This window comes from Bacillus rossius, chromosome 14 (assembly GCF_032445375.1).
Source record: "Bacillus rossius redtenbacheri isolate Brsri chromosome 14, Brsri_v3, whole genome shotgun sequence".
Classification (NCBI taxonomy): domain Eukaryota; kingdom Metazoa; phylum Arthropoda; class Insecta; order Phasmatodea; family Bacillidae; genus Bacillus; species Bacillus rossius.
In genome coordinates this window covers 25,531,450-25,819,807 of record NC_086341.1, presented here as the reverse complement: position 1 = coordinate 25,819,807, position 288,358 = coordinate 25,531,450, and the positions used below count along the sequence as shown (strand labels likewise).

At 37.2% G+C, this 288,358-nt stretch overlaps 1 protein-coding gene across 2 annotated transcripts; it reads right to left on the bottom strand.

Annotated features, from left to right (window-relative positions):
- Positions 1 to 116,442: 116,442 nt before the first annotated feature.
- Positions 116,443 to 279,208, bottom strand: LOC134538733 (protein Wnt-6-like). Of its 2 annotated transcripts, XM_063380192.1 has the most exons (5): positions 279,100 to 279,208; positions 151,898 to 152,118; positions 127,939 to 128,055; positions 126,382 to 126,611; positions 116,443 to 118,810 (listed from the first exon to the last, which is right to left on the bottom strand). In XM_063380192.1, the coding sequence occupies exons 1-5, from the start codon at positions 279,165 to 279,167 to the stop codon at positions 118,349 to 118,351; spliced, it is 1,098 nt and encodes a 365-aa protein (XP_063236262.1). In that variant the 5' UTR covers positions 279,168 to 279,208; the 3' UTR covers positions 116,443 to 118,348. The 2 variants fall into 2 exon arrangements, with proteins under 2 accessions (XP_063236262.1, XP_063236263.1); XM_063380193.1 differs by lacking the exon at positions 126,382 to 126,611.
- Positions 279,209 to 288,358: the final 9,150 nt, after the last annotated feature.

The following is a 288,358-nucleotide window of genomic DNA, read 5'->3' as shown; positions in this document are numbered from 1 at the left end:
TATTTACTTTTTATCATTAATTTTCTTTGGTTTTACGACAATCTTAGCTTATATATTTTCAAGCAGACAACTTGTTTATAACCCACATTCCAACTTCATGTCATAACTCAACTTGTTGGTGACTAGTCGGTGTCAGCCAGCCAGTTACAACATGATGTTGGATGACCCCTTGTCTTGAGGGCCCCGCCTACCCGGGCACACATACAGTGTGCAGAGCTTAAGAAGAAGCCACATGACCTGAAAACTGTCCAGATACCAGGGTGGGGTCTGTTTACGAAAATATTAGAATACGCTGATGATGGATGAGTAGTTCTGTTTCCGGATTTAATTTAACAATTACACTTTTAAGGGAGTAAAAAATGACAAAAAAAAAAGCGTAGAGATTGAAAATACTCAAGAGACTTGCATTATAACTTAATCTGAGGTTTTTCGTTTCGCCATATAATATAATGGTTACCCTTCCAATCTCTTTGTTTTTCTATGCACGGCGAGAAGACTGCGCGCCAGACCACAGCCTTGACCTTAGAGGTGATACCGCGCTAACAGCACCAGCTATCGTCGCACTTATCATCCCGCCACACTAACACAAATACACTCCCGACTAGGCGGGTATATTAGGCCCTTGTGCGCAACTATGCAACATGGAGAATTTTCCCCTTTAACTCTCGTGTCATAAAACACAGATAAAGAAGTTGTTTAAGCGAAACAATATTACTTTCCGTTGCAGGGACAGCGGTCTAGTTAATTCGATAACGATATAACAGGAATACTGATTATATAACATAGGCTTTTTAATAAATAATTTTTATCGCAAACTTTTCTTACACGAAAGAATGTGTAGACAATACGCGCCCTTCTTAACAACAGATTTCAATTAAAATTTTTTGAGATTTTCAAAGTTGGTTGCGTAAAGCAACTTAATTTAGGCAACTTTGGAAGCAATTGACTAACTTCAGCAAACATTTCGGAAAACAGCAGAAAACCAAAATCTGAAGTTGATAATCCGTGTCTTCCCGAATAACACTGCAATATTTGAACATTTGTCAATTTTTTTTTGCATACGAAAATTTATAAAAAATAAAATAGGGCTTCAATTATTATGTTTAAAAATATTATGCTACAGTATTAAAGTATACCATAAGTAAATAAAAAGTCTCAGGGTTTTAACGTTTCCTCAGAAAATAGCATCAGAAGGAAATCTCTGTGGAGAGCTGAAACTGCCGAATAAGCTATGATGTACACGAATACAGAAGTGATAAAAAAAAAATAGTTGATGTACGTCGAGGCGAACGAGGAAGAACGAAGAAAGGCTAGGAGGACATTAATAAACGATCATTTAAGTGAGATCGAAGATAAAGATGTTTCGTAACAGTCACGCCGTCTGGGCACTGTCTGTAAGGACGTCATTTGTAACCGCCTATTGGCTTAGGCGTATAGCATTAACACGGCGCGAAAGTTGGGTTGGCTGAGAGGAGAGGGCATGTAATTTAAAATGCAAATGCGGTCCTCGTCTGCGCAGATCGGCGCTGTGAGGGAATACGGGGGGGGGGGGGGGAGAGAGGGGGTGAGAAATGATTTATTCTCGTCGCTGCCCGCGCCGACCCACAAATGGGATCCAAAAGCACCTGGAGCCGTGTTCGGATTGGTCAGTTCATCATTCCGTGACCAGCGATTACCGCATCATCCACGAAGAAAAGTTTCAATGTTGCAACCTAATAGCTCTGTTCTTTGAACGATCCTTGCAACGGGGAATATTGATTTGAAGTAATTTCGTGTACACACGTTATTTGCTGGCCCACGCCGGGTGTCACACAGCGACCTTTAAGGCGAATACTTAAACACACGGATAACTAGTCATTGTCAGCTAATGTCAAATGTTACATGCCCACACAGAATAAAAAAATCTGTACTTTTACAAAAAAGATTAATTTGGAAATTAGTTATTGTAACTTTGTACAACACGTGACTATGGTTATTTCTCACGAAAATTGGCTGTTGAGCCTAGCTCCAGTGAGGAGTGTGAACTGCGAAACTAGACAGACATTGAGTGACTTCAGAATAAACGTTCTTAAGTGCCAGTGATTTGTGATCGGACATTTTTAAGTACAATTTTTATATTAATGTAAATATTAGTAATCAATAAAACTCTAATACAACTTAATTGCGCTATCCCTGACGAATCCAGTTCTCCCCACCTTATATAGGTCGTAACAATATTATAAATAGAAAGTATGAGTTTGTTTGTAGTAAGTAAACTCGAATACTAGGTAGACTACTGCACATATTCAAGAAAAAAGTTTTAATTCTTTATTAGTTTGGATGAACATGGGTTAAGTCTTTATGTTTAAAAAAAATTGTATTATATGAAACAATATTTGTAACTGAAACTAGAGAAACCTGGTCACGTCATTTGCTTTATTCTAGCTTACGCTAATAAAAACTTTTCTGATATAAAGTAATTTAAAGAATAAGCAGTAAGATACTTTCAATTTCTTTCACTATTGCGGCGTGTGTCACCATGCGTTCCTACAAAAAAAAATATATATGTAAACATTCATAAAAATTATATAGTAAAGTCTATGATTACAAGGCTTGTAGCACATCAAATATTATCTGCTGCATTAATGTTAATTATATTGCAACTTGGCCACGCTTCCATTTCATACTAAAATAATTTTATAATAAAATACCATGTTTATGAATAGCCATACAAAAACAATACCAAGGAAAAATCTTAAAATTGTGGGAGCTCCCTACTATACTACCACAAGACGTCTTGCTACTAACGTAATCTACAATGCTCAAGAAAATTACAAAAAAAAAAAAAATACTTTCTCTTAAAAAAAATCCTGTAAACATTTTCATGCAGGGTGAAACCCGGAGCCCGAATTGCACGCGTGCTGAATTATATACCCTTGGAAAGGGTACCTTTCATACTTTTGGTGGCGGTAGTGTAGCTGGGTAGAAACTAGAAAGGTACCCTTTCCGATTTCTTAAAATGTTTCGGTTTTAATGCAAATATGGACTGGAAAGGTCTCCCGTCGGAAAGGGCACATTTCAGGATTTTCTGTACAATGACACAGCAGAATATAAACTGGAAAGGTACCCTTTCCGATTTCTTAAAATGCATATTATTTTCTGCTTTAAAACTCGAAAGTTATCCCCTTAGTTAGGTTAGGTTAGGTTAGGTTAGGTTAGGTTAGATTAGGTAAGTATGGTGCACTAACACAGACAATACACGGGATAAGAATTTACCTCCGATCATATATTCTGTTCGAAGTAGAGTTTACACGCAGAACAAAAGACAAAAGAGAGGACAATTTAAAATGTTACGCTACATAGGCGGTTATTTTGCTAATGTATTCTGTGGACACTCCCTACCAGCGCTACCTAGTATGAAACTGAGTAACTAGGTGCTTGCATCGATACATTACTTGTCTGGCAGCCATTTTGGGATATCTTTCCAGAGGGGATAACTTTCACGATTTTAAAGTCAGAAAATAGTATGCATTTTAAGAAATCGGAAAGGGTACCTTTCCAGTTTATTTTCTGCTGTGTCATTTTGAAGAAAATCCTGAAAGGTGCCCTTTTTGAGGGGAGACCTTTCGAGTGCATATTTGCATTAAAACCGGAACATTTTAAGAAATCGGAAAGGGTACCTTTCCAGTTTCTACCCAGCTACACTATCGCCACCAGAAGTATGAAAGGTACCCTTTCCAAGGGGATACAATTCTATCGCCCGACGCGCAACATTTCACTGCCGCGGTCAACCACAGCTGACGTCACGCCCTCTAACGGCCATAAAGGCACTCAAAGTTCTGACCCGGATTATTTTCTGGTAACAGTTAAAACATTTTAAGCCGTAATAAATACGTAGCACAAAAATTACAAATAAAAAGTTACTAAAACAACATAAAATAAAATAATAAATTCCTAACATTTTAGATATTACTAGCTTCATTTTATGATGTATGTTTCATAGGTACCATTTTTTTTTGTCAAATCCGAAAATCCCATGTTTTAGGAAAATTTTCATCCAAAAATGGTGGGGACTGGAAATGCGCCGAGATCCCGGGAACTCGAATCCACTACAGGAGATATGTAGGATAAACAAGGCGTCGCCGGACAGACACGAACCCAGGCCCTCCAGCTTCTTCGCAACTGCACCGCTTCTATCCGTTAAACAAGTGTAGTTACAAGCCGACTTGAAGTGTATCAATGTTGAACTTATATCACATATGAGGAGCTACATATTTCATTTCTGAAAAGAGCAACAATTTTTGGCTTACATCCCTTGAGAATATATGTTTACAAAATATTGCAACTGTTCTTTTAAATAATTCATAATAATAATAATACGCTTATGATTTTTTTAAACTTTATTTTTTATAAATCTTTAGCTAACCAGAAAAACTTTAGGTGCCTAATTATCATTACTTGTGCGACTATTTTTTTACACCCATGACATCAATAAAATAATTATATTTTGGAAATGTTTGTGGCAGAACAAGAAATGCAAGGGCGGTATAGAGCTAAATATTTCAGAAATAGCCCTTTAAAAAAAGTAATGACGAAAAAACGAAAGAAAAAAATTAACTTGGCGTGTGGGACCGAGCCTTAAAAAGGGTTTCGTTCAGAGGATGGTGGGGGGTTCAATTACAAAAATAAAATAACGTGGCTGTAGCGGAGGGGGAGAGAGAGAGAAAGAGAGAGAGAGAGAGAGAGAGACGGAAGGGAAATAGAGAGGTCCATGCGTGCATTGGACACGAGAAGAGTCGACCAACTTCTCCGGTGGTCCTTGTCTCGAGGGGGGTTCCCCCCCCCTTTTTTCCCCAGAGCCCTCGCATGACTCCTATACGTGTCTGCGGGTGGTGCCCCCCCTCCATTCCTCTACCACTCACTAATCCTGACTTCCCCCCCACCCTCCGGCTGGTACTTAGTGCACGCTTGCCCCAACCACAGAAACATCCCCTCGCGTTGCGACCGGCCATTAGGGCTGTTGCGAAAGGCATCCTAATAGACTATCCCTGGCTTCTAATGGTCCGGAAACATCTTTATCGTCGATCACACATTAATTTCTTTATTATTACTTCGCCTAGTCTCTCTCTCTCTTTCTCTCCTTCCCCATTCCCTTAGTCACTCACATTTCTACACCAGACCCAAACCATACATCCAAACACACACAGCCATCTTTTCCTCCCCCCCCCCACCCCAATAATAAATATATTTTTTATTTCTTCTTGCTTCCCTTTCATAAATTCCCTGCAGCCTCCCGCGGTTTCCATCCGTCGCGCACACACGGTCGGTTGTAAATATTGTGCAGCTCCGAATGAATCATCTTTTAGCATAACGATTACCGATTGCTTCGAGACACGCAATTTAAAACATTCTGCCAAGGTATTAAGTACTTATTAAAAATTTTGTTTTGGGTTTTGGTAATTAAGTGCTGCGCCTGATTTTTGAGCACCTTGATTAACATCTATGAAAAATAAAAATGAAAAATAACCCAGATACATGAGTATACAGACTTTTTTAAAATTAATTCCTTATCCACACACTCTGGCATTCATTCATTATGTTGTCATACTAAACCAAATTAAATGCAAACATAAATCTGCTGCTGTTATGCATAGATTCACTATATTCACATTTGTATATAAACTTATGTTGATTTGTTATGTGTTGTAGTTTTGAGAGTCTCTGTTAAACGGATAAAATTCTTGAAAAAAAAAAAAAAAAGTATTTTGTGGAGGGTATGAATTCGACTCGTGTCATATTTTGGATTTATAGAGTGAAAATGAGAAAAATTGCAACATACATAAAAAATAAGAATGTTAAATAGTTGTCATTTATGTTCAGTTTTCATACCTGAAGAAAAAAGTACATATGATGGTGACATGACATAATTTGAGATCTGAAAATTTGGCGTTATTTTTTTTTTAAGACAGGCTGGAAAGCATTACCATTCATGGATTCGAAATGCGTTCTCATTGATCCATTGAATGTTTTGAGCCGCCCCAAATGAACATAAACGACTCTGTAATTTTATTTGCAAATTAGTCAGAAAGTCACTAGACCCAAAGGCACCAGTCCGAACAGGCACTAAACCAAAATGCACTAGACCGAAAGACACTAGACCGAATGTAATTTCTCATAATTTCGGTGAAATGATTTTCGGCCTAGTGCCTGCTGCCCGTTAGCTGTAGTCCACTTTTGCTCGTCGTCTCGGGTGTTGGTTTGCACGATCGCAAGCGGGAAGCTAGCAGGGACGGAGCAGGTCTGGGCGCGTGTCTCGTCGGTGGTGCGCCGCTGCGGGGACGCGCGACGCCCGTCGTGCGTGGCCGTCAGCTGGGGACTACACGAGCACGCGCTCCCCCATTTGACGCCGGACTCGTCACCCCAACACGTGAGTCGCATCTGGTCCAACTGCTGTGTGCAGCATTTGTTAGCTGCTCCGGCAGCGAATTATAGCGGCGGGTACGCAAACTACGTGTGATTCGCGTCCAGAAATGTAGTTCAAAGAAAACAATTTGCGTATACGTTCATCACGCTCGGCATTATTTTAAAGAGTTGTAGGTTAAATTACCTGTCCAAATTTCGTATTATAAGTGTATTTTCAACACGAGAACTCGTGAATTTGCTCATTACCGAGGTTAGATGATACACATCTTTAGAAATGACTGAAAGACTCGTTAATTATTTTTTAAATACTTTCGGACCACCCACACTTTGAAGAGACCGAAGTTTACTCATTTTTGTCACGTTTCCTTAGACGTGACTATGGTGAAACGTGTAAATTTGGCAATGCGTATCGTAAATTAAGATAGTTCAAAACATAAACATTACATTCTGGTGAACAGAACTCACAATATAGTGCTTTGTAGGCAGTAGTGGTTGTCTACCACACAGCACGCGGCAATTTGACTGATTAAAATGCGAATTCGTACATGACCTTGAACTTTACCAGTGAAGCAACGTACGAGTGAATGGACCAGATAATTGTTTAGGGCATACTGATGGAACCTTGATTGGCACTTGATAATTATAGATCAATATTTTTTTTTGTTTCAGGCTAGTTATCAGACAGTGATAAATATTAACCATTTGGTCTTGTGCTCCCGTAATTTTGAAAATTCTAATGACACGTTTTAAACGCACCTTAAAACTTTGGTAAGGCACATGTTAGCCCTCAACATAGTTAGTAGGAGGCAAGCTTATTCAGCCGACGTCTGCAGTAACAGACTTAGCTTTTACGCTGTTCAAGTTGAGCCCACGTTTGTACATCTGGTGCTTATTAAAAACCAGAATAAATTTAAAGCTGCAATACAAAAAAAGTTATCATTACAAGCATGATATGTATGGTTTGCAGATTTCCTGACTTTTTCCCGGTTAGTTTTGAAGAATAAATAAAGTGTGCTTTTTGGTATCTTAAAATGCGTGCTTTCATTGACTGTTAGCAGTGAACTGTTGGTAACACACTTGCTCCAATATCCATTAGGTTAAAAACTGTTTTGTGTAGTGAATTATCCTTCTCGCAGACTGCTGTGATATAGAGTGCGCAGAGGAATTGTTTCATGCATCTACGACCTGTTTTTTTGCTGTTTGTTAGGCAAATTTCTCAAAAGCACCGAAGCGTTTGTTGCTCAAATACAAAACAACGAATAGCGTTATAGTTCCACTCAGTGGTTATTGAAATATTCGTTTATATTTTTTTCATTAATTTATTTAGGCTTTTAAACTCTACAATAACGAGGCCACCAGAGGCCAACACATTTTAAAACTATCACAAGTTAGAAACACACAGGCTAACTTATAACTGGCATAACTTAAATACGTCTATCTTGGGTGCACTGCATTTTTTTGCGCCAGTGGAAAAGAAATATTCTCGTAAGAGTACAGATATTTGTAGTTTTTTTACATTTACACGAAAACATTTATATCGCTACAAAATATTTTTCGCATTAATATTGGGTTCGCATTCTTACCCAGGCATTTACGCTTTATGTTGTCCCAGTACCTCCAATAGTTAAAGTTATTATTTATAAACCATTACAGTATTAACTGTGCACATTCATAAGCATATTTAAAAAAAATAAAGTAAAATAATTGAATAATTGACTATCTATTCCATGTTAAAAATGCCATTCTAGGATCGAACTTCAATTAATAAATAAAATAAAATAAAATTATAGGCTAGTTTTCGTAAGAAAATTATCTTGAATAACTTACTGAGTGTATGAAAAAAAAACGTAGCCATGTGTTGTACATAGTTACAATATCTTTCTTGTAGTATTACAAACATTCCTTGGCAACTTGTTTCCAAAGGGATCTTTTGTGAAAGTATAGAACTTATATTTTTTTTTCTGTGAGCAGTGGCGAATTTAAAAAAAGAACAAAAGAATGGAGGGGGGTGGGAGTTTGAGTGTATGCATAATTTCTCCTAAAGTTATGAAATCAAATTACGATTTTTTGGTGAAAGAAGTTAGTTATGTTTTGGTGACGCAGGGTGAGTTGTTACAACTTTTGGAACTACAAGCTTCAAAGTTCGCGACTCCCGTTGAGATTGCTAATGGTACAGTCCAAACCAATTGCTGTTGACTTAAGTCTTTTAAGAATCCACAGATTGTAACTTTATTTAATTTTTTTTTCAAATCGTCTAACTACTCCTGAAAAAAATTGTATCCGGCACTGCTTACGTGATTATAATTTGTTTGTTTGTTAAGTAATGACAGAAACCCCTAGGAACTCACCATAGCTGTCCTTGTCACCAAAGAAGGATTCCGGGCCGCGACCCTGTGTTATAGGGAACCATGCCCAGGGCTGTAAAGTGTGTATGTGCTTGCGAAGCGAAATGATGTCGAGAATGGCGACCACTACGATGTGATAATGAAAAATAAAACGATGTGATACCCTCCGGTGAAGCCATCTGACAGCATGTTGCGCAGGGAAAAAGTGTTAACTCATCCGATGTAATATAAGCTCCCATCGAGGCGCACTGTCAACAGCTGTAACAACCCCCTCCCCCCAGCGCCTCCTCTCACTCCTTACCACTCACCGGCAACAACGGCGCCGGGACAATGCCGCATTGAGCCATTGTTGTACGCCTGTCCGCGGGGCATTAAGTATCGATGCATTCCTGCTATTAAACAGCGGGCAGGAATTGGGTTTGACGAAGTGGAGGGAGCGTAGAAGAGGGGAGGGAGGGGGGAATAATTCCTGGGCTCTGATTGGACGAATCTTCGGAGCCACCCGCGGGGGAGACACGGGCGAGATGACAGCGACACGACCGCCTGTAACTCCTCCACAACCCTTTCCCTTCTCCCTTAATCCTCCTTTCTCCCATCGTCTCCACCGGCATCCCGGCCCGTGGTGGGCGAGACCATAGACTAATGATGATGTAGACTGATTCTTGTCTTCTGCGCACGTATACGCCGGCGTTTTGGCCCGCGATCTGCCGATTGACGTGACGGGCGTAACCAAATTTCGCGTAACCTGGGTTTGTTACAAACGGTAGGTACTTCATCCGACCGGTGATTTCATTGGAATTATTGACTTGAGCACTTGTGGCATTGCATATGTAAAAAGGGCGGATTCAATGACCTCTAGGATAGACTCCATTACACCTCTGCATTTCTCAAGCAAACACGCATGTACATTGGGTGCTAACTTGTGAGGCGTCTCCACTAGGTAGCTTGTGATTCGATGCTTCTTCGGTCGATAGTCTCTCATTGGCTCAGAGAGCTTCAGTTAAACTGCGAGCCAATAGCAGAACCAGCAGAATTGTGCACATGTTTGAATTTCCGCCGAAATTTCACGAAATTTCACGAAATTAATCCGCGAATTTTTCCGGTCTCTATCTATTGGGGAAAAGCTCTTTTGTGGAAATAAGCCGATCTATCTCATCATTAATTCAATAGGAGAGATGCCTCAGCTGTAATAATAAAAAAAACAGGTGTTCACTAAAACTGACCTTGAACTTACAAAATTTAAATGATTTGAGCCACGAAGATTATGGGCAAGAAAAAAAAAGAAATATTAAAAAAGTCGAACGAGAGAAACGCTCAGTTAAACCTGATTTGCGGTAAATGTTTCCAAGTCAAACTTTCCATGCATTCCTGGTGGCAGAGATCATTTGCTTTGCAAGACACGGTGATCCACCATCTGGCGTATTTAAGAGCACTAAAAAGTGACAAAAAAAAACGGCAAATATACCTATGCAAATTGTGTTGCAAATATTTATGAAAACAAATTCACCGATCAACTCAGAATTATGTTAACTGCTTATCATTCAATTATAAAGTGTAAAAAGATAAACGGTACCAGAGCTTAAAGACATTATACAAAATCATATAAAAGGAGATTTTGCATTAAAGGTTTTTAATGTTTCCAAAACGTCATAAGCATATATTATAAAGTAGTGTGTCAATCATCTTTAAAATTACGTTTTTTTATGCAGTTTATTATGTGCTCTTCTTAAAATATAACGTATGTTAAATATTTTGAAATTAATATTGCTATATAGGCATATAACATTGTTTTTTAATGTAGAGCGTGTTGTACCTTGACCATGGTGTACCTTGGACCAGTTTGATTATTGTGCGTATGTTTTGACCTAGCGATGTCTGGATGAAGTTTGTCGTTCTTAGTGACGATTTCACACGCCAGGTTGAGTAGAGATGCGCTAGCACAAGAATCGCGCGTACTGCAGTAAAATGTTGTTTTAAGTTGTGTGAAGTAAATTTTTTAGTTTCCCGTTGAAAGTTTTATTTAAACTACCTGTAGCTATAAACATTGTGTGGTGTACCACTACTGGATATCTCGTTATTTGGTGAGTGAAAAATGATAAGCATTTATCTTTCTGTCGTGTTTTCGACTGCCAGTAGTTATTCGTGTTAAAAAATACATCATCATGTACCTTGGGCCACAAATGCATCTTGTACCTTGGACCAGTGGTCCATGTTACAAGAAATTACCATCAATGGCGAATAAATGCTCGTGTGTGGGGTTGCAGCATCCCAACAATGGTAACATTTCCCCCACACACATCTCACAAGCTCCAGACATTGGACATAGGTATCTGTATATGGCACCACTGAAGACATATTAAAATCAGGCTGTTAGTGAATGGATGTATAACAGCAAGGGGAAAACATTTGACATTTATACAGTAACAGAGGCCTTGGCGGTGGCTTATCTAAGAGCATTTACACCAAATAACATTTTGTCTGGGTTTGGATAATCGGGAATATTTCCATTAAACTCATGAATCTTCTCCGATTACGACTTTTTGAGTGCGTACGTTACTGATCGGACCATAGAAAACCCGTCATCAGAAAAACTTACGACTGCATCAGAGAACCAAATTACGGAATCAGGGGTGCAGGAAGCATCAAACTCTACAGCTTTCAATGAACCAACACACAGCAGATCATGTGACTCTCATAATAATGCTGTCCACTGTGTTACACCTGACACGAAAGAGAAGAAAAGAAAATTATCCCCCCTGAAGACATCCAGCCATATCCGAAGGCTGCACTAAGGAAAATCTCAAACAGAGAAAGAAGATCTAGAAAGACGATGATAGCTACGGACACTCCAGAAAAACAAGCTATAAAACCACATAAAGGTAAACAGAAAAAGAAAAAAAAAATTGGTTGTCTGTAAAGTCGGTTTACGGACAATAGTTTAACATGACGTCATAACAAAACAATGATGAAATGATTGCATACTTTTATGAATTAAATTGAATCATATTTATTTTAATAATAAAATAATAAATACTTCAAACTATACTAGTAATCAGATTTTTAAAATGCATGAATAATTAACCTTTATAGCCGAAATTATTGTTGTAATAAACAATCAAAAACACAGATTAAAAATCGTCGAGAATATTTTACGGTTTTATGTTTTCCAGTGCTCACGAAATTTTACTTATAATTAGTAGGTGTATTTGGTTCATATGGGGGCAGGGGAGGGGGGGAGGGGGATTAGGGGATTACGTCACTTTCTGCGACCATGCACGCACGAAAAAGTGTCCCGTTACGTTCATCAGCCATGTACGCACGAAAAAATGTCCCATTACGAGTAGATGGAAAATGCCGATTCAAGGACAGGCGCAGGAGCCATCTTGGATGAAGTCATCTAATCCGTATGCTAATCCATGCCAATCCGTATGCCAATTTATGCTAATTCGTATGCCAATCTATGCTACTTCGTTTGCCAATCTATGCTAATCCATATGTTCATCCATGCTAATCCATCCGCCATTTTGTATTTATAGAAATTTCCACCAACTTCGAATCGTGACGTCACCGTTGCACTTTTCGTCACGGCCGCCATCTTGGATTCGAATTTTTTTTCGAACTTCAACTTTTCGAAATTCGATGTAATCATCAGCCGCCATCTTGTTTCGTCTGCTGGTGGCCGCCATCTTGTTTCGTCTGCTGGTGGCCGCCATCTTGTTTTCGTCTGCTGGAGGCAGCCATCTTGTGACGTCATATAGTTCTGTTGGTCGCCACCAGGTAGCAGCAGGGATTATTTTATTTTTTTCTTTAACTAAAATATTTTCAGTGCCGAGGCTGGGATTCGATCCATGGGACGTGAAAACGTCCAGGATGTCGAGGTTAGAAAGCAGGCACCTTACCAACCAGACCACGAGACCAGTTGGGATATAGTGGAATAAATAATCTATATATGCTACGTACTAATGGCAAGTTTATGATAAATGGGGGGAAGGGGGGTTTTGCCTTCCTTAATGCATACCTAAGGCACCACATTTGAAATTAAAATTATTATACAGCCGCCATCTTTAATTCCAGCACAGACTACCAGATGGCGCCAAATTCAAAAATTAGTTGCCATAGGCGCCGCCATCTTGGTTCTCAAGTTGGCTGGTAGATGTCGCTAGTATCACGCGCCAAATTAAAAAAAAAGTTGTCAGAGGCGCCTTCATCTTGGTTCTCAAGTTGGCTGGTAGATGGCGCCACCGTCGCCATATTTGAGTTCATATAATCGATACCAGAAGATGCCACCATCGCCATCTTTAGTTCCTAGTGTTGCTACCAGAGTGTGCCACCATCGCCACCTTAAATTCTTAAAGTTACCGCCGGAGCGCGCCACCGTCGCCATCTTTAATTCTTAAAGTTACTGCCGGATGGCGCCAAGTGTTATGTAGTCAGTCGAGACAAGTCTAGACAGAGTAAGTCTAGACAGTCGAGACAAGTCGGGGGACAAGACGAGACAAGTCGGTAGCCTATATTCACCAAGTTCTCCGTTGCCGCCATCTTTAATTGATAAAGTCGCTACCAGATGGCGCCACTGTCGTCCATCTTTAATTCAAGGCATTGTCGCCGGATGGCACCAAGTTTGAATTTAAAAACCTACAAGTGTTATGCAATGTGTAACCAGTCGAGGCAAGTCGATATAAGTTTGGAACCTGTAGCCATATTCTAAACTATGTTTATTATTTATTTATGTATGCCTTTATATGTTTAGGTTTGATGATAGAGTATTTATAAAATATTGGTGTTGTGTAGAGTCTCTCTCTTCTTCTCGTAGTGGTGGAAGACCTCTCGAAGGTAGTGTTAGAATTTATGTATTAAAGCAATCACTCTAGTTGAGGAGGTTAATAACTTATAGTCACAATTTTTTTTAAATACTCTGAATTTAAAACAATTTTTAATAAGAGGGACCATTAAATGGTTTGAAATTAAAGCAAACAACTTAAATGTTAAACACATATTTATTTAAATCTTATTACAAACAGCAAGGGAAAAATCACTGATTTAAAAGAATTAAATAATGAGTAATAAAAGTACATAATATTCACACACTACACATCATAGTGACAAAGTCAACATAACCTATTTACATAAACCAGAGACCCAATACCTAAATATTAAGTATTGCTATTGCTACAAGTTACATAGAGTATAATATACTCTGAAATACATATTTAAGAGAAAATTGATAAAAATAATATTATACTTTGCTCAATAGTTCCAGAAGTAATGAACGTACAGCTACAAGAGCAATCTCAACAGTTCTTTCATCACTAGTGGTTTCTGTGGAACATACTTGAGTGGTGTCTTCACTGATCGGACCTAGATGACTGAGATCTCGGGTTCGACTTTTGCGAGATGTAGGAAGGCGAAGCTGACGCCGGCGTTTAGGCTGGACTGCTACTGATGTAGTAGGTGCTGGCGATGTGGGACTCATCTGGGTACAGCTAGATGATGTCTGGACTGATGAAGTCTGACCACATGCAGATGCTGGCGGTGACTGAATAGCTGGTTGGTTGAATGCATGTGCGAAAACCTCTTCAGGCGTTGCAGGGAGAACTGTATCGACTCTCATCATATTCACACTACAATGTCCATAGCCCAGATTGTTGATAACTTCTAGAGGCGTATCTTGAGGTCCTGGGTTTAAAACCTGTTTCACGTGAAACACAGCGTCCCAACTCTCCGAAAAATGTTTTAAAACCCCGTCGATATACTCACTATAATCAACAGTGCCTAGCCCAGGCGTTACACTGGAGTATATCCTGTTTGGTTGAAAGTTAGACATCTTGGTTAACTACTTCTGCTGTAGGTCCTTACACCACCACAGTTTCAGCTCTACTGCCATCGCACGAGTCGAGGGTCGTATTTAAAAATATATGTATCACTTGGATAAATATGTCTGTTATGCAATTCCATAGAGTAGAGCATTTATTAGAACAGTCCATTGTTAAAATTATTTTCAGCTGTATGTTATACTCTATGAGATGTTAATTGACAATTCACCCTCGTTCATACAGTTAGATGTTAGATTCGCTCCTAGCATGAGATGCGATGTCCGTGCTAGTCTCCCCACAATTGATGGAGGTGATGGTCTCTCTGTAATTGATGTAGGAGGTGATTGACGAGATGCAATTGGCAGTAGTTCGACAGCATCGTTACTAACGATGGTTGGTGGTAACATTGGTTCACAAGCAGGATGATTTAAGGTTATGTCTCCAAAAACTTGACGTGATGACTCTATTGGTGAACGATCATGCTCAGGGGATCATCCCCACGGCTCTTCACGTGACCACCATCGCCTGGTTGTCTGCAGTACTCGATTTCAAACCAATTGTGTAGAAATGTTTCCTCATCCTCTGCTTCACTTGGTATGTCCTCTAAGGGTATGGTCCTAATACATTCTCACGTATTCCACCACAAGCTGTTGAAATGAATGTCATGGCGCGAAGACATAATAACAATCGCACGAGCCCTTCAAATTTCTTCCTAGCTTACAAATTTAACTGTGGGGAAAGAAGCGGTAGAGCCTACACAGTAGAAAGCTGCAGGATGTGTACCAATGATGGTTAATGTAGGTGGTGTTGTGAATAAACCCGTCACACTGTTCCTTCCAACTAATAACTGCCTCCGGATCGGTGTTGCGCCGCAACTCGCACCTTACTGAGGAATAGTCTGGTTCCGAGCTTATAGTTTCAGTCGCTGATGCAGCCTTAAGCGCTTCTAATGTTGTAGGGAATGTACTGTCAGGTCTTAGATAATGGACGACACAATCTACCTTGTTGCAGGATGTCTCGATGATGTCCGGAGCCTCCTCATCACAATCACTGGTCCAGTGATGACCGAAGTTGCAGACCTCTAGTTGGAAGTATCCATCCTCGGTGATGTAGTTCACATGTCGGAATCCCGGCGTTACTTCCGCGTACTTTGCAGACAGATCGAACAGCATTTGCTTGAATTTGTAGCAGCAGCTCTATACCCACTGGACTATGTGTTGACTGCTGTGTCTAGGGTGTTGACCTCAGTTTATACCGTTAGGACCCCTCTCCAGTTTAGTCACATGTACCGTTGCTTCAGTTGTTGTCCCCACCGCCTTGCTGGCGGCCTCCAACATTCCAACGCGGTGATCAACCATCCAAGCCCTAAGCATGCTCGCATTGTGTCTTGAGATCGGACCTGGACATCTATTATTATTACACGCGTACAATTTATTTAATTCTTTTAATGATGGACAGTCATATTCTGCTGGTACATCTAATATTAGCAAATGGTGCTTACAATAGTTAGTTAGCAACCATTTCTGCTCTATTTCTACAACCAATACAGGTCCGGTCAGATGACTTGCCAATATGTTGGGTATTGAAGCATAAGGAAAGAGTCCGTGTTCCCACTGTAAACCATGAAAATTTCTAGTGAGCCAAGCATTTGTTTTTTGATGCTTCCTGGTGAGATATCGCCATTCAAATGGAGGTTGAAAGTTACGTGTTATTACATTTCCTTCTTCATCTGCAATGCTAAGTTCCTTGATAATAAACCCATACTGACTAGAGAAGCCTTGGAGGTTTACACATTTCGTCATGGTGGTCGAGACGAGACTAAGCCAATATCCTTTCTAGGACAGTATTTTAACAGTTTTGTCTCTTGGGTTATACGATACAAGTCTATCATGTAGTATAATCGCAAAGGCTTGAGTTAAAGCAGGGATGTATCTTGAAGTTGTAACTTCAATTTTGCAATCTGTTACATTTGAAGCAATCCTTTCATCCTGACGAGATACATCAAACATAAACAGAGTTGCTCTGTCTTTGAAACTTTGAGGAGTCAAAAGCGGTGCACACTGCCGTCCATAGAAACTCGACTGGAAGTTGGCATACATGTTATATGCAAGTAAGTAATATCCATTAGTGAAATTGTTTTCTAAATCATTGTAGGGGTAGCTTTCTGAGTTGAGGTATACTTTGATATTATTTACATCGCAGTGGTCAAATCTCGATTTATCAGCATTAATGATGTTATGTCTAGCGGTTTGAAATGCTACGATTATATACCGTGGCTTCTCTGTGGAAAAACTCGATTTAAAATTCCAAGAAATTGTTTGAGCATGTGGTAAACTAGGAATTGATTCTATGCTCCACGATCTAAAAGCTAGGTCGATATTTTTTCCCTTCTCCACCAGTCGAAAGAGCCGTGTTCTTTGGGATGGTGAAACAGTGATCTGTGGAACAAGCCATTCGAAGCTATTTAGAGTTATTGACACTTGTTGTGGTTGGACACTTACATCTACAATGGCATTAGTAAATGTATTTGCCAATACTATCACTAGCTCTTGCTTTGCATTTATGATAATATGCTTGTAGTCTTCTGCGAATCCGAGCAGATGGTTTAGTGGCACACAAATCTCAAACTGTCCAGCTGCAGTAACAGGAAGACTGTAGTTGTCTTCGAGACTCCACCCTGACATTTTACTAAGTCCATTTTCATCACTTGTGCGTGACAAGTAGTTTTTCACGGTAGATACAGTCCCCACATCTCGACACTCATCAATCTGAACACCATTCAGCTCATATGCTATCCGACTCATCATGTGCATTATTCCATTGATTATAATTTTTGCATTATCCGGTGCTGTACCATCTGCCTTGGTGAAAGTGCCACGTATGCGTAGAATGCTCTTGGAGATTAGAGTGTAGATATCAGCATTTTTGTATTGAAATTCTTACCCCAGAGCTTGCTTCATAGGGACCATGTAGGAATGGCCTATAAGAATGGTATTCACTTTTGGTAATGTCATCATCGTATTGTATCGGCTGTTCAATTTCTAAAGTACTATCGGCCATTTTGATTAACTTTATACCCAAAATTCTTAAGTAAGCGTACATTTACACGTGTTAGTCGCTTGAGGTCTCGTGATCTACTGACTCTAGGTTTCGTCACTCCCCTACCTTTATACAGATTAAAGTATTTCACGCCCATATTTCCTCAGACGTAGACGTAAAGTGATTTGTTCGTTTCGAAAGTTAATTAGGTAACCGTCCTGGTCAACAACCCGCACAATCAGTTCCTGTATTCTCTTGACGGTGACTGGAGTATAAATGAGACTTTTTGGTAGTTCCGTTATTTTATATCCGGGTGGTACAAGTGGAGCAAACTCATGTAGCGTGCTGTTTATCTTTCCGTTGAGAAAACTGTTGCCAACGATATTGGTTGTAATACATATGATGTTCACTGGAAGGATATTCACAGCCAGTGTTGATTCATGTACTATTCCTTCCTTGTAGATTCCAGCTTCAAAGCCAAGCATGCTTCGTAGAGTATCGTTAGCACGGAAATCTATTGCTACATCACTATACATTGCACACTGTAGTGTGTTGGGGTTGCCTCTTAATGTGAAGGAGATATCAGTAGGTAGCATTTGTTTCACATACATCTCAATGTCTGCAATTTCATAACTGCCTGTTGGTAGAACCAGTTCACGTGGCTGCTCGTCGCCCTTTAGGATGTATCGAAATATATTGTTTGTTTCATGAACATTAGGAATGCTATTATAGCTGTGGAAGTCAACAAGAGCCATTTCCCACTCCCCTCCACTAAGTTCTAGGGGAGGAAAGTGTGTGGAACATAGTTTCGAACTGTTTCCTGTTAGTATTAACGTGATCGACATTTCAGGTTATACGATTACGTCTCTCTACGTGGTGCAACATTCCCTCGTTTTTGAACTGTGAGCCTAAACTCTTACTTGTGTTTCTTATATATAGAGAGCAGAAACTTTATGCATAAATGACCACAGTTCCATGAGTTTATTCTCTGCTGTCTAGTATAGTTGTAGGTTATTTTAGATTGTTTCAAATATCGTAGCAGTTCTAATGGTGGAGGCAAATCTCCGAAACTATCGTAATATGTAACATTCAGTCCCCTCTTGCTAAAGGAAACCCAATGACTTCCAGGCCCTTCCGAGGAATCTAAATTAATTATAGCACATTCATTATGCCATGGTTTTCTTGGCAAGTTGTTCCTCATAAACACATTTCTAAAGTATGGAATTTTTAATTTTTTTTATTGCTTTCTTTAAGTCTACGTTGGTAAGAGGACGTTTCAGCAAGTTATTTATTATTATTGTTTCTTTTATCCCTTCTTATTGCTTCTGGGTTCCTGCCTTCCCCCTCCTCCCATAACTGAGTAAGGCTGCAAGAAGAGTCCGGACCCGTTTTTTGAATTGCGTGCTAGTGCCTGCATTGTAGCATTATGCTGAGCATTTTGACTTAGCAATTTCACCTGGTTCTTAGCGGTGTTAACAGACTTGGCTATACCTGCAGCTCCACCAATCAAACTACCTAGCGCAGCCAGCGCTGGGAAAATAAAGGGCAACAGTCCACCCTTATTTGTGTTGGCTTTCCTATTCTATTTTTTCTTCATGGGTTTGTGCCTTATACCCGATCCGAGTTTACCTTTAACACGCATTATTTTATTTACACCCCAAGCCGCAACTTTCTCCCCAAATTTTGTCCCTGAATTCTTTGCAATTTGCGCAGCTGTGTCTGCTAATATACCATCGGCTAGGTGCCTATCACTTGGATTATTGCTTTGTGAATAGCTAATATCATGCTGCTTGCAAGCTTTGTGGAGAGAATTTATGCTTGGGTCACCACGTGCTAGTCGTTTCGATAATTTCGTCCCTGGTCCACAGTATTGATATCCTGGCAGGTGTAGTTCAATTGGTAGCTTGTTAATAACAGAATTTATTAACCCTCCGCCTTTCTGTACCTTCCTTCTTGCTCGAGCAATAACAACGAACTGATAGTATTCCTTATAAGTATGTCTGTTTTATAGGTTTCCACTTAGTGTCATGGAGCTCGTAGCACAGAGCGAGTCGTTACCAGTGCGCATCACTAATGATGATGAAGTCGTTGCTTGTGACTCGCGACATGGGTCTTTATTACCCTCAACTGTTCGATGCATAATCGCAGGCCCATCCAACTGTGGAAAAACGTGTGTACTACTGAGTTTACTAGAGGAACCAAACGGTCTTCGGTTCGAAAACGTGTACCTGTACTCGAAATCACTACAACAACCAAAGTACCAGCGACTGGCTACGATTCTACAATCGGTGGATGGACTGGAGTATTTTCCATTTAGCGATAATACAGATGTCGTGTCTCCTGACAATGCAAGGGCCAATTCGGTGATTATTTTCGACGATGTTGCGTGTGAGAAGCAAGGCATAATTAAAGCGTACATTTCCATGGGCAGATATGCCAAGGTAGACTGCATATACCTGTGTCAGACATATAGCCGTATACCCAAACATTTTCTCCGCGATAACGCGAATTTTATAGTACTTTTCCGCATGGACGAACTTAATTTACGTCACGCTTATGATGATCATGTAAACACAGACATGCCATTTCAGAAATTTAAAGATATGTGCTCCTTATGCTGGAGCATTAAGCACGGATTTCTCATCATTGTAAAGGATTTTCCTTTACAAAAAGGCAGGTATCACCGCGGTTTCGACCACTTCATAGTTGTGCATCATTGAAGAATGAACTATAGCGTCTCCAAGTTTGGTGGTGGGAGTCTTAAACATCAGTATGAGTCGTGTTTGATTCCTACATATGATGGACACTGTAGTGCGGGTGGTAAACGTTTGAAATGCGTGGCCACACCTAGAGATCCTGATGATGCTGTTAATAAAAACTATGTTGACGGTATTTCCGGATTGATTACTCATGCCTTAAGAACCATTTCGGATGAGTTGAAGCAACGGTTTACTGGACTCAATAGCTCACTCACTGACATGAGAAGTGTACAATTAGAGCTTACCAACTACTTGCATACTATGGAAACGAATAAGCATCATTCGGTGGATCAACTGAATAAAAATCTTTCTGAAATGCTAATAAAATTAAGTGACATGTTTACTTCGTTGTTGGAAAATAAGCTCTTTTCATTTGAAGGAAAGTTGCGTGAATCGATTTTGACTGGGGTTAAAGATATTCTAACATCAAACTTAACACATTCTTTGCAGTCAATAAGTGAAAGTAGCACAGGCAACACTCAGAGGTTTACACAAATGGTTCGCACTATCGATAGTATGAAGAATGATATCCATAAATTATTTTCTCTCATCAATACAGGTTCGAAGCCTGCTGCTCCTAAACCAATAGCTCTACCGAAACCTGCGACTCCTAAACCAATAGTTCCCCGTACTAGGCCTTAGACATCGTAGGATGTAAATCTGGGTACACAAGTGCGATCGATCTAACATTTATCGGTTCAGGTTTAGAGCTATATAAGACTTCAGTTATCTTGTTTGTCTTCAGTTATTTTGCTCGAGGCAGATAAGCTAGACCACGTCATTAAGAATGTACGTGCTAAATATTTATTAGCAAAACGGGCTCGCTTAGAGCGTAATGTAATCAATGAAGCTATTTTTCAACCAATTACTTCCCGACTTGAAAAAGTAGCACCTGCGCCCATTGTGAAACAAGAACCCTTACAATCTACTTTTAAAAACCCTCAACCTAAGGCTACATCTAGTAGCAGCGATGATGATTTACCACTGAATCTATGGTATAGGAAACATCAGAATTCAGAACCTACTACATCAGATGAATCCAATACCGACGAAGCACAACATGTCTAAGTAATTTTAACCCTAGAAAAAATGATGTCATATATGGAGTATATCGTCGCAAAAACAGATGGTTTATAGGAAATTCAGAAATTTTCTTTCTCCCCAAAAGTGAGGTGCGTGTGAATGATGAAGTGGTTTGGGCTGCACCTGGCTTATACGAACTATTATTCACACGAGATCCATCTGTATACTCCGACATGGCCTTAAAACAGTATAGACATTTACTTGAAATCACGAATGGATATTTTAAAAATAATAATGCTTTTAATGGACAGTATAAGACACTGGAACATCCAAAATTCGGCAATATATATCACATGTTTGGAGGTATCGGACAGCAGCAGAAAGGTAGTGGACTAGTGCAAAAAACATTTGATTTGAAGCGCAAAAAGGATTATATTTACTGGGATGATCCAAATGAATTAGTTTCTCGACTTCGCTTGTTACTGGCTTCGCAATCAGCCGGACATACTGTTCACAATAATGAAATACTGACTATTCTGGAAGAACTGCGTGAAGCAGGTTACATATCATGAGTAAAGCCGGGATTGCCCGAGAGCTTCATGCTCCTGCAAGACGGAACTACAAACGTCGTAAGGTTATAGTGTATGGTCTTAATGATTTATTTCAGGCAGACCTTGTTGAGATGATTCCATATTCACGAATAAACAAGGGCTTCAAGTACATGCTAACAGTCATCGATGTGTACAGCAAGTTTGCCTGGGCTAGACCTGTACAATCGAAGAATGCAGCTGATGTAACCAAGGCTATGGCAGACATTCTACGTGATGGGTGCATACCGTCACACCTACAGACAGATCTTGGCAAGGAATTTTACAATGCAGCCTTCAAGGCTTTGATGAAAAATAATGCTATCAATCACTACTCCACATTTAATAATGTTAAAGCTTCTGTAGTAGAAAGGTTTAACAGATCATTGCGCACCAGGATGTGGCGTCAGTTCACAGTTAATGGTAATTACAAATGGTTGGATCTTTTGTCGAAACTTATAAGTGAATATAATTCCACAGTGCATTCTACCACGATAATGAAGCCTAAAGATGTAAAGGATGATCGTCTACTTGGGACTGTATTCACCAACACGAAGAAGAAAGATACACGCAAGCATAAAGCTAATGTTGGTGACATTGTGAGAATCTCCAAGCAGAAAGGTGTCTTTGAGAAAGGTTTCACGGCGAACTGGAGTTCTGAACTTTTCCGTGTGACACACGTTCGTGAATCAGAACCCAGGACCTACTCCCTGGAAGACTTGGACCACAAGCCTATTCGTGGTGGCTTCTATGCTGAAGAGATCCAGCCTACGATGTATCCAGACACATATTTGGTGGAAAAAGTTCTCAAACGAAGAAATGGCCGGTCTTTTGTGAAATGGTGGGGTTTCCCGTCTCAATTTAATTCGTGGGTAGCAGATACAGAAATCGAGAAGCGCTAAAGGTGAATAACACCTCACTTACATTTTTTTTCAAGTACTTAGGAATTATTACTGTTTATACATGCATTGCATTATTTAAAGTATGATTATCGCACAGGAATTATCTCATGTCATTTATGAAGTTGGGCAGTCTAAATATATAGTCTAAATATATAGATTTATATATTTGGCAGTAGGGAGAGCGTGCCGACTCTGGAACATAGTCGAGGGGGGAGCGGGGTAATCCGGGGATTATCCCATTTTTATGGTTTTTTACGCATTTTTTATGGTTTTTTATGTGCATATCCAGTTTTTTTATGCGCTAATCCAGTGGCTAATCCGCTAATCCGCAGATCCGCTAATCCGCTAATCCGCAAATTCGCAAATCCGCAAATCCGCAAATCCGCAAATCGCAAATTCGCAAATCCGCCATTTTGTATTTCTAGAAATTTCCACCAACTTCGAATCGTGACGTCATGATTCTGTGTCGTCTGCTGGAGGCCGCCATCTTGATTTCTTCTGGCCGCCATCTTGTTTCGTCTGCTGGAGGCCGCCATCTTGATTTCTTCTGGCCGCCATCTTGTTTCGTCTGCTGGAGGCCGCCATCTTGATTTTTCCTGGTCGCCATCTTGTTTCGTCTGCTGGAGGCCGCCATCTTGTGTGACGTCATATAGTTCTGTTGGTCGCCACCAGGTAGCAGCAGGTATTATTTTATTTTAACTAAAATATTTTCAGTGCCGAGGCTGGGATTCGATCCATGGGACGTGAAAACGTCCAGGATGTCGTGGTTACGAGGCGGACGCCTTGACCACTAGACCACGAGACCAATTGGAATATGGTGGAATAAATAATCTATATATGCTACGTACTGACGGCAAGTTTATGATAAATGGGGGAGGGTGTTTTTGCCTTCCTTAATGCATACCTAAGGCGCCGCATTCGACCTTTTGAATGGTGCTGCGCCCTGGCAGCTGAAATATGAAATAAAAGTAAATATATCGATTAGCATTCGACCTATCGAATGGTGCTGCGCCCTGGCAGCTGAAATCGTGTAATTATTTAGCTAGGAATTCGGGAAAAATTCCAAAATTCACCAAAAAAATTGGCCATCATTCTACGGATCGAATTTTAATTTCAAATGACTATGTCTCAGGAGGTACAGCATTAGATGCGTTAACTCCTTTTTTTTATACATGGCGAGTTTCCCCGAGAGGCCTATTTTCCATGTTTAACAAGGGCGCAAGCATTATGCTTCACCGTCACTCTCTCCCAAGCCGCTGTCCACTCCATCATCTGGCTCCACTTGCTCTTGAGCCTCCATTACAGCTTCAAAGCATGCTATAATACCGTTGTAAAGGTATGTTAGAAACTCGTATTCCTCTGGAAATGCAGCGAACAAATTGATCGCGGAGACCTCTAGATGGTGTACTATCGCATCTATATTCATGCCGATGCAAGCATGAAGCGCATATTCAATGCAATCGCGCATTTCCTCAAAAGCAGCCATGTTCATTATGGAATTGTCAGAGACAGAATGAAGACTATAGTTGACCTGGTCTTGACGGAAAGATGACATGCAACCCCGATGTCGCGCTACACATTCCAATGAGGCGCCCAGCGCGGGCTGACGTCACAGCTTGTTGATCCCAAGCTGCAGAGTGCTGGGTCGTGTTCAGGAAGTAGTCCACACATTATAAATACATTGCAGGAATAGAATCTCAACAACAGCCCACACAAACGATTCCATAGAATATGCTTCGATTGAGAACAAGCAATAAGGTAAAATAAAATGTGTATATGTAATCTTAAACTCCCATATCCTTTCTCTTTACCCATGTCCTCATGGTATCGGGAAACCCGTTCCAAGACACCTGGAATCTTTCACCACGCTTTCGATGAATTTTATTTACCAAGTATGTATCGGGGTATTTTGTAATTTGAATTTCTGAAGCATAAAAAACACCTTGTATTTCATTTCCATCCATATCACTCAAGTTATACACACGCGGAAAGCTGGACCTCATAGCTGTTACTTTAAACACTTCGTGAGACCAATTCGGTGTAAACCCCTTTTCAAAAACTTTCTTGTTTCGTGACACGCGTACATGATCCCCCACACGAGCCTTAGGTTTTCTAGGGTCAATTGTCTTTACATATTTGTAAACACTTTGTAGCAAAGAGTCATCCTTCACTTGATTCGGAGCCATGCCAATGGTGCGGTGGAATCTGTTATTGTAGACACGTAGAACTTGTGTTAAAATTTTAAGCCACTTATAATTTCCTTGAGCTGAAAACTCGCGAAAAAGCAGCGATTTTAGAGATCTATTAAACCGCTCTACCACACTTGCTTTAATCTCACTGTGAGTGGAATAATGATTAATATTTTTTCTTTTCATAAGAGCTCTGAAAGTTGAGTTATAAAATTCTGTTCCCGCATCACTTTGAATACTTTTAAAACTTCCTGCTTCTTTCAAAATACTTCTCATGGCAGCAGTAACCATCACACCTGTCTTTTGTTTAACTGGAACTGCATAAGCACGTTTGCTGTACACATCTATGGCAGTCAGGATGTACTTGTAACCACTGTTCACTTTACTGTATGGTATCATTTCTACCAAATCAATCTGTAGTAAATCATGGAGTCCATATGTTAAAACCCTTCTGCGAGGAAATATAATACGTTTGCCTCGGTGAAGCTCGTATGCAATCCCACGCTGTGCGTCGCTCATTTTGCAATGTATCCTGATTCTTGTAACTCTTCAAGTATCGAAAGGATTTCGTTATTGTGTCCGGTGTGGCCAGAAGCCTGCGAGGCCATTAACAACCTGAGTCGATCTACTATCTCATTCGGATCATTCCAATAAATGAACTCTCGTTTACGACCTAAATCCAATGTTTTATGTAACAATCCACTTCCTCGTTGCTGCGAACCAATATGTGGAAACAGTTGCTTAATGATATCAAATTTCGCATGTGACATGCTTTTATAGAGATTTGTTGCAGGATCATTCTTTTTAAAATAAGCATTTGTAAGCTCTAGTAGATTACCATATTGTTTAAGTGCCGATTCCGAGTACGTATGTGGCTCTCTGCGAAATAAAAGTTCAAATAAACCAGGAGCAGGTTGTATTAGTTCATCTTTAACGCGAATCATATTGTTATCGTGAAAAAATACTTCCGTGTCCCCTAAAAACCAGCGGTTATGTCGTTTAGATACACCATAGTTTCCATCACCAGAGCGAAGGCTGTAGCTCTGCAAATAAGACTGCACTCCACCTAAAGAATCATCATATGGAACACCGTGATGTTTTAAAGGAATAGCGTTTGAGTCATCACTGTTGCTTGATTCTAAACATTGTTTCACAGTAGCTTCTTCCGCAGAATCCTGCTTCACAGTATCGATAGACTGTGCGAGCGATGTAGTAGGTCCAAGTTTATCCAAACGCGAATTAACAGACTTGAATATTTCTTCATTAATTGCATCCCTCTCCAAACGAGCTCGTTTGGCAAGTAGATACTTTGCACGAACATTTTCTATGACGCGCTCCAACTTACTAGCCTCAAGAGCCATGACTGCAGAGTTAGCGATAGCATATCACCCTTTTATATACAACTAACATCAATACGTGAGTGATCTAGGCATGTCTAGAGCTTGATGGTTTTGGAGGTGCTGGTTTTGGAGGTGCTGGTTTTGGAGGTGCTGGTTTTGGAGGTGTTGGTTTTGGAGGTGCTGGTTTTGAAGATGCTGTTTTTGCAGGTGCTGGTTTTGGAGGTGAAGATTTCTTAGACAATACACCGCGAGAATATTCATCAGGAGTAATCGTCAAAACACCAACACTGCGATTCATTTGTGAAAGCTGTTGTACAATTCCAGCATTAATTTTCAATACCATCTCAACCATGTTAGCATTTAGTGCATCATTTAGTTCCTCTATAAATGTTTGTGCGAATAAATCTAACCTGCTCTCCAACGAGGTGCACATATCACCCAACTTTGTCGACACACCTGAAAGACTTTCATTTAATTGAGCAATTAAATGCTGTTCTTTAGCCTCCATATTGCGCAAGAACTCCATTATGAGCAGTGTGACGGTTATGTTCACAACACAACTTATGAAAACAGTGTTTGCTACGAGACATGTAGTTTCCTTCAGTGTAAACTTTATCGATTCACCCCATTCGCTTAAGTTTGAGAGCTAAGACAATACCTATGTCAGTCATGTTATCACCGCGATTCCATGATATAACTCAAAGCCAAGAAGATGCCGTAATAGATGAATTGTGGGCACCGAGCATCTTAACATGGGATGAAGCGACAAGATATTTTAATTATCCTCCTGATCCACGATCTAAAGAAATGAAGCCTTCGACTTTGTTTGACAATACCGAAAATAGATATCTTTACAAACGTGCAAGTCTGAACTGTGTTGAATTTCATGTAGAGTTCTATGAATTTGATATTGGATTGAGTAGTCTTCGATACGTTTATTTCGAACTTTGTCGCGAAAATACTCATTTCCGACTGAGGTGGCACGCTGATAGACCATACAAGTCCGTGACTCTCTTGACTGTTTTCGACTGTCAGCATAAAGACTGTGTAATAAATCTTAGTCATCCAATGGCAAAGTTTCCCTGTACTATTGATGAGCTCAAGACATCCCGTGACAGAGACTATGAAAGTACTTTCTCCGAATGGTGTACCGGAATTAAACACTATCGCCATAATCCCGCTACATGCATGTGGAACCCACCTCACGACACGCCTTGCAGTAATCATTTGTGTTCCTTGTCGAGAGGTCGTTTATTACGAGAAAACAAATTCTCGGTGTCGACGCATCTAAGCAAGCAACTATGGGGATATAGATAATGGACTGTTCTACGAGATGCTCTACTCTATGGAATTTCGTAATAAATTTATTCATTCGGATGGGCAATATATTTTTAAATAGGATCGCCGCTTCCTGGGTCGACAGTCGAGCTGAAACTGTGTCGGTGTGAGGATCTGTGCCAAGCAAGATGTCTAACTTTCATTCAAGCAAGAAATACGTGAGTGTAAATCCTGGTCTAGGCAGTGTTGATTACAGCGAGTGGAGTCAAGACAATTTAAAACACATATCGGAAAGCTGTGACGGCATGTTTCACTCGAAACAAATACTCGACCCAGGACCTCAAGACATACCATTTGAATTAATTAACTGCTCGGGTTATGGACAATGTATTGTTAACATGCTTCGACACGATACAGTGCTGCCTGCCACGAGTGAAGACGTCTACGCACACGCATTCAACCAGACAGCTACCCAATCGGTTCAGGTTATCCCTGAATGCATTCAAATCAGCCCTGATTCGCCAACATCCATCATACCTGTAGCTGAGCCAATCACCGAGGCGACACCGAAGTCCACCAGACGACAGCGAAAGCCTGCTGCCTCTCGCAAGAGTCGAACCAGAGATCTCAGTCATTTAGGACCGGTGAGTCAAGATGTCGGAGTTCAAACAGAGTCTAGTGCTTCCATACAAAGAACTGACGAGATGGCCCGGGTAGCAGTGCGCTCATTACTTCTAGAATTATTAAGCAAAGTATAATTGAATTTTTGTCACTTTGTGTATGTAAATGTTTCAGCTGAATACGTAAATATAATATTCTTTGTGTGTAAGGAAATGTTCAAGTTAGCATTCAAATCTTTTTTTTATCGTCACTTTAATATTCTTTGTATGTAAATGTTCAGGTTTGTATGCAAACATTATGTGTGATTTTCTTGTAATATTTCAGTTTTGCATAAAGTTTTAAAATAAATTGTTAAAAGCATAATGCATATTTTACTACCGAAACTGTTTGCAACTTAAGTAAAGAACGTGTAGGTTACTGTATTTTTTATTAATACTCTTTTCAATTATATAATTTTCTGGTTTAGTATAATTTAAAAAAAAATGTATTCAAATTATCCATCAGTCTCTGCGCCCGCACGTTCACGAAATGTATGTTGACTACAATAAAACTAATGTGTAACCTCTGATTTATTGTTATGATTTAATTATTCCTCTGATATAAAATAAAAGCTAGCATTGAAACGTCCTGCCTTCCTGGGTCGACCAGCGGGTTGACGTGCGAGAGCCCGTGGATGAAGCTCTCTATTTTCAGAGAAAGGAATTTGTTTTTCCAGACAACTGTCGTCGCACCTAAGAGGTGTCTATATGCTGTCACAGACTTGGTTGACAGTTTCTGCAATCGTTGTAATGCATTACAACGATTGCAGAAAAATGTTTTCAGTAAGCTATAATAAAAAAAACATTAATTAAATTTTAATTCTGAAAAAAGTGAATGGTAGAAAATCTACTTTCTAAAACAAAAAAACATATAGTTTAACTAGTTTTCCATGATCACCATATTATTAAATGATTTTACCAAATATAATCTACTCAACTTTCTTAAATTAATAATTTTCAGTTTATAACTGTCATCTAAAGCCGACACACAGAGTAGGCGATTCCGCGAGAATTCAGGTCATCGCCCGACGCAGATTTATATATATATACACCTGCCACAGAGGTCGGAAACCTCATTTGATCGCAGCCAGCCCTCGTCAGCCCTCGATACCTCCTCCGCAGAGAGACGTTCTTCTCCAGATAAGGTATGTGTTCTGTCAGTTCTGACTGACAACACGAGATGGAGTACATTCGTTTCGTTAAAACACGTTCGCGCACTGTGTTTACAGTTCTTATTTAACAATATGTCCACTATTTTAAATAAATAAACACGTTAAAACGGTCGAATTAAGCAATAACTAAATCCATGTATTTATATTACTTAAATTGTGTATTATCACGGAAAAATTACTAAACTCTATTTTTTTTGTTGCGATTATATTACTTTGAATATTATTCCTGTTTTCGCTTATTTATTAATGATTGAGAATCAACTTGTTTTCATAATTATTTTTACAACGGGATGCGTGTATTTAATATTTCTTTAATACATCTTTCATTCTGTTACTGAACGCTATGCGCGATTTATAAAAACAACAACCATTCGGAGCTCGTTCTTTGCTTGCAAACAGTTAAATAAATTTTGTCAAACTTTAAACAATATTAAGCGTGATATGAAGTTGATATACATTTGTTTTCAATACAGTATGTTCCATGTAAATAATAATTCTCTACATTCTCAGAATATACCGACATATAATTAATTTCTTGCACATTGTTTACATGTCTTAAACATTTTATATTTCTACATTATTTACAACTTGAAATACTTCACAAATAAATATTACAAGAAGTTTTCTCATGACATACAATTATTTCATATTTACACTTATTTTTTCAATACAAATTTTTACACATATTATGGAAAATAATAAGTGATGATACAGCTGTTGGTTTCAGTATATTAGAGCAAGCATCTTTTATTTATTTTTCAGGTTCTAACTTGTTGAGCGTATCCTTTTTTATTTTTTTTAAATTCCTTTTATAATAATGTCTTCTCCATACTCTAATAAGCGTGCTAGATTTGAGGAAAGCGAGCCTTCGATGTCTGAGCTCGATGAATCATCTATTGATTCATTGATTTCATCTTCATCATCATTTGAGTCAGTGATTTTATCGTCGGCTGATGATTCATCGAGCTCAGACATCGAAGGCTCGCTTTCCTCAAATCTAGCACGCTTATTAGAGTATGGAGAAGACATTATTATAAAAGGAATTTAAAAAAAATAAAGAAGGATACGCTCAACAAGTTAGAACCTGAAAAATAAATAAAAGATGCTTGCTCTAATATACTGAAACCAACAGCTGTATCATCACTTATTATTTTCCATAATATGTGTAAAAATTTGTATTGAAAAAATAAGTGTAAATATGAAATAATTGTATGTCATGAGAAAACTTCTTGTAATATTTATTTGTGAAGTATTTCAAGTTGTAAATAATGTAGAAATATAAAATGTTTAAGACATGTAAACAATGTGCAAGAAATTAATTATATGTCGGTATATTCTGAGAATGTAGAGAATTATTATTTACATGGAACATACTGTATTGAAAACAAATGTATATCAACTTCATATCACGCTTAATATTGTTTAAAGTTTGACAAAATTTATTTAACTGTTTGCAAGCAAAGAACGAGCTCCGAATGGTTGTTGTTTTTATAAATCGCGCATAGCGTTCAGTAACAGAATGAAAGATGTATTAAAGAAATATTAAATACACGCATCCCGTTGTAAAAATAATTATGAAAACAAGTTGATTCTCAATCATTAATAAATAAGCGAAAACAGGAATAATATTCAAAGTAATATAATCGCAACAAAAAAAATAGAGTTTAGTAATTTTTCCGTGATAATACACAATTTAAGTAATATAAATACATGGATTTAGTTATTGCTTAATTCGACCGTTTTAACGTGTTTATTTATTTAAAATAGTGGACATATTGTTAAATAAGAACTGTAAACACAGTGCGCGAACGTGTTTTAACGAAACGAATGTACTCCATCTCGTGTTGTCAGTCAGAACTGACAGAACACATACCTTATCTGGAGAAGAACGTCTCTCTGCGGAGGAGGTATCGAGGGCTGACGAGGGCTGGCTGCGATCAAATGAGGTTTCCGACCTCTGTGGCAGGTGTATATATATATAAATCTGCGTCGGGCGATGACCTGAATTCTCGCGGAATCGCCTACTCTGTGTGTCGGCTTTAGATGACAGTTATAAACTGAAAATTATTAATTTAAGAAAGTTGAGTAGATTATATTTGGTAAAATCATTTAATAATATGGTGATCATGGAAAACTAGTTAAACTATATGTTTTTTTGTTTTAGAAAGTAGATTTTCTACCATTCACTTTTTTCAGAATTAAAATTTAATTAATGTTTTTTTTATTATAGCTTACTGAAAACATTTTTCTGCAATCGTTGTAATGCATTACAACGATTGCAGAAACTGTCAACCAAGTCTGTGACAGCATATAGACACCTCTTAGGTGCGACGACAGTTGTCTGGAAAAACAAATTCCTTTCTCTGAAAATAGAGAGCTTCATCCACGGGCTCTCGCACGTCAACCCGCTGGTCGACCCAGGAAGGCAGGACGTTTCAATGCTAGCTTTTATTTTATATCAGAGGAATAATTAAATCATAACAATAAATCAGAGGTTACACATTAGTTTTATTGTAGTCAACATACATTTCGTGAACGTGCGGGCGCAGAGACTGATGGATAATTTGAATACATTTTTTTTTAAATTATACTAAACCAGAAAATTATATAATTGAAAAGAGTATTAATAAAAAATACAGTAACCTACACGTTCTTTACTTAAGTTGCAAACAGTTTCGGTAGTAAAATATGCATTATGCTTTTAACAATTTATTTTAAAACTTTATGCAAAACTGAAATATTACAAGAAAATCACACATAATGTTTGCATACAAACCTGAACATTTACATACAAAGAATATTAAAGTGACGATAAAAAAAAAGATTTGAATGCTAACTTGAACATTTCCTTACACACAAAGAATATTATATTTACGTATTCAGCTGAAACATTTACATACACAAAGTGACAAAAATTCAATTATACTTTGCTTAATAATTCTAGAAGTAATGAGCGCACTGCTACCCGGGCCATCTCGTCAGTTCTTTGTATGGAAGCACTAGACTCTGTTTGAACTCCGACATCTTGACTCACCGGTCCTAAATGACTGAGATCTCTGGTTCGACTCTTGCGAGAGGCAGCAGGCTTTCGCTGTCGTCTGGTGGACTTCGGTGTCGCCTCGGTGATTGGCTCAGCTACAGGTATGATGGATGTTGGCGAATCAGGGCTGATTTGAATGCATTCAGGGATAACCTGAACCGATTGGGTAGCTGTCTGGTTGAATGCGTGTGCGTAGACGTCTTCACTCGTGGCAGGCAGCACTGTATCGTGTCGAAGCATGTTAACAATACATTGTCCATAACCCGAGCAGTTAATTAATTCAAATGGTATGTCTTGAGGTCCTGGGTCGAGTATTTGTTTCGAGTGAAACATGCCGTCACAGCTTTCCGATATGTGTTTTAAATTGTCTTGACTCCACTCGCTGTAATCAACACTGCCTAGACCAGGATTTACACTCACGTATTTCTTGCTTGAATGAAAGTTAGACATCTTGCTTGGCACAGATCCTCACACCGACATAGTTTCAGCTCGACTGTCGACCCAGGAAGCGGCGATCCTATTTAAAAATATATTGCCCATCCGAATGAATAAATTTATTACGAAATTCCATAGAGTAGAGCATCTCGTAGAACAGTCCATTATCTATATCCCCATAGTTGCTTGCTTAGATGCGTCGACACCGAGAATTTGTTTTCTCGTAATAAACGACCTCTCGACAAGGAACACAAATGATTACTGCAAGGCGTGTCGTGAGGTGGGTTCCACATGCATGTAGCGGGATTATGGCGATAGTGTTTAATTCCGGTACACCATTCGGAGAAAGTACTTTCATAGTCTCTGTCACGGGATGTCTTGAGCTCATCAATAGTACAGGGAAACTTTGCCATTGGATGACTAAGATTTATTACACAGTCTTTATGCTGACAGTCGAAAACAGTCAAGAGAGTCACGGACTTGTATGGTCTATCAGCGTGCCACCTCAGTCGGAAATGAGTATTTTCGCGACAAAGTTCGAAATAAACGTATCGAAGACTACTCAATCCAATATCAAATTCATAGAACTCTACATGAAATTCAACACAGTTCAGACTTGCACGTTTGTAAAGATATCTATTTTCGGTATTGTCAAACAAAGTCGAAGGCTTCATTTCTTTAGATCGCGGATCAGGAGGATAATTAAAATATCTTGTCGCTTCATCCCATGTTAAGATGCTCGGTGCCCACAATTCATCTATTACGGCATCTTCTTGGCTTTGAGTTATATCATGGAATCGCGGTGATAACATGACTGACAGAGGTATTGTCTTAGCTCTCAAACTTAAGCGAATGGGGTGAATCGATAAAAGTTTACACTGAAGGAAACTACATGTCTCGTAGCAAACACTGTTTTCATAAGTTGTGTTGTGAACATAACCGTCACACTGCTCATAATGGAGTTCTTGCGCAATATGGAGGCTAAAGAACAGCATTTAATTGCTCAATTAAATGAAAGTCTTTCAGGTGTGTCGACAAAGTTGGGTGATATGTGCACCTCGTTGGAGAGCAGGTTAGATTTATTCGCACAAACATTTATAGAGGAACTAAATGATGCACTAAATGCTAACATGGTTGAGATGGTATTGAAAATTAATGCTGGAATTGTAAAACAGCTTTCACAAATGAATCGCAGTGTTGGTGTTTTGACGATTACTCCTGATGAATATTCTCGCGGTGTATTGTCTAAGAAATCTTCACCTCCAAAACCAGCACCTGCAAAAACAGCATCTTCAAAATCAGCACCTCCAAAACCAACACCTCCAAAACCAGCACCTCCAAAACCAGCACCTCCAAAACCAGCACCTCCAAAACCATCAAGCTCTAGACATGCCTAGATCACTCACGTATTGATGTTAGTTGTATATAAAAGGGTGATATGCTATCGCTAACTCTGCAGTCATGGCTCTTGAGGCTAGTAAGTTGGAGCGCGTCATAGAAAATGTTCGTGCAAAGTATCTACTTGCCAAACGAGCTCGTTTGGAGAGGGATGCAATTAATGAAGAAATATTCAAGTCTGTTAATTCGCGTTTGGATAAACTTGGACCTACTACATCGCTCGCACAGTCTATCGATACTGTGAAGCAGGATTCTGCGGAAGAAGCTACTGTGAAACAATGTTTAGAATCAAGCAACAGTGATGACTCGAACGCTATTCCTTTAAAACATCACGGTGTTCCATATGATGATTCTTTAGGTGGAGTGCAGTCTTATTTGCAGAGCTACAGCCTTCGCTCTGGTGATGGAACCTATGGTGTATCTAAACGACATAACCGCTGGTTTTTAGGGGACACGGAAGTATTTTTTCACGATAACAATATGATTCGCGTTAAAGATGAACTAATACAACCTGCTCCTGGTTTATTTGAACTTTTATTTCGCAGAGAGCCACATACGTACTCGGAATCGGCACTTAAACAATATGGTAATCTACTAGAGCTTACAAATGCTTATTTTAAAAAGAATGATCCTGCAACAAATCTCTATAAAAGCATGTCACATGCGAAATTTGATATCATTAAGCAACTGTTTCCACATATTGGTTCGCAGCAACGAGGAAGTGGATTGTTACATAAAACATTGGATTTAGGTCGTAAACGAGAGTTCATTTATTGGAATGATCCGAATGAGATAGTAGATCGACTCAGGTTGTTAATGGCCTCGCAGGCTTCTGGCCACACCGGACACAATAACGAAATCCTTTCGATACTTGAAGAGTTACAAGAATCAGGATACATTGCAAAATGAGCGACGCACAGCGTGGGATTGCATACGAGCTTCACCGAGGCAAACGTATTATATTTCCTCGCAGAAGGGTTTTAACATATGGACTCCATGATTTACTACAGATTGATTTGGTAGAAATGATACCATACAGTAAAGTGAACAGTGGTTACAAGTACATCCTGACTGCCATAGATGTGTACAGCAAACGTGCTTATGCAGTTCCAGTTAAACAAAAGACAGGTGTGATGGTTACTGCTGCCATGAGAAGTATTTTGAAAGAAGCAGGAAGTTTTAAAAGTATTCAAAGTGATGCGGGAACAGAATTTTATAACTCAACTTTCAGAGCTCTTATGAAAAGAAAAAATATTAATCATTATTCCACTCACAGTGAGATTAAAGCAAGTGTGGTAGAGCGGTTTAATAGATCTCTAAAATCGCTGCTTTTTCGCGAGTTTTCAGCTCAAGGAAATTATAAGTGGCTTAAAATTTTAACACAAGTTCTACGTGTCTACAATAACAGATTCCACCGCACCATTGGCATGGCTCCGAATCAAGTGAAGGATGACTCTTTGCTACAAAGTGTTTACAAATATGTAAAGACAATTGACCCTAGAAAACCTAAGGCTCGTGTGGGGGATCATGTACGCGTGTCACGAAACAAGAAAGTTTTTGAAAAGGGGTTTACACCGAATTGGTCTCACGAAGTGTTTAAAGTAACAGCTATGAGGTCCAGCTTTCCGCGTGTGTATAACTTGAGTGATATGGATGGAAATGAAATACAAGGTGTTTTTTATGCTTCAGAAATTCAAATTACAAAATACCCCGATACATACTTGGTAAATAAAATTCATCGAAAGCGTGGTGAAAGATTCCAGGTGTCTTGGAACGGGTTTCCCGATACCATGAGGACATGGGTAAAGAGAAAGGATATGGGAGTTTAAGATTACATATACACATTTTATTTTACCTTATTGCTTGTTCTCAATCGAAGCATATTCTATGGAATCGTTTGTGTGGGCTGTTGTTGAGATTCTATTCCTGCAATGTATTTATAATGTGTGGACTACTTCCTGAACACGACCCAGCACTCTGCAGCTTGGGATCAACAAGCTGTGACGTCAGCCCGCGCTGGGCGCCTCATTGGAATGTGTAGCGCGACATCGGGGTTGCATGTCATCTTTCCGTCAAGACCAGGTCAACTATAGTCTTCATTCTGTCTCTGACAATTCCATAATGAACATGGCTGCTTTTGAGGAAATGCGCGATTGCATTGAATATGCGCTTCATGCTTGCATCGGCATGAATATAGATGCGATAGTACACCATCTAGAGGTCTCCGCGATCAATTTGTTCGCTGCATTTCCAGAGGAATACGAGTTTCTAACATACCTTTACAACGGTATTATAGCATGCTTTGAAGCTGTAATGGAGGCTCAAGAGCAAGTGGAGCCAGATGATGGAGTGGACAGCGGCTTGGGAGAGAGTGACGGTGAAGCATAATGCTTGCGCCCTTGTTAAACATGGAAAATAGGCCTCTCGGGGAAACTCGCCATGTATAAAAAAAAGGAGTTAACGCATCTAATGCTGTACCTCCTGAGACATAGTCTCTAAGGTGATGTGGAAAGCAGCATACCACTATAAATTCAAACACAAGTTTTTATTATTTTTTTTTTTTCAGCTTACACTCCAGAGAATCTTCCGCCACGTCGAGATGAAGAGAATGAGACTACACATCATAGTTATAAATTCACTATCACTAAATAATAATAATGAGCTTACACTATTATTAAATGCATTACAGGAAAGCTAACACTAAAGTATGCCTATAAGAAAATATTTCTTATGCCTGCTTCTGATGCATATAAAGGAACACATATCATGATCATTCAATATGGTGCACTCTGTGCATGTAAGGGAACAATCTTTTCGGTGCACTCTGTGCATGTATTGGAACGAGTCCTTGGGTGTATCATGTGCTTCCAAGATGGTGGGGCTGTTGAATCCAAGATGGCGGAGAATTGTTTAAAGGTTGTAATATTTTTTAAATTTAAATATCGCGCCCTCTGGTAGCAACACTTGTTACTAAATATATCGATTAGCATTCGACCTATCGAATGGTGCTGCGCCCTGGCAGCTGAAATATGAAATAAAAGTAAATATATCGATTAGCATTCGACCTATCGAATGGTGCTGCGCCCTGGCAGCTGAAATATGAAATAAAAGTAAATATATCGATTAGCATTCGACCTATCGAATGGTGCTGCGCCCTGGCAGCTGAAATATGAAATAAAAGTAAATATATCGATTAGCATTCGACCTATCGAATGGTGCTGCGCCCTGGCAGCTGAAATATGAAATAAAGATGGCGACGGTGGCACACTCTGGTAGCCAACTTGAGAATCAAGATGGCGGCACCTCTGGCAACTAATTTTTGAATTTGCCGCGCGATACTAGCGACATCTACCAGCCAACTTGAGAACCAAGATGGCAGCGCCTCTGGCAACTAATTTTTGAATTTGCCGCGCGATACTAGCGACCTCTACCAGCCAACTTGAGAACCAAGATGGCGGCGCCTCTGGCAACTAATTTTTGAATTTGGCGCGCGATACTAGCGACATCTACCAGCCAACTTGAGAACCAAGATGGCGGCGCCTCTGGCAACTAATTTTTGAATTTGGCGCCATCTGGTAGTCTGTGCTGGAATTAAAGATGGCGGCTGTATAATAATTTTTAATTTCAAATTTGGCGCCTTAGGTATGCATTAAGGAAGGCAAAAACACCCTCCTCCCATTTATCATAAACTTGCCGTCAGTACGTAGCATATATAGATTATTTATTCCACCATATTCCAATTGGTCTCGTGGTCTAGTGGTCAAGGCGTCCGCCTCGTAACCACGACATCCTGGACGTTTTCACGTCCCATGGATCGAATCCCAGCCTCGGCACTGAAAATATTTTAGTTAAAATAAAATAATACCTGCTGCTACCTGGTGGCGACCAACAGAACTATATGACGTCACACAAGATGGCGGCCTCCAGCAGCCGAAACAAGATGGCGACCAGGAAAAATCAAGATGGCGGCCTCCAGCAGACGAAACAAGATGGCGGCCAGAAGAAATCAAGATGGCGGCCTCCAGCAGACGAAACAAGATGGTGGCCAGAAGAAATCAAGATGGCGGCCTCCAGCAGACGACACAGAATCATGACGTCACGATTCGAAGTTGGTGGAAATTTCTAGAAATACAAAATGGCGGATTTGCGGATTTGCGGATTTGCGATTTGCGGATTTGCGGATTTGTGAATTTGCGGATTTGCGGATCTCCGGATTAGCAGATTTGCGAATTTACGAATTTGCGGATTTGCGGATTAGCGGATTAGCCACTGGATTAGCGCATAAAAAACTGGATTTGCACATAAAAAACCATAAAAAATGCGTAAAAAACCATAAAAATGGGATAATCCCCGGATTACCCCGCTCCCCCCTCGCCTATGTTCCAGAGTCGGCACGCTCTCCCTACTTTTGGCTATTCAGTTGTTGTAGCTCCTGTGGCGTACGTCTGTTTTGTCTGCTTCGAGAGAGAGGGGTGGGGGGAGGTTTGGAATGTGTAACGGTTCGTTGAGGCTGTTGTTAACTTTCGGGAATGCATTGAAGGTTGAGTTCTAGGGCCTCACAGCATCGCTCCGCTAACATGGTAGTCTGCTTCTAACCGCGCTCCTATCATCATGGCTTCCACCAGTGTTTTCGTGGAGAGTGTTTGCGATTGTAATTTAAACAGTGTTACGATGGACGATGTTCGGGAATTTGTAATGGAGGTAGTACGTCGCTACATAGGTATGGACTTTAATGATATACATTACCACCTTACATCCTCCGCCCTCAAAATTCTCGCTGAGTTCCCTGAGGAAGAGGAATTTATTACCTATTTATATCAGGCTGTTATGACCTGCATCGAGGCCGCAAAGGAAGCGCAAGAGGCGAACGAAGATGTGGATGAAGGAACGGACAGTGGCTTGGGGGATAGTGATGATGACGAATAATAAATTTGTGTGTACTACGACACCAAGGGTTGTTACAACCAGTCTGACATTCAGCATCCTAGAGACAAAATCAGCACTACAGCCTTGCAGTCATACCTGTAGAACTAGCATCAGCCTTGCAGAGCTAGCACTCGGCAGCTCTCAATATCAACTACGCACAGCTTCACACATCAGTTATCGTGGTTACTGGCAAAAATGTCATTATTTGTCTGCAACATTCAGTGCCTCACATCACAAAAGGGGTATGTGGTTAAGCAACTTGCAGCAATGTTCATCGAGGACGGTGATGTATTGAGGACCTACGAATACATATTCAAACCGCCATGTGACTGGTCCGAACTAGACAGACAGTCGCAAAGCGAGAATCGTAAACTGACTTATGAAGTGCATGGACTCTCGTGGAACGAAGGTGAAGTGAGCTTTGACCAAATCTCATCAGTGTTATGTGACATCGTCAACCCTGAAGAAGAAGATGTAGTGTACGTCCTAGGAGACAAACAAAAAAGTATCTTTAGTGAACTGTGCAGTGCCAACATTGTTGATTAAGATAATGAAAGAAACTGTCCTAGCTTCAACAAACTTTTAAATACTTATGGAAACCGTATGGCAAATTCCATTGCGCCCATTGTAATGTTCAGCTACTTAAATTCTGGCTATTCGACCATCCATACTACTATGTATAATTGAGTCTCTGGTTTATGTAAATAGGTTATGTTGACTTTGTCACTATGATGTGTAGTGTGTGAATATTATGTACTTTTATTACTCATTATTTAATTCTTTTAAATCAGTGATTTTTCCTATCCCTTGCTGTTTGTAATAAGATTTAAATAAATATGTGTTAAACATTTAAGTTGTTTGCTTTAATTTCAAACCATTTAATGGTCCCTCTTATTAAAAATTGTTTTAAATTCAGAGTATTTTAAAAAAATTGTGACTATAAGTTATTAACCTCCTCAGCTAGAGTGATTGCTTTAATAAATAAATTCTAACACTACCTTCGAGATGTCTTCCACCACTACGAGAAGAAGAGAGAGACTCTACACAACACCAAGATGGCGGCGCCTCTGACAACTTTTTTTTTAATTTGTCGCGCGATACTAGCGACATCTACCAGCCAACTTGAGAACCAAGATGGCGGCGCCTATGGCAACTAATTTTTGAATTTGGCGCCATCTGGTAGTCTGTGCTGGAATTAAAGATGGTGGCTGTATAATAATTTTAATTTCAAATGTGGCGCCTTAGGTATGCATTAAGGAAGGCAAAAACCCCCTTCCCCCCATTTATCATAAACTTGCCATCAGTACGTAGCATATATAGATTATTTATTCCACTACATCCCAACTGGTCTCGTGGTCTGGTTGGTAAGGTGCCTGCTTTCTAACTTCGACATCCTGGACGTTTTCACGTCCCATGGATCGAATCCCAGCCTCGGCACTGAAAATATTTTAGTTAAAGAAAAAAATAAAATAATCCCTGCTGCTACCTGGTGGCGACCAACAGAACTATATGACGTCACAAGATGGCTGCCTCCAGCAGACGAAAACAAGATGGTGGCCACCAGCAGAAGAAAACAAGATGGCGGCCACCAGCAGACGAAACAAGATGGCGGCTGATGATTACATAGAATTTCGAAAAGTTGAAGTTCGAAAAAAAAATTCGAATCCAAGATGGCGGCCATGACGAAAAGTGCAACGGTGATGTCACGATTCGAAGTTGGTGGAAATTTCTAGAAATACAAAATGGCGAATGGATTAGCATGGATTAGCATGGATGAACATATGGATTAGCATAGATTGGCATATGGTTTAGAATAGATTGGCATACGAATTAGCATAGATTGGCATACGGATTAGCATAGATTAGCATAGATTGGCATAGATTGGCATAGATTGGCATGGATTAGCATAGATTAGCATACGGATTAGCATGGATTTGCATACGGATTAGATGTCATCCAAGATGGCCACCGGCTCCTGGCTCCTGCGCCTGTCCTTGAACCGGCATTTTCCATCTACTCGTAACGGGACATTTTTTGTGCGTACATGGCTGATGAACGTAACGGGACACTTTTTCGTGCGTGCAGCCGGCGTTAATCGATTTATTAGACGTTGTCACGTCAAAAACAAACTTCAAAGTTAAAACACAGAAGTGTTTTTAATGTTGCCAAGGATTTAATCAAATCAGCCATTAAATCAAAGCCATCCATTAAAAGCGAACATTCTGAGAAGATAACGATACCTCCAAACATGGCAAAGAAGCTGAAACTACTGGATCCATTGTCATCTGAAAGTGAAGATGAAGATATTGTGCTTCACGTAGGCCAATCTACTGTTGAAGCAACTGTGAACAGTGCTGACGAAGAATGTCTTTACTGCAGGAATTCAAAGAAGGCTGACTGCAGTGGCGAAAAGTAGTGCAGATGCATTAAATTTGGTCGCTGGACTCATTTCCTGTGCGCTGGGGTAGAAGGTAACGACTGGAAAACATGCAGTTGTGATTATTATATTTCATGTTAAAACCAGGGGCGCAACAACTAAATTTCCAAAGGGGGGGCAATATACCTTTTTATTGAAGCGGGGGGTCCGGGGGTCCTCCCCCGGGAAAATTTGTATTTCAAGGTGGAAAATGGTGCTATTTAAGCAGTTTTATTATCTAAAAATTGATTACACAGCACTTTCTTTGCCCCCGTTTGCCCCCACTTCAAGGTTTCAGAGGGGGGGGGGGGGCAAAATACCCTTGCCCCCCACTGTTGTTGCGCCCCTGGTTAAAACCTAATTACCTATTAACAGACTATTTCTTGTAGGTCTGTCATGGTTTGCTTAACAGTAGGACCTAGTCCTATAAATAATCGATTTTCAAACAAATTCTTAAAGCTTACAATTGTTTAAGGTACCTAACCTAAAGGATACTTGACCGAATTTTTTATTGTATATTTTGTGTCATTATTTACATTACTTCTATGGATGGGTGCCTTTAAATTAACTAACAGAGAAAGCAATACCTTGTTTTGAATGCATTTTGTATTACTTTTAAGGTACACTATGTTTGCAAAATGTTTTATTTGTGTTTTTGTATTGTTTTTTGCTACAGTATATGAAATATTGATTATTAATTATAGTTCTAATGTATTGCATTATATAGGCTCGGCTATTTATTACTTTATTAATGTGGCACATGGTACAGGATGGTTGTTCCAAGGTACATGAGCATCGTGTACCATGGTCCACTATGGAACATATTATTGTTTTGTTTCTGGAAATATGTTGTGCATAGATCGTGGGGTTATACCGATGCAGATACAACGAAAACACATTGAAGAGTTAATTCCATCCAAGAAAACAGCAAATGTCGTATTTATAACTCGATAATTCCGATTTTTATGATAAATGGTACGAGGTACAACACTCTCCGCTACATGTATTTTAATGCGTTAGTACAACAATTATATTACTTTTGGCTTATAAAATATTAGAAAAAAAATCTGCGTCCAAAACATATTCAATAAGAAAATTTAATTTTCAGACACAAGAAAAAATATCATTTTTTAATGTGAAAATATGTATTGTTCATTTTTGTTAAAGATTGGAGATTTTTGTTTACGTAGGCATAAAAAACCTGGATTATGATTTATTATTAGTTTCATACACACCACCATTCCAAAAGGTTGCCAAGGAAAATATATAGTTATTGCATAACGTAAAAGGTTATTTTCCACAAAAGAGGAAAAGAGACTTTTACATTATCAGTTCATCACTGTGTTTTATAAAATTTGGTAAAATGAAATACTGCTAAAAAGTTGCAAAATTTTATTTTATTAGATTTACTATTGCCTTCACCTTTATATTACTTAAGAAAGTTTTTCACATTCATTATAAACAAATTAAAATAAAATAAATTTTATCACAAATATTTAACACATTAAAATTAAATTTTTGAAATTTTCATATTAAACGGGAAATTTCCCCCAAAACGGGAATTTTCCCATCAAAATAGGGAATTTTTTATTTTTTAAATTTAATGAGATTTGTTTGCTGAGTATTTTTCAAATGACTGGGAATTTTGCCGGATTTTGGAAAATTTGAGCACATTGTGAGTTTTTTTTAGAAAATGTTAAAAGTCAAGATCAAAGTTCAAGGTCATCATATATGGCTGCCCTAACGTCAGGATGGTCGGTTATTGAACCTATCCTCAATCCTCACTCCGACTCCAGGGCTAGGACCGACATATACAGACTATGTACTAGTGTATATAATATTATGTTATTTCTTCACTCGATTATATACACGACTTCTATAACTTGCCACACACAACAAAACACTTACTTCCAAATTATATTTTATTATTACAAATATATTTTATGTATTGAAAAAATTTTAATTTAGAATTTTTTAACAGTTTTTGCCGAGTTATGATGGCAAATACTAATGCACAAAATATTTCTTTTTACATTAAAATTCAAGCATTTAAGATGTGTTTAATTGCAATAAATAACTAAAGCATGCTAAACTTCCAAATAACTTTTAGATTTAGAATAGAGATATTAGATGCATTAAAACAAAATAAAAGGTATGATTACCTCGAAAAAAGTATCCTGTTTTTCTGTTTCAACCTGAGATGGTAGGCACTTAATTTATTTTTTTACAAATAAAAGTTTTATTTTTTTAGTATCTTGGTCCAAATTAACGGGTCAAAGTAAATCATAGGTAGTTTTTTAAAAAAATTTTTGGTGTTTCATATAGTACGTTGCTGGATTAGCAGTTCAATTTGGCATAAATATTTACAGCGATTTTGATATAGAGCTGACTTTATGGGGCTACATGATTTTTCAATAATCCATTCCATTACCTAGACTTATTTTGATGATAAATATAGCCTACAAACGAGGACCCGGAAGTTTTCGTGATTTTTGACAAGATACGCACACAGTACATGTACATAGGATTTGTAGGCCTGTGGTACTAGTTAAATATATGCATATATGTACATAGATAAAACTAGTCCTATATGTAGCTAGAAAAATATTTACTTGAATGCTGATAAAAACTTTTTTTGGCTGCCATAAAATAGTGCGAAAAAATATACCAAAACAATAATTGTTATAAGTTGTTCATAATTATCACTTTGAAATAGTAGCTAAACAAATAGGAAGTTTAGCTTTTTTTTTAGACAAGACCATAGAAGTTAAAGAAGTGATTCAAGAGGAGCTCTACGAAAGATGAAAGTTGTAATGCATCCACGCCGTAGTGATCGGTAGTTTCCCCGCAGTCCTGATTGTAATCGGCAATATTAAGAGCTACGAAACGGAATCGTCCTACAAGGATGATGAACGATAATGAATTCATTTCCTCGTAGTCTTCAGCAGGTTTTCCCAGGCGTGAATCATATTAAATCTGAGCGTTGTCTAAGACAAATAGCGGATGCAGAATACAGATTAATGATTTTCGATTTTTTTTTGTTTTTGTTTTTTTCCTCGCACGTGACGGGTAGAAAGATAACGTTCAGGAACTACGCGTGGTAAGAAATCATCTGCTGAAAGTTGTTCGAGCTCCCGTCAAGGTCAAGACATGCATGAGAAAGGCTCGCGAGCTAAGTGAGGCTGGCTGGAACAAACAGGTAAGAGAACGGGCAGTTGAAGGCTCTGAAGACTTAATCACACACACACACACCTACACACCTACACACACACACACACACACACATATAAATATATATATATATATATATCAGTGGCGAGGCGTGAGGTTTACATGAGGGAAAGCAACAACTCCGTTCACCCCAAAACACGGTGGAGGGGGGTATGGGGTCCGGGGGCCCTCCCCCGGGAAAATATGGAATTCAAGGTACAAAAGGGTGCTATTTAAGTAGTTGTCTTAACTGAACATTGACTATTCCACAGGTAGAAAAATTGAAATTTTTTTAAAATTATAAACTATTTTTTAAAAATAATAATGTTTGGCATACATTATTCTGATAATAAAATACCTACTCTACATTATTTATATACTAAGTGGGAGTGTAGTCTCATCGATATCTGGTACAAAATATATAAACAGACAACACATGGCAAAGTAAGTACTTAAAATAAAGAGAAGAAGCTCATAAAAATGTACTAGAATAGTAAAAATTAAATGTTGGTATTTTTTGTACCAACACAAAAGAAACTATCTTCATACGTGATCAGAAACTCTGTTAACTGGTACGTGGTTATTCACAGTCACTCCAGCGAGATTGCAACTCTCGAGCTGGGCTCCCGTATCCTCCACCCGCGGGACGCGGTCGGTAGCAGTTGGCACTGCTAGGCCGCCTCCCGTACGCCCACAAATCCCCCACACACTGCCAGCCTTTGGTTACCCAATAGAGCGCAGGGAACTCCCAGCTAACAGCCCGCGAGAGAGATGCGCGCGCCCCGAGAGACGACCGCCGACTGAAACGCGACCTCGCCACCTGCCCTGCCGAACTGTAGCGGACATAGCCGAAGCAGTCGGCGGAAGAATTCCACCGTCTGCTTCGGCCATGTTCGCTTGAGTTCGGCAAGAAAGCGCTACCTTCGTAGCTTCTACCACGTGTTTTTACAGCCAATCCCCTCCTCGAACCTTTGTACCATGCCACCCCCCCTCCCGAAAGGAAACTACTGCGGCAGCCTTCCTGCTGAAAGGGGATGTACCAGCGCTTCTAAACCTAGCAACGCTTCTAAAACAGCATGTTTTGTGTGTCGACGAGTTCTTTTCTTATAGCGCACAGCGCACAGCGCACAGTACTGGGTCCCAAGAAGATAGTGTAAAAAATACATACACCTAACTGCACGAGCCAAAGTAAAATACTATTCTGAATAAAATATTTATTTAAAAAATACATTGTCTGCAAACTGCATGGGCAAGCACTGCTTGCCTTGCTTGCCCTGACGAGACGCCACTGATATATATATTCCTGCATTATTACAAAAGATTTCTCTGGAAACCAGTTGCCAAGAAATAATTAATATTACAAGAAATATATTGTAAATGTGTACATAAAACACATGGCTATGAATATTTTTTCTATGTATGTTAAATACGTATTTAGAAATAACATTGAATATTTTCTTACGAATATTGGCGCATCATTTTACATTTTTGTTGATGTTTCAATAAAACATAATTTTTTTTAAATCATGTAAACGGTAATTGAATATTATAAAAATTTGACTTTGTTTTTTTTAAACGTGCTTATTATGTGCTCAGTAATACTGTAAAACTATTGAGGGAACGGTTTACAAATAGCTTAAACTGTTCGAGGTACTGGGACTACACAAAGCATAAATTCCCGGCTACGAATCCGAACTCAGTGTTACTGAATTTTTTTTGTAGTTATAAAGTGGTTTCCATGTAAATGTACAAATTAAAAAAAATATCTGTAATTTCACATCAATATTTCTGTTACATTTACAAATATATATATATATATATCGTGATGGTGAGAATCATTACGTGTGTCGTTAGTCATACCAAATTTAAATTTAAACACGATATTTTGACGCACGCACGCACGTCAATTACCGGGGCGCTTGGCGGACTTGCACAATCACTGACGTCATATGCATACCTTCGGGGATTATAGCAGCCCACCTCCCCCTTACCCGTACGCCCTTCTTCCTATCTGTTATATGTTATCCATCCCTTAGCAGCCTTGGTATTCCGTGGGTAACTGCGTGGAGTGGCGTGAATGACACGGCGCTATTCTGGATGCTTCGAGCCTTGGGTTGGTCTGACATGTTACAACCACTACAGTACGTTCCAGAAAGACTGCCAAGGCAATAAAAGCGGCGGAGTCGGCCTCCGCGGGAGTTCCGAGAGTTCCGAAAGTGTGAGTTGAGTGAAGTGCGAGTTCGGCGAAGAGGCGCGAGACTGTGAGTGCTGCCAGGTGCGTGGTAAGGGGCGAACCACTGTTGAGCCTAGCTCTGGTGAGGAGTGTGAACTGCTTACTGGACAGATATTTAGTGATTTGTGAACAGACATTTTTGAGTGCGAGTTATTTGTGAACATACATTAAGTAGTGTGGTTATTTAATTAGTAATGAAATTATTAGTAGTGAATAAAACTGTATAAAAATTAATTAGGCTATCCTTATGAAACCTTTTTCCCCACTCCATTAAGAAACAGGTTGACAACGAGGAAGTTAAGTGTAAGAAAGCTTGGGTGGTGAACAAATATTATTCGCTCTAACCTTATGTCTGGTGTCTCACACTGTGCGTTTCTGCCACTGCGGCTAAAACTTCCACAACTTTTTATTTTTGCCTAATATTATTCTGACCACTTTGCTTAGAGAGCAAACCGCAAGTCTCTCAAGAATTCACCGATTAAATGTATAAAAATAAATGACGTGAAAGAATGATCTAGAAGAAATTGCCGTGTATAAAACTGGCAACAGCTCCGGTTTTAACGCACATTTTGACATATGCCTTACACCTTAATCACGTCTCGGAACAAAGTTGCTCGGAGAAATGCAAATGAACGACGCTTGAGATGGGTCCGGCATTCCACCCCCACCCCCCCAAAAAAAACCTTGAATTTTTTTATTACGACTTGGGTGGCTGGGCAACTCGACGTCGCCGCAACTCAACTCAACCGTAGCGAAGCCACACAACGCGCCGCTGTTGGCAGCACTGCTGACGGGATGGTTGTAACAGCCCCTCTCACGCGCACTGAAATGTTTAACCCCTCCCCCACATCTGCCCCCCTCCTCCTATTACGGCATGCTAATTAAATTATCAACACCGTTGAAATGAGTTTCGGAACGCGCGCCTGTCAAGAACGTACAGATTTCACCACGCAACGTGCCTCTGATTTTTTGACATTTTTAAAATCAGTACTATTGTCAACCATTTCCTCAAATTTCACTTGCAAAACAACACGTCGTGTTTGTTTACGAACACTGACAACAACACAAAGTTGTTTGCAAACCTTTAACAGATCAGAATTGGTACCACTTTTGAGAATCGTTGAATTTGATACAAATTACGTGTCACAGACTTTCATAGTCTGTTTTTTAAATTATTTGCTAACGTACAATAGGCTCGTATAATCATTGTGTTTGTTACTAAATAGCATTTTTTTTATTTGAGTCTTAAGTTAATACACAACCAAGGGAATGCAAGACCATTTAGAAAGAATTTGTATTGGGGGTATATTGTAATTAATACAATCTCGAAATTCACCGTGAAACACCAAAACAGGTATTAAAACACAAATATCTTATAATTCCAACACATTCCTATTGTTCCCTCCCTTCACACAATCCGCCATATTCACCATCCTACTACCATTGCCGATGAATACAAATCACATATTTATAGATATCGGAAAAATGTGTGGTTACATTTCGCGGTAGGCTGGAATTCAAACACTTGTAATGCTGATTCTCACATTTCCTCTGAGGACTCTGGGCCAATGAGAAACGCTGAACCAAAAGCTGTATCGAATCACAGGCTACTACTATGTTAGGTAGTCTCACATGACAGCAACCAATGAGTAGGTGACACTTCCCCGAGTGTACGTAGAACTGTGGAGTCTATCCTGGAGATCACCGAAGTCGCGAATCTTCCCTGTCTCTACATAAACGCAGCAGTTGTACTTTTAATGGAAAAAAAGCTATTGCATAAAGTCACGTGGCACAGTTGGACAAGAAAACTATACAATTGTATTTGGGCCAAGCCAAAGGCTTGATTTCGAATCCTGGTATTGTCATCCCTCTTTCAGTTTTTTCACATTTCCTCGAAATAAATATAGGCAAATTCACAAGCCGCGGCGAACATTTTCCTTGCATTCTATTTTTTTTTTTTGCAGTACGTAATATGAATAAGCTGCTGACTTCTCTGCAAGAAGTTACAACTATAAAATAAATAAATTATTAATTATGTTAATCTCAAAGTTACTTACAATGTCTTAATGTTATTTAATTCTTCTCTGATATTAAAAATAAACACTTTTTTTAAGTTATTTAGTTATTTTTAACTTTCATCCTACATACTTTCGTACGTGGGGAAAAAAATTTGAAAAACCTTCTTTATGCGCAGGTAACAGTAGAGTACTGATGGTTGAGTGTATCCGCACCATTCAAATTTCACAGTAAAAGTATTTTTAGTAATGATAAATATATTTTGAGAACATTTTATCTAAACTATTTTTGGTAATATTTTACAGTACATTGAATATTGCAAAAATATTTATAAACACAACCTCAATTTTAAATTCATAAAATTGGTTGCTCATTTGATATGGCAAGATACACGAGTTCCGATAAATGACAGTCGTATGCTGTGTTATGTTTGTGACACTAACTGTTGCGTTACGCTTCTGACACTAACGACTAAGTAAGTGAAGAATGAATACGAGAATGGGTTGACTGAATTTAACCTGAGCAGCCTTCAGGGGTAAAGTAAAAACGACTTTTATTGAATGAGTGATGGTAGGATTCAAATTCAAGCACACTTACTGCTTCCTTTCAAAATAAGATTATATTTGTTATATAATAGAATAAATGGAGTTTGTATAAGCATGTGTTGCCATTAATTAGCAAGGATCGAGTTAATATTTGGTAGTTGAAGTTTTTCTATCACGTTACGAAGTTAGATAATTACTGTCTGCTAGTTTCCAATAGTCAGAAGGAACAAAATAATATACAAATGTTATTAGCAACGAGTAAATATTTTGTGGAACATCAAAACAAAGCAAAAATACTTATGTATATTAAAATTTAATTTATAAAACAAAATCTAGCCTGAAGTCTGTGGCTATGTCATTTTTATACGATGTCATCATGATTAATTAAATGTCTTAGCTAACAAAACAGTTTACTTTTGTTTACATTAGACGTGGTATTTAAAAGTCAATGTATGTAATCAACTGAATGTTACCAAATATTGTAGAACTGCTATATTTGATGTTCCTGTAATTTGATATTTTATGTTGATTTTAAATATTCTAAATTTTTTAAATGTTTGTTTTGTTGAAGATTTGCTCTTTGATGAGTTTGTTGTTGTTATTGGCTGTTTGCCTTGACAACGTCAGTGTTTGTAACATGGAGGAATTAGTCTATGAGTTTGTTGATTCTGATGTTGATATCAACTGGTTAGCAATTGGAAAGCTAAACAAATCGTATTTGTATAAAGGCCAGTATGCTAGAAGTTTGTTTAATAGCTTGAAAATAACTTGCTTGAAAGATTTCTAAGAACTCCATCATGAAGTGAGTAAAGTTTAACAAGCATGATAGCAATATATTTACAAGAAATAATTATAAACATAATGATTAATAAAAATTACAATGCTATCTATGTACATAAACGCGATGGGGACCTCTCTGATTTTGACTTCAAGGATTAGTATGGCAAATTTTACACAATACTTCTCCCTTAATTCTTACCTCCATGGCTTGTAATTTGAACTATTTATTAAAAAATGTTTTTGTTTGAACTTTTAATTCTTAAATAATTAAGTTATTTCAGATAGAAATTAAAGTGTAAGCTCTTTATTAAGAATGCCATCATATCGTCGTACCTCGGTGATTGAATTTGCTTTAAACTCACTTAATACATACAGCGTTGGTTCAAATACCTAGTCGCAGCTGGCGAAAGAGTCAAAGTGTAATATTTAAGACACTTAAGTGTCTAAAGACAGATAAAATAGCCTTTTTCAAAAATTGTTTTCGGAATAATTGGAAATCAATAAAACAAATGGATACCGGGGGAGGTGTGGGCGGGTCTTGCTGAAAATATTAAATTCAGTTATTTTGACACTGCACAGAAAAAAAAACCCTGACTGGTTACAATTCCATTTTTTTCAGCAGTTGTCTAAAAAAAACATGAAAACTACCCCATAACCAGAATGGCAACCATTTCGACTTTTGTCCATGAAGGCAATGCTACTAAAAATCTGGAAAAAAAAAAAGTATCTACAGAAACGTCAACAACATTAGAAAAATTCACGACAAATTATTTGTCCAAAGAATCAGATATTTGTCTTTGGGGTTTTACTAATGATACTGTCACATGCGTGCTAGGAGGCAAGGCCGTGACGTGTATCAGGTACCTGGGCGGGCCTTCCAGCGAGTCTGGCTGCGGCCCCGCACGGGCGCTGACGTCACGCATGTCACGTGTGCCCGGCCGGATTACAAGGGTCTGGCTAACCATCCTCCTCTGCTCTAAGCTCTCTGTTCCGCCTAGGGCTACTGTCACTGACACTTTAAGCGGCCTGGGAATTCTGCGGGCCTACAGAGGATGCCGCTGTGCCTGGAGAACGCAACTTGGGGCCATTCTCGATGTTTCGCGCGTCGCGTCGGCCCGGGATGACGCGACTCGTCACAGCCGCTCTCGTCCGTTCGAGAAGAACACCAGGGTATATGAGCAGTGACGCCGACTTCGGTGGCAGTTATGGGAGTTTGAAGAGTGAAGGGATAGTGCGACATCGGCGAAGAGGGTGAGAGACCCCCTCGAGAGAGAGTCGCGACGTGGAGCGACGGGAGCGAGAGAGTGCGACTGAGTGGCGCGAGACTGTGTGTGTGTGTGTGTGTGTGTGTGTGTGTGTGTGTGGACAGGCGCGAGGTAAGGGGCGAACCACTGTTGAGCCTGGCTCCAGTGAGGAGTGCGAACTGTGGAACTTGACTGACATTGAGTGACTTGCGAGTTAATTTTTTTAAGTGCAAGAGATTGGTGATCAGTCATTTTTAAGTACAATTCTTTATTATAACGTAATGTAAATATTAGTAATTAATAAAACAACTGTAATAAATCTTAATTGGGCATACCTTACGAACTCAGTTCTCACAACATAAGTTCATAACATTATGATTTCTAGATGCAATGCTCACGTGGGGGAACTAGAATGAACGTATGAAATATGACTTATTATATTGCCTAGTTCCAAGTTATTAGATATGGTGAAAGGTGGTGAGATGTGCATGAAACACTGACGAAATTAAAAGGGTAGTTGTAAGTTTTTGGATGACGAAAGGAAGAGGGGAGGTGATAACGGAACGCGATCACTAGAGACCTGCAAAATTCGCGTTTTCGATGGCATTCAGGATAGACTGCACATACCTCTGTAAACTCGGGCAAATAACGCAAGTTCATTGGCTGCCGACTTGTAAGTCGTCTCAGCTGGTTTGTCTGTGATTCGATCCTTCTTTGGCTGAGGGTTTATAACTGGTTGAGATTCGTCCAGATTAACAGTAAGCCAATAGCAAAATTATCTAAGAGGTATATGTGTTTAAATTCTAGCCTATCACCGAATGAATCCGCGAATTTTGCAAGTCTCTAGCGATTACTCAAAGAATACTCACAGCTGACATCAACGTCCATCACAATTACAGTTTGAGATTTTAACCCGCCAGTAATCGAACCCGGAGCGATACTAAAACTCGACCACCGCTTAGCTTTACGACGGTTTCTTGGAGCCAGGTTTTTTTTCTAGCGTACTGCTCCCCCCCCTCCCCTTCACCCCTTAAAGCCGCGGGAGTTATTCCGAAAGAGTAATGCGCCCCCAACGTGGTACGCCCGCACCGAGAGCATGGGGCATGTTCGAGTTGCGCCGTGTTATTAATGGGCCTAATGAAGAAGGTGGGTCCACACGTCTTGGTCATGGGAGCACCCCCTTCCTTCCTCTCCCACGCAGAGGAAGAACGACTTATCTCCAAAAACAAAGCCCTCTGCGGCTTCTCCGCGTCACTTCCAAGAGACTCTGTCAGCCTCGAGGGGTGGCCGATACATCTTGTCGGGCCCCGTCGAACGCCGCGCGCGAGGCCGTACGAGCGAGACTCCTGCACGTAGACGGGTATAAAAAACCGTAGGGAAAAAGTATCCACCGTTCGTAAACTTAAGCGCGTAGCTCACACTAAACTAAAACGCCCAACTTCACACAGCTGTTTCGCCGAAGTAAGCCACAGCTTAAAAAAGGATGGACAAACATGCAACCAGATGTTTACGTTTATGTTTATTGAAATCTATTTTTCTCCCCAAACGTCTTGAGAGCCTTACTAACTCAAACACACCCCTGGCTAGGGGAAACCCTTCAAACCCTCAATTTTAATGTATATTTAAGATATTAGAGTTAGTCATGGCTTCAACGCTGCCATGGCTGGCTTACCCACGCACATGGCACACCAACATGTGACCTTCTCCATGCATAGCTTATCCCCAGCATGACTGGGCGTGTAGTCTTCGATGTGACACGCGCTAAGGCAAGTCTAGTGGGTGTCGGCCTACCCAATCAGGACTTCTCCTGCAAAATATACTTATGCTAGTTTTGGTTTGGTAGTTTCACTGTCTCTACCAGTAGCTATCCGGTGATACAATCATAGTTCCAAAGGAAGATAACGGATTTCAACACGGTGGATATAACTCGATTTTAATTTTTAAACTTTTGGCTTAATGTTTTGTCGATAAACAAGTAACTGGAGACAGTGATACAAGACAAAACACTTTTTTTTAATAGAACATAAATATTCACGTAAAATTATAGATATTTGTAAATTTGTGTATTTACATTAAAACAACTTTATCACTACAAAATAGTATCTACAGTAATACTAGGTTCGGACCCTTACCCGGGCATTTATGCTGTATGTTGTCCCAGTACCTCCAATAGTTTAAGTTATTTTTAACTGTTCCCTGAATATCTTTCTGCACACACAATAAGCTTGACACAACAAAATATATCTTTTTTTCCATTATTCACAAAATTATGCTTAAAAAACATCAATTAAAACATAAAATTATGCGGCAATTTTCGTAAAAATTATACTTAGTATTGTCTCGAAAAAAATTTCATTAATGCAAAAAAAATCTACATACATTTGTTCTACAAAATTACAATTATTTTTATTGCATTATTACAAAGTATTTCATAGTAAATGGTTTCCAAAGGAATCTTTTGTAAAAGTAAAAGAAATAGTTTTTTTGACGTGATTAAGTCTTATAAATCGATGAACGCTGGCTGTATGCACGAAGAAGCATGACTCATTGTCACGTTCCGTCTGAGCCGAGCGTGCAAGCGAGAGCGCGGAACAAGAGATAGAGAGGCACGATCGGCTTGTGACGCATCTATCTCTCTTCCACTCCATCGGCCGATGCGTCCGAGTAGAAGAGAGACAGCGGCAGCACACAACCTACACGTGAACTGTTTTGTCAACTGTTTATAAAGTGAAGTGAAAAGTTAATGTGGTTTCCATTGTTTATTACAACAACAATTGCGGCAAAAATGGTAATTAATTATTGCATTTTAAGAATTTGATTAGCGATATAATCTGATATATTTGTTCTTTGATTGTTAAAAAAAAGTAGCATTGGTTGGTGAATGCAGTAATAATAGGTTATGTTACAATTTTGACTAAAAAAAAAATTATCTCATACATATAAACGATCGTATAAAATGTCAACTGCTTTTATTTAGTATTCAATAAAAAAAATTGTAATTATCAATTAACTCCTTCTTTGTATTATACAAAATAATGATAATTCAGTGATAATAATTCAATTCATGAAAGTATGCAATTTTTCATCAATGTTTTCTTATGACGTTATCACGTAAAATTATCGTCCGTAATCCGACTTTACAGTCAACCCTTTTTGACATGACGTCTAATAAATCGATGAACGCCGGCTGCACGCACGAAAAAGTGTCCCGTAACGCACATTATCCCTTTACGCTCATTGTACGCTTGCGCCGCATCTATATCTCTTCCACTCGATTGGAACAACCATCGATTTGACTTTTTCGAGGCACATTAAACTTGAAACACTTCCATTTGTTTCCTACTTTTCGTATCATCGTCCTATCCTTAAGGGGCCTCCCTAGTAGCATCAGAAGTTAGCGGAACACTATGTTTTTAAAATAATGATGGGACTTTATTAATCGACACTACGAATCTGAAAATTTTTCACCCACGAGAAGATAATACACGAATTGTCTGTATACTTTTACATTTTTGTTTTTTTCTATCAAAATATGAAATAAAAAATCACCAACTTGTCCAACTTTGGGGCCATTTTATACTGCTTAGGAGAATGACAGAAAAAAAGTACAAGTCTAGAAAAAAAGATAATTTTTTTCTGAAGAAATTCATGTATTTAAAACATATAGTCATCGCTTTGAATTCCGAGATATCTTTTCCACAATTTCCGCAAATCCTGAAAGTTTTCCGCCGTCTCGTGCTGCCGCTCGGCGAAGCCAGCTCGCAGGCCACAGCTCAGGTAGCGTGGTGGAGGAACCCGTTCCCGGAGGGGAGTCAGGCTACCTGTGTGTGCGTGCGTGCGTGAGAGGGAGGCAACCCACAACCGGCACCGGTAAAAGATAATCCCGTGACCGAAATAAATTCTCAGAATTGCTTTTAGTGTGCCTCGCCACAGTACCATGTGCTCGACTTACTCTGTGACTATATTCGTGTATCTCTAAAACATTGCTTTTGTTTAAACTACAAATATCCTAAAGCTTACCATACTAGATCATGTATTACGAAATAAAGTATTGAAACTAATCAATCAACACATTGAAAGTTGTCCTATAAACTATTTATTGGTGGCTTTACAGTCTCGCTAGCTAATTCGACAAAATTTATATTTAATTTTTAACATGAAAATACACTTCATTGTTTTTCCTTTTATTTTTAATAAAAATTCAAGAAACAATTATTATACCACCCAATATTTTTTTAAAATTATTTTAGTTTTCCAAAATAATTTTACACATCTTACAATGTCGGGGAAAAATTTTATACTGGTATTAACCAAATGGTTAACTATTTACAAAAGTTTTGATACTTAAAAATGTAGGTTTTATATAAAATGTATTTTAAATTAAAAGAAAAATCGTATTTTGAAAACTAAATGTCATTTTGCTATGCTTTATGGTTAGATAGATATCTGATTGCCTGCACTGTTTTAAAAATGTTCATGGGATGATATCTAAAAAAATAAAAACTAGGGAAGTTCTATATTAAATAAGCTAGTCAGAATTATGTAAATGTTCCTCCTGGCGCAGGAATCACGAGGAGGATTGAAGATGAGGTCAGTGACCGATCGCTCACATATGTAGTTATGGATAGTACGTTATTAATTACAAAATTCAAAAACCATTTTGAAGTTAAAAAGTATAATTAGTGGCAATGTTTAATAAAGATGACGTAAATTTTCAGATAAACTTATTTCTACAGCTCAATTAATTAATAAGGGCAGGAAATAAATTTTTTACAGCAATTATACAAAATTATTAAAAAAATTTAAACCACAATTAATTTATCCAAAAACCAAAATTAAGTAAATATTTCCCACACATTACAACATCCACGAAAGAACCTTGCAAATTATTTTTGTTATATGCATTATTTTGCATTCAAGTTCTTTATTTTTTTATACTTCACCTACTTATAATTGTTACATATTTGGCACATGGTCCGTCACGCCCAATTAAAGGGCCTGAATAAGTAGAACGCGTTTCTGATCAAATTGCACGCCTGTTACTTTACCTGCAACCCGGAGCGGGGTAAAATAAATTATTGTACATTCGTGACGTTGGCAATCAACTTAAATATTTATGAGTTAAAACCAAACATAACTATAACGGATAATCAAAGAAATTTTGAAATTTTGAAAGCTTGTTCTGTTTTTATATAGTACACAAAGCAGTTAAACCATAAATTATTTGTTGTTGAAAAAAAATAATCCTTAACCTTTCATGCTTTTTTTCATTTATTTTTATTACCAGATATTTCCGTTTAAGTAATACTTATATATATAACAATATAGCAATCTAGAAAAAAAATTAAGGTAGCCTTATTCCAAATATGTTATGATAGACGTTAGTTAACTAAGAATATAAATTCGCTTTACAACCACAGCTTGTACACAAGTAAAAAAAAAAAACATGGTTCTACTTACAGGCCGTATTGAACGTAGGGTAGGTTTATGACAAATACAACAGCAATAAACATATGGCTGAGTCTGCTTTCATGTACACTTTTTTTTTAAGTTATCACTTTTAAAGCGGGTAAAGGGTACCTATCAAGTAGCTTAGCATTACCCAAAGTGAATGTCGTGCTCCAGAAAATGTTCGAACTATGTAATATTTGTATCACTGTTGCGTTACAGACCTGCAACTTTTTTCAGTGCGCGATGTCACTCTCATGTAAAAATATGTCGTGTTTAGCGCAAACGTGTTCGAATGAATCCACATCGAGCTGCCAAAGAATACCTATCGATGTCGGCAACATACATAAGTATACAAACCAACGTTTACAAGTGTATTCATACGTAAGTATAAAACTGGCGGCGGGCCATGATGCAGTTGGTTCTTCGCGTACAGTCCACTGACGGGATAAGAAGCGTCAAAGATCTTATATGGCTATTCTGTAAACTTGTATGTCATTTCACTGCCTGCTTTAGACAAACAACATCCATTACTTTTAGCTTTGGCTTGAAAAGAATTACTCCGGCCGGCTTTCTTATATTACTTATTTCAGCTCCTCGTGCGACCAGTGTGTATACCTAATTTGTCCGCGGCCTTATCTTTGGGTGAAAGTTATTTGTAAGGGAAGTTGTATCGGTAATGTTCATCATGTATTACATAACAATTTGACTTAGATACGCACATGTGTTTTTAAAATATGTTTAATAACTTGCAATACAAAGTATGTGTTGAATTTCATGTACTGAATTTTTTTTTACATTATGTACGAACATAATAATCACAATATTTCATGAGAAATTTTTAAAACATTTTACAAAGTAATCTCTAATTTCTTCCACACCTCATGGTTAACCTTACTATTTTATTTCATGTTTCAGTTGATTTAAACTGTTTGGAATCATAATATGACGGACAATGAAGAATATTAGTTTCAGTAAATTTTATGAGAGGATTTACTTATTACATTAAATATACCTCAATTTTTACCTCAAAGGAAAATAGTTGCATATAATTAAATGATAAATATTTGTTTCCCATTAATATAGTTTATGAACATAACTTATTGTTATAATACCTACATTAGTTAAATTGTGTTTTTGTAATGCTCTCCTATTTCAGTAAAATATTTGGGCAAATTGAATAGCATATAGTCGATCTTTAACATAAGCTTTTGGAATACATAAATATAATAAATTATGTTCTCGTGATTTTAACAATTAAATATTTCTTCGCATGAAAAAATTAATTAACTAAAAAATATTTCAGTAATTTATACTTAAGGACTAAAAAATTTTATTTTTATAATATAATAATATTGTATGTATGTATACTTTTCTGAAAAAAGTAGATTCAAGAAAACAAATTTTCTTTTTTTTAATTTTGTTCTTGAACTTACTTGACAAGCGATATTGAACTTCAACTTTATACTTTCGGTATAGTACTTTTCGATTTATTTTCTCCAAACGGGAATTAAAAGTAAAGAATAAATAACATTTTCCTCTATAATTATTGCAGCCGTATACTGAAAAGTTTAACTTTCCTTTATTTGCATGACGCGGAGCTCCTAACTACACAAAATTTTTGTTATTTATTTTGAACGTTGTATTTATGTTTCCTTACAAACTTAAATGAACCTCTTAACATTTAATTTCATCAAAAGTTATACAATATAAGTATCAAGTTAAAATATTTTTAAGTGTAGTTGTGGCTATTTTGTTGTTGAAAATGACACTCTTAAGTTTGAATGAAAGTGAGATATGATAAAATTATATTTGTAGTTAAAAACAGATAATTCATTTCAAATTCAATCTTTTGTTACATGCATATTTCCAAATAAATTTGACAATATATTAAATTCTATGCATTTGAATCTATTCGTATATTCTGCAGCATTAATTCCTATAAGCAAATACTTATTACGTACAATGTACTTTTAGTCCTGTCGTATAGTTATGCAAAAAATTGTATCAAAAGTATTGTTTCTTCTATGCGGTTATGGTTTAAAAAGAAAAAAAAAGTAATTTAATTTATTTTTAAATTCGGTTGTCAGTAAGAACACGTATTTAGTGTAATACGACATATATTATTCTGTTTATTAAAATATTACTATCGATAACTCCATTTTAGATTTATCTGTCTATGTTATATTTCAAATTGATTCTTTTTCTTCGGCTTATGACAGCAGCAAATTTTGTTTTATCGCATATGTAATGTTTTTATGTTTTGCATATTATAATTAATGAGTTAGTATTGTTGGCGGGTGAGGCTTTTTCACAAATGGACGCGTTCTTGGCGGCTAGCAGGTAGGACGCGTGTATTACGCAGGCTGGATAGGGAAGTACGACTGCGGGCGAGCTCCATGATAGAAGCAACGGGAGTAGTATCACTCGGCTATTTGTATAGGTTGGGATAGCTGTGCGAATGGTAGAACAGATCACGGGACTATGGTGAGGAAAAAGGTCCCAAGCTCGACATCCCGACGATGAGACCGTTTACGAACTGTCGATGGATCATCAGGAAAGTTAACAACTTCTTCAGAAACTTGAGTCCCTCTTTCAAAATTCAGTTTAATACCTGGAGATGACTATATTCGGTGTTCTACCAAGCGAAGCATACTCTTAATTCATTACTAGTTGATGTTTAATATTTTGACGCAAAATAAAATTGTGAATCAGCTTACTTTGCTCATGCCAGGTTTTACAAGTTTTGTCAAAGTTAATTAAATGAATAAAAATTGTGTCCCTTTGTTACTGGCTACCCGCAAGAAATTATCATGGTGAATAATAATAATTTTAAGTCGACATGTAATATTTTGATTTTTATGGGATTGTGTTTTGGTAATGGTGTGTGTAACTGTCTTGTGTATTTTATTACATTCACTTCACGTAACGAATTGTCTGAACGTAATGTTATTGTTTGTTTGTTTTAATATTTCGTTTTATTGAACAAAGATACATAGTTTGCCACTTCGAGCGACTACAGAAATGACAATACAGTTAGTTTACAGTGTTCCAAACATTTTAGTTTCCTCTACTGTACATGGGGGGAATATTTTTTATGTTATGTTTACTGAAACCATTTTACGCGCTAAGTGAGATGTTGCGATTGAGTAGAAGGGAAAATATGTCATAAAACCCTGCGTAATGTTATGAATTCCATTCATTCGTTTACTCTGTGATCCGGAGGGTCTAATGTTAAGACTGAATACATGTGCACTTCCTCTATGTAGAGTGGCTTCATTGAGATGAAAGCAAAGCTCACGTTGATGAAATAATTATTAATTAAAAAATTAAAATGTTGTTTTATGCTTCAATTTCTGTTAGTGTCGTACACAGATTAAAAATGTAATGCAGAGTTCCTCAGTTTTATGTATATTGAAATTTGCTCATGTGTAGAGTAGTTATTAAAAGCATAAAAAACATATATGACGAATTGTTGTGTATTATTTCCATTAGGCGTGACCATGAAAATAGATAAGATTTTATCATTATGTGAAATCTACATTTTAAATGTTGGCGTTTAAATATTTGTGAAAGCGTGTGATCTTAAAGCACTATTTATCTATTAAGGAAGTAGGTAGTTTCTTTGATTTTAGAAGGGTTTTTTAAACAAACAACTAAATTAATTAAAAAATTTGAACTACTGCAAGCAAAAAATACTTTATTCCATTTTTATTTTAAAATTAGCCATTGTATTCTACCTTGCTTACACTCTATTATCGAAAAATATATATATTTTTTTGACAGAGATGAATACCGTAAATTAATACACAAAACATACATGTTTTCGTATGAAAAACAAACAGTGACGAAACCAAAATTATTTTGATAGTTTGTATAGAAAATCCCCAACAGTAGTGGTGGTATATTTAGGGATTTCTTTGTAGATGGGTACTATTCCACAATAAAAAGGAGTTATCGTCAATTATCAAAGCAGCCATATTTCGTATCTTCTTTGACAGCCTAAATACAGCAACAAATGACGTACTTGGCTAAAAATTAATTCCAGCTGCATGCGTAGATTCCGGGAGGAGGGGAGAATCTCAGGGTGGCCCGAACCTCCCTGAAATAAAAAAGTCCGTCTGAGGGGGCCCCGCTTGCATTTGCAAAATCTTCACGTTATCCCGTGGGCCTCATGGGAATCCTACAAATTTTCGCCCGTGATTCCAGCTATACATTGAGCACAACAGTCAGTGCACACTGAGTTCTTCCATACCACCCGCACTTGTCTTCGATAAAATCTGAACTCAGGTGGATTCAGCGTGACTGACTAAGCCTGCAGTCTGAATCCACCTGTAGGCCGCTGTTGCAACAGCTAAGAAATTTACATTGCTCGTAGTGAACAGTCTGTATGTAATCGAAACGTGATTCCAGTTCATTCGTGTATACTTATTCATCATATTATGCAACGTTAAAGTCATTAAAAAAATATGCAAAAATAAAATAAAATGCTAAACGTGTAATAAGAGCCAGAAAATAATAATATGCAGTAATATTTAGTGTAACTAAATACGACGTGAACCCTAGAATACAAAGTTGACGATGTGTCGTTGGTGGGAACACTTGTTTGTTCCTGACATTTTTTTTCTTTACAGAATTTAAAAGTAAGTTTGACATGCACTTTTTATTCAGGAAGTAAGTTAAAAATTTATTTGTCGTTATTGCGATTTAAAAAGTTGATTTGTGTCTAAGATTAAAAATAATTAATATTATTTTCATCATTTTATTCCCAGTTTTATTACTCAATTATTAGTAGGACGTGATTTCTCGTTGCGGTGCGGAATACTTTTATGAATGAAAGCATAACTGTTCGTGCAAAACCATTCATCACACAAATGTCAGTTCGAAAGTATAATGTTGGAAATTTTTTTAATGATATAATTTTTGCATTTTCCCCCCCCCTGAAAACACAAGCTAACACGTCGATTGTTGGTGACAGCATTTTTTGTAATGTATGTAAATCTCTTAATTATGTAGAACGTTAATTAAAATAAAAATACATGTTTTAAACAGAATTGACGATTGTTTGCATTTCATGGATATTGACTGGATCGCAAAACTAATTTAATGTTTCAAGTTAATAAACACTGTCAGGAAGCAAGCAAGGCAATATGAGAACATTATCTTTTGGTTGAATGTAGCGAAAGGGAAAAACAGTCACCTTTCTTGCCACGATCTTGTTCGCAGATAACGCAGGTATAAGTAGCAAATGGACTCCACACAATGACAACCCTCCCATTATTCCGCCCCCCTCGCTGAAACGCCCTCTCCCCCCTTCACCGCGGCGCAGGCGACAGGCTCAGGTATATCGCCCCGCCCAACCACTGGCCGTAGCACGTGGCCAGTGGCCCACCGCGCTAAACATTTTTACTAGGGAGGCCCCTTAAGAGAATAACACAGATTGGAAGAAGTTAAATAGCAAACATGAATAAAAGTTATAGATGAAATAATCTCTTCGTTAAGTTATAAACTAATTTGAATTAATGAGTGCAAATACAAGTAAATTTATCAATTAAATTGTAGATTTCATTTCACTCTTCTTTGTATCCATACAAAATAGTTATAATTAAAAAAATATTAAATTTTATTCATAAAAGTATGCAATCATTTCATCAATGTTTTGTTACGAAGAAGAAGCCTGGCGCAGGATGCCCATTTACATACTACTTATATATAATAAAAATATTTTTTATGCAACTTGAATACGAACTTTAAATTGGAATTTTAATTTAAACATTCTATTGATATTGGAAGAAGTTAAATAGCAAACATGAATAAAAGTTATAGATGAAATAATCTCTTCGTTAAGTTATAAACTAATTTGAATTAATGAGTGCAAATACAAGTAAATTTATCAATTAAATTGTAGATTTCATTTCACTCTTCTTTGCATCCATACAAAATAGTTATAATTAAAAAAAATATTAAATTTTATTCATAAAAGTATGCAATCATTTCATCAATGTTTTGTTACGACGTTGTCACGTTAAACTATCGTCCGTAAACCGACTTTTCAGACAACCCTATTTTTTTTGACGTGACAACGTCTAATAAATCGATGAACGCTGGCTGCACGCACGAAAAATTGTCCCACTACGGATGTCCCACTACGGATGTGTCCTGTTTTTTTTTCCTAACCTAAATTAGAACTAAGTGTATTTGGGAGGGGTCTGGGTTAGGAAGAGACTCTAAGTGCGTCTCAGGCCGAAGCCTATACGCTTTAATCATGCAGGGGTTATTCATGCGGGAGAGGGAGCATGCATAGTGTGCTAGGAGGGGGATTGGCCAGCCATGGCAGCGATTGGCGCCATGACTAACTCCCCTCACTGACTATTCTAGACTAAAAACTAGATAAGTTGGGCCCAGGTAAAACCTGCATAGACACAGGGAAAACCCTGGGCACTTACATGCGGGATGCAAAAATTCATGCATTATTGGCAAGCAGGTTGAATACGGGAAACAGAAGGATGGTTCAGGATGAAGAGTTGGACAGAGTAGAAAAGAGTCTACCATGCGGGGGGTTGGGGGCTTGCACATTGCTGTCCGCATTGTTTTGGGCGGTACTGGTTGTTTCGGGGGCGACTTTAGTCGTTTCCCGTGTGTCCTGTTTACGCATGCGTTACATCTCTCTGGTATTTTGCGGACGGTACAGAGAACTCGGCCGGGGTTTGAGGTTATTGTTGTGCACCGCGCCACGGGAGTATATTCGCAAGGAAATGGCGTTCTTACAAGTAAGTATTATGTTAATTACTAGTGTAAATCAGTATATTTAAACATTGTTGTATGAGTATTGTTTTAGCGGTGTAACTAAATATGTATTGCTGGTATGATACTTTTCACGCTTTAATTTGACATAGGTAATTATTTGTCATGAGTTATTATTTGATCAACTAAATCACACACCGTATTATAGTTATGAGCCCACGAGCGTGTAAATATTTCGAGTCCAACAGAGAATATGCTGGTTAAAAGAAATTCAAACAAATATCGTGCGTGGAATATTATTAATCTATAACATCTGAAACAATAGTTTTAAATGTGGCCTTGTGGCTGTGCGGTTGACGGATCAAATCCCAGCGGCTGAAGTTATTTTTGTACTTGCAAAAATAAATACGGTGCGCACGACACTTTAAAAGTAATAAATATATTTGAATTAATTAAAGTAAATGTATTAATTAAATTGTAGATTTCATTTCACTCCTTCTTTGTATCCATACAAAATAGTGATACTAATTCAATAAAAATGATTAAATTTTATTCATAAAAGTATGCAGAGGTAGATTTATCATACAAAAGATAGAAACATTATTAAAAAATTTCTTTCACAAAGAATATAATATTTTTAATGCCTAAATGGTTTGGTTGCAAAAACCTATTACGGCTGAGTCTCAGGCCGAATATGATATTTCGTTTTCTTCTGGATCAATCATTTCATCAATGTTTTGTTATGACGTTGTCACGTTAAACTATCGTCCGTAAACCGACTTTACAGACAACCTTTTTTTTTACTTATTACTTGCGCAACAATATCCAAATAACAAATAAATCATTAAAATTTGAAACGTTAAAAATTCACCTAAGTTAGAGGCGGGTAAAATTCCTTTGCCATTAGTAGAAAATGATGTAGTTTTTCACCTACGTCACGAAAAAAAAAAATCGTACTCGTAAACAAGAAACAAATTTGCACGCCGCATGAATGCACAGGTATTGTGATGAAAATTAAAAAATTCGATATCTCCTAAAGTATTTGGAATTTCTTATCTCCGCCGGGTTTAATGAAAAGAGGAAGTTAAAGAGCATGTTGGGATGGAGTCCACAAGCACGGCCTGTATAGCCCGTGTAGTTCCATCGTCCTGGCATTTGCCGTGGGAGTGATCAACTCGAAATCAGGGATGGTCGTGTGTGAGGGGAAGGAGAGGGGTGGAAGTCCTTCTGGGTCGCAGGTGCAGGGTGTCGCCACGCGCGATGGGCGCTTGTTGCGACCGGCCCTCGGAACTACATTCATGTGTGTACAGGTATCCCTCCGCTGCGGCTCTCTCCGGAGTATGGTCTGTCCTTTTAGGACCGCGCTCGAGCGAGGCGGCCACAACACATCATCTGCAACCTCTCTTCTCCCCTCACGTTCCACGCACGCACACTCTCTCCCTCTCTGTTTCACTCCTCCCGCTGTGTCTCCCCTTCCCCCCCTTCCCCCGACATCGCATTCCTATTATTCCACTTCGCTTTATTATATTATCCAATGGGCAGGACTCTCATCGACACGGAGTTTATTGCTTATGTGTACACGAGGACGGACCAGGGTGAACCAGTTCATTGTTGGTGCCGCTATCCTACAAAGTAAAAATATATATATATATATAAAATTGTAACGTTAAAATTATTATTTTTTTTGATGTGTAACAATTTAGCTCCTCCCTGAATATGGCTTTTGATTGAGTTATTTCGTGAGTGTGGCGGAATTCAACAACAAGGTGCTGCCATAGATGGTGGATTGCGCGAAACAAAGTCCGCAAAGACAAAGGGAAACGTTAGTTAAATTCCTTGTCGTAAATTATGTCCGAAGTCATATCTTAATATTTTTCCAATGTTTTTTTTTTTTGCTTTTATCAGAGCCGTTTCATTTTTTAGTTTATAATTTCAGTCTGCTAATCAAATGTTTCGATGATCTACGCAGCTGCTCCGGCAGCGAATTCTAGCGGCAGGTGCGGAAACTACGTGTGAATCCCTTCCAGAAATTTTTCTGAAAATATATTGTGCTTATATTTATAAGACTCGGCATTATTTTAAAGAATTATTGGTTAAAATTTGTGTAAATGTTTCATATTATAAGTGTATTTGAAACATGAGAACACATTAATTTTCTTGTTACTGAGGTGAAATGTTACACAAGATTGGCGAGTACTTATATGTAGGCCTAATTGAATATGTTTTAAAACTATATAATTTTATTTTGTAAACTATTGTCGTCTGTACAATTACAAGAATAGTAACAGTTGTATTAAAATAAATTTTTAAATTAATACGTAACTCGACAGTTGTTTTTTTTTTTTTTTTTTTTGCTTTTACAAGCCAATTTTCTGTTAGCTATCTAGACTTAGAACGTTCAGTTACCAAATATATTATATTCATCGGACTACGTCATTTCTATTCCCTTTGTGTGTATGTATGTATCAAATTTAAAGTGTTGTGTGTGATACATGTCAATCAAAGAATTTATATCAGGGAAATAAATAATTGACTGTATCAAGTAGATCATCTTGTTTTATTACATACCATATTTTGCACAATTACAAAATATTGCCTGTGTGCGCTTATCAGTTATCACAGCATAACATGTCCCACTGTTCCAGTTACTTATTGCTAACAAGTTACTGGAACCATACAAAAAACTTTATAGTAACACAATATTTATATATGTATTTCCCCCATGATCTAACCTCCGTAAAGAAAAATTCACGTGTTTTCACATTGCAAATACACTTACCGATATTACGAAACTCAGACACGAATATCAACTAATAATTCTTCAAAATAATGCCGAGATTTATAAATATAAGAAAATATTGTTTAAAAAAAAATTCTGGACGCAAATCGCACGTAATTTCCTCACCCGCCGCTAGAATTCGCTGCCGGAGCAGCTACGTCTATTATCGAATCATTGCATTTGCAGACGGGAAATATAAACGAAATAATGAAACTGCTCCGATAAAAGAGAGAAAAAAAAGATTTCTAGTAATACTAAACCCTGGCTTTGGACCTGATTGTCAACAAGAAATTTTAATTTTAAAAAATAAATAAATAACTGCCCATCTTGTTAATACCATAAGGTTTCCATTTGACTTTGTAAACTATGGTGTGCTCCATCCGCCACAGATGGCAGCACCGTGTTTACACATTACCGTTCTCTGCGACTTCCGTTCCATTCGCGAAATTACCCTCACCAAGTGTCGTATGCCAAGAGTTAAGATGTTACAGATCAAAAATACTTCAGTTCCGATGACAATTTCTTTTTTTGACGTGACAACGTCTAATAAATCGATGAACGTAGGCTGCACGCACGAAAAAGTATCCCATTACGCACATTGTTCCGTTACGCTGTGTCCCGTTACGCTCATTGTACGCTTGCGCCGCATCTATCTCTCTTCCACTCGACTGTTTATAAAGTGAAGTGAAAAGTTAATGTGGTTTTCTTTGCTTATTACAATTTCGGCAATAAAAGTAAATTATTCTTGCATTTTAAAAATCTGATTACTATTATAATTTCAAGTATTTATTCTTTCATTATTAAAATAAAAAAGATTCAATTTTATTCATAAAAGTATGCAATCATTTCATCAATGTTTTGTTATAACGTCACGTTGTCCGTAAACCGACTTTACAGACAACCAATTTTTTTTACCGTGTATAGCCTCCCACTCATTTGCTCCCCTCTTCTCCTCACCAGCATCTCCAAGTGTGCGTGTGTGTGGGGTTGCGGTCGGAGGGGGGAGGGTGGAAGGTCATGATTCATGGACCGGGGCCGCTCCGCGGACAGAAATTTACCCGTTTAACCGCGCGGGGAACACCGGCCAGGCGGCTTGGTTTACGACCCCAGGTGGGTGATCTCAAATAGCAGCACGCTTACCGCCCAGCCGTTCATCCATTGTTTTAAGGAACGTATTTATTATTATTATTTTCATGCTGGGGGTTAAAAAATAAATAAATAATTTTAGAGCAAGTCCTTCGGTACTCGCCAGAGACGTGTAACGTCATCTAAGCTCGGTCTTGAAATTTGACGTAGAATTATTTAAAATTAAGTAGTAACATGAATCATTTATAGAAAACGTAATGTAACACTAAGTATATGCTTGTGTATTTGTTTTTTCTTTTGCTTAAACGACTGAAACCAGACTGTAAATAATTCTCTACAAACAAAACCTTAAAATGATTGAGCTGATTTAAAATTAAAGATTTAACAGAAATACGTTTCATCACGAAGCTCTTTTATTTTTGATGGCTTCGAATATATGAAGGCAAAATATTTATTGTTTCTCTACATTATGACGAACACTGGGTTTTCTCTGCTTTTCATGTAAGCTAAGAGTTTAAATTATAAGATTTAACGTATTTTTTAAATTTTAATTATTTCTGTTAATGACAATAATTATAATAAACTCATAAAGGATGGTTGTACTATTACAAAGTTTTACTTTTGAATGCCTATGTGCGGTGATAATTGGCGATAATTTCTAAAGAAATATATACGGATGAGTCACGCGGATCCACCATCTTTTAAGATTTGTGAGACATTCACAGATGGCAGCACCGTTCAAACACATTTCCGTTCATTCGAATTCCGTTCCATTCACGTAAGCTAACTACTCCTAACAAATTCCATATACGAAGAGGCAAGATGTTACCTACATCATTAACAATACGGAAAACTTCCAGGGATGTTAAAAAGAGAAGAGACATAATATTTTGATCATGAAGGTTAAGAATTTTATGAAATGTGCGTGGGTTAAACTTTGTTCCACCTGGAATTAAAAACGTTAGTAATTATATTTTATATTTGAGAGTAACGCTAATTCCTTGCTGTTGTGCTACATAATTATTTGTGCAACGATATTCACTTCGTGATGGCATTCTTAAGATTATTTCCAAGAGAGTTCCTTTGCGCTACTACGCAAGATTTTAGAATATTAGCCTTTATGCTGCTACTGTTTGTTTTACTAACGGGTTGTGACCCAGAGTGACTTCAACTTAACAGCAGACACCCACTCCTTTGATTAATACCGCTATGATTATGATTGGACGATAAGCCCGTAGACTGGTTTAGACATGAACTAATAAATATATAATATGCACCGATTAGTTTTCCGCGTACGATACCATAACTGGCTTACGATTGCTCACTTAAAATTACTGTGTACTTTGTACAAAGAAAATCCTTGGAAATTCAGTTGCCAACGATATCACTTGTAAAATTGCAAGGCAGAGCTGAGCTGAGCATCCTATGTCCATGTGTAAAGTTTGGCCCTAAACCCCGGCCAAACCAAACAACTTCCGCAACCCGCGACACAGTAAACTCCTATATTGCCCCGTACCGCGAGCGCAGGTAAACCCAAAAAAATATTAAAACCCAAACTAATGGCAGGCTCAAAAAATACTAATAAGATTGCGAACAGTGAGAGGAGGCAGCAAGTTAAAAAGACGCAAAAAGTATATGGCAACATTTAATAAATGTATATATATATAAATATGCCATAAAATCGTTTCATCACAAATCAGCGCATACATCATAAAAAACATACCCTATTACTACTTATAAAAAATTGCTATATAATAATACTAAAAAAAATACTTTAACAAATCCCCCAAAAAGATTTAATTTGGATCATATACTTCGGAGCTCCGAAAAATTAAATGTAACTACCAAAAAGGCATTAAAAATATATAAGAACATATTAATACAAATACAAATATAGATACGCACCGGGCGTAGCACTACTGTAAATACCAATTAACAGAATTTACCATAAAATAGGCGAAATCTAGCAAAAATTTGACACACATTAGCATCCAAATCAAAATATCAAAAATTTATAAAATTAAAAATTATGGGTTAACAAGCCCTTCTCAGTTAAGTCATTTTCTAACGGTCGACGCCTTTTTTCTTCCACGTCTGGCAGGCATTGGGTGAACACGCTGAACGTAAAATCCCAGTTTCAGTGTTATTAGTCCATTATTTTAAATCTCAAAAATCCACAGATTATAGTTTCGCACCAGGGGTCAAAGGGGTCAACGGGGCAGTGGTACGGCTGGCACTTACTTGCTTTTTTGACGTCGAGATGTCCGGTCACCAAATACACTCGTTTGCTCACGAGTGTGTTTAATGGCAAACCCTTGCCATAACACATTACCGTAGCTGCGGGTAATTGTACGGATATGACGAATCCTTCGCCACACCGTCTTAGAGTTTTGTTTTGCGCACATAATTCATCCTTGGAAAATCCTCGCGACATTCCCACATGCCTCACCAACCACTCGCGTTTCATCGTATCAACGCGTTCTAAATTATATATAGATGAACCCCGTTCATATTCAAAAGGAACACTCATATTCAGATGTTCGACCGGCAAGTCACTTCGACGTGGAACCATCACCATGGCCAACCCGCGTTTAAATCAGGTCCGCGCCCGCCCGGGCCCACCAGGCGACTGCCGCTCGCCAGTCACCCCTGACGTCACACACTCAGCTGTTCTGCTCGCGCGCCGCCTATCGCAGCGATTACCAAAATATTCGGTAGTGTCCTTGAACGTTCCAGACCAATTTAATAACTTAAAATCTTAAAATTAAAAATAATAAGACTAAACAAGAATAACAATTTCCTTTTTAAAAACATAATATAACAAACTTAAATCCAAAATAACTCTTATTACCAGGGCATCCGAAAAGGTTAATAAAAAAAGTTAACCATTTCTACCAACATAAACATTATCAAAGGTAGAGGCTGTAGCACACATGCTACACATGTTTAGTCCACGCTCGAGGTTAAGAACCTGCTTTCAGTGCATAAAACTAAACCTGATTCAAATATTTGCGTACACTAGACATTTCCTGTCCCTCCCCACGGGGAAATGTCTATGACGTGGCGGTGAATGGCATCATGGTGGTGGTGTGTTGGTGGAGGTGAAGGGCAGAATTTCGGTGGTGGTGTGGTGGTTGTTTTGGAGCCCCAGGCACCACTGCGAGGTTGTGGCTCAAAGGAGTAGTCAGGGAGGGGCCATGCCCCCCCTTTTTGACGTGACAACGTCTCATAAAGCGATGAACGCCTGCTGCACGCACGAAAACGTGTCTCGTAACGCACATTGTCCTGTTACGCTGTGTCCCGTTACGCTCATTGTACGCTTGCGCCGCATCTATCTCTCTTACACTCGATTAGAACAACCATCGATTTGACTTTTTCGAGGCACATTAAACTTGAAACACTCCCATTCGTTTCCTACTTTTCCTATCATCGTCCTATCCTTAACAGAATAACGCAGATTGGAAGAAGTTAAATAGCAAACATTTATAAAAGTAATAGTTAAAATAATCTCTTCGTTAAAGTAATAAACTAATTTGATTTAATGAGTGCAAATACAAGTAAATTTATCAATTAAATTGTAGATTTCATTTCACTCCTTCTTTGTATCCATACAAAATAGTGATAATACAATAAAAATGATTTAATTTTATTCATAATAGTATGCAATCATTTCATCAATGTTTTGTTATGACGTTGTCACGTTAAACTATCGTCCGTAAACCGACTTTACAGACAACCAATATTTTTTTCTAAATAAGCTCATTAACCAGCTTAAAAATAATGATTATATGGCTCAATTAATAGTCACCACTAATGAACGCGTATCAGGAGACACTCATGAGCAGTGGTACATAATGTAGAGTTTTATTTAAAATTTTCACGTTTTGAAAGAAGCACTTAAGGGTCATCAGATATCCAAAAATGCGTATTAATGGATCATATTTTGAAAACTTTTCTGTATGAGGAATACTTGACCAGACGATGTGTCCTATTCGGGGGGAAGGGGGGAATTGGATATATCATACCACTCCCATCAGACTCCCAAAAACAGGCCTATCAAAAATGTATTCTTGTTATGGCCTGGTTTTATGCTCCCCTCTCCTGCAAATCCTGGCTACGTCCGTGTTGTGTGGCTACGATGTGATTGGCGGGTAGAGAGACAAGTACGGCCTACGCCCCACGATTTCCTAACAGCCCGTATAAAATGCGGAACTGAAAAAAAAAACACGCCAGCGACAGTAATGACGTCCTTCTGGCGGATGACACCGAAGCGACCGACAAACGAAACTACAGCAAGCATTTGCGTCAAGGACATATCCACTTAATGCACACTGGGGAAAGGGGGGGGGGATATAGCTACTTCCACAATAAAAAAATAAATAATTAGTTTTGTATCTTGGTGCTTCAGCACGGTTGAAAAAAGTAATTACGAAATAGAGACATTGCGTAGTTTGTGATAAATCATAAGAACTGCAACCTTCTTTTATAAGCTTGGCTTATGTAACTGCCAACTATGTAAATACATACCGTCGAAGTGTTTTCCGCGAACAAGGAGCCAGAAAGTTTATAAATGATCCTCAGCAACTAATGTTCAAATAAAATAATTTTTAGTAGAGTCCCGTTAATACGGACTAGATAGGATCAGACCCTGTCCGAATCACCGAAAGTTCTGATTAAAAAGATTTTGTCTTAAAATTCACGTAATAAAAGTAAAAATAAAAATTAGATTTTTTTCATAGTCAATACTTTTCGTACGACTTAAATTTAGATTTAATACTACTATGATTTAAACTCCGAAAATTAGTATATCCTGCTTTTTATTAATTTTTTTAAATTCCATGTGGATTAATCGGATGTCATGACAAGAGGAGTAGTAATTAGCGGGACGTAAATTATACCTTCCCTTTGATATAGTTCATTATTTCTTGGCACCATGAAACCTCATCCTCCTTTAAAAAATAATGAATACCGAAAAATTGCCCTACTCCCCCACCATTCCTGTTTTTATCTGGATACTCTCTTTTGTCTACTGTGAATAAAAGTTGTGTAATTTTAACAAAATGTACGCGGCAGCAATCTCCGCCGATGTAATAGTAACATTACACCTACACGTGTTTGTGTACTTCAACTTAAACACAGGAGTAAAAGTACACCAACATGGTTTAGTGTAAAAGTACACTGACTTAGGTGCAGACTGCTGCCACATACATTTAGTATAAAATTAAAGTTGCTGTGGTTTGGTAATAATGACATAGCTGTTGGTTTTTTTACTCCGTTTTATATAATAAAAAATGCATGCATCTGAAAATTTCCCAAAACTGTCAGTTATTTTAGTTCATAATTTACTTAATTTACACTAAAAAAAAGCATGTTATCTTGCACTTATTCCAAAAATACTTTAACTTTTGTAGCTTAAGCCTTTGTTGAAAAGTGTACTGAAAATTTATTGATGTGTTAACATATTAGCTATCGGTATACGGCATTTGGTAGGAGTAATTTTGTGAAAATTACGAAAGTCGATTAATGAAAATGTGACACAAAGATGGTGAAATCCATATGTATGAGCATAAAACCCGTATATAGTCACTTTCCTAAACATTTAAGGACGCACCAAACGTATTGGTGTGCCAAATTAAACTTTATGGTAGTGAAATAGTCATAGTAAAAAGTAATCTCTTTAAAAAAACTTAAAAAAAAAATGGCTTTACAGTGGTATTCTCCTTGTAATATTATTTCAATGGGATCCGTAGCTTAGTGATAGAGCACTAATGACGTGCGTGGACACTTTAAAGTAACAACTGTTTAATGAGTCTGTTTCCTTCTGCCATCTGCGGGTGATGGTGGCAAGCCACGTTCTCGATTCAGGCAGCGAATTGCAGCGGCGGGCACAGACAGTAAGTGTGTGATTCGCGTCTAGAAATTTGGGCTGTAGTTTTGAATAGCCGTTATTTTATTGATCAATATATTTATCACGCTCGGCATTACTTTTAAGAATTATTATATATATTTTTTAAGTTTCCCTGTCCGAGTTTCTTATTATAAGTTTATTTGTAACATGAACAACATGCGATAACAAGAATTCGCTTGTTTAACATCACTGGCGAGTTCTAAAAGACTAACCTGCCCAAAACAAAATTTTTATTACAGTGTTACTTTCTCTTGTGCTGAGGGAGGGGGGAAGTGGGGTGGGAATATTTCGGCGGGGGCGTGGAATGTTACGTCCGAAACATAACGAACCCCTGAGCGGTGTTCCTCCTGCCGGGTTTATGTACTTGCAAACATGCGACACCGGAATGCTTTGTTTGGGGAAACAAGCGAGTGTGAGGCGCGAATTCTTTCAGAACCGGCAACCCACGGGTCAATATGTTCACAGCTCGCTCCCATGCATAGCAGTAAAAAAACAGCGGGAACAAAAACAAATGACTGAAATAACTATTTTGTATTGTCGTAAACAGAAACATCAATAGTGCATAAATATCTTTCTTTATATACGTGCCTAAGAGATCGGCAGGATTTTTTTTTTTAAACAGGATCCGCCACTTAATATGTTTACTACTGCAGTAAAGTCAACGGAGCTCGTCCAAACGACGCGGAATATCTCGTCCGACTGCAGGGGTGATGCTGTTAAAGGGGAGAAAGAAAAGAAACCTATGGAGATCATATTGGTGTCAAAAGTCTCTGGGGCCAGTACTGTTTGTTTTCTGTCGTTTGGTTTTCAAAATATAGCTTCGTTAAAGCATAATATATAAATAAGTGGAATTCTTGAAGTATTTTCCACTGGTTGCTACAAAAAGGGGTTTTGTAATGTTATTGGCATTTAGTAGTACTGAATTCGATTCTTTTGGAAATGATACTGTCAGTCAACATTATTTTATGGTATTTTGAGGTATCTTAAAGTGTGATGTCTGCTGGCATTATAACTTTTGAAAACAATATGATGTCGTACGTTTATCTCTCCTCCTTAAATACGTATTGTAATCCTGAAGATTTTTGAAAGCTGATAAAGAAAGACTATCAAAAGAACAACGCAAATATTTATCTTTGATACTATTTTTACCTAAATTTTTTAAGTATTACATTTAAATAATTTCTCTGAACTTCTGTCCAAATTTTTTCAAGTGCCAATAAGAAGTATTTAGCTATCTGAAAAAAATTAAAGAAAAGACATTAATGTCAAAACATATAATTTTTTTTTGCAAAAATAAACACAAAATTTACTTCTTAAAGTTTTGAAACTCTCTGATTGTTAAAAAAAACACGATTTTGTGAAAACAATTATGTGATTTTAAGATTATTAATTTTTATTTTAGCAACTATTTTATTAAAAAATCAAATCCAGTTTACGTATTTTAATGAAATTTTACGAATATTCTAATTTGGCTATAATGGCTTTCATTAAAAAATTACTTATAATGACATTTTGTAACGGGGCAGTGTTGTAAAATAAAAATAATTATTACAATGATTAAACCCAAAAGTAACATTGTTTTAAGGTTACTTATTTTAGGACCTCAGATAAATTGTACACAATAATCTAAACCTAAAATTTTTCAACAAAGCAACTGGCATATACGTACCTTGTTATTCTTAAAGGAATCTGAAAATATTTATTACTGATAAAATTGTAATAAAACAATAATATTTGATGTATTTCTGATACCCTAACAATATTAATATTAAATAGATAATTTTAAAGTGCTTGACATGTGTAATCGACTTGTAGTAGAAAGTTTTTAATTTTTATTTTCTATTTAAAAAAATTCCAAATCATCCGTTCTGTGACAGTAAATTGCTACATAGTTAACGTTATGAACTATAAAACAATTATATTGAAACAAATGTTTTGATTGCCATTATATTTATGCTCTCTGTATGTTTGTACTTTAATCCCGTAAATACAAGCAGGCTAGTTGATATGTATATTAATGTAATTCAAGGTTCAACTTTACGAGAAACACATTATCTTAATTAACGACAAGAACAAAATAAATCTATGTCTATTAAAAAATTAACTTTAATGATTACAAAATCTCTTAGAAAATCACTGAACTACGGAAATAACTCGGAACAATAGTTTGTTATTAATTTTTATACATCATAATTAATTTCAAGTTCCAAATTTGTTTCGAAATTGGCTTTCAAATTCAAAAATGTTTGACTAATACAGTGTGAATATGATGGCGAAGATAATTAAAGAAAAACTGGTTAAGTATTCCAAAATTATATTCACTTGTAATACATCTATATACATACTTTTTTTACGATAGCCATTACATGATTTTTTAAAATTAAATCTGTTATGTTTTAATCAACATGAGCCAAAATCACAGACAAATGTGTTTATTACCTTCGGTTTTATTTATAAATGTAGCTATATATTAAGGAACCGTTAGTATTATAGATAAAAATAAGCTTATGTCCATGGGAATAATGTAAATTTATAACAGTGTAAAAAATAATTGAAGCCGGTTTGGTTGATACTCTAAGATAATTATTTTCAGTTCATGTTTAATGTAAGGAACTTCGATACTGGTCAGTTTACGAACATGTCCATATATTTATAAAAAAGATCACTGGATACTTTATGAAAAGTGTTTCTTTAAAAATAATATGTGAAATAAAAAACAAAATATTTACCTTTTTCTTTCTATGGGAAAAATTGTTAAAATTTTTTTGACGTGACAACATATAATAAATCGATGAACGCCGGCTGCACGCACGAAAAAGTGTCCCGTTACGCACATTGTTCCGTTACGCTGTGTACCGTTACGCACATTTTTTCATTACGCTGTGTCCCGTTACGCTCATTGTACGCTTGCGCCGCATATATCACTCGACTGTTTATAAAGTGAAGTGAAAAGTTAATGTGGTTTTCATTGCTTATTACAAAAATAATTTCGGCATTAAAGGTTAATTATTCTTGCATTTTAAAAATCTGATTACTAGTATAATTTCAAGTATTTATTCATTTATTATTAAAACATAAATGATTCAATTTTATTCATAAAAGTATGCAATAATTTCATCAATGTCTTGTTATGACGTTGTCACGTTAAACTATCGTCCGTAGACCGACTTTACAGACAAACATTTTTTTTTTTGGACATACGCAACCGGTTGCAACTTTTCTGTCAGGAATCCTACTGTGTTTGTCTGGTGACCAGAATTGTTATTTTTCCACATCGCTGGGTCAGCCTGTGAGTCTTGATGTTGTCCACATTTTCTGTTTATTATCATCTTTGGGTTCGTCTATCGCTAGTTGTTACTTTCTTTATTTGCTGTTCTTGTTGCAATTTTCTCGTCGTTGTCAGCCCACTGCGTCCGTCTGTGCTGCAATATTTTCCCTCGGAATTTTCACTGCTGCCTTAATTATTTTTTTAATTTTTTAAATTGGCATATTCTGGCTTATTTTCTGTGTGATGCGTATTCATCATTTTGGTCCGTTATTGAGGTTTCTCATGACATACGTCAATTCTCGATGTTTATTTGGCCGCGTCATCATCCACTAATGGCCAGGGATGTAGCTAGTGAAAAAAAGGGGGGAGAGGCAGGAATGTATGCTAAACTAGCAGAGTAATTTTTACTATAGATATTTACTTGAATATCGTAGTGTTAGAACAAAAAAAAAGTTGTTTTGAGTGCAGAAAAACTTAATTTTTAATATTGAAAGATACTAACGTGTATATCAACAAATATTTGTTTTAAAAATTGGGAATTTTTTCACGTATAAAAATGAAATAACTGGAATTAAGTCGAATAAAAAAAATTCGGAGTAGTGGAATTAATGTGTGGTGGCGATGTGAGGTTTTGTCAGGGAAGGTATTTTTGGTTTGGTTGGTTTTAAAAAAAATAATATGGGGGTGACTGAATGAATTTGTGTGCTAACCTTACCTAACCTAACCTTTGTGGCAGTCTTGCAATGACATTTTCGGCGTTAATATATTTCGGCGTTGTGGTAATTCGGCGTTGTGGTACACAGCAGTTTTCTAGCTGTCGGCGTTGTAGTCAATTAGGCATTCGGCGTTATGGTTTTCGGCGTAATTGTACGTTCGGCAATGTGGTACGTCCCCGTGTCGCCAAGATGAGTTCTCGCTCTGGAGGGGAAGTGGGGTAGGGGAGGTGGGAAGCCAGCGTAGTTACGTGTCGTTGCGCGAGCGAAATGTTCGCAAACCGCCGACGACGGAGTGGAGAACCTCGGAGAAGCTCGGTCGACGCCGGACGAGAGTTGAGGAGTCCCCAGGTGGCGGCGAAGATGAGTCTTCGGAGGCCCGCGCACCGGGTGTGTTGCCTGGGTGGTCCTCTCCGACCTCTCCCTACCTCCCCCCCCCCTTCACCCCCTCGGGCGGGCAGCGGTGCTCCCCTTAAATGACTGCGCGGCCACGTCTCAATTAATGATTTATAACACGTCCGGCCGCGCCGAGGTTCATTGTGTCCGCGGGGGCTTCAGGGGGAGGACTTTCTTCATTTTTTTCTTTTTTTTTAATCCTCTCTCCTCCGCTCAACACTGCTACATCACTCTCTCTCTTTCTTTCTCTGCGCTGAAATCTTTTGTCTTCGGCTGCGGAGTCGCTCACGACGTTCGTGTCCCGATGAGCCGTTATTGTTATTATTATTAATATTGTTTGCGTTCGACGGAAACCCGCTTTCACGGACATACTGTTTGCATTCCACGAATGCAAGGTCGTAATTTAGTCGTGAGTGTTCTGTGGCACATGACGTTTAGTTTTATTTTAAAAAAAAAAACTAATAAAAATTCCTATCTCATTCAAAGCTGAGCGAGAAGGGGTGAAACTCAACTAAATTAAACATTTGTAATGGTGATGTATTTGTATTATTATTATTTTTAATTCTTTGAAATCCAACCACTTGGTGGGTGGAAATAAAAATTAGATCTATGAAGCGAACCAACAGAATGTTCGCACACGTGCCTTTTTTTATTTTCGTTCCAAATGAAGTGAAATATTGTGCGTTGAGTTTTATACACGCTATATAAATACATATTTAGCTACACACTGATGAGGTGACAAATTTGACAATATTTATAAATATAAAAATTGCTTGAAAGTTTATAACATATATTATTAAATTTTACCTCTGGGATGGTAACAACGGGAGCAGTTTGGCATTATTGAGGAAAAGGGCATCACCGATTCTCAGCAAGTGTAAAATTGGAATTTTCACATAATTATTTACATTGAAAATAAAGACTAGACATGTTTTATTTTTAACTCGACCTCTGTGGAAGAAAAAATTGTAATAAATATGAAACATGAAAATGTGATTGTTTCAAATATTTTCCAAATTACATTCCTATTGAGGTGAAATGTATAATTACAGCCGTCATAAATGACACCGGTAATGTTGAATTCAGCATAATATTCATTAAAAATATAAACTAGCGCTTACTTTACCAGTTTTCGTGTTCACTTCGAAATTCCAACCCTAAATGATTTTTTTTTATGAAAAAAAAATATTCCTGTCATTCTATTGCGCGTATTGGTTTAACTTAAAGCTCAGAATAACCTCAAGTGTTAATTTATTACATTAACAAGTGATTATACTTATCCAAGTCGATTTCTTTGGATGTTCGAATACATAACATTGCATTGAATTTTATATTTCGTAGAAACTTTTGTCACCAGACGTAAGGTTTTTGTTGTCAGCTGTTTGTAATAAATGTTAGTTAATGGTAGTGACCAAAATTGTGTCCTGTCTAATACAGTAGTGGCCATTCACTAGAATTCTTTTTTATTTGGAAGGGGAGAGGGTTATACCAAGCTCAGCTCCAGAAAGGTATGATAAGAAAAATTGACTCTTAAGAGCACAAATTTTAATTTTTAAGTATTATTTTTGAGGTTATATTTAGGTTTAATTAAATTCGAGTGTTAAATTTTCATTCATTATTAGTTGCAGGAAATTTTTGAAGTTGGGTATTTGAAACCATCATTTTTTAATTATTTCAAGACCCATATATAACAACGTCATGTTTTTGCAACAGCATCATTTTTTATAGTCCCTCCGAAAATTCTTTATGCATCCGCCCTTGATTTCTACAGCAAAATGAAATATACATAAAAGATTTTTGTAAATCTCTTATCTGAAATATTTTATCGTAAATGTATGTTATAAGTGAAAAAAAAACATCAACCCAGCAGCCTGGAATAATTCATCACATCCTCTTCTTGCAATGTTAGAATATTTTGCGCGAGTTAGTTAAAAGAATAAAATAATACATCCTTGCTTGATGCCTCGTGAAAAACGAACCTGACTTGGACGGTTGTTGCTCGTGGCTGCTAATTGGTCGGAGAACAACTCTCCCGAAAGATGCCCTCGAAAAGGAGGCGAAACCGGAGAGAATGCACGCGATGGCGGACAGATTTCCGAACGCGTGTTTTTACACACCTAATTAAAGACTGGACCTCACCTCGTGTTGTTCCCAACGTGTTTATCAGCTGACGGTAAAACTATACTGACTGCACAGCTAGGGAACAGGCTTTTTTATTGTTTTTATTTTTTTTAGTTCGTACGAATGAAGAAGTTAAAGGGAGAGGGGGAAGCTATTTTTTTTTGTTTGTTATGCACAAGGGTTTCTCTATGGTCGTATTAACTAAAGGGTTTAATAGTAATTACAAGAAAAAAAATTATACGTTCCTATACAACGCAAGGAAAAATGTCACTGGTAAAATATATTTGGGAAGCTCAAGAAATATATTATTTTTTCTTACGCAATGGTTGTCGAGAAAAATTTTTCTTAAAGACATTTTATAATTTTTTTACTTCTAAAAAATAATTACGATAAAAAATTGCAGACAAAATTTCAGTTCTTAGATATATTTCATAGTGATTCACGTGTTGAGATTAATAAAGACATAATTATGTATTCCGAATTACTCAACATAATAGAAAAACAATTTAACGTAAAGAGCCTTATAATCCTTCTCGGACAAGATTATTACATATCATGCAACATTTATATTTTTGAGTTACATTTCCATAATACACAGCAATATTAAAACTTAAGTTCACGACACGATACTTAAATGGAGAACAACATTTATCGACGAGTAAGAAGCGATTTTAATACTGGGAATTGTTGAGAAATGAGTAACAGCTACGAATTTTGAGAATGTGAATACTCAAAGAGCCAAACATATATTTTCTATTTTTGAATTCATAATAAAAACTAATTGGACAAGCATTCCTTAATGAAGCAAAAACACTAGCTTGGGAAATAAATAATACTTGGTACAGAAACTATGGAATTAATTAGAACGTGCATTGGTACGATTACAAGAAACTCTTAAACACGACTATGAATTCCATCCTAAGAGTAAGAATACTAAAGTTATGCTTCAAGAATCAACTAAGATGGACTTATTTATTGCTTGACTTCCCCCGTCTTATAAGAGTTGTTTGCTTGTTAGGATTTTAATGGGGGAAAAAACGCTTACTCCTTTTTGATTTGTCGCTAACGTAATTATATATACCCCTTGATGGTATTTTCACGATCATTCTTAGTCAGATCAATTCCAGATATTAAATAAACTTATATAATTAGGCTTTATATAGCTACGGTTTTTTTGGTAACCAATCGCTAACTTGAAGCACTGAATATAAATAATAACTATATAATGAGCCAAGCCATAAAAAAATTATTGCGTTTCTAAATGCTAGTGTAGGACCACACGGCACGAGGTGGCATTGTTATAACCTCTTCAAGCAGGTGGCTACATTGTGCGGTGAGTCTGGGAAGATATTATCCATTCATGATTCCGTCGGTGTTTTACGACTTATAAATAACCTTTGGTGATTTCATGAATGGTCTTGGAGAAAACACACCACGGGATAAGCTGCCCGCTTCCTACTTGGGATATCTGAAGTCATGTTTATGATGTTATGCCCGAACATACATAAAAAAATACATACTATATAGAGATGAATTGAGAATCTCCTCCTTTTTTGAAATCGTTTAAGTAGTATATAATAGTTCCTCCTGAAACTGGCTTCTGGCTGTGGTGCCTGTGGTGCCGACCGCCATCTTGGATTGTGACGTCACGGCGGCCATCTTGGACTCAAAATTCCTCAAAATTGACTCAAAATGACTCAAAAAATCCCTTTTTAAGAAAACATTTCCCGTTTCCGAGGAAAAAATTCCCGTTTCGAGGGAAAATTTCCCGTTTTATTCCGTAAAAATCCCAGCAGAGAGAAATGTCCATATTTAGGCTTAAGCATCCATGTCTACAGCCTCAGATAAGCCTCATCATGGATTATGACGTCACCGTTGCAGTTATCGTTACGCCCGCCATCTTGAAAATCCGCAATTTTTATGTTAGAAAATCGGGAAAAATTTTAAAAATCATTAAAAAAATTATTTAATCGAATAAATAATAAAAATCTTAAAAACCACTGTTGCAGTTATCGTTACGGTCGCCATCTTGGATTATATAAATGTTGAATATTTCGTTACACCCGCCATCTTGGTTGAGTACCATGTCATTCTTACACTTTACGTTACGACCAACATATTGGATCCTATTAATGTTGCAATTATCGTTATGGTCGCCATCTTGAAATTTAGACGCCATCTTGGAAATCCGTAATTTTTATGTTAGAAAATCGGGAAAAATTCCAAAATTCATCATAAAATTAACTTAATAGAATTCTGATTGATTATATCGATTCCCGTCCTTGGTTCGAAACCGGTGAGGGCAAAAAATCAAAAAAATCAGATCCTTCCTCCTCAGAAACCACCTTCAGACTGACCTACCACCACCAATAACAAGGTATTTACCATCAGCTGGTATGACGTCATGTCCGCCATCTTGTCTTTGTCCGCTGGAGGCATCCATCTTGTTTTCGTCTGCTAGAGTGTGCAGGCGACATGTTGATATAATTTTCTGTTCACTATACCTTTAACCTCGTCTGTTGTCCTTGAACTTTGTCATTGACCTTGAAATTTGTCCTTGACCTTGAACTTTGGCCTTGAACTTTGTCCTTGACCTTGAACTTTGACCTTGACTTCTAACTTTGACCTTGACCTTGAAATTTGACCTTGACCTTGAAATTTGACCATGACCTTGTTATTTGACTTTGACCTAGACGACCATCATGGATCCGTCATTTTATGTTCAGTACATGTTACCAGGAGCTACCACATGCTAGTGGTCATTGCCACCATCATGTTTTCGTCTGCTGGAGGACACCATCATGTGTGTACTCGTCTTACCATCATGATAGTTTTATTCTAACCTGCTACAGTGAAGTAATCATTTATTATTACTGAGGTGCCCGCCATCTTGAAATTTGGGAGCCATCTTGAAATCATGTAATTATTAAGCTAGAAATGCGGGAAAAATTCCAAAAGTCTCCGATGAAATCAATTATTAATTTACAAATTAAATCGATGGATTCCTGTCCACGGTTCGATTCTTGACCAGTGTCAGTTGTAACAAATTATTAAATAAATTTTATATTCTGTTTTCCATTACCTTTCGTGGTGTTTATTACCCATTCACTCTACGAAAAACAACTCAAGTCAATATACCTGACCAACGAATTAATACAGTGCCGATTATCCTATTATGAAAGTCTAATTTTTCAATAATCTGAATAACCTAGAAGCCGTTCATGTACAAAGCCATACATATAGATCAATTGTCTTCAGTCCATGAGACCGAGTCACGTCATTATCAGACGTATAGGCTAGTCATTTCAGGTCCGCATGAACTTCGTCGTTAGCTCATTATATTCAATTAATCCATCGTGACATTTTTTATACTTACTAAAGGACCAAGTGACCTTGAAAAATATTTTAGTAACACCAAGAGGTTTTAAACCTGTAAATATTCAATCACTACATTTTTTACTACACGCAATCAACAAAAGGAAGCACCGTCATCGAAAAGGCAGCACCATCAATGAAAAGCCAGCACATTTGGAAGCACCGACAACGAAAAGGCAGCACCACCAACGAAAAGGCAGCACATTTGGAAGCACCGACAACGAAAAGGAAGCACCATCAACGAAAAGGCCGCACCGCCAACGAAAAGGAAGCACATTTGGAAGCACCGACAAAGAAAAGGCAGCACAGCCATCGAAAAGGAAGCACATTTGGAAGCACCGACAAAGAAAAGGCAGCACCGCCAACGAAAAGGAAGCACATTTGGAAGCACCGACAACGAAAAGGCAGCACCGGCATCGAAAAGGAAGCACATTTGGAAGCACTATCAACGAAAAGGCAGCACCGGCATCGAAAAGGAAGCACATTTGGAAGCACCGACCACGAAAAGGCAGCACCGGCATCGAAAAGGAAGCACATTTGGAAGCACCGACAACGAAAAGGCAGCACCGGCATCGAAAAGGAAGCACATTTGGAAGCACCGACAACGAAAAGGCAGCACCGGCATCGAAAAGGAAGCACATTTGGAAGCACCGACAACGAAAAGGAAGCACCGCCAACGAAAAGTCAGCACATTTGGAAGCACCGACAACGAAAAGGCAGCACCGCCAACGAAAAGGTAGCACCGCCAACGAAAAAGCAGCTGAATTGGAAGCACCGACAACGAAAAGGCAGCACCGGCATCGAAAAGGAAGCACATTTGGAAGCACCGACAACGAAAAGGCAGCACCGGCATCGAAAAGGAAGCACATTTGGAAGCACCGACAACGAAAAGGCAGCACTGGCATCGAAAAGGAAGCACATTTGGAAGCACCGACAACGAAATGGAAGCACCGCCAACGAAAAGTCAGCACATTTGGAAGCACAAGTTACGAGAACTAAGTTTTAGTTAGAAATCAGAATACAAGAAATAAAAACATTTAATTTTTATAATTCAAGTTATTTATTTTATTTCTGTACATTATACAAATGCAAGTAAAACAAGCCATTATTGTATGTAGCCAGCTTTCCTCAGTTCTTTGAGTATGAAGGATATTTCTTTGATGCACGAATAGTTTCCTGCACAAAGCGAGCCATGTAGAAGTCTTAGCCGGTCAACCAATATGTTTGGATCTTTCCATGATGTGTAATCAATCTCTTCTACAACCATTTTACTTACTTGTTTATTATAAATATTATGATCTCTGGTGTATTCCGTTTTAACACCAACCTCAGGGTAACTTTCATTATCGAGATAGTGATCATCACAAGCTTGATCAGATTTATTTAATATATCTCGACGTTTCCATCGTTTCGGTCTCAGGACACCGACACAGTCTTCGATCTTGCATGCTTTAGCTGCTTCATCACAGTCTATATCTTTGTCAACAGCCTCAGAGTCGCTGTAGCAATCACCGTAGAAGTCATCATCTTCACACAGATTACCGTAAGATTTCGATGCCGATGATGTCGAAGTGTCTTCATCGTCTTCATGCTTCCTTTTTAGGAGTCCATCATTTTTACAGAGTAGGAAAGATCTACTTGAATTCGGCTGGAATGAATTCTCACTTTTCACGTTAGGGATTCTTCCATTGTCTTCATTATTACATAAATCAACATCATCCTTCAATTTAAGTTTTTTGTCGAGATCGGAAGAGCCGCGAACATAATCTCTCCCAAGACAAGGAAAATTATTGTTGTAATGCAAATCGCTCTTCCTTAGCCTAGTAGAGCCAACGTTGTCCTCTAGCTTGTACGCAGGCTTGGCGTTACAAGTTCTGCCATGTCTTTTTAAGCTCTCTCTCCGCGTAAACGACTTGCTACATCTAACACAACTTATCATATTACGTAGTGGATTTTTGACACAGTCATTCTTCTCGTGTTGTCTGACATTCTTTCTCAAGATAAATTCTCTGCTGCAAAACTTACACCTGTATCCTTTCAATACAGCAACAGTCACCGAATCAGGATTCATATTAGTTACTGAGACTATTGTCAGATGCAAACTGAGTGAATTAAATTAGATACATTACTTAAATAGAATTTTCTAAATATTTCAACAGCAAGAATTAAGTTACCTCATACAAAAGAAATTGTTCCATGCGGTTTCGATTATTAGCATGAAATGTCGCCACGTGTTGTGTTGAGTCATAATTTATTTAGTTCTTTTATGTGGTATGCGGGATCCTCACTAACGTTTGCAAAACAAGGATGGCTTCGCTAGACATCAAGGAGAAGGAAAATTGTCTTTCATGTTAATGCTTCTCAGCTGTCTCAAAGCATATTATTTGTCTGAGTAAAGTTATTATTTTTTAAATCCGCCTGATAAAAATATTGTATGTTCTGATTTATTGACAGAATTTCACTGATTAAATGTAACTCTGAATAAAAATGACATGACTCAGTAAGTAAAAAATTCTTCATGCAGAAATAGATCTCTAACAAATAATCAGGAGCACTCGGTGAAAACCATCAGATGTCTAGCCAGGAATAATCAGAAACACTTGGAGAAAGCTATCAATATAATATCAAGATTAATCAGAAGCACTCGGAGAAAACCGCCATGATATTATCAAGAAAAACCGGAAGCACACGGAGAAAACCAACACAAGTTTTCTTTAATATCATAAAAATACAGAAAAAAATATTTAACAAATAACAAAAAAAATTAATAAAAAATTTTAAATGACAAAATAAAATACTAAAATACATAAACAGATTCTGCAAGCTTGTGAACTTCTCATTGTTGAGCAAAGATATAGTTCTAGTACAAGCCAGAATTTTATGTATTTTAGTATTTTATTTTGTAATTTAAAATTTTGTATTAATTTTTTTTGTTATTTGTTAAATATTTTTTTCTGTATTTTTATGTTATTAAAGAAAACTTGTGTTGGTTTTCTCCGTGTGCTTCCGGTTTTTCTTGATAATATTAAAGCGGTTTTCTCCGAGTGCTTCTGATTAATCTTGATATTATATTGATGGCTTTCTCCAAGTGTTTCTGATTATTCCTGGCTAGACATCTGATGGTTTTCACCGAGTGCTCCTGATTATTTGTTAGAGATCTATCTCTGCATGAAGAATTTTTTACTTACTGAGTCATGTCATTTTTATTCAGAGTTACATTTAATCAGTGAAATTCTGTCAATAAATCAGAATATACAATATTTTTATCAGGCGGATTTAAAAAATAATATCTTTACTCAGACAAATAATATGCTTTGAGACAGCTGAGAAGCATTAACATGAAAGACAAACTTCCTTCTCCTTGATGTCTAGCGAAGCCATCCTTGTTTTGCGAACGTTAGTGAGCATCCCGCATACCACATAAAAAACTAATTAAATTATGACTCAACACAACACGTGGCGACATTTCATGCTAATAATCGAAACCGCATGGAACAATTTCTTTTGTATGAGGTAACTTAATTCTTAATGTTGAAATATTTAGAAAATTCTATTTAAGTAATGTATCTAATTTAATTCACTCAGTTTGCATCTGACAATAGTCTCAGTAACTAATATGAATCCTGATTCGGTGACTGTGGATACAGGTGTAATTTTTGCAGCAGAGAATTTATCTTGAGAAAGAATGTCAGACAACACGAGAAGAATGACTGTGTTAAAAATCCACTACGTAATATGATAAGTTGTGTTAGATGTAGCAAGTCGTTTACGCGGAGAGAGAGCTTAAAAAGACATGGCAGAACTTGTAACGCCAAGCCTGCGTACAAGCTAAGGGACAACGATGGCTCTACTAGGCTAAGGAAGAGCGATTTGCATTACAACAATAATTTTCCTTGTCTTGGGAGAGATTATGTTCGCGGCTCTTCCGATCTCGACAAAAAACTTAAATTGAAGGATGATGTTGATTTATGTAATAATGAAGACAATGGAAGAATCCTTAACGTGAAAAGTGAGAATTCATTCCACCCGAATTCAAGTAGATCTTTCCTACTCTGTAAAAATGATGGACTCCTAAAAAGGAAGCATGAAGACGATGAAGACACTTCGACATCATCGGCATCGAAATCTTACGGTAATCTGTGTGAAGATGATGACTTCTACGGTGATTGCTACAGCGACTCTGAGGCTGTTGACAAAGATATAGACTGTGATGAAGCAGCTAAAGCATGCAAGATCGAAGACTGTGTCGGTGTTCTGAGACCGAAACAATGGAAACGTCGAGATATATTAAATAAATCTGATCAAGCTTGTGATGATCACTATCTCGATAATGAAAGTTACCCTGAGGTTGGTGTTTAAACGGAATACACCAGAGATCATAATATTTATAATAAACAAGTAAGTAAAATGGTTATAGAAGAGATTGATTTCACATCATGGAAAGATCCAAACATATTGGTTGACCGGCTAAGACTTCTACATGGCTTGCTTTGTGCAGGAAACTATTCGTGCATCAAAGAAATATCCTTCATACTCAAAGAACTGAGGAAAGCTGGCTACATACAATAATGGCTTGTTTTACTTGCATTTGTATAATGTACAGAAATAAAATAAATAACTTGAATTATAAAAATTTAATGTTTTTATTTCTTGTATTCTGATTTCTATTAAAACTTAGTTCTCGTAACTTGTGCTTCCAAATGTGCTGACTTTTCGTTGGCGGTGCTTCCTTTTCGTTGTCGGTGCTTCCAAATGTGCTTACTTTTCGTTGTCGGTGCTTCCTTTTCTTTGTCGGTGCTTCCAAATGTGCTTCCTTTTCGATGCCGTTGCTGCCTTTTCGTTGTCGGTGCTTCCAAATGTGCTTCCTTTTCGATGCCGGTGCTGCCTTTTCGTTGTCGGTGCTTCCAAATGAGCTGCTTTTTCGTTGGCGGTGCTACCTTTTCGTTGGCGGTGCTGCCTTTTCGTTGTCGGTGCTTCCAAATGTGCTGACTTTTCGTTGGCGGTGCTTCCTTTTCGTTGTCGGTGCTTCCAAATGTGCTTCCTTTTCGATGCCGGTGCTGCCTTTTCGTTGTCGGTGCTTCCAAATGTGCTTCCTTTTCGATGCCGGTGCTGCCTTTTCGTTGTCGGTGCTTCCAAATGTGCTTCCTTTTCGATGCCGGTGCTTCCTTTTCGTTGTCGGTGCTTCCAAATGTGCTGACTTTTCGTTGTCGGTGCTTCCTTTTCTTTGTCGGTGCTTCCAAATGTGCTTCCTTTTCGATGCCGTTGCTGCCTTTTCGTTTTAGGTGCTTCCAAATGTGCTTCCTTTTCGTTGGCGGTGCTGCCTCTTCTTTGTCGGTGCTTCCAAATGTGCTTCCTTTTCGATGGCTGTGCTGCCTTTTCTTTGTCGGTGCTTCCAAATGTGCTTCCTTTTCGTTGGCGGTGCGGCCTTTTCGTTGATGGTGCTTCCTTTTCGTTGTCGGTGCTTCCAAATGTGCTGCCTTTTCGTTGGTGGTGCTGCCTTTTCGTTGTCGGTGCTTCCAAATGTGCTGGCTTTTCATTGATGGTGTTGCCTTTTCGATGACGGTGCTTCCTTTTGTTGATTGCGTGTAGTAAAAAATGTAGTGATTGAATATTTACAGGTTTAAAACCTCTTGGTGTTACTAAAATATTTTTCAAGGTCACTTGGTCCTTTAGTAAGTATAAAAAATGTCACGATGGATTAATTGAATATAATGAGCTAACGACGAAGTTCATGCGGACCTGAAATGACTAGCCTATACGTCTGATAATGACGTGACTCGGTCTCATGGACTGAAGACAATTGATCTATATGTATGGCTTTGTACATGAACGGCTTCTAGGTTATTCAGATTATTGAAAAATTAGACTTTCATAATAGGATAATCGGCACTGTATTAATTCGTTGGTCAGGTATATTGACTTGAGTTGTTTTTCGTAGAGTGAATGGGTAATAAACACCACGAAAGGTAATGGAAAACAGAATATAAAATTTATTTAATAATTTGTTACAACTGACACTGGTCAAGAATCGAACCGTGGACAGGAATCCATCGATTTAATTTGTAAATTAATAATTGATTTCATCGGAGACTTTTGGAATTTTTCCCGCATTTCTAGCTTAATAATTACATGATTTCAAGATGGCTCCCAAATTTCAAGATGGCGGGCACCTCAGTAATAATAAATGATTACTTCACTGTAGCAGGTTAGAATAAAACTATCATGATGGTAAGACGAGTACACACATGATGGTGTCCTCCAGCAGACGAAAACATGATGGTGGCAATGACCACTAGCATGTGGTAGCTCCTGGTAACATGTACTGAACATAAAATGACGGATCCATGATGGTCGTCTAGGTCAAAGTCAAATAACAAGGTCATGGTCAAATTTCAAGGTCAAGGTCAAATTTCAAGGTCAAGGTCAAAGTTAGAAGTCAAGGTCAAAGTTCAAGGTCAAGGACAAAGTTCAAGGCCAAAGTTCAAGGTCAAGGTCAAATTTCAAGGTCAATGAAAAAGTTCAAGGACAACAGACGAGGTTAAAGGTATAGTGAACAGAAAATTATATCAACATGTCGCCTGCACACTCTAGCAGACGAAAACAAGATGGATGCCTCCAGCGGACAAAGACAAGATGGCGGACATGACGTCATACCAGCTGATACCTTGTTATTGGTGGTGGTAGGTCAGTCTGAAGGTGGCTTCTGTGGAGGAAGGATCTGATTTTTTTGATTTTTTGCCCTCTCCGGTTTTGAACCAAGGACGGGAATCGATATAATCAATCAGAATTCTATTAAGTTAATTTTATGATGAATTTTGGAATTTTTCCCGATTTTCTAACATAAAAATTACGGATTTCCAAGATGGCGTCTAAATTTCAAGATGGCGACCATAACGATAATTGCAACATTAATAGGATCCAATATGTTGGTCGTAACGTAAAGTGTAAGAATGACATGGTACTCAACCAAGATGGCGGGTGTAACGAAATATTCAACATTTATATAATCCAAGATGGCGACCGTAACGATAACTGCGACAGTGGTTTTTAAGATTTTTATTTTTTATTCGATTAAATAATTTTTTTAATGATTTTTAAAATTTTTCCCGATTTTCTAACATAAAAATTGCGGATTTTCAAGATGGCGGGCGTAACGATAACTGCAACGGTGACGTCATAATCCATGATGAGGCTTATCTGAGGCTGTAGACATGGATGCTTATGCCTAAATATGGACATTTCTCTCTGCTGGGATTTTTACGGAATAAAACGGGAAATTTTCCCTCGAAACGGGAATTTTTTCCTCGAAAACGGGAAATGTTTTCTTAAAAAGGGATTTTTTGAGTCATTTTGAGTCAACTTTGAGGAATTTTGAGGAATTTTGAGTCCAAGATGGCCGCCGTGACGTCACAATCCAAGATGGCGGTCGGCACCACAGGCACCACAGCCAGAAGCCAGTTTCAGGAGGAACTATTATATACTACTCGTTTAAAAAACAGACTGTTTTGCTATCTGTATTCTGCATTTTTAAAGTATTAATAACTAAAAATAATATAAACTAACAATCCTAGTTTTTCACTGTTTTATAATGTTTTAAAAATCACAAACAATATTTGATTACTACTTCTACAAACTTGGAACTTCATGATTATAAAATATTAATGCTAATATGCCTCCACTATGAAATATGTTTGTCAAATTTTAATAAAAATTAGTTTTTTTATTCTTGTTAAAAATGCAAAGTTTGTGAAGTCAATAATAATATTATTTAGCTGTTTTCCTCTCTCTGGATTCTGTTATTTACATAATTTTATGAGAATTGATATTTTGACTAAGACATTGCATTGGTCAGTTTTTTTATTTAGAAAAATCACATGGATGCGTCGGAAATCGCTCGTTAAATGTTAAAATAATCAGATAGAGGGTTAAGCGATTTTTACGGTACACAAATATAAAAAAATATATAATTTATTGAAAATATATCTTAATTTACTATAGATATGGAACTAAGTGGAATCTAAAAGTAAATAAATAGGGTTATGTCAAGATAACTAAAATATTATACATATGTAGTCGTAGTAAAAATGTCTGAATAATTATACACAATTCTAATTGATAAATTTAATTCGATTAAAAAAGGGGAATATTTTATGATCTCGGCTTTTATTAAAATAATAGTTAATCATGTTCAACATTTTAAAAATATATTCAAATCAAATTGCAATCAATTCAAAATTTATATTTAATTTTATTTTTCGCTTGGCTTAACTCAGATGGAAAACACAAGATATCACTCCCACCTCTCGGGGAAATTTTTGTGAACACCATTTACACACTCAATTGTCAGTCATTTATTGAAAACGGTGTATTTTAAATCCAGGGAACTTAATTCAACGTAATGTCAATAGTTATGGGCCATGTGTTATCTGGTTTAGCCATAAAATCGATGGCTTCGTAAATTAAGTCCCACAATATGACGTCGCTAACGTAAACAAATTTGACACACACTATTTCACAGTTTTCACACAAACTATTTAACCCCAGAAGTAATTTTACGCTTATTCGTTGCACTGATATACACCACTAGATGCTGTTTTTAAACATTAAATACGACGTGTAACCTGCAGCTAGGACCCAGCTTTTCCTGGTCCAGCCAAGCCGGGAGGAAGATTCGAATCGTTCAAAAAGCCGCGCCATTTAGATGACGTCATACTGTAAAACGCAATGGACGACTTCAAGAAACGATTATAAACCAAGATAAAACCTCACAAAAAAATTGGTTGTCTGTAAAGTCGGTTTACGGACGATAGTTTAACGTAACAACGTCATAACAAAACATTAAAATGATTGCATACTTTTATGACTAAAATTGAATAATTTTTATTGAATTATCACTATTTTGTATGGATACAAAGGAGTGAAATGAAATCTACAATTTAATTGATAAATTTACTTTTATTTGCACTCATTAATTCAAATATGTTTGTTACTTTAATGAACAGATTATTTTAACTATAAGGTTTATACATGTTTTCTATTTAACTTCTTCCAATCTGTGTTATTCTGTTAAGGATAGGACGATGATAGGAAAAGTAGAAAACGAATGGGAGTGTTTCAAGTTTAATGTGCCTCGAAAAAGTCAAATCGATGGTTGTTCCAATCGAGTGGAAGAGAGATAGATGCGGCGCAAGCGTACAATGAGCGTAACGGGACACATCGTAACGGGACACAGCGTAACGGGACACATCGTAACGGGACAATGTGCTTAATGGGACACTTTTTCGTGCGTGCAGCCGGCGTTCGTCGATTTATTAGACGTTGTCACGGTCAAAAACAGTATCTCAGTACACGTGATATTAGTGAATTTTCTTTGGCAATTCAAACCTCGACTCGTAAGTATATCGCAAGGGGTAAAATGGCAGAGAGAGTGAGTGAGTTAGAGAGATGACCATTTTCTAAAAATAGGTAGTTATTTAAGAGTCCTAACCTTTTTTCTATTTATTATAACTTTTATTAAAATAAAATAAATAAACACGATTAAAAATTATTACTTACTTTAAACAAACTGCTCAGGATATCATTAAATTATTCATTAATCAATAATGATTAAGTAACATTAAATATTAATCACAGTTTATTTATTCGCACATTAAAGAAAAACTGCGCGTTTTACGGTTTATTCAAACAATTCTGGCATATGGAATACTCCAAATCCCTGAACGATATGGCAAAACAGGTAACACTATCTAAGTGGGAAAAGCAGGGACCGTCTCAACAGCGCTCTCTACGCTGCTGGTTGGACAAGGAGGAACGCGAGCGCGCTGGTAGCAAATATAAAATTCAACGCATTCGCAGCTTACTGTATAGGGTACCTATATCTATTTTCTGAATGCGCACACTCTCTGTGTTATTATTTCGTTCATATATCTGTGTCGGTTATATATATGCATATGGGGAACGATTAATCTCATAAAAACGAGCCCAGCAACGTATATAGCATAGCGCTCTCTTTATAGCCTTGAAATTTTACTCTCACCTCGCGCAAAGAATTTTCACTGCAAAAACACCTGCCCAAAAGTTCACAACGGAGACATCAACAGGGATTGAAAGTTTGGGCGGGGCCTGTACGCGCGGCGAGCGCGGGAGGTTTAATTGCGCCGCGCCTCCGCCGCTAACGAGCGCAGCCCCGCAGGGGGAGAGACTCGTCTGCGAGAGTAACGAGGGGTCATGCGGCCAGGCGCACAGCCTCCCCGGTGGTCCACAGGTCGCTGCCTCGTGCAGTCCCGGCGACAGCCAGCCAGGGGCTCGCCGGCTCTTTAACCATCGGCCAATCACACAGATAAAAAAATTGGTTGTCTGTAAAGTCGGTTTACGGACGATAGTTTAACGTGACAACGTCATAACAAAACATTGATGAAATGATTGCATACTTTTATGGATAAAATTGAATCATTTTATTGAATAACGCTATTTTGTATGGATACAAAGAAAGAGTGAAATGAAATCCACAATTTAATTGATAAATTAACTTTTATTTACACTCATTAATTGAAATATGTTTATTACTTTAACGAAGAGATTATTTTAACTATAACTTTTATACATGTTTGCTATTTAACTTCTTCCAATCTGTGTTATTCTGTTAAGGATAGGACGATGATAGGAAAAGTAGGAAACCAATGGGAGTGTTTCAAGTTTAATGTGCATCGAAAAAGTCAAATCGATGGTTGTTCCAATCGAGTAGAAATATTATCATATTATCATGTATATTGTCTTGTCATTGCATACGTTTAGAATGAGTTGTCAGCATACAGTATTCTTTCAGAAATACTCAAAAATAGTATTTATATTTTTGTAATCTAAACATGTTTCATATTTTTTAAATATAAATATTGTTACATGGGAATTATTCATAAATTTTTAAGGTTTCTTATTTTTGTGGCTATTAACGACATGAAACTCTGCCGACTATAACCTGGGGTAATGAATTGGGGTAAAGTGGTAATGATAAAGGTTATAATGAAATGAATATGAGTGATGATGAGGATGGGGAATGGATATGAATTTACCAGAATCATTTTACTTGTTATTTATTCCTAATATCTGAAACCCACTTTGAAGCAGTCGCTGGTCGAGACGTGTGAAGGTCTTCTTATTTCGATATACGCCTGTTACGATAGCGCCCTTGGCAACTGCGTACTGCTTCTGCTGAAATTCCTCTCGCCTCCTGGTACACTATTAACCTGTCTCAGTACCACACTCACTGACTGTCAACACTGCGCTGATCACTCAAAGCCAAACATGTGGACGCACCCAAACCAACTGTGCTGTACACCAAACTGTTGGCTGATAGTGTGCTTGGTTATCTCTAAGGCCACTTTCAGACGAGGCAGTTTGATCGATTCAACCAAGTCGCCTGGTTGATTCTCAACTAGTTGACTGCCGTGTGAAGACTCTTTTTGGGCTGGTTTTACACCAGGCAACTTGTGGAATCAACTTCCCTTTCCAGCGGGAGGTCAGTATGATGTTAGGACCTGATGAATAAAGAGAACTTATTGAGCTTTCTCTCCTGCTAGAAGAGAAGCATAAATGGAGGAAACCCATTCGAAGGAAAGTGTGGGTTCATCCGTTGTTTTTCGGTTTTGTCTCTGTATTACTAACACCTTTATACCATATCGTGGGACTTCTAAGAAATGCTACACATTGACAGGTGGAACGCCCTTCACCAACTAGGCGACTGGTGTGAATAACGAATGCCAGTAGTGTCTTGTGTTAGCGACAGAGGCGCCTATTGGCCGCCCGCCAGAGCGGACGAGATACTGCGTGTGAAGGGAATCAACTAGTTTCCTCGACTGAGACGGGTCTAAACGTCAGAGCCTCGCTAAGTCACCTGATTATCTCGGAACACTCAAACATTATACGTCTTTGCGCTGTAGACGTACAATCTGTAAGCTACTAGAGTGGCACCTAGGTGCCGCGTGAAATTTTAAATTTGTGTGCCACTGTTCGTACTTGTACCTTTGCAGGATTACATTTCTGGACATTTTCTCCTTAACAAAAATAATTTGTTTTGGAATTATCCATCCCAAATTAAATTTATTACATAAATAGTTTCCTGACCTCCGGTATAGCTATATATGTATACAGAATTTCCCGAACCTAGTGTCTGTCCGATAACATTTTTTTAAACCAATTAAATACGGTTATGAATTAAAAAAACGTTAACTGAATAAGGGTGTCATAGTTTTAGAGTTATAGAATTTTTTTCAAAACAATTAAAATCCCAAATTTGCACCAAATTATTATATTATGTGACTACAAATGTCTGCTACGCAATCGTGAATGACCCTACCATTGAAAACAATACGATTTAAAATATAAGATCTTAAACTTTTGGGGGAAAAAAATTGTTCAGGCACTTTTCATTGAATATTTTTGAATCGGTATTTTCAACTATACACATTGTAAAAATATACTATACTAAATTAACCAGCTATCTGAAAAGGTGGTTCTTTTTAGCGAATAACTTTCTATATTGGATTAGAAAATTATTTACAGCATAAATAGCCGAAGGTACTTGGTTAAAAATTGTTGCTGCATAAATCATGCTGATAATATTTTTTTCACCATGAGTGTAATGTTTTTTTTTTTTTTTTAATTTTTACGAATAGTGGTGTTGTTCACGATTGGGTAAAAAAAATGTGGTCACGGTATCTAATAATATGGCGTAGGGTGAGGATTTTAAAACTATATTTCAAAAACCATACGACACATTTTAATTTGTTTTTTGATTCAGAATCGTAATTAATTGACTTATCAACTGTTTTCGACTTGAAGTTGGGTTATGGGACAATCTGTATTTATGTATGAATGTGTGGGTTTATGTTTGACAGAAACAAATGTGTTACCAGCTGACTAATATTGTGTACATGTATACGCATATATATGCATATAAATGTATATATAGCTATGTGAGCGAGTCTTTTAGTACTCGCCAGTTATGTGTAAACATTTAAATTCGCTAACGAGCAACACCGTGTTTTCTAATGTTACAAATAAATTTACAATACGAGAATCGGACACAAAATTTAACGTATAATTCATGAAAATAATGCTAAGCAAGATAAATAAACTGATAAATAAAAAAGTCGACTTTTAAATAAAATTTATGGATGAGACAGACACACACATACTTTCTGCGTCATTCGCTAGAATTCGCTGCCTGAATCGTAAACGATGCTTGCCACGATCATACGCAGGTAGCAGTTAGCAGCATAAAACAACAAGAAATTTAAACTATTAGAAACGGCTCCTATAAAACCCCGGATATGGACCTGATTTTTGACAAGGAGTTTTATTAAAATACTGCCCATCTTGTTGAAATTCACTAAACAATAAATAATAGAAAGTGTCTGCACATGTAAGAAGTTATACTTCTGTGGGAATACTAAAATATTAACCTGGGACATTTCAAAGCACATATTATAACACTAAGTATAAATTTTTACATTAATTTTTGCTTGAACGACTGAAATCAGTCTTTAAATACTTCCTGAAAACACACCTTAACATTATTGAGCTGATACAACATGCTATATATTATTACGTCATTAAAAATGTAAAAAAGAAAGATTTCATTTACGAGATTTAAACCACGCTCCTTGAGATAAATAAACGCGCGCTCTACCGCATGCGCTACGAAGCACCTTGAGAATTAAGGACGAGAATTTGTATTATAGAGTGTAATGCCTTTTTCCTTAGGTATTTTAAAACTCGTGTTTACTTTTTACAAAGACTTTCATAACATTTTATTTGGCACATCAATATGTTTGGTACGTCCATTAATGTTTACGAAACTGACTGTGTACGGGTGTATGTTGCTACACGTGGGTCAGCCATATTCCTTGCGGGGACCCGTGTTTGAAACCCCCGAGCGGGTCCGACTCCCGTTTCGCGACGCAGATGGACGATTTATTTCCACTCCCTCTCACGATTCCTTGTTTATCCTCCGATGGGGTCTGCTTGTTTTCGCTTCGCTCTCCTCGCACACACTTCCCCTGTTCGCTCCGGTCGTTTCGCGACCGCCGACGTCGGGAGCCGTCTCCCCGTCGGGCGACACAGATGTGTTTGTTCACGCCCGCGAGACACGGCGTGCAGGCTGCCCTGAGGCCGAGTCCATAAACTGCAAGGCGCGCGATGACGCAACCAGCACAAGGATCACCACCATCGTTTGCAAAGCCCCCAAAGTCGCGTGACCACGGGCTGCTCGACCCGGCGCTCGGACAATGACTGATATTACAGCCTTCCTTCCCTTCGTGCGGGCAGTGTCCTGGGCTCGCTGACGTGATTCTCAGCCGACCACGGCGCACGGCAACAGAAACTTCCACGAAATGCTTACTTCTGTTCCCACGACGCAGCAATTTTGTCTCTCCCTCACACACACTCCCGTGACAGTGACTCGAACGCCTAGCGTGTGAAACAAAGCCTCGGTCGTGGAAATAACCAACCCTTGAACCCGAGACTGTAAAACGGTAGGACATAAAATTCTCCCCAAGGCTTCTTTTGATGATGGTCTAAAAGTTCTTCCCAATGCTGTTATATGTACATCTTTGAAATTGTGCCTGTAGATCATTAGATAACGTACTTTGATACAACACTGAGCGTCTGTAATATGTTTATTTAAAATTATTTCTATAACCACCGTGAATTTTGGGGCTGTCGCAAATTTATTTAATTGAAACAATTAAGGGGTAGTAACTCGTCAAAAAATACGTGGAAAATAAAGGTTTCACCTATATATGTATATTCTATCAACGATAATACCTTCTTCCCCTTTAAGCTCGTCTTAGTTAAGAGCTCCTTTCAGCTAAGCATGTTCAGGCTTTGCTACTGCTCAAAGTAAGCTTTGATTTTTATCTCATTGGGTGTCGGCCTGCTTTTTAATACTTGATATTAAACAACAAATAATTTTCATTTTTTGCTATTAACAAGTTGTGTAACGTTTTATGTCGGTAATAACCGTGTACCCGATTGGATTTCCCAATTATGCATGCCCTATTTAACCCCCTTAGGGAATGAATTAAAAAAAATCCTTTCTTATTGCTCACCTACGTTGTATAACGAACTCTTATGCAAAGTTTCATGATTCTAGAACCACCGCCTTAAACTGTACGTTGTCAGTGTTAAGAGTTTTATTAAGTTGATAAGAGCATATCAAATGTCGAAAATTTAATACAAATAAATTTTCTTTTGTTTTACTCAATCAAGATATAGAGAAGAAAATGCTAAATAACAAAAAAAAAAAGAGTTGTTTTTCATTTTCTAGAAACAGCCAAACTTGTTTTAGGTCATTTATAAAATATTAATAATAAAAAAAAATTCAAAAACGTTTCTTTTCTGAAATTTGTCGATGTTAGTGTTGTTTTCTATTATGGAGTATTTATACTATAAGGTGTATAATCGACGCGGGATAATATATTTCTCAATTGTGGGAAATAATTTAAAAAAATATATATATATTATTTTATTCAAACACTATAATATCGGGTCAGAATATAGATATTATAAAAAATCGGCATTTAAATACTGATACTATATTATATTTATATTAACTTGATGTAAAGATATTTCCAGTATATCGATATATCGTTGCCATCCCTAAAGTCACGTCTGACTTCACCAGAAGTATACGTACTTGTGCTCGGAAGTTATATCACAATGGCTGGTTCTCCGAACTACGAGTGAACAAAAAAGTATGTAAGTAAACACATCTGCGTATTTTTCACGTGCTTCGAGTTAAAGAAACATTGTCATTATGAGAAATAAAAAAAACATTTGGGGGGGGGGGGGTATATTTGATGAAACATGTAATTAATCTAAAGAAGTGTAAAATAATTTCCTTTCGACATGTAACTGGTATTAATACAGCCATACTGAAATAAAAATATTTAAACATGTTTATAAGGAAGTTTTAACAAATACATGCACCGATTGTAACTACGAAACAAAAGTAGAATATTAAATCAAAATGCCGTAAATTCGTGAAACACTATTGCTGTTTTGTAAAATAACTTATTTCAGTTATATCTTTTTTCCCAATACTTTTTTTTTTGTAAAAAAAAAATTGGTTCTCTGTTAAGTGGGTTTACGGACGATTGTTTAACGTGACGTCATAAAAAAACATTGATGAAATTATTCCATACTTTTATGAATTAAATTGAATTATTTTTATTGAATTATCACTATTTTGTATGGATACAAAGAAGGAGTGAAATGAAATCTACAATTTAATTGATAAATTTACTTTAATTTGCAATCATTAATTCAAATATGTTTATTACTTTAACGAAGAGATTATTTTAACTCTAACTTTTATACATGTTTGCTATTTAACATCTTACAATCTATGTTATTCTGTTGAGGATAGGACGATGATAGGAAAAGTAGGAAAATAATGGGAGTGTTTCAAGTTTAATGTGCCTCGAAAAAGTCAAATCGATGGTTGTTCCAATCGAGTGGAAGAGAGATAGATACGGCGCAAGCTTACAATGAGCGTAACGGGACAATGAGTCATCCTTTTTCGTGCGTGCAGCCGGCGTTCATCGATTTATTAGACGTTGTCACGTCAAAAAACAATAAAACTTTTCGGCTGGCAAATACCGTTTGAAGAGGCCAAACATTGAACCGGTCCGGTTTTGGCACGATTCCTCGTTTAACGACCAACAAGAAAATATCAGCTCCCGTAGCACTGTGGGCGACCTTTAGAGAAATTATTAGTAGCGTGACCATCGGAACACAGACTTTGTGCAAAATATAAATTTATTTTACATCACCGTGTTTCAAGTTGGATAAGAGCTGGACGTTAATTTCACGTACTTTTTAGCGTGGAAACGTTTTTTCACCTACAAATTTGCATGGAATGAAGGTGGAGTTCTGCCGTTAATCTTGCTCTTGGTTCGGTTAACCTAACCTCACCAAGAGAAAACACGACGGAAAAACCCAGCGACCTTAGGCTCAATGGTGCTGCATCTTGCCGTACACAAAAAAAATAAAGAGTAGATAGAAATATGCCGACTGGGGAAAACTACAGAACAAAAGTTGATAACCTATTAAGTATATATATTAAAAATAATAAATAAAATGTTAGGAAACAGTAATATAAAATACACACCGATTTTGGGTTAGCCATAACAGAACATATTTATATAAAAAAAAAATGAGTATTAGTTGAGTATTCGTACAGTCATCACAAAATAAAAGCGGCCCCTTACAACAACAACAAAAAAATATTATTATTTATAACATATAACATTTCCAATTATTAAAGGAAATTCAACAAAGATACAGTAAATATTAAAAATACATTATACTTTAATTAAATGTTTTTTAGATGCCAAAGTGGGTAGTTCGACGAAATTGTATAGAGATATGGGTGGCCGAAACAGCTTAACTTACCATGCTGCATGCTTAGAAGGTTTAGTTGTTGAAAACTTTACTGAGAATTTCGCTGGCAACTCCCATCGCCGTAGAACCACGGGACAAGCCCTGGGGTGCTCAGATGTTATGTGCCAAGCTTATGGATCACGCCTCAGGCATGAGGCAGAGAGAGGTCGCCAACACCCGGACCGCTAAACAAGTTTATAGGGCCATGAAATTTTCGCGAAAAGATTCCCAGACCAGCTGTGTGTTAAAACTTCGTAGCATTGTCTGTGTTTCGTGGTTGGCTGGGTTTATTCCAGGTGCATGTGTACTGTCGGCGCACCAATCACAGACATTCAGTGCGGAAGCAAAATCGTCCTGAATGGCCCGGCCAGACAGGGCGATGTCTTCTCTCGCAGACGGCTGCCAATCACAAGGGAACAATGGCATACCTTTTGCAGTCCAACGAGCGACCAGATTATTTTGCGTAAAACGCATGCCCCTACAAGTTTATAGCAAAAAAATAAAAACTATCCCAAAAATAATTATAAAACATGATTCCCGGGGAAAATGTAGTAAAACTCACCTAAAGCGGTAATAAAAACACAACTTTCGATATTGATATCGAAGGATAGCCTACTTGTGGAGCACAAAATTTAGTAAGTTACATCATGGCCGATAAAAAGTAGAAGGACGGTACTACCTAGCCTTTTCCAAGATGCCCATATATATGACCATACGTAGAGATGTGAATTTTAACATTGGTTACACTTTCCTGTACTGAAGTGCGATAGCTTAATATTAAATCTTAACCACAATATTTATAAAATAAAGGAAAAATTGATTTATAATGTTTAAAGTTTTTTCAGTCCATATGTATTACTTTTAAATTCACAAATATTAACAAAAACATAAATATATAATAATAAAAAATTATTTTATACAAAATAATTCCTTATATTTTGATACTTAATTGTAATAATAATTTCGTTATACTTTAAATAATCGGAAAATATAATAACAATTAGGTTTTGCAAATCAATATAATAAAAAAAAGCCTCCCAATTTGCATTTAAAATTAACCAAATATATAAGCATCAGTGGGCTCATGCCCACACAACAGGTGCACAGTGGCACAGAGTGGTTAGACTGGATTCTGCTAAACACTCGCTCGGGCGGACGGCTTACTGCGGAACGAGCCAGTTTAATGGCAAAATAATTATTTATTTTTGACCTTTCACTTTTTCAAGAGATTTTTTTTTTTTGCGATGCCATTATTATTTTCGTTTTTAATTGGCTGGCAGATTAATAGCACGAACTTTGTGCCACATTTATATCGCGTGAATGTATGGTATTAACGGAGCCCATTTCCTTTGTGACTGTCGAGAAAAACGAGTACTGATGAAAAATTTGGAGCATTGAAAACGTAATGTACGTGATATTTAAACAAAAAAAATTGACTTACAAGACAAGAATTCTTTAATGTGATTTTTTTAGCCCTCATGTTTGGAGGCGTTGCAACTGGGACTCATGTTAAAAATTAAAATTTTTAAATGCAAGTTTATTAAGCAGTTTTTGCGGCTAGTGCGAAATATTGTGAGTGACGTGTTTATGCCCGGAAAACCGTACCATATAACAGAAAAAAATTGTAGTTGCCTAAAGCAAACAAAACGGATTTTTAATAATTTTTTGAAGAATAAATGAAGAAGTAAATAAGGAAGTAAAGAAGTAAAAAATTACCTTTGGGAAACAAAACAAATATTAGTAACTTTTTAAAGAATTTTTTTTTTAGGTTATGAATAAAACTTTATAAAAATAAATTTTTTATGGGAACAAATACTTTATATATATATATAAAATTATATATATATAATTATATATATATATTAAGAAGCCATTTTTGGTTATTTATTTTATGGTCATATATCAGAATATTTTAGGAAAAATAAAACTATTGTGCTTATTTGTATTGTAGCGAGTAAGAAGAATTAAGGCCATAGGCTATATGCAAAACGTGCGGTAAAATAATTGAATATAATTTATGCAAATAATATTGCTATTTGCAAATATATATGGATGTAAATTTATCGTTTAATCTATTTCAATTTCAACCCACTCTTTCTTACATCCCAATTTTCGCTCTGCTATTTATTTCATTTACATATTGAGGTGATTCCCCGATAAAAGAATTGAGTAAATAATTTCGTTATTATAATTTTTCTATCAAAGTGACTTATTTTTTGACGTTTGGGTAATCCCGACTGGTTGCCAATTGTCCACTATACTTGGTATTTTGGTATAAAACCAGGAAGTGGAACATCTTTTCATTGATGAAAAAATGTTTGTCCCAAACTTTTTGTGATCCTGTGGTTATATTTCAAAGGAACGTTTTGAGTTCCATAATTAAATAGTTTTTATAATATTTATCTCATCTAGAGCAATAGAGGATAACTTATGTTTGAATCTACCGTTCTGATTTCTATGTATTATCGTGCGATGCGATGAACCAGTCAACACGCTACAATAGAAAGTGTATCAGAAAACGTGGTTGAACAACGTTGTCAGGCAGACGTTGTTCGGAGACGTGTCTGTGCAGTAGATACAGGGAACTCAGTTAAACGATACAATTACAGGTTCCACAACCAGTTTAATACCATCAGAAGATTTATAATGACAATGTCTATGTTATAAACTTCTGGGAAAAATTACTTATTAAAAAAACAATCTCGTTAAAAACCTATGTTTATACAGTATTAAATAAATAATTTAATAATCCCAATTTTTGTAATTATTTGTTAAACAAAATAACTCTTTAAATAAAAAACCTCTTTTTTAAAGAAATAATTAAATAATAATAATTTTAGTAACTATTTGTTAAACAAAATAATGTTTTGAGTTCTAGAAAATGTTATCAACAGTGATGTTAAGATTTAAGGCCTTTAGAAGTTTATATATATATATATATGTTTATAAATTTTGTATGTTTGAAGGAACCTATACATATAAAAATAAATAACGCTCGCTAGAAAAAAAGAGATTTATTAAAAAAAATTGGTTATCATAAAAAGAAATTTAGGTAAACGAATACCAGTTAAAACAAATTATCTTGTCATTTATTATGTTTTTATCAAGTTTAAAAATATTGCGTCTTAGAAACAATGTTACAACCAAACTTTAGAATTAAAATATTGGTAAGAGGGGCAAATAAGGCCCACTTACAAAATAATTGCTTGCAATTATTTTAATATTGGATATTTAAAAAAAATATTTTTTATAAAAAACGTTCGCAGATTATATTGCTACATGAGGGTTGTACAAAATTGACTATAACATAGATAATGGAAATTATGTAAAAAGAAATGTAGATAAGTGTAACTGGGCCAAATTACCTGTAACAGCATATAATAAGGCCCGCATGTATAAAATCAGAATGAAAACTTATAAAGTGCAGAAATATTTGTAAATAGTTATATTGGTTTGACAAACAAAATGTTAACATGAGGATAAAAATAATAAATCTGGAATACTCAAATAAAACTCATAGCGGACAAAATGTGTATCTATGTGCGCATTATTGAATTTAATCTGATCTTAACATCTAACTTGGGAGTAAAGGATACTGAACTTAAGAAAAAACCTTAAAAAATTAACCATCGACAACATAAGCTTAAACCATAATACAAACTGAGAAATAAAGACAACATGTAACACAGTTATGGTAAGTTAACAACACAAGCTAACATCAATAAATTCCATAAGTTACTCATTACAATCAAAATAAATGAAATCATCATCATCATCAATTGTGAGCCCAACACAGTCCTCATGGACCCAAGTATTGCAGGAACGGCATGCTCGCATGTCTGCAATAAAATCTTCTTGGCAGACACCACACATCCATTGCTCTTGGGCAGCCCCTTCATCAGCATCAGCATTTGAAGTGGACGGTTGAGCCATGGTTGTAGAATCATTTTGCTGCAACGATTGGGTGGAATGTTTTTCAAAAAGGTTTCTTTTCAATTTTAGAGCTTTGTAGTTGACAGCCTTTTTTCGTGGGACTTTGCTACGTTTAGGTTTTATGTTAGGTGTACCCATATGTTCTTGAAATGGTGACTTGCTAAGCTTTTCCAATCTTTGAGAAAGAGGCATGTCATCGTCTTATGCATCTTGGTGTGATACAAGACTGGGCGCAAAAGCTTTATCAGGTATCGCAGCACTGTTAAATGGCCAAATGCCTGTTGCTTTAAAACCACTGGCAATGTTTGTTAGTGTCATACATTTACTCCAAACAGGAGTGAATACATGAGAAAAAGTGTCCTTAGTAAGCTTTCTATTTGGCTCCTCGGGATCTTCTTCCCAAAACAAAAGGAGCTGCTGGTCCCAGTAGTGTTCAAAAGACCGTAACACTGCCTTATCCAAAGGCTGAAGCTCGTGAGTCGTGTTGGACGGCAAGCAAAACAGAGTAATCTCATGTTCTTCAGCTTTATCGACAATTGAAATGTCAAGGTGACATTTTGCTCCATCAAGAATGAGCAGTGTAGGGCCGGGAGGTTTGAATTTACTAAAATGTTCTAACCATTTAACAAACACTTGGGTTGTCATACTGCCTTTTTCTGTCATTTCCACAGCTGAGCCAGGCGGCAATCCATACCTAAAACTTTGTTTGTACCTTACACCCTTCAACAAAATCATTGGCGGTATCACTTGGCCTAAAGCACTCACACATGCTACAACAGTAACGTTTTCCGCATGTTCTTGAGCAACAAGATGCACTCGCTTTGCTCCTTTTTGTGCCAATACTGACTGTTGACGATGTAACGTAAGTCTAACCCCTTTCTCGCCCATGTTAAAAATGTTTTGCGGCTGACTTTTTAAATCCAGAGGATCAATAGTGTCGGCAAGCTTAGTGAAATAATCGCCAACAATCACATGATTCAGTTTCTGTGCTCTAGCTGGATTTAATGATTGTGCTTTTCTGTTTGCAATACGTGGATGACGGCGCATGAATGAACGGTACCATTCTCTACCTGCTAGCTGCTCCTCTTTGTTGAATGGGTGTGGAATACCGTGCTTTTCAACAAATTGTAAACACACCTGCGTAGAATTACCGGTGTGAGTGGGAATCCAATTTCACAGAAGCGTATTATTATGTTCTCTAGGTCACATTCTTGATCAATTGTTAGAATGCATCGTTTCCCCAGCTTACGCTCAGATGACCCTAATTTTATGTGATTCCTCAGGGTTCTGCTTGGTATACCCAACTTATTTTCCACATACCTTTGCGATTTCCCCTGTGATAGTAACCTCAGAGGTTTTTGCATCGTAGATTGGTCCCACTTTGCTCTCAGTCCTCTGCATTTCTTGCCCATTGTTCAATAATCTGGAACAACAATTTTATTTTTGTTATATCAAACAATAAGTGTTGGTTATAAGTTATTTTCTATGCATGTTGTAGATAGAAAAATGTGTGGCCACTAACAAGAAACGAATTTCCTTGCGGCTAGTGATTAAGTATTTATCTGAAATTCATTTTTAAAATAAAAATCGAAGCATGGCAGCAATAACTGTCATATTTTCTTTAAATTCTAGAATTTTGAATATTAAAATTAATATTATATCTGGACAGAGATTAACATGTTTTGTTGAGATTATGTTTCATTAAAAAGATTTCTTTAAAATTTACACTAATCACATTCATTAAAACTTTACTTAACAATAGTCAAAAGTTATTTTAGAATTGAAATTCATGTACGTGAAGTGTAACAATTTTTAAAACCAATGGCAGGTAATAAGGCCCACCTAGAATAACACTGGGCTTTATTTCCTGTTAGCACGCCATTTTTGTTTTATTCAACACAAAAAAGAGGAATAGTCTTAACCTAAATTTTAATGCATGATTGCATTGTTAATAAAGTACACTAATACACCCTATCTTACCTTAACTTATTATTAATATATTGATTAAAATGTAGAGCTTCTTTTCTGTAGAAATGTTATAAAATAAAGCAAACACTCACCTCCCGTTTCTTTGACGTGATGTATACTGAACACAACGAAGACTACGAAGTTGATGAGTTTGTCGTTAGATAGCACTACTAGTAGCTTCATGACGGCACTCTCAGCGTGCAAGATTTTTGGCGGGATATATTTTAAAAAACAACTGGGCCTTATTTCCTGGTGGGCCTTATAACCGCAACCTACCTCATTTTATAATGGTATTAAACTTTTGTTGGGATATGATTCTTTTAAATGGTCCGATACACAAATTTGTCATTCTGACAGGTATAAGCTAGTATTTCTTTATACTATCGATTAATTTTATTTACAATAATACTAAAAAAATTATGTATTTTTGAAAATTACAAAAAACTTAATTTTGTGCATGATTATCAGTTAACTGAGAATAACTATTTTAAAATAAAATAATAATTAGATAAAAATTGTTTTTAAAATTCAACTTTTTAAAACTGAATAAAAAATATAAAATAATTTATTCTGGCCCACAAAGATTTATAGCCCCATACAGATTCTTAACCACTTATAGATTGTACAAAAAATTTGTGATACTTGATTTTCAATACCTATGAATTTACTTGTAAGATTTACACCAAAAAAACGTGTGGCGTATGCGATCGATAATAGAAAGGAGTGTAGTGATTAGCTGTATTTGAGAAAACACACAGAACAGATCCTATCATTCGCAGTGCAATAAAATTTTTATTTAACTATTCGTGTAATAATTAGTCTATTGCATGCGCCCCTTGTTTTTTGTTTTAAATCTAACAAGTTAATTCATGGGTGTAAAAAATCAACATTCACAATTTTTAGAACAATCTGTATGGGGTTATGAATCTGTAAAACTTTACAGGTTTAGGATAAATAAATGATTTTATACTTGTTAGTCAGCGTGAGAAACTTTTCTAAATATTATTTTTATTTATTTAACAATTTTTATTTTTATTCGTGTGTGTAAAATTTTGCAATTTATTTAATTTTTAGTAAAGACAACGTATGTTATTTTATTCCTTACCCCAGACAGATTGTAATGCAAATTCGTGATTGTGAATTTTAAATACCTATAAAAAGACTTGTAAGGTTTAAAACAAAAAGTGAGGGGAGATTGCAATAGATAATAGTAAGAGCACAATGCGAGACGTACGCAGCAAGCAACAGTGCGTGTTAAATTCAATGCAATGTCATCTGTCGAAATTCTAAACTAGACTGTTATCAGCACCATTAGTTTGCTAGTCGCTCTGGGCTTTGCTAAGCGGTCGGGTCTGGCCAAGGAAAAAGAAAATAAGTTGCCAGACCTTACTATATGACCGTATGGCGGACATTTATCGTAGCCCTGAGATTGCTACTTTATGCATCCCACAAACCTTTACTGTTCTGCTTGTAGCCTAATGCCATGAATCCGGGGGGTAGGGGTTACTAACCAAAACTAAACAAATAAGTATCAAACAAACTGAAAAAGAAAGCGACTTGATATTTCTTTGTCATCCAGTTCTGAGCTATGTTCAAAGTTTCAAGTCTCTAGTTCATCGGGAAGTTAGCTTAAAATCGATTGAAACATTTTTACCAAACAGACAAATAGTCAGTCAAAGAAGCGAGTTAATAAAAACGTTTGCAAAAATACTGCGATAGGTTATTATTTAGTAAATGTCGAAAAACGAGTTTGTTTGCAGACCTGAATTTGGTCCAATTTACATAAAACGTCTGTTAAATTGCTCAGAAAAGTCAAGGCGTTATTCTTGTACGTTTTACGCTCTATCACATTGACCTTGAACCATATAGAAAACTATTTAGGCTCGGTCTCCGACGCATAGTTGGTTATTTCATTTTCTTTTAATGGCTATCACTTAAATGCTTTTCCTGTGATTTTATTGCTATAGTTTCCTTTAATTAAATTTTTCGTCTGAAATTTTCTCAACCTTTATGTATTTGGTGTTATCTTAAAGCAGTAAATAGAGACGCAAAATTTCATGACTAGGGACTGGAAGCTTTTGCGGGGTCAATGAAATCTTGGATCCACAGTCCTCTGAAAATTCTGGGATATGTTACATTGGTTTATGACGTGTGTAATGTCTCAACAAGGTATAACCTGTGATGTGTCACTTCTTCGGTTGAGCGTTTCTCATTGGCCCAGAGTCCTCCATGCAAACTTTGAGCCAATAGCAGGAACATAACAAAGGCAGGGGAGATCAGGTCTAGGTGTTACGAATTTTTCAAAAGTTTTTTATGTACAAAAATCTTAACTCTCAGTATACGTCATAGGAGTAATTTCGTGAATGAAACGGAAATGTGTGAACACGGTGCTGTCATCTCTGTAAGGCTCAGAAATCTCGAAAGAAAAAAAATGGTGGATCACGTGATACATCCGTATATATTAACCTTCGAGAACACCGTACGATGTACTAAGCTTAGGCTTTAACTATACCAAACTAAACTTTATAATAGTACGACCATCCTTTAATAATTTATGTTATCATTAATGGTTATAAAAATAAATAATGACAAATTAAAAAAAAATACGCATTAACATTTCGTGTCCGAGTTTTGTATTATAAAGTGTATTTACAACACGATAACACATTAAATTTCTCGTTATCGGTATTAAATGTTACACATCTTTGGCGAGTACTGAAAGAACTCAAACAATTTTTCCGTCCCTATCATGATGATGATGATGATGATGATGATGATGATGACTTTCGTGACCTTTTGCAGCTGTAGAAAATTTTTTTTAATGATTATTTAGTAAGAAAATTGCGAGAGATCTACAAGATAACCAATTCTTAGAGACCGGAAAAATTCACGGGTTAAATGACATCCAGGATAGACTCCACTATCCTCTGCACACTCGGGAAAACACCACCTGTTCACTGGCTGCTAACTCGTGAGGCGTCTCAACTGGGTAGCCTGTGATTCGACACTTCTACGAGTGAGGGTCTCTAATTGGTAGAGACCGGAAAAATTCGCGGATTCATTTCGTGATAGTCTAGAATCCAAAAACGTTTGCCTTTTTACTGCATCAGTGATTGGGCCACAGTTTATCTGAAAGATACTCGGCCCATGAAAACCCTTTAACAAAAGAAGTATCGAAACACGAGCATCCCAGTTAACAGGTGTCACGAGTCAGTAGCCAATGAGCAAGTGTAATTTTCTCGCGTGCATAGGGGGTCATGGAGTCTATCCTATAGGTCATGGAAATCGCGAATTTTTCCGGTCTCTACTAATTGGCCCTCTTTACTCCAGATTAACAGTGAACCAATGGCAGAAGCAGCACTAAGGTATAATTATTTGAATTGTAGCAGTTCACGAAATGAACCCGCGAATTTTTCAGGTTTCTACCAATTCTGTATACGAGACCGAGGTTCATCGCCCACCTGGAGGTGTGCTGTCCAATGGTTCGACGTCAGTTCGGACGTTGGCAGTGCCGTTATCTCCAGCACTTGGCGGTGCGTTTGACCCCGATAGGTGTCCCTGCGCGTCGTTTGACCAGGTGTTAGACTAAGGGCGCTGTTACACGGGACTGCGAACTACTTCATGCAAACATGTTCTGGGTGCGATTACTGGAGACCGGGAAAAATTCCTGGATTAATTTTGCGATATGCTAGAATCCAAACACGCACATCTTCATATCGCTTCTGTGTTTTTGGCTCGAAGATTATCTGAAGGACTTTGAGCCAAGGAAGAACCTTCAGTCAAAGAAGTGTTCAGACGGAAGCATCCCAGTTGAAAGGTCTGACAAGTCAGTAGCCAATGAGCAGGTGGCACTAGCCAGAGTATGTAGTGGATAGTTGAGTCCATCCCAGAGGTCATTGAAATCGCAAAACATTTTTCCAGTACCTAGCGATTACGCACAGTATGAACATGTTTCGTTCCAGGCCATTTCTCATCCCACCTAAACAGGTTGGCAAAGAAGCTCAGAACGACATACGAGTATCTTCTACATAAGCCTCTGATTAGCTGCTCAGTGTTGAGGGTATGAACAGTCCTATTCGAAAAATGCAAGATGGAGAATATTCTTGGCACAAGTTCGTGTAATATTTTACCGAATGCAACCAAAAATAAAAGATTAACAAGTAAATATTATATTGTTTTAAAATTGATGAAGATGGTAATTCTCTAACAGAGGTACACTTGATAAAATAAATAGGGGCCACAAAACATTCATTCGATACATTAAGACAATCGTCCTTGGAATTGAACATAATTTATACCTGATGCAGTGTAACGGTACACTTTCGCGTTTGTAAACATGTTTACTTGATCTTGTTGTCCTGTAGTTGTTCGGCGTACCGTGTAAACGAGCCCTGCGTTACGGACGCAACTACGCAACATTTTCGATGATTAATATTTATCATGAAAACCAAAGAAATTGTAAACACTTTGATTCAAAAGTGTTCTTTTCTTCCATTGTTGCTAAAATTTATCAAATTTAAACAGTATCTTTATTGTAAAATAAATCAATATCGTGGGCCTCCAAGCACATAAAGTTTGCGTCTTTAAAGTATTGATGTGCTAACGTCTTAGCTCTCGTTATGCGGCATTTGGTTGGAGTGATTTCGTGAACGCGACGAAATCAAGAAACGGAAATTTGTAACAGCCACAGTGCTGCCATATGTGGTGGAATGGTGCGAACCGAAGTTCATAAATACAAAGGGAAAATTGTAGTATTAATTTTTTAGAGAATTTAAAAACACTGGCAGTATTTTAATAAAATTCCTCGTAGAAAATCAGGTCTAAATACGGGGTTCAGTTTTTTTCATGTTCATGGAATTATTCAATAGTCCACGTATCTGCTCTGGCAGAAAATTCTAGCAGCGGGTGCGAAAACAACGTTTCTATTTGCGTCAATAAATGTAGTTGAAAATACAATTTGTGTATATTTACCACACTCAACATTGTTTCAAAGAATTCTATGTTAAATTTCGTGTTAAAGATTGGTATTATTAGTGTATTTGCTCTTTAGCGAATTTAGAAGTTACACATAAGTTATATGGCGAGTACTACATGACTCGCTCAGATTTCTTTGGAAAAGGTTCTCTTCAAATACGGCAATCGTAAACCCAAGCCAAAATGTAATAAAGTTGGAAGCTGAACTATACTTTCGTGGCGGCGTTGTGGCGTTTTGCGTAATTTATTAAACCAGTGCTTTGAATCTAGTGTTTTAGGTGAACATCTTGCGTCTTGCATTTTTGTGTTGATTGCGCAGTTCATAAACCAGTTTGTTGGCACTCGAACTGCCGCTTTGCAAGGAACTGCCAGGCCACGTGAATTCATGATGAAATTATCATCCCGGTTCCCTGCTTTTTAAATGGTTTGTGGGCCATTAAAGTCGACCACTTAACCAGGGAAGCCTTCTTTTCACAGACGAGAGAGCCAAACGCCCGATCGTGCATCTTCGGTTTTTTTTGTTCATTGTAAATAAATATGGCGGTGTTGATAAAAGGAAAGACCGTAAACAAGGCAACGGTATTTATTTGTACGCCGCCATATTTTTCGTTTGCCGTGTGTCCGTGAATGTTTATTTTGGACAACTCATGATAACTAATGGTCAATTAGGTTAGGTTAGCTACATTATAAATACTTTAAAACATTGTGGACGGTTGATTTGGTTAGGATAGCTACATTAAAGATACTGTGAAATCATGTAAACGGTTTCCTAGCCCTGGATAGCTACATATTAAAAAGTTATTTTCTAAGCAAGCATAAAATGATTTTACAGTATTTTTAATGTAGCTATACTTACTTAATATAACCAACCATCCACAATGTTTTAAAGTATTTATAATGTAGCTTACCTATCCTAATCGACCGCAAAATTTAATGCCACACCGGTTGATACAATTAGATACAACGGCGTATGACGTATGAGTAAGCTACATCCCAAATAAATACACCTGTTGAGGTACGGAAAAAAAAGCGAGCATGAACTTCGGGGAACTTCGGGTGTGGCTCTCTCGTCTGTGAAATGAAGGCTTCCCACTTAGCCAGGCCTTACTGACGCGGCCGTGTTGACAGGCGAAAAAAAATATTCGAATGTAAAAAACGAATTCTAGACTCGTAAAAATTATGTTACACTCCACCAAATCTGGGCGCGCTATTATAATAAAAAAATATTTTAGTTGTATTTTAGTAGAAAATGTTTATTATTAAAAATTAAATATTGTTGCCGCTGATCAGTAGTGAAACGTTTCAATGTTAAACAATAAAATTTATATCAATTTATATTTTTTATGTAATAAAACTTTTAATAACATAGTGAGCGATTTTTACGAAAGATATTAGAGTAACATATAACATAACCCCGCCAGTATTTGACCTGTAAATGAGAAAATTCACTAAGAAGAATTTAATATTTTTAAATTAAAATTCATTAAGTGTTTTAACACATCAGCCTATTTCTAAGTGCACCAGCAATGAGATGGATGTTCTGAGAAATGTTCGTCACCATTAACATTCTCTTAACGTTCGTTTGAAAGAAATACAGTAATGTGCAAAATGATTGTTAAAAATTAAATATGTTGCAATGTATCATAGATAAATACTATAGTGATAAATTTAATAATTCAGCATTTTTAAAGACAAACGTTTTGCATCATTGCGTACAAGGATGAAAATGCCTTACTTTCAGTGCAATGAATCAAATTCTGGTGCCTATATAACATATCTGATACGTCTGGCAACACTGTATGGTAGAGAAGCGAGATTCATGTAATGGAAGTTCCTAAGCATCACTGAGCATAGTCCAACTGATCTGATGGACGAAAATGAAAGCGACTTGGTAATATTTTTCTAAATATTCTGTGGAAGGTAAAAGGTATAACTGCATTATTTCACTAACTATAACGGGATTATTTTCCAGTAGTAGGCTACCTGTATGTTCATGAAAGGATGTAAAATTGATTGGTTGTATGGTATTTTTTTTGCAAGTTACTGTACTAACATTAGGAAATACGATCACATTAATTAATATGCTGTTATAACTCGCGTTAAGGTGATCATAAATGCAAAGAAAGTTTTGCCATGCAAGTTCGGTGAAATTTAGTTTAATGACTTATGGTGTTCTATAGTTTTATTTATTGTATTTGTAGTTTTATTATTGCATATAAACTCTACATTATAATTTGTGGATCAGTCCAAAATTAGTTGAGGATCAGACCAAATTAAGTAGAGATCAATACTAGATCCTAGCTAGGAATTTTTGTCGTTCCACGTTCTCTACAGATGAGAACACGTCTATCAGGCTCCACGCTGAATCGCGACTCATCGGAGAACAGAATGTATCTCCATCCACGACGTTCCTCCGCTCAGTCGCTACGGGCTGTGCGGGGCTCGCTTGATACTGGGACTCACACCACGGGCCCGCCTGCTGGAAGCCGCCTGCTTCAAGACGATAACAGACAGCTTGAGATGACACCCTGCGTCCTGTTGCTATCTGCAAGGCGCGTGAAAGTGGCGATGCATTCTGCACCGTTCCGACAGGCTTGCTGCTGAAAACAAATCTTGTCCGGTCCCTTAATTACGTGTGTTGGATCTCTTAACAATCGCCATCTCACCCCCTAATTATTTTTACTAGCGTTAAAAATGTTTTATAATCCAGCATCGTAAAACGGACGAATTTCGAACTTATCAGTTGGCTATCATTTGAAACGCGGGTGATGAGAGCAACTGTAAGTCATTGTGAATGAAGGTGAGGTACTTAGTGTTTCTTCAAATTTATTATTTTTTTGGAGATTGTTTGATGTTTCATTTCCAAGGTTTATTTTTTCATAGATTTTGCCAATTCTTGCTAAATCGAAATGTCAGTTTAGTTAGGTCAGCTACTTTAATAAAAACGTATTTGATACGTAATGAATATTTAATTCTTAATTGAAGTAGCTGACCTAACACATCCGAACGTTTAAGCGATTTTACGGTATGAGCCGACCTAACCAAACGTAGAAACTCAGTTGACCTTGTTATCTGGATTTTACAGTATGAGCCAACCTAACCAAACGTTAAAACTCAGTTGATCTAGTTATCTGGATTTTACAGTATGAGCCAACCTTAACAAACGTAGAAACTCAGTTGATCTAGTTATCTTGATTTTACAGTATGAGCCAACCGAACAAACTTTGAAACTCACTTGATCTAGTTATCTGGATTTTACAGTATGAGCCAACCTAACCAAACGTAGAAACTCAGTTGGTCTAGTTGTCTGGAATCAGTAACTATATTCTCCTCAAAAAGAGATTTAAATCTTGATCGTAGGCTTTCGTGGCCTCAAAAGCTGAAAATAAAAATGTATTCTATGTATTGCGATCATAAATAATGAAATAATTTTTAAACTTGAGTTATATATTTTTGTGCATGTCAACCCATTTTATTCTCTATTAGTATTTTGGTAGTCGTTTTGGACTTATTATATTGCTTAAGGTTTGGAAGGCTAGTTGTGCGCTCCATAAATAAATTAATATTACTTGTATTTATGATAAGTAGAGAATTCTCAGTAATCATTGGAAGGTTAACTTAAAAAGTATTTTTTTCTAACAAATAAAAACATATTTTGTGTGGTAAAATTGACTAATTTATGGGTGATTTTTTTTAAACATGTTTATAAGTGTCACTTCTTACGCTAGTTTGGTAATTCATATTGATGTTGAGCAGGTAAAAGGTATGCCAATCATCTTTGGTGTCGTTTCTGTGGTTTTAAGTGAAAAATGGTTAAACTTACCACAAAGAACAAACGAATGTAGACTTTTGACTGAAAGACGAATGAGTGGCAATAACGTAATAGTACTTTTAAGTTTCTATAAAAAATAAAAATAAAACTTTGCTTGTTAGAAAGCAATAATTATGCTAGATGATTTGATATTTAAATAACAATTTTCAAGTTTTTTTTTTTTTTTCACAAATATAACATCATAATAAGTAGTGTATGTTCTTTCTCGTTGTCTTGAGTCACGTTATAGCGCATAGATTATGTTTTATATAAAGTAAATATATTATGCAGTACTTACCGTTCTACTCTGCCGTATGGATGCGCCAGAGTTACTTTAACTGTTTCTTAAACATACTGAGTGCTAACAACTAAAATGTGGTCTAGTTTTATGCACACACATAATCAAAAATCTATATTGATAAAAGTATGTGTACCCTTCACTACAATAATACTTTTTGTATAGTTCCTTAATATGTTAAAAAAAAGTTATTAACTTATACGATTTTATGGAAGATTTCCCATTAATATATTTTTCTTTTAATTTAATTAACAAAAATTCAAGTGTATAGGAAATTTACCTTATTTGTTTGGTAAATTTTCCATACATATCATGTGTTTATAAATGTTACCAAAAATATTACACTATACAATTTTAATATTTCTAACACATAAGCATACCTTGATATAAAACTAATTAAGGTTGAAAATAATTAAAACGCCACAATTTTAACAGAGATGCAAAATTTATTTCAGTACTTAAAAATATACAATAATTCAAAGACAGTACAATATCAAATTTTATATGTACACGAACAAAAATATAGTGAGTGCGGAATCTTAATGCCTTAACTGTTTTACAACAACGATCAGTTATTCATTCAGAGAAAGCGACTAGATTTGTAGGCACTGCAAGTATCACTAAGCATTTGTATCACTTGTAAGGCACATTTGTAAAGCATGTTATGCTTTCATCTATAGCCTAAGAAAAATAAACCTGTTAGTGATGATAGAGGACAGAGAAAAATCTGCGTTCCATTTCACAGAAATCTTGATACTCAAGCTAACATCATTGAATGGCATGAAAGTCTGCTTACACCATCACCGTAAGTCCGTTGCCATGAAGTATAAATACATCGAAGAACTCAGTTAGAGTTGTGCATACCTATCACTATTTTGTATTTTATACGGAAAAAAAACACACCTAAAAATATGAACTTTTTTAGGAGATAATGTTTTTCCAAGAAGGGTAAAATTGTCTAAAACAAAGGGGTAAAATATATAGGAGCTTCAAAGCAATGATTTCAGAAGGGTTGATGCTGTAATACTGGCTTGATAAAGTTGCTGTTATACTATCAAAATAGGTCTCAAAATAATGATACACAAAAAATTTACGTGATAAAAAAATAAATATGAAATCGCAAAGAGCGTGGGCGCCGAAGTCAGAGAAGATTAGGCACATGTTGAAAGCTTCCTCGTTGCGTTGCCAGAAGAAGGACTTAGGATTGAAAAGTTCCTCTTGGAACCTGAAGGAGAAGACGGGAGGTACCTCGTGGTACCGCCAGAAGAATTACTAAAGGCTGTAAACATCCTATGGGCACCACCAGAATAAGCACTAAAGGCTGTAAAAGTCCCTTGTAACATTAACGGAAGAAGCACGAAAGGCTGTGAAAGTCCTCGGGTCACCAATAGAAGAAGCACTAAAGGCTGAAAAATTTTCTCTTCGGTCCACTATATGAAGCCATAAGTACTGAAAAGGTTTGAAGAAGAAGCTCAAAAGTATGTAAACATCCTCTTGGAACTGTCAGAAAAAGCCATAATTTAAAAAAGCATCTTGGCGCACTTAGAAGCACTAAAAGCTGATTGGCACTACCAGAATAAGTTGTAAGGCATCACAAGAAGAAGCACTATAGGCCAAATAAGTTTCATAGCAGAGCTAGAAAAAGACCTAAGGGTTGAATTGTGGAACCTACATTAAACTAAGGACTGAAAAATTCCTCATGTCACTACCAGAAGAAGACCAAAGGACAAGAAAAAGTCCATATGGACCAGAAGGAAAATGGTTTAAAATATTCGGCAACATGCCAATCGCTTGAGGTACGATCGAAGAAGAATATCAATCACTGATATCTTGCCATATAACATTTCTTGATACGGTCTACGAATATGTTTGCCAAAGGAAATCTCAATGTGGTATGGCAAGAAGTAATGGAAGGCATGCGGTGAAGCATCAAATGTTGTTATCGCAGCTCCGTAAGATGTATGTCACTCGTAACTACAGCAACAGCTGGGATAACAATTGGACATCATGGTTTTGGTAATAAGCTATGTGTCCAAGCATCATCTTTAGCATGAATCATGGCGGTCGAAAAAAAAAGGCGATGTAGTGTTGAAGGAGACTACCTGTGGACATTACGTATGCGAAGGGCAATACAGAGGAGAATTGCCTTATGATAACGTACTTAAGAGGCACAGGTAGTTAACGCGCTCAGTGGCGTGATGTGCGTGGAAACTTCGAGGTTAAATGACGTGTCGTTGAAGGTGAGAAGAGAAATACAAACTATCGCTTCAGGTTGGACGTGCTTGAAAGGCACTGTGGCATGATGTGCGAGGAGGCGGAGGCGGGGGCGCGCTCAGCGGCACGTGTTGATCTCGCGCCGCACCAGGCACGTGCTGCACGTGACCTCGCAGCACCAGCGGAAGCGGCACTGGCAGTTGACGCGCTCGGCGACGCGCCGCGTGTCGAAGCCGCGGCCGCAGCACAGCAGGTCGCAGCCCTCGACGCCGGGCGAGGTGGCGTTGCAGCGGCGGCCCGCGGTGCCCAGCGAGCCCGTGCTGCGGCTCGGCCGGCAGAAGTCGGGCGAGTCCTCCAGGTACACCAGGTCTGCGCGGCCGGGCGGCTTGATGGTGGGGCCCTCCGTCTGGAAGCGGTGGCCGTCGTTGTCCGGGGTCACCTTGGCCGCGCCGTCGAAGCGCTCCTTCAGGCGGTTGCCCACGTCCCGGAAGGGCGGCATCTTGCGCCAGCAGGTCCGCAGGGTGCACGAGCCCGACAGCCCGTGGCACTTGCACTCCGTGCGCATGTGGTTCTTCACGGCCTGCGACCACGGCGCCACTCCCATTGACAACGTTTACACAGCAGCTGTTATACTGTCCAGTACTGTGTTATGTTGCTGCGACCACAGCGCCACTCCCATTGCATTTACACATCAGTTGTTATACTGACCAGTACTGTACCATGTTGCTGCGACCACAGCACCACTCCCATTGACAACGTTTACACAGCAGCTGTAGTACTGACCAGTACTGTACTATGTTGCTGCGACCACAGCGCCACTCCCATTGACAACGTTTACACAGCAGCTGTTATACTGACCAGTACTGTACCATGTTGCTGCGACCACAGCACCACTCCCATTGACAAAGTTTACACAGCAGCTGTTATACTGACCAGTACTGTACTATGTTGCTGCGACCACAGCGCCACTCCCATTGACAACGTTTACACAGCAGCTGTTATACTGACCAGTACTGTACCATGTTGCTGCGACCACAGCACCACTCCCATTGACAACGTTTACACAGCAGCTGTTATACTGACCAGTACTGTACTATGTTGCTGCGACCACAGCGCCACTCACATTGCATTTACACAACAGCTGTTATACTGACCAGTACTGTACTATGTTGCATCTCTATTTGTGCACTTTTGCCATCGATTTAAATTGAAAGGATAATCATACAACTGCTTATAAATAGTGTTATCACTACCGAAAATTGTACTTAATGGTTTTGAGAACTTTAGGCCCCCCAAGAAAATGGTTAAACTAATGTGAAGTTCGTCATACATTTTGTGGCTGTGTGGTAATATTTAATTTTTGCTTTGGACACTCAGTTTAAATAAAAAGCCTTAGGAATAAATTTTTTCACTAGTAACTTTAGTTTGTAAGAAGTTCCACTACTTTAGTAATTTAATTCTGATAATTCGTAAAAATCTTTCATTTTTTAAATAAAAATAGTAATTATTTTCAGTAACTGAACATTAAATAGTATGCTCTTTGTCTGTATAATTTGACAATCAAGAGCGTTCCAAGGACACGGAACGCACGCTGTGACGTTATTCGCACGTGTCACGTACTCACGCCGCTTGGCGGAGGAGTGGAAGCTGTCGAGGAGTCAGCTGGTTGGAGGAGAGATTTGGGGCCCAATTCTTGACGCTGTCGAAATAATTATTTTAGAGGGATGACTTCAGTGGTGCCAACCTATCTGAAATACCTGGCCACTGGATGCGCCTGGCCAACAACTGGATGTATTTGACCAGCAACTGGTCGTTCCTAGCCATCAACTCAATGTTTCCGACCACCAACTGGGAGTGTCTGGTTAATCGACTGTTACGTAGAACTGCCCTGAACTCACATGTCAAGGCATGCAGAGGTCTTGTTTCGTCTTATAAGAAATCTGTAGGAATCGAATAACGCTATCAATTTCCTTGTTATTGTACTTGTAGAATTTACGTTATAAAGTTTTTATTTGTGATTTTAATGTTTTATTTCTTAAACCTATAATTTTTTGTAATTTTATTAAAATTATCTTTTTTGCATCAACCAGTGATCGAACCTAGGACGAATATCGATCAAATCAATCATTTATTTAACAAACGATTTTTTTTGGTGAATATTGGAAAATTTTCCGTATATCTAGCTTAATAATTAGAGAATTTCAAGTTGGCAGCCAAATGTCAAGATGGAGCCCAAATGTCAAGATGGTGGATACCGTTACAGTTGACTGTCTTTTAATAAATGATTCCTGCACTCTAGCAGGTAAAAAATTAAACAAATATGGCAGGACGCACTCTGTCAGATGGCAAATGTACTATGTGGCACAAGCGCTCCTTGTATCGATTACTCAAAACAATATGGCGGCTGTGCTCTGTAACAGGTGATGTGTGTTAACTAGTGATCCTGGTAGCATGTATTGAAAAAATAGATAAGGTGGCTCTGTTTTGAACAGGCGATGATATTTATTATTCCTTGAAATAAAAAAAAATACAAATTAGAATACGTTTTTAATATACATTACTAGCTGCCCGACCCGGCTTCGCACGGCTATACTAATGGAAAAAAATTAAGCCACATCTCCCATTTACAGTAATGGTAAATTAAAAAAAAATTGAGTGAACATTTAATACAATGCTGTATAATGTACCGGAGAGAAAATGAATAGCACCGATGGTTTACCGACTCGTGCAGGCATCGTACAACTGATGTACCCGTACTTCGCTACGGCAGTCTACAGGCAGATCACGCTTGCGCCGCTCATTATACATGCCCCTCCTTGTGGGTATGCCACTGCCGCGCGATGCCCGTTGCCATGGAGACGCAAAAGGCATGAACAATGCAAAATCCTGTTCACATGCAGACAAAGTACCCACTTTTGCCTGGTTTTAACCACCCATGGGATCTAATTTTCGGAAAATGTCATCCTGCGTAACATTACTGTGAAGTTTCAAGTCTGTAAAATACATATACTTGAAAAAAAAGGGCAATAAAAACACAGAGAGAAGAAAAAATAAAACAATTGTTTAGGTTTGCGATTTAAAGTGATAAAAAGTATTTAAATACTAATTGTACTCTTATAATGGTACTGATTGCTTCGTTGTTAATATCACACGGGTGTTTTTTACTTGTATGGGAAAATATTAAGAATGATAAGGTACTGTAGGGCCGCGACGTCTTGGCGGGTGGACTCCCTAGAGCTCAGCGACCTTGTAATCGACACGTCCCGCCTTGCCTACTCCGCTGATAGCAACGGCCTGGAAGTCTTCATGCCGTTCCGATAACATTGGTCGAGAACAATCTCGCGTACGGTGCAACACAGCGCAGATCTTAATGATACAAAGATGCGATAATGCTTTACGGTAATTTATTATTTAAAGGTAGTGCACTATTTGCTCGACTGGGCAGCTTAGTTAAACATAGTTAAACATAGATATACAATACTTTAAAAGTTAAGAACTAAATTTGTAATTGTGGGTTGCTGTAGGAAACACAATTAATTAAGACTTGCAGCTAACTCCCTCGTTGATGCTTTCTTTTCCATTTAGTTTGGCTGAAACGTGAAGACGATCGACATGACACTTTCACGCACGTCAAGAACCTTACCACTTTTATGCACTTGGGTTGGTATTTTTTCCAGAATAGCAGTGTGAAAGAAAAAATTTAGTCATTTTGAGGGGGCCGAAAACCATATTTCTAGCAAACCATCCTCGGGTAGCAATATCGGCTACACTTGTAGCTAACAAATATTCTAACAAGCGGTGAGGAAAGTCTGGAAAATTTCCAAATGCAAAACAAACAAACCGCGGGTGAAAATACGGGGAATGCGTTGAAAAACTTATAATGTAAGTATTATTATTTAAAGTTATAATTATCTTTTATTGCCTGGTTTGTTTGTTTTTTATTTGGCGTCTCTCAGTTGTGTTTTCGGATGCGCGAAACTGATATTTGGCTTATACCTGTGTATCGCGCAGCTCTTTCGGTTGCTTTTGCAAGAGGAACTAGCAGACATTTGTTGGAAGCTTCTTCATTACAACACTGGATTACACTACTTATAATTCCCCTTTCCACACTATGTATTACTTTATTGTATCTTGAATGTCCTGCGTCGGGCTCCATTGCTCACTTCAGACTGAGAGCGTGGCGCCTGATGTTTTTGCTATGAACCGCATAGCGGCTGATGTGCGCGCGCAGCTGCTTTCCCTCTCATTTACTCTTCCCCGCTTCCCCGCAAAACGACACGCCAAGACGTCGCGGCCCTACAGTATCTAGTGCGTGGCAACAATGTTAATAGGCAATAGCGCCTGCGGCATTAACACACACTTCGTACGTGTACTGCATGTTGTATCTAACCCCCTCCAACGCATTTGATTCTAAATTGGACTTTTAGTAAGGATCCCTAATGTTATTGATAATATAATATAGCCTAAAGCCTTCCTCGATAAATGTACTATCCAACACTGAAATAATTTTTTCAAATCGGACCAGTGGTTCCTGAGATTAGCGCGTTCAAACAAACAAACTCTTCAGCTGTATAATATTAGTATAGATATAGATTTAATTCCAAGCCTGGTAATTGTCTCGAAGGCCGTGCGGTTAAAGGCTTATGTTTTCCAACCCAGATGTGAGAGCTGTGATGGTACGAATTACAGTGATTCCAAAATATTTTGTAAAAAATATATTGTTTTGATAAGGGCTACAACAACACTAGCAGTTAAAGGAACATTCACCTTATGTCCATGAGACAGAGCGATGCTACCGCTCTCTAGGAACAAACACCAAAAAATATGATGAAATACAAGATGGCGGCCTCCAGCAGAACAGAAAAAACAAAATGGGGATCGTGTCATCATCCAAGATGGTGGTTTCAAGTAGACAAAAACCTGATGGAGGACATGTTATTGTAATTAAATGTGGCGAATGTAACGAGAATTGCAACTTTTGAGGATTGGGGAGCTAAATGACAATATGGCGGACATGTTATTAGAATTCAAGATGGTGGCCGTAACTAAAATTGCGTCTTTTATGGTTTGGGGCGCTCGAAGACAAGAAGGAAGGATCCAAGTTAACTACTGAGTCAAGGTCAAAGGTGAAGGTCCTAGTTCTAGCTCAAGGTGAAGGGTCTAGTTCAGGGTCAAGTTAAATTTCAAGGTAAATGCCTAAGTTCTAGTTCAAGTTTAATGGTCAAGGTCATCCAACATGGTCTTCGAGACGTAAGAATCCAAGATGTTGGCAATAACGAAAAGTGAAAAGTCACGTCATAATTCAAGATGTTTGCCATGACGTCATCATAGATGTATGTTCCAAAGCAGAAGCCACCACATAACACCTACTCCTAGACACTGCGCCAGTATGCCCATCCATATACTACTTTCTACACTTCCTCATACTTCTATACTCTTTTCCAAACTTTTGCTTCTTTTTCATGTATTTGAGTACATTTGAACACTTTGAAACACTTTTGTTTTATAATTTTTCCACATTTTTCAAACTTCTCTTTAAGCTTGTAACCTTTTCATTCATTTGCTTCATTATTCCATTTGTCCATTTTTTTTAAATTTTTGAATACTTTTACATTATATTCCAATCTTTATCATATTCATTTTCAATTTTACATACTTTTGAATACCTTTACACACTTCTCTACCCTTTTAAACTATTTTAACCTACTTTTAAATTATTAATATAATTTTTACACTCTTTGCATAAATCTTCTTAATCTTTCCTACTTTTCCACACTATCGCATTCCCCCCCCCCCACACACACACATTTATAATTTTTAGCATACGTATACATTTCTTGCATACTTTTCCACATTTCTCCATGATAAATTGTTCTTGTTGAAGTGAAGTTTATTTATATCAGTTAGGGTAAGTCGAGGCGTTGACTCGTAGACAGTTACTAATTGAACACGGGCAAGAGTTAGTAAAGCAACGTCATATAACTACACTTGTTATAATTAAAACGATTAAGAGTTTTCTATTTAAAAATTCAAATGAATATTTTTTTTAGAATAGTGAAAATATGCATTCCTAAGAATTTACGACTAGGTAAATTTTTTTTTGTCAAACTCATTTTTCATTCGTATGTATATAATATTGTGTTTTAAATATTTATGTATCTAAATTATTTCTTGTTATTCTATCTGTGAAGTTCAATTTCTAATACGACTGGCAAGCACGCACCCATTTTTTTTTGCAAGGAAATTTGATTTTAGCCATACATTGATTATTTTATTAAAATACAGCTTTGATGCGTATTTAACAAAATTATGTTTGCGAAATTTTGAATTGTTTGTTGGCTATGTGCCCTAGTTATTTTTTCTTTCATTTTTGATAGGGTGAATTGTATGTGCAGTGATAACATATTTCGGTCTTTTAATAATTGTATGAAAGTACGTATGTGAATTCTACCCGTTTTTACATTCACGCTCATAGGTTTATACTTATTCATTAATAGGATAGAAATAATAATTTGTTAAACTAAAATAAATAAACGGCACGATTTATCATTTTTACTTGGCAACACTTCTCTCCACGAAGCTTTACTCAATTGTTTATGGAGCTGTGATTGACGGCAACACAAAAGAATACGTTAAAGTATTTTAACATCTTAGTACTTTAAAAATAATTCAGCGTTTTCTTGAGATTGTATTAGTTGTGTTTTGAAAAGCATCAACCGATTGTTGTACTCGCGGCATTTCCACGGCGTTTATAGATTTCGCAAAGTCTTTTATTTTTATTTAATAAAAATCGGTTTGCCCAAACCACCATAAATATCAGGCTTCTAATATTATTCGTAAAAAATTTAACTGATTCTCAAGTGATCCAAAAATAAAAATAAAAAGTATCTCGTCAAAGGCCACATACAAAAGTTTAATTCTAATCTGTAAACCCCACGATTACATACTACTGGTTCATGCTAGGACTGAAATACGAACTGGCCTTTTTATAGTTCTCAAAACCATTTAAATACATTTGTAACCATTTATAAGCATTTTACTACCAATGGTAAAATAAAAAATATACATACACAATCATTAAAAAAAATATGAATGTATAAAAGCATTATAATTAATTATAATGCAAATGGGGAAGGAGAATGAATTATATAAAGAATTAATGAATGAATTGTAGCATAACGTCTTGCTTTTAAAGACTGTTAGAGGCGATGGAATGACAACAGAGAATTGACGGAATGAATTTCGATTGTCTAAAAGGAAGGGAGGGGTTTACCGCAAGAAAACACAACTGATTCATGGCAACGTCAGCCACGTTTCCAAAATCTCCCAAAAAAAATTCTAAGTTGGTCCTCCGCCGGGAGATTCGTGGTGGCAGGTGAGTGATCTGACCTCTCGACTACCTATGGATAGGGACCGGAAAAATTCGTGGGTTGAATGACCTGTAGGATGAACTCCATAGTTCTACGTACATTCAGTCAAATGCCACCCACTCATTGGCTGCTGTCTTGTGAGACGTCCCAACGTAGCAGCCTGTGATTCGATAAAGCTTTGGTTGGGTGTTTCTCATTGGCCCAGAGTAATCCATGTGAGTTATGAGCCAATATCAGAGGCAACACTGAACTATAACTATTTGTATTTTAGCTTATCGCGAAATGAATTCGCGAATTTTTCCGGTCTCTACCTGTGGCAGGCCCAGTTCGCCTGAAAAGTAGGGGAGGAGAGGCCCTATTGAAGGAAGTCATCTCGAGAGTAGACCTCGGGATCGAACCCGAGACTTCAAGACTCGCTGCCGCGTCACGAGACACGCGCCGGGTGGAGGTGCCCTGGGGTCTCGCTCTCAGACAGAGGTCATGACAATGTGTAAATGCGATGGTGAAGCAAGTATGTGATGACGCAACTGTGCGTGTGACGAAGGGTTGAAGCGGGGAAGCAAGTGTTCGATCGTGGAAGTATGCGAGTGTGCAAGCTTGTGTGGGTGCATGGAAGACATGGAGCAGGCGAGTAAGCAGGTTGGTAGGTGATCACGCAAGTAAGCGCGTGTGCTCATGCGAGTCTGGGCAATGTCGTTGTGCACGCGTGCGAGCGTGGGAGAGCGCAAGTCTCCAGACTCCTGCCGGCCGCCCTCCGCGCCGTCCAGGCACCGGGACTCACCAGGCGGCCGGCGTCGTTGTTGTGCCGCCGCACCTGCGTCTTGATGTCGCTGTTGCGGCGGTACGGCGCGTCCATGAAGTCCTTGGACTTGCGGTAGCCGAAGTTGACGTTGTCGCCGCAGCCGCCCCACTCCCAGTCGCCCGGCGCCGCCGCCCCCGACGCGGGGGTGGCGGCGGCGGCGGTCGCGGCGTGGGCGTGGTCCGGGGACAGCACGCCGAGCCGCCCCCGGCCTGAAGGGGGAAACACCCTCTGTACACATCACTCCGAGCCTTCAGGCCTGCAAGACTCAGCACCGTGATTACCGACCGGGGGAAATTCGCGAATTCGTTACATGCTATTTGTAGAGACTGGAAAAATTCGCGCTTTCGATGACCTCTAGGATAGACTCCACAACCCCCTATACACTCAGGCAAATGCCACTTGCTATTGGCAATTGACTCGTGACACCCGTCAACTGGGACGCTTGCGATTCGATACTTTTTTGGTTGAAGGTTTTCCATTGGCTCAAGGTCTTTTGGATTCTAGCATATCGTGAAATGAATCCGCGAATTTTTCTTGTCTCTAGCTGTTTGTCACACAGTTTATACGGAGGATTTGTGGGCCACCAAAGTAGTGTCAAGTCATAGAATACCCCTTACCCCAATCCCAATTCGGCAACCAACGAAACAAATGACTTATTTGCCTGACTGTGGAGTCTATCCTAGATACCATAGAACCGTGAATTATTGATTATGTAACATCTTAGCTCTCGTTGTACGGCATTTGGTGAGAGTAATCATGTGAAATTAACGGAAATGTTAAACCACGGTATTGACGCGAAAAAAAAGCTCAAACAGTCAAAGGAAATCTTTATGGTATTAACTGTTCGATGAATTTTAAGAAAATGGAAAGTATTCTAATAATTTACCTTGTCGAAAACCAGGTCCAAAACTGGAGTTTAGTATTTTTTTTCCCCCTTCAGTCTTTTTCGCATTTATCGGGTGGCGTTTCATTATTTATTTTTTAAAAAAATTTTACTCTGCAAATCGGATGATTCGATAGTCAACGTAGATGCAACGGCAACGTATTCTACCGGCGGGTGCGATTCTCGTTGGTAAATTTCATGTCCCAGTTTCGTATCATAAGTGTGTTTTGCCACTTGAGTACACAGACTAGGTTACATGTTACACATATCAGGCGAGCACTGAAAGAATCGCTCAAGTGTAATTTATTTTCTTTGAAAGATTTGTGCAATGGGAGTGCATGACTTGATGTAAGCTTTTGGACATGCGCCATTGCTGCCAACATTTTTTTTTTGTTTTCTTAGTCCATTTTTCTTTGTTTTTCTTTGTTTTATTGACCATATTCCTTTTATGGAATATTATTTGGTGTTTATATCCTTTTGACAACAGCAATTGTTTGCTTAATTTGTGTTTTTGTATTTTGGGTATTTTATACTTTCTTCTACAGACATACATGTGCTTAGCAATGGCGTATGTCCAAAAGCTTACATGAAGTCAAGTGTAGTGTGCTCGGTAGTTCGGGACGCGGCCCCCGCCAGGGCGCGCGGCGACGCACCTTTGACGTTCTTGTCGCAGCTGCACTCCACCAGGTCCCCCATGGTGCAGGCGCGCGTCACGGCGTACACGACCCCGGCGGCGGTGATGGCGTTCACGAAGGCCGTCTCCCGCGTGTCTGCGCACACACTCCTGTGCTTAATTCCTTTGGAAACCACATGCCGAGAAACAGTTCGCAACAACACAACAAATATATTGTAACTCTGTACGACACATGGCTATGGTTGTTTCTGCATTGATAAAATACTGTATTTTAACATCTTAGTACTTTAAAAATAATTCAGCGTTTTCTTGAGATTGTATTAGTTGTGTTTTGAAAATCATCAACCGATTGTTGTACTCGCGGCATTTCCACGGCGTTTATAGATTTTGCAAAGTCTTTATTTTTATTTAATAAAAATCGGTTTGCCCAAACCACCATAAATATCAGGCTTCTAGTATTATTCGAAAAAAATTTAACTGATTCTCAAGTGATCCAAAAATAAAAATAAAAAGTATCTCGTCAAAGACCACATACAAAAGTTTAATTCTAATCTGTAAACCCCACGATTACATACTACTGGTTCATGCTAGGACTGAAATACGAACTGGCCTTTTTATAGTTCTCAAAACCATTTAAATACATTTGTAACCATTTATAAGCATTTAACTACCAATGGTAAAAATAAAAAATATACGCGCAGGTGCAGAGCTAGCTGGGCTGACATCACATGCCGCCGTAACATGAGATGTGCCGTACGCACCTGGGTAGTGTGTAGCAAAATCTAGTAATTGGGCTATCCTTTACGAAACCCATATCGCAACAATATGTTTATCGAGATATTGGCGCATAAATTTATAATTTTAATTGATAATGATGTTCGCAGGCTTTCGCGGCCATTGTCTGAAGTAGCTTGGCTTCTGGGTTGTAGCCGCGTCCTTGGTGAATAATGCACCGACGTTTCGGTCTACATTGCAGTTACCATCATCAGGGAGCAGTTACCTACCTAGTTAGTTGGTAACTGCTCCCTGATAATGGTAGACTGTAATGTCTACCGAAACGTCGGTGAATTATTCGCCAAGGACACGGCTACAACCCTGAAGCCAAGTTACTTCATATTGTAACATTGTACAACACATGGTCATGGTTGTTCGTGCATAGATAAAAGACGTTTATCGAGATAATACTGAGTATTTCTTACAAAAATTGCCTCATTAATTATTATAATTTTAATTATAGTTTCCTTCGGTCATGTATTATAACAATGGAAAACAATATGCAATGATTGGACTTTATTTAAATTTATTATGCTAATAAACGTGTGCATTTAATAATGGAAAGCTATTTAGGAAACGGTTGAAAAAATAAATTTAACTGTTGGAGATACTGGTACAACATAAAGCATAAATGCTTCAGTAAGAATATGAACCCAGAATTACTGCGAACACTATTTTGTAGTGATAAAGTTGTTTTCATGTAAATGTAAAAATTTACGTATTCATATCTGTAATTTAACATGGATATTTCTTCATCATTTACAAAAAATAAAATAAAAAAAAAAATTGTGTGGACAAACTGAAACTATTTGCATTTATACGAGATGTCATGGTTAAGGAAGAAACTAGGTGCGTCTCAGGCTGAAGCCTATACGCCTAGTCACGCTGGGATTAGCCATGATAGAAGAGGGTCGAATGCATGATGCATGTGCTTTGGTTGGGGATTGGCCAGCCATGGCAGCGATTGAAACCAATATTTAACTACCCTGTCTTGCATCTTTATTAAAACTAAGGTAAAACAGGCATATACACAATTAAAACTATGGGCTCAGTCATACGAGGTGCGATATGGTAAGCATTGAGAGAACAGGTTCATTGCAGGACTGGAAGAAAAGTTAGCGGGTGGAAGGTAGATGGGCGTAGCAAGGACTCTATAAGAATACATTTTAGATTGGTCTGTTTCTGGAGATCTGGTATAGAATAATTTCCCCCCTTGGTCTCCTGAGGCAATCAGAGAGGGGTGGCCATCCCCAGAGAAAATATTAAAAAAAATATTATGCTTTTAAACTAATTCTTAGGCCTTTTTTCAAAACCTGAAATTATCAAATACTAAGTGCCACTTCTGCAAGGTATATCCTTATAAAACCAATGATTATGATTATGTCCTAATACGTGTTTAAGGAGAAGGCTACTGTATAATTTTACATTATCAGTAGCCATAAATTGAACAATAAATAATCTATGTTAAGCTGGTTATTGAGTTTCTGGCGTTGTTACGTCAATCGATAGATGGCAGAAGGTATGCCCAGTATGAAAATGTCTATGTTAATATATATGGTACCAAAGTTATAACAAAAATATATTTTTTCTCTTAGAAAAACTTTCATAATTATTGTACCATTTTTTGCGAATACTCTAGAAATGTTTGACATCATATAACATAAAATGAAATAATTTGTGTACAATATTTTTTTGTAACCATACATGTTGCCGCTATGTTATTTTTCAATCTCTCATCTGTGTGGTTATTACGTTCCACCAGGCGTCTGAGCAGATAATCTTTATCTTCCTATTCCAGTTCCCCCAAACATCATAAAATTGTACAAATTCAAGCTTATTTATTATCAGTCTTTAAAACCACACATTATGCAACTGAATACTTAAGTTTATCAAATACATATGCTGTTAATAATATATATTTTTTTTAATTTAATAAATGGTTGGTGCAGTTTATTGTGGCTGGTATGACTACCGTATTCAAACATCAGTTATAGTATACTCTATAAATAGTATACTCTATAATTCTCCCGCTCTTCAAAAATTGGTGCTCTGTCAAAATGCCCTGTTTACCCGTTTGTAAATAGGGGGCAGCATTCGACTGACCACCCCTCCCACAGATCAGTCCTGAACTCATAAGAAATTTGCCGCCCGCTCACGATATTTCGAGATTCAACTAAAACCCATGAATTTTCCAAAGGGTTAGTAATTGTCAGAACATGGCTTTCTATGACGTGGTTGAAGTCACCTATAACAACATCGACATACTACGACACCAAAAACAAGGGCGATTCAATCTCAAAACAGAAACCCTTCGGAAAGGGGACTATTATCGTCCATTTTCAATTTGTTTGCAATACGTTTCTCAGAGTTGTGTTATGCATATCCTCTTCAAATATCATAGGCGAGTAATTTTTTATGGAGAAAAATATCTACTTCTCCAAAACTCTACTCCAAAGATCTAAAGAGTGAATCAGAAAAACTTTGTATCTCCCAAATTAACCATTTTTGTTTTCAATTTCAGTTTGGATCAGCAGTGTAAACGATTCGTATGATTATTATTTTACAGTAGGAGTAATAAGTGTACGTTTATAATGGCTAGAGATACGGAAATTTCGCGCATTCATTTAGTCGCAAGTTAGAATGCAAACCTTCACACTCTCGCCCTGTGCTCATGATTGGACCGCAGTTATTTGGACACGCCCCTCTACCACCGTGAGCCAACGATGCCCGGCTAGGAGAGAAGTAGGCGAATCAGCTAGTGCCAATTAACAAGTATAAAACTGTTCCCATTAAGAAATCAACCAATGGATAAGCAAACATCGGTTTAACACACCTATGACTTGGAATTCTACCCTGAGGCCAGACGAATTCGCGAAGTTTCCGGGTCTCTAATAATGGCTTTGTATAATCGGTACTATAAGGTGGTATAACAAGACGTTAGGATAAGGTAGTGTATAACAACTGACTTTTTGGGACGCACCCGTAACCTAACCTACGGGCCGTATCCCAGAACGTGTTCAAAACGAATCCCAGTAAATGAATAACTAGGCAACCGTTATAATATACCGGTTTCAGCGCATTCTGTTGAACGTTTCACAACCACCTATACAAATTTGAAGGCAAAAATACTAGTAGCACCATCGCACAAAAACAGAACCGCCTTTCTAATTTTTAAAATAATACTTTAAAGTGGCAATTTTGTCTTGTTATGGCCGTGAAAATGTACAAAATGTTGAGGCGTGTGTCCCGCCTCACGTGAGTTTAACTGTTATTTTTTTATTAATGTCATTTATATTCTTATTTTTTTAAATTTTTATTTATTTATATATTCTTATTTATTTATATATTCTTATTTATTTATTCTTATTTATGTTATTTATTTTCTTTTGGGTAATTTAATTGCACAGAGACGTGGGGGCAAATATTTATTACACTCGTACCACGCGTTAGAGACCTTGGCTGGGTTGCAGTACCTGAGTGAGCACAAGTGACAGTTGGCAATGGTCAGTACCTTTTTGGAAGAGTTGGTAGCAAGTGTCGTGTGCCGCGTAGCGCGAGGGAGCTGCTGGCGGCTGTGACGTGAATGACTGACACCGAGACGAGTGTGTGGGCCGACGCGCGGCAGTTAAGACTTAGCGCGATCCGCGACGGGAGTGAATGCCCGGGGCGCGGGAGCTAGTTACCGGACAGCGAGTGTGGTCGCTGAGGACGAAGCGGAAGCAGTCGTGTGCGAGGCGCACGCGACCCAGACGGCTGCAAGCACACCCAACAGCGCCTGAGCTGGGGGCCTTTCGACAACTACAAACTACGAGACATTCAAGTAAGGTCGTCGCCATTTGCCCACCCGTCGACTCGTCTTTAACGCTCTCCTTAGCAACATTAACGAATCTCCTAGATTTTTGAAAAACTGTACTGATTGAGCGTCACCTCTGTAAGATTTGGTCCGCGATTTAGTGATATTTCTACATTGGCTTTAACGTTTGCAGAGTTGATTAGCTGCAAGATTATCTTTCACGAACAACGTAATTTAGAAAACTCATAATGCTAAAGACTGGAAGTTTTGTTTAAATCATTTAATTTCTCCACTTCAGCTTTCTTCGTTAATAACGAGCTTAACCCATTTAACACCGGCTGCTGTACACGTTAGTGACGTCACTACGTGTAACCTGCGCACCCAACAAGTAAACTTGCAATAGACAATCAAAGGCCTTTCAGAATTTGCATTTCCGTAAATAATCTTGGTACAAGTTCAAACCACGGACTTGGACTCTATCTTTGAACGTACTGTAATATCTTTTTTTTTTGTGTTACTGTTGTAAATTAATTTAATTTCAGACGTGTAATATCAGGCTTGTAAAACCGCTGCTTTTTATGAATTCGAGTTTTTTTGTTTGAAAATAAATGTATCGCATTCGGAATCCAAGAACAAGTCATTGTAAGTTGTTTCTACACCCTGTAGGGCCTAACGTTGCACGAATTATTTTCATAATATTCTCCGCTAATGTTTGTTTTACTCTGCTTGTTTGCGTGGGTGGAGACAGTGTGTTTAATTGGTCGATTTTTTTGTGAGATTACAACTGGTCTACACCCAATATTTAAGTTGAGGCCCACCCTGTGGGGTGGTTCAAAGCCTCAATGTATTCCAGGATAGTTTGGAACGTCCCCCAATGATCACAAAAGAGACCGTATACTAGTTAATGGCGCCAGACAAGAGTCTACCATCTGGATGAAATCAACGAAAAATTAGCTTTAAGCACACACAGAATTTAGGCACAGATAGTTCACAGATAGGACACCAATATCCGTTCCCTTAAAATAAGGGAATGGTCCTGTCTTATCGCGCACTAGAAATACGGTTAGGCTACAGTTGTAGTATATTCAACACCTAAACACTTATCTTTATGTCTTGGAATACCGGCCTAAATGAAAATTAGTGGAAGGTGTTAAGAGATATCCATACAACCAGCAGTAAGGTTGACTTTACGAGTTTTTGCTTTTTTTATCCTCTCCTGTAAAATTGGTCTTCTGGAGATTAGAGGTTTGCTAATTAGACTGACGGTAAGTACATGCTACACGATTAAAATACTGCTCGCTCGCTCTCTTTCTTGTGCGTAGGGAAGATTGGGGCTTTCGATACGGCTGGCGGTCGTTGACGGGCATATTCGTATTCGTAAATACAAATACGAATGTGTTCACAATATATATATATATTTTCTTAATACGAATATGAATATATTCGAGCTTATATGTGTGAATACGAATATATTCGTATTTGCAGGTTTGAATACTAATACAGTTCTATTCGTATTTTCGTTATTATGGGATACAAATACATGAATAAAATATTCATGATCATGTGTGCATATTCGCAAATATGTATACATATTCCAAATCCCATGTTCGTGTTCACCTATCTGTGAATACGTGACCACAATAATTGGAAGTGGAATTTTTTCAAGCTCAGGACCAAAAATTTGGATACTTCCCAACTTATGGTACACTCGATCAGTGCACACTCTCCCTAAAATATACCCTTTAAGAATAAAAAAAACATGTTAAATATTTCAAAAATTATTACTTAATTTATTATCTTTTAGGTAAAAGTAAATCACACTCATATTTGACATAAAAGTTCGTTGCATTAATAAAAAATATTTTCTACCAACGTTGCATTAAATCAGTGTCTTCAAAAAATATAAATATGTGATAATAATTTCAAAAACCTCATGATTTTAAAATAAAAATTAAACATTATTACATTTTAACTTTTCCATATGATGCATCTTATATTGCATGAATTAAATAACAAAATAAAATTTTACACATATATATATATATACTAGATAATGCCCGGCATGCGTTGCAATGCCTCAATCAATTTTTTCTGTAATTTTTTAAACGTATACTAAGCATCTCTCTTTATCTCTCTAATTCTCTATCTCTCTATGTATATCTCTATAACTCTCTCTATCTTTCTATTTATATCTCTATCTCTCTATATATCTTTCTAGCGGACCCGACAGACATTGTCCTGCGCAAATGTACTTTTTCTGAGATATGGATATGGCGGTAAGTATTTATACGCTGGACATTTTGTATCTTCTCATTATGCCCTCCTCTTGGGCACGCCACTGTCGTTACCAAAAACCTTTCCCATGGTTACGCAGAAGGCAACAACAATGCAAAATCCCGTTGCCATGGAGGCTAATTATCAACAATGCTTAGTTTTTTTGCTTTTAAAGCGTGTTTTTTTTAGTTTTTCTTAACTCAGAATCGAGATAAAATATCCAATTGTGAATCTAAACCATCCTCGAATCCCCGTGAACTCACACACAAAATTTCATCAAAATCGCGTACAAACAGACAGACAGTAAAAGTACTGTTTTATTATAGTAAGATAGATAGATTATTCTTACATGTTCGCATCCATGCAGTATATGAAAAATCAGCATGCATAGCCCCACACCTATAACTATATGTTTCTGCTGCCCACGACTTTTTCCGCATGGAATTTTGTATTATCTTGCACCATTTAGAAATTTAAACATTATAACATAACAGTTGATACAGTTGTAGTAGTTTTCTTATGTTCAAAAATGATAATTTTTCTCACCTCTATTTTAGTCTTTGCAATAAAAATATGTTACTACCTAAATTTTGAGTAAATATGTTTCTACTTTCAAATGTAATGACGGGAAGACACTTCATAAAATGTCTTTGTAAACCACATTTACTGTTTTTTCCGTTTTGAGCTAGAATGTAAAGATTGTCTGCATTACTGACCCGCGAGCAAGCTACATACATTTCAGAGAGAGAGAGAGAGAGAGAGAGAGAGAGAGTGAGAGAGAAAGACACCTATTGAATGTCTATCTAACTAATTTTTTTTATGAGAGCATATTTTCATTAAATAAATCATGAAATCATTCAACGATAAAAGCTGTTTATTTAATCAAGCGGACGGGTTCGCTCCAAGGAGAAAATTGACGCTGCGAGACCTCGTGGACATAGAGAAATGACACACACTCTCTATTTGTGTGGCTATGAAACATGATTTTTTTCTGCAATTTAAAATGTAATATACAAAAAGGGTATTGAAAATTGAAACAAATATGGCAACACTATAAACTGTCAGGATCTTTATTTTTTTCTTACTCTCTACTTAGTTCCTTACAATAGCAAAACTTAATGGCTTCTAATAATGCGTTGCAATTTTTGCTTTTAAAGCGTGTTTTTTTAGTTTTTCTTAACTCAGAATCGAGATAAAATATACAATTGTGAATCTCACTATTTGTGTGGCTATGAAACATGATTTTTTTCTGCAATTTAAATTGTAATATACAAAAAGGGTATTGAAAATTGAAACAAATATGGCGACACTATAAACTTTCAGGATCTTTATTTTTTTCTTGCTCTCTACTTAGTTCCTTACAATAGCAAAACTTAATGGCTTCTAATAATGCGTTGCAATTTTTGCTTTCAAAGCGTGTTTTTTTTTAGTTTTTCTTAACTCAGAATCGAGATAAAATATCCAATTGTGAATCTAAACCATCCTCGAATCCCCGTGAACTCACACACAAAATTTCATCAAAATCGGTCCAGCCGTCTAGGAGGAGTTCAGTGACATACACACGCACACAAGAAATATATATATATAAAGATATAATTATCTTTGATGCTAGTTTAGTTGGAAATAACTGTAATCAAATAAGACAGGGCATTTAGTGTTATATATTTTTTAAATCTTAACCGTGTGTTATCAAAAAAATATTACTGTAAAATAGAAGGCGTTATGCAAAAAAGGTTTCTTATACAATTTTATGTTTATGAATTCTAATATCCACACAATTTACTACTGGATACAACGATATTTTATAATAGACCTGTTACACAGTTTTTATTGCAGTTATACTTTAGTTGGAAGTTTTTATAGTGAAATAAATCTTAGCAATGTAGAAAATTCAAGGTCCATAAAATAGTTTTAAGTTTAATACTGTTTAATCTTTTTTTTAGAAGGCGAGGAGCAGCAGGGATAGTCTACGAGCAAAAAAAAAAGGAATTTTAAAATTTTTAAAATAATTACTCCGTATTAATTACGCGTAAGAGAAAAACGTAAAAAAATATATATATATATATATGCGACGAGTTAGTTACCAACAAGCTTCCCTAGCTAGTTATTCTGTTCAGTGCGATAGTAAACGTTCAGGAAGCGAATTCTTATATGCATAAATTCAGGCGTGACCATTAAGAAGCTTGTGAATGCCGCCGAGCCTGTGGCACACGGTGAGAATCTCCTGCTAGCTGAGAGCTGCTCCGGACCCCATTTGACTGCCGTGCAGATTCTGCCTTTCCGCTACGTGTGCAACCACCTGCGTTCGCTGATAACAGACACCTGAGGTCGAAGTGACATGTTGTTACTCAAGAGGATAATGCTACAATAACGGCCCTTTTTTTAATTCCAAATTTAAGAAGAAAGAAATGTTTCCCACGTGTTGAGGTTTCGGCTCAAGAGAAATGAATACTTTGTTTTAATAACCACACATATGAAGATCAGGTGAATGTATCGATATAAGATAGTGGCAGCGTTTCCGCTTTGAGACAGAAACTCTAGAAGATGAAATTTTTCGATTTCTGGAGCGGACACTGGAAGTCATAGTGGTCCTTCTTCTCAACAGTCTCAAAAACCAAGCTGCGTCGGTTACGACCCAGTATTTCAACGATACTCACACAGAATGCGAAATGCTCCAACGTTAACACAATGCTACAAATATTCTAAAGGTTCGATACACCATTGCCGTCGAGTGTTCAGGTAGAAATACGGTTTTTTTCCTCCAATGCAGCACTGATTAACGTACCAAATTTCATTCGACTCAGTGATGAAAAATTCGAAAAAGTCGTTAAATTGCAAGTTAGTTCATTATTCAACTCATAAGTGAGTGAAGTATAAATTTTGGATGTGGAAAATATGGTGTTTAATTGTGCAAATACGAATATGCAAAAATAAATATTTTATTCATGTATTCGTGTTGTATAAAAAGTAAATACCTACGAGTATTCACGCGAAAATACAAATATATTTGTATTCGTATTCACACCTGTAAATACGAATATATTCATATGCGTAATCGTAGATAAAGATTTCTGAAAATACATTCGTATTAGTGTTTGCTTATTCGTATATGCCCACCACTGCTGACGGGTTCACCCTTAGCGCTTTAAACAAAGATAGCAACAGCGCTAGTAGGCGTACATAACGGTAACTGTTTATGGGAACACACGTGGGGCACAGATTAAAAAAAAATACACCCTGCATTGTTTTGCATCGTGACTTGCCGGTCGTAAACGACATCTGTGCTTCTCAGGAATAATAAAACACCTCCATCCCGCTAGAACGTGTATGACACGTGGTATACCATGTCTACCATTAGATTGCCGTGCGCGTTTAAATGGGTTATTACTTTCTCTTTACAATTCAAGATTTCTGCTATCGGCGCTGTCCTTGTTTCGGTGCGCTGTGTTGTCAGATGCACACCATAGAGTGCAAAAGTTTCAGACGCGACGTTTTAATGTGATGAAAAATCAGAAAATAATTGTATTTTATAAGGTAATATTTGGAATGAGAATTGTGCAAATACATTTTATTGGTGTATTTCATCAAGAGCATCTTTAAATACTTCCCTTTTTTTTTTTAAAGTTTCTCTGGAGATGTAATTGAAAGACGTGGTTTCAACAGGTTTTGCAAACATGTGTTTATAAATCTATTTTATTAAAAGTTTGCCTCTTTTCAGCATTATCTACACATGGAATGTATTTTTATCAGAAGTGACTGACTGTTACAAATAGTTTCTCCTGTAAAATAATAATTGGTGTTCAGCATTTACTTATTTTTTTCTGTCAGAATGACGACTTTAATCAGTAGACTCTTTTAAGGTCTAAGAAAATTCAATAAATATCGTAATTAATTGACGCTTATTATTCATAATAATTATGATTAACAATGGTATACAAAATAAGACATTTAATTTTAACATCCTGGGTAGTACCATTCTAACAACAGCATTTGCAATTGACTCTGTTCTGAAATCTAAGCGTGAAACAGACTAAAGAGTACGTCAAGAGTATTAAGACGAGATCACGAGATCAAAGGGAACGTAAAAAAATTATCTGAGTTCAAAATTTCGTATTTTTCTTGGCCATGTTCGAATAGTCACTGGATGGTTGTTACAATCAATCGTGTACTTACACATTTTTTTTGCTGTTGTGATGTTGCATAATTTTCCTACTGACAAAAAAATAAACATAATCCACCACTTAAATCTCAAGATCCCTATGGCTTATACATATATCACAGTAACCGAAAATTAATATTTTAAAACCACTGTTTTTCGTGACAAAGTTGTGATTTTACAACGCAGATGCGTGGTGAGATTACGCAAAATACTGCTGTGACTGGTTTTAGACCACAGTTCAGTAAATAAAATTCTTTTCGCTACTTTAAAATACGCCAGCGTTGCAAAAACAATTCATTTCCCATGAATGCGTATCTTGTATGCCCTAAGCTAACAGTGTAGTTTAGTTATACTTTTATATTATAAAGATTATAGTTGGAGTTAAATAAAGAAATATAAACGGTATATATATCAATACATATATATATATCAATATATATATCAATATATATTTTTTGCAAATATACACATATCAGTTACAACAGAAATGAGTTGATAAATAACCCGATGATATTAATACTATCGTCATTTTAATTAGGCACGCTGTTCATTACTAGGGATAAGGAAAATCCTAGGTTTCAAGAACCTCTAGGGTGGAATCACAATCCTCATAAATACTCGGACAAATGACACCTGCCCATTGGCTACTGACCGGTGAGAATGGTCAACTGGGATGCTTACGATTCGACACTTCATTGTTTGAAGGTTTTTCATTGGCTCAAGAGTCCTTCAGATAAACTGTAAGCCAATCACAGGAGCAATTTAAAGGTACATGTGTTGGGATTATTGCATAACACGAAATTAATCCGCTAATTTTTCCGGTAATGGCTTAAGTAAATAAAGTGGCGGTGTGTTTCTTATAAATACATTGGTTTAAAATAAGAAACATATTGTATGCTAGGCCTAGGTCATGTATTTTTAAAATAATTATTTTACCAGTTTATGTGTAATACCGGAAGTAATTATTCAGTTCCAGTAATTTTCTTTGTTATTTATATTTAAAAGTAATAAAATATCTTGAATTTCATGGTTGAGCCGCCTCGAACTGGTGGATTGCGCCGACGTTTCGCTCTGAATTGCAGCAGGCATCTTCAGGGTTGAAATCAACTGGTCAGATCGATGTCTCAACCCTGAAGGGGCTGGAAGAAGCGCAGAATGCATACGTCTCTAAAGCTTGCTAGTTCGTCACGGCTCAACCTCAAGAGACAGGATAGTTTGCAAGACATTACTTGGAGTGCTTCTTGAAAAAATGATGATAAACCGAAGTCAGAAAGACCGCACGTGGATCTATACCTTTGTGCTTTGTTTCGCAATCATGTCACCTCACTCGGTAATAAAACATAAAGTAAACCAGTAATTAAAAAAAGTGAGCGAGTCTTTCAGTAATCGTCAGTGATGTGTAAACATAACTTCGGTAACGAGAAAATTCAGTAATTTCCATGTTGCAAATAAATTAACAATATGAAACTCTGACACAAAATTACAAGTATATTTCTGATAATTTATTGCAGGGTGGGGATTTCAAAACGTTAGAAAAAATGCCTATAACTTGACAACTACGACGCCATTTGAATTTTGTATTTTTATTCAGAACTGTAATTAATTGGCCTTTCAACTTTTCTAGGATTGATCTTGAATTATGGGATATTCTATACCTACATACACATATAAATCTATATAAATATATAGATATTTAAATTTATATATATTTCAACTTTTTAGATGAAGATGGTTTTTGGGTTTATGGACCATGAAACAAAAAAAAAACTACGTAAAAACAATTTTCAAGTCACACCATGGTAATGGATACGTCAGGTTCCTACTTAACATGTTAAATAGACTATGTTAGTATATACTTTTTTAAGATGATTATTTTATATCTTATAGGCTTGGATGTATTGATTGCAAGAATAAAATAAGTGACACAAATTATTCTTTTAACTATCATCATTTTACGTTGTGTACTTTACGTTAATACAATGTTTCATGTATGTAAGTGAGTTGAATTTATTTATTTATTGTTTGTGTTCATGGGCAAACGTAAATATACACACGTTGAATAATATCAACAACAATTTAAATTGATATTTTACGCGGAGTAAGAAACATACTTAGGATGGGTGATGGAAAACACAGATATCTCTCGCGGACGAAGCTATAAATCTGGGACGTTAAAGCTCAGGTCTCGCTAGAAACTTACATATTCTTAAGGCGTGCACCACTCCCCTCCACCAAAACGTCCCACCAAAAAAGATAATTCCGACACCACGCATTTCTGAGTCGTTTATTATTTTTCCACTGCGAAGTCGCAGCCTTCCCTTGAGTCTGACAGGGGTGGTTGTGGCCAGATAAGAACACGCGATGAAGTAGTTAGCTAATTTATGACTTTTGTACCTCCGCGGGAGGGGAGGAAAAACGTTAAAAACCTCCTTTGGCAGTGTGGTGGTGAGCAGGGGGTATCTCTTCTCTCTGCGCTATAACTTAGGAAGCCGGATACCATCTCGGTACCTTTTCAACGCGCTGTTTTCCCCTGTGGTGTGCAGGTAGCGAAAACCAGCCTCCTTTTTTTCTATCTCCCTTCCTCCCTCCCTACCATTCCTCACCAACCTCTGTTACCTCTGTGGACCTAGAACCTCACCTGTCGTCACCAACACAAACAGTTTATCGCTGTTTATCACCCACACCTGTGTGGTCCCACGCGTTCACTTAAAAACCCCTCTTCGACCACCCCCCCCCCCTTCACCCCTCCAGCTAGACAAACACTTCTCTGTCCCACAGTCTAGGGGGCCAATAAACCCCGCAGGATGTCTCAGTTAATGATGCCTATTTCCCAGCTGCCGTTTCACGCTGAGCTATTGACACTCCCTCTTAGATGATGCCAAGAATTGACAAATTTCGTGGAGCTGGACAAGACAATTTATTTTTTTATTTTATCTCGCTAGGTAAAATAGTTGTAGGCGAGTACTAATTCCATTTTTTTTTTAAAAAAATATGGTGCATTTGACAAAATTATATTCCATCACTAAACCAGGGCTGGAATGTTATATACTGTGAAAACTTAATTTTTTTCTGCTACTTCATGGTTTTTCATCATGATTTAAATAAATTCATAATATAAAAATATCTAGTTGTTTATAAAAGGTTTGTTCCACTAAACAAGTAATTATTCAGAGACAAAGTTGTATGTCATAATTGTGTTGTTCTTTAAAGGAATATTTTCATGGAGAAGATTGATTTAAATCAACTTCATTCAGAAATTTTAAAAATATATATTTTTTTAGATTTAGATTGGGGGAGGGGTAATGACACTTAATTTAGAAAATTTAATAACTGTATTCTTTTTTTTTGTTTGGAGTGTTTCCGATCGAATAAGTTGGGTTATGGTTGAAAATATGCCAGGGGAGGTGTTAAAGCCCTAAAATCTTTAAGGCAGCCGTAACCCACCTTGGAGGCTGATTTTAGGAAAACCCCGTGCGCAGTTTTAATGTGTATGTAGTTTCGAGCCTGTATTCGTATACTTGAAAGACGGTCAAAGGCTTTCATTTTACCTAGAACTCACTATTTTTAGGATGTAGTCATTATGTAAATGAATGTTTGAATTCAATAACAATATTAAATTAAATAGGGGAGACCGGGGCTAGTTGCAACAGGGGTAGGTAGGTTGCAACACCGCTTATATTAACGCACATTCCAGCGCGAGAGTGGCGCCAGTCTGAGGGAGAATGGAACTAAGATGCAGCCATTGTGTGTCAAACACCAGGACGCGTCAGCAAACCGGTTCGGCGCGCAGAGAGAAATAACCTGTTTTCGTACCCAAAAGTAATTTGTGTCGTGTTCAAGAATATTTGTTATAGTTTTTCGTGACTGCAGGTAAGAACAATCATCTTTATGGTTATAAACTGTTTAATCTTTAATATTTATTTGTATTATATAGTGATTATGTTTCTATGAATGTGGGGATGGAGATTTTCATTTAAACAGGCAAGAGTTGTGTTGGGGCATGTTGCAACAGACTGTTGCAACTTACCCCAACTGTGTTGCAACTTGCCCCATGCACATGGAAATACTGTTATTTTAACTTTTAATATTCTCGTACCTGATTACGAAACGTCACTGGGGGTATCGTATTATTTATAAATTATCGCGGTGTAATTTTAACTTATTATTATCAAATAAATGTATTTATTTTTAGTAATGGTCTCACCCGTCTTATTGTTATTAGATAACGAGTAGGTATTAGCCTACATTGTAAAAAGTGTGATAAAGGCCCGAAAATAATCTACGTAATTTCTTTATGTTTCAGTGAAAATGCGGAAATATAAGAGGAAAACTGAAAGAGGGAAAACTCCGCCAGATATATTGGAGAGAGCAGCCAAACTCGTCATAGAGAATCCTGACTTACGTGAGTACTCTGTCCGAAAAATTGCGAAGGAATACAAAATACACTATTCAACTTTGTCACGATATATACAGAAACTTAAAAACAAGAAGTCTTCCGAAATCGCTGTTAGCACTGGTTACCAGCAACCGCGTCGTGTTTTTACGGCAGAACAAGAATGCCGGTTGTCGGAATACCTCAAGCGAAGTTCGCAAATCATGTTTGGTCTTACACCAAGCGATGTGCGTAAACTTGCGTATGAGTGTGGTGTTTCGTTCGGTATAAATGTCCCTGATTCGTGGGAATCAAATAAATGTGCTGGTCCAGACTGGTTTACTGCTTTCATGGCGCGCAACCCAGAACTTTCCATCAGACAAGCTGAATGTACAAGATTGGCAAGATGCACTTCATTTAATGAGACAAATGTAAAAACATTCTATGGAAAACTTTCAGACGTGCTTAGTCGCGATGAAATCCCGCCATCGCGTATATTTAATGTGGACGAGACTGGGGTTAGCACCGTTATGAAGCCAGGCAAAATAATAGCAATAAAAGGAATGAAGCAAGTGGGATATGTAACGTCTGCAGAAAGAGGTGAAATTATTACAGTAACTGTTGCGGTAAGCGCAATTGGAAATGCCTTACCGCCTATGTTTATATTTCCTCGTAAAAAGTTTAGAGACCATTTCGTACGCGACGGCCCAGTAGGATGCATTGGAACAGCGACTAAATCTGGCTGGCAAACTAAGGAAACCTTTCTGACATTCATTAAGCATTTCATTGACCATAAATCTTCATCGCTTACCAATCCTGTACTCTTGCTTTTGGATAACCATTCTTCACACATCAGCTGTCCTGTTTTGGACCTATGCAAAGCAAGTGGCGTTATCCTGTTATCATTTCCGCCTCATTGTTCACATAGCCTTCAGCCCTTAGATGTGTCAGTCTATGGCCCATTCAAGAAACGGTGTGAGACTGGCATCAATGCTTGGCTAAAAACTAATCCAGGACGAACCATCACAATATTTCACCTGCCAGAAATTGTGAAAGAAGCTTTTCTGCATTCGATGACACCAGCTAATATAACTGCTGGATTCCAGAAAACAGGCATTTCACCACTTAACACTGACACATTTTCCGGTGACGACTTTGCTTCAGCATTCGTAACAGATAGGCCGATGCCATGTGGAGACCCCCAAACAATGCAAAATGATGAAGTTTCCAGTCGTGAGGTAACAGTTGAATACAATAGGCCTATTGATGTAAGCGATGCCAATGTTCTCGGAGGTTTTGTCCAAATTGAAGAGAAAGCTGCTAATGGGGTTGGACATAAGAGTATGGATCAACAAATACCTTTAGATCAAAATGATGCTTCAGGTCCAAGTACAAAGGGGTTTAGTCCAGAAACTGTACGTCCATTTCCAAAAGCACCCAAGAGAAATGAAAACCCTGGCAGACGCCTTAAGAGAAGAAGAACTGCCATTCTCACTGACACACCAGAAAAGGCGGCTATTGAAGAAGAAAAGCGGGCCACTAATTAAAATAAAAGGAAAAAAATGAAGCCCAAGAAATAAGATCAGCAAAGTTAACAAGCAAAAAGACTGTGCCCAGGGAAAAAGGAAAATCCAAAGGAAAAGTTATCAAAAATAAAAGAGTTTGTAACAAAGTAGCGTTTCAAGAAATGAGCTCTGAAGAAGAAGACGAAGATAGTCTGTGTTTGGTGTGTATGGCCAGATACAAACGTGGCGAAGAATGGGTGCAATGTACTGAATGTAACAGTGGGCTCACTGGTTATGTGCTGGTAAAGATCCTTTGTATGTGTGTATAAACTGTGTAACAGATGATTCTGACTGTTGGGAGTAAGTGTTGCAACTAGCCCCATGCTGTGTTGCAACTTACCCCAACCGTGGGGCAAGTTGCAACAATCGCAGTACTCAATCGAAGATTAAATTTCTTAAGTCCCTTCATTTCTCAAGTGCACTATATTTTTGTATGTTGTAGACTTATGATGTGAAATAATAACTATGTATTTCTTATTGTCTAGAAATCCAATATGTTAGTTCTATAGGGAATAACACCAAAACTGTTGCAACTAGCCCCGGTCTCCTCTAATAGTAATTAGGTGCTTGATATCATTTTTCTTAAATGTCTCTTTCTAATTTTAGGATGTATAGTCAATACGGTAATTTTAGGTTATAGTCATTTGGAAAATTTTAGGATATACTCACTACGAAAATTCCTACATAAACTTAATAACAATAATTAACTTAAAACTAGTAATGGGGTGCTGGATATAATTTGTCTTAAATTTTCTATTAATAATTTTAGGATAGGTACTGTCATTACAAAAATTTTAGTAAACCTATAGGGCATTATGAAAATTTTAGGATATAGTCATTACGAAAATTTTAGGATAACGTATAGTCAATACGAAAATGAAAGAAGAGATCCCACTCTTTTAGTTATACAGAGTTGTGGTTTATTATTCGGCTGTTAGACAAAAAAACTTATTTTGAAATATTTTTTTTATTAGTTTATTCAACAATAAAAACTTTTTTTTTTAGTTTTGGAAACCATATGTTTTTGAATTTAGAAATAAATCTGAAAGGGGTAGTATGATTAATTTATTGTCTTCTAATATCTAGTGCATTTTTCACATACATTTAAATATATTTATCATATAATATTTGATTATTAATAATGGGGTTTTTGTACTAAACAATTTTTATTTAATTTTTTTTTATGAACTTCAGGGCAATTTTTTGTCAGTCCTAGCATGTAATAAAAGTATAAAATCATGGGGGATACAGTTTCGGATTAACTGTTCGTATATTTCCTTCGCCTTGTATTTATCTATTTTATTATATTATTCATTAAATAAATTAATTAAATAAAAGTTGAAGCCAACATACAAACGGTTAATACAAAACTATGTACCACGTGATTTAATACTTTCATTTCATGTTAGGTATGTCGTAAAAATTGGCCTAAGTTCATAAAAACCGCTAAATAAGACTTTATTTAGTAATAGAAACATTTTATAAATCTTAATATATATAAATCCAGAGTCCTGATGTTTGTTTCCAGTGAACTCTTCACCAAGTCAACCGATTTCGATGAAAATTGGCATTTATGTGTAATTTTTTCCAACTTGAGAGATAGGATGGTTTTTATTTCGATTAATGGTCTTAATAATTAATAATTAATAATAAATAACCGATCGCCATGGTTAAACAAAAAATCATAGATCATAAACATACAAACAGTAATTGTGTGACACTTCTCTATGTCCAACATACTGTATATAGCGCTATCCAGTTTGCTTTAACTCACAGAAAATAAAGCTCCATGTGTTTAGCCCGGGCAACGCCGGGTACTGCAGCTAGTATTCATATATGGTTTTATTACGAAAGTTTTTTATTAAATCATTTGCATAACACGAAACAATAGAAACAAATCAGTTGAGGATACTAGTCCCTTTAAGTAACCGCGTCACCAGCTTGGAGTCTCATAGAGGGTTGTTACCTGTGCCAAGACTGCACGCCTGTTCGGTGCCTTCAGTCCAGCTTCCAGTTCGGACTGCTCAGCCCGAACTGACAGTATGGACTGCTCAGCCCGAACTGACAGTTTGGAATGTTCACTTACAAAAAAAAAGAGATTTATTTATCGTAACCATCCAATTTAAGAAATATAAGTTCACTGAAAACATGATATTACGGAAAACAATCCCCATTTCCATTTCCTACCCCTCAAAGCAGTATTTTGGCCCTCCTAGATTAAATTTGGCACATGTGACGATAGAACTGAGAATAATACTAAAATAGATGTAATAGATCTGATTTTAACAAACAGTTATTGAATGAATGAGATTTTGAAACACCGCTTTTTTTTTCTCGCTTCCCCCTCACCACCCAAACTTTCACATCGCCATTTTCTACTCCTTTAATCAGTATTTGGACAACACTCGATGAAATTTTGCACTATTGACGTTCAAATTAAGAAGACAATTACTGTTTACTTCTGATTTTTAAATAAAACAAATATCCCCTCCACCCTGTGTTCAGCCCGGGCAACGCCGCATACTGCAGCTAGTAAACTATATTTAAAAAAGTGATAACGTACTTGTTTGCCTCCCAGACGCTCGTGTTTCAATTCTCGTTGACAGTCACATTTGTATTATTAATTGTATCTTAATAAATCTACTGTTTACAAATATTTATTTAACTATAAATTATTTTATTTGTTAAAAATAATATTTACTATATATCACTTGATATTGTAATTACAGTAATAATTAATTTTGCAAATATAAAATAATAATTTGTATAATAATAGTTAAAAATAGAGATTATAAAATTTAAAAAAAAGTTAGATTTGTATTAATATGTATATATTAATATTGCTTGTTTTACAAACGAGAACATGGATGGTAATTACCATAAAAACTTTGGAAACAAAATTCTTTTTAGCATCTTGCACAGTTGTTGTTGAAGTTGATCTGTTGGAAAATATGATTCATTCAAGAATAAACCGGCTCGTTTATTCAAAGTTTGAAGACAAATAAGAACTATTCAACTGTAAAAAGTTATATACAATGGTTAGGTAAGTAAAAGAAGTTACTCCCTTACCTTTTAAATTTTTTTTTTTCAATAACCATAGAAACTGATAGAAACGCAATTGATCAGGTCATTAGAATTTCAATTTCAATTTATTATTATTCCCATTATTATAATATATTCAAATATTAAATTATTACTATAATTAAGTTATTACTATTATTTAGATACTAAGCAATATATAATTAAAATTTTTTGATAAATAAAAATAAAAATATTTAAATATATTATATTAATAAACATTAAATTTATTAAACAATTATAATAGAATTTAATAAAAAAGTGACGGTGAACGAGTATCAAAATTCGAACGTCTAGGCGGCAAGGAGGTACATTACCACCAAGGCCGCTGCGCCATTGGTCACAGTCAAATATAATTAGTATAATATAAACTGTTCTTAATTTTTCAAAAGCTTTTTTCTCGAGATTGTCTGGCCAGTAGGTACGCTTTATTATTTAAGTGGTGGACACCCTTATGGTATACCGATACACCGAATGTCATGCCGAAGTAAATTTTTAAGTCGCGCCCTCCTCTTGTGAGATGTTATGTTTTGGAGGAAGGACAGTTTCATGACTATTTTATTTTTATATTTCCCAATTGTTCTCACGCGTCACTTAGTAGTTTCTGGACCACACAGCAACATACACAATATGAGACTGGCTTTGGAATAGCAACGTGCTAAAGTTTGACAGGTAGCTATGTTAAAGTAGCAGTTTCAACTAGTGAAGAGTTACTGTGGTACTGCACAGAGCTGTGGAGCGGCCACTAGTGATATAGGTAGTACGACATAGTGTGTCAATCACATTTACTGGCTTCCGAATTCACAGAATCGTGTGAGCGATATTATAACTGGATCCTACTATCGGCATTGTTTGACTCGAAGTATGTCGATTAAATGTACTGTTTATTTTTTTATTTGACTTTTCATTAACATTTGTCAAAAACAGCAGTCTTGTGTACTAGCAGTAGAATTGTTTTCGCAAATAGCACAACTGGTTTAAATGATTTTACAAAACTATAAAAATTTCAGCATCCAAATTATGTGCCCCAAATTTACTCACGCGTGTTTGAAAAATTATAAAAAAAGAAGATAAAAATACTGTTATTGAATATATTCAATTTTTTCCAACAATGTACTAGTTCGTGTGAAAGCCAAGTAATATATATATCATCCCCAAAAGCAAAATGTAAAAAAAAAAAAAAAGAAATTTTTTTTTTTTCGCAGGTAGGAATTGCTTTACTAGAAGGTCACAGTTTGGTACAGCTTTAATTTAAACTTACTACTAGTCTCAACACGTGTTCCACTACGGAAAATGCTTCAACAACTCTGTTCCGAATATTCATTACACCACGAACCGTCATTCTGGGGTGTTTCATTTTGTTTTGCTGGGCGCTCCCATCCCCCAGTCTCCACCTTCATATAACTGTTCAAATTATCCGCGGGATGCGAACTGACCACTGGAGCCACTCGCTCCTGCCTTGATCGCCGAATACCCGGCCGCGGGCAGTAAATTATCCTCGCACACCGCTGACATCACAGAACTTCTGTGCCCCTTTATTTCCCCTCACTCACACTCCCCCCATCCTCCTGCGACATAAAATGATAGCCAACCCACACATGTCACGATCACATCCACGATCACACACGCCAGCCAAATCCAACTCGGGCTTCAGATGCTCAGTTATGTCCCGCATTAACTTAAATCTTAATACAATACACTTTGGAATAAATATACTGCACACAAACATTTAAGTAAAAAAATCCTAATAAACAAAACGAAAAAAAAAAGGAAACGAACTACCGTCTGTCAAAAGACCAAACAGGCAGTACGTAACTCTTTTGGGAAACTTCTTGAGAAATAAAATCCAAAGAAGAAAGGGCAAGGGTGATAGGACAAATAGAAAGCAACTTCATGAAAAAAAAATTAGACCACAAAGGTGACAGTAATGAGTGATTTCTTTGTGAAAGTCATAAAGTAAGATAGAGAAATAAAAGGGTAGTACAATAAGATCTACGAGGGAACATCACGAAGAAAAGCACGCGATAAGGCCCAAATTTGTCATAATATTTTACGATAACTTATTTGGAATGGCAGAACCAACTCATAAACAGCCTTTCAAAAAAAAAAACATTTGCAGTCGGAAGGAAAAAAAATTACAAAGGAAAATATGAGAATATTGTTAAAAAAATAAGTACCAGAGAAGTGCCTGGAAGTCAGTATCTTTCCATAGACAATAGTTTCAGAGCATAATAAAACACATGTGAAAAGTGCGGATACGACATTGCTTGTCATGAATACCTTCTGGCAGTACACAATAGAAAAAAAGGCAAAAAAACACAGCACTCTCAACTTGTGTCTCCCTAAGAAAAAACAAAATAAGAAAAATATAGAAACATATAGAAATTTTAAGAGTGTCTTATTGAAGGAAGTTTGAGGAAAGTTGTGAAGATTTGAAAATCAGGCAAATAAATCACCCTTCAAAAATAACATTTTTGAGGAAAATCTTGAGAATATAAATGAAGATCAAAAACAACAAAACTAATAGTAAACAATTCCTCGTAGAAAACCTCGTGAGAAGAGCTAATATTGCAGTTGGACATCTGAAATAAATAAAAAATCAAGCACCGAGAAAGCATAATTTTATGTGCATCAGTTTGAGAACGAAATAAAATGTGTACATTTAAGACAGGCAAATATGATGCTGCCTAATACGTCAGCATTCTTCTTTGGCACGTCTCTAACGACAGCAAAAAAAAAACTTTATTTTCGATTAGAGCTTTTATTTAGTACAGGAGAAAGATGTATATAGCGGTAACCTCTTATGAGTACCACCTTGAACTCTATTCGAATGTTAGAAGGGAAAGTCCAGACAAAAACAGGAATGGGCACTCTATTTAAGAAAAACTGCTGAGGCCAAGATGATTGTAGTCTCTCATAAAACAATAATAAAGATGGAAAGTGCCTTTAATTGGTACCTTCTTGAAAGAGAAGCACTTATAAATATACATCTCAATTTGTATGAATTACGAAGATGGCAGCCTTTATAATACACACAAAATTTGCAAAGATCTTTCTCAGTAGATGGTTTTAGTTGACAGTACCTTCTAGGAGAAACTTCTTGAGAAAAACCATGTGAATATCGGAAGGGAAATTATGGCGAACAGTGGACACATTCTGTAAGAATGTCACGTGGAATGGTCTAAGATAACAGTGAAACATTTGGAAGAAAACCACATTAAAAGGGACCATTTATCGGCAGCTTCCTGAGGAAGGCCACTGTCATGCGGAAACAGCAAAATTTATCGGTACCTTACATGAACATCTTCCAGAGACAGCCTATTTAACAAAAAAATGAAGACGAAGACAACAGTTCTTCTCATGAGCACATTCATGAGTGAGTCAAAAGGCATCAGATAGGAACGAAGATAACCACTATAACTCATAGGTACCTTCTTGAGGAAGCCTACGAACATACGATTATGACGACCAAGACAACATTACCTCTCATAAGAACCATCATGAGTGAGTCTAAAGGCATCATGTAGGAACAAAGATTACCAGTATCTCTCATGAGCACCTTCTTGAGAAAACCCATGGGCACATTCATGAGTGAGTCTAAAGACATCAGATAGGAACGATTACGACCGGAAGCCATACGAACATACGATGATGACGAAGATGACAGTACCTCTCATGAACACCTTCATGAGTACGTATAAAGGCATAAGATAGAAGCGAAGACGACCAGTATCTATCAAGAGCAATTTTTTAAGAAGCCCCACGATCATAATATGTGGACGAATGTGACAGTGCTTCTTATGAGGACATTCTTGAGAGAGTCTCCAAGTATCAGTTAGGGATGATTACATAAAGTAACTCCCACAAGTAAGTTGTTGAGAAACAGGGATCAGACAGGAACGAAGACGAACGCCTTCCAAAGGTCATCTACGGACAAGAGATGAGGACGAGGAAGACCCGTACCTCTCATGAGCACCTTCTTGAGGCTGCGTCGCACGTTGGTGCAGTTCCAGCGGCGGTTTCGGAACTGGTACTGGCACTCCTTGCTGCCCTGCGCCACGCCCTTGGAGATCTCCTTCAGCAGCGCCGGCTCCTTCTTGCAGATGTCGGCCAGCCGGCCGCGCAGCCGCCGCGTCTTCTTGCACACCAGCGTCGGGTCCATCACCACGTGGCTACCCACGGCCCTGCAAGGAGCACGCGCGTACAGACACTCCCTTCTGGTACAGTGGCGCAGAGACACGCACACGTCCTCTTGCACACCAGCGTCCGGTCCATCACCACGTGGCTGCCCACGGGCATGCAAGGAGCACGCGCGTACAGACACTCCCTTCTAGTACAGTGGCACAGAGACACGCACACGTCCTCTTGCACACCAGCGTCGGGTCCATCACCAAGTGGCTGCCCACGGGCATGCAAGGAGCACGCGCGTACAGGCTCTCCCTTCTGGTACAGTGGCGCAGAGACACGCACACGTCCTCTTGCACACCAGCGTCCGGTCCATCACCAAGTGGCTGCCCACGGGCATGCAAGGAGCACGCGCGTACAGGCTCTCCCTTCTGGTACAGTGGCGCAGAGACACGCACACGTCCTCTTGCACACCAGCGTCCGGTCCATCACCAAGTGGCTGCCCACGGGCATGCAAGGAGCACGCGCGTACAGGCTCTCCCTTCTGGTACAGTGGCGCAGAGACACGCACACGTCCTCTTGCACACCAGCGTCGGGTCCATCACCACGTGGCTGCCCACGGGCATGCAAGGAGCACGCGCGTACAGGCTCTCCCTTCTGGTACAGTGGCGCAGAGACACGCACACGTCCTCTTGCACACCAGCGTCCGGTCCATCACCAAGTGGCTGCCCACGGGCATGCAAGGAGCACGCGCGTACAGGCTCTCCCTTCTGGTACAGTGGCGCAGAGACACGCACACGTCCTCTTGCACACCAGCGTCGGGTCCATCACCAAGTGGCTGCCCACGGGCATGCAAGGAGCACGCGCGTACAGGCTCTCCCTTCTAGTACAGTGGCGCAGAGACACGCACACGTCCTCTTGCACACCAGCGTCCGGTCCATCACCAAGTGGCTGCCCACGGGCATGCAAGGAGCACGCGCGTACAGGCTCTCCCTTCTGGTACAGTGGCGCAGAGACACGCACACGTCCTCTTGCACACCAGCGTCGGGTCCATCACCAAGTGGCTGCCCACGGGCATGCAAAAGTTGGCAAAAGTGTGTGAACGTTTACAAAAGATTTTTAAATTAATTGAAATCTTACACTCCTGCTGCTATCTGTAACCGGTTGTAAATATGTTTCAATTCATAAGTTATTTCATACCCCGTGCCATCGAGGAAATTTTGGTTATTTACTTTGTTAAGTTTAAAGCTAATAACTCTCCTAAGCAATAATCTTTATACATAAAAAAAATTATAAAGAAATATTTTTATTATAAGTCCTTCTGATTCTAGGAAATTCGGTTAAAATTGAACGCTCTGATTTTTTTCAGACCATGATAATTTTGTAGTCGTAACCTTTGTAATGCTCCGTAATGGTTGTTCCTTTCCGAGCACACTTTATTCCTACGCGATTTCTCTAGTCAAAAATATTTTGATATTTAATCGTTTTTTTTTAGCCAAATTTATAAGCATATGGATATAAAAAGAGATCCACAATTCGCGTTGTTATATAGCAACAGAGTAATTTTTAAAATATTTTGACACTTAACTGACGTTTGTCATTGGGTCATGAGTTATATGAAACACACTGATGGACTAGAAGCAAATGACAAATATATAAATAAGAGCTGACAAAACCTTGTGCATTCCGAAGAGAAGGTGAAATGCGACAGCAGCGGTTGATTATGCATTGTAAAGATTTGACACAAAATTTTGCAAGTCTTTAGGCAGAACTGATCCATACACCGAGATGATTTCTATAAGATTGTTCATGTTCACAGAACACAATGTGTAAGATACGTTTCATAAATTTAATTATTTACTTACGTTAACCTTACTAAGGGGGTAGTTACATAAATTATTTTGCTTGTAAATCGTTGCTGATTTTACTTACTCTTAAATTGTAAGATATTATTAAATAATTATTAAACAATGTTTCGTAACCATTACATAATAATTTGTATTTCAATTCTAGCATGAACTGGTAAAAAATAAATTAACTGAAATGCAGTTTTGTCGTAACTCTTAGGAGCGAAAGTATGTTGTAGGTAATCAATAATAAAAATTTGGTTCGTTTTAAAATATGTAAAACCTCAATTTTTCAATTTGAGAAAGAAACATTTTTAAATATTTATTAAATATTTCTGAACTTAAGATTTTTTGACACAGGCTGCAAATAAACGATTAAATCAAACATTTACACCACGTGATTACATCATCTCATTTTGTGGTGAGTAGAAACATTAACGAGCCTTTAAAATCTTAAAACCATTAAATACACCCTTATTAAATTGATAAAACTGTTTACAAGCAATTTGATACATATTTATTACGAATTAAATTAAACTAATTATAAAAAACACGAAATTAATAATTCAAAATAATCTGAGAAAATACCGCCTTAGTCCTTAAAACTCTAAAGAAATATGACTGAAACACGTGTTTTGTAATACAAGCCGGGTTAAATTTACCAATAAACTGTTCCTGAAACACATAAAAATTATTACAAAAATTTAGTTTTAGGTACCATATTCTGTTGAAATAGAGTTTTGGTGCTGCTACTTTTTATAACTACTACGAATGTGTTACGCTGGTATCTTCCCTGCTAATTTCCCGCAATAAATATTGTCATTCATACAGTGCATTCTAGTCAAACTACTTAAAAATTCTAGTCGAGTGTGTTCTTCCCGTAGCAATACGTTCAAATATTAACCTACCTGAGATAAAATAATTTTGTAATTTGTAATAGGTGCACAATTTTTTTGTGTACTTATGAAAAAGATTCCTGATAGAAACCTGCTACCAAGAAATAGTTTGAAATACTAAAAGAAAGATACTCTTAATTTGTACAAACCATTATTTTTGCATTTATGAAATACCTTTTTTGATATCATGGTGAGTATTTCTTACAAAAATTAGCGATGATTTAATTTTTTAATCGACGTTTCATTCAAACATAATTTTTTTAAACCATGGAAAAGATAATCTAATATTCAAAAATTTGGCTTTATTTTGTTGAATCATTATTATGTCAGCAGTTAATACTGGCAATCTAGCAATTCAGGGAATGGTTTATAAATAACTAGTAGTAGTATAGGAATGTATGTCTGGGGACTGGGTCCTGGGTGTGGATTGAAGAATGTTTACATTGTGACGTCACGGCGGCCATCTTGGATGAGCGTAACGAGACACAGCGTAACGGGACACAGCGTAACGGGACACAGCGTAACGGAACAAGTATATCACGGCGGCAATCTTGGATCCGCCATCTTTAAATCGAGCGCCCCACTCATTATGATGAAATTTTCGTCTCTGTCGACATATTGATATTTTTCTGTTCCACTGGAGGCCGCCATCTTGGATACCGTCGACTTTGTTTCAGCTGTTGTTCCTAGATAGCGCCAGCGTCGCTCTTGATGTTTTTCTGTTCCACTGGAGGCCACCATCTTGGATCCCGTCGAATATGTTTCTGCTGTTTGTTCCTAGAGAGCGCCAGCGTCGCTCAATCTCGTCACATAAGGTCGATGTTCCATTACCTACCATGGCTATTAAGGTCCTTATCGACAAATTAATTTTTTTTTATGAAAAATATATCGGAAGCGCTGTGATTCGAACCAGCGCAGCTCTGATCTCTAGGTTGGAAAACATACGCCTTTAACCGCTCGGCCATCGAGACATTTACCAGACTGAAAATTAAATATGGTATATATAAAAATAACATGCATATTCGGACTTGTAATTTTTCTTAATTTAAAGTAATAATAGCACCACCTGTTCGAGACAGAACCACCATCTTGTAATAAGATGTAACTGTTACAAATATCGTTATGGTCGCCATCTTGAAAATCTGTAATTTTTATGTTGTAAAATCGGGAAAATTTTTAAAAATCATTAAAAAATTAATCAATCTAATTAAATAGTAAAATTCTTTAAAAAACACAGTTTCACTTTTCTTTACGGCCGCCATCTTGAAAAGCCGTAATTTTAATGCTAGAGATTCGGGAAAAAGTTCAAAATTCATGAAATAAATTAGCAATAAACTAAATGATTGATTAGATCGACTAAGTTCCTTGGTTCGAAACCAGTAAGAGCAAAAACTAAAAAAACAACAGATACTCCACAGAAGCCATCTACAGACTGATCTACCAAGGTACATATATCGTCAGCTGATATGACGTCATGTCCGCCATCTTGTCTTCACTCGCTGGAGACCACCATCTTGTTTTCGTCCGCTAGTATGTATTGGTACTATGTTAGTATAATTTTCTGGTCACCATACCCTTGTCCTCAACTGCTGGCAATGAACTTTGACATTGACCTTGATCTTTGACCTTGACCTTGACCTTCAAATTTTACCTTGAGCTTGAAATTCGACCTTTACCTTGAAATTTGACTTTGACCTTGAAATTTGACCTTGACCTTGAAAATTGACTTTGTCCTTGTCGACCATCATGGATCCAACATTTTAAGTTCAGTACATGCTACCTGGAGCTACCACCTGCTGGAGTACACCATATTGTGCGTGTACTCGTCTTATAGAGTACATTTCCATCTATATAATTTAATTCCAACCCGCTACAGTGCAGTAAACATTCATTACCGAGATGCCCCAGCCATCTTTAAATTTGGGCGCCATCTTGAAATCGTGTAATTATTTAGCTAGAAATTAGGGAAAAAATCCAAAATTCATAAAAAAAAACACTCATTAATTTACATATTGAATCACCGGATTCCTGCCCTTGATTCGATACTTGAACAGTGACAAGTGTAACTAAATATTAAATAAATTTATTATTCTGTTTTTCCATAACCTTTCGCGGAGTTTAAAAAATCATCCTCTCTTCAAAAATAAAATACAAGTCAATGTACAACAATGTTCGACGAATTAAATACGTTGACGATAAGCCTAACATGAAAGTCTAGTTTTTCGATCATCTGAATAACCTCTAAACCGTTCATGTACAAAGCAATACATATAGACCAAGCGTCTTCGGACCGAGAGACCGGGTCATAATAAATGTCAGACGTATGGGCCAGTTATTTCCGAACCTCCCGATCTTCCTCATCGTCAGCTAATTATATTCAACTGAACCAACGGATCATGTTTTCTGCGCTTACAAGAGGACCAAGAATCCAATCAAAAAGGCAGCACCATCAACGGAAAGGCAGCACATTTGGAAGCACCGTAAACGAAAAGGCAGCACATTTGGAAGCACCGACAACGAAAAGGCAGCACATTTGGAAGCACCGTAAACGAAAAGGCAGCACATTTGGAAGCACCGACAACGAAAAGGCAGCACATTTGGAAGCACCGACAACGAAAAGGCAAATGGGAAGCACAAGTTACGAGAACTAAATCTTAGTTAGAAATCAGAATACAAGAAATAAAAACATTAAATTTTTATAATTTAAATTATTGATTTTATTTCTTTTTATTATACAAATGCCAGTAAAACAAGCCATTATTGTATGTAGCAATCCTCTACGCAATATGATAAGTTGTGTTCGATGTAGCAAGTCGTTTACGTGGAGAGAGAGCTTAAATATACATGACAGAACTTGTAACGCCAAACCTGCGTAAAAGCTAGAGGACAACGATGAATCAACTAGACTAAGGAAGAGTGATCTGCATTACGTCAATAATTTTCCTGGCTCTTCCGATCTCGACAAAGAACTTAAATTGAAGGAGGTTGATGATTTATGGAAGAATGAAGACAATGGAAGAATCCTTAACGTGAAAAGTGAGCATATATTCCAGCCGAATTCAAGTAGATCTTTTCTACTTTGTAAAAATTATGGAGTCCTAAAAAGGAAGCATGAAGACGGTGAAGACACTTCGACATTATCAACATCGAATTCTTACGGTAATATGGGTGAAGACGATGCCTTCTACGGCGATTGTTACAGTGACTCTGAGGCTGTTGACAAAGACATAGTCTGTGATGAAGCACCTAAAGCTGACAAGATCGAAGAATGTGGCGGTGTCCTGAGACCGAAACGATGGAAACGACGTGATATATTAAATAAATCTGATCAAGCTTGTGATGTTCACTGTCTCAAAAATGGAAGTTACCCTGATGTTGTTGGTAAAACGGAAGACACCAGGGATCATAATATTTATTATAAACGTGCAAGGAAGAGGGTGGTAGAAGAGAATGATTACACATCATGGAAAGATCCGAACATATTGGTTGACCGGCTAAGACTTCTACATGGTTCGCTTTGTGCAGGAAACTATTCGTGCATCAAAGAAATATCCTTCATACTCGAAGAACTGAGGAAAGCTGGCTACATACAATAATGGCTTGTTTTACTGGCATTTGTATAATGAAAAGAAATAAAATCAATAATTTAAATTATAAAAATATAATGTTTTTATTTCTTGTATTCTGATTTCTAACTAAGATTTAGTTCTCGTAACTTGTGCTTCCTTTTTGCCTTTTCGTTGTCGGTGCTTCCAAATGTGCTGCCTTTTCGTTGTCGGTGCTTCCAAATGTGCTGCCTTTTCGTTTACGGTGCTTCCAAATGTGCTGCCTTTTCGTTGATGGTGCTGCCTTTTTGATTGGATTCTTGGTCCTCTTGTAAGCGCAGAAAACATGATCCGTTGGTTCAGTTGAATATAATTAGCTGACGATGAGGAAGGTCGGGAGGTTCGGAAATAACTGGCCCATACGTCTGACATTTATTATGACCCGGTCTCTCGGTCCGAAGACGCTTGGTCTATATGTATGTATGGCTTTGTACATGAACGGATTAGAGGTTATTCAGATGATCGAAAAACTAGACTTTCATGTTAGGCTTATCGGCAACGTATTTAATTCGTCGAACATTGTCGTACATTGACTTGTGTTTTATTTTTGAAGAGAGGATGATTTATAAACTCCGCGAAAGGTTATGGAAAAACAGAATAATAAATTTATTTAATATTTAGTTACACTTGTCACTGTTCAAGTATCGAATCGAGGGCAGGAATCCGGTGATTCAATATGTAAATTAATGAGTGTTTTTTTTTTGATGAATTTTGGATTTTTTCCCTAATTTCTAGCTAAATAATTACACGATTTCAAGATGGCGCCCAAATTTAAAGATGGCTGGGGCACCTCGGTAATGAATGTTTACTGCACTGTAGCGGGTTGGAATTAAATTATCTAGATGGAAATGTACTCTATAAGACGAGTACACGCACAAGATTGTGTACTACAGCAGGTGGTAGCTCCAGGTAGCATGTACTGAACTTAAAATGTTGGATCCATGATGGTCGACAAGGACAAAGTCACATTTCAAGGTCAAGGTCAAATTTCAAGGTCAAAGTCAAATTTCATGGTAAAGGTCTAATTTCAAGGTAAAGGTCAAATTTCAAGGTGAAGGTCAAATTTCAAGGTCAAGGTCAAAGGTCAAGGTCAAGGTCAATGTCAAAGTTCATTGCCAGCAGTTGTGGACAAGGTTATGGTGACCAGAAAATTAAACTAACATGGTATCAGTACACTCTAGCGGATGAAAACAAGATGGTGGTCTCCAGCGAATGAAGACAAGATGGCGGACATGACGTCATATCAGCTGACGATATATGTACCTTGGTAGATCAGTCTGTAGGTGGCTTCTGTGGAGTATCTGTTGTTTTTTCTATTTTTGCTATTACTGTTTTCTAACCAAGAAACTTAGTCGATCTAATCAATCATTATGTTTATTGCTAATTGATTTCATGAATTTTGAACCTTTTCCCGCATCTCTAGCATTAAAATTACGGATTTTCAAAATGGCGGCCGTAACGAAAAGTGAAACGGTGTTTCTAAAGAGTTTTACTATTTAATTAGATTGATTAATTTTTTAATGATTTTTAAAATTTTTCCCGATTTTATAACATAAAAATTACGGATTTTCAAGATGGCGATCATAACGATATTTGTAACAGTTACATCTTATTACAAGATGGTGGTTCTGTCTCGAACAGGTGGTGCTATTATTACCTTAAATTAAGAAAAATTACAAGTCCGAATATGCATGTTATTTTTATATATACCATATTTAATTTTCAGTCTTGGTAAATGTCTCGATGGCCGAGCGGTTAAAGGCGTATGTTTTCCAACTTAGAGATCAGAGCTGCGCTGGTTCGAATCACAGCGCTTCCAATATATTTTTCATAAAAAAAAAATTAATATGTCGATAAGGACCTTAATAGCCATGGTAGGTAATGGAACATCAACCTTATGTGACGAGACTGAGCAACGCTGGCGCTCTCTAGGAACAAACAGCAGAAAAATATTCGACGGGATCCAAGATGGCGGCCTCCAGTGGAACAGAAAAAAATCAAGAGCGCCACTGGTACTATCTAGGAACAAACACCAGAAGCAAAGGCGACGGTATCCAAGATGGTGGCCTCCAGTGGAACAGAAAAAAGTCAAGAGCGACGCTGGCGCTATCTAGGAACAAACAGCTGAAACAAAGTCGACGGTATCTAAGATGGCGGCCTCCAGTGGAACATAAAAAAATCAATATGTCGACTGAGACGAAAATTTCATCATAATGAGTGGGGCGCTCGATTTAAAGATGGCGGATCCAAGATTGCCGCCGTGATCTACTTGTTCCGTTACGCTGTGTCCCGTTACGCTCATCCAATATGGCCGCCGTGACGTCACAATGTAAACAATCTTCAATCCACACCCAGGACCCAGTCCCCGGACATACATTCCTATACTACTACTAGTAACTATTGGAGGCATTGGGATAACACAAAGCATAAATGCGCGGGTACGAATCCGAACCCAGTCTTACTGCGGACGATATTTTGTAGTGATACAAATGTTTCCATGTAAATGTATAATATTACAGATATATGTAATTTTACATGATTATTTCTATTCTATTTACAAAAAAAATTACAGTGTGTAGGCCAGGCTCATTTTGTGTTGATGTCAAAAGTTAAATTCGAGTGGTCAGATTTTGTGTTATGCAATCCAAAAACATAAAGAAACTCTGATATAAGACGCACGCAACCGCAGTAGCAACACAAATTTTGGCCTCGATATTGAGAGATTTATATTTGCACGCAGTTGGCAAACTCGTTTCACACTCTTATGTCAGAGTTTTAAATCAGAACGTGCTTTTAAAGTTCTTAAATAGTACAAAGAATTATTTCCAGAAAAGTAACAGGAAGTTTTATTATTGTTGTGTCAGACATAAATTCTTAACACTATTATATTCATAGCTAATCAAGGAATTAAAGAAATCATCGTAATTAAATCACCATAAATCATTTCTCCTCTTAAAATAACTACCACTTTATGTAAAAATAAAGCAATTGAATATTAACAAATAGACTTAACATATTCTATATTATTAATATAAATATTTTTTTTATTAATATTCGGTGTCTTTTAGTTATTAAATGCTTATAAACCTACAGTTGAAGAAGTAGGGATGTAAAAAGATTTCCATGAAAATTACAATTTTTATTAACAGAACACTAATAAGGTAACATCCCTGGACATGCGTGCCATTGCAGCATTTACCTCCGTGGCGAACATGCATGAGGATGGCTGGGGCGATATTTGGGACACTGGCCCCCAGCAAGGCCGAACCTTTGAATATATATACTGTATAGAAGTCGCGAGTGGATAGGATTTACTCTACGTTTTTCAGAAGCTTATGATGAGCAGCTTGGGAACTTCACCGCTGCAGTGCGCTGCCGTAACGCCCTGTATCGTCTTAGTTGTTATTTACACGTTAGAGCGCAGCGCTGTCGCCCGCTGTCATTCCCCGCTCCCCTCACCCATCATTCACTGCAGCTCAACGTCGTTCAACGGGAGGGGGAAGGGGTGTTTGAAGAGTTCGAGACTTGTCCGCTAGGGACCACCACAAGTCGATGCCCTAGAGATGGTGGCGATTGCGGCGGTGAATTAACCAACTACCTCAAAACCGTATTAGAAATTTTTACCTGGGCTGGCGACTTCTATACAGTATATATATTCAAAGGCCGAACTAACACACGAGTTCATTTATCAGCGAATGTGTTTCCCTGCGTTATAAAACAAAACTTTTGGCTCAGCCTACAGGCTCAGTGATAGATTCCCATGTTCGTGTTTCTTTAGAGAACATTCTAGAAACTTTTGGTAAATGCTGGACACTATGTGTAATTAGCTAACGGTTGGTTTGGTAATAAATAATTCTGCATTACCGGAAGAAAAAAAAAGTTTTTTTTTTTTAAATATTGACAGTTGTGTCCATAAAAAAGTGACTTTGATAATTTTAAGTTGACGATGGTTTTGAGGTCTGAAGATCATGAAACGAAAATAAGTAGAAAATTTCCTGGGATTCTAACAGTTAGAACGACTGCGATATCTACCCATTTCTTCGCCTATCTGATAGGCGGAAAAAAATAACTCTTTACTTAGTCATTCATTTATTTATTTTTAGTCACACTGATGGAAAATCACTAAACGGACCAGGATATCGCCGGTGGCCTGAAATGGGTTAACATCTCCAGTATTTGCTCGAGTGATATCGGGTAAGCCATGCCGCAAAAAACCGAAAACGGAAAGAGTGGGCATGGGACTCGAGTCCTGGTCCAAAAGGATTACGAGTTGAAAGTTATATCGTTTGCACTACTGTCTCTCCATCTGTAAAGACCGGAAAAATTAGCGGATTTATTTCGTGATAGGCTAGAACCAAAATACGTTTGCCTTTTTACCGCATCAGTGATTGGGCCACAGTTTATCTGAATGACACTCGGCCAATGAAAAACCTTCAACAAAAGAAGTATCGAATCACTAGCGTCCCAGTTAACATGTGCCTCGAGTCAGTAGCCAATGAGCAGATGTCATTTTCCCGCGTGCATAGAGGATCATGGAGTATATCCTACAGGTCATTGAAATCGCGAATTTTTCGGGTCTCTATCAATCTGTCTCTCTCTCTCTGTTTCTCTCTCGGTTGTTCCCTTGTTCATTCGGTCAATGAGGACAGTAGAGTTCGTACATAAAACTGCCGTGGTACCATGAAGAATAACTACTTATTATATGCTAATTAAAAAAATATGTAAACCATAAGTGTAGACCATTGAATTCACTGATTCATTTCATGTTAGGTTAGAATCCAAACTCTTCAACCTCTTAGCTGCTCCTCTGCTTGGACCACAGTTTATCTTAAAGAGCTCTGAGCTAATGATTAACCTTCAGCAAAAGAAGTATCGAATCACAAGCAAACTTGATAACAGCTTTCACACATTAGTAGCAAATGAGGTCGTGGGCATTTGTCCGAGTACATATTTGATTTTGGAGTCCATCCTAGAAATTAAACCCGTAGTTTTCCAGTCCCTGACCGTAAGAAGTGAGTAGAGAAGATTAATGAAATTATTCCTAATAAACTTTGGCGCAATTATTTTTTTCACTGTAGAACTACAATCTAAAATCATGGCATATCTTATTTTATCTCGAGGTTGTCACTGGAATATCCGCCTTCTAAAAAAATTAACTTATAACGCACTAAAATAAACCTTTTGTGGCTACCGTCAACAATTTGTTGCAACAGAAAAATAATTTGTTGGTGATAAAAAAATATCGTGCTGACACTATTGATCCATTCAATGGATACACTGTAAAAAAATGTTTTGTACTTTTACAAGGAACGTCCTTGAAAACTGTTGCCAATGACATCACTTAAAAAAAAACTAATGGGCAGAGCTTTGTAAAATTACACATGGTACAATGCTCTGCCTTGAAGTTTTAACAAGTGATATCGTTGGCAACTGAATTTCTAAAGGGCATTCCTTATGAACGCTCAAAAATATTTTACAGCGTATGACAAACAAAATTTGTAGTGGTAAAAAATATTGGTTTTCTGGTCGTATTCTCGCATGTTGGGTCTCCCTCCATCCCCCCAACACTCCTTTAAACCATCAATACTCTTTAGGAAACAAATATCTTCAGTATCCCCACCATCCATCAGCTACCCATTGATTCCGTCAATGCATCCTTCTAATCACAAAAAAGATAACATTTCGTACTGACGAGATGTCGAGTCACTCATTCGTCCCGCTGCGCTGTGCTGCCACCACGGAAAGACCCGCTAACACATGCTCTCACCTCCCATCTTTCTCCAAAACAAGAATCCTTTTAATCGTCTTGGCGACGTCTCAACACACTTGATTTGTGATCTCCGCGGCTTCGCGTTACCTTACGTTAAACACCTCGCGCCGTCCGACAGCACTTCAGCGGTGGAGGGGGGGGGGGGGGGGTTCGGCAGACAAGAAGACGTCGGCAGACGAATTAGCTCTTAGTATCCACCTTCTCTCTCTCTTTCTTCTCTCTTCTCACGCTCTTCGGCCTCGAATACACCAGGCGCGGGCTCGCAGGCGCGGCGCTTCACGAACTCGTTCCATGCAACCGCGCCGTCGACCCGGTAACCCGCACAAGAACTCCGCTTCAGCGATTGAAGTTCAACACTGACGTTACCTTTGCAGCTTCCCATTGTACAGTGCTTAATTTCTAATTTTTTTGACGTGACAACGTCTAATACATCGATGAACGCCAGCTGCAAGCACGAAAAAGTGTCCCGTTACGCACATTGTTCCGTTACGCTGTGTCCCGTTACGCTCATTGTACCCTTGCGCCGCATCTATCTTTCTTCCACTCGACTGTTTATAAAGTGAAGTGAAAAGTTAATGTGATTTTCATTGCTTATTACAATAACAATTTCGGCAATAAAGGTTAATTATTCTTGCATTTTAAAAATCTGATTACTAGTATAATTTCAAGTATTTATTCTTTTATTATTAAAATAAAAATGATTCAATTTTATTCATAAAAGTATGCAATCATTTCATCAATGTTTTGTTATGACGTTGTCAACGTTAAACTATCGTCCGTAAACTGACTTTACAGACAACCAATTTTTTTAAAATTTAAACTTCTTTGCTGAGAGGGCTACAATTTTCTAGCGTTACGAAAATTCCGATCGCATGGGGTGGGGGAACCGGTGGAGGAGGAGAGTGCGTCAGCGGCGACGCCACTCCAACGCATGAGCTAGCGGTCGAATGGGAAGACGTCAAGAAGGGAGGGGGATAGGTACGTAGCGGAGCATGCTGTATGCTAGTTGGAACGCCCGGAAGGGGAGACGGCAGGGGAGAGGTAGAAATGCAGCAGTGATGCTACGATATTCTTGTGACGTTGCTTGTGTTTTTCTACACCTCAGTTATCGAAAAGTATAACGATTGACGCAACCGTATTTATTTTCATTTAAATTATCTAAAATTTATTTATCCTTGTGGATTAGAGTTATTGATTTGTAATATTAACTCTTTAGGAATCATTCATGTTTTATTGGAAAAGTGTGATTGAAAATGTAAAAAAAATACGTTATAGACACGATATGTTAGCTTAACGGATGTAATTTATTTTTGGTATGTGAACATTGTGGGAAGAATTGGACATTAGGTTTGTTATTGTGAGATAGACTCTATAAGTGTAATTTATGTTTGCTTTCATTCAGTTGGAGATCGTAATTTAACATCATGCCTAAAAATAATAAAAAGGCAGCAGCTGATAAGAGGTTTATAAGGTAGCGTGGGAATTAACTGCCAAAAGAACCGACAAAAAGTACCAATGAACGGATGCGAGATAACAAGGCACGGTAAAAACCTTTTTTTTTTCACTTGAGATCATGCCCGCAGCCTTACTATTCTCAATTATTGTCTCTTTTTCAATACAAAAATACTAATAATTTATCTCTAGCTTTACCTAATAAGCAAGAAGTTTCATTTGTTTCGCACGTGAACTCCATAATACATTTTTTAAAACTGAAACTACTTAACAGCCGACAGCAAAGTGTAATGCTCAAAAGCGCAGTGATCCGGAGTGGAGTGCTCAATAATTACGGCGAAGGGGAGGGGGCTTAGGAGTGAGACATGTCTGCAATGTGGTGCACTTGCATAATTGTGCACTTGCATACTTGACTTTCTCATTCTTTTACACATTATTATACCTCTATATGTGGAGCTTCACTTAAAACGCTTGCGGTGGTCTCACGCCCTTGTGGTGTTTGTTTATTGTACGATTATGTCCTGATAAAATACCAAATAGTTCAATTAATAAACAAATATTAATAAACATTTATGTTATTGTTTTACATATTTTTTAAATCGAATTTAAACAATACAGTCAAAAAATATTGTTTGAAGAAAATAAATTTCATCACTTGTTTCGAACGCAAGCAATTCCGTTTCTCTCTCTCTCTCTCTCTCTCTCTCTCTCTCTCTCTCTCTCTCTGGCGAGTAGCTATAGTGTGTGCAGTGTAACTTGTCGAACATATGACAGTTCTCCTTATGCCACTTGTAAATAAAATTCTTTTCGTGGTCAGCGTTAGTGAAAAAATATCACATAAACTCTTTGTAATTGTGACTGAAAAAATAATTGATACCGCTAAGACTTATTTTGAGAAATGCCAGATTGGATACAAGTGACATGACATGAACTATATACCGGATGCGTTTTAATTTGTCCCACAAACTTCAGTTGCAGATTTGACAAAATATTCTGAATACCTCCATTCGACGTAAGGCCTGCAGAACGTTCCAAGGCTGGTATACGTCTTCGAAGTTAGAGCTGAACAACTTTTTTATTGTTAATGATAGTGAACGTATTCAAGATAGAATACTGAGCGTCTGAATTATTTTTAACTGAATGAAGTTTTTCAACCAAAGCGAATTTTGTCACTGTTATAGAATTATTATACATACAAACAGCACAAAAATATGTGGAAAATAAAGACGTTACGTAATAAGTTTTCATATAAATAAACTGTAATCAAATAGGCTATCTATCATCAATTATATGAATCACCATAATTTTTTAGTCAATTGTAACATAACCTATTGTTGCTGCACTCGCCGACAGATGCTACTTTTGTAATAATAAAAGAATAAATACTTGAAATTATACTTGTAATCAGATTTTTAAAATGCAAGAATAATTAACCTTTATTGCCGAAATTGTTGTTGTAATAAGCAATATTAATTCAGTGAAATCATTTTACGACAGCAACAAACGGGAAGCACGTTAGACCATCGTATATATGTTTGCAACCTTTTTTGGCGTCATGAACATGCTTGTGAAGTTCGTCTGTCAAATTCAGACGCACGCTATGTAAAATATTGTTGGAGAAATCTCTTCGCTGTTTCTGTTCGTTCTCCAAGCCCTCCCTTCTCCCGCGGGTGTGATAAATGCCTTCGCCGGAGGGGGGGAAGGAGGGTAGGGGTTGTGTTCTCCACTTCATTGTTTCCAATATCTGCCCACGCCCGCTCCCTCGGGGCAGGTCTTTAACGCCCGATCAGTCAACTCCCCCCGCGCGCCCGACGTAAACACACCGGAGGGTCGGTGTGTTGGTTCTCGTCCGCTCCACGACCCCCTTCCCCCCTCCCCAGACCCCACACCTCGCGACCCTGTTCGCCCGGCGCCGCGGCTATGAACCACACGAGGAACGATAAGAACGTTCACAAGCGCCAAAGCCCGATAACACGTACTTTGTGCAGAGATTCAGGAGGAGGGAAAAAAAAAAGTCAGTCATGGAGACTGTCGACAGAAGTGAAAACTTAAAATTTTGTTTTAAAATGTGTAATATGAAATCATTTCTACGTCAAATGTACGCAAGAAAATGATTTTGGTATTATATCACTAGCATGTCGGTGACGCGAACCCATAAGTTTTGCCCCTACCAATAATAACTTTAAAACTTGAAGATATGAAGTTTTTTTCATTGAAAGAATCAAAAATTATTATCTTATATCCACAAATAACCAACATTATCTATAATAAATCAATAACCTGACATTTGAAGAAATTCACATCGTAAATAAATAAACAAACAAAAGAAAGAACATAACCTGAACTTAAATACCTACTAAAAAATATCCAATACTCGTAATATGTACCACACAATAACGTTAAGATATATTAGGAAAATTATGAAAAAATCAAAAACTTGTATCTTTAAAAATAGATAAAATTAAGTTTTATCATTGAAATATAAAAAAAAATTAACACATCACGTGACCATGTCGATGACGACATACGTGAATTTACTCCCTATCCCAACCTGCGTATAGAAGTTATCACTTTAAAAAAAACACGTAATTTTAAATCTGTGCAATTATACAGCATGTCCATAAAATAATGTCCCAGTTATAAACAATAACAGTATTGAATGTAAGTGTTGTAGGGTTTTAGTTTGAGGTCACAATTAAAGAGTAACTCACAACGGTTTTAGATATGCGTCAGGAGCGAGTGTTGTTTCGATGATCTCCCGTTTTCAGCGCCACCTACGCAAAATGTTGACTCCTGAGCGAAAAAGCGTTCTGTGTTCTGCAAATTGCTTAGCGTGAATCGGTAATTTCAGCCTTCCCCATTTGGAATCTCTTTCACGAGTGTGGTTGAAGGTCGAAGTCCATGACCGTTGGACTGGTCGTAATGGTCGAGACGACAGAGCTCTTTTTTGTTGGCTACCACGTTCACCTGACATAACGCCATGCGATTTTTTCCTTTGGGGCTTTATAAAGATAGTGTCTAATGATTTTTCCAGTGTTGAGACACAGAATTGAAGCGGCTATATTGCTTCCATTACTCCGGACCGAAGTGTGGGAAGAACTGGACTTTAGGTTGGATGTGTGTAGTATCAACTAAAGACGCACTTTCGAACTGAAAAGACGGAACTGTCATGTGTGTGCAAGAACGGTGGACTGATCGTATGTAGGGGCCTTGCGAGGGCCGACGGTGGAAAGAGGTTGTCTAACCTTCACGCGTTGTATCTCTACGACGGCGTCGTAAGAATGACGACATACCTACTTGGTCACGTGAATCATGCGCCCAACCATTAGACTTTTCAATGTTTAAGAAAACCCTATTTTTATTGATTTAATGAATAATATGCTCCAAAATAAAGAGTTTCAAGGCAAAGGCTCAAATGTTTTAAAAAAATTTAATTTAAATTTAAGAAAATCATTGGGTACAAGTTATACAAATAAGTTTATCTTTATCTTCGTAAATTAACGGGTGCAAAGTTCACTTACTGTAAACATGAATCTACAAGAATAATCTTGGTCTAAAAGAAACAAATTCAAGAACTTATGAGGACCATCAAAAAAACATACTGATTTATTCCATGGGTGTATGTACCCTTTTTATAGCGAAAACATAATTCAGAAGTTTATATACCGCGTAAATTCTGCGAAGATCCTGTTATCTGAATTCACAAAGCACTTTTCGTTTATTTGAGGCGAATTCGTCATTGAAAAGTCAGTAAGTTTACTGTAATTTGAAACAATGCACATACGAACGGTTAAACGAAAAATGAAAATTTATCACCATAGCTCTCTTGCATTTTATTCTTCGTCTCATAATTTCTCGACAGATTTATTTACAACATTTCATCAAATACCTATAAAAACAATTCATGGAAGTGTTGAAAATTATGAACACTTGCCTAAACCTTTTCAGCTCGAAAATGACGTTTGCTGGTGAGAATACATATTTGTGGACCTCAACAAATGCGAAAAAGCCTTCGGAATAAGTAAAACGTAAAATTTCTTTATTAATAGTACTTTGTACAGTAAAGTTACTACTGGCTCGCTGTAGGAAAAGTTTTGATGGAGATTAAAAACTGATGAAAACTAGCTTCTACTGCGCAGCTTAGGTTTCCCCCTTCCTTCTTTGCGACAGAGAGGGGAGTGACGGAAATTCTCTGTCGTTGAGAAGGGAGGGGGGAACCTAAGCTTCGCAGTAGAAGCTAGTTTTCGTCAGTTTTTAATCTCCATCAAAACCTTTCCTACAGCGAGCTAGTAGTACGAACTTTTTTAATGAAGAAACTACCTGAAATAAACGAAGATTTCTTCGTAATCTCAGATAGCTGAACCTTCGTAAAAAAATACGTCGTATTTCGTGCTCCGCTGTTAACAGGGCAAAAAGGCAAAAATAAGGAAGAAGGGCGTTCTTGCTGTTGACTTAAAACATTTCTGAATATTTTTGTGTTAAACAGAAATTATTCTTGTGAATTCATGCTCAATGCAAAATTAAATTAATTCCCGTTAGTTTACAAAGATAACTGAACATTATTCAGTTCCCTGAATAATTTCTAACCAGCGTTATTCGTAAAATTAAGGTGAAATTTTTAACTCGGCTTAGAGGCCCGCCTTGTCAGGGTTGCACTTGTGTTAGTGCGGGATGATAAGTGCGACGCTCGCAGGTGCTTCTGGCGTAGTGTCGCCTCTAAGAGCAAGGTTGTGGACTGGCGCGCAGTCTTCTCGTCGTGCATTGGGCAACTATGAAATTTTAGTGGTGATTACACTTTGTGGCATCCTTGACTAGGCGAAATCCAATATGAAACTTTGACAAAATATATTTTTCTAACAGAACTAAGCTCAATGCTTTAACCATAACCGTTTTTACATCATTTTGTTTAGAAAAACTTAGCCTAATCTCCTGAGATTTAGTTTTTATATATAAATATTTATCATACTCAGTTAATTGATAATTACGAGGAATGTAGGATGTTCTCGTAATTTTTATGCTTAGCCTCAAACTTACGAAAAGAATTAATCAACCGATTGAAATAAGAGTATTTGTTACTTGTTCGAAAGAAAAATAAATTGTCATATCTATAATAGTTTCATTTCGTACGTTGAAAGCCTCTGCACTATAAAAATGCGATTTAGCGAAATTTTTCGTTCCAAACAGGTGAATTTTGACTGCAGATCTTTTCATTCCACCCACTTAAAAACTGAATTTATATGTGTATCTAAGTGACAGTAAGTCAGTTAAGTCCGTCTGACCAGAGCGTCGGCAAAATAATGTCAGCACAATTATTATCTGATATTTATTTAGCTACTGGATTGTTATTTGTAATGCATCCAGCTAAGCTCATGGCAAGCATACATAGCATACTTTTTGTAAGTAGCAACTCTAAAACAAATTGGCCATCACAACATATTTATGTAACTAAAAATCCCTACCCTATGTTAAACTTTTTATGGTGACAAAAATAATTATTTTCTTTCAATAAATACTGTTACGAACGCGGGTACACTGTACCTGAGCGGCCTGGAGGCCTCGCACGGTCACTGACGTCACGCGCGCATACCTTCGGGGATTAGAGACGCCCGGCCTCACCACCCCCCTGTCCCCGCGCCATCCTTCCTCGGCGCTGTCATCTATCCTTTTACGGCCTGAGGATTCCGCGAGCTTGCTGAGACTGCTGCGTGGAGTGGCGCGAATAACGCACTGCTGTTCTGGATGCTTCGAGCGTCGGGCCGGCCCGGGATGGCGCGACACACGTCACAACCGCTCCAGTCGGTTCCAGAAAGACGGCCAACGGGTATAAAAGCGGCGACGCCGGCCTCCACGGGGAATTACAACAGGCGAGTTGAGTGAAGTGCGAGTGCGACCGAGTGGCGCGAGGCTGTGTGAGTGGACAGGTGCGAGGTGAGGGAAGAACAACCGTCGAGCCTAGCTCCAGTGAGGAGTGTGAACTGTGGAACTTGACAGACACTTAGTGATTTGTGAGCAGACATTAAGTGTGGTGATTTATTTAGTAATGTAAATATTAATATAAAATTAAACTTTATAAAATTAATTGGGCTATTCTTGCAACCTCTTTCCCCACTCGTAACATTATATTCACATAGTGAATCTGAATTCGACCGACAAATTTCGGCTGCAGGTCTATCATGACTAGTGATTTAAATTGCTTTTCATGGCTCGTATACGTTTTCATAGTTGAGGCTGAAAAACATTTTTTTTTAATTGTAAATACCTAACATAGAAAGTATTTATGGTACAACATTGACTTTCTGAATTGAGTATTTTTGATTGAAATAAGTTCTATAACCAATGTGAATTTTGTCACTGTAGCACAATTATTATATTGAAATAATTTGGATATCTTCTTTATTTTCCACATATATTTGTGGCATTTTTAAAACCCCTAGTTATTTCAACAAAATAATTTGTCTACATCGAAAATTCGCTGTTGTTTTAGAACTTCATTCATTTAAAAACAATCCAGATGCTCATTGTTCCATCTAAATATCTATATTATTTATAATAAAAATGTTGTCTGGCTCTAACTTCCATAACGTATAGGTACCAGCCTTGGGAGGGACTTTAGACCATAAGTACCTATGTATGTATGTTCAACTTGTTTTGTCATAATAAACATGCCGCAGAAGTTTGTCTGTCAAATTCAATTCGCCCTGTATACGTGGCAAAAACGTTTTTTGTCTTTAATTCAGTCACTTCGTTGACACTAACAATTATTTTTCTGTACACCATGAAACAATTTTTTTTCTTTTTAGATTTCCATTTAAAGATTTACAATCAATCCTTTCTAGGATGCATTAGGTTATGAAAGCTACATTCCTTGAAGATTTAAAACATTTTTTTATACTGTTCGTCATAGAGAAACCTCAAGAACGGACAAAAAAGGGCGATAACATAAACGTGAAAATAAGCCATCTGTGTTTTACATATTTTATATACATTCTTAAGGCTTATCTATGGACCGTTTAAACCAGTAATTTAGCGTGTTCAGAAAAAAAAGTATTAAATCAAAATTCGTCATTTCAATAATCAACAAAGAAATTTCCTTGAACAATTGTGATCTTGCTCTGCTAGCAGGTCATATAAATAATATTTACAATACGAAATTTAGTATATTTTAATAGGTGTTTTGGATATACGCCATTACTGGTTTGAACTGCATGTGATGGAGAAAACCTAAGAAAGGACACCAGAAGATGATCGCACATATCCACAGAAAACATACCAATCAGCCGATGTCAAAAGTTAATTGTGAAGAAAACACAGAGATTGCCGTGGAAGGAATTAGTCAGAAAAATTACCACAGCTTCCAGCACCGACAAACACCGTAGACTGAAAATGATGATACAGTTGCAGCAAAAACAAACAGCAAATACAGACAAACAACCTTAGACAACACAGTGACAGTGGATGATGATAATAAAAAAGAAAATCGGGCAAAACATTAACAGTGAGAACCCAGAGATGAAATTAAACAGGTATTCTGACAACGCGACGAGAGCACAGACGAACCCAGTTAACTTTCAAAGAAGACAATAAAAGTGAGCAAATATTTCAGTATTCGCCAGAGATATGTATAACCATGGTTACGAGCAAATTCATGCGTTCTCTTGTAGCAAATAAACTTATAACACGAAACTCGGACCTGGAATGTAACGTAGATTCTTTAAAATAATGCACGCGTGATTAATAGACGCAAATTGTGTTTTCAACTAAATTTCCGGACGCGTATCACGCATAGTTTCCTCAACCGCCGCTACAATTCGCTGCAGGGATTATATTTATGACTATCGAATCATTCCATTCGCAGAACAAAATTTTAAACTTTATAATGAAAAGTCTCCGATAAAAGCGACAAATACTAAAAAAAAACTAAAACCCGGATTTGGACCTGATTTTTGACCAGAAATTTTATTAAAATACTGCCGATCTTGTTAAAAATCATTAAACAGTTAATGCTATACAAAATTTCTCTCATGCTTTGTGAACTTGGGTTCACGAAATCCGCCACAGATGACAGAAAAGTGGTTACACATTTCCGTTCCATTCACGAAATTACTCTTACCGAATGCCGTGTACTGAGAGCTAAGATTCACACATAAAAATTTGAAACATTTCAAACTAGCAAGGATGTATGTATGTTCTTAATAATTATTTAAATCATTCTTCCTCGTTGCAGGAATCAATCAAAGAACAAAATTTATCACAGTTTATTTTTTTAGCTCGGTGCAAAATATTTACGTTTATCTTCCCGGTAAAATGAAATAGACCTAATGGCCGCCAGCTCCACGCTTCAGCGCGTCTGACGGGCGTCGTCGGCTGCAAACTGACAAGTGCTTCCCCCTCCCCTCTGCCTCGTCCCCTGAGACAAGCCACGCCCGGCGAACGAAAACAAACTCCGCAAGGCGGGAGCCAATAAAAAACGAGTTGACATTAATTATGCCTAATTCTATGACTGTATTTACAATTCGGAAATCCGTCGGCGTCTCGCCGCTTCCGCTGTGTTTGTTGTCGAATCTTTTCTACCCTCCCTTCCCCCCCTTCCCCCCTCTTAACTTTTCCATCCAATCCTCGTACCGTCCTTCGATAGTCTACAACCAGCGACGTAGCCAAGGGGAAAGTCCGTATGGGACAACACCCCCCCCCCTCTAAGGATTTATTAAAATAAAAAAGTTAAGACGTAATAAAATATGACAACTTAGCTGCATAAGTTTACAGCGAGATTATTTTGGAAGATTAGTCTAATCCTCTGTGGGTTTCAGTAATGTTTTTCCTTCCCATTATAGCCTGCATAGGCCTACTTCACATACAAAAGCGGCAAGAATTGCATTTTTAAGTAGTCCATATTTAATACCGGGTTGCACACGTAATAATGTCATTCATACAGACTTGACATGCGTGTTTCATGTATTCATGCATACATATATGACTTGTTTTGAACGAAATCACCAGACAATTGACTTAAGAACAAAGTATGAAAAACAATAAAAAAAAATTCAAAATGTTCAGTTTTCTTTTCTCGAACAAAATCATTACTTAAAAATAATCAATGTGTAAACTATGGAGTTCTTGAAGTCTACTATTCCCTGAGATTTTAGTGTGACTATCTGTTTTCTTTTTGAATTTACCTTTAAACATTTACTCATAAAAAATGATATAACAGTTGTACTGGAGCCCCTCCACAGATTCCTGGCTAAGGCTTTGTCACACACGCGCCCTCTTACCAGTTTGTCTTTCTTGTGCTTCGTCGAGTTCAAAGCCACGTCTCAATTGGGAGATAGATCTCTCTCGTGACAACGCTCTGGAGTTGACGTCAGAACGAATGAGGCACACTGATCTATGCAGTGCCTGTTAAAAATCGCTTAGCAAAAACAAACCATTCCTGTATAGAAGCTCATTCTAAACCGTTTGTTTAAGGGGCCCGCCTCGTCAGGGGTGTATGTGTGTTAGTGAGGCGGGATGATAAGCGCGACGCTCGCTGGTGCTTCTAGCGCGGTATAGCCTCTAAGCGCAAGTCTCTGAACTGGCGCGCATTCGTCTCGTCGTCACAGGATAACTGTGAAATTTGAGCGGTGACCGTAACATTATATGGTGGAGAAATGAAGATAAAGGTGTTATGCAAGCCCCTTAAGTGCTTTCAAGAATCTGTACTGATTGTTTTATGCCTAAAAATTACTCTGAAAACACGCGTTTTAGGCATTTTAACGCTTCTAAAAATACAGTTTAAATACTTAATCCGAAATTAAAAGTACTTTTCGGTCCTCAGCGAACTCTTAAATGCTATTCGTAAATAGGCCCCACTCGGATATCTTGAGTAGTTTTGAAATCGCGTTGTTTTTCCTGAAGCTCTGCACACCGTATGTGTGCCCAGGTAGGCGGGCCCCTTAACGGCTTGGAAGAATCATAAAAACGCCATCATGAGGTGTATATTGTTAACCAAAATTGTTAAGAGCACAACAGCAATTTATCAGCGCTTAACTTCGTACCAAAAAAAAAAAAAATGTGTTGCTGTCCAAATAGGAGGATCATTTTTATTTTGACTTCAATTATTTACATGACCAAGATTGCATAAACCCACCTAATATTCTTCACCTTCGTGGTAAGAACAATGTCTGAGAGAGCACTCTTTCACCGTCTCAATTTCTTCTCAGAGAGCACATTCTCGTTGTGTCAATTTGTCTGACTGTAACAGGGCACTACAGACCGACAACACGACTGAGAAATATACTGTATTCTTACCCGATCCCGCTTTCTTATACCAGCATGTTTCTTTAGGTTATTGCTATTTTACATAAGCGTGAATAGGTGAAATATATAAATTTTTTAATATTTCAAACCAAGAAATGTTTTTATTTGAATATTTATTTTTTTTACATTTTAAATAAAGGCAGCTTTACATTTCTTTAAATATTTTTTTCTCACAACTGTTTATTAACAGGCCCATAATTCGCCTATATAATTTAAAACCAACAATTGCTGATTAGAATCTGAAACTAGACGTTCCTGTGTACCAATCGCATATATGCCAATCAAATGTAAACGTGTTTGAATTTTATCCATACGCAAATGATTTTCGGTTTATACTTAGGGGCATGCAGTTTTTCTTTTTTTTTTATTCAGAGACTACCTGTGTGTTAAAACACGGCAACTTTGCTTGTACTTCGTGATTGGATGTGTTTGATCTCGTACATGTATACTGGCGGCGCATGGATCACAGATATTCCGCGGGGCCGTTTAGGCAATCACTTCTCTTGCAGACGGCCGCCAATTACAAGAAAGAAACATATATTTTATCGCGGAAAATGATTGCCCTTATCTACAATAACAGAATATATATGGTTTTGACCGGGAATACGAACACCAGATTGTAGATTTTACCGTAAAATCATTTGACAAAACTAACGGTTGAGCGAAATTAAGCCACTGAAATTTCTAACTGACAATATTTTAGTGGATGAGTTGAGAAAAAAAGTCTCGAATTAAATCTAACGGGTTTTAACAAGTTTCCAGTGTTTTTAAATTTAGAGCGCTCATCCATTTAGACTGTCTTATCGTAATTTAGAGCACTCATCAATTTAGGCCATCTTATCGGAATTTAGAGCGCTCATTCATTTAGGACATCGTATCGGAATCTAAAGCGCTCATCCATTTAGGCTATCTTATTGGAATTTCGCTTTATAAAACCACTCTCTGCCCCGACAAAATGTTTTAACGCCACAAATACGATTATAATCTTTTTTTTTGGGTAGTTAAACAAATAATTTTTGTTTAATATATATTTGTGCAGTAGAAGCAAGTTTACGTTGTGCAACAACTTTCTTAGTGAAGAATTATTTGTTAGTGCTATGTAAAATAGTTTGTGTTACAAACCAAATTGCTACAATCTCAAAAAATATTTATAAAAACACGAAAATAGTTAACTGCTGGGGGTCATTGGTCATGTATAATAAAACTACAATCATATAACCTTACCTCACAAAAAAAATTATTTTAATTTCGTTTGAACGCAGAGAGTATTAGAGTATTTCAAAAAAAGATGAATGTTTTAATTGTACACATTAAAAAAAATTCTAACGTTTAAGGTTTCAAATAAATTATAACCTACCTTTTTTCTTCAAAATCTCTCAACAATTTCATATTGTGAACTGTAAACATATTATCAAATAAGTTACGATCATAGACACTACTAAACAATTTAAGCTGACCTATATTTTTTTGCTCGACAATCTTAACAAAAAAATATGCTTGCCAAACAGAGTACTTTTGAAACTGTAAAAAGTTTTGCTACCCCTATTGCGAAATAGTTTATCAAGGCTATAAACATCCTACTACTTTGTGTAAAACGAACAATACTCATTTTATTATATTTTACATTATCGTTTTTACTATGAGGGATTGATTTATTCTTTGCCGTGAATGAAGTATTTTGATATTGCGTTTTATTTTTATTTCTCAATTCTAGTCTCCTCTTCTCCTCTTAACTTTCTTTTTTTTTTTTTTTTTTTTTCATTGCCCGTCCACGTTCCTCATCCTAGCGGGTTGCCTGGATCGTGGTCTATCAATTTGTAGGCCGGGAGGTTTCGGAATGCGCCCGCAGACGCCGCCCCATAAATTTGTCCGGAGCAATGCGCATGACCGGGCGACCGTGGAGCTACCTGGCCGCGGCTGGAGGAACAAACACGCTTCTTTGCCGACCAGAAATGAGATACTTTAAGATTCACTGACGCTTAAATTTCGTACATCATTTGATATTTTTTATGTGTAACATCTTAGCTATCGGTACCTATAAGGCATTTGTTTGGAGTAATTTCGTTGAATGGAACGGAAATGGGTAACCACGGTGCACAAACCAAATGTTCACAAAGCCAAAGGTAAACTTTAAAGTATTAACTGTTTGCGTAATGAATTTTTAACTAGACGGGCAGAGTTTTAATAAAAATTTCTTGAAAACAGGCTTAAAGCAAGGTTTTGGTAAAAAAAAATTAATGTCCTCTTCGCTTTCATCGGAGCCATTTCATTATATATTTTAACTTTTTGCCATTCAAATTAAACAATTCTATCGTCAACGTAGCTGCTCCGGCCACGAATTATAGCAGCGGGTGTGGAAACTACGTGTGATTTGCGTCTGAAATTATATATTTCAAAACATAATTTTCGTATATTAATCACGCTCGGCATTATTTAAAAGAATTCTAAGTTAAATTTCGTGCCCGAGATTCGTATTATAGGAGCATTTTCAATATGAGAACACATGACTTTACTCGTTACCGAGGTTAGATGTTACACATTTCTCCTCGAGTACTGAAAGACTCACTCCCATTTTTTTTTTGCTGTAGTTAAAGTAAAAGATAGGTTATTTATTTATTGTATTGGTAGCGGAGATAATTTGGCCACCTGATTGAGTCCCCAAACGTCATTTAAAAGCCACTGCACTAGTCTATCCAAGTTTGGTCTAAGGTTTCTTCTTTAACTTTTTTTTAGACAGTGAAAAATACTAAAACGGGAGTTTTAACGGTTTTTTTAGGCATGAAAACTTCTTAACACATCATTGTAAATGGTGTAGGGAAGTGAAGTAAGCCTTTATCTTGAACATTTCACCATAAAATTATTGAGTCACGTGTTAAAGTTCCATAGAGACTCGTCACCGACGCGAAGACTCCACGTCAGATCGCTGCCTGGCACGTAGAGGCGAAGAAACCTTGTGATGCGCGAGCTATTATCACCCTTAGCGCCCCGGCGCTTTCAGAGCTCGTGGACATAGCCCAGTGGCCCCCTTAAGGGGCCCGCCTACCTGGGCACACATACGGTGTGCAGAGCTTCAGGAAAAACAACGCGATTTCAAAACTACTCAAGATATCCGAGTGGGGCCTATTTACGAATAGCATTTAAGAGTTCGCTGAGGCCCGAAAAGTACTTTTAATTTCGGATTAAGTTTTTAAACTGTATTTTTAGAAGCTTTAAAATGCCTAAAACGCGTGTTTTCAGATTAATTTTTAGGCATACAACAATCAGTACAGACTCTTGAAAGCACTTAAGGGGCTTGCATAACACCTTTACCTTCATTTCTCCGCCATATAATGTTACGGTCACCGCTCAAATTTCACAGTTATCCTGTGACGACGAGAAGAATGCGCGCCAGTTCAGAGACTTGCGCTTAGAGGCTATACCGCACTAGAACCACCAGCCAGCGTCGCGCTTATCATCCCGCCTCACTAACACACATACACCCCTGACGAGGCGGGCCCCTTAAAGTGACACATCTTTTCATACATTTAACCACTTTAAAAGACTCTCAACTGTAAAATTACATGGGCCAATTTTAAAAAGGAAACCATACTTATACATAACAAAAATATTCTTGATTTTAAAGTAGGTGATATGAAAGAAAAAAACTCAAATTAAAACTAAACGTTCAAAGATAAAAGCTAAATAGTAAACTAATTTGTAGGTAACTCTAAATTAAGCATAGGAATACAACTGCTGGAAAGTAATTAATGGTCAAAAGTCACTCCAAAGTTGGTCTTGTTGCATATCTAGAATTCTCGCTGTAATTAGTTTATTATTTGTTTTAAGTTACGTTAAAACCTGTTCATCCGGACTGACTGGGGCCATAAGCAAATCGGATGAACAACAACCCGAATAATCGGGTATTATGGGTGATAAGCGAAACAAATCATTTCAAAAGCCGATTTACCGTTTATTACGATTAAAAAAACTATGTTTTCAAACAAAATTAAACAGTACATATGTATCCTATAATGTTCACGAGACAGTTAAAAATTATTTCTTAACAAAGAATCGGTGCTCTGTCTTCTGTTCCAAACACGCGTGGAGTTTGAATGAATTACGGCCACGTAAAAGCTACATTTTTAATAGTTCAGCTAAGGGTGACGGGCTTTTGATCCAAAGGATCTTATCTGTTATCTTCTCACCTACCACTGACAAAATCGATATTCACACCTCCAAAATCGATTATGGTACGTCGATATTGATTCAATGATTTTAAAATCGTCATGAATCTATAATTTACAGGTTAATTTTACAAATTCAAAAACGTTAACCTTTTGTTACTGATTCGTAAAATGCTTTAATGTCATTTAAAACTGTAAAAAAAATGGGTCTTTTTCCATTTTTATGTGTTCGCCACATAAATTCAGCTAAGTAAGATGTCAGGAATTCCCTTTTGGTTCCTCTTCTCTTTTTATTGCCCCATTTCGTGTAGCCTCACAATCTTTCAATTGTTGAGTGTGTTGTAGCGTTCGCGGATATACCAAGTTGTAACTATGATTAACAGTATAATGTATATAACCCTCACGCCAAATGTTTCTGTATGCACTCCAATAATAACTTACAATTATAGAGCCAAAGCTAATTTCTTTTATATAAATTATTGGCAAAAGAGTGTTTTGAGATCTGTTTGGAACTGGCGTTGAAAGTGTTTTAACTTATTATACTCTCGGCAAATTCCGTCGATGACCCACTGTTCAGGTAACACTCTACCGGCGTTACTTTTTTATTCTTTTGGAATACGAGGTTTCATCAATTTCGACGTATTGGCCATTTCCTCCAATTTGAGTTTCTTCCTGTTGCATTGCCACATGCAAACATCATATAATCTGTGGCCAACCAAAGCTTCAATGCACATATTGAGCTATTAATTACAAAATAATGCATTCGTCAGTTCTTTTGAACTACAGTGAATAAACAACAAAATCGCCTCCAAACAAAATTTAGATCCCTCCAGCTAATTTTGTTTCCAAACACTACGTCCACAACATTTAATCGTGCATCTCCATTTTATGACTTTTCTAAACAAGTACATTTTGTGGTTATTAATGCCGAAATTTTCGGAAGGAATTATCCCATAGGGTTGAAAAAGTAACTCCATGCAATTTTCTGAATTTAAAAATTTCACTCATTGTCACTGAAATACAGAAACAAACACCTCGACATTCAGAACTACGGATTGTAATGTTATCTTTAAAAACCGTGATAATGGAATGGGAGGGAATATCGATATGCCGAGGTATCGAAATATTTTTCAGGTGGGAATATTACAGATAAACTGCTAAAAGTACGCCATGATGTTTACTGCTGGTGCACAGCTCCCAACTTAACTAGTAAGTTTCTAGATTTAAGATTAGGAAGTTAGCCATGGCATCACTGCAATGCTGGCCAATCCCCAAACAAAGCGCATAACGCATGCTACCCTTTCTGCTTGGCTGAAACCCAGCATAATTAGGTATATAGGCTAACTCAGACATCTCCCAAACAAATACATTTAGTTCTAGTAAGATTAGGAAAAACATTATCTGCATGTTTTGTCATGTAAAACTTTCTTAAACTCACAAAAAAAGCATTTTTTTTGTAATATTCGTACAATCTACGAACTGTACGTCGAATAAAACTAAAAAGCGAATATTTACTTTATTGATATCGTACTTAAAATTTATTGTATAATGTGAAAATAAAATGTCTACGAATCTGATCTGGATTATCCGGAGATATGGGTAAACGAGGGCTGGATAAATGTTTGGGTCACTAAAATTGTATCAATATTTCTTTAACTATTAGCTTAGTTTTCAAGTATGAGATAATGACTTGTTATCAGTATAGCTCAGGGTGATACGAGTCTCAAAACCCTTTGGAACATTGGGAAGGAAAGTAAAATTAATTTGAAGTTTTTCAATGACATATAATAACACTGATAAATCAGTGTGAAATGTTGTTTTACCACACAGTTAATAAACAACAATACGTTTTAGACCGTATATTAACTTTGTGATGCACTTTGTGTTTTTTTAATAATGGTACTTTACAATAAACTATGCCAGAAAGATTAAGAAAACTTGCTGCTGATTAGCACACCCACCCCTATTTTACAACTCGTTGTGAAGTTGACCTAATTCCATACACTTGAATAGGTTTTAAGTGACTTATTTCCAACAATTTAAAATATGGAATTCTTAAGAGAGCTATATACACACGGATATTTATCCATACTAATATTATAAAGTTGAAGAGTTTGTTTGTTTGTTTGTTTGAACGCGCTAATCTCAGGAACCACTAGTCCGATTTGAAAATTCTTTCAGTGTTGGATAGTACATTTATCGAGGAAGGCTATAGGCTATATTATATTATCAATAACATTAGGGATCCTTACTAAAAGTCCAATTTAGAATCAAATGCGTTGGAGGGGGTTAGATACAACATGCAGTACACGTACGAAGTGTGTGTTGACAATGCCGCAGGCGCTAGAAGTTTATTTCCTATTGCCTATTAACATTGTTGCCACGCACTTGATGGCTTATCATTCTTAATTTTCCCATACAAGTAAAATACACCCGTGTGATATTAACAACGAAGCAATCAGTACCCTCATAAGAGTTAAATTAGTATTTAAATACTTTTTATCACTTTAAATCGCAAACCGAAACTATTGTTTTTTTCCTCTCTCTGTGTTTAATTTGTTTTTTATTGCCCTTTTTTTCAAGTATATATATTTTACAGACTTGAAACTTCACACTAATGTTCCTTATGTTACGTAGGATGACATTTTCCGAAAATTAGATCCCATGGTTGGTTAAAACCAGGCAACAGTGGTTACTTTGTCTGCATGAGAACAGATTTTTGCATTGTTCATGCCTTCTGCGTCTCCATGGCAACGGGCATCGCGCGGCAGTGGCGTACCCACAAGGAGGGGCATGTATAATGAGCGGCGCAAGAGTGATCTGCCTGTAGACTGCCGTAGCGAAGTACGGGTACATCAGTTGTACGTTGCGTGCACGAGTCGGGAAACCATCAGTGCTATTCATTTTCTCTCCGGTACATTATACAGCATTGTAATAAATCTTCAATGAATTTTTTTTATTTATCATTACTGTAAATGGGAGATGTGGCTTAATTTTTTTCCATTAGTATAGCCGTGCGAAGCCGGGTAGGGCAGCTAGTATTGATATATTTTTCTACTTCCGTGGACGATGGCGTCTAGTCCCAGAAGAATGTTTCATTCCGAACGTTTTAAATTTTGCCATGACCTGAAAGAAATGTTCCGATTGGCCGGCTGTGGCCCAAGCCAACAGAAGCCAAATATAAACAAACTTAAAAGATTACAAACATACGATAAACATCAAATTCTAATCACAATAAATTGACAAAATAAAACATTTAAATGAACGTTTATGTTGAAAGTAACATATTTCAATAACGCGTAGAGGGGTATGGTCTATAGTTGACAAAAGGCATCTCTAGCTTGCATAGAGTACCATGGTCCATAAAGATGTACTCTCCCATAGTTAAAAACAACGAACGAATAAGATATTGACAAAAAATATTATTAAATGTAAATAAACAGTTTTGCATTGACCACTGTGAATCGTTTCGTCTCAGTAACCTGTCAGGGTTTCAAGCGGCAATACAGGTATTCTAAGGTGCCTGATACCAGTATTTAGTATCTTGCAACACTGCGGTGGTACGCACCCCCGTTAACGTTGCATGCCCAGTGTTGCCAGATTTCTGGGCCGAATTTCCGTACCTTAGTACTAAATTTACACATACCTACTTATCCCAACTGGTATATGAAGTAGTTGCAAAAGCTATTAAAAGAAAAACATTAACCAGAAGGATACATAGATCACTGATATTGCTTTTGGGAAGTGTCAAAAACGAGACAATTAGCTACATGACAGACTATGGCATGTCATTACAGCGTTTCAGAAAATGTTTTCCGTTAACAGGCCTTTTTTTTTACTTAATTAATATTCTCCTACCATTGGAAGTATAAAAATTGAATTAAAGAACGGAAACGAAATCACATTCAGCATCGCGAATTACTATGTACCTACAATTGGACGATCGTATTACGTCGTACGGAGTCGGAACTGATTCTATTTCCAACCGCCGTACTCGACAAAACCAAATTACGCAAGCGAGGAATTTTTTCTCGGACATCTGGCAACACTGGCGGGCTCACCCCAGGCAAGGGAAAACAAATAAAGAGCGGTATTTTTTTTTTTTTGGAGGAGCGCGTGTGCGATGCGGCGTGCCCGTCAGTTTTGCCAACTGCCAAGCTTCTGGCTTCCCTTTCCTCGCGCGCTCATTTCTCCCCCCCCCCCCCCTCCCGCGGCGGCGTCGTCACCCTATCGCGTTATTCACTTGTCATCTCCCCCTCCCCTTTCCCCCCCCCCCCCGGCCCCGCCTTCTTAAAACGAGCAGCGCCCATAGCTGTCGCTCAATCGCTCCTCAGACCTGAAAACATTCCCTCCCTTTTCCTTCTGTGCTTACACACAGGAAAAAATTTCTGTACTTTGTTTTACAAAAAGATTCCATTGGAAACCAGTTGCCAAGGAATATTTTATACAATCACAAGAAAGATATTGTAACATGTACAAAACTCATGGCTATGGTTATTTTTGCATATATTAAATACGTTTTTTTTCGAGAAAATGCTGAGTATTTATTACGAAAATAGGTACATTATTTTATATTTTAATTGATGTTTCATTCAAGTATATATTTTTTTAAACCAGAAAAAAATAAATCGCATATTGAACTATTTGACCTTAGTATTTTTATTATACTTATCAATGTGCGCAGTTAAAACTGGAAAGCTATGGAGGGAACGTTTTACACATATATTTGACTATTGGAGGGACTGAGACAACAGAAAGCATAGCTAAATGTCCGGGCAAGTATTCGAACCAAGCATTAATGCGAACAATATTTTATAGTGATACAGTGGTTTTCATGTACATGTACAAAGTTACAAATATCTGTAATTTTACATGAATATTTCTGTTCCACTTACAAAAACAAATTACAGTGTAGTGCAGTCCGGCTGATACGAATACTTTCACCAGTAGCGAAGTGACATATTTATATCGCGGTCTTTACCTAAGCTGCATACATTGCAAAAAAAAAATATTTAAAATAAATTATTAATATTTCTAACCATTTATGCACCCCAAACATGACAGCCATCAAAGTGTTTTATTATAAATCCTCATGTTTCAGCAAAATATGTTTAATCAAAAATAAATATTTCAATGTTCATTCTTGAAAAACATCATTTTGTGTGAATTCTATAAACAAATAAGCCAATTTTTTCCGTATAAATGGTCATAAATATTAACTGCCAATGCACCTGCTCATATATCGTTAAAAAAAACTCGTTTTAGTAATGTCCACCACGTAACGCAACGGAAATCGAAGGTTTTTTTCTAATTGGAACAGTCTTTCGCGCCTCGAGAATTTCGTTCGCGCAGACGATGACATGACGTCACAGATGTGTCGAACGTTAATTGGCTAAGAAATAATTTTATTTTGCGTCGCGTCCATATTTTCTTTCCCGTCTTTCCCGCACTACGCATAGGCTATGTGATTCCAGCATCAGTGTGCTTCCATTGGGTTGAAGAATGGGTTGAAATACCTAATACACGGGAGATGCTTGGCTCCTGGATTTAAGCCGTTTTTGCAAGATCGACCGAAAATGCAGTGAAATCTTCGCCTTCAACGTGGCTCAAAAAAAAAAAAAATATATATATATATATATATATATAATAAATTATATACTTCGTTTGAGTGAGGGTATCTCATTGGTTCTTACATTGTCCCAAATAAACTAGTCCGGAAATCGCAATTGCAGTCATGGCCTCATGGATAAGTTTAAGTTACGGGACACATTTATTTTTCATGAAATGCCGCACTTATCATGCATTTATTAAGAAATGTAGTTTTCGCTTAAAAAATCTTATTGCTCATTATACTATAATAAGTTTTGCTTGCGCTAACGATTGTTCTCTTGTAATTATGGCGGTCGTCTTCAAAAGAAGCCATTGGCCTATTCGGCCGGGCCATTCAGGAGGAGTTTGCTTCCTCACTGGACGGGTATTATTGGTGTACTGAAGAGTCCCTGAAATAAACCCAGCCAACCATGAAACACAGACAATGCTACAAAATTTTATTTTACAGCTGGGCTGGAAATCTTTACCCCTAAAATATATGTCCCTAGGCATTAATATTGACATGTATTATCGATAAAACATTTTTAGACCAGTTGTGTGATAATTAGAGACCGGAAAAATTCGCAGGTTCATTTCATGATATATGCTATAATCCAAACAACTGTATTTTTATATTGCTTCTGTGATTGACTCACAGTTTATATGAAGGACTTTGAGCCAATGAAAAACCTTCAACCAAAAAAGTATCGAATCGCAAGCGTCCTAGTTGACAGGTATCACTAGGGACCGGAATAATTTGCGGGTTCAATGACCTGTAGGATGAACTCCATAGTCCTACGTACACTCGGTAAAATGTGACCCACTCATTGGCTGCTGTCTTGTGAGACGTCCTAACGTAGCAGCCTGTGATTCGATACAGCTTTGGTTGGGTGTTTCTCATTGGCCCAGAGTCATCTAGGTGAGTTGTGAGCCAATAACAGAGGCTGCATTGAGGTATAACTATTTTTATTTTAGCCTATCGCGAAATGAACTCGCGAATTTTTCCGGTCTCTAGGTATCACGAGTCAGTAGCCAATGAGCAGGTTGCATTTGCCTGAGTGTGTAGGGGATTGTAGAGTCTATCCTAGAGGTCATCGAACTTGCGGACTTTTCCTGTCTCTAGTGATAATATTACGGTAGCATCGGATATGTTTATTTATCGGGAAAGTTTCATTCAGGTACACCTTATCTGTCAGCCCACCAAGCATTACAATTACTGGCCAAATAAAGGCAATGGCTTCTTTTACAGAAAGCTGCCAATCTCAAGGAAGAAACCGCTTCCGCGAACATACTTTATTGTCATCTAATGAGTTTCAGATTTTTTCCCGTGTAAATATTCTGCCCCTCGGCATTAAATTGTATTTAAATATGAACACTGACTTTGGCAGAAATTGGCTCATCGGAGACATCATTTGCATTTCTTTTCCAGGTAGTTTTTAATGAAAATTATCATTCGAAAGATTTTTTTTTATAAAGACAGGCTAAAGGAGTATGACATTCCCCATAAAGGGAATAACGAATGGTATTACGAAAGGTAGTTGCAAGGATTTAAATATCTATTTATTTAATCTCTTTTTTTAGAGTCTTTTGTAAATTGGTGTTTATGTTAAGAACTTATTTCCGAAATTTCGCATTTCATCAAGGGCTATTCTCATGCTAGACGTCCTAATGTAAGTCTGTGATTCGATGCTGCTTTGATTTAATGTATCTCTAGAGACCTTAAAAATTCGCGAATTCATTTCGTGTTATGCTAAAATTCAAATAATTATACCTTAGTGCTGCTTGTGCCATTGGTTCACTGTTAATCTGGAGGACTGAGGTCCAATTAGAGACCATCACTCATAGAAGTGACGAATCACAGGCCACCCAGTCGAGACGACTCACAAGTCAGCGGCCAATGTACAGGTGGCATTTGCCCGAGTGTGTAGATGATATTGGAGTCCATCCTGAAGGTCATTGAATCCGCGAATTTTTCCGGTCTCTATGTATCCCATTTCCCCACAGTCCTTCAGATAAGTTGTGAGCTTATGCAGTCATTTTACGCGTTTCAATTATGATGGTTAGAGGAAGGAAATTTTCACTGATCCATTAACTAGTGTGTGTCCCGTGCGAATAATCGCATGGTGAATTTTTACTTTAATTATTACATCGTGTAAGAGATAGGTTATCATCAGTCGTTGAGAACTCACCTTATCCTATTGTTTGCACTTGGTTATGAAGAAAAAAAGGTTTTATAGTTATATCTCTGGCTCCCCTCATCATTATATAGGTACCAGATTTTTAGTCTAATCATAAGCTTTTCAACACAAAATTTTTCATCAAAATCAGTTCAGTTGCGTCAATTTGCGTCAACCTCGAACAGACAGACAAACAGACAAACTAAAGTTTTATAATAGTAACGATAATATAGGAATTCAATGAAAATGTATTAAATAATAAACTATTATAATTAAAATATTTTAAAATCTAAAATAAGAATTCAATATAGATGGTGACTTTTTAAAGTATAAATACACGAGTGTTCTTATTGCATTTATATATATGATAATGATTATACTTATGATAATGCTACTTACGAGGAGACGGGAGAAACGATTTCGAAAGTTTCGCAAAAGGATTCTTTGAGGAATGAACCCTACGACGTTCCCAGATTTATCTTTTGTCGGATATATTTTTGTTTTATGTATATCTTCTCAGAGGAAATCTCCGCGAACGTCAGAGAGATTTACGACTGCCGCGAGAGGCCGTGGATGCGAAAATAGCTTCGTAGGAGACGTGTTTGCGCTCCGAGGGTGCAACTATTTACGCGCTAAGGGTTTGGGGATTAGAGGCGGATAATATTACTGTTTTTATTATTCGGTAAACTAATTAAGAGCAATTACACTTATGTTAGTTCTACTTTTGCCATAAACAGAAAACAAAATTTCTGTAGCCTACGTTTACAAAAGTTTCCTTTGGAAACCAATAGCCAAGAAGTACTTTGTAATACTACAATAAATATATTGTAACTTTGTACAACACGAGGTTATTTTTTGCATGAATAAAATACTTTTTTTTTTCTCGACATAATAGCCTACGGAGTATTTATTACGAAATTTGGCGCATAATTTTATATTTCAATTTGTGTTTCATCCAAGAATAATTTTTTTAAACAATGGAAAAGATCATCCAGTAATCAATATTTTCCCCAATTTTTGTTTTATTATGCTCATTAATGTGCGTAATAAATACTGGAAGGCTATTCAGGGAAGGGTTTACAAATAACATTAACTTTTGGAGGTACTGGGACAACACAAATCATACATTATTGGGGATGAATCTGAACCCCGTATTACTGCAACACTGTTTAGTAGTGATATAGTTGTTTTCGTGTAAATTTACAAATTTTCAAGTCTGTAATTTTGCTTTTTCCATTTACAAAAAAAAATACAATTTAGGCTCACAACTTATCTGGAGGACTCTGGTCCAATCAGAAACATTTAATCAAATCAGTATCGAATCACAGGCTTCTACGTTGATGTCTATGAAGTCAGCACCAATGGTTGAGGGAGAGGAGAGAGGTGATCGAAGAGAGTGCGTAATGAATTTTTGGGAAAGAGGGGATGGAGAGTAACTTACAATAATAATATTTATAAAAGTCCAAATCCCTACCAACTAAGCAGCGACCATGTCATCTCTTCCTTCTGAATTATCATTAATGATATTTCATTTAAACTTATTTTAGTTTAGAAAATGTTAACATGGTAAGTGACTATGTAGTCATCACATATGACCAAAAATAATTACTGTACCTATTATATTTTATATTATATTATAATTAAATAAGTAGCTTACCATGAGCGGCTTTGCTCACTCAAATATTTTAATATTAAAATTAATATTTATGGTGCATTCCAAGAATCCGAAAGTAATGAAACAGACATACGCAATAAAATCTCGTGTCTACATAATGTTTCGTTCTTTATAAAACCATTCTGGAATGGAATTTCATAAATTGGTGACTTACAAAATCCTGTTTATTAAATATATTACATGAGACAGTTTCTAATTTCCTGTTTAAATGCATTTTCAGAGATATACTTATATAACTTCAATTAAAAATCACTCACTATTCCACTACGTTAAGGAACTAAGTTTGAAAAATTCGTAAAACTTACACATTTGTTAATCATTATTACGAGAGGTTTTAATTTGTTGTCTAAAAAATTAGTTATGTGTTGTAGATATAGTTTGGTGATAAGCTGTGTAAAGTATTCTTTCCACGGGAAAAATCTTGGGAACAAATAAATAGAAATAAAATTAACGGCATTTTTTATATTTCCACCAAGTGAAATAGAAAGTAAACCCTGTAGTTATGCTGCTGTACAATGTGCGTAAACGTAATTCTTGATGGAAATTATTAATTTTTGAATAATTATTATCATCTTATCTTCATGTTCGTCCAGGATATCACAATAATACAAACACGTCGACTAAATTAAACATAGGTTTATTTATATTAAAAGTGTTTATTTTTAAAGTCAACATTAGCAGTTTGTTTTAAATAATATAATATATTAGATATAGAAAGCAAAATTCTAACGTTTAGATTTGGCTTAAATTACTTACAAGAAAAAAACGTTTATATAATGATTCGAAAATCAATAACAAATATTTTGATCTGATTCACTTATATTGATTTACTGATATCGAAATTAATGTACCTATCCAATAGGTTTAACTTTTCTTCACAAAATTGGATTCTAAAAACATTTAAAAAAGTCAAAAGAACACCACACACGATCAGTTCGATCTGACAGTGCGGAATTGTCATTCGGAACTGAACAGTCGGAACTGATGGACTGACGAACTGATGGCTTCCCATCAAACAGGACTGTGGGCTCGAGAGCACTCAGTCCGAACTTTCGTATTTGGGAACAGTGTCTCGCCAGTCCAAACTGATGGTCCAAACAATCAGTCCATCAGTTGAGTGTCATGACAGACATATTTGTTTATACTCTTTGCTTACTTTGCTATAATTTTTGAAGTGAAACTTCTAATGTGACTTCCAACAAGGTTGCGTTAAACGTAACGCTACCATGGAGAAAGCACTGTTGCGTTAAACGTTCAACGCTCCTGGGGAGGGGGAATAGAAAGAGACAGAGCGAGAGTGAATGCGTGGCACTCGAACGCATGCGCGTAGTATACCTGTTACGGGCCAGCGCGAGCGTTAGCAACGAGTTGCGTCCAATATTTCAACGCAAGAGGGAGAGAGAAAGAAAGATACACAAAAGTAGAAAGTAGAAGAGAGAAAGAGAGTGAGTCGGTAGATCCCAAGCATATGCGCGTGGTATTCTTGCTATGCAGCGAAGTAAACAGTGAAGTTTCACTTCTTCCGCGCGGAGGGACTCCACGCACTATTTTTTATTTCCTTCGCCTAACTTAAAGCGCAACTGCAGTTGCAACATTCAAATTCTCTTCCATATTCTACGATGAGACGATAGGTGCATCCAACAGCGACAGCAAAGGCAAGACTGATCATGTTTAGGAAAGGCTTCACTTCGGTCCAAATTGTCAGTTCGGACTCTTCTGTCCGAACTGAGCACCTGAACTGACTGCGAGTGCAGAAGGCCTCAATCCAATCTAAACTGTCAGTTGGGGCGAGCAGTCCAAACAGGGAGTTGGACTGATAATGTGCGCTAGGTCACACGAAATTTTTTAAAAAAAAAATTCAATAATGCAAAATAAAAAAAATTAAACTTAAACCCACAGAGAATAAGTCTCAATCTGCTTATGTCGAACAGATGGACCCAACAATGAAACTAAACAGGTATTATGGAAAACACAACGACGACAGCACAGAAAAACACACTCAAACTTTACATATCATACTGCACAAGAAATGCAGTAGGAAGAATTTAGTCATGAGAAATTAACAGCATAGACGAACACAGTGGGCTAACAACGAACAGACATTTTCAACAAGAACAGTAAATGCAGACAGACATTAAACCTGTTCAACACAGCAAACATACGAACACAAATTCGACAGCACCGATGATCTGTTGCGACGTTCCGGTAACTGATCAGTCTGTTTGTGCCTGATGACGGTAACAGATGCAATGGCATATGTCCAAAAAAATGTATTAAACCCGAATCTTGCCGGACTTAGTCATCAACGATGGACAGGACCGTTTCGCTTCAGAATATTTCGTAATAGGCTAGTCTCAATAATTTGGTTTCTAGTTTCTACCAATACTGCGCATAATGAGGCAGGTCTGGACGGAGCTAATCTGGTAAAAGCTCACCATTATTTCAATTCCGTTTCTTATGAGGTGAAAGAGGTGGGGTTGCAACAGTAGACCGAAAACCGTTTGACCGACAGGCAGCAGGCAATCAATTTGACAACAACGTTCAACCGAATTAGCCTTTGACCGGCAATCGTTTCTACGAAATTTCGGTTCTATGACTTCCGTTCTACTGACTGCTAACTCACGGGAAGCAGTCTGTAAATAGACATAACGTCATTTTTCATAAATGTCGGACATGGGACGTTTAGGTAAACGACTGTCGGAAAAATGACTGCCGGTCTACTGCCTATCGGTCAAGTGCCTGTTGCTAGAGTTGGACTTTTTTGCCAGTTAAATGTATATAGAAGGTCGGGTTTTTGGGCAAATGACTGTCGGGCAAATGACTGTCGGGCAAATGACTGTCGGTCTACTGCCTATCGGTCAAGTGCCTGTTGCTAGAGTTGAAGACTTTTTTTCCAGTTATAAATAGACGGTCGGATTTTTGGGCAAACGACTGTCGGGAAAGTTACTTTCGGTCCAACGATGTTCTGCCTACTGCCGCGGCCTCGATGTCGCGCTGGCTCCTGGGAGATCACAATTACATTTGTTTTTCTTCTCTTCCTTCTTGCGGGAGGGACAGGTGGGGCAACCAGACAGCTGGCGAGGGAGAAGGGGGATCCAGCACCGGCCAATAAGGAGATGTCGTGGGCCGGACCGCGGTGAGCCGCGACGTCCAGCGATTGGCCCGTCATGTGAGGGAGGGGGGGGGCCCACAGATTACCCGGTGGTCAGTTCTCAAGGTCGCGAGGGCGCAGCCGGGCTCCCAGACGGGTAGAACTGGTTCCGGTTGCGGGTTTTTATTTATTTATATTTTTTTTACGTCAACACGACCGTAATTGCAGCTTCGCCCGCGTCGCCTACTGGCAGGCTAGCCAATCGCAGTGCACGGACGAATACGGCAGTCGAACACCATGGTATCCACACCTAACTGAAACACACAACTTAGAACAGTTATAACTTAGATTTATCGGAAAATATCCACATAACTTATAACTGTTATAAGTTTTAACGACCATTACTTAGAAACACGTAACTTAAAATCACAAAACGCCTAATAACATTACCTATGTAGGAACTTCATCGCCTAAAAATACACAACTTAGAAATATACTAATAAGAAAAATACAAATTTTAACTGACACTACTCAGAAACACTTAACTTAGAAAAACACAACGCCGAACCGCAAACTTAAAAACGTCATAACTTAGAAATACGCAACATAGAACAGGAATAACTTAAAAAACTCTATCTTGTGTGTTTATAAATAGTGTGTTTCTAAGTTATGACAGTAACCATTCCCCCACCGTGCCACCTAGAAGCAGAGACGCAAATCTACGAGATTCGCTAAGGAAATCTGCGGCCTAAGTGTTTTGCGCATGGGGTCATCTCTCAATAGGGCACTTTTTTATGTTTTTTCTACCATTATTTTGAAAATAATTATTTAAATAAATATATTTTACGTTATGTTTAACTTCTAGGTAAAGAGATTAGAAGAGCTTTTTTTTTTGTTTTAGTTTTGGCAATTATTCACTATGGATTATAATGTCGAGGGTAAAATATTTCCGTACCTACTGTGAAAAGAACTATTTAAAACATTTGATAACATAGGTATATTATTTCAGTTATAATATTAAAGGGGGAAAAAATCCAACAGGTTTCTTTTTCATACCAGTTGTTTATTTAGATAATACTGCCGGTGTGGTATGCCTGAAACTGCATTAACACCCCAATATAAATAATTACGATTATTTTTTTTAAACATTTAGTCAGTAAATATTTAATGTCCAACTTCTTATGCCAAGTATTTAATGTAAAATGCACTTGAAGTATAAAGGAACGGTAGTTCCTTGGTGGGCCATGTCTTTCAGCCCGAAGGAAGAATGCTGGATATTTGTCCTAAAAGGCGTTGTCATAAAGTAATTTATCCTAAATATTAGGGCAAAGGACTTAATTACAAACGATGGTACTTATAGGGTGGATAACATTTCACACTCAATTTAGAACAAACGACTTTACGCAAAAAAGAAATTCTTTAATTCTAAAAAAGATTCCATTTGAAACCATTTGCCGAGAAATAATCTACTTGTAATACTACAAGAAGGATATTGTAGCTTTATACAACACAGAGCCATGGTTATAATTGAATATATTAAATAGGTTTTTCGAGATAATACTGAGTAGGCTATATCTTACGAAAATTGGCGCATAATTTTATATTTTAATTGATGTTTCTTACAAGAATTTTTTTTAACATGGAAAATATAATCTAATATTCAGTTATTAGATTTTATTTTAATTTATCATTCTTATAAATGTTAACAGTTAATACTGGGTAGCTATTAAGGACATGGTTTACAAATACTGCATACTGGAAGTATTGGGACAGCAAAAAACGAAAATTCCCGGGGAAAAATCTGAACCCATTATTATTTCGTTCAGTTTTATTTGTAGTGATACAGTTGTTTAATGTAAATGAACCAATTTACAAATATCTGTAATTTTATTTGACAATCTATGTTTCATTAAAAACCAATTTAACACTTGACATCAGTTAGTATCAACTTGTTCTCCATGTGTTTATAGATTCATATCTTTCGTCCATCCTTGAGGATTTTTTTTACGACAACCTGTGTAAACCAGCATTACCTAACGTACGTTGATAAAATTATTTTGAATATTATATAGCAGTTCGTTTACAATATGTGCATGCTGCTTGTTTAATAATGAGTAGGGGAAACTAATCACGTCTTAAATGCCGTGTTTGTTGGTTTGTGAATCATTAATTAAGTAGAGCCAGGAAATAAATGATCAATTATTCGCGATAATGGATTAAGATATTAGTGAAAGTACAGATTCAGCTTTGCTGTCTGGTGGGCTTCCCCCACGTAATATATTAAATTACAAACAAGGGCTCTCACCCCAATTAAAATTTTACATTTTTTTTTTCAATATGAGCTGGATTCGCTTTTGTACGCATTCCCTTCCCTTATTTCCCCTCCAGTCCAGTTAATATCACGTTTCTCACCCCAAAGTGCAGCTCGTAAACTTCTGGCCCGCCAATATATGCAGTGTAAGACTTATAACCCATCACTATATGCTGTATAAGACTTCTGATTCGCCACTATATGCTGTAAATGACTTCTAACCCGCCACTATATGCAGTGTAAGACTCTGACCCGTCACTATGTTCAGTGTACTTCTGACCACCACTTTATGCTGTGTAAGACACCCGCCACTTTATTCTTTGTAAAACTTCTGACCCACACTGTATGCTATGTTAGACTTCTGACCCACCACTATCTGTTACATAAGACTTCTGACACGCTACTATTAGCTCCATAAGACTTCTGACCCGCCAATATATTCTGCGTAAGACTTCTGAACCACAACTTTATGCTCTGTAAGACTTCTGACCCGCACTATATGCTGTGTAAGAACTGCAGACGCGCGCGTGGCACAACATTTCCAAGCATGACGGAAACGCGTCTCTGTTCAACGTCAGACGGGAAAAAAAGTGGAGAGTGTTAAAAATTTCCGCACGATGCGCGGATTTGTTTTCTCCGGGAAAAATCTTTCCGCGCCCGGTCAGTCATCACTCTCAGGCGGTGCGATGGAAGACAAGCAGCTCTGAGGCACGCCACGTGTCAACAACTCCACGATAGTCAATCGACGCCTAACCCATACCCCCTCCCCCTCCTTTCCAAACTACTAACCCCCTCCAAGAGCTTCCATCCACCGAACATCGTTTACAGAATTTTTTTTTAACTTTCTTAGTATGAAATTCGTCGGAAATTATTAGTAACCATCTTAATGTGACCTTAAAACACTGTCCAGAAAATAAAAACGACCACGTATTAGTGCAAGGGATGAAAAATAGTGTTTGAAGATCAAATATTCTTGTATAGCTAGCTACCTTAGTACGCATACGCATAATACAAAATTCGTTAAGACATTTAATCCTGGATAAAATAAGTTAAAATGTTACAAAACATTTTCGCTGCATAGATGTTAAATCTATCTTTTTTTGAATATTGGCAATCATATAGGATGTCATGTAGGCTACATTAAGTTCTTCAAAAATTTCCGGAGTTTATAGAAATTTCCCAAATATTTTCAGAAGAAATATGTTCTTCGAGATCTACCCACGCCTGTAGGCTGTGCCGAAAGGGATTTCTTATTTTGTTATTCCTTCCACCCCCTTAATCCCTGTAGAGACCTCGGAACACGATGGGATATAAAGACTTGAATTTACCCACCATGCTTGTTTTATATGAATAAATATTTTTAAAATATTATTTTATATAAGTTAACTTGTATGCACTGGCCAGATCTCCAAACCAAGTAGAATTAACTTGCTGTAAGTAAACATAACAAAATAATTCGGGAAAAATCTTAAGAAATTTATATTTGCCTTCCATTTTACAAATATAAGGTTATACGTAAATTATAAATGTAATATAAATAACAAATACCTAGTATATGGGACGCTCACAACTCATTGTAAAGTATCAGCGAAAACTGCGATGAAACAAAATTATTGACAAGCAGCCGCAAGAACTAGGGTAGGTATTTTTCGCGAATAAAAATCTGAAAGATCGTTAGGCATTCTTTTGACAGCGGTTTCTTCCGTGTGGTTGGTGGCCCAGTCCGTAAGAGAAGCCATTGCCACATACTCCCGGCCATTCAAGATACCTGATTCTGCACACACTGTTAATCATGAAATATTTTCACGTAGAGTATATCTACACTATAATTTTTTTTTGTTAAAAGGCAGAAATATTAATGCAAAATTACATATATTTGTACATTTGTACATTTGAGTATTCTCAGTATTACTAGGTTCGGATTCTTATCCGGGCATTCATTGTTATCTCACTAACACCAATAGTTAAAAGTTATTTGTAAACCGTACCTTGAATAACTTTCCGGTAATAACGGCGCACATAAATAAGAATAATGAAACAAAATAGTCCAATTATTTAAGTTTTTTATTATCTCTTCAGTGGTTTAAAAAATTAATCTTTATTGAAGTATTAATTAAAAATTAAAATTATGAGCTAATTTTCTTAAAAAATACTCAGTATTATTTCGAAAGTCGTAATTCATATATGCAAAAATATCCATTGCCATGTGTTATACAAAGATACAAAATAGCTATTTCATGTAGCGTTAAAAACTATTTCTTGGCGACTGAATTTGAAGGAATCATTTGTAAAAGTAGGCCTACTTTTTTTTCTGTGTAAGGCTGAACGTTAAAAAATAATTTATTTCTTTATCTTAGCAGTTTTTTCCATTAGGACTAACGTGTATTCGGTTTTAAAAATTGCTAAGTAACTCACAAGCCAATGATTTTTTTTTATTTACATCAATAAGTCAAAATTATGTAACACAAAACAAGTCGATTTGTTACGTGTCAGACAACACAGACAACTCCGTGGAAATAATTTAATCAGAAAAATTGGCAGAACAGACGAACAAGATAGGCTGACGACGACGAGACAGAAGAAAAAAGAAGAGATAATACATAAGACAAATGACAAATAAGCCTTGGACAACACTCTACCATAACACTTTCTTGGAAAGATCGTTTAGGGCGGTGTTCCAAGACGGTCGGTGAGGTAGCGAATAAGCACTGCCTTGTTGGGACACAGCTGTAACATAACTCGCGGAACGTATTCGAGGACGTGTCCAAACTGACAGGGCATAATTTTACATTTTGATTGAATATTTAAAAAGCGTACATTTTTTCAACCATGGAAAATATGATAGAACATTCAAATATTGAACTACTTGGTTTGATTATGCTTATTAATTTGCACAGTTAACATTGGAAAGCTATTCTGAAAACACTTTACAAATAACTTTGACTATTGGAGGTACCTACTGAGGCAACACAAAGCATAAATGCCCGGGAAAAAATCCAAACGCAGTATTTCTTTGAATTTTTTTTTGTAACGATATGGTTGCATTCTTGTAAATGTAAAAAATTTACAAATTTTTGTAATATTACTTTATTTTTTCAGTTACATTTGCAACAATTTTTAGTGTACACACGAAAATTATAAACATAGAAGTATTTCTATTTTAACATTTTCAGGACTTTTTCGGAATCTTATCCAAATTTTCCCACGAGTTTTATATCAAAGGATGATTTTTAAATATGGATAAGTAACCAAAATTAAACATGAGCAAATTTAATACGAAATTTTCTACAATTCACAGAAACATACTGATTTTAAAGTTAGAAAGCTCAAATAATTTCAAAGATAATGTTCACATGCGGCTATTAAGTAAACATACCGGCAACCGTTTTATTAAACTGTGCTCTGCGTAAGGCTAGAAACTGGTTTCAACGCATTCTAGAGGACGTTTCAAATCCATCTATGTAATTGTTACGGCAAAAATCCTAGAGATAGCAGCACCATCTCACAAATATAGAACCGCTTTTCTAATTTTCTCAAGTACTTTTTTAATTTGCGATCATTTCTTGTTATGGCAATTGAAGTTTACAAAATATACCTAACACAGGATAATTTCACTAACATTATAATTAATTTGGCACACCAATACGTTTCCTCCATTCCCTGATATTCATGTAATATTATATGAGTTAATGGCATCATCTCGACGAAATCTACGAAAACGTGAGCTCTGCGCATGCGCAAAAATTTGGGCAACAGATAATCATGGATAGGACACCAAAATTCTTTTTCTAAAAATTGGGGGACTGGTCGTGACCTATACTGTGAACTAAGACTACGGTTAGGGTACCAACAAATGTAGCATATTCAACACCTGAACCCTTATTTTTTTTGTGTGTGTTGGAATAACAGCTTTAGTTACCAGACAAGTCATCTCTGGAATGAAATACCAGACTCCCTTCAGCAGAGCACGTCCGACGCTGTTTAAGAAACTCGTTAAAGTGCACATTTAGCTGGAAACCTGCCGCGCTAACACGGACAATAATTATCTACACTGGCAGCACGGGATGTGCACTCATTAGAGATGTGCACGTTTTGTTTGTGTGCACGGCCGTAAGAGCGCTAGTGTGCTCACTGCAAAATGTTTGTTTACGTTTCGTTGCCAAGGCTCATTTGTAATGGCGGCAATTTTTCTTTCGTATTTTTGTTTAGGACTTTAGGTTATTTGCGTGCTACTTGCTTATTGCTTCGTAGGTGGAAACTGGAAAATATCTGGCATTTATTTATTCAATTATTTAATGGTCATATTTTCATTGAGGTAAGATTGTTAAATTGAGTATAAAATTACATATTAAGTAAAATACAATGCCGCCACGTGTAAGAAAATGATGTGTGCCTGGTTGCGATGATAAATTTGCTGTTAGACACCGCTTCCCAGTTTACGAAGAAACTGTATACAATGAATGGATACAGAGAAGCTGAAAACTCTCCACCCTCTTAATGCTGTAGATGTAATTGCAAACTTCAATAGTAATGCTAGCTTGTGACATAGGTGGTTTTAGCATAAATAGCTACTTAGGTCATTCTTCCACCAATGTTTGTACGGTTAGTACTGTGCACGGCCACAACAGCGCTGCAAATAGCGTTCTAGCTGCTATTCAGAGTGTGGCCTTTCTATCCCTCCCTCTCTTTTCTATGACTGGCAGTGAGAGTATGCCCAGTCAGTATTACCAAAGATTATTCACATCGAAAGAAGCGCTATAATGTATTCGGGAAAAAAACATTCTGTATGTTAACAATAGATTCCTTTGGAAAAGAGTTGCCAAGAAAAGGTTTGTAAAACTACAAGAAATATTTTTTAACTTGTACAACACGTGGCTATAGTTATTTTTGCATATATGAAACACGTTTTTAAAAATAAAACTGAGTATTTCTTACGAAAATTGCCTCATAATTTTATTTTTATTCAAGCATAATTTTTTTTAAAACCATAGAAAATATAGTCTATGGACAATACTAATAGTCTACTTTACTTGTTTTATTATGCTTATTAATGAACGACAGTTGATTCTAGAAAGCTATTTAAGAAACGGTTTACAAATAACTTTAACTATTGGAGGTACCGGGACAACATAAAGCATAAATGCCCGGACAATAATTTGAACCCAGTATTACTGCGCAACATTATTTTGTAGCGATAAAGTTGTTTTTATGTAAACGTTCACATTTACAAATATCTTTAATTTTACGATAATATTTTTGTTCCATTAACAAAAAAATAATAACAGTGTATAGACATAATTTTTTTAAGTTATTTTTTCAGTTTTAACTGGTTTTTTATAGATATTTAACGGTTTGTATTACGTTTTTATATACTAAATATTTCGGTTTTAGTTTATCTACGCTATGATTTAAAACATTCCGGGTTTAATTAAGATAATATTTTCATAACTTTGTAAAACAGAGAACAAACTGTAACCCGGACTGGTGTCACATTTTGTTCGTGAATATATATTGCAATAAATAACTCAACAACACAGACACACGACGCACAGACGAAACTAGTGGCGAAACTAAACATATGAACGGAACAACACAACGATGAAAAACCGATGAACACAGTAGGCTTTTTAACACAATTTTTTTTATTACAACCGGTGTAAACAATCAATTAAAATTATTTGAAACCATATTCACCTGGCAATCATTCTAACAACAACGTATCTGTAATCGGTGTGTCAGCGTGAGAATATTTTTGCGTTTGTATGCCTAAAATATTTTATCGATTACAAACCTGTGCGAGTCTTACAGAACTTGCCATAGATGTGAAATATCTAACCTCGGCAACAAGCAAATTCATGTTCTAATGTTTCAAATACACTTATAATACGAACCTCGAACACGAAGTTAAACGTAGAATTCTTTAAAACATTGCCGATCGTGATAAATATTAGCAAATTGTGTTATCAACTACATTTATTGACGCGAATCACCCGTATTCGTTAAAATTCGTTGCCGGTACAGCTACGTCCACTATCGAATTATTCGATTTCTACATCGAAATGTTTAAATATAAGATGAAACGGCTCCAATAAAATGGCAAAATTCTTTTAAAAAAAAAAAAAATTCTGGCTTTGGACCTGATTTTCGACCAAAGGATTTTATTAAAATATTGCCACATCTTGTTAAAAGTCTTTTAACAGTTAGCAATATTAAGTTTACCTTTGGCTAAGAGAACTTTGGTTTCTCGCCATCCGCCACAGATGACAGACGCGTGGTTACACATTTCCGTTCTACGCGACTTCCGTTCCATTCACGAAATTACACCTACCAAATGCCGTATACCGAGAGCTAAGATGTAACACATCAGAAAAAGTTGCTCACTTCTCCACAGCTGAATATACATTTTTTTTGTATATTGGTATTCAACTGCCTGCCATGGCAACTTTTTCCTCTTGTATGTTTGTCTTTGCGCCAGCAACGGCACTTCAAAGGAAGCTTTAAAGTTGACGTCAACGTCCAAACACTTCCCACGGGCTGTAAATTATATGACCCTCATATTTAAGAGCTTTCGAGGTAAGCTTCGCTTCACAGTTTGGAGAGTGATCGTGCTCGTAAGGTCCACGCTGAGCTTGTCCTATACGAGAACTACGTACTTATTACTGGTATCATCAGGAGAATGCACAGAATAACGTAATCTTTTTTCTTTTTTCTTTTGCAAATGATTCCTTTGTAAACCATTTGCCCAGAAATAATTTGTAGTTCTATGGTAGTTCTACAAAATAACGTAAATTTTGTTAAACCTTTTCCTATATTTAGTTTTTGAACATACGAAATGTGTTTTTCGAAACAAAACTGAATGTTTTTTTTTGTCATACTTAGGGCATAATTTTAGATTTTGATAAAACTTTTAAAAAGAATAAATTTTTACAACAATGTAAAATATGATAGAATATTCAACTATTGGACTAACTTGTTTAAATTTTGCTTATTAATGTGCACAAATAATACTGGAAAGCTATTCGGCAAAAAGTTTGCAAATAACTTTAACTCATGTAGGTACTGGGGCAACATAAAGCATAAATTTTCGGGTGAGAATCCAAACCCAGTTTTTCTTCGGACTTTTTTTTTGTAATGAAAGGGTTACTTTCTTGTAAAAACCTACAAATGTCTATAATATTACGTTATTATTTCAGTCATATTTGTAATAATAATTAGTAAACACACAAAAATTATAAACAGAGATGTATTTATATTTTAACATTTTCAGGTTGTCTACAAACTCAGGTACCTTAGGAAACCGATTTCAGGACGTTTTCGGAATCTTATCCAAATTTTCCCATAAGTTTTCTATCAAAGGGTGATTTTTAAATCTGGAGATATAACCAAAATTAAACATGAGCAAATGTAAATAATAATTTTTTTTATAATTCGCAGGAACGTACCGATTTTAAAGTTAGAAAGCTCAAATAATTTCAGAGATAATGTCCACATACGGCTATAAACCTTAGTAAAGCATAAAAAATGTGTTTTAGTTAACAAATAAAGTATCGTACTTCCAGTGCCATTTATGCTTATTAGGGAAGTTTTCGTGACTTTCATGACCATTTTGTTTAGTTTTCATACTTTTACTTGATATTCGGGAACCTCGTTGCCTGTAGACAACCTGATTGTTCGTAGCACCTGTCTGGGACGTGACAGATTGCAGCTGCCTTCATAGTTTTTGCTGTCAAAATGTCAAAATCATCAATTTATTTTTAAAATGGTTACGAGTGAAAATACAGGTTTTGAAAGGATAGCTCAAGTTAATTAAGTAGATATTATTTACCAAAGAATTTAAACACTATTTCCTTTATTACAACATGCTGAATGAATATCCACAAACTAATCACACTTCAATGAGTCTACAATTTAATTCCTTCGATGGAACTCGGCTCAGCAGTGGCTCTCTCTACTGTGCGCTATTGTCACGCGCTATTGGTCCCAACACGTGATTGCACCACTCACTCGTACGCCGCGACGCAACCCCCCCCCTCCCCCATCCCCCGGTTCTTTGAAACTTCGCACACCAAGCCCGTCTCTCGTCGTCCGCTATCGCTCGCCAAGAGGGTCACACGCCCTCTTGCCTTCACGCTTGTATCGCTCCGAGCATTCGCCAGTATCACCACCAGTATCCCAGCCCGCCGTATAGGCTATACCTGCCGGCGCCACACCTCGTCGTAGCCCTCCGAATTGTTGCGTCATCGAAATCCCGCGACTAACTCTCGAAGCTGCCGGAACAATGACGTCATAGTTAAGGTATCACGCGATGGTGCTTTGGGGACCTGCAAAAGCCTCCAGACAAGACAGAGAAGCGCTCTGTACTAGTTGTGAAGGCCGCTAATGGGTTTTCCACGTACCGGCAGGGGAGGGACGGCTGCTACCTGTGTCACAGCCCTCTAGGAGGCGGAGTTATCCTTATTAATCCGCCTTGCCTGACGCTGGCCGGACCTTCTCTCTGGCCGCCTCGTAACAAAACTGAAGTCTGAGGGGTTTATTTGTAAGGATTGGAAGAATTAGTGGGGTCATTGATCTCGAGGATAGAGTTCACAGTTTTTAGAATACTCGGAAAAATGTCACCTACTCATAGACCGCTGTCTTGTGGGACGTAGCAGCCTGTTATGCGATAGGTACGCTTTGGATGGAGGTTTATAATTGGCCCAGAGTCCTTGAAATGAGTTGCGAGTCAATAAGAGAAGCAGCACTGAGGATTTAACGTACCGCGAAATAAATACGCAAAGAAAAATATTCTGTCTTTATTTATTAGTGAAATAATTATTGTCACTATCAAGTGGTATTGTTAAAGGTGTAAAATTATTTCATCTCCACTACATAAAAAAAAACTATTTTGTTGCGTCTTACTTACAATAATATTTTGTGGCTTCCAAAAACCTTGTTTTCTCAGGGATGTTACTTAAAAACGAAGTCAAAATTGTTTCAGAGTTCTAAATTTTTACGATAGCCACAGTAAAGAATCAATATTAACATAAAAAGTATTTTTCGAAATGTTGCATTTTAACACTAGTGTGTAGATTTTTTATTTACTGTTGTAGGAACACTGAAATAAAAACAGACATTTACCTTAATTATCAGGTTAAATTTAAAAGAATATATTTTGTTATTAGTATCTAAGATTAATCGCTTCGAATAACGTACATTTGATTGAGCAACCCAGGGAAAATATTTCTGGCCACATTTCTAGTCATTGCCTAAAATAATTTTTTTTTTCGGTGAATCAATTACACATTGTTTTAAATACAGGTCCATCCAAAAGTTTGATATAATTATAAAATATATTATAGTTCTTGTAGAAATGGCTTCTTAATCGCAATATTTCGTTAGCCGTTACGATAACTTAAGAGTAGACAAGCATCACTGCTGCGTCATTTCTACCTCTCCCTTCCGTAGCCCTCTCGCAAGCGTTACAACTAGCGTATAGCTTGCTCTGCTACGTACATATCCCTCCTCCACTTTGTCTTCCTCCCATTCGACCGCTAGCACATGCGTTGGAGTGACGTCGCCGCTGACGCACTCCCCAACCACGTACCTAACTATTCCCCTCGTGCGATCGGAATTTTCGTAACGCTTGATAATTGTAGCTTCCTCAGCAAAGAGGTTTCACTTCAAAAAATGTGTAACATAATTTTTTATTTTTACTGTGCAGCCTTCAATGTGGTATCTCCGGCAACAACAAAACCGCCTTCTTAAAGTTTCCTGTGTTTGGCGGGTGTGTCCAGAAGAAGTAATAAAGAAAAATAAAGAAAAATATAAAAATTTCAACACGGCGTATTATACCGGAACCTTAATGACTTATTTTTCCGGGTAAATTTTAATTTCAAGACGGTTTCAGATCCACAACCCATACCTTACCCGGGACTCGAACCTTGGCCCCTAGAACCTGTGGCTCTCACCTTTTCAAAAGGGATAGTGGCCCATGTCCTCACACACTAGGACAGCGCTGCAATACCATCACAATTAAAGTTAGCCCTATTGCAAAAATCAAAAACATTAAAATTATATATGGTTATGTTTACTTTATACTCCAGCAGTGTATGAGCAAAACTCTTTATAAACATTTTTTCCTTTGATTCTTTTCCAAATTTTTAAGCAGAAACGTTTAAGCGAAATTGTAAGCATCAAAATAAATAAATAGATTTTCAACAGAAAATATTTTAAATATGCTGTAATAAATACATATTTTATCACTGACTGGGCCCGGGACATTCATAACTGTTTTCATCCCGCACTGGACCGCTGCGACTGAGGCGTGCCAGCGGTAGAAGACTTGGTTCGACTCCTGATTGCCGGAGTCTCCACCCCGGGCGAGGTTGCTCAGCGTGATCCGTCATTCACCCAGTATCCCTGCTTCAGGGTCTAACTCCATAGAGAAAGTTACCAAATAACTTGTCAGCGCAGTTTGAGGCACGCCGGCTTTAGGTTTGTGACCTAGTCTCCACTATTTCACTCTCTAGTATTTTTTTAAGCTCTTTAGATATTTTGCTGAATTAATTTTTTTTTAAATTTTATTTAACGTAATTTCTTATTGATATTTTTGTGAGTATTTCTTTCATATAGTTTTTTGTTGCGATTTGGCTGTTACTTTTTCCTGCAGATTTACTGTTTGTGTAGGTACTACTGGTTTGGGGAAGCTTAAGATGTACATCAAGTTTTGTCCCTGCCCGAACACGCCCGAATATTCACCTTTGGCCAACCTCGGGTTTATTTATATATATTTATATTTCTCTGTTTATTTTAATGTAGCTATACTAACCTAACTAACCGTCCATAGAGTTTTAAAGTGTTTTAATGTAGCTAACCTCACCGACCACTTTTAATATTTGAATTCATTTTTCCTGCGCAAAAATAAAACAAATCCCGAGGTTTGCCGTTTGGGCGTCTTCGGGCAGGGACAGAACTTGATGGACATCTTAGGCTTCTCCTTACCGATGCATTCCCTCGCTGCGACGTCTCTATTGATGCCTTGGTGTTGATTAAACTCCCAATTTTTGTCACTCGTTCATTCAGTGTATTCAAAATTGTTTATGATGGTGTTAAACTGTTAAGTGTTGTCAGTAAATGACAAGCCGTGTCTTGGTTGAAGATAATTTTTCTTCTCACACTCGCAATGTTAGGACACCCAAAATATTGCGTAAATGGTGTTTGACCACGCAAGAAGATGGATACTAGGCATGAATGAAGGTTTATGTATTTATAAACACGGTCACAGCCGTAAAAAAACAGTCCATTGTAAACGGTTTCCGGACTGCAAACACTGCAAATCCTCCAATATCTTGTGTGTCCCACAAACAACATCTGTATTTTTTTTTGTAAATGGGACAGAAATATTCACGTAAAATTACAGATTTTTGTTAATATGTTCGTTTACATGAAAAAAAATATGTTCTCAGTAATACTGGGTTCGGATTCTTACCTTGGCATTTATGCTTTGTGTTATCCTAGTCCCTCCAATAGTTAATGTTGTTTGTAAATCGTTCGCCGAATAGCTGGAGGATATTAATAAGCATAATAAAAGCAATTAAAGTCCAAATAGTGAGTATTCAACTATATTTTCAATGGTTTTTATAAAAATAGGCATGAATGAAAGATCAATTAAAATACCAAATTATGCGTCAACTTTATTAAGAAATAGTTCGTATTATCTCGAATAAAATTATTTAATATATGCAAAAATAACCATAGCCATGTTTGTACAAAGTAAATATATTTTTTGTTGTGTTATTACAAACTTTTTCTTGGAAACTGGCTCACAAAGGAAAACTTTGGTGAAAGTACAGAAACACCCCTAGTGTTTCATCATAGGTTGCTTTATTTTTCCCTACTTTCGCCCCCTTGGAGTGCTCTGAAGTGTAAGCTACCAGAAAGAACAATAAAAGATGTAAAGGGTATTGTTTGTCGTGAGTGAGAGAGTGAGAGAGAGGGTGAGAGGAGGGGGGAATATTTAGTTGTGCCAACATCGCAGGCGGGTAAACATCGCCGTGAGCGTTATGGATGAAGGTCACACTCGGGAGCGTAATGCCTATCACCGGCTAGACGCACAGCGACGCCAGTAGTATATAATAGGGCATACTGGATCAGGCTTCAGGCTGTGGAGCCGAGAGCCGACTCCGCCATCTTGGATTGTGACGTCACGGCGGCCATCTTGGATGGTTGTGACCTTGACCTTTGACCTTGACCTTGAATTTGATCCTCAAAATCCGCCAAAATTGGGCAAAATTTGCCCAAAATTCCTCAAAAATCGCCAAAATTTCCATTTCTGTGGAAAAAAGTTCCGCCAAAAAATTTCAAAAAATTCCACAAATTAAAAATTTCTCTTTTCGAGGGAAAAATTTCCCGTTTCGAGGGAAAAATTCCCGTTTTTAGTCCTTAAAAATCCCAGCGGCTGAAAATTCCTAAAACTGGCTTAAGCATCCTTAACTCAAGCCTCAGTTAAGCCATTTCTAGGAATAAGGATACCATGACCGCCATCTTGAATTATGTCGCCACCGTTGCAATTTCCGTTACGGCCGCCATCTTTAAATTTATTATCCGATTTTAATGAAAAAAAATTTAAAATTCATAAAACAAATTAAATAATAAAATTTTTAATAAAATATTTAAAAAACAAACATTTACGACACGGAGCTCGGAGTCCTCGGTTCGAACCCGACGAGTGCAAAAAAAATAAAAATGGCGACCGATCCTTCCCCCGAGGTGGCTGCAGGCATACTGACTCCCACCACTTTTTATCATCATCTAGTATGACATCATGGCCGCCATCTTGTCTTCGATGCTGGAAGCCATCATCATTGTATCGTCGGCTAGAGTGCGCCGATGACATGTTAGTTTAATTCGTATCCGCAAGAGTGCAGTAATCATTTATTACTGTGACATCCGCCATCTTGTCATTTGGCCGCCATCTTGAAAATCCGTAATTATTTAGTTAGAAATTCGGGAAAAGTTCCAAAATTCTTTAAATAAATCACTCATTAATTTACATATTGATTCGATCGATTCCCGTCCTCGGTTCGATACCCGATCGTTGCAATAATGTTTAATCTTATGTAAAAAAAAATAATTTAAATAAACCATGTTCAACATTCTTAAAGAGACTTTAAATCCTCTACTACCACCATCCTATCAGACATCAAGACCACCATATTGGAAATGTGTAATTTTAATGCTAGAGATCCGGGAAAAAGTTCAGAAATAATTAAATAAATTTCCGATCAATAAACTGATTAATTAGATCGACTAAGATCCTTGGTACGATCTAGGATGATGCAAAAAAAATTAAATATATCATCAATTTAACATAATAGTAACAGGTTCGAGGAATTAAACACCGCAAGTTCTTTTACAAACATAATATTTATTACATAATTTCTATTCTACTACAGGATCACTTACGAAAGCCAACAATCTTATAATCATTTAGTTCCGCAGCGGTGTGAAATGACTAATTCTTAGCTCCAATCGGTTTATACTAGACAGAGTCCAGCCAGAACCTTTACAGACATAGTCCACCTCTTCTTGACAGAGTTTCTGGATACCGTTTTTAACAGTTTGCTTCACATCGTTAGAACTGTAAATTACTGCAGCAGATGTCTTGAATGCACACTTCTTCACTTCGTCATCGAACGGATATGGCTTTCCATATATACAGTCCAACCACAAGTTATATTTCAAAGGTCCGTTTGTTGCTACATCATCAGTAAGCTGATTGATTATCTTATGTCTGATATCGTCAAGAAAATTACAAATGTCCTTCGACTCACCGAACGTATTTAGATAATAGTAGTCTTTCAACGTTCCACGAAATGCAGACTGCGCCAAGTAGAAGCCATTATCGTTCACTTGTAATGCTACGAACACAGTCTTAGGTTTAGTTCCATGTTCAGACGTCATAACAATCGGTTGCTGGGCATCTGTTTTTTTGGTTGTACGCTTTCGTGTCTCCAATCTAAAGCGAGGAGTCGAAATGTCGGCAGGTAGTTCAGCAGTAGGAGCACAGACTCCACCTTTACATTTTTTCGCATGATGTCGCAAACTGTCAATTCGAGTAAACCATTTAAGGCACTCATCACATCGAAACTTCATGCGAGAAGGATTCTTCGCGCATTTGCTCCGCTCATGTCTTCGTGCATCATGGTAAAATGCGAACGACGTATCACAGTAGCTGCAAGGATACCGTGGTGATGAAGACGATCCTTTCAGACCCGATCCAGATACAGGCGTTGCAACAGTAGTACCATTTCCAGGCATTCTCTTATGCACATCGATGCATCGTTGTTGCGCCGAAACCTTTACTTTCTGCCGCACAGCAGGACCTTTGCATGCCTTCATGTGCGTTTTCATATTATCTTTTCTGGCAAACTGCTTATGACATTTCTCACAAACAAACATTTTACGATATAGGTTCTTGGCACATTCGCTCCTCTCGTGTCGCCGAGCATTGCTGTTGTTTGAGAAAATCTTGTCACAGTAACAGCACCGATGTTCGCTAGTTGTCAAATCAGCATCCATTGAAGTCTCCATTGAGGTCGTATCGTCGATCGTCGTGGTTTCCTGCACATCCAGCTCATTAGTCATTAAGCTATCTTCTGCTGGTGGTATCACATCTGTTGAAATCTCCTCCAATGTTGACATCGTCGTCGTTGCCAACGGGATCTGCTCCACCATTGTCGTCGCTGTCGTCAAGGTTCCCGTAGACGATGATACAACGTCCATCGAGTACGACGTTAAAGTCGGTAAATATGCCATCGAGTTCTCAAGAACAGGTAATTACGCGACTTATTCACCAGATGAAATAATCTAGGTGATCCTTACACCGTCGACGACAGTAACAAACTGAGCGACCTGCTGTCTAGGACTCGCTTATATACATGCACCGGATGGAATAATACGCAAGTCAAATCAAGAACCACTTACTATAATACCAGAGTCAAAACAACATTAAAAATAGAAGGACCATCAACGAAAAGGCAGCACATTTGGAAGCACCGACAACGAAAAGGCAGCACATTTGGAAGCACCGACAACGAAAAGGCAGCACCGACAACGAAAAGGCAGCACATTTGGAAGCACCAACAACGAAAAGGCAGCACCGACAACGAAAAGGCAGCACATTTGGAAGCACCGACAACGAAAAGGCAGCAGCGACAACGAAAAGGCAGCACCGACAACGAAAAGGCAGCACATTTGGAAGCACCGACAACGAAAAGGCAGCACCGACAACGAAAAGGCAGCACATTTGGAAGCACCGACAAAGAAAAGGCAGCACCGCCAACGAAAAGGAAGCACATTTGGAAGCACCGACAAAGAAAAGGCAGCACCGCCAACGAAAAGGAAGCACATTTGGAAGCACCGACAACGAAAAGGCAGCACCGCCAAAGAAAAGACAGCACATTTGGAAGCACCGACAACGAAAAGGAAGCACCATCAACGAAAAGGCCGCACCGCCAACGAAAAGGAAGCACATTTGGAAGCACCGGCAAAGAAAAGGCAGCACCGCCCACGAAAAGGAAGCACATTTGGAAGCACCGACAAAGAAAAGGCAGCACCGACAACGAAAAGGCAGCACCGACAACGAAAAGGCAGCACATTTGGAAGCACCGACAACGAAAAGGCAGCACCGACAACGAAAAGGCAGCACATTTGGAAGCACCGACAAAGAAAAGGCAGCACCGCCAACGAAAAGGAAGCACATTTGGAAGCACCGACAAAGAAAAGGCAGCACCGCCAACGAAAAGGAAGCACATTTGGAAGCACCGACAACGAAAAGGCAGCACCGCCAAAGAAAAGACAGCACATTTGGAAGCACCGACAACGAAAAGGAAGCACCATCAACGAAAAGGCCGCACCGCCAACGAAAAGGAAGCACATTTGGATGCACCGGCAAAGAAAAGGCAGCACCGCCCACGAAAAGGAAGCACATTTGGAAGCACCGACAAAGAAAAGGCAGCACCGCCAACGAAAAGGAAGCACATTTGGAACCACCGACAACGAAAAGGCAGCACCATCGACGAAAAGGAAGCACATTAATTTGTCATTGACTGCAATATTCATTGGTTCCAATATTCATTGGCTCCAATATTCATTGACTCCAATATTCAATGGCTCCAATATTCATTGACTCCAATATTCATTGGCTCCATCAGTCATTGACACCTACAGTCTTTTGGTCCCAAAAGTCTTTTGGCTCCAAATATATTAGGCTAGAATTCTTCGAGTCTAAGAGACTATGAGACCACATGGTTACAGAACTAAGTGACTACGAATCTTCAAGTTTACGAGACTGCGAGGCTACAGAGCTACGAAGCCTCTAGTACACAGGTTTACGTGACTGCGAGGATACAGGACTACCAGTCTGCATGAGTACTTGACTACGAAGCTACTCGTCTACAAGGCTACAATTACAGCATCTGTTTTCGTCAGAATTTTCTCTTTTGCTCCAACTGCACCACCAGCATTATGTTATAAGATTACAAGGCCGCCTGCTTACGTAGCTTCAAGTCTACGAGGATACTTGGATACGTAGCTTCAATTCTACGAGGTCCTAAGACTTCATGACTACGAGACTACGAACCATGAGGTTACGAGATTATGCGATTGCAAGTCTTCAAGGTTACGTCATCGCGAGGCTATAGGACTACGAAGCTTCCAGAACGCATGGTTACGAGAATGCATGACTAATTGGCCGCATGGCTACGAAACTTTATGTCTCTGACTGACTACAATAGCACTATTCAGTGGTGAGAGTTAATTTATTTCATGCAAAGGTACTTGCTGCAAGCAGTTCCGCTTTTCAACATCAGATGATGTCACGTTTTGCTTGCAGGTAAAATAATATTTATTTATTTTATGCGGGATGCGGGTTGTTCACTATCGATCGCATAAGAAGAATGGCATCGATAGTCTTCAAGGAGAAGGAAGTTCGTCCTTCCTGCTAGTGCTTCTCAGATTTCTCACAGTCCGCCATCTTGGATTGCGACGTCACGGCTGCTATCTTGGATGGGTGTGACTTTGACCTTTGACCGAAACCGCAGGAATGATCGCAAGCACACGGATTAACCATCATAATATTGATAAGAATAATCAGGAGCACACGGAGAAAACCATTATAATATTGGCAAGAATAATCAGGAGCACACGGAGAAAAACGACACATGTTTTCTTTGATATCATAAAATTACAGAAAAAAATATTTAAAAATAAAAATAAATTAATAAAAAATTAAAAATAAAAACAAAAAATACATAAAATTCTGGCTTGTACTAGAACTCTATCTTTGCTCAACAATGATAAGTTTACAAGCTAGCAGAATCAGTTTATGTATTTTTTGTTTTTATTTTAAATTTTTTTATTAATTTATTTTTATTTTTAAATATTTTTTTTTCTGTAATTTTATGATATCAAAGAAAACATGTGTCGTTTTTCTCCGTGTGCTCCTGATTATTCTTGCCAATATTATGATGGTTTTCTCCGTGTGCTCCTGATTATTCTTATCAATATTATGATGGTTAATCCGTGTGCTTGCGATCATTCCTGCGGTTTCGGTCAAAGGTCAAAGTCACACCCATCCAAGATAGCAGCCGTGACGTTGCAATCCAAGATGGCGGACTGTGAGAAATCTGAGAAGCACTAGCAGGAAGGACGAACTTCCTTCTCCTTGAAGACTATCGATGCCATTCTTCTTATGCGATCGATAGTGAACAACCCGCATCCCGCATAAAATAAATAAATATTATTTTACCTGCAAGCAAAACGTGACGTCATCTGATGTTGAAAAGCGGAACTGCTTGCAGCAAGTACCTTTGCATGAATTAAATTAACTCTCACCACTGAATAGTGCTATTGTAGTCAGTCAGAGACATAAAGTTTCGTAGCCATGCGGCCAATTAGTCATGCATTCTCGTAACCATGCGTTCTGGAAGCTTCGTAGTCCTATAGCTTCGCGATGACGTAACCTTGAAGACTTGCAATCGCATAGTCTCGTAACCTCATGGTTCGTAGTCTCGTAGTCATGAAGTCTTAGGACCTCGTAGAATTGAAGCTACGTATCCAAGTATCCTCGTAGACTTGAAGCTACGTAAGCAGGCGGCCTTGTAATCTTATAACATAATGCTGGTGGTGCAGTTGGAGCAAAAGAGAAAATTCTGACGAAAACATATGCTGTAATTGTAGCCTTGTAGACGAGTAGCTTCGTAGTCAAGTACTCATGCAGACTGGTAGTCCTGTATCCTCGCAGTCACGTAAACCTGTGTACTAGAGGCTTCGTAGCTCTGTAGCCTCGCAGTCTCGTAAACTTGAAGATTCGTAGTCACGTAGTTCTGTAACCATGTGGTCTCATAGTCTCTTAGACTCGAAGAATTCTAGCCTAATATATTTGGAGCCAAAAGACTTTTGGGACCAAAAGACTGTAGGTGTCAATGACTGATGGAGCCAATGAATATTGGAGTCAATGAATATTGGAGCCATTGAATATTGGAGCCAATGAATATTGGAACCAATGAATATTGCAGTCAATGACAAATTAATGTGCTTCCTTTTCGTCGATGGTGCTGCCTTTTCGTTGTCGGTGCTTCCAAATGTGCTTCCTTTTCGTCGATGGTGCTGCCTTTTCGTTGTCGGTGCTTCCAAATGTGCTTCCTTTTCGTTGGCGGTGCTGCCTTTTCTTTGTCGGTGCTTCCAAATGTGCTTCTTTTTCGTGGGCGGTGCTGCCTTTTCTTTGCCGGTGCTTCCAAATGTGCTTCCTTTTCGTTGGCGGTGCGGCCTTTTCGTTGATGGTGCTTCCTTTTCGTTGTCGGTGCTTCCAAATGTGCTGTCTTTTCTTTGGCGGTGCTGCCTTTTCGTTGTCGGTGCTTCCAAATGTGCTTCCTTTTCGTTGGCGGTGCTGCCTTTTCTTTGTCGGTGCTTCCAAATGTGCTTCCTTTTCGTTGGCGGTGCTGCCTTTTCTTTGTCGGTGCTTCCAAATGTGCTGCCTTTTCGTTGTCGGTGCTGCCTTTTCGTTGTCGGTGCTTCCAAATGTGCTGCCTTTTCGTTGTCGGTGCTGCCTTTTCGTTGTCGGTGCTGCCTTTTCTTTGTCGGTGCTTCCAAATGTGCTTCCTTTTCGTGGGCGGTGCTGCCTTTTCTTTGCCGGTGCTTCCAAATGTGCTTCCTTTTCGTTGGCGGTGCGGCCTTTTCGTTGATGGTGCTTCCTTTTCGTTGTCGGTGCTTCCAAATGTGCTGTCTTTTCTTTGGCGGTGCTGCCTTTTCGTTGTCGGTGCTTCCAAATGTGCTTCCTTTTCGTTGGCGGTGCTGCCTTTTCTTTGTCGGTGCTTCCAAATGTGCTTCCTTTTCGTTGGCGGTGCTGCCTTTTCTTTGTCGGTGCTTCCAAATGTGCTGCCTTTTCGTTGTCGGTGCTGCCTTTTCGTTGTCGGTGCTTCCAAATGTGCTGCCTTTTCGTTGTCGGTGCTGCCTTTTCGTTGTCGCTGCTGCCTTTTCGTTGTCGGTGCTTCCAAATGTGCTGCCTTTTCGTTGTCGGTGCTGCCTTTTCGTTGTTGGTGCTTCCAAATGTGCTGCCTTTTCGTTGTCGGTGCTGCCTTTTCGTTGTCGGTGCTTCCAAATGTGCTGCCTTTTCGTTGTCGGTGCTGCCTTTTCGTTGTCGGTGCTTCCAAATGTGCTGCCTTTTCGTTGATGGTCCTTCTATTTTTAATGTTGTTTTGACTCTGGTATTATAGTAAGTGGTTCTTGATTTGACTTGCGTATTATTCCATCCGGTGCATGTATATAAGCGAGTCCTAGACAGCAGGTCGCTCAGTTTGTTACTGTCGTCGACGGTGTAAGGATCACCTAGATTATTTCATCTGGTGAATAAGTCGCGTAATTACCTGTTCTTGAGAACTCGATGGCATATTTACCGACTTTAACGTCGTACTCGATGGACGTTGTATCATCGTCTACGGGAACCTTGACGACAGCGACGACAATGGTGGAGCAGATCCCGTTGGCAACGACGACGATGTCAACATTGGAGGAGATTTCAACAGATGTGATACCACCAGCAGAAGATAGCTTAATGACTAATGAGCTGGATGTGCAGGAAACCACGACGATCGACGATACGACCTCAATGGAGACTTCAATGGATGCTGATTTGACAACTAGCGAACATCGGTGCTGTTACTGTGACAAGATTTTCTCAAACAACAGCAATGCTCGGCGACACGAGAGGAGCGAATGTGCCAAGAACCTATATCGTAAAATGTTTGTTTGTGAGAAATGTCATAAGCAGTTTGCCAGAAAAGATAATATGAAAACGCACATGAAGGCATGCAAAGGTCCTGCTGTGCGGCAGAAAGTAAAGGTTTCGGCGCAACAACGATGCATCGATGTGCATAAGAGAATGCCTGGAAATGGTACTACTGTTGCAACGCCTGTATCTGGATCGGGTCTGAAAGGATCGTCTTCATCACCACGGTATCCTTGCAGCTACTGTGATACGTCGTTCGCATTTTACCATGATGCACGAAGACATGAGCGGAGCAAATGCGCGAAGAATCCTTCTCGCATGAAGTTTCGATGTGATGAGTGCCTTAAATGGTTTACTCGAATTGACAGTTTGCGACATCATGCGAAAAAATGTAAAGGTGGAGTCTGTGCTCCTACTGCTGAACTACCTGCCGACATTTCGACTCCTCGCTTTAGATTGGAGACACGAAAGCGTACAACCAAAAAAACAGATGCCCAGCAACCGATTGTTATGACGTCTGAACATGGAACTAAACCTAAGACTGTGTTCGTAGCATTACAAGTGAACGATAATGGCTTCTACTTGGCGCAGTCTGCATTTCGTGGAACGTTGAAAGACTACTATTATCTAAATACGTTCGGTGAGTCGAAGGACATTTGTAATTTTCTTGACGATATCAGACAGAAGATAATCAATCAGCTTACTGATGATGTAGCAACAAACGGACCTTTGAAATATAACTTGTGGTTGGACTGTATATATGGAAAGCCATATCCGTTCGATGACGAAGTGAAGAAGTGTGCATTCAAGACATCTGCTGCAGTAATTTACAGTTCTAACGATGTGAAGCAAACTGTTAAAAACGGTATCCAGAAACTCTGTCAAGAAGAGGTGGACTATGTCTGTAAAGGTTCTGGCTGGACTCTGTCTAGTATAAACCGATTGGAGCTAAGAATTAGTCATTTCACACCGCTGCGGAACTAAATGATTATAAGATTGTTGGCTTTCGTAAGTGATCCTGTAGTAGAATAGAAATTATGTAATAAATATTATGTTTGTAAAAGAACTTGCGGTGTTTAATTCCTCGAACCTGTTACTATTATGTTAAATTGATGATATATTTAAAAATTTTTTGCATCATCCTAGATCGTACCAAGGATCTTAGTCGATCTAATTAATCAGTATATTGATCGGAAATTTATTTAATGATTTCTGAACTTTTTCCCGGATCTCTAGCATTAAAATTACACATTTCCAATATGGTGGTCTTGATGTCTGATAGGATGGTGGTAGTAGAGGATTTAAAGTCTCTTTAAGAATGTTGAACATGGTTTATTTAAATTATTTTTTTTTACATAATATTAAACATTATTGCAACGATCGGGTATCGAACCGAGGACGGGAATCGATCGAATCAATATGTAAATTAATGAGTGATTTAATTAATCAATTTTGGAACTTTTCCCGAATTTCTAACTAAATAATTACGGATTTTCAAGATGGCGGCCAAATGACAAGATGGCGGATGTCACAGTAATAAATGATTACTGCACTCTTGCGGATACGAATTAAACTAACATGTCATCGGCGCACTCTAGCCGACGATACAATGATGATGGCTTCCAGCATCGAAGACAAGATGGCGGCCATGATGTCATACTAGATGATGATAAAAAGTGGTGGGAGTCAGTATGCCTGCAGCCACCTCGGGGGAAGGATCGGTCGCCATTTTTATTTTTTTTGCTCTCGTCGGGTTCGAACCGAGGACTCCGAGCTCCGTGTCGTAAATGTTTGTTTTTTAAATATTTTATTAAAAATTTTATTATTTAATTTGTTTTATGAATTTTAAATTTTTTTTCATTAAAATCGGATAATAAATTTAAAGATGGCGGCCGTAACGGAAATTGCAACGGTGGCGACATAATTCAAGATGGCGGTCATGGTATCCTTATTCCTAGAAATGGCTTAACTGAGGCTTGAGTTAAGGATGCTTAAGCAAGTTTTAGGAATTTTCAGCCGCTGGGATTTTTAAGGACTAAAAACGGGAATTTTTCCCTCGAAACGGGAAATTTTTCCCTCGAAAAGAGAAATTTTTAATTTGTGGAATTTTTTGAAATTTTTTGGCGGAACTTTTTTCCACAGAAATGGAAATTTTGGCGATTTTTGAGGAATTTTGGGCAAATTTTGCCCAATTTTGGCGGATTTTGAGGATCAAATTCAAGGTCAAGGTCAAAGGTCAAGGTCACAACCATCCAAGATGGCCGCCGTGACGTCACAATCCAAGATGGCGGAGTCGGCTCTCGGCTCCACAGCCTGAAGCCTGATCCAGTATGCCCTATTATATACTACTGACGCCCTTTGTGCGGCCGGCGCCGGAGAGAGAGAGAGAGAGAGAGAGAGAGAGAGAGAGAGAGAGAGAGAGAGAGAGACCCTCGAGTCAACGCCCTGTGTTGTTGCACCTCGTAGCGACGTGGTAATTTGACGGTTAACACTCGAAACAGCACCGGGACTCGGCAGCTATTATCACACGGCGGCCCGTTTCCAGGGAAGAAAGCGTCTAAGGAGCAGTATTCTTCGCTGCGCTGTAAAGGACTTGCTTCAGGAGATAGCATCTTCAATTACCAAGTTTTTGATGTTTTCACACACGATTATAAACAAATTTAATTATTTATAAACGGTACTGAAAGCATCAAATTATGAAGCATATAGTACTGGATTAAACGTTCCTATGTAGGCTTCATCTTCAAATATATATTTATTTTTAGAAAATCATTTATTAAATAAAAAAGTTAGTTTTTCCCAGAACCATTGAAACCTGAGATTTTCTGGTTTTGTAAAAAACCCCACTTTTTGTGAATTATTAATGCTATAGTAAAAAAAGGTTTATGAAGACGAAGACTAGGACTGACATAAATATTTGCCTTTTAAGTTCATATAGAAGATGGAATGACTTATTTAGTACAAAAAACTTTTATAAATAATAAATATGGTTTCATAACGAATTTATTTAAAATAAAGTGCATAATATCGACATATGTGCAATAAAATTATTTAAGATACCACCCTCTTAAGTAAACATTTTGTAATCATCAAAAATAAAATAAAAAACATTCGTATGTCTTAAAAGCCCGGTCAATCGGTCAAACTTTCGCTTCCAACAACTCCCAACACAGTTGATGAAATAATGTCAGAGGATATGACATCCCCGAAAACGTCACTAGCGTAGCCATGTTTTTTTGACGAGTTTTAATGACTTGAGTTTCAATAAAATATTTTGTATAAAGCATGGGTTCTTAAACCTATTTTGGATGTTTGACGAAGCAGCCTATCAGAATTGGGCCCAGTTAGAGATGGAAATGCCACCCGTTCCCGCAAAAACGAATCGTTAAAATTGCAAAGAGCACATATTGGCGGTTAGTAAGGTTATCAAAGTGAAATAACTAAAATAATAATAACGCATAACTTTAATATGTTTGCTGATAAATAGAGACCAGACAAAATCGCGTTGTAATTTGAAGTCAAGGATCTCATTGGCAAGCAGATAGTTGAAACGCACTTGAAGGATAAGGAAACAATATAATAATTCAGTGTTCATATAACCCACTCATACACAATCTATACAAAAGGCAACATCCATCTATCAGAAGACATCGACTTATTTACGTTTTATTGTGTGGAACCAGAAATTAAGGTGAAATTTGCAGGTCCTTTCTAATAAAAAGATTCTTAAGAAAACATTTCCCTAAAAGATATTTTATGCGACAGTATAAATAGTGTATTTATTTAAAACACTCTGCTGTGACACAAAATATGCTGTTACTCGTTGTTTTATGGTTATTTTGAATAAAACTGCACACGTTAAAAATACAGCATCGGTTTGATACAGAATGAGACATAATTCGGCTGGTAAAAAAAGTTGCTACAGGTTCACCACGAAAAAAATGATTTGAAAATCTAAAGCAACCTATGAAGGCTGACTTGATGTAAGCTTTTGGACATACGCCATTGCTAAGCAATGAACTCCCATTGCACAAATATTTCAAAGATAATAATACTATGAAGGCTGGTGTACGATTTTTAAATTGAACCTGAGAAACTATATGTTATTGTAAATAATAGATAAATTATCTAGGATGGAACACCGATCATGAAGATGTTTGGGTAATCGAGTGAAGTTCTATAACTACCGGGAAACTGCCGATTCCGTTTCATCATTTCGTTGAAATAACTGAGGTAACAACACGACACAAAAAAAGTATAGTGAACGAGAGTGGAATATCCAACTATTTCAATGAAATCAGTTTACGATAGTATAAGTTTTGCGGTGGTTGTATAAGTGTATTCAATTGAAAATTGTTCCCACCCCTGGTGTCTCGTAGGAAATAGCTTTTTTTTATTCGTGATAAACCAGGTTTTGAGTTCCAATTTCAAAGGCGTGTACCAAAATTGGCAAGCATTTAACACCATAAATTTTTGAATAATGTTTTTCACTTTTTTTTTTTGTAAATAATATGCCGCCCAAGTTTGTCGATTGAACACATTCAGTATATGTCACATAAATAGAATTGAGCATTTACATTGCCTTATATGAAGATTTGCATGAAAATATTTTGGCAACTAGTGTTATCACAATGAAGAATAATTTTCGTTTGTTCGTTTAGAAAACGAAATTGAAGCCCAAAACTCCATATTGGCATTGTTGAAATCATAACTCCTGTACAACCAATCGAGGTTGTAACAATCAAAGAAAGAGTATAAAGTTATGAACAAACGATTTATTCAGTCGGTTACCGCCAACGATCCAGAGATTTGATCAACTGCTGAAGCAACGTCATATTTGGTTCTTTTCAATTACATTTTTCAGCCATACCAGCGGCAAGATTATTGTTACGAACACGAGAGACCAGACCGCGATGCCAGGATCGGAGCTGGCTGACGTCAGGCGCGGGTCACGTGGCATCCACTGACGTAAGACATGCCACGAGTTCCTGGCCGGATTACAAGGGTCGTCGCTACCCTCCTCCCCCTTCCGTTCCCCGCGCGTTGTCCTGCCTCGGCGCTGATAGCTATCCATCGCTGAGCGGCCTTGGGAATTCCGCGGGCCGTCGCGTGAGCGAGCGACGCCCTTCTCGACTGTTCGGGCGTCGGGTCGGCCCGGGATGACGCGGCTCGTCACCAGCCGCTCTCGTCCCTTCGAGAAGGACGCCCCTAGGTGCTTGAGCCGCGACAGTTCCGAGCGGATCCCGAGAGAAGGGAAGTGCGACAGCGGCGAAGAGGGTGAGAGTGGCGCGACGCGGAGTTCGACTGGACGACGGAGTTCAGCGACAGTTGCCGCGTGAGTTCCGCGACAGTTAGTGACGTGAGGAGTGCGAGCTGCGTGACTTGCGAACTTTGATAAACATTATAAGTGTCAGTGATTTGTGTTTAGTTTAAATATTAGTGATCAATAGAACTGAAAAACATCTTCATTGGGCTATCCATTACGAACCCAGTTCTCCCAACATTAATAAATCGTAACATTATTACAAAGTATTTTGACACTAAAAGCTGTTTTTGGTTATGTCTTTGTGAAAATGTACTGTTCGAAATGATTTGTAATAAGTTTGCAGGCTAGGATAGTCCAGACTTTTATGCAGTGTAATGATAACGGTAAAGTTATCAACATATTCACGAAAGTTAAAAGCAATGTAATATTTGTATTTACATTCTTTATCCTGCCGCGAATCTAATTGAAACTTATTGATTAAATTGTTTTTCATGTTTAAAAATAATAATATGCCGTAATTAGCTTTCTGTATATTAAGAAAATCGCAAGTTAGTGAATATGTTCACAGTGATTTTTTTGTTGTTGAATTACATACAGTCACAGTGTATATCTTGCAATTTGTACTGAGCATTCGAATTTTTCGTAATTTTTTCGTAGCCGTTTTACTTAAAAATTTATGAAATACCTTGTGAAAACCTTGTAAATTTATAAAAGTAACCATACATGGACCTACAGTAGTTGAAAGTTTATGAAGTACCCATAGATAATTAAGGCACTTTGGTAGGTCTAGTTGTTACAACTACTATGAAACTGATCTGATAATCTCTATTGTTTATGCCACTATTTTTTTAAATTATCAGTTTTTGTATCAATATTTTTTATGTAGGTAAACCTCTGATTTCGAAGATCAAATATTTATGTCTGTAAAATATGTAGTCAGAAATAATTGATATAGTGTGAGGTAGTAACTTAAAGTTTAGGTTTTAAATGAAATGTACTTTTTCTTGCATTTAATAATTTATACTTGGTTCGCTATTGCATGGGATCTTCTAATTGTATTTTCGAAAAAGGCATATCTCCATAAAATTTAGTGTCAGGAGATCAATAAAATTCAATTTCTCCGGAGATGTGGCCTATTAAAATGAACTGCTACTTATCGGAGCGATACAGAAGAGAGATAAAGAAATTGTATTTTCACAAGGAACATGATTCGGTGCCAACAGAGTGAAATCATATAGTAAAGTAATTTACTGAACAAAAGCGGAGATGTGACATTTTGCCAAAAGGCCGATTGAACAATGGTTTTATATGGGTTCTTCCTGTTGCCAGTGCTGAAGTCTGGTTCCAGCTTGTCTTGCAAATCTCTTACAGGACTTCATTTTTTTTGCCCATTTCTCCACTCGTTTTTTTTCTCAGCGAAGATTCCAAAAAATTACTCTATAGAATAAAAATAATGTGTAATGTATGGCCTACATTGTCTGTAAGTTACTGGTAAGCAACTTGACTTGGACGATTTTTCACGTGGCAACCCCATCCTTGAACCCGGCTAAAAAATGTTTTCCTAAGAACAAAACTCGCGGTCGCGTAGAGAGTGGACGGTTGAACGTCAGGAGAAAAAAAAAGGGGGGGGGGTGTTATCTTTCAGCATGTTTTTTTTTGTTGCTGTTATTGACTTGTAATGCGTGGAACAGTGGTCAATATTTGAACGCGCGGCGTCCGTCCCACTTCCGAGGCGCGCCAGGTCTTCCTCTCGCGACTGCTGACGACGCACGTGACCCCACGTGCGCGCGCAAGCGACGAGTTTCCCGAAATGATCGCTAGATGGCAGTGAACGTATACTTTGCGTGTGAAACTGACGGGGTTAGAGGTGTGTGTTGTTGATAGAGTTACCACAGATGAGCAACATAGGGAAAAAAATTGGTTGTCTGTAAAGTCGGTTTACGGACGATAGTTTAACGTGGTAACGTCATAACAATACATTGATGAAATGATTGCATACTATTATGAATAAAATTGAATCATTTTTATTTAATTATCACTATTTTGTATGGATACAAAGAAGGAGTGAAATGAAATCTACAATTTAATTGATAATTTTTTCTTTTATTTGCACTCATTAATTCAAATATACTTATTACTTTAACGAACCGATTATTTTAACTATAACATACATGTTTGCTATTTAACTTCTTCCAATCTGTGTTATTCTGTAAAGGATAGGATGATGATAGGAAAAATAGGAAACGAATGGGAGTGTTTCAAGTTTAATGTGCCTCGAAAAAGTCAAATCGATGGTTGTTCCAATCGAGTGGAAAAGAGATAAATGCGGCGCAATCGTACAACGAGCGTAACGGGACACAGCGTAACGGGACAATGTGCGTAACGGGACACTTATTCGTGCGTGCAGCCGGCGTTCATCAATTTATTAGATGTTGTTACGTCAAAAACTATTTAGTTTTCATAAGACACTTAATAACACATTCATCTAGGATGTGGAAAATAAACTACATTTATTTTTATTTAAGTACGAATGTTACCTTTAAACGAAGAACTTTATGAAAATGATGTGATTTTCCACTGTTGTAGGTGGCAGCTGTATCTCCACTGATGTAGTTGTATTTTTTACACCACGCGTGTGAGTGCATTTTAGCCCACACAGATCTGTGTTAAGATAGAGTTTTGTTGTAAAATATAATCAACATAGTAGGTGTAGATTTGCACATCACTGACAGGTATTTTAACCATTTGGCATTAAAAATTACATAAACACTGATTGCGAAATTTAACACAGTTTTAATGTAAATTAAATATTCATTTTCGATGTAACTATACAGTGCATGTATGTGTAACATACATGAGTAAATATACGCTGCTGTATGTGTTTTTTTATCATCCATAAAATAATAAAATTATAAAGCAATTTTTGCTCACTGTACGTGATATTTCGTTGCCTTCATGGACTCGAACTATGATTGAAGATGCTCATCACGTTCTCCGAAATAAACGACCTTCACCATGTATAATTAATAAGTTGGAGGTTCCGGAATTAAATCAGGTATATAAAAAAAGAATAATTGTTTAATTTACACACAATTAGTTTTCATAACTTACCAATACTGACGTGTGGGAAATATAGCTATTAGGAAGATGTAAATTCAATTTCTTTACAGTGTACGCTCACGATGATACAAGTGAGTAAATCATCGTTTGATGATAGCGGAAAAATTCATGCTGTTTGCGTGAAATTACACACACTAGAAAGTTGTGTTATTATCACAACATAAAGAATTATTTTACTTCATTCAATTTAATATTACTAGCACAATTTGGGTATAAACCATAAGAAAAGTCTTGTAAACAAATCAGTTTATTTTGTATAAACTTTTAATTTTAAGAAATTTCCTATATTAGGTGTAAAATTTATTGGGAATTTCACTCAAGGCATTTTGCCTGATATGCGCACAGGAATACAACTGAGTTATCTTGTCCTTTTGACGTTAAATGCGTTATTTTTGAGTAAAAACACACAAATCATGTTAGTGTATTATTATCACAAAAACATGTGTTATTTTACGTCAAGTTTGTACTTTTACAAGGACATTATGGGTGTAAAACTATCATAAAATTATTCATATACACTAAAATGTGTAGGCCTATTTTTACACCAAAGTTGAGCTTTTAGATTAGAAACCTACATTTGATGTAAAGTTACACGAGATATAGGTAATTTTGAATAAAGAGTGTGTTTAAAGTACGCAAAGTGTTAGTTTATTTCCAAATTAGCACGACAAAAATGTAAAAATACATTCACGCCGAATATGTAAATTTACACAAATATTTTACATTGTCCGGTTACTACACGATTATACTTTTTTCGTTGTCCATAATCATTTTGAAATATAAATTGGCGCTTAATTCGATAAAAAAACACGTTAAATAAACACATATTACATTGATATTACTAATTAATTAAAATCATTAATAAAAAAGTAATTACACGAAATTTTAAAGAAGCAAAATAATTTTGGTTACTACTCTCTTAAACATTGTATTAGGAGAGTTGTAGGTAGTGATTTTTTTTTAAGGTTGGTGATTTCAAACGTGTTCGGATAGGCGTGAATGGAGTGTTCACCATGCGTGAACCCCATCCATCACACGGCTGACATGGTGCGCGCGGTGCTATGGGTTTCGCTCATTTGTCCCCCCCCCCCTCCAACTACTTCGACCCCTCCAACCCCTCCCAGGCCTTTTTCAACAAGACAATCCGCTACGGGGTCACCGACGGGAGAAGAAAAAAAAAATAAAACGGGCAGACGCGACGCGCGCGCCGCCTGTCTTCGCGGTGACGTATCACCGCGTAATTGGCCCCTTAAGGTTGTAGCGGCAGGGGAGAAGAGTTAAGGGGGGGGGGGAGAAGTGTCAACGCCAAGATGACATAATATCTGCCGCCTGGAAACCGGAGTTAAAGAGGCCTTTTGTCGTTTTAAGACAAAGGCAATGTTTATAAACTACCCAAGACAATAAAATAAATTAAGCCTAAAGAAACGCAAACGTATGTTAAATAACCTCGTTAACGTATTTTCAAACACCAATTTCCACATTTTCGCAGTGAGGAGAGAAAAAAAAAGAACGCAACGCAAGCATTTGTCCATTTTCGTCTACTTGCGTTTTGACTAGCGTTTAAAGTGAAGTTATTCCAAAAACTTTTAAAGATGCGGACATTATATGTTTATGTTTTTTGCATGCATATAATTTTACTTGTTGAATTTATGCACAATAAAAATAAATAACACCTTACAACATTAAAAAAAACACGTTTTATGTAATAAAATCTCGAGGAAGATTTTTTTCCCCACGACTTCAAGTTGTGTTGGTCTTGTTAGTTGGATGTTTTTTAAACTATTCTAGATTTCTTGCGTTACGTTGCATGTTGCATCCTTATACGTTTGCTTGCTTACGAAGTTTACAAACCATGTTCAAGGTTGGATTTACGAATAGTAGAAAAATTATGAGCGAGTGCATAACAGCCTATGCACACGACATGTACTTACAAATTGTGTAAAACTGGCTCACAACTGAATTCTACACGCTAATTTTAGCCGAAGAAGTTACGCGAAATCTTACGTATGTTGATAGTGGAAGTACTATAGATTAATATTTTAACAACTCTGGTGATTCTCTTACGATAGCTGACTAACAGAATGTGAAAATTTCAACACACACAGAGATTACATAGGATGAGTCAGAATGTATGTATACACACACACACATTCAGGATGACTCTAAACTTGACCGACAAATTCAGATGCTGGTTCATAAAATAAGTTGAAAACTGTTTAACTCTCTATCTCTCGCCTGTATATACCTATAGCTATATATGTCTATATACGTCATTAAAGCAATGAAAAAATTCTGTATAGCTCTTTATCTCTCGCCTGTATATACCTATAACTATGTATATATATACGTCATTAAAGCAATGAAAAAAATAATCTATATTTTTACCTATCTGTATTTTTATCTGTCATAGGTGTGACTTAGGTATATAAAAAACCGCGCGAATTTAAATGCAACGTTGCGTCGAAATTTCAAAACAATCGGTGAAGAGCTTTCTGAGATTTAAGATTTTTAAACGAACGAACATTTACGTTTTGTTTTATATAGAAGACGTTTAGGCAGTCGATGGCAGCGCAGAGCGGTGCTGCGAGTACCATCAAGAAGCCGGCCAAGGAAGTGAGAGGGGGGAGGGTGGGAGAGGGGGAAAAGGGGGTGTTAATGGACTGTTAGCACCTTGGCACTGCCGCCGTCTGTCTTACGCTCGCAGGCTTTCGGGGGGCAAACAACGGCGGTCCTTGTGTTACCTAAACAGCGGCCAGAAGGACGGGTTGGTGTTCGACACCCCCCCCCCCCCCCCTTCCCCTTCTTTTCCCGGCAACTCTTTCCTGCCCCTGCGGCCGAGCGAGCTGGCGTAGTGGTAAGACGCTGAATTCTTATCCACCGCGAGACACGCGCTAGGGATTCCGGGTACTTTCACATCCTGGTGTCGGATCATCCGACGTCGCTCGGACAGGGACTCCGCAGATTCCTTCCCCGGAATACTTGTACACAAAAGAAGATGAAGAATTAAAACACGTGAGCTAATATTTCAGTACTCGCCGGTGATGTGTAACGTAGCTATAACCTCGTTTACGAAAAATCCATGTGTTCTCGTGTTGCAAATTCACTTATGATTAGAAATTCCGACGTGGAATTTAACTTAATGTTCTTTAAAATAATGCCCTAACGTGATAAATATGTACGAAAATTGTGTTTTCTGGACGCGAATCATACGTAGTTTCTGCACCCACTGCTAGAATCCGTTTACGGGACAGCGCTATGTCTTATATTGAATCATTTGATTAGCGAACCAAATTTCAAACTATATAATTAAACGACTCCGATAAAAGCGAAAACGACTTGAAAAAAAAATTAAAACCTCGCCTTGGAGCATAATTTTCAACAATTTTTTTTTAAATACTGCCCATTATGTCAAAATCTATTGAATTTACAATATAAATTTTCTCGTTGTTATTTGTGAAATTAGGTTCGCGCCATCAGCCAAAGATGGCAGCACAGTAGTTACACGTTTCCGTTCCATGAAACTTCCGTTCCGTTCACAAAATTACTCCTACAAAGTGCCGTATACCGAGAAGTAAGATGTTACACATCAATTACTGTAGGCATCACTTTCATCCTAGCAAACATGAAAGTTTGGTATTGTTTACGTAGAAGCTCTTTAAAAACCTAAAGTGGCTACACTCTTAAAATATTCAGGAAATTAACAGGTTTTTTTTTAACTATCTACCTCAAATAATCGAAGCGTTTTATAATTATGTGTTTCGTTGTGCACGAGGTACAAACACATGTATAAGAAGAGAGTTTTTTTCTTCTAAAGTCTTGACATGATTTTAAATGTTTTGCTCATGCCATAAGATTATGCTTGAGAATTTATATTTACATTGAATGGACTCCAGACCTGTAAAATATATAAATTAAGCCACATTCCTTAAACAGTTATAACCAGTTTTCTTCATAAATTAAGGGAGAAATTTTTCAGAACTCTGCCTTGTATTGTATTATTGCAAATTTTTCCTCACTTGCCAGGTAGGTACACATACTTGACAAATTTGTACGGGCCAACATCTCATTGTAAACTCTATGCAAAAGAAGTCACGTGTGTAGTTTTTCGTGAATAAATCATTTTTTCTAGCTGCAGCTCTTAATTTAATATTTTTACTTCGTTGATTTACTTTCGAGAACTTCAAAGCCTTTCAATGAAAAATCTATTGCTGTTACTGTAAGTGTTATTCCTTTAAAATAAGTGTTTTTTAGGAACATTGAAACAATAGATAGCAGCAGGAAATTGTGGCTTGTCAAAATCGGTAAGAGGAAAATATTTATCCTTTGTGTTTTAGTAACATGTTATAGTTTACTGTGCTTTCGCGTGGCTTGTATTCAAAAAGAGATCAGACTTGGCCTTTGGACTATAACTTCAGACCGTTGTAAAGCGTTAACATTAGAGCATAAATAACGAAATAATATGCGTGTCTGAACGATATTAGAAACTAATGAAGTCTCGAGTTGCTGTGACGAACAAAGTTGTTGACGACATTGTGTGGCGGTACGGCCGGATTTATAATCTACGTAAGAAACGCAAGACAAAAATAAGTTCTCAGTTACCCGTTTATAAACTACACGTGGCGCAACAACGCAACGCAAGTATCGACCATTTTTCAACTTCTTACGTTTCGTCTACGTTTTCGTCTTCCTCATTTGAAGTGAAGTGTTTCAAAAACTTTTAAAGACCAATTTAATTCCATGGTTAGAAGGCAACGATGTTGTTTTCATTAAACACATGACGTTTTCATTTATTGAATTTTCTAACAGCGAAAGAAAAAAAATTCTTGTAAATAAAATATTTGACAATTTCATATGTTTTCATAATAAATATGAATTAGCAAAATAAGCACAGGTTAAGAATATAATTTTCCATTGTTTTAAAATTTTAAGTTGTAGGGTTGGTGATGTCTTGTTACTTTGATGCTTTATGAACCACCATGATTGACTTACGTTGGTTGCGTGTTACGTTGTTGCGTTTTTGCGTGGTTGCTTCCCTTGCGTAGCTTAGAAACGAGAACCTATACGCCCAAGACACAATCTGTGTCGGTGCCTTTTATCTCAGACCGTGTCTGCCTTTATTTTCTGTTAACCCTTACTCGGATACTATTTTTGCAACTCCGTTATTGTGCACGCGAAATTTCAAATAGTGAGAGATGCTTCAAATCACCCAGACTTAATTTTAAATAAATAAATATATATATATATATATATATATATATATATATATATATGAGCAAATATTTTAGTACTCGCCAGAGATGAGCAACATCTAACTTAAGTAACGAGCAAATTCTTGTGTTCTCATGTTGCGAATGCACTTATAACACGAAATTCGTACTCGAAATTTAGCGGGGAATTCTTTGAAATATTGCTGAGCGTGGTAAATATGTACCTTTCGGACGTAAATCACGCTTAGTTTTCGCAACTCCCACTGTAATTCGCTGCCGGAGCAGCAACGTCGGCTATCGAATCGTTCTATATGCAGAGCGAGATTTGAAACTATATAATGAAATGGCTCCGATAAAAGCGAAAAAGGCATGAAAAAAATACTTAACTCCAGCTTGGGAACGGAATTTGGACAAGGATTTTTATTAAAATACTGCCCATCTTGTTAAAATTATTTAAACAGATAAAACCATAAAGTTTCCGTTTGACTTTGTGAACTTTGTTACACGCCATCCATCACAGATGGCAGCACTGTGGTGGTTAGGCCCTACAAATTTACGTTCTTTGACTTTCTTCGCATTCACGAAATTACTCCTACCAAACGCTGTATACCAAGAGCTAATATGTTGCATATTATAATTTTTTTTTCTTTTTGCCCGGAATACGTTAAATTTCTACTTTTAAACAATTTCACCTAAAATTTACGAAAAACACTGGCTAAAAATATTGATTAAAGTCATATTCGTAAATTTAGACATAAATTCGTTTACCTGATGCGGCTACTGAGATTATTTACTTTTAACATGAAATAAAAAAAAAATTGATATTTAGCAAAAGCCTTCCAAAACTTTTTAAGCATACAGAAAATACACGTGTATCTAATTCTTCGAGGTTATAATTTAAGGGCTTTATTTTGTAATTTAACACGATATTTTCATTGCATTTGCTGTGATGCAACAAAAATTTTCACACGATATTCAATTAGTAGGCACCGGGGAAATTTGTGGGTTCAATGACCGTTAGGATGGACTCCACAGTTCTAATTATACTCGGGAAAATGTCACCCACTTATTGGCTGCTGTCTTGAGAGACGTCCCAACGTAGAAGTCTTTGACTAGATACAGCTTTTGTTTGAGTGTTTCTCATTGGCCTAGAATCATCCAGATGAGATTTGAGCCAATATAAGAAGCACTAAGCTATAACAATTTGAAATTTAGCGTACCACGTAGATTCCACGAAATTTTTCTGCCTCTGCAAATTTTTCCAGTGACGTAACGAATACACGTTAAAAAAAAACGGTTACATCATGTTTCATGAGTGCAATTCCTTTCACTTACACAAAAAAGAACTCTTGAGAATGGTAAGGCAACCCTACTACGGTTCCAATAATATTTTCCCCTCTTCTATCATGAAAACTGGACACTCCTTTCAGTGAACTTAATTCAGTGGTTTCGTAACTCACAGGTTCCTTCCCGGAAAATTTCAACTGAGGAAATTTCAAATGATTTTCTTGGCTGAATCATTAACTGCCCCGTTACTCAGCTTGTTACATACTTCTCAAGATGATTAATGGCAAAATGTTTTGGATCAAGATAGTCTACAAAACACCATAAATTCTTCGTGCTACCTTGGTTGAAAGAATTTTTTTGACAGGACGAAGTGGTTGTCAGACGAAACACGGAATTTAAATGCAACAGATGCGTTTTCATTGGCCAATTAAAGAGTCATATAAACTTATTTTGCCGACAGAGCCAGTAAGGGGAACAATTTTGGCAATATAAAAACCTAACAAAATTCAAAATATTCTCGCGAAAAATAATCAACCCTGCTTATTACAACAAATCATGTTTATTAATCATTGATTACATTAAAAATTACAAAAAATAAATGTAATATTTAATAATTTTCCAATTCATGACATTTTCTTCTTCTGAATCAAAATTCAATAGCTTTGGAGTAATTTAATACATAAGGTAACAGATAGGCAGAGTCACTTTCGTATTTATAATATTAGTATGGCTATATATATATAAACTTTGGAGTAGACGATAGTTTTGGGGTCTATGGACCATGAAATGAAAAACTATATAAATATCCTCCGAAATTCGCACCATAGTAACGGCTAAAATAGGTAGTAGCCTATTTCTTTGAAATATACCTAATAAATCTACACCTATTATTTTAATTATTTTAAAATATTTTAAGTCCCCATTGTTTTTGATTTCGCGGTACCGTTTTATTTTCAAATATCGCGACTTAACAGGGCATACGAATTAAATTTAGGAGACTTTCTTAAGTCAGTGTTCTATGGCTAGTTTTTAAATATTTTTGTATTCACTGTAACCTGCTTTTAATAATGTCTATTTTTACTTCCGGTTTTTTAATGTTTAGAGCTTGTTTCGGTCAGATCGAAATAACGTCCAAATAAACACGTAATATATTATTACATTTGGGGAATACATGTCCGGAAGGATAACCCAATAAAATAATTACAGTTACATTTATTTACCAATACACACACTTATTTTTGATTGATTGATGATCCAAATGTTCGTCCACAAATTGATCACACTTTCATAAGTCCGATAATCTCTCTACCCACTGGCTTGACAGTGGCTCTCTCTACTGCTCGTCTCTTACTGCGCACCTCTGTCCCAACACACTGTCTCTCACTGCTCATTCGTCCGCCGCAGACACAACACCGTCCCGGGTGCTTCGGTCGTCGCTCGTCACCCGCTATCGCTCGCCAAGGGATCACTCACCCTGTTCACTTCACTGGTCTCGTAGGTCATCCATCCCGTTTTATAGCTATAGGCCTACTTCTCAGACCCGCCCTGGAAAGGTCTCGAAGCCCTTCGAAGTGTCGTTGTCATCAGAGTCCCCGACCTGACACTTGAAGAATCCGAGAGCAGTGACGTCCTAGTTACGCTGTATCGCGCATCCGGGGCACTGGAAACGTGCCGAACCCTCGAGAGAGGTGGAGAGAGATGCGTTGCTGCTAATAGGATTGCCGTGTATTGGTAACGCAGGAGCGGGCGCTACCTGCATCGCGTCCCTCCCGGGTGCGGCCTTTCTGGCCAGCCTCGTCGCTAGCGTCTTCGTAACAATATCAACTATGTCCGATTATGACACAAATTAGGGAAAATCATTCATTTAATTAAAATAATGTAAGACATATATAATACCTATATTATGATATGGATTAGTTTCCGTAGGGATGATTATAAATTTTTATTAATTTACACTGTGTAACTATTTTAGCCTTAAACAACAAAAGTTATTTTGTCACAATTTATCCAGGAATCTCCGTAAATTTACGGATTATTTTCGTCTATCTACTGGTGCTGCGTTTTTGCTTACTTTGAACATGAACTAGCATGAATCATCTTGGAGTACTAACATAACCATCAAAAACTGTTAAATCCAATGTAAATTTCTTCCACATGCCTGTCTATAGCATGTTTACCACGGAACACAAAACTTTAGGTGTATTTTGTTTTTACAAAGTATAGATATCTGCTACTCCCGAGAACAGTTTAGGTATTATAAGGTGCACATTCTTCTATGAAAATTCTGGATAATTACTCTGATTTCTAATTGTTTGCCTCAAGGCCAACAAATTTTTTTTCAAATAGTTTTGTGCACTCCAAATACGAATTTGTGAAAAATACTAAGAAATTACTGGCAATTCACTGGAAAACTATTGAAAATGCTCTATTTCTAATGATATTAAAGTTTGTAAAAGTAAGTCCCTGTGATTTTCTGTAGTTTTTAAGAGTGATGGTTTTTAAATGTTGCATAAAGAAAAACCAAGAAAGAAGATTCAAAACGAAGCTGTTGATACACCCGGTGACCGAAACAAATCATTTCTCTCTCTCTTACTCCCCTTCTCTACACCTAATGAAAGCTCCGTAGCAATTATCCACCTCAAACCGTTTTCTCTCGCCTCTGAGAGGTAGGGTCTAGGTTCCAAGGCAACCTGGAGTTCGTCACCAAGTCAGAAAGAGTGGAAGGGAGAAGGGGAGAGAGCTTTTCAGATTTAAAAAAAAAAACGCAAGAACGCAATAAACGCAAGACGCTAATAAAAGTTAAATAATGACTATTTCGAATACGTTCTATGGAAAATTATTGCACTAGGGAAGAATAGTTTAAAATAATTTCATTGAGATATTGCATTGCTCGTTTGCTTACTCTAGCTGTTATACGATATCTCAAGAATAAAAAAAAAATGAACTTACGTAGAACAAGCCAATGTCAGTTAACGTCAAAGAAGGTGCATGCCAAGACAGTACAGATACTGTAATTCTGTGTAAAGACTTAAGTCAGAAAAAAATTATGGCACAAACTAACACTGCAGTGTGACAATGACGAAAGAGTTCCAACAGCAACAGTGAACACAGAAGAAATCAATTTAATCAGCATCATAAAATGTCCAATGGAATTTTTGGTGTTGTTGTTGTGAAACAAACGTAACTACGTATTGTTAACCACGAAATTCTAATTTTATTTTTAAAAATTTATACAAAAACTCCATTCGCATTTCATCCCCAGGAAATATTACAGATTGTAAAAAAAAAGTGTTTCACGTACCTAAGGCTCGGATTCCTCCAGTACAGTGGACGTGGAATATGTTTCACTCCACACGGGTGACGTACAAGTTGGCACATTGCATGTGAGCCTTAACTCAGTCCATGTCTTCATTCGCTCTACGCGTAGAGTCGTCTTCCGGTGCGCCGGTTGGCTGCGGAGCAGTGAAGCAGTGCTGCCAACTGTTGGGACCGCTTGCCCCGACCCCCTCCCTCTCCCCACTAGGACATCGCCGTTGTTGGCCAACCCTAATCAAAGCACATATTGACCCAAGGCTCCCCCCCGCTACCACGCTTAACATATTTATGGCCCGGGGCGGTCGCTTCTCGCTTGTGTGCTGAGGGGCTTAGAGGGGCCTGAATGGGCGAAGCCTCTTCCTCGGGAACAAGAGCAGGCGCTTCCTGCCCGCGCCGAGCACTGCGCCAATGGCCAGTCCGCTCACTTCTCCGCCAGCCAACCGGCGCGCCGCAGACGACTCTACGCGCAGAGCGAACGCAGACACGCAGCGAGTTTAGGCTCAGCGCAACGTGCCAACTCGTACGTCACCGTGTATAGTCAAACACATCCCACGTGTACTGTACCGGAGAAATCCGAGCCCTTAGGTACGTGGAACGCTTTTTTTTTTTTTTTTTTACGATCTGTAGACGTATTTCCCGGGGATAAAATGTGAATGGAGTTTTACATAATACCTATTCCATTGGAAACCAGTTGCCATGAATTAGTTTCCAATATTACAATAAATATATGAAGGTATAGTGACTTTGTGAAACACATGGCTATGGTTATTTTTGCATATAAGATATTGATGCATTAATTTAAATTTTAAATGATTTTTAACGGAGAAGATAATTTAATATTAAATAATTGGACTCTATTTTGTTTTGTTATGTTTTTTAATGTGCTATTCAGGGAAGGGTTTTAAAATTATATTTTTTTTTTAACTATTGTCGGTACTGGGACAACACAAAACATTAATGCTCGGGAAATAATTCTAACCTATTATAACTGCGAACAATATATGTTGTTTTATTTAAATGTACAAAATTTTAAATATCCATTATCTTGCATGAATATTTATGTTCCGTTAACAAAAAAATTCAATGTAACGTTCAGATGTAAATTTATAGAGAGTTTTCAGGCTTGTAGAATTGACTCCACAGTACTACTCTACACATTCGGGCAATTGCCACATGTTCATTGGTTGCCGAATTGTGCGAAATCTTGACCTGGTAGCCTGCGATTCGACATTTCTTCGGTTTGAGCGTTTCTCTTTGCCCAGATTACTCAGTACAAACTGTGAGCCAATATAAGAAGCAGCAACAAGTTAAGGTGTGTATATATTATATAATTCTCACATTCAGCCTGAATATTTTATTCATAGACGCTGGTCGCCGGACGCCGTTTATATGGCTTCAATTTTCCACTTTATCGCGACGCTTTCGAGACTCCTGGGCCCGATCGAACACATGGGTTTTTGCTCAGAGTAGCATCGCGGAATAATGTTCTTGGAGTCTCTTCATAATTTCACTCGATTTCGCTCTATTGCTCTGGCGAGCAGCAGGATGGCAACGCGTCGCGCTACTGAAGCTGGTGCTACCACAGCGACACTGGCGTGCCGGACACGAGTGTGAGGCAGGTGTGCATGCCTGTCCCCTCCCCTCTACATTCTCCCGCCAATGATTCCCCGCTCACGTCACTACTTCAGTCGAATGAACAATAATTCCGGTTCATACTTGAATGACCCTCGTAAAAAAAAATTGGTTGTCTGTAAAGTCGGTTTACGGACGATAGTTTAACGTTACAACGTCATAACAAAACATTGATGAAATAATTGCATACTTTTAGGAATAAAATTATATAATTTTTATTGAATTATCACTATTTTGTATGGATACAAAGGAGTGAAATTAAATTTACAATTTAATTGTTAAATTTACTTTTATTTTCACTCATTAATTCAAATATGTTTATTACTTTAACAAAGAGATTAATTTAACTATAACTTTTATACATGTTTGCTATTTAACTTCTTCCAATCTGTGTTATTATGTTAAGGATAGGACGTTGATGGGAAAAGTAGGATACGAATGGGAGTGTTTCAAGTTTAATGTGCCTCGAAAAAGTCAAATCGGTGTTTGTTCCAATCGAGTGGAAGAGAGATGCGGCGCAAGCTTACAATGAGCGTAACGGGACAGAGCGTAACGGGACAATGTGCGTAACGGGACACTTTTTTGTGCGTGCAGCCGGCGTTCATAGATTTATTAGACGTCACGTTAAAAGGTTGCCCAGTATTCCCTTTTATTACATTCGATATCACTTACACCGCGGGCTCAAGCATCGCAAGAAGACGACTTTCAGTGTTTCTTCGAAAGGCTTTTTCACCAGCGTAACTATGGAAAACCAGTGTCATGGCAAAAAAACAGCTTGCATATCGGGTATAAGTCAAGTACGGCCGTAGCCATAGTTGTGTGATTGAGGTCCAGTGCAGCCAATATAATTTAATAAAAATAGTTTTTGACATATGTCATTGAAGTTTTGTACTGAAGGTCACAGAAGAAAAAAAAAACAATTTCAAGAACACAAAATAAGAATGAAAAATGAAACAGATATCACGGAAAACACAACGTCAGTACATAAACACAAATTCACACTTAAAATATCCTGCAGCACAAGAATTCCGTGGAAGGGGTTTAGTCATCAATTCTGTTTGTTCCTAATGATAGTAACATATTCCAGTTCCCAAAACATCGCAACTGTTTTTTTTTTTCTTCATTTGAAACCTACTATGTCTGTCGTTTCTGTCGACGATATGTTGTCCATAATACCGGTTTAATTTCTTCGTTGTGTTCGTATGTTTGTTGCGTAATCCATGTATTCTACGTAGGTATGTTGTCATTCTGCATTTACTGTTCGCGTTGTAACCGTCTCGTCGTTGTTAACCCACGGTGTTCGTCTGTGCCGTTATTTTTCATGACTAAATTCCTCCCACGGAATTCTCCCACGGAATGATATTTTAAGTCTAAATGCGTTCGTCTGAGCTGTGGTCATTGTGTGGTCCAATTAACCAGTTTAGTTTCATCGTTGAGTCCATCTGTTTGACATCTCCTGATTTAGGCTTGTTCTCTGTAGGTTTGTGTTTTTATTTTTATTTATTTTTTTTGAAATTTTTTTACATGACAAACGGTGCAAAACTGCAGTGGTGTATGACAAAAAAAAATTGTATTCAATAAAAATTCCTCATTGGATGAATCATTTAAAGATCGTAAAATAACTATTTCACTACATTTTTTTGGATGAGTATGTTTCCTTTTATAGTTTAATTTTATAAGAAAATAGATTGTCACTCTTAAATCTCAGGGAAAAGAAGACTTTAAGAAGTCCAATATTTACTCATTGAAAATAAAGCAAAGCTTTTGCTTTAGAAAAAAAATTTAATTTTTAAAATTGTGTTCTTTGTATAATTTTTTTTACACTTAATTCTTAATTATATTGTTAGAGGATATCTTTAATAAGTCATACAACGCGTATATTAATGTCATTAATACATGAAACACAACCGACCAGTTTGTATGAAAGACATGTTTAGAGTTACACGTGTGCAAACCTGCATTAAATGCAGACTAATTGGAAATACAATTCCTGCCTCTTCTATCCTTATGGACATGTCGGGATTTGAAAGGGAAGGAAAAAACATCATTGTAGCCCACTAACGATGAGATATTTCTTCCAAAATAATCTCTCTGTAACCTTAGTAGCTTAGTTGCTATGCATTTTATAACGCGTTCGAGCTTGTACTCTTTATACAACGGAAACGCAGAACTTGTGGCTTAGTTTTTGCGAAAAACAGTTATCTGCAACTACGAAGAGCCCTTTGATTATATGCAATGCGCATTTTTCGATGGATATTCCAGATATTTCATTTGATTTCTGACAGTGTAGAGCATTAAAGAATGAAATTAAATAATGTGGTGTATACTGAAACAATGAAAATCGTGAAAAATACTGAGAAAAAAGTGGGATTTCACTCGAAAAACTGTTATAATTTCTCCAATTAGAAACTGTTTGTAAAGGTGTTTCTTTGAACAATTCGTAGCTATGATGTGCTGTAATTTTCGCAGTTTCGGTTTTTAAATTAATAATTTCTAAAAAAAAAAAAAAAAAAAAAAAAAAAAACACTTTGCCCGAAGCAACACAAACGGAGGAATGACTAACAAAGGCCTTATTTCATCCGATGATCGAAACGCCTCATTTTCCCTCTCTCTCTTTCTCACTCTTTCTCCCTATTTCTCTATTTCTCTCTGTATCTCTCTGGCTAATGATACCTCCGTGGCAATTACCCCCTCTCCAACCACCTCATCTCATAAAATTGCAATGAGTTCAAAACAAATCCATCAGAATCGCTACCCCAATATGCTACCTCAATATGCTTCCCTACAGAGACACTGGTTTGCGAGACAAACTCCGAAACTTTTAAACGACTATTGCGTACGGACTACGGAAACATTTCTATGATAAATGTGCAATTAGTCTCAATTAAAATATTTTCTCTCTTGGCAAATACGACTCCAACAAAATTTAAAAAAAATTATAAACGGTCCAAATTGATACTTGCAATCAGACCTGTGGTTTATGTGTGATCGTTTCTGATTGGTAACGTGTTGGAGTTATTATTTCAATACAGATAGTTTTCCGAGGTTAAAATACCTAAACCGTCAAGAATGGGTCTTTAAGCGGTGATCAAAAATTTTGAACTCAGAATATTAAAAGCAAAGGTTTCCTTACCTACAAAACTGTGTTTACCGTTTTTCGTACCTATAAAATAACCCGTAAAAACATACTTGTTTTAGCCTTTTCCTAAATAATAAAAAAAAAACATGTAAAAGATGAAAAAACTGAACTTGTATAGGTATGTGTAATGGCTCTTAAATGCTATTCGTAATCATACACTTGCAAGAAATCTTAAACGTTTTGTAAATAGCGCGTCAACAATCGTAGTTTGTTGTCCACTTTAAATGTGTAGTATCCTAATTATTTTGCTTCTAATAGTTCATTTCACATAATTGTAACAATTTAAAAGTATAAACTTAATTAATTATTTATAAATGTTTTTACTACAACTACAGTCATTATTTTATGGTTTTTATTAAATTAAAGTCATATTTATGGCAGACTTAGCACATATTAAAAAGGTTTGAAATCATGTGGTATACAGTTTCGAATTAACCGACCGTGTAGAGCCTTCGTCTTTAATTATTTTATTTTTAGTATTGTCATTAGTTCAAACCCAAAACCCGAAACCAAAAACTATTTAAACCTTAATTCTATGTGACTTAAAGATAAGATAACCTTATTTTTATCGAGTCAAGTATGTGATATACGAAAAATAAAGATTTTTGGACGAAAGCTACATACTAATGTTTAATCAAAAACTGAATATCACATGATTTTGTGTTTTCATTACATAACGTGAAAACTGGCGTTTTAAGTTTATAACAACCTTTAAATAAGGACTTTTTAAGTATAACAAAATAGTTTATTAACAGTTCAATGTGATTTTTACTTCGAATTTGTTGAAAATCACTTGGGAAAAAAAACTAGGAATATCGGAAACTAAATAATTTTGGATGCTGTACCCTCAGGAATATTTCACGCGCCATTGCGTCACGTGACCGTTGCAATGACGTTCGGTTTCCTTGCGTCGAGCGAAAGCGGATGTCTCAGACGAGAGAGCGAGAGCGAGCGAGAGAGAGAGAGAGAAAGAGCGAGTGACGCCTTTGATTCAGCGAACAGAATCGGGAACTGGCTCCCGCCCAGAGATCTATTCCCGTAACTGTCCGGATTCACTTTTAACGCTCCTATTCAGTTTTTTCTCTTTTTTTTCCTTCCACAATATTTTTTTTTTTTAACTTTCCAGCCGGCCGATTGTGCCCATACAAGCAAGAGAAGGACGCGACTATACCTTCACGAAAACCACTATGACGATCGATAAAATGTTTACGTCTTCAGTCCAGAATGGAAGGGCATCACATTAAAACGTTGTGTTATTTCTTGAAATCAACATTTTACTGTGACAAAACGTTTTTACGTTGAATACTTCTTTGTGTGTGCTCTCCTGCAAGAGTTGTAAAACGGTACTTGAAAGCATTTTGCTGTGACAGTCATTACGAAAGAATAAACTCGACGCTTTTCACCTAACGAGATGATTCCACTTATGCTTAAGTCAAAATTTATTTAGCAACAAATTAGACATTATGGCAAATGTAACAGCTGATTTTATACGGTATATCTTTGGTGAGGAATCCATCTCCAATTGAAATTATTGAAAATCCCTAAAATCAGTGATATTTGATTGAAAATTTGGTAAAGATGCTTTACTTAAATTAGTAAATTACTACAGTTCGTTTCAGTGATTAATTTTGACTGGTTTTCAAGTGAATTTTAAATTCTTTTTAGCTAATAATACAACCCTAAAGGGAATGTTCATGCACATAAATTATTTCTTGTAAAATTTTTAAAGCAATTTTATATTGGAGTCACAGATAGACGCATCTTTTAGGCAGTATTTTAAAGTGAATTTATTTACTGATATAAAACTTATTCGAGTTAATTAATGAATAAATGGCCCAGCAATAAAACAAACTAATTAAGGCATGCGTTATGTTTAAACGTTGTTGATTGTGATGCAGTGTTGTCACTAAGAGAATCTCAAAAATTCTGTGCCTCGCTGTCGGTCATTATTCAAAGTAAAACTCTTTAAGGCTGAGCTGCGCCTCCAACGCTGGCTGTTGGGTTTTCTTATTGATTGTACATTTTCAAGAAGAGATATTTCGAAAATGAGTGTATAGAATGAAGTCATTGCTAGTTTCAGGAAACGCAGGAAAGGTACTTCTGGTAGGTGACCAAGTCACAATCTAGAACACTACCCATATATTTCAAATTTTATATAACGTGTAGCAGTTGACATAACACGTGAAAATGCAACCGTACAAAATAGCGAATGGATTAGCCTTCAAGTTCCTACTTCCCAATTGATGTTTTCAGATACATTCGCATCAATAAAATTGGTTATATTTGTCAATGTAAGAGTTTCACTGCAATTTTTATTTCGTGTGCTTAAAATTTTTTTTTTAAATAATCCAAAGAGGGGCTAACACAAGCACGAAATGCAGACATTTGACAAACAATCGCTTTCTTTCGAATCTATATCATAAACGATTAAATGAATGAATGCATTAATGAGGATGTTGGTACAAGGGCTAGAGAATATCATTTACAGAATTTTATTTTCTTATGAGAATAAGATATCTGCTTCATTAAAATCAAGCTTCTTCACTAAATGGTACAAGGGCTAGAGAATATCATTTCCAGTATTTAATTTGCTTATGAGAATAATATATCTGCTTCATTAAAATCAATCGCGAATTTCGCGGATTCTTTTGGCCACAGCGTAGACTGCAAAAATTCACAAAGTTCCATTTCTTTGATGATCGTATCACAGTTTCCTCGACACACTAATCTACGACTGTGGGACAGTCATCAACGAGCTAGCAGTAGAGTGGCCGAATATGGTAGACCCATTCAAAAGAAGGGGAGATTCTGCAGTGGAAAACCAGCCAATTTGAATGGACATTTGGCTATAGTATACACAGGACTGTGAATATTAGTTGGACACTAAATTAATCTGTTGAATTTCCGGTTACCTATTAATAGAGCAGTGACGCAGTGCATTTGTGGTGGAAACGGGAGTACCCTGAGAAAACACACAAGCTTATGACATCGTCCACCACATTACCCATTTACGAAGAAAAAAAACAATTGCAGAGCCAAACCCAACCCACCGACCGTCACCCCTTGAACACATAATGCAACTATGCTGGTCTTCTTTAACTTGTACCAGAATGGTGACTGCCAGAAAAAGCCCTCAAGGATTCCTTACCTTGTGATTGGCTTTGATTTTAAATCAAAGCATTTCAGAATATAGGTATTTAGCGTTCTGCAAAGCATCTCTGTGTGGTTGGTGCCCTACAATTTTATGGGGGATATCAACCAATGACGTTTATTGCAACTAACCAAACAAATGTGTTTGTGAGTATGTGAGAGAATGACGGCATCATAATACAAATATTAATTAAATTCTAAAAAATTATATTAAAAACAATATTTAATATGTTATAGGTAAGTACTTAAAAATATATATATTTTTTATTTTATTCAATATTTTACATGGTTTATGTTATGCAGTATTGAACTTGAATGTTTAATTTTTAGATGATACATCAGTTATGGTTGTGATTTGTAATTTTTTAGTATGTAATTAAATTTATAACTTATTATACGTTGTTTGTCTCATGGTTCAGGGTAAGAGAAGTCGTACATGCCTTACCTACCCAAAAAAAAATGTCGAATAAGTAAAATGTAACAAATATTCCACTTTTATTATCGCGATCAAATACTTATACTCAAAATGCCTGAGGAAATTCCGATTTGACATTTTTTTTCGCTGTTAAATAAAATAATTGTTTTAAACGAAACAATGCAATTAAAATTCGCAAATGGCCTAGGTTGTAATACGTAATAAGACACCTTTAAGACATCTCTAGAGATTTGTGAATGGCGTGACAACACCTGTACTTCTGTGCGCCGTTTGATAAGGCTGCCTCTTGATTTGAAGTGATAGGTGTCATGGATATCTCGCCCAGTTTCTGATGTGTAACACCTCAGCTCTCGGTACACGGCATTTCGTGGGAGTAATTTCGTTAATGCGACGGAAGTAAAGGAACGGAAATGTGTAACAATCACGGTGCTGACATCTGATGGCGGAATGGCCCAAACCAAAGTTTGCAAAGACAACGGGAAAATTTATAGTATTAACGGTTTAATTAATTTTAATAAGATGGGCATTATTTTAATGAAATTCCTCTTCGAAAATCAAACCAAAATTACGTTTTGTAGTTACGTCTCCTTAGAAGTAAAATAAAAATATCAGATTGTGATCTAGATGAAATTAAACAAGAAAATATATATCCAAAATTTATTTCCAAAGTTTCCTTTAAGAAACACAGTGTTTTAAAAATGCATAGTTATTTAATGTTGTCTCTGGGTCATTTGTATTGTAAGGCGTTTTTCTGGTAACATAGCTCACCAAATCAAGGACAGCGCCATTGGTAGAAATCGTGCAAATGGTAAAGTCGAGTAAATGGCCATTAAAATGCACACTGCGGACTAAAGGCACCCACACACGATCAGTCCTAACGGACATGTAACTTAGGTTCACACCTCATAAATTCACCAATACTCCCCCAGGCATATAATCCCGTTAGGGTGTGGTCCTGGTTAGGGGAAAGATGGGTCTTTTACATGCCTGACACTGTTACCAGTGCCCAACATGGGTTCCGAGAACCGGAAATAGATTCGCCATTTCCAATCGCGGCATGTTCGGACATATCAGTCGGAACTGATGGACTGACGAATTGATGGCTTCCCTCAGTCCGAACTGCCGTGTGTGGAAACAGCGTCTCGCTAGTCCAAACTGTCAGTCCAAACAAACAGTCCTTCAGCTGAGTGTCTTGGCAGACACCTTTGATTTTTATTTTTTGGTTTCTTTGTTAATTTTTATACTTTTTCTGTCTAAAAGTACAACCGCAACATCAGAAGTTTCCTTCTTTATTCTACCATGAAACGATACATCCAACAGCAACAGCGACTACAAGACTGATTGTCTTGATGGGAAGCCATCAGTAGAGACCTGTAAAATTCGCGATTTCAAATCCCTCAAGGATAGACTCCATGATCCTCTATGCACTCGTGCAAATTACAACTGTTGATTGGTTACCGACTCGTAACACCTGTTGACTGGAATGATCGTGATTCGCTAATTCTTCTGTTAATGATTTTTCATTGGCCCAGAGTCCTTCAGATAAACTGTGGCCCAATCACTGAAGCAAAATAATGTCAATAGTATTTGAACTCTATCCTATCGCGAAATGAATCCGCGAATTTTACAGGTCTCTAGCCATCAGTCTTGATCTGTGTGTGAGGAAGGCCAAACTGTCAGTTTGTACTGAGCAGTCCCAACTGGGAGCTGGACTGATCGTGTGTGAGTGTGTGTGCAGGGGCCTTAAGGATGAGACACGCCATACCAGCGGCGGGACGCCACCGCCAGACTGTGTGTCTGTTGACGTGGGTTGGCCGGACGGGTTTGTTGCCGGCTGGAGAGGGGGGAGGGGGATAGTGGCAGGGGAAGGGGGGAAATGGGTGGCCGTGGAGCGGTGCCAGGTCTGGTGGTCGAGCCTTCTGCCGTTTGGCACGCGGCCCTGTCTTCGCGCCTCGCCCCGAGCTTGTGTCATCTGCCGAGTCGACCGAGTCCGGGAAGCGAAGAGGCGAAGGGAAGGTGTTTTTCGCGTCGCAAGGTTATAAATGAAACCAGGAATGAATGAGCTTGAGAATAAATAAATGGACGAAAAAGATTCAAGGAGGAAACATCCTAAATTATTTAAATGTTTCTTTTAGTATAATAAATTCATATCATACATATCGTTAATTCAATTTTTTATTATATTAATAAATGATTAAAAAAATGTTTTAAGATTCTTAAAAGCTAATTCAAAACGAGAAATGTTAAAAAATATTTCGGAGGTTTAATAAGTTCTTTACCAGCTTTTTCCCGTGATCTTAATGAATAGTTTTTGACGTGACAACGTCTAATAAATCGATGAACGCCGGCTGCACGCACGAAAAAAGTGTCCCGTTACGCACACTGTCCAGTTACTCTGTGTCCCGTTACGCTCATTGTACGCTTGCATCTATCTCTCTTCCACTCGATTGGAAAAACCATCGATTTGACTTTATTTGAGGCACATTAAACTTGAAACACTCCCATTTGTTTCCTACTTTTCCTATCATAGTTCTATCCATATCAGAATAACACAGATTGGAAGAAGTTAAATAGCAAACATGTATAAAAGTTATAGTTAAAATAATCTCTTCGTTAAAGTAATAAACATATTTGAATTAATGAGTGCAAATAAAAGTAAATTTATCAATTAAATTGTAGATTTCATTTCACTCCTTTGTATCCATACAAAATAGTGATAATTCAATAAAAATGATTCAATTTTATTCATAAAAGTATGCAATCATTTCATCAATGTTTTGTTATGACTATGTCACGTTAAACTATCGTCCGTAAACCAACTTTACAGACAACCAATTTTTTTAAGAGTGTACTTAATGGTTCGCTATTAGTTTTGGAGGAATTGAGTAGACAACGAACCTGCAAAATACGTGTGCCAGGTGCGAATATAACAAAGGAGATGTGTTCCGTTATTTCATCCGTAAACCCTGTGCGCAAAATAGGAAATTCTGTTACTATATCAAGAGCAGCGATGTATTACGCAATTCTACTTTCGACTGACTCCACAAGAATCAGGACTACTTTCTAGTTTTACTGGTATAATTATATTAGAGTGTTAATCATTGGAACTGCTGAAATCACAGCAATGCCATAACGTTACGTGATAACATTCATTACTTAAAATATTTGCTATGAGTAAAGTTATTTTTTTCAGGTAATTTATGTAGTTACGTAAACAACTAACATAAACCGGTCAGTTTTTAAGCAGTGTTGGAAAAATAGTGGGAAGAAATTACAAAACGTATTTTACCTTTATAACGAGTATACTTCGAACATTTAATATCTAGCCATACGGCTCGGTGCTAGACGCCAATTTGTTTATTTAAATTTACTCTAATTTATATTATTATCTGCTTAGTTAATTACTAGAACTTTTTCTTTTTAATTTTCTCAAACTGACATTTACTAAATATAAGCGATTTGGCAGTAAAAATCTAAGAAAAAGTACATAATCATGATTACTTACGTGAATTTTTGCTGCTTAAAAATAACGTTTTATATATATATATCTGGTAAGAAAACATGTGATCCTAAAACAAATGCATAAGGGCTATCGGAATAAATGGACAGGAAAAGTTTATTAATATGTATGACAAAAAAAAACAGTATTTCGTGTGATGACAATGATGATATGTAACTCTCATGTGAAAAAAATATCAATATATCTTGTCCTATGATAGTCAACAAAAATGACGAAAGATAGGACAGCACAGTAGAAAAAAACTATAAAACTAATAAAACACCACAGGGTACTCGATGATGTCATTGGAAATACGATGTACGGGCTCTCCCTAATGCTCGTCTCTTGCCACCCACCTCTGTCCCAACACACTGCCTCTCACTACTCACTCGTCCGTCACACACAAAACACTGTCCCGAGGCACCAGTCTTCGCACACGAAGGGGTCACTTCTTCTCTTCATTTCACTGCTTTGGAGGCTCGCGTCACCGTTTTCATACCCCTTAGCCCCATTCTAGAACGGTCCCTTCATAAGGGTTTTCTTGACACCCGAAGCTCCCAGAACAATGGTGACCTAGTTACGCCACTTCACGCAGTGGGGGCTGTGGGAACGTGTCGAACCCTCCAGAGGCGCAGATTGTGCAATGAGAAAGCGCTGAGGGAGGTAGAAGAGGGAGGAAGGAGGTTAGCCAGGCGCCGTTGCTAATCCGATAAGTAGAGACCCGAAAAATTCGAGGGTTCATTTCGTGTTATGCTAAAATTCAAATAATTATACCTTAGTGCTGCTTCTGTCATTGGTTCACTGTTAATCTCGAGGACTGAGGGCCAATTAGAGACCCTCACTCATAGAAGTGTCGAATCACAGGCCACCCAGTCGAGACTACTCACAGTCAGCAGCCAATGAACAATTGGCATTTGCCCGAGTGTGTAGAATATATTGGAGTCTATCCTGGAGGTCATTGAACCCGCGAATTTTCCGGGTCTCTACCGATAAGAAGTGAGGCGCTAATGGTCCGCGCCCCACCCGTGGGATAACGGGCCAGCTGATTGGCTAGCCAGGCCACTGGGCTAACTCGTGGCCTTGCCTTTAGTATACTCGTAACGATATATATGTATATATAGTATGCGTACGATAATTTACTTACGTATGTTGTTATAATTTTTTGAACATGACATCTAATAATCATTTTTTGCATAACTCAGGGAATTTTTTTTTACTGGGTACAAAGTAAGTCATTAGACGGCTGTTGTTTATCCAGAAGTAAGCTTATCTCTCGGCTGGCTATCTTCCAGGTTCCAGCTGGCGGTGATAAAACCAGCACTAAGAATACCTTAGACAAAATAAAAAAAAATTTTCTCCTCCCCGGCCAAGTAAGAAAGTCGCCAGAAAGATGAATACTTCAAGTGCAGGTAGGCAGGTGAATATGTGGACGGACGGGATAGAAAATGAGACTCCACACGATGTTTGCTGGATACTACGTACGTAATAATAATGCATGGAAGAGTAATGCTTTTAACTGTAGACGAAAGTGTCATTTATAAATCGCACAGTCTCTACAGATTAAAAATAAATTTATGCATTTATCCAAAACAAAAAAATATAGCGTGACAAGCCCAACACATTTGTATTATTTTCAAAGACCACACGTAACATTGTTGTACTACTGTCTGGTTTCAAAACTCCGTGATGAGGAATATAAAATGACGGTGTAGTCAACTGGGGTTTTTGAACCATTGACATATGACCCTGGTCAACGTAATCCGACATAAATTCTACATAGGATGCCTTAAACTGAGGGTTTTTGTTCATCTTGCGTTCAAGGTAGTCAAAACGCTTGAGTGCTTGAACACGTGATTCATCAAAATGAGGTAAAGTCTCCTTGAAAGGTAAGGCCACACTATACCTACCATTCTCATCTCTTTTGCAAGTCTCAAGAAAGATATGATCACATCGAATGTCCTCAGAGGAATGCTTTGGGGGTATAATAACCTCTTCCACCTCCCAAAACTGCCGAACTGTGTCGACAAGTGTTGGTGTAATAGAATGAAGTGATACACAACTGAGCGATACGGCAGATGTGGGTACTCTCCCCATCACTATCCATCCAAAGACAGTGTCAATCGCTACAGGGACCTGGGTACTGAGATTTAGTGTGCGCCCGCTCAGCACATAGGGAAACAGATCTGCGCCAATTAGCACGTCAATAGGCCCAGGCTGTGCATAGTGAGGGTCAGCTATTTGCAAATGGGAAAGATGATCCCATGAATGAGGGTTCAGTTGTGTTGTAGGCAGTGAGCCGGTGATCTTAGGTAAAATGAAGGCAGTGAGAAGCCATGGAAATAAAACAAACATCGCAACAAGGTCAACAAAGAAAATGGATACAGATTGAGTAACGTCTGGAATTCTTTGTTTCGCCATGATCACTAAACGGTTGCCATCCAAGAACTAGCCATAGTCAAAGGATGCTGCACCCAATAATCAGACTCGTCTTGATTGGCCATGACCATTGCCAGCCTCCGACCGTGGCCAATCACAGGGACTAATCACAGCTCGGCTGAAAATGTCCACGTATAAAAAACACTGTGCCAGAACACCAGGCATTCAGTTGGAGATTGCCCTTGAAGAACCCTGCAACAAGGCACACCGAAACGTCGGGAAAACCGTCATTTCTAAGGAAGTGACCTTAACCCAGAAGCCAAGAAGTAGCTGAAAAGTTTGGTTATTTGAAAACAACATGAGAAAGCAATTATTATGTTATTAGAAAATCAAACAGTTCTGAAATAGAAATACGAATAGTTTTGTTGTTACAATACCCAAGATTCTGCGGCACTTGAATGTATTGTACTAATTTGCAGAGACAGGAAAATTTTGCTGATGCATTTATTCGCAAGTTAGAATGTGAACCTTCACGCTCTTGTACAGTGTTAATGAGATTGGGCCGCAGTTATTTCGACACGCCCCTCTACAACTGCGAGCCAACGATGGCCAACCAGGAGAGAAGTAAATGAATCAGGTAGTGCCAATTAACAAGGATACAGGTGGTCTCGCTAATAAATCAAACCAATGGGTAGAGACCGGAAAAATTCGCAGATTCTTTTCGAGACAGGCTGGAATCCAAACTCGTTTAGCTTAATGCTGCGTCAGTGATTGGACCGCAATTTACCTGAAGGACTCTGAGCCAATGGCAAACACTCAACAAAAGAAGTATCGAATCATAAAAATCGCAGTAAACAGGTGTCCCGAGTCGGTAGTCAATGACCAGGTGATAGTTCCCCTTGTACATAGAGAATCGTGGAGTCTATCCTAGTGGTAATTGAAGTCCCTACCAATGGGAAAGGAAACGTGGGCTGAGCACACCTATGACTTTGAATTCTTCCCTGAGGCCAGACGAATCTTCAAAATTTCCGGGGTCTCTAATTTTACCATTGTGCTGCTTCTGCCATTTGTATCACTGTAAATCTGGAGGACTGTGGGCCAATACAGGCCCCAAATCATAGACTTATCGAATCACGAATTACCCTGTTGAGACGACTTACAAGTCAACAGCCAATGAACAGGTGGTATTTTTCCCGAGTGTGCATAAAATCATGGAGTCTATCCTGGGGGTCACCAAAACCTCAAATTTTTCCTGTCTCTACAAATGAGTAGTCTGTCTGTATTGATGGGGACCGTGGTTTCAGTAAACCTCTAGGATGGACCTCACAGTCCTCTTCGCATTCGGGCAAATGTCACCTGTTCCTTGGTTTCCGTTTTGTGTGACGCCTCAGCCGGGTAGCCTGTGACTCGACACTTTTTAGACTGAGAATTTTCCCATTGGTAGAGACCGGAAAAAAAAATCGCGGGTTCAATGACCTCCAGGATAGACTCCAATATCCTCTACACACTCGGGCAAATTCCAACTGTTCATTAGCTGCTAACTTGTGAGTCGTCTCGACTGGGTGGCCTGTGATTCGAAGCTTTTATGAGTGATGGGTCTCTAATTGGCCCTTAGTCCTCCAGATTAACGGTGAATCAATGGCAGAAGTAGCACTAAGGTATAATTATTTGAATTTTAGCATAACACGAAATGAATCCTCGAATTTTTCAGCTCTCTACCCATTGGCCCAGAGTCCTCCATACAAACTGTGAGCCAATATTTAAGCCCATCGCGAAATTAATCTTTTTTTTTTCGGTTCCCTCTATTGATGAACTTTAATGTAAAATTAACACGCATTATTTTACTACAACGTATTTTTTTTATTATTTTAAGGATCAATATGAAAATTGTGCATCAAATATACACAATTATTTAGCTTAATTGGTCATAAAATTTATTTTACTGCACTTAGTTGTTATTTTTGTGTCTGTGTTAACATACCTTAAAGTCCACGTGTGTCTGTCTCAAATAACTTCTAAAAACAAGTGCATACTAAATAAAATAAAAAGTAAGCAGTATATTAATGTTTATTAAACCATCCTCCATCAGGAAATTCATGTGGCTAACTGAAAACTTAATTCTAATTCCTGACTGTGCGCAGAAATGTTAATAGTCTGCTTGAAGGAATAATTTGATTTACCATCGATGAACATTGATTAAGCTGCGACTTTGCTATAAAATAGAGATATGTATAGGTAAAACTTAATTTTTTTTATTTTATCGAAATCGCATGGTGCTGCGCAGCAATGCGCCTTCGTTTGAGTCAGCAGGTTGGTCGAACATAGTACAAGTTATTAAAGTCGCTATTAAAAAGTTTTTTAAGAGTGTGAATGACAAATACTCAAACAGATATGATTTTATGGCAGAAGATTTTTCCAAAGATAAAAGTAGGAAAACAAATCTGAGTATCGCACAGTAGAATATGTCAGCTGGATTTTTGACAGTTAACCATTCCGTCATGAAATTTCAATTTAAAAAAAAGCTTCGCAAACGGTGCGTATGAGCAAATTACCCACCAAAATGTGCATAGTGCGTTCTTAAAGATGCGTTTTTGTATGTACTGCAACCTCCGAAATCTAGGAATGTCTATGTCAATTGTAAGAAATATTTAGAATTTTACAAAGAATTTATTAGAAACCTAATTGCCCAAATGGTTCGATGCTTTTCTACAAATAAATAGTGTATATTTAATAAGTTCCTGTGGATTGCATTAGTATTATGTTTCGTCTCAATAAGAAGGTAAACTTGCATCCAAAAATTATAATAAACATGGAATCACGTCATGCACGTGTTAAAAAATATTTTACTTGTAGCATTGCAATAAAGTATGCACTTTGGCAACTAAGTTTTCAAAACCGTTATTTTGTTAAAGTACATTTTTTTTGGTCAGTGAGGTGGAATTAATATTAAGACTCTTGCTGCTGCTGTTTCTAATGCAGTATAACCTCTAAGCGCAAAGCTGTGGACAGACGTGAAATCTTCTCGTGCTTACGGAAAATATGCGATACGACCTGTAACCATAACTTTCTATTGCGTGGAAGTGACGTTAGAAAATGCAATGCACGGTCCCACGGTATTTTCAAGACTCTGTACCGGGACATTCGGACACGTAAATTGTTATGAAAACTTTAAGTTTTTATATTTTCACTCACCAAAAATTACTGTTAATAAAGAACCGAGGCGGAAATACCACTCCGACCACAACATTTTCTTAAATACCTTTCTTAAACAGGCGGCACTCTGATACCTTGAGCAGTTTTGAAATCTCGTGGGTTCTTCTGAAACTCTGCACACCGTGTGTGTGCCCAAATATAGCATGTCTCATTAATAGATATCAGTGTGCATTTTAATAGGCATGGTTTTAGACACTGCTTTGCAATGCAATGAAAAAAATTTTGAAATGTACAAAATATAATTTTTGAAAAGAAAATTTTCAATGAGAATTTTAAGAATCTTTTTTCCTATATTTCACTGATACCATCATCTGATATTCTTACTTTTATAAAAATAAAAGACATATCTTGGTTTAAAACGTTTTTGCCATTAAATTTTTCATACTAAATTTTTGGTTCTGTTTGTCCATAGTACATAACTAACCAATTACCTTGTTTTTTTTTTAACAGTGAACAACTGCTACAAATAGTTTCGCATTGTTAAATGATTATTGGTGTTTGAAGTTGATAAATTTTTTCTCTCAGAATGTATAAAATTGTTATAATACTGTAAAAAGATAATAATTTATAATCTTAGAAAAATCAAAATATTAAAAAAATTAAAACATCACAACTATCAATAGTGTACAAAAACAGACTATCAATGTTAACAAACCGGGTAGAGGTGGAAGCTATTTGCTCTGTGCTGCAATCCAATTGTGTGTGTGTGTTTGTGGGAGGGGGGGGGGGAGGGGAGTATAACCAGCTGCTATTGGTCACAAGCAGTGACGTAAAAAGAAGAAAGGGAATGGCATGGATAATAACCACACGTCCGAGTTCGCTCGCGTGTGATTGTGGAACGTGGCTAATGGTTCATTGCTTCAACGAAACTACCGGTTTTAATACGTTGTTAAAATGATCCAATGTACAGAAAAAGAAATTTTCTGTACTCATGCAAAAGATTCCTTTGGAAACCAGTTGCCAAGAAATAGTTTGTAATAACACTGCAAGAAATGTATCGTAAATTTTTACAACACATGGTTATTTCTCCATATATGTAATAGTTTTACGAAGTAATACTAAGTATTTGTTACGAAAATTGGCACATAATTTTATTTTTTAATTAATGGTTCATAGAAGCATATTTATTCAACAATGTAAAACTTAATCAAATATTAAATAATGAGTCTTTATTTTGTTTTTATTATGATTATTAATGTGCACAGTTAATACTGGAAAGCTATTCATGTAACGGTTTACAAACAACTTTAACTATTGAAGGTACTAGGACAACAGAAAAAATAAATGTCCGGGTAAGAATCTGAACCCAGTAACACTGCCAACACTATTTTTGTAGTGATACAAATATTTTCATATAAATGTTAAAATTTGTACAATTCTATCATTTTACATGAATATTTCTGTTCCATTTACAAAAAAATAATAATAATGTGGCGAAGCTTGATTTAAAACATTATGTTGGACATACGTCATTGCTAGTTTGCACTGTAGGTATGTCATACAAAAAACCTGACAAACGGACAGAAAAAGATGATCACACAAAAAAACACACACAGAGAGGAAAAAAAATTAATAACTAGGTTCGCCTGCCGTCGCTGTGTTATTGAGCTGTTCAGGTTATCTGTTTTGAATCATCGTTTGTCCTTTTTTGTCCAAGTTCTTGTTGCAACTGAACCGTCGTTTTCACTGGTTTCGTCTGTGCTGTGATATTGTTCTAATTCCTCACCAACGGAATTCTTTATCTATGAGTTTAACTTTTGGCATCGGCAGATTTTGGCTTGGATTTCTGCCTGTTCATGTTAGTGTATTCATCTCTTGTCCGTCAGTTTTTTTTTTTGAAGTTATACATATAATGCGACTTCCAACAAAGTTGCGTTAAACGTTTAACGCTCCTGAGGAGGGGGAATAGAAAGAGAGAGAGCGAGAGTGAATTCTATTGTAAGGAACTAAGTAGAGAGTAAGAAAAAAATAAAGATCCTGACAGTTTGTAGTGTCGCCATATTTGTTTCAATTTTCAATACCCTTTTTGTATAGGATTACAATTTAACATGTTTCATAGACACTTAATAGTGAGTGTGTGTCATTTCTCTATGTCCACGAGGTCTCGCCGCGTCAATTTTCTCAATGGGGCGAACCCGTCCGCTTGATTAAATAAACAGATTTTATCGTTGAATGATTTCATCATTTATTTCATGAAAATCTGCTCTCATAAAAAAGTTAGTTTTATAGAGATTCAATAGGTCCTCTCTCTCTCTATCTCTGAAAATCAATCTATGAATCGTTACAAATTTATTTCCTTTATTTTTTCTTTCAGGTTTTATTAAATTACACATTGTGTAAACTATCAGTGTCTGAAGTCCAAGAAATATATATATATATTTTTTTAAAATCGCCGGGTTAAAGATGCACGGCGCCATAACTTCTTCTCTCGTGACGCGGTGCATGTCGTCATACGGTGGTCCCCTTTTTTTCTCTCCCTGCTGCGGACTCGGACATGCGCGACGCGTACGACGTATTCTAATTAAACCATAATTAGAGCTACGGCTAGCGGCCGGAGAGGTCCCCTTCCCCCCCCCCCCCCCCTAAGATATCTTCCTCCCAACAACCCGATGCCGCCTTGGATGCGACGCAACGAGTTCCTTCCCCCCTTCCCCCTTCCCATCATGTTTCTCCGGCAAGCTCAAGGCCAATCAAATTACTTCCTGCCCCGGCGCTGACCCTCCCCCCTCTTCCACCATTTTCCCTGAGAGTATCGCTCACTCTACTTCGAGGCGAGTGCGGACAGAGCTGTGTCGCTGGCGCCTTGCGAAAAGTTGCGTCAAGACCGCCATCTTGGATTTTAAAAAAACACATTACCCGTGGTATGCCACTGCCGGTGACAACTCGAATATGCCATAATGTACCCAGTTAGTGTTTTAAGTCCCTACGATAGATAGCGTGACTATTGTAAAATAGTTATTTTTTAAAATTCATAGAAAAGCGTAAAAATTAATGATCAAATATCAACTGGAATATCTATTACTGATCTAAATGTATCATTTAAATCATTAATTTTCAGTTAAATAATTTAAAGTTGTTATTTAATATTATCGTTTGTAAAATGTGTGTATTTCGTGGTAGTGTGTTACACCTAATCGCTCCTATGATAACTGAGGAAAATCAAACAATCGGGTGTGAATAATTCCATATTCTGTTAGTCATTTTCAACAACGAAGGAACCCTTTCAACTTTCTGGAAGCAACAATTTGGCAACAAACAAGTCCTCGACAGGAGGTAGTCACGTATGCATGATTACATGGTAAATGCATGACGCCTTTTTTTCCCCCTCTTCGGCTAATTATTGTGGCATTTTGGTTGAAAGCCCCAAATATTGTCTGAAGTGTAATTTTTTCATTGTGAAAACAATTTTAAATAACTTTATTTTAAAAACTAAAATGACTGCTCTTAACGACGGAGATTATAATTCATACTTCATTTGACGTTATCAAAGAACATTTTCGCAATGTTTTTAGCGGAACAATAGGCTATGGCGACAGCGAGATCATAAAGTGACTTATACTACGTCACATTATGCAGTCTTCTGACAATTCCTAACTCCGTGGTGTCCACAATATATTATTATTGTTACTTCTATACTACGTTATTATAATAATAATAGCATTCTAGAGCTTCTCTTAGAGCTCGAAACACGATGAAAAATTTTTTTTTTCGATGCATTATTTAGTCACGCACTTTAGATCACGCTATTCAGTAGGTGTATTTAGTATGTTCTGGGACAGGGGTTGAGAGGACAGGATTCTAGGATTCGGGGCTGCCATCTAGAATCCCGACCCCTCACACCCTGTCCCAGAAGATACTAAATACATCTCCTTATTCATTTGTAGATCCATAGATGGTTGTGCATTCTACGAGTGAATGTGCGTGTGGAAATACAACGTCCAGTTTCCAGTATCTCAGTTTGACGGACATAGCTCACGGGGCGAGTGCAAAGCTGTGTCGTGAAGTGACTCGGTCAGCCGGTACTTGTAACACGCCCGCCATGTTGTATTTTTAAAATAAACATACTTTCACTAGTGGCATGCGGTGCAAATTATTACAAAGACGCGTCTCATACTTAGCTTGCGGCGTGCATTAAAAAAGGCATTTAAATTTTTGTTTCCAATGCACGGTACTTGCCATTACCCCTGTACCCGTTTCGGAGTGCACTGTTGCCAGATATTCACCAGAGAGCAGAACCCTCATAGACAGAACTTTGTACAGAGAAAAAAAAAATTATTAAAATGTATCTGAGAATTTTAATTTTTTCACGTAAAATTTAGAATGAGAATTCGAGAAATACATTTTTCTGTTGTGTTTTATCAAGATCATCATCTTATGATATTAAATTATAATAAGTCTTAAATGAAATCTTGGTTTATATTTTATTTTTCAAAGAGTTTTTATAACATTTAGTATTAAAAAATTTACACACGATTTTATGAAATGCCTTGTTATTAATAGTGATCAACTGCTGCAAAAAGTTTTTCCTATGAAATAATATTTGGTGTTAAGAGTTGAAATTATTTTCATCAGAATATGCACAACTGTGACATAACTGTCAATGACACTAATTTAAATTCTTAAAATTTATTTTAAATAGTACAATCTAAAAATATTAATAGGCCTATATGAAATGGAAAAACAAAATTTTATGCTAACAAGCTGAGTAATATCAATCTGGTAAAAGTGGTCACCATTTTCTCTGTACTACAAACTAAGCGTGAGACGAACTATAGTAGTTCGCCTTGAACTGATAGCACGCGATGTACCGTTATTAGTGTAGATGACTACTGACGAATGTTAGTACCTTCTTACTAATGATCGGAACAAACCAACGGAAATAATTTTACAGTAAAATATTACCAACAAGCTAGTATTTAAAAAATTGAATCAGAAAACTATTCCGAGAAATCATATAAATGTAGGTGAGTAGCTATTCTTCCTTTTCAAATGTACGTAAATAAAAAAGATACCAAGGAAACCAGAAAGTTTTGTAGAATCCATAAAAATTTATTTTGACATTTTTTAATAGTTTTATTTTGATGAGGCGTGTAAAAATAAAAAAAAAATCGTGAGGGCAAACTGTTTGGAGACGAACTAAGTGTCACGTTTCAAAGTAATTCAGTAACGTCACTTTTATGATTTCAAGAAACATTTTACTTGACACTATTACGTCTTCAAAACATTATTTTTTTAAAAATAGATTTAAAAAGTAATTAGAAGTCAATTAATAGGGACCGGAAAAATTCGCAAATTATTTTCTTTGTTCTGCTTCTGCCATTGGCTAACAAACAATACGTAAGGAGTATTCTCGATCAATGAGAAATGCTCAACTAAATAAACTCGATTGAGACGCCACACAAGTCAGCAACCAACGAACAGGTGATATTTTCTCGAATGTAAAGAGGATGTGGAGTCCATCATTTTTCAGTTGCTATGTAAATTGTGAAAAAAAAGTTTTGTTATTAGTTCGTTTAAAAGGTTAATTTTAATGAGCGAATCAATTATAAGTTGTACTAAGAGCCAAAAAAAAATAGTTTTCAAAATAAAGAGAACTATTTTCGACTCCGGGACACACTTAACTTTCTACGTCTCGAGTTAATATTCACAGCCTACGGTCCCAGCATTTCCAACTTCCCGCCTACGTGTGACTACATGTTCTTCCTGGTCCTCTCTCTCTGTGTCTCGGGTAAACACGACGGAGTCGAAACGTGATACTACTTTCCGTTTGATTACACACGGGCAGTCGGAACGCGCGTGTAAACGTACGCGCCTGGACTCACAATGCTGCTCAGGAATGAACGAGAACTCTTTCACGCTTAACGTTTGGTATATTCCAGATTTAATTTCAAATTGTTCCTTGGTATAATTTTTAAGACGGGCTTTGAAACGGCAACCTGTTGACTCTTAACAGGTATGTGAAAGTAACAGTAGCAACTCCTAGTTAGGAGTATATTTATATTAGTGATAAGTAGAGACCTGCAAAATTCGCGGATTCGTTCGGTGATAGGCTAAAATAAAACACATATACCTCTTAGATAATTTTGCTATTGGCTTACTGTTCATCTCGACGAATCTCAACCTGTTATAAACCCTCAACCAAAGAAGGATCCAATCACAGACAAACCAGCTGAGACGACTTACAAGTCGGCAGCCAATGAACTTGCGTTATTTTCCCGAGTGTACAGGGGTATGTGCAGTCTATCCTGAAGGCCTTCGAAACCGCGAATTTTGCAGGTCTCTAGTGATAAGTAGAGGGCATGTATTTTTCACAAAAAATATCTGGTCGTCTACTAGACTCCAACAAGGTATACCCGCACCAGCGGTTTCTCCCTTGTGATTGGCGGCCGTCTGCGAGAGGAGAAGTTGCCTTATCTGACCGGGCCACTCAGGACGCGTTTGCTTCCGCACTGAGTTATTGTGACTGGTGCTGTAACACTGGACATGTACCTGGGAGAAACTCGCCCAATCACGAAACACAGACGATGGTACAGTGTTAGAACTTTCAGATAGTCTAGGAATCTTTTCGAGAAATATGCATGCCCCTAGTGGTAAGTGTGACGCTCGCTGGTGTTTATAGCGCGGTATCGCCTCTAAGCGCTAGGCTCTGAACGTGCACGCAGTATTCTCGTCGTGCGTGGGGCAACCGTGAAATTTGAGCGGTAAACATAACGATATAATGTTGGAGAAATGAAGATATAGGTGGTATGCAAGACCCTTGAGTGCTTTCAAGAATCTCTACCGGGAGTTTCATGCTTAAAATATAATATTAAAACACTCGTTTTAGCCAAATCCACTCTTACAAATAATACATTTAAAAAAAAGGAAATTCGGAAACAGAACTATAATCACCCCCCCCCCCCCCCACAGAGTAGTTATGTGCTTTTCGGAAACAGACACAACTCGAATATCTTAAATAGTTTTTAAATGGCGATTTTTTCTCAGTCCTAGAGCGGGGGGTCCGGGGGCCCTCCCCCGGAAAAATTTGGAATTTTAGACACAAAATTGTGCTATTTAATGAGTTTCCGAACCAAAATATTAAATTTACCATTCCAAGAATTTGATGACGTAGTATGTATTAAATACTAGTAGTACTAGACAGTAGATGTAGTACAATTTAAATAAAACACCATCTAGGAATTTGCAATCATTTTACAGTATGTTGACAATCATAAATTTGATTTTCTAACCAATGTGATCACCAATGCAACGTTTGTAACTACTGGTTGAGAAAAATACTACTAGGACCAAACATTTATTCTGGGAAAAGGAGGGGGGCGAAATTATACTCTCGCCTCCCATTCATAACAGCACGGGGGCGACTCGCCCCTGCTACCCCCCCCCCCCCTGTTCCGACGTCCCTGGCATCATGTGAGTGAAAAGATGAGTAGTATATGCATGGGGCTCCTGCGGCAGGAGGAGTGTAGTATTGTTGGCGGTGTCCACCATATTGGATTATAATGTCATGGTGGCCATCTATGATGACCTTGACCTTGTCCTTTGACCTTGACCCCCAGTGGCCATTTTTTATTACGCCATTTTGGAACCGCCATTTTGTTTTCTGCCATTTCAATTTCCATCATTTGTGATGACGTAACTGTTGCAATTTTCGTTACGGCCGCCATCATAAAAATCTGTAATTATTATCCGATTTTAATGGAAAAAATTTTAAAACATTAAAAAAATGTATTATTGAATTGTTAATAAAAACTTTCTGCAATCTTGGAATCGAACAACCAACTCTAATGTTGCACTTATCGTTATTGCCGCATTCTTAAAATATTAAATAATATTAATGTTAGAAAATCGGAAAAAATTAAAAAAAATTATAAAGAAAATAATAAAATTTTAATTGAAAAACGCACTTACATTATGGAGTCCTCAGTTCAAACCCGGTGAGAGCAAAATAAAAATGGCGACAGAACCTTCCCCCACTGAAGCCACCGGCAGACTGACCTCCCACCACTAATACCAATGTATATATTCCTGCAGCTTGTACGACGTTATGGCGGCCATATTGTTTTCGTCTGCAGGTGGCCATCATACTGTTTTCGTCTGCTAGAGAGCGCTGCCACCATATTATTTTAATTTTTACATGCTTAAGTGCAGTAATCATTTATTTACAGGAAGCCCGCCATCTTGGAACATGTCCGCCATCTTGTAAATCTGTAATTTTAAAGCTGGAACATCGGAAAAAAAATTCCATAACCATCAAAAATGTCACTTGTTTAAAAATAATTGATTCAATCGCCTTATATTTATTTTTGTCTATTGATATGAGTAAATAAAGTTTAAAATTAAATTAAATTCTATTTCCCATTATTTTTGTGAAGTTTATTAATCATTCTCTCTACGAAAAACGACTCTATACAAGATACATGTCCGAAGAAATAAATATTTTGTCGCTGTGTCTAGCATGGAAGTCTAATTTTTCGATGCATGGAATACCTTTCAACCAGTTCATGTACAATGCTATACGTATAGGCAAAGCATCTCCGAACTATTAGACCAGTCATAACCTGACTATAGTCTTGATTACGTGTATTCAACTGAATGACATGCATTCAAAAAAATAAAAGAACACAAAATACACACACTGAATACGCAATACACACATGGCAATCACTGAAAATGCAATACATACATTGGACACAAAATACACACATTTTACACACAATATTCACACTTCACATGCAATGAACACATTGGACATGCATTCACGAGAACTCAGTATTATGTAGAAATGACGGGTTTGAGAATAAAAAAACAAAATTCAAAATAAAGTTTTATTATGTTATTTCTACTCTACAATAAGTACAAGGATACTACTAGTGTTTCTAGATTTCTACATCAGCTACCCACGAATTAAAGCGAGGTGGGTAGCCCTACCACTTGGCATAGGATCGTTCATTTCTTCGTTTGAGAATATTCTCCACCAAGTTTTATGTCAAGATACATCGTAGGCTGAATCTCTTCTGCATAGAAGCCACCACGAATAGGCATGTGTTCCAAATCTTCCAGGTAATATGTTCTAGGCTCGGATTTGCGAACATGGGTACATGGAAAAGTTCGGGACTCAATTTGCAGGGAAATCTTCCTCGAAGACACCTTTCTGCTTGGAGATTCGCACTCTGTCACCGATGGTATCTTTAGGCTTTCGTGGTTCTTTTTTCGTGTTGGAAAACACTGTTCGAAGGAGATGATCATCCTTCACAACATTAGGCTTCATTTTCGTGGTAGAATGCACCGTGGGATTGTATTCGCTTATTACTTTCGGCAAGGTATCAAGCCACTTGTAATTTACGTTAGCCGTGAACTGTCTCCATATCTTGGTGCGCAAAGTTCTGTTAAAACTTTCTACAACAGAGGCTTTAACATTACTAAATGTAGAGTAGTATTTGATGCCAAACTTTTTCATCAAAGCCTTGAAGGTATCATTGTAGAATTCTTTGCCTATATCCGTTTGTAGGTGCGACTGTACGCAAAATATCTGCCATTGCCTTGGTTACATCGATTGAATTCTTTAATTTCACAGGTCTTGTTCAAGCGAACTTTCTATAGGTAAAAGCACCTATTATGAGACCTTTCCTAATATGAGACCCTAGACTTTCTCAGCCGGGAGCTCCTGAACTCTAGCGGACAATACACTAACTCGGTGCAGTGAACGTTTTCTTGCGTGTGTATTGTTTTCATTAGCGAGCGAATGTGTAGACAAGCGTGGTTACCGATTTTGTGTTTTACGAGCTATCGAGTTTTCCACCGAGATAACAGAAACGGCTTACATATAAATCAAGGTAAGGTTACTTGTTATAACATTCATACACGATGATTGCTATATAGATGAGTGGTTATGTGCATGCTAGTGAGATTGTGTTTTGTGCACTTTTTGTATCCGCAACACAATGTCTTTTGTTGCATATTGATGGCTCCTATTATGAGACCTACAGAGTACCCTTTTATGGGATACTATCTCATATTAGGAACCGGGTCTCATATTAAGAGCTTCCTGCTAAATAAAGTGTTATGCATTTAAACATCAGAATATCATTTAACTATCGCCTTGTTACAATACAATGATTATTTATTATGTTATAATGTAATTAAATTGCTTCATATCTAGTATATAGTAATATAATTCTCGTTATTAACAAACTGTAATGACATATATCATAAGTAATGCTGGTCTTAGAATATAAATTCATAGTCATAAATTAAGAGTTTTCTTTGCCTAAAATGACATTGATTTGAACTTTATTATTACCTTTCATATTAATGTTTTTCTTTTAGATGGATCCTAGCCGAAATCCGAAAAGGAAGAAATGGGACAAGGAGCAGATGATCCTAGCTGTCAAAGCTGTACAAACAGGTACTATGGGTTACAAGTCAGCAGCGAAACATTTTGGGGTACCAAAAAGCACAGTGGAAAGGTATGTGAAAAATACTGAATTGCGTTCTGATGATTTGGTAAATGTGCCATTAGGAAGAAGGCCTACATTAAGCTGTAAACTAGAAAATGAACTTGTAACGTACTGCATTGAGATGGATAAAAGGTTTTATGGGTTGAGGAAATGTGATATTAAAAGGATGGCCTTCCAACTCGCCATTGCTAATGGTATCAAACATCCATTCTCAGAAAAAAATAAATCAGCTGGTAAGAAGTGGATGGGTTCTTTCTTAAAGCGTCATCCACAGTTGTCATTAAGAGTTCCCCAAGGCATTTCTCATGCCAGAGTAAAAGGTTTCAGTCCTGAAAATGTAAAAAAATTTTTTGAGCTCTATGTAACTGAATTTGACAAAATTAAAGGCCGTCCTCATAGGTTGTACAATGTTGACGAGACTGGGGTAACTGTGGTACAGCACAGAGCTGAGAAGGTAATATCCCTGAAAGGAAAACGAGAAGTATCTGCACTGACATCAGCTGAGAGAGGGTCACTCATAACAGTCGTTACTTGCATGAATGCAGTTGGTTCTTTTGTCCCTCCATTGATAGTGTGGCCAAGAAAGAATATGAAAATAGAACTCATGGATGGGGCACCAGCTGGTTCTATTTGGGGATGCCACCCTTCTGGATGGATTCAGGGGGATTTGTTCACAAAGTGGTTTGATCATTTTATTGAATATACAAAGCCATCACTTGAAGACCCTGTTCTTCTTGTTCTCGATGGCCACTACTCACACACCAGAAATGTTGATGTGATACGATTGGCTAGAGAGAACCACGTATCAATCATTTGTATCCCTCCTCACAGTTCACACAAAATGCAGCCACTGGATGTAGGCTTCATGAAGCCACTGAAAACCTATTATGCCTCAGAAATACAGTCTTTTTTAAGAAACAACCCTAACCGTATTGTAACACCACTCTTGGTTGCAAAGTTGTTCAGTGCAGCATATCAACGAGCTGCAACAATGGAAATAGCTGTCAATGCATTCCGCAAAACAGGATTGTACCCATTCAACAGTGATGTGTTTCGTGAATGTGACTTTGTAATTCACAGTTGTCAAGAAATTATTGATAGAGATGTTCATACCAGTGCAACTATCATCGCCACTTCGAATGACACATCAACTGGTGCAGGACCATCTAATTCTCACCCTGTTCTGCCTATGGATCGCCCACATTTTTCTGGCACAGAGCCTTCTGATGCTAGTCCTGCTCAAACTATGGACATCACACCTATCTCTCCTAAAGACATTAAGCCACTTCCTAGTCTTTCAGCAAATTTACAAAGCCGAAGATGTGGCAAAGCATCTGTAATAACCTCATCGCCTTACAAATCTGATCTCCTGAAGAGTATGGAAAGAGCTACAACAGCAAAAATTAAAAAAGAAGCTGCATGGAAATGTCATAAAACCCTGACGAAAAAACCTTCTGCCAACACACAAAAGACAAGATCACGAAGTTGTACAAGAAGATTAATCGAACAATCCAGCAGCGACGAGTCGGATGATGATTTCGACATCTTATCAGATAGCTCTGGTGAAGAAGACAACGATGCTGAGTGCCTCTTCTGTGGATGCATATTTTCAGATGACAAACATGGCGAACAGTGGATACAGTGTATTGTCTGCTGTCGTTGGGCTCATGAACATTGTGGTGCCACTGACAGTCACTTTGTGTGTCCTCAGTGCCAAAAGAGGATAAAGAAATAATGTGTCCCATATTAGGAAACCTTTTTTTTTCTTTGGAAAAGTGCAGTGTCTTCCTTTTTTTGCATAGGACGTAAATTTATTAGTTTAAAACAATATGTATATATTGCATTTTATAGTTAAACATATCAAGTGATTTATTAGACGTCAAATGTTAATTTATGTTCACTTAATAAAAATATATGAATTTTATTTAAAAGGGGTCCCATAATAGGTGCCTTTACCACATCGATGACTGTCAACATGTACTTGAAACCTTTATTCATCGGTAATATGGTATCATCTCAACTAGGTCCTCCGGAAATAAATCATCAAGTCCACGCACTATGACTTTGCGCCGTATGTATTTTCGTCTTACAGGAGCGTAAAGTTCGCGAGCGATTCCGGTTCGACTCATTGTATGTAGCCGGCTTACCCCAGTTTTTCGAGTATGGAGACTATTTCGTTGTTGTGCGAATAGTTTCCTGTAATAAGCAAAGCATGTATAAGTCTTTACCTGTCCACTAACTCGTTTGGGTCGTCCCAATACACATAGTTTTAAACCTAAAACATGTACTGCTAGTTCACTGAAGCGATTAGCGAGAATGTCGACTTTTTCATGATCTTTGTCTTTATATAGGTATGTCACTTTCCCGGTCATTAACGCGAAAATGTGCATGAGTTAGTTCTAGCAGTTTTTTTGTAATCCTGCAAATCCTCGTGGGTAGGTATAGCCTTTAGGCTCCCGGCGAAACAGCAATTCGAACAGACCCGGAGTCGTGTGTATTTTGAACTCTTCTATGCACACGATATTTCCTGGTAAAATGTTTATTTCTTTAGCACCGAGGAACCGCCTATTATGTTTTCTGTACACTCCATAGGTCGTGTCATTATTTCAACTCGTGAAATATCTCAGGTATTGCAGGACCATTGCATTAACTTGGTGTCCTCTTTTCAGTAATTTTTCCTTTTGCATAGACTCTGTACTCGTAAAATCCTCTTCTTCTCGATCTGGCTCATATTTCCTCTTGATGGGTGACTATTTCGTATTTATAAATTTTTAGAGACGACTAGTGATTCTTTTATATAGGTATCTCTTCATTTTCCATTTCAAGCTTTTTTTTTTACATAGAAACTATCGGCGCTACATTTATTATAACTAGTAGCCTGTAACTGAAATGAATTGTGATTTTTGTCCCCCAATTTGGAATTTCGGGGCATACATTTGTGCCTAAACCAGCTAACCTTTTTAATGCTTGTACTTGTAAACTATTCTTCGAGAAAGCACAACCGATTTTATTGAAAAATGTTGAATTGTAAAATTTCTGGCTCAGAAAATTAACGTAAGACCTAGTTCATGGAAACAGAAAATATATTTTTGCCTATTTTCTCATTTCAGTAATGTAATATTTAATTAGCTAAAGATAAACTTATTTTGTAATACTTTATTCTCAAATATGCTCTTTACTTCCTAAGGAATATCTGTTACATATAACACGTGTATGTCACAAATAGACATTAATAGCAGATATAATAACATGTTGCTACTCTGAAATCACCGTTTTTTCCACGTATATAAATTAATATTTTTTGCTAATGTTTACATAACCCTTTTTAAAGTGTGAGTTTTTCCAGCTTTGTTATTTTTATGGATAAAAAAAGTATGATGTAACGCTGAAATTTTTTAAATGTGTATTAATAATTACTTATCAAATGACGTAAATGTATGGTGTTAACTTTGCGCGGTTTTTGTTCAGAGGAACTTCTACGATTATAATTGCATACGAACCACTAAGTTCCCTACTCGGGGCTCATTATCTTGTGTCATTCTAGGAAGCCAATGTACAATATTTAATGGTGAATAGTGATGAAACATAAATAAAACCGAATGTGAGACAACATAAAATATAAAGCCTAGCACCCAAAATGAACGTTAACATTTAAAGAATTTTTATTAATTATAATCCAAAATTCAACGAATGCCATTGTTTTATTACGCAGTTAAAAAAAATTAAGTAATGAGTAGATTATGAAAAAAAAAAATTACCTGATTTATAGAACCCCTTATACTAACTTATTTTTACATTAAAGATACTGAGGTGTACTTAAAATACAAAAAAAAAATGCTTCTGGATTTTTTTTAGCAATTTATCCCTACGCATTCATGTAACCAATATATTTATTTAGAAAATGCCAGAATTGACAAACTCATCATGACACTGTTTTTGTGGTAACAGCATAAGGAAATATTTTATTATTTTGGGTGTTGTATATTGCTAGCATAAGAATCGTTTTCGCAAATTACTTAGCTAGCTAACAGAAGAACTCATGACAGACGTACGTAACAACTTATTTAAGTCTTGTTTACTTAAAAATCTTCTAACTGTTAGTTTTGTAGTTATTTTTTTAACTTTATTAAATACATATGTCATAAATGATTATCACAGAGTATTTTCATAAAAAAGTAAAATAACACGGGAAATAATATTATCATCTGTAGAATAGTAGGAGTAGGTACGTTCAGTGTCAAGGATACATATTGTGTTAATTGTGTCCACAACCTGTAAAATAGTTTTCAATTCACTGCAAAAAAAATATATCGAAATTTTCATATTTTCAAGTTAGTTTTCAAGCGGTTGAAAACAAGAATGTATAATACAAGATACACAAATTGTAAATATAATTTATGTAAAATGATGGTTTGTAAAGTAATACAAAATTTAAAATTTTTTTTGAATATGCTGGGATTTTAAGGTCCAAAAATAAAAAAATTTACAAGGAATAAAGGCTAGCATACGGGTGAGTAATTGAAGTACCCACCTAGTCAGCGGTATATCTGTGTTATTTGGGTGGGATGATAAGTGCGACGCTCGCTGGTGTTTCTAGCGCGGTATCGTCCTTAAGCGCAAGGCTCTGAACTGGTATGCAGTCTTCTCGTCGTGCATAGGACAACTATGACATTTGAGGAGTGACCGTAGCTTTAAATGGCAGAGAAATGAAGATAAAGGTGTAAGTGTAGTGGAGGTCCCATTAGTGTTTTCAATAAATCGTACAGGTTTTTTTGTTTGCCTAAAAAATACTCTGAAAACACGCCTTTTAGCCATTCAAACTTTTCTAAAAATGCTTTTTAAAAACTTAATTCAGGAAACAAAACTACTTATTGGCCCTCAACGAATTCTTGAATGATTTTCGTAAGCAGGCCCTGCTCGGATATCTTGAGTAGTTTTAAAATCGCGTTTTTGACGTGACAACGTCTAATAAATCGATGAACGCCGGCTGCACGCACGAAAAAGTGACCCGTTACGCACATTGTCCCGTTACGCACATTGTTCCGTTACGCTGTGTCCCGTTACGCTCATTGTAAACTTGCGCCGCATCTATCTCTCTTCCACTCGACTGTTTATAAAGTGAAGTGAAAAGTTAATGTGGTTTTCATTGCTTATTACAACAACAATTTTGGCAATACAGGTTAATTATTCTTGCAATTTAAAAATCTGATTACTAGTATAATTTCAAGTATTTATTCTTTTATTATTAAAATAAAAATGATTCAATTTTATTCATAAAAGTATGCAATCATTTCATCAATGTTTTGTTATGAAGTTATCTCGTTAAACTATCGTCCGTAAACCGTCATTACAGACAACCAATTTTTTTTTCCTGAAGCTCTGCACACCGTGTGTATGTCCGGGTAGAGGCGGAACCCTTAAGAAACAACAGTAAGAATTAGTCCTGTCCTTAAAAAGAAACTCTGTGCGAACGAGTGAGACTATTTATGACTGACATGACCCTCGTATAAGCCAAGTCATATTTCAAGGCCAGGACATGTTCTTACTGTTAGATCTTAAGGCTTCGTGTCTCGAGCCATGTTGAGTTTCTCTTTTTCTCGTCATTACTTAATAACTGAAACAAATATTTACTACGTTTCAAAGAATGGATGTAAAAAAAACGTGCAAGATTTCTTAATATTTTTTCTTTCGCTAATCTTTACACGTTTAATATTATAACACTCTATATTCTAACATGGTTCGTAAATTCTCGTCCAGTAAAAAAGTACGTACTTTTTAAGGACCAGTTTGATTCATCGCCTTCAATCCTATCATGAGATAGAAAACTATTTGTAAAATTCCCGTATCCCTCAAGAAAACAACAATGTTAAACAAACCGTCAATGCAAAATACATATATATTTTTTGGCTAGTTCAATTCTTACAGATGTGCCCCTGTTGTCCATAATTATCTCTGAAACTTACATCTAACCTAAGCACAATCAGAAATTTGAATCCCTAATATTTAATTTGATCACATTTACGTTTACTTAATAATTTCAAAGAAAGAGAGTAAATCATACGTTTTCAGATTAAAGTTGAGAAGATACAAAAAGCAAAAAAAAAAATTAAACGATATTTTTTTAAATACAAAATATAATCACAAGACCCTAAATTCGCCGATTGTACTGTGCATGCGCTAAGCATTGTATTCTGCCAAGTTGGAAACAAAGAATACTAAAATTCCCGCATTTATCAATTACTTGCATGCTATCAGTCTTTACCAAGGTTTTTTTTTGAAGGATTCTGTTCAAATTTAATGATTTTTAAGGGCAATTATTCAATTAAAGACAAATTAGACTTTTTAAGGATAGCCTATTAAGGAGATGTGCGAACCTTGTAAAATAAATTACTATCTGCTTTGAAATATTTGTAACAGAACAACATAAGCAACGGAGGTATCGTGTTAAAATTTTTGGAATTGTATCTCTAATGATAATAATGACGAGAAAAAAAATCGGCGCGGCGTGTGTGAGAAAGAGCCTTAAGTAAGTTGTGAACCAGCCTTAACGCCCAGCAGGCCGCCACACCATAAGCTTCGTGTCATTTTGGCTTCCCCCTTTCTCCCGTTCAAGTTTGTGTTCTCTAGGGGACCGCTGAAGCGTGCCTCGGTGAGTGAGGCAGGGGGGGGGGGGAAAGCTGCGGAGTAGAAAAAAAAGGGGGGGGGGGCAAGATGTTTTCACCACGGCGTTTACTTGGACAAGCTTTTATAACCACGGGGAACGCAAAGCGGCGGCCACTCACGAGTTTTTGTTGGGAAGGGGGGGGGGGGGGGAATAAAGTGAAAGGGGACAGAAGGAAGGAGCAGAATAAAGAGAAAGGAGGGGGCGAGTGTTGTAAAAGTCTCCAGTGGGTTGGTTTCAAAAGCACCGAACTTGTGGTGGGTAAGCCGGGCTGACGACCAAAGCGCGGTTCAAATTTACCAAAAATCCAGAATATCTGTCACAACGGCTTAGGGTTGTTTTCACCAGCAGCGATACAAAAAATAATATACGAGATTATTCATAGTATCTATGAATTAATTTTCATCATAATTAAAATGTGCGTTTTTGACCAGGAATAATCAAAAAAAATTCGTATAATACTTGAAAATAATTTCACTTTTAAGTAGCAATCGCACAGTAAATATGTATGTATATTTTTTATTTATTTCACTTGAAAATTCTTTGAAAACTAGTTAAATTCATTGCACTGTTTCAAGCAAAATATTGCAAAATCTCTAGCACAGCTCTAAGTGTCAGTCATAAGATATTAAAGTTTTAAATCCCATGTTTATGATTATTCGAGAGGTATTCTTGTAATCAATTATTAGTTTTATGTACTTATAAATTTAAAGCACAATTTTCTGTATTCCATTTTAAGATCAACAACAAAAAATCCAAATAGTTTTCAAAAAATTTCTTCATAATATTACCACTGATAGTAAATTCCTCAGCATTGCTGTCGCATTAAAAATAATGTATGCATTTCTATTATATCATCCAATATAACACTATCAGAAAAAAAACGTTTTTGATATATCTATATAAGGTGTGAAAAATTGAGAAACCAAAATGGGTTGCTTTTCCTCTAGTCGCGATCCGCTTAAACGTTAGTTAAAACACAGATAGGCAAATACGAAGTTACAGTGGCAAATAGGGATAGCTGAGAGGTAATGTTATGAGAAAAAAAATTTCTTGGAACAACTATTAGTAAAAACGTAGGGATGGCAAATGAAGTTAGGGGAGGTACAAGTACGAATAGCTGAGTACTAAAGTTTTATAGAATATGCTATTAGGGAATAAAACTCCAAGAGTATATTAAAGTATATTAAAACGCAAGTGTCTGCCTTTATATGATTAACTTTGCATTTTATCAGCTCCTCGGTGAGGCAAAATGCAATGAAATCCCAGTTAGACATTCCGAAGCTAGAATAATGAATATTATAAGCTCTCTATACCTACGTGAAAACACCGAATGAAATGTGGGTTTTGCGATGCAGGTATCGAAACTTAAAATCAGATGATCCCCACATTTGGTTCTGAACGAAAGTCTTGAACAGCACGGGGACAATGTTGATTACACTATATTGTTACGAAGCGACTGAAGACGAGGCCGGCCAGCCAGCTCTCTGCGCCACCTGGCGGGGTCCCTAGGGACCAACCCCCCTCTCTCCGGGAACAGGGGGCAACAAGTGATACCTCACCTCCCCCCTTCCCCTCCTCCCACCCTTGGCCACTCTCTGTCCCTCTCGAGGATTCGGCAGCTCCTCAGAACCAAGTGGCGTAACCAGGACGCCGGTGTTCTTGCACCTTCGTGCATTAAGTTGTATTTGATGTCACGACACTTCTGAGGGGCACCAGAAGAACCCAGAATAATAAAAGAGGAACCGACTTGCAAGCTGCAGTGAAGTTAAAAGGGCTTGTTACCCCTTGGCGAGCGATAGCGGGCGACGAGCGGGCTGTGATACAAAGATCTGAGTCACGGTCGGGACCGAGATGTGTGGTAAAAAGACGAGCAGTAGAGAGAACCACTGTTGAACCGAGCTCCAGTGGGGAGAGTTAATAGTGGACTTATGAAGGTGAGAATTATATGAACAAACATTTGAATTGCTGTAATTTTAGAAATATTGTACCATTTTACATAATTTATACAACCCTAGTTAACTTATTGGGTTATTATTTCCGGAAATTTACCCACTTGTAACAATATTAATATCTTATTGCTTTGTGCTACTTTCCTAAAATTGTATGATGTAATATTCTTATTTATGTGTCACATTTTTTTTCTTTTCAAATCTACGACTTTTCGAATTCGTTCCCACTCAGAAATCAAAATAGAAACAAAAACACAAATTTTACTTTTGTTCTGAATGCAATTAGAGGTCAAAAGCAGTTTTGTAGATTATTTGGCCCACTAACTTCCTCTCTTTTTTTTTTTTTTTTTTTTGTGTTTTGGACAGATCTCAGCTTATGAGAGTCGAGTCAGTACAATTGTGCCTAGAGGCGAGAGCAGTAGGCCTACAAGTCTGCGTGCGACAACAGAACTGATGAATGTATAGTGCTACGTTAATAACTGTGTTTCATTTCTGAAACGTAGCCACCGTTCGGTATACAAAGAAACAGAAATTGATTTAAGCACACTTTATTACAAAATAAAAATATAGAGCTTGCATTAGTTTATGAAATGGAACCAGAATGGCCACATACCGATTCAAACAAAGATCCTACGGAGTGTAAGACCAGTATCTCAACACTGCACTAACTCACTTGAGATTATTTGCTTTAAAATAAAAGTTACAGTTGAAACCAATTTCATTACTATAAGTTTAAATGAACACACATTTTTGAACGAATTATTTCAACGAGCCAGCTTAAAACACAGCATATGATTCCTTTAACTTTTAGTGTTGGAAAACAGTTTTTTTTTTTTTACTTTTTAAACAAGTAACCAGTCTGTAATCTTTGATAGTAATTTATTTTAAAAGTTTAACCACCAACTTACCAGGACAAGTATATAATAAAATTAAGTTCTCAAGAAGTTTGCCTCTTACGAAAATATGCACCTGCAATGTTAATATTTTTGAATGGGACTGGAGCGTTTTAAATAACATGATACAGATCAGAATGCTAATTTAAGGAGGTAAATATATTTAAGTCTAAAGGAGTTGAACAAAACGCAGTAAGACGATAAGCCTTTTTTGGGAAAATGAAGTTAGGGAAAATTCAGGTAGGCACGACCAAGGAACACGACACTAGGCTGAACAAAGTTAGACAAAACAAAATCTAGCACAACGCAGTTTTCTCGTAACTCACAGTAAGCTTGCATTTAAGAAGCATCGCCGCAAGGAAAAAAAACACAGTTAGTGGAATGTTTAAATTTGCTTCTTTAAAAATAATAGAAGCTCCAATCGCTTTTGTTGGTACTAGCCCTTGGGAATGTTTGAATATCGTTTTACACTTACAAAGGGATGCATTAGAATATTAAGTTTCATGGTTTGCTTATTTAAAGTAAAAAATAAAGTAATTAAGAGTAAATTTCTGGGGCTCACAAAAGTAGTAACAGATGCGTGGTTCGACTGCAAGCTTGGTTAGAATCAAGGTAAGCTTCAAAACATAACAAAACACTAGAAGAAGATTGAACTTCGACGGATGGATATTTCAGTTTTTCATCCTACTAAGGTAAATACAAACCGTTATTCTTCAAACATTTCAAATAATAAATTATCTCTTTTATTTATTACCCTAAAGGGTAAATTTAATACGTCATGGATGTTTATGTGCATGTACAACTCAATAACACGTTGTAAAAACTCCAGGAAAATCTGTTTTACACTAAGTCAAAAATATTTTGTTAATCCAGACCTTAAAAATATTTTATTTTATTCTAAACGAAAAATTGTTTTGACTACGAGGTACTTACATTAACCTGATTTACAGCGAAAAAGGTTTGCAACCAATTTGCAACAATTTTACATTTAATACAAAAAAACTTTTATCACCACTAAAAATTTATTTTTGTAGGTTATTTATTAACTATTCAGTTTTTTATAAATTTAGAGCCTATCCAAAAAATATGAAATTTGACTGTCATACTACCGCTGTGTTCCCTTTATGTAAATTATTTCACACTGAAACAATAATTAAATTATAATCAAAGAAGTCAGTCACATATTCTTATCAAACTACATATATATTTTCTCTGTATCCTTTAATTTGCTTAAGCTTTTCATCTGCTCATCGATCTGCAATTCAATGTTTTTATTTTTTTATTTTTTAGGATAAGTGCAACAATTTTTGCAATCTTGGCTGCATGATAATTTGCAAGGATGTTTTGCCATTTTAAAAAAAAATTCCTGTTAGTGTTATTTAAAAATAACCGTAAAGTTCTTTCTATAGGGCAAAATCTGTTTTATTTTTATTTTTCATGAGCTTTTAATAGTTATATTTTTTTTCATGTGGTGAGTTAGTTTACGTAACGCCTTTAGCAACTCTTTACACTGTGCTTACACTATGCACAATGCGTTCAACCAGATCGTATACTTTGTGAATAAATTATATCACCATACTTTGAACACTTATCATCTTCTAAGGTTACGACACCTGTGTCACTCGTTAATCTAAGTCTATCGATGTCAACTCAAACTCCACTTGTAGGCTATACTTGCTCGATTACTCGTCTAACTTAATAATTCGTGGATTAAAGTGATCAGGTATATTCATTGATGTCTCCAAAGTTTATTTTCAGAGTTCCATACACAACAGCTAGATAATTAAAACTGGTACAATGTACCTCTCTATTTAATTAAATGAATCATCCAGACTCAGCTGCAGACATTCCAATGATAAATTGCCTTGAGTAGTGCTTCAGTTGTTCAGAACTGTTTATGTAGTTTAAAGTTATTTTTTGTCTTACAATATTTACAATCTACTGTATTCCACCAGGAAAAATAATTTGTACTGTTTAAAAATGCTGATACATGTATAGCAATACGACTTTTCATTTCAGTGCATTATGTAAATATTTAATAATCCTATATCTGTAAGTTTTGGCTTAAATGAATTAAAGCAATTTTAACATTGGATCATTTGGAACCATGTTTCGTTGAAACATCGTAAGAAAACTTTCCCTACGTAAAGGAAAATATATTCAAACAAGTACGTTGTTCAACTTAAAATTAATTTTAAATTAAATCAACGATTTTATGGCCAATGATTGTTAAATTTTCTTTATGTATTTGAATTATTATCACACGATATATTTTTTATATGTTACAATAGTTTAGTTTGAAAAATAAAATATTTTTTGACATGAGGACTAAATCATTAAGAAAGTTGTTGAACTATTTTAATCACTGTGTGAGCTTTCTTACACTGTAAATCTACTTGTCAAACAAAGAAAAATAATGGAAGCAAACTAATTTTACAGTATTTTATCAAACCATTTATTGTGGCAAAGAAAGTGATTTCATTGTTAATTTACACAGTAATACCTACTTTCGTGTTATTTTATGTTTATTAAAGTAACGAAGAAATTACATAATGTAAAATTATTGCAAAAAGTTCTAAGAGGTTTTCAACAACACACTAAGTGTAAATGTTGGTGTACTTTTCATGTCTACTGGTTCAAAATGAGGTTGGGATATAGTAGTTTGTATAAAATTGTGTGTTATTTTACGATAAATAATACACGAAACAACATATAACAAATGAATATTATATCAGTTTTGTAGATAAAATATAATTATGGATCGAAAGCAATTGAAGAACTGCTTCATCACTTTTCTTTTTTTTTTTTCACACCATAGTCACCTATTTGAATCTTTACCAAATATAATTTTTTTCACTAGACATAAGGAAATAGGTATATTGCTATAGAAAACACTACTTTCAAAAAATATTCCACTTATTTTTCTTTAGATGAAAAATTTCATGATTTATTTCCTATATTTTAATGTTTGAATACTATTTATAGTAGGTAGCAAAGGATCAAGTGGTAGGCCTAAGTCTAAGATTGGCAATCCTTGCAAATTTATATTGCAGCTAGATAATTATTATGTAGGCCATCTTTCTGAAACATTTGTTTCGTTTTAATTTTGTACATTAAAATTAAGTATCCCTGCATGACAACAGTCTAAGAAAAAAATCTGTTACAGAATATATTGTACAAATATTAATACTATTGTTTGCCCGCAGTTTCGTTTAAGTAATTGTAGAGTTGAATTAATATTGTTACTTTTTATTAATTTAAATAGTTATGTATTTTCCAATGACATAAAACTGGGCCACAACCTATGTCATTTAACAGGTAGGTTTGAATTTTTATAGCAATTAAATAATTTGAATTATAATAAAAACAATCGCAAATGGTATTTTAAAACTTTTATCGACAATTATTTTTCAAAAATGTTTACATTCCTGGATGACTAGAAATAAATACTATTAGAACAAAACAAAATGAAACTTCCAATTACCACACACATTATAAGCAGAAGTCCCTGAACTTTGAAAATTCCGTTCCTCATTCTACCTATGGCTCACACACGCTGATGTAGTACTACAGTAAAAAGAAGAGGCTGCATTTGCGACAAAAATAATAAAAATTCTCTCCGTAATCAGAGATTACCTTGTCATAAAAGTGTTTTATGATATGTTTGCCTGCCTTGACGTAGCACTAGCTCATAGCTCCCACCATGTAATGTAATACTTCACACGTAGTTTACCGATTCCTACCACAGCCGAATTAATTTAAACATGCAACTAGACACAAAAATCTTTTACTTACTGAGCATAGATATTTAGTTAGAAAAATGATGCACACACGCTGGTAGAAGGAATTTTTCGAATGAACAAAATGCTTGTTCAAATTATGCCAAAATATACGTTGTGACAAAAACATTAATTTTTATAAGCAAAATCCGACACACAAATGTAATATTATTACTGATACGATCTTAAACATTTATTGAGCAGAAATTGCATCGAAATAAATTATCAGGTTCAAGTAACAATTTTGTTTTGTTTGATAGTAAAAACGTGTTTATAAATATTTGTCATCCCAGTCAATGCTTTACGTATCCGAGTGCAACTTTGATATATATATTCTTAATTTTTCTTATAATAAGCATTTTCTTGACCTTATTTAGATAGAATTATTATGTCAAGTATCAAAAAAATTTACTTTATCTTTGTAGAGTTTTGAATACATTTAACCAAATAATTTTCTTTTTTTAGAGTGCAATTTAATGAAACCTTTTCAATAGGGCTATTCAGCGATCGTAAAATAAAATGCAATTATTAATTTATTCGATTGAGATACGCCTTCCAGGTTAATTAAAGGACAATATGTTTACATGCATATGAAGTCGTTTAAATGGATTATATATATGTAATAATATTTTTGAAAAATAAGATATATATTATGTCATAAACAGTGGGGGAAAACGCTAAAAAAGTTATAAATGTTTTAAACTATCGTATTTCTACATTTTCATATAATTCTTTCTGATTTTTTTGAGGACACTGCAAAAATTTGAAATTTCAACAAAAATGTATATTTTAATTTTAATTATTAATATTTCTAAAATTTTACACGAACGAAAACAAAATTCGTAAAAAGAATGTATGCAAAAATTATCAAATGAAAAAAAAAATTCTCGTTTCATTCGATTACTTGAGTTTCATTGAATCCAATTATTTGACTAATAAACCATCAGAATATATTTTGGAATGGTATGAAGTCATCAAAAAGCTGATTTTAACAATAATAGACTAAGTAATTTATTGTGTTTCAAATTTACTCGCTACTTAATTTTGTTACTTTTAATAATAAAAATATTAGAATGACATACAGAGTAGACACCATGTAGATACATGCCTGTAGCACATACATATTTCAGTCTTTTTCTTAAAACGCCTACTAGAAATTTTGTTCTCGCTGGTGAAGTATGGATTTCATTAAAAATATAATGAAGTTATTTTATTTTTTTAATTTAAAAAATACATAAGTTATTTTATGTTCAACGTCTATGGAAGCTTAAAGAATGATTATTGGGGTGGAAAATACATTAACTGCTTATCTAATATGAGTAATCTTGAGCATTAATTACGGTGAAATATTGCAATGAACTAGAGACTAAATCGTTTTATCTGGAAGATTGAACATTTACAAGAAATGTATATAAGAGGCAAGGCACACTACTTCTAAATCAAAACAAATGACTTTTACACAATTATAACTAAAAAATTATCTTTTGTTTCAAACGCGAGCGTCTGCGGGAAAATTATGTTCTATACAGATAAGTATTTTCCTTAATTTAACATAATATTCTTTTCGAAATCTGTTGTCCATAAATAGTTTGTAATACTAAAATAAATAAAGGTATTGTGACTTTGTACAAAACATGACTATGGTTATTTATTCATATATGAAATACAGCAATAATAATGTGTGTTTCTTGCGAAAGTTGGCGCACAATTTTATATTTTAATTGATGTTTCATTCAAGCATGTTTTTTTTTTTTTTTAGAAATGGATAAGATAATCGAATATTCAACAGATTTTACTTCATTTTGTTGCATGATGCTTATTATGTGTGCAGTTAATACTTGTTAGAAATTTTTTTCAAGGGAACTGTTTACAAAAAAAAACTATAACTATTTGAGGTACTGGAAAAACACAAAGTATAAATGCCGGGATAAGAATCCGAACCTAGTATTACTGCGAACACTATCTTGTAGCGATACAGTTGTTTTCACGAAAATTTACCCACTTACAAATATCTGTAAATTTTACGTTAATATACCTGTTTTCAGTGTAAGTTACTATAGCTTAGCCGCCGATTTATACATGAGAAGATGGTGAGGGAGGTAAAGGGGGAATGCTTGGGATGTAGGACTCATAAATATAAGACAAGAGCTGGCTGTCATATCTCTGTCAGAAAGCCAAGAGACAAGCGCGGGAAGATAGCTGCAGAGTCGGCTGCGCGTATAAGAACGCTACCTGGGAAGACCTCACTTCGCTCTTTTGAAGCCTGTTTTTGTACTGACGTTATTCAATGCCGAATGCAGTGGAATTGCATTTTTAAAAAAAGCATGACACAAACGAATAACAGAAGCACACGGCGTTTTCTCGTTAGCTCTACAACATCCATGTTGTTTGGTTTATCTACTGTTTTTTGACTTTAATTTTTCGTTGTCTTGAGTTTTTAATTAAAAATGGTAAATTAAATTTTGTTTTTTTTTCTTAAAAAACTGTAAACTTAATAGGCTACAATTAAATGACGTAAAACTCGAAGAAGTAACAATTATTGTTGTATTTTCGTACAAGATTTCTGTGCTGGACAATCAACGTTTGTTTATCAACTGCGATTTCTTTTTTTAAATCTTTTGTTTTGTCAAATTAAACATTGAGTTTACTGAAGCTAATGTTTTTTTGTTTTAATTTCGGTTTATTTCAGAATGAAATACCGGAGTACTGAATTAACATGACGTGCCACGGGACACCGTTATCTCAGGTCCATTACTAGATTAATATAAAAATAGAATTAAGTAAGCCATCGCAAAGAAGCTTTTTGGAGATGAAAAAATGTTTTTTACTGTGTGATCGCTTTTGGTTGGTCGCGTGTGAGAGTTCTCACATCAATACGGTTGTCGTTTTCCAAGGTTATTACACCAGATTATATGTTTGACTTTAAAATAGTGGAAGATTTTACAAATTTTGTGTTACAAGCCAAATCATTGTTTTAAAGAAATATTAAAATTCAATGAAAAATACATATATATGTATAAACCATTTATAAAATTATTATGTAAAGTCATCGTTGGTTTCAAGTTGTGATAATTTGATTTTAATGAAAATGTTCAATATAATAGATGATTTGGTTTTAAAGTTTACAGTTTGTTGCTTTTGTGAACGTAGTGACTTGTTCTGCGGTGAGTGCCAGGTCTTATGAGGTGAGCGTAACGGGTGCCTGCCTTCAAACAACAGGTGTGCAAAGCTTACCCGTTATGTCTTAACGTATTCGTATCACTACTATGTTTTCGGACATACCTGAGTAATTTAACTGACCAATCTGAATCAAACTATAGGGAAAAAAGATCCAGCGCGTATATAAGTACACTATTGCTCTTCGTACGGTCAGGGGGGAAAATTATTGCGATTAATTTGTCTTTAAGATGGAATTCAAATTACTGAGCAAAATACGGCAGAAACTACGTATTCTTTGGCAGCCGGCTTCTGGGATATTTCAAGCAGTGGTTTTTCTTTTTACTCTTGATTCGATACTTCTTTGTTTGAGGGAAATTCATTGGTTAATTTTTTTTTTAGATAAACCGTAGTTATAGCTGTAGCACAGAAGCAGTAAAAACGCGTAAGAGATCGAATTTCAGCCAAACGAGAAGTTAAGACACAATTTTTTCCATAAATTTCTTGTTTGGTGTGTGTACAGCTTAGTCGGCTTAGAAAACTTTGAAAGTTCAGTTCCAGTTGAAGATCGAACAAGAAATATTTACTTCAAATGTGGATCGGTGCTTGGCATAAATCAAAGCGAAGTACCTATATATACTACATATGTGTAGTAACACAATACATGTTGATGGAAGAACATCAGCAGTTGTCGTTTTGGAAGACAGTTACAAGTGAAACGACTGCATGCGTCATCGCGGTTGTCAAGGGCAACGATGGTCCACTTCGCATTCCCTAGATAAATTCGCGTCGAAGCATCTGGGCAGACAGGCCGACTACACCCCGGGGGGGGGGGGGACATCTTTGCGGGCACACGGCGGTATCACCGAGAGTAAAAACATCCGGTCGAATCAAGAACCGAGCACGTGATAAACAAGCACGAGAATCTGCATAGAAACATCGAGAAAAAAAGTCAGAAATATTTTGAACAAACAATCAAAGAGATGAAAAGTAAGAAATGCCAAACTCTGGCCCACTTGATGTTTTTATTTTTGGTACTCGAGAAGTTTCGCTATTCGCGCGCGCTGACAGCACACGCATTCCACACGCGAACTTAAAGTCAAAGTAGGGAGAAACAAAAGTTTGTTGATGAGGAGTGGGTGATAAGGGGGTGAAAGAGTAGAGGAGAAGGAGAAAATAAATCTAGGAAGAACCTGGAAGTCCACGTCTCCTTTACGACGTACCCCAAGCCCGTGGGGAGACACGGAATCACAGACGCAGAGGCAGGTCACGTGGTCTATCCGGGAATAGGAAGGGGGGGGGGAGGAGGGTCGAAACAAAATGGAGGGGGTGGAGGGGTTGAAAAGGGTTGCCGATAGCGTACTCACCACCAATGTCCAGTAATAGGCGACACCAGCAGAAGACACACGGCCACCAGCACAGTCTTCATGTCCATGAGCGCGGAGCGGCGGCTCTGAGACTCGAACCCAGGAGCCCCCTCCCCCCCTCCACAGCTACCCCCACCCACTACTCCCCCCACCCCACCGCCTCACCTGCCGGGCCGCCGGGGGGAAGCCCCCAGCCCGCGAAGAACCGGCCGATCGCCACCGCCACTTAATTATCACCCAGCGGGGGAAAAAAATATACTATATAATTTTTATTTGTTCAGACCCCCTACTTTCAGCGGACGCCGGTCCGGCTATCCCCACCCCATGTCTTCCGCGCGCGAGATGGGGGTGGAGGGGGTGGAATTACAAGGAGGGTGGGGGTAGGGAAGGGTCAAGCCAGACAACGAACACCGTGAGTGTTAGCTGGGGAGAGGGAAGTTTCCGAAACCCGGCCGGGATTTAAAAAAAAAAAAAAGAAAAAACCCGCGCGCGTGCCTTTGAGCGAAGCACAGGCCACCGCGACTAGAGCCGCTCTGTGAAGCCAGCGCGCGGTGCAAGAGGTTCGCCTCGCGAGGACCTCGGGAAGTGGCGGAGGGGAAGTAGGGGAGGGGCGCCGGGCCATGCGCAGAGGCTGTGCGGTGGCGTGGAGGGGAGAGCAACACGCTTCCCCTCCCTCGCGCCGCCTGCGCGCGCTGCGTGTAGGCAGCCCGCATTCCCTTCTGCACACACAACCTGAGGAATGTTCTCGTTATTTATAGGGGCAGTAACCCAAATTATTTACCTTCTTTATTTTCATTGTTTTCTCATCATTTTTAATACATTCCTCATTTACACATCGCTAGTTTTTAAATAAAATATTTAATAAACTAAACACGCATTTATTTAACACATTTAGGAACTTAAAGGCACATTTTTATTTAAAACCTTGCCTGAACTAAGAGAATGTACTCGTCCATCATATTGTTATAAATTAATTGTTTGTGTTTAGACTTTGACATGGATTACATTTTTTTTTACGTAAAATTTAAAAATCCATTTTTAAAAAATTTAGTTCTTACACAAACCCACGAATCCGATTTTTTCAGAGTTTTTTGGGATATTCAAAAATTTATAATGATATATGAATGTTAAATAAAAACGTTATAAAACAGTTTGTTAAAAATTCACTCTAGTTATATTAAGAAATAATCGAAAACATTGAGCAAAAACAAGAAATTATAGAAGCAAAATAATTTAGGATACTGGTTTCTTTAGGTCCCCGCTTACCTGGCCACATATAAGGTGTGCAGAGCTTCAGTTAAAACCACGCGATTTGTAAACTGCTCTAGATATCGAAGTGGGGTCTGTTTACTTATTTTGTTTTTAAACTATGTTTTTTAGAAGAGTGAAAATGGCTACAACGCGTTTTCTCAAAAGAATGACACCTTTACCTTCATTTCTACACCACATAACGTTATGGTTACTGCTCTCTATATATAGAGAACGAAAAAAATTTTACATTTTTATTTAAAAAATGGTCAAATGTAGATACAATTTTAATTTTATCGATTATACGTAACATATTTGACGTAATTATAATTTTAGGGGGTTATTTTATAAGTTACCCATTGATTTAAGTTATTTGGGTTTGACCAACACTTGAACTTGCTTTAAGTTTAAAGTTACTAGATATTCATTAAAAAAAATAATAAAGGTAGGTTTTAAGTGAAAATCACAGTCATTTATTTTATCCATTCACGATGTAGTTGAGTTATGCAAAAACAGTCGACCTGACTTAAATGTTTAAAAACTATATATTACCTACTCGATTGCTAAACATTAATTGTATGACTCAAAATAGAAATCATAATCTTTACAAAAGTCACAGATAACATAATGACAAACGACTTCTGCCAGATAATGAACTATTCCTTTGTTGATCAAGGATAAAGTTCTAGTACAAGCCAGAATTTTTTGTAATTTTTTATTCATTTCCTGTTTTTATTATTATTATTATTATTATTATTATTATTTTCCTGTGATTTTCTGATATTAAGAAAAACGTGCATTGGTTTTCTCCGTGTGTTCCTGATTATTCCTACTAATATTTTTATTGTATTTATGCTAATTATTGGTACCGAATATCTTTGTCTTTAACTTGATTAGTTTGATATATATATGTATGTATATATATACATATATATAATTATCTAAAATCATATTTACCCATTTTTCACCCCCTTAGGGACACAATTCTGTAATTATAAATTAGTAGCTGGGACCGGCTTCGGCAGGTAATGCCGGTGATGCCGACTGCCATATTTGATTCTGACGTCACGGCGGCCTTCTTGGATGACCTTGAACTTTGACCTTGACCTTAAAAATGTGCCAAAAAAGCTTCAAATTGGCAAAAATTTAAAGTTATTTGGGAAAATATTCCACCAAAAAATATCAACAAAAAAATTAAAAAATAAAATTGTTCTCTACTTCGAGTGAAAAATTCCCGTTTTGAGGAAAAATTTCCCGTTTTAGTGCTCAAAAATGTCAACGGCTTGAAAATTCCTAAAATTGGCTTAAATTCCTTAACGACCAGCCGCTCTAAGCCACCGAGGTCATTACCTTGACAATAAGGATGACATGACCGCCATTTTGAACTATGCTGGAAAATTGAGAAAAACTTTAAAATTTATAAAAAAATTATGTAATCAAATTTTAATAAAATCATTAAAAAAAACATTGCTAATATCGATACGTTGGCCACCTTGGATTCTAGAAACGTTACATGTTTTGTTATGCCCGCCATCTTGAATGTGTATAAAATCATCGTTGCACTTTTCGGCAAGGCCGCCATCTCGGATTTCAGAACGTTGCAATTTTCTATACGGTCGCCATATTGAAAATCAGTAATTTTATGTTAGAAAATCGTAAAATATTTTTAAATTTATAAAAAAAAAATATTTTTCAAATTGTAATGAAATATGATTTTAAAAAAACACTCACATCATGGAGTCGTCGATTCAAACACTGTGAGGGCAAAAATAAAAAAAATGAGGATCAATCCTTCCTCCACATTAGCCCCCGGCAAACTGACCTCCTACCACTAATGCGAAGAAATAAATATCGCTAGCTAGTATGACGTGACATCCGCCTTCTTGTTTTCTTCTGCTGGAGGCTATCATCTTATTTTCGTCTGCTAGAGAAGACTGCCACCATGTTAGTTTAATTTTTACCCGCCAGAGTGCCGTAATCATTTATTACTACTGTGGCACCCGCCATCTTTAAATTGAGACGCCATCTTGGAATCTCGTAATTATTTAGCTATAAATTCGGAAAAAATTCCCAAATTCTTTTAAAAAATCTGCAATTAATATACTGATTGATTCAATCAGTTCGTATCCTCCGTTCGATATTTTATCAAAGCAAATATTTTAATTTTATGTAAAAAAGCTTTTATTCAATATAATATGGTGAAAAGTCCTAAAGGTTGCTTAAATACCTCAGATACCAGACTCCAGCAAGCCGAGTGCTGCCACCTTGAAATTCTGTAATAATTAATCTAGAAATTCGGGAAAAATTCGAAAATCATAATAAAAAAAATCACTCATTAATGTACTGATGAATCGATGGGTTCATGTTCTTGGTTCGAAATTTGATCAATGCAAAAAAAATATATCATTTTAACATAAAAGTTCCAGGTTCGAAAAAACACTTTTTGACAAAAATAATTATTACATAATTTCTATTCTACTACAGGAACACTCGCGAAAGTTAGCAATCATACAAATATTTAGTCCTGCAGCGGCTTTAACTGACTAATTCTTAGCTTCAATCGGTTTACTGAAGACAGAGCTCAGCCAGATCCTTTGCCTACATAGTCTTTCTCTTCGCGACAGTTTCTCGTTACTATGTTTAACAGACTGCTTCACATCGTCACAATTGTAAATGAGAGTATTCGCTGTCTTGAATGCACACTTCTTCACTTTGTCCTCGAACGGATATGGTTTGAAATATACACAGTTATATTTTAACGTTTCGTATGTAGCTACTTCATCAGTAAGCTGATTGATAATGTTCTGTCTGATATCGTCAAGAAAAGTACAAATGTACTAGTCGTATTAAGTCTTTTAACGTTCCACGAAATGTACATTTCGCCAAGTGGAATCCGTTATCATTAACCTGTAATTCACCGAGCACAATCTTAGGCAGAGATTCATGTCCAGGCCTCATCGCATTCGGTGCTGAACATCTGTTTTTGTGCTTGTACGCATACGAGTCTCCAATCTAAAACGACTTCACCTTTACATTTATTTTTGCATGCCGTCTCAAATTGTCAATACGAGTAAACCAAGCAGGACATTTACCGCAAAAAACAAAATATTATTTTAAAAAATACGTCATTCAGCACGCATCACTGCGTTTTTATTTTAAATGCTTTAGCTCTCGCTGTGCGGTAGGAGTAATTTCGTGAATGTAACGACAGTAGCATGGAACGGAAATGTGTAACAACCACGGTGCTGCCATCTGTGGAGGATGGTAGGAATCGAAGTTCTCAAAAACAATTTGAAATAATTGTTCACAAAATTAAATAGTGTTTAGTAATTTTAACGAATTGAAGAACATTTCCATAAAATTTATTTTTGAATATCAGGTCTCGAAGGTCAGGGTTTAGTATTTTTCAAGTCTTTTTCGCTTTTACCGGAGTCATTTCATTATTAAGATTAAAATTTCTGTTTGCTAAGGAAACGATTCAATAATCGACGTAGCTGCTCCGGCAGCGAATTCTAGCGGCGGGTGCGGAATCTACGTGTGATTTACGTCCAGAAATGTCGTTGAAAGACAATGTGCATATACATATATCACGTTCAGCAATTTTTGACGTGGCAACGTCTAATAAATCGATGAACGCCGGCTGCACGCACGAAAAAGTGTCCCACTACGGATGTCCCACTACGGATGTGTCCTATTTGCTCACTGTACGCATGCGTGGCATCTCTCTTCATGCTCATTGTAGGGCCTACGCATGCGTGGCATCTCTCTTCCACTCGATTGGAACGACCATTGATTTGACTTTTCAATCATATTTTCGTCGTTTTAATTATTAATATTATGTAAATTAACGATTGTCCACCGATTTTCAGCGCAATCGGTACAGTTATTTAAAAGTAATGTTGAATATCCAAATACTTTTGAACCAACAATGGTGTTTTACAGTTACACATAATAATTCATATTACAACCGGGATCTTTTGCACAATGTTTTAAAAAAAATATTGTAACACATTATAAATAAGTTTGGTGTATTTGGGATGCGTATTTGTTATAAAATCGAGTTATAAAAACGAAATAATATTATTCACCTACCGTGAACAAAATTTTTATAAATGTATATACAACATCTGAAATTATTAATTACTGAAAATGGCCTCGTGGGAAGTCGGCCTCCGTAGCGCAGTCGACGGCACACCGGGCTACGGTGCGGGGGCTCCGGGTTCGAATCCCGGGTAAGACATGGCTGTAATTTGTATTGTCTTAATAACAACCTTCAACGAACACTACCATTCCTCCATGACTCGGGGTGACTTCCAACTACAACATTAAGGGGGGGAGATTGTTGCACACTGGTGACTGTCCAAACTTGCCAGTGTGCCATCAATCTTTAAAAAAAAAAAAAAAAAAAAAAAAAAAGTGGGTGAACGATCAGCGGCGCTCTCTACTAATTGTAAGGTTGTCGGTTCGAATCCCGGCAGCTGCGAAGTTTTTTTTGTACTTGTAAAAATAAATACGGCGGACGTAACATTTCAAAAGTAATAAATATATTTAAATAATGAATGCAAATAAAAGTACATTTATTAATTAAATTGTACATTTAGTTCACTCCTTTGTATCCATACAAAATAGTGATAATTCAATAAAAATGATTCAATTTTATTCATAAAAGTATGCAGAGGTAGATTTTATCATACAAAAGATAGAAAAATTTAAAAAAAATATATTCCTCAAAGAATATAATATTTTTAATGCCTAAATGGTTTGGTTGCAAAAACCACGACTCAGTCTCAGGCCGAATATGATATTTCCTTTTCTTCTGGATCAATTATTTCATCAATGTTTTGTTATGACGTTGACACGTTAAACTATCGTCCGTAAACCGACTTTACAGACAACCAATTTTTTAAAGAGTTTTACGTTCAATTCCGTGTCCGAGTTCCGAATTGTTTTGGTATTTGCAACATGAGAACAGATACATTTGATCGTTACAGAGGTGAGATGCTACACATCTCAGGCGAGTACCGAAAGACCTATACTTTTTTCTTTTTTTTTGTTTCTGGTTTCTAGATCAGGTGTTGTTATATCTCTAGTAGCTTGGCTTTGGCGTTGTAGGCGTGTGCTTGGCGAATAATTCTACCCGCTAGAGTGCAGCAATCATTTATTATTACTGTGGCATATTCTTAAATGCTATTTGTAAACAGCAGTTTACTCGAGCAGTTTTCACATCACGTGTTATTTTTTTTTCTGAATACCTGCACACAGGATATGTGCCCTTAATGTCTGGGCGATAGCGAGGTCGCTACTCTCCAGGTCTCTAAAGAGTCCTTGGCAAGTCCTACCTGTTCGCATCCCCCCCCCACCACACCCTCCAAGCACGATGGGTAGGTGCATCACGTGGCACAGGGTAGGCGTGGCTTACAGAGCAAGGCATAACAATCCAGACGCGCACAAACACCTGTGCCGATCGCAGCGTGGTTGGGACTTTCTGCCCCGACCAACTGTTATTTTTGTCCTGTACTGTACTGTCCTGCCTGCTTAGTTCTTGCAATCATTTAACCCCGCCTGTCCGAGACCCTGTGTCCATGCAGGCTTCACCTGGGCCCAAATTATCTAGTTACAGTCTCGATCTAAGATAGGGTAGTCAGTTAGTGGCATCAATCGCTGCCATGGCTGGCCAATCCCCGAACATAGCTCACCATTCAACACTAACCCACCCGCATGGCTGAAATCAACCATGATTAGGCGTCTGGGCTTCGGCCTGAGACGCACTTTAAGAGTCTTCTCTAACCCAGACCCATCCCAAACAAATTCACTTAGTTGAAGTAAGGTTAGGAAAATCAACAATTGGCACAACATTCTGTCAAGGGAGAAGCCAGAAGGTAAAAAGAAGTGGAATTAGACAGTAAAGAAGGCCCTTTCCGGAATGCAGGGAGGAGGGTACAAAGACCCATGTAAAATTATAAATAATAACAAAATTACAACTAATCAGTGAAATGAAAATTGAACCAAGAGAAAAAATAATTTTATGAAAACATAATAATTTAGGATGATATCTACCTAAGAGATCGGGAACCTAAATTACTCCTGCTGGAGTGTGGCCTTTTAAGGATATGCTTTGCCCACTATGTTTGGTTATTATTTTTTCAGAACATTACATTTTCATCTAGTATTATTTATACACCCCAATTTTGTTGCCAAATATGTTATCACTGTATTTTGTTATTTTTAAAATTCCAGGAAAATATTTGAAATAAGTTTTTTTTTTTTCACTGAATACATAATTGCATTTTGGTTTGTCATTACTTATTAGAATACATATTTCTGAAAATTAAAGCTGGGAAAAGGCTGGTAATTGATTTAAATAGTCACTTTTTAAAATATAACTTAATAAAAATATGGAACCAAAGTCTTTAAATGATTCTAGCAATAGGGAAGATTGATTAAAAACATTATTTTGGACATATGCCATTGTTAGTTTTCTGTGTTTGTCTTAAGTAGAGAAAAACTGTGTCTCAGGAAGCCTGCTGTTTTCGTCTGCGCTGTCATCGTTGTGTTGCCAGTTTACCTGTTTAGAATAATCGTTGGGTCCATATGTTTATCACTGTGTTGTCCCATGTTATTGTTTGTAATTATAGTTCTAGTTGCAACTGTCTCATATTTGTCAGCCCGCTGTGTTCGTCTGAGCTGTGATTTTGTTGTGATTCATTTCACGGCATTATCTGTGCTGTCAAAGCATTTTAAGATTTAATATCGGCTGATTCTGACGTGTCTTCTGTGTTTTTGTGTAATAATAATGTTTTATTGAAAAATTATGCTTTAAATAAATTAAGGACCAGCAAAAAGTTAAAATCTTTATATTTGGGAGGTAGGAAGTAAAGCTTTGGTGTATATGCTATTGACTCTATATTTCTTATGCGCCCTTATGAGCTCAACTATGAACGTGCGGACTGCTGGTAGCAGGGTGGGGAAGTAGCTGGGTGTGTCTTGTGTTCTCTTGGCAGATGCGACTCAGCCACAGGCGTGGCCAGGATTTGTGCGAGAGGAGAGCAAAATGAAGCTATATCAAATATAAATTATTGATAGAGCGATGTTCGGGTGTCTGGGAGGAGTGATGTAGAATGCTCCCCAGAAAAGCTGCTGGTCCGTGGTTCTTCCCCCAAAAAAGTATTCAAAAGATGATGATCATATACGCATATTTGGCGCTGTGATGACCTTCGTGTGGTTTTCTTCAAATCTTGAAATTGTTTTAAATAAAAACGATACACTTAAGAACAGTAGATCATCACACTACGTACATAATACGTATTTATATTCATTTTGTTATAAAAACAATTCAAGGGAAGGCTACTTTACTCTATACTTTTCTTTTTTCATATTCAACGGTCATAAATTGAGCCATACATTCGTTATTTAAATCTGGTGAGTTTCTTTGAAGGTTTCTTCCTTCCCCTCCCTTATACTACGTACTTGGATTCAGCTGTGGTTCACCATCGCCATCTTCAGTGAGGGGATGGCCTGACACCGCAACTCCTCGTCCTGGCTGGGAGACCAAACAGTGAACTCGAAGCCACCCAGACCCCAACCCTGGTTTGAGAAGATTCTGAAACTAAACAGATCCCTCCAAAAGCTTTAAACCATTAGTAGATTGAAGACGAAAATACTTTAGTAATAAACGCTTGGTTGAAATTTCCTATTAATATGTCATATTTTTAAATGACAGTAAATATGTATTTATATAACCAATAAATCAGTTCTAATTTTTTCAAACAAAATTCAGCGGTCTCTTAATTATTTAATACAGTTTAAGAAATGATTATTTATATTTTTTATGAAATAATATATTTTATATTTTTTGTGATTTAATATCTACGTACACTAAAACAAATAACTCTTACAATAATACTGCGATATTCTTAAAAAAATCGTAAACAGTATATAGAACTGCGTAAAAGAATAGAAGCACAGAGGGAACAAATGTTACTATTCTTTTTTTCATAAAGTTTTGGCAACT

Excerpts from the sequence above, each read along its gene's own strand:
- LOC134538733 (XM_063380192.1), bottom strand. The coding sequence starts at position 279,167 with ATGGACATGAAGACTGTGCTGGTGGCCGTGTGTCTTCTGCTGGTGTCG. Across the intron at positions 128,056-151,897 it reads CAAGAAGGTGCTCATGAGAG|ACACGCGGGAGACGGCCTTC; the intron begins GTACGGGTCTTC and ends GTGTGTGCGCAG. Across the intron at positions 118,811-126,381 it reads ACAACGACGCCGGCCGCCTG|GCCGTGAAGAACCACATGCG; the intron begins GTGAGTCCCGGT and ends CCGTGGTCGCAG.